Raw genomic sequence first — 255,018 nt, 5'->3', positions numbered from 1 at the left:
AGATCCCACCCGATAGTAGCCTCATGCTTACTATCGGGCTTGGCCTTTTACCGGGCAGTTGTATGCAAAATGTCCCGCTCCCCCGCAGTACAGGCAAAGGCCTTGGGACCTCCGCCTCTCTCTTTCCTCCCGGGAAAGCCGAGCTCGACCCACCTGCATGGGCTCGGGATCGGAGGGACCGGCCGCGTCCATGCCGCTGGACCGCTGGTGTTCCACCCCCCCACGAGGCAGGCTGGGTGGAGCGCGTGGTCCGACCCGGGCTAGTCGAGCGTCCACCCTCAGAGCCAGGTCGATAAGTCCGTTCAGTGAGGGGGGTAGGTCCAGGGCGTAGATCTCCCTCTGGACGCGGTCGGCCAGCCCATGCAGGAACCTATCCCACTGCGCTTCCTCGTTCCAGCGACACTCGGCCGCCAGGGTCTTGAACTCGATGGCATAGTCCGAAACAGATCGTTCCCCCTGGCGTAGTTCTGACAAGACCCTGGCAGCCTCTCTCCCCGCGACCGCACGGTCGAAAACTCGTCTCATCTCTGTTGAGAGCTCCTGGAACGAGGAACAGCATGGCTCTTGGTTCTCCCACACCGCCGTCCCCCATAGTGCCGCTCTCCCAGTCAGTAAGGTTAATACAAACGCCACTTTAGTCTCCTCCCTTTCGAAGGTCCGGGGCTGGAGTGCGAAATGCATACCGCATCGAGTCAAAAATGGCCGGCAAAAGTTAGGCTCACCGGAGTATGGCTCAGGAGTCGGAAGGCGGGGCTCGGACTGAGAGGCGGGCATCGGTGGTGTGGGAGGGACGGGCGGTGCGGCTGGCGCAGCGGGAGGTTGCAGCTGTTGAAATCGCTGGGTAAGCTCGGACACCTGCGTGACGAGAGCCTGAATCGCGCGCGCCGCTTCCCCTTGATGGCGGTCCTGTGCATCCATCCTTTGAATACTTGCGCGAACAAAGTCCTCCATCGTTGCTGCGGCGCCACCTGCTGCTTCCATGGCAGGGTCGGATTGTTCTGTCATGATAGAAACAAGACCGGAAGCAAACGCAGGTTCCTTAATATTTAATAAACTCAGAACAACACAACACAGTCTCAGATACACTGGTGGGCGGCGACTCAGGCTCGTGCAGGGACTAGATGGTCTGTGGTGCGCTGGTGCAGTAAGGTGAAGAATCCAAATCCCGGTGCTGGAGTGCGGTGAACCCGAATGACGAAAACCACGAACAGCAGGAAGACACGGCGAGACAAACACTGACACGGCAACTCCACGGGACCTCAAACAAACAATCCGACACTGGAACAGAGAATGGTGTGAGTATATGAAGGGAACGGGAATGAACTGCAGTGATGGTGATGATAATGATTATCAGCTGGAGCGCTGACAGACACGTGAGCGGGACAACGCCCACTCACACATAAACAAACACAGACACGAGACGAAAAGGAAACAATGCATTCAACAACCGTGACACTTAGTAAGTTAGGGGATCATGAGTTCTGGGCAAAAATGCATCGTTGAGGTATTTTTTCACTTCCACTGTGGCATCAGCTGTAGCATTGTGTATCATCTGGGTTTCACAGATACGATTATCAAAAAGTTCCCATAAACTGCCCTGTGTTTCTACTGGTTTTGATGTTGATGACATGATTGGCAGTTGTGATTGGGACGTTAGGTTGTAGGGCTTAGGTTGACACAGACCTATGGACTTTCTAAACAGTCTCCCAACAGTTTGTTATTTTATTTTTTAATTATAATTATATTTCAAACAATGCATACCTTGCTTAGATGGCCCAGCAGTGTCAGTAGCAGGCCTATAGGGGAATGCTACCATCCTCTGTCTGCACCCTGCAAAATGGCAGGATGAGTGCTCCTCAAATGGCGCATCATGGATGATGTATTGTTGCAGTAGGCTAGCTGCCGATCACAATACATACATCTCACTTTATTTGGGGTTTCCAAATGGAAATGCTCCCACACCACAGATGTACTATGTATTTATATATGTATCTATCTATTAATCTATATATCTATTAATCCATCTATGTATCTAGATATGTATCTATCTATTAATCTATCTATGTATCTATATATGTATCTAATCTGTCTATATATATTTCTATCTATGCATCTATTCATGTGTCATTATATGTATAGGCTACTCTGTCTGTCTCTAGCCTATCAGTCAATGTGTAAATTTAAATTTAAGAATAATTATAACTAAAAAAATCGCACTATAAATGTCACTATATCACCAAAAATCTGCTATCTCAAAATCAAACTCCTCTCACAAAAACCCACGAGGTCAAGATGCGTTGACTTCACTTTTATGCAGATGTGCGATTGTGTGGTCTGTTCCCGACCCTGTCAATCAAACACTGATTCGGCAGACCATGCCACCTGTCGAAACACTTGTGAAACACTCCGAAGCTTCATTTAGCCGTAGTCACGTGACATGGGTGTTTTGAATCACGCTTCGGATCAGTGTTTCGAAACATCTGCGCTTCGGGATCTCGAAAAGCTTCGGAACGTCAGTTTCGCGTCAGCCATCCCTACCAAACAGCCAATATAAAATAACATTAAGAACTCACAAAGACTGAAACTAGACACAGGGCTTAAATACACAGACAGACAAGCTACATGTACATAACGGGGAACTGCTAACATGGGACAAGACAGGGGAACACAGACATGAATCATGACATTTGTCTCTTTTGGGGGGATGTTTCATTCCTAAGAGTGGGCTCTGAAGCTTATTTGTTAAATGTAACACATAGTTATGTGTCTGATTGTCTCAGTCGTTACACACAATTAGGAACATAATAAGGGCACTTTAAAATGAATTGTATTTAATGTGGACCCTGATAATTGGAAGGTATCTAAAACCTACAAACATTGTTACAGGTATGTTCATTATTCAAAAAAGCCCATAAAATAGTTCTGCAAATGTAAAGTAATATTTAGCATAAGCTCAACCCTTGTCACAATGTATGGGTGATGTCCCCTGGGTAGCCACTAGAGGTCCTCTTCCCCCACAGGTGTCAGTCACTATTGGACTACAATCCCCATCACCCTTGTCGGACTCATTATTCATTATCACACTCAGCTGTTCCCACTCACCTTGTTAGTGTCTGTCTATTTATACCCTGTCTGTTTTATCATTTGTTCTGGAATTCTTGTATTTTGTCACCCGCTTCCCAGAGTCTTTCTTGGTTTGGTTAAGTGTTTATTTCTTGTTTTTGGACTGCTTACATCTTGACCTTTTGCCTGTTCCTGGATTTATGATTATGGATTACCCAATAAAACTGCACTTGGACTATCACCCTTTCGTGTGCGTGTCGTGACAACCGTATGGTAGAGTTTTATCTTTTAGATAAAATACAATTAGTATATAAGAATAATAAGAATTTTATTTGTTTTATTTATTTATTTATTTATTTATCCTTCATGGGGTGAACGTTAAAAGGTTAATGGCCACCTGTTTACTTCTACTCTGCTGAGATCTTGAGAGATTTCATGTCTTATTTATTTCAGTTGATTTCCTCTACAGCTGTGGCTGTATGTTGTTGCTGTTGGTGTGTTGTTTTTTTTATTTATTTTTTTTTTTTTTTTAAACCAGTTCAGCGGAAATCCCACCCTGCAGCCGATTCTAAAGATTTCATTGGTCATGTCAATCCCTGTACTGATTGCCTACACTGAACCCTAAACCCACCCGTCACTGTCTTCAATAATGCTCAATCAGCACTCAGTTATATTTATGTATTATTATGGACATCTCAGGTTTAACTTCATGACATTTACCTTAATTTAAGGGACAAGGCTTATCTGTATTTTTAAGGCAATTTAGTAGTTTTATAAACAAGGCTTATGTGTATTTTTAAGGCAATTTAGTAGTTTTATAAACAAGGCTTATGTGTATTTTTAAGGAAATTTAGTAGTTTTATAAATAAAATATTTTACTGCATTTTCTCTGTAAAAAGACAGTTATTTCCTAACTTCCTTTTTTTTTTTTTTTTTTTTTACATTTCTGGGTTTCTCAGAAGTGGAAGTCATCATGGGTAAACTTCTTTAGTGGTAAATGAGAGAATACATTAAATATATATTTTTTGTGTTCCCATTTGCAAAAAAAAAAAAAAAAATCCACAATAGTATTTTCACAACACCCACAGTGCTGGTAGAGGTGCAACTTCTGCTGGTCTCCAGATCCGAGGGTCTGCTTTCTGCAGATGAGGAAGAACCATCGGTGCTGATGGAGGTCGCATCTCCAGTTATCTGTGAACAAAATTACAGTACTGTCTTCATGAGATATTTGAATGTACAGTATGAAAGATGGATAGCCGCTTGCTTTAAACCTGACACAAAGAGTGTACCAACCTCTGATGGCTTCCATTTCCAGGGCTGCAGTCAGCAGATTTGAGGGTCTGCATGAGGAAGTATCTTCAGTGCTGAAAACCAGTATGCTCACATTGAAATATTCTTAACAATATAAAAGTGATTATTATGATTACTCTATAAAAATCATTAAAACTTTCACAGCAAAAAGACATTTGTGTCACAACCTGAATGGGGACGTTTTAACAATTATTAATTTATTAATTACACTACAAAGCCTTTAACATGCTAAAAAAGTATGAACTGAGTATGAAAAGATGACTGAAGACATGTACACTCATGGGCAAAAAAAAAAAAGGCTAAACAAACTTTTAAAATTATCTTTAATTGACCAAATTATTGGTCAGGAAATTAGCTAAATTTAAGCAAATGGACTACTTAAAGGGGTCATATAATGCCATTTTTGGCCAAGCTAATATGATTCTTTAGGGTCTAAATTAAAAGTTTGTAATATACCATCCATCCATCTTCTACCGCTTATCCGGGGCCGGGTCGCGGGGGCAGCAGTCTAAGCAGGGATGCCCAGACTTCCCTCTCCCTAGACACTTCCTCCAGCTCTTCCGGGGGGACACCGAGGCGTTCCCAGGCCAGTCGGGAGACACAGTCTCTCCAGCGTGTCCTAGGTCTTCCCCGGGGTCTCCTCCCGGTGGGACATGCCCGGAACGCCTTCCCGGGAAGGCGTCCAGGAGGCATCCGGAAAAGATGCCCGAGCCACCTCAACTGACCCCTCTCGATGTGGAGGAGCAGCGGCTCTACTCTGAGCTCCTCCCGAGTGACCGAGCTTCTCACCCTATCTCTAAGGGATCGCCCAGCCACCCTGCGGAGAAAGCTCATTTTGGCCGCTTGTATCCGGGATCTTGTCCTTTCGGTCATGACCCACAGCTCATGACCATAGGTGAGAGTAGGAACGTAGATTGACTGGTAAATCGAGAGCTTCGCCTTGCGGCTCAGCTCCTTCTTCACCACGACAGACCGGTACAGGGACCGCATTACTGCAGAAGCTGCACCGATCTGCCTGTCAATCTCCCGTTCCATCCTTCCCTCACTCGTGAACAAGACCCCAAGATACTTGAACTCCTCCACTTGAGGCAGGAGCTCTCCACCAACCTGAAGCGGGCAAACCACCCTTTTCCGACTGAGAACCATGGCCTCGGATTTGGAGGTGCTGATTTTCATCCCAGCCGCTTCACACTCGGCTGCAAACCGTCCCAGTGCATGCTGGAGGTCCTGGTTTGATGAGGCCAACACGACAACATCATCCGCAAAGAGCAGAGATGAAATCGTGTGGTCCCCAAACCTGACCCCCTCCGGCCCCTGGCTGCGCCTAGAAATTCTATCCATAAAAATTATGAACAGAACCGGCGACAAAGGGCAGCCCTACCGGAGTCCAACACGCACTGGGAACAAGTCTGACTTACTGCTGGCAATACAAACCAAGCTCCTGCTCCGGTCGTACAGGGACCGGATAGCCCTTAGCAAAGGGCCCCGGACCCCATACTCCCGGAGCACCCTCCACAGGCCGCCGCGAGGGACACAGTCGAATGCCTTCTCCAAATCCACAAAGCACATGTGGATTGGTTGGGCAAACTCCCATGAGCCCTCCAGCACCCTGTAGAGGGTATAGAGCTGGTCCAGTGTTCCACGACCGGGACGAAAACCACACTGTTCCTCCTGAATCCGAGGTTCTACTATCGGCCGGATTCTCCTCTCCAGTACCCTGGCATAGACTTTCCCAGGGAAGCTGAGAAGTGTGATCCCCCTATAGTTGGAGCACACCCTCCGATCCCCCTTCTTGAAAAGAGGGACCACCACCCCGGTCTGCCAGTCCAAAGGTACTGTCCCCGACCGCCACGCGATGTTGCAGAGGTGTGTCAGCCAAGACAGCCCCACAACATCCAGAGACTTGAGGTACTCAGGGCGGATCTCATCCACCCCCGGTGCCTTGCCACCGAGGAGTTTCTTGACTACTTCGGTGACTTCAGCTTGGGTGATGGACGAGTCCGCCTCCGAGCCCTCAGCCTCTGCTTCCTCAATGGAAGACGTGACGGCGGGATTGAGGAGATCCTCGAAGTATTCCTTCCACCGTCCGGTGATATCCCCAGTCGAGGTCAACAGCTGCCCACCTCCACTGTAAACAGCATTGGTAGGGCACTGCTTCCCCCTCCTGAGGCGCCGGACGGTTTGCCAGAATCTCTTCGAGGCCGACCGATAGTCCTTCTCCATGGCCTCACCGAACTCCTCCCAGGCCCGAGTTTTTGCCTCCACAACCACCCAGGCTGCAGTCCGCTTGGCCCGTCGGTACCCATCAGCTGCCTCAGGAGTCCCACAAGCCAGCCAGGCCCGATAGGACTCCTTCTTCAGCTTGACGGCATCCCTTACTTCCGGTGTCCACCACCGGGTTCGGGGATTGCCGCCTCGACAGGCACCGGAGACCTTACGGCCACAGCTCCGAGTGGCCGCGTTGACAATGGAGGTGGAGAACATGGTCCACTCGGACTCATTATCTCCAGACTCCCTCGGGATCTGGTCGAAGCTCTGCCGGAGGTGGGAGTTGAAGATCTCTCTGACAGGAGATTCGGCCAAACGTTCCCAACAGACCCTCACAGTACGTTTGGGTCTGCCGAGTCTGTCCAGCTTCCTCCCCCGCCATCGGATCCAACTCACCACCAGGTGGTGATCAGTTGACAGCTCCGCCCCTCTCTTCACCCGAGTGTCCAAGACATACGGCCGGAGGTTTGTAATATACTTTAATTAAAAATTCTCATTAGTATTGTAAGAAAACACTCATTTTACCTGGTCAAAAACAGCTCTGTTTTCAGCACGCCGTTTAAGTGCATGTGTCTTTAAATGATAATGAGCTTTGCTCACCCCGCCCCCCTGTTCTGTGGGCGTTTTTGCCACAACACACATGGAGTGTTGCCTTGACAACAGTTGAGGGTAACGTTATATTTTGAAGAATGGCAGCGGGAGTCTCTGAGGACACTGTGCAACCGTATCAATTTGAACCTGAGTTGGAAAACAGGATGTTTCTGAATGGTTGGTTAACGTAATGTCACTTTGATCTATCTTTGTATAGTACTGGCAGGGTAGAGTAGTGAGATATGAACGCTATGTGTTTACTGATGTATACGTTAGTTCATTGACAGATTGATGTTACAGCTAATGGTCATGAAAAACTTTTTTCCGGTAAATAGGCTTGTCAGTGATGTGTTGAAACGCTGCTGTCAATCAACAATCGTGGGAGGGGCGTCGATTTTGTGAACGGCTTGATTTGAGAGAGGGGAAAACATATAAGGAGATTAAAAAAAAAACACTGGATGGATTTTTATCATTATATGATGGTTGTGTACAGGCACTGCCAACACACATTTCAGTACAATCAACTTGTAAAAGTGCATGTACCATTATATGACCCCTTTAACAGAAATATGACATATGACCCCTTTAAATTTCAGACATAGTTCAGTAATACTCAAAAACTGACCATCAGAATTCAACAACTGACTAACTAATAATATATCAGACTCAAACCAATGTCTTAAAAATAATGTTTTTCTTCGGTGTGTAATATACTTATTATTCCAAATAAAAAAGGAGTGAGGAGAGAAGTTATGTTTAAAAGCCAAACACCATGTCAAAAAGACTTGCTTGTGAAAATTAGATAAACAAAGAGGTATTTTGTTGATATCAAAACTGCATCTAAGGAAAAATTTATACCACCAAGTTGATTAATTAAATGGTTAGGGAAGATATTCCACAGTGCAATTATTTTTAATAAAACATTTTAGCCAATTTATTTTAAAAGTGCTGTTCAATGATTCAAACCACCCTGATCATATGGATTGCATAATATATTTTTCTTTAAAAAATGAGTTTTTTTTTTTCAGATTTAGACAATAAGACACGACCATAAATGGATAAATCTCTCTGCAACCAAGAGTCAAACTTTCTTTTTGTACTGTTGATAATCGGATTAAAGTTAAGAGAAGTACGATATGATTCATCTTTGCAAAGTTTTACACCAAGATATGTGACAACCTCCTTGACAGGGATTCCATCAATTTCTTCGAGGTTAACACCCCTAAGTGGAAAAATCTCACATTTGCTTATATTAAGGTTGAGACCAGATACTTTAGAGAAATTATTTATGGTACGAATTGCTTTGCTAACCTCTGCAGCATTTTTTAAAAATAGTGTTGTGTCATCAGCTAGCTGACATATTTTTAATTCATTCCCAAAACCGTTAATACCTTGAAAGAAATTCATATTTACATAGCAAGAAAGAACCTGTGTGACGAGCAGAAAAAGAAACGGTGAGATTGGGCAGCCTTGTCTGATGGAAAAAAATCTACCAGAATTCCCATTAACCATTTTAACAGAGCTGTTACAATTGGTGTACAAGGTTGTAATTGCCTTTCTAAAAAAATGCCCAAATTTAAAGTATTCTAATGTTGCAAACATGAATTTGTGTTCTACTGTATCGAACGCTTTATTACAATCAACAAATAGTATTAGATTGTCATCATTGAGAAGGTGACTATAATCAATAAAATCAAGAATAAGACGGATATTATTACAGACATGCCTCCCTTTCATGAAGCCAGACTGAGACTGATCAATTAAGGAGTCCAATCCTAATTTCAGCCTGCTAGCAAAAATAAGAGAAAAGAGTTTGGCATCAGTGTTCAATAAAGTTATGGGTCTCCACCCATCTAGAGATAAGGTATACTTATTTGCCTTTGGTATTAAGGTAATTACCCCCTGTCTGAGAGATGGAGGTAAGATTCCATTATTTATAGATTCATCAAACATAGCTAAAATAAACGGGGAAAGGGCATCTCTGAAAGTTTTGAAAAATTCATTCATAAGCCCATCATTTCCAGGAGATTTGTTGTCCTTGAGTTTCTTTATATTGTCGATAATTTCTGTAATAGTAAGCTCTTTCTCACAAATGCTGCCAAATTCATCATTAACAAAAGTAGGCTACTAGTATTATCCAAATGTTCTAATAAGGACTCCATTAAGGAGTACTGTATTTCAGAGCTAGAATACAAAGTTTTATCAAATTCTGCTATATGTTTTGAAATTGTAGATAAATCATCTGTGACAGAATTATTTATGCGTAATTTATTAATTGATAATCTTTCACCATTTCTTTTTTCCAAAGAATAAAAATATCTTGTGTTTTTTTCACCATGCTCGAGCCACTTTCTTCTGGAACGTATGAAAGCAGATTTTGCCTTTTCCTCATAATGTTTATTTAAATTCTCTTGTAATTTTATGAGATTTTGAGCTTGCTGCTATCATCTTTTACACCTTTGTGAGGCCATCTATCTATGTTACTATCTGGGACTACATTAAAATCACCCCCGAGAATACATTTTGCATTCATGTATTTGGTTGATAGGTCTATAATTCGTTTTTCTAATTCATGGAGTAAAATCAAATTTGTAGATTTGCAATTAGTACCATAAATATTAGCAATAATATATTGCTTATGAGAGTCCTCTAATATGATTATTAGCCACCTTCCATTATTATTACTCTCATTATGAAGAATTTTGCCCCTGAAATTCCCTCTGAGAATAGCGACCCCTGCTTATCTATTTGTACCATGACTCAAGCAAATGTCCTGACCCCACTGACTCTTCCAAAAATTGTAATCAGCCTTTGAACTATGCGTTTCTTGTAATAAATAAAAATCGGCCCTTTTGTTTTTCAAAAATAAAAATACAGCCTTTCTTTTATTTATATCGCGGATGCCCCTAACATTAAGAGAAACTAAAGAAAAAGACATAAGAAAAAACTTGAACAACCACCGTAGGTCCCAGAACAATACACGGAAAACCTTCTGTGTTAAAATGAACAAAAACTTATAAAAAAAGAACCTTCTATATTTCATGTAGCCTATTCATGAGGAGTAAGAAAAATATAAAAAAAATGAGACGTTGGAGGGAGGGGGAAAAAAATGTCAATGGAACTGCTTAACTGTTCAGCACCTCCCTGAGTAACGTCATATAACATATCAGTCTGAACAAATTAGTTATTTCTTCCTTCTTTTTCCCCTTTACATAAACACAGAAATTTCATGAAGATTGTCAGCTGTCTTCAAGGGAGAAATCTGTTTTCATTCCTTTCTCTCTTCTGCTGCTTGTTTTTGGTCTCTAAAAGAATAAATTCATCAGATCTCCATTTGTCCATCTTTTGGTCGAATCTGGATCCCATCCACATACGCCTTCGCTCCAACAAAGTAGGTTGTAACAAAGGTTAACGCGGGAGTGGTGCAGGTATTAGACGCTTTTAGTTTCTCTTTCTCGAATTGCAGTCAGACAAAGACGGAGAGATTCTGACAAAAACAATCTGAGACATATGTGAATAAGGTAAGTATAAATTAAATTACATATTCTTTTATTTGTTCTAAATCTTATTTTAATTTACACAAGTTTGAGTATAAATTGGATTGGTTCCGTCACCGTGCAAGTGTAGGCATAACTCTGTCACGATGTAAAACAGAGTGGATTCTTTTCCACTTAAATGCGATAATAAAATCGTTCATTAGAAAAAACCGGAGACTGTAAAAAACAAAAACAAAAAAAAAACACAGCACAGTGGGCAAAACACACTAGCCATCAAGACTGCACAAATGTTGGAATGGCACAGCGCGGATGAATCCAATATTTTGAGGAGAATGTGCGGCTGTCAATCACCGCGCCGGTGTGGATACTGGCATTTAGAATCACAGATTCTACTTTTTGGAAGTATGACCAACATAAGAATTTTCAGCGTAAAAATGTCATCTGAGTAACATCCACTTTTGTTCTGACCAACTAAGGGGAAAAAACTATGCAACAAATCGCGATGATTAAATCTAACGATAGCTTATCATATCACATAAATTATATAGCCGTCATCACGTTGGAAAGGTCACGCGTGACATCATTAAACATCCAAGATACGCACACGAAAGGACCATTTTAAACAATAAACTGACACAAAGACATAAATATGTCATTCAACACACAATAATATTTGAACAATCCTTCTTCTCTAGGCTTAGTAAACAACCCCGCAAACACAGAACCTTGGCACACGTAGCCTACCCGACCTTCTAACGACGTTTTAACAACATGGCCAAAACGTTGCTTTAACTACGTTGTGTCTGTGTGGTGAAGGTTGTTACAGCGTTGTCACAATGTTGACATTAAACATCGTTCAGGGCCATTGTTTAAAGGGTAACTAAACCCTAAACCAACTTTTTTTAGTTAATGATCTGTAAGAATGGGGCTTTATTAGTGCTGTTCATTGATTCGAGTAACTTTTTTGACATTTGGGTATAAAGTGTTTTAATTTTACAATATATGGTGTAAAAACGTCTGAGTGCTGCCCTCTTCAGGTTGAACGGTGGCTACTGCAGTTGAATTTTCCTATTGGATGTTTATGGTGGTACATGACGTAAGCGGTGGCAGGTGACGTAAGCAGGTTCCAGCTCACCACGCCCCTGGTACGAGCTCACCACGCTCTTGGTATGAGCTAGCGTAGATTTATCAGGGGGTCAATGCAGCGCTCGAAAACCGTAACACCCCCGGGGGCCGCCATTGGCTAACAAGCCATCACCTGCTGTTAGCATTCCACTGACTCCCATTTTTGGCGTCACTTTGACAGCGAATAACTTTACATCTGAGGCGTTTAAAGACTATTTGTCCATTGTTTATTTCTAAAGAAACACGACAATGTATAAAAGGCTCCATTACCTTGTATCTTACGTTATGGCCCCGTAGAAACAGTTTTTGTAAAAATAGGCTAACGATTGCGTCATAACCACGCGACTCTCTGGAAATTACCGTATAGACAGGAGGAGAAGCTCACAGTCAATCGGGAAGACGTGGAGGCATAAAGTCTGATAAAGTCAAGGGAGAAGGCGAAGCCCATAGAGAATCATAAAGTTGCTCCTGCTCCTGCTCCTAGCTCATGGACAGCTCCTACTCACGCTCTCCGTTTCTGCAAGATTCGGAAGGGAATGATTCAGATTTCTCTTGGCACAGCTACTAGAAGACTTACAACTGTCAGACAGGCTGCTCACGTCACATCTACGTCGTCAAGCTCAGTTTGAGTCTGCGCAGTACGCTCAGCATCAGGAAGTGAGTGCTTCAAATTTGCTTCACTTTTCTCCGTTGAAACCTATGACCCCTATGTCTGATGACCTATGTTGCTGTGTCCAGTTTATATACTGTCTATGAGATTTATCTGTATTTAGTACAGTGGTCAGGAGGGTACGTAGGTGTAGTGTTGCTGGTTGCAACAGCACTGCTGGACTGTATAGCTTTCCAGCAGACTTGGAAATTAGACGCCAGTGTTTGCATGCACTTGGCCTGGAAGACCGTGAGTGTGAAACCTGCATTTTACGCGGGATTGCTTTTCCAACGCAATAGAGGTGGAAATGGGCTTCTCCACACAGCTCGCGCTGAAAAGCGACGCAGTGCCAAACGCTGCTACTACTGCATGGACTCCACCACCGCAGCGGCGTCTTGATGTGAGTGATCATATATATTTTAATCACAATTTATGGTTAGGCTAACCTAAATTACTGTCGTCGCCAGTGGCCCATGCATATCGACTGTCACTAAAAATCAGTGGTAAAACGTGAGGAAATGCTAGATTTTTTATATAGCTGTCTAATGAAATACACTGACACCTTATTTTTGTCCTTTCAAAAGTAACTGAATGCCCTGCTACATATATTACCCTACAGTAATCATAATTGTATTTAAAACATATGGACATGTATATGTATAATTATGTCATTATAAAATATATATTTGTTTATATACACACTATAAATGCATATATTTGAAAATAATACATTTTCCGGTTAAAAACCCCCAAAACTTTCCGTACATATAGATCTACGCGCCCCTAAACCCACATAATAAAGATGGACAGTGACATAGAAATTTGCACAAATTAAGCATACGTTCCATACTGTAACGGTCACCAGCTAGAGTGCCCTTGAGAGCCACCAGAGGGCACTCCACACCGGACTATCATATTCACTCACAGACTACATTTCCCATCCTGCATCTACCTGGACTGATTACTTCATACACCTGCACTGCACTGATTACACACACACCTGCACCTCATTCACACACACATAAAAGCCACTTCCACACTTCACTTCTCTGTGAAGTATTGCATTGCCCTGGCGTACAATCTCTGAGCGTTTTCCCTGTGTTTGTTGAACTGTTACTGACCTTGGATTGTTTATACTGACTTCTGATTCTTCTGCTGCCTGTCTCGACCCGGATTGTTCTTTGGACTGATTCCTGCCGCCTGCCTCGACCCTTGCCTGTTATCTGTTTCTGCTTTGAGATTATCTCCATTGTTCTGACTGCCCCTGATTTACCCTGCCTGTTGATTATTCTAATAAAGCTGCAAATGGATCTTACTGCATCCTCCACTTCGTAACATACAATTGAGGTATTATCGAAATATCTAAATTTTAATAACGAGTGATTATTTAACAAAAGGCAAGTAAAACGGTCAGGGTTACATTTTAGACACACACACACACACCTCTGAAGCGATAGAAAAATCCTCGGGACCGCATCACTCGCAAGTGCAGGTGCAAATCCTGCTGGAAAATGAAGTCAGCATGAAGTGCTCTGAAAATGTCCTGGTAGACGGCTGCGTTGACTCAGGATTTTGGTCCACTGTGCTTTATTAAATCCACTTTTCTGATGAGAGCAAATTTTGCATCTCATTTGGAAACCAAGGTCCCAGAGTCTGGAGGAAGAATGGAGAGGCACACAATCCACGATGCTTGAAGTCCAGTGTGAAGTTTCCACAGTCTGTGTTGGTCATCGGCTGGTGTTGGTCCACTGTGCTGTCCACTCAACGCTGCCGTCTACCAGGACATTTTCAGAGCACTTCATGCTTCCTTCAGCAGACAAGCTTTATGGAGATGCTGACTTCATTTTCCAGCAGGATTTGCACCTGCCCACACTGCCAAAAGAACCAAAACCTGGTTCAATGACCATGGTATCACTGTGTAATTACTGTGTGATTTCATGTAATATTCACATTTTCTGGGATTTTGATTTCGTGGGTTTCATAAGCTGTAAGCCATAATCATCAAAATTATAACAAATAAAGGCATGAAATATCTCACTTTGCATGTAATGAGTCTATATAATGTATTAGTTTCACCTGTTAAGTTGAATTCTTGAAATAAATCAACTTTTTGATGATATTGTATGCCTCTTTTTTTACATTTGAGCCCCTGCCCCTGAGGAACTCTGACGAACAGTGTAACCAGTTAATGCAATGGCAAAAGTTCAAGCAAAGCATGCAAACTGTTATTTATTTTTAACACCTCCACCTAATTTTTTCTTGTGCTCCACGCCAGGGGTTTCTGCAGCACCCCCACTTACTGCGGCACTGCAACTGGACCGCGACACCGGAGTCGCCACCAGGATAAAAGACAAGCTGAAGAAAATGTCCAGTAAGCAGAAAGTTTATTCTGAAGCAGCGATGTTGTTCATTTTTGAGGAATATTACATACTGAGAAATATGACATAACATTTCAATCATTGTTCTCTAAAAACAATACATCAATGTTAATGTGTTAACAAAGATGCTTTCTTTTTACTTTTTTTAGCATATCTTCTTGTTTGTATATTTTACCATACATTAATTTCCAATGATTGTCATTATAAAAGAGCATTCAAAAGAACACTTTTAAAAGCTCTATCAATTACTTACGAAGGTTGATTTTGGGGGCTATAATATCTTATAATATGGAGTGAATTGTTCTTTATTGATTCGTGTGTTTGTCAGGAGGAAGATGTTTGGTGTTGAAGACATTGTGTTTCGGGATCATTTGTGTTCTTCTGGTGGCCTTCATCATACATCAGCAAAACACCATCAAAGCACAGCAAAACACCATCAAAGCACAGCACGACACCATCAAAGCACAGAAAGACAAGTTAAACAAACAAATTGTCAACAGAAATATGTTCAGTTTGGGTTTCATTATCATAAAGGCTGTGCAGGTGTGGATTCCCCCTAGTTCATCCTTAGGGAACATTTTGTCCACTATGAGCCTATTTGAAGACATGTTAAAGTAAGGGATAATGTACATCCAGCCGGTGGTGCTCTCAAAGTAACCTCCGATATTGTCATATTGCCCCGCTGTGCTTCCGGGGTGTGTGTGTGTTTATGACCCAATCAAGTTGTGTGATAAGGAATGTTTTTTCAGGGGGTTTATTTTTATGACATGATGTGACCACTTATGAGGGTTTTATGACAACAGGTGTTAAATTGTGACCCCGATTCTGCTTGTGTGACAAGTTTTTCAGGGAATATTTTTATTATAGCAGGATAATGGCCACAGTATGAAGAAATTATGAACAGAGGAATGTTGGCGATGGGGGATTCGGGGCTGAAGCGTCCATAATGTCTGTGAATGAAACAAATGAGTTTAAAGAAAAAGCATTGCGGTTAAATAAAACATATAAAATTGTGAATAAATGAAATAAGATGTTAAATTATCAAGTATAAGTATTTTAAAGTAAGTTTTAAACGTGTTGAACTTACCATAATGAGGTGATCTTTATGCGTCTATCTGGTTAAATTTGTAATGTCTGAGAATGAAACAATGAGTTTAAGAAATAAAACCATTACTGATAAATAAAACATAAAAGAAATCTGAAATAAGATAACATTTATTTAAGTATAAGTATTTGTTTAAACGTTTAATCAGCGTGAGGTGAAGTGCACTTAGATGTCGAAATGGTCCGGTCTCCATTGAGTTAAAGCTACACTGTGATATTTTCCCCCATCTTGTAACGGTCACCAGCTGGAGTGCCCTTGAAAACCACCAGAGGGCACTCCACATAAGACTATTATCACTCACAAACTACATTTCCCATAACTCACTGCCCGGACTCATCATCACTTATCACTGATCACATTCACCTGTACGACCTTCCTTATTAAAAGCTGCATTTGGATCCTCTATTCTTGTGTCTTGGAGCAGTTTCGTGACACATCTAGCAGTGAAATGGTATGACTACCCAGTGAATATTAATTTCTGTTCCTTTCAATTCCGAGTGCGTTTTAACTCCTACGGTGGCCGTATTATTCCAAGATTAACATGGCTTCCAGTTCAACTTCCTCCATGAGTGTCAATCATAGACAGTATATAAAGCTGTGAGATTTTTATTTCTCTTTCATTTAATGTAATTCCTTTGAATGAACTCTTGTGAATTAAATCACAGAGAATTTGAGCCACAATCAAAAATAGAAGAGGCGAGGTGGGGCAGCCTTGGCGGATACCTTTGTTAATGTAAAATTTCCATTCGTTTTTCCATTTCCAAAGTTCCATTAGCCAATTTAACATAACTGTTTCCTCCCATGTGCAGAGTTTTTATAGCATTAATAAAATTCTTACCAAAATAAAAAAAAGTTTAAAGTGTCAAAAATAAATTTGTGGCTGACCGTGTCAAAGGCTTTTTGAAAGTCTAAGAATAAAATAAGGTGTTCATCACCTTGAAAGTCTAAGAATAAAATAAGGTGTTCATCACCTTGAAAGTCTTTGTATTCAGTCAGATCCAAAACTAAGCGAATGTTATTGGCTATGTGGCGATCTTTCATGAAACCAGATTGGCATTCATCAATTAAAGTGTGTAGTTTAGATTTTAGACGTTTTGCTAAGATAGAAGCTAGAATCTTGTAGTCATTATTTAGCAATGTAATGGGACGCCAATTTTCAATTAATAGAGAGTCTTTGTGAGGTTTTGGAATAAGTGTTATGACACCTTGCCTCAGAGAAGGAGGAAGCTCCCCTCTGTCAAGAGATTCTTTGAAGGAAATTTACCTAGTGACTCAGAGAAACATTTATACATCTCAGAGGTCAGGCCATCACAGCCTGGTGATTTATTGTTCTTTAATTGAGTTATTCCCCAAATAATCTCCTCAAGAGTTATGTCCTGGCAGCAGATTTTATTATATTCTGCATCCACAGAGTTAGGTGAGTTAATCAAGCTAACGATGTCCATTGGATCTTTGAGATTAATATCTCTTGAGTAAAGTTTTTCATAAAAAGCACTTATATAGTTTGATATCTCTTTACTGTCCTCAGTAATCTTTTCCCCAATGTCAAGTTTTCTTATAGAATTGATTTCATTTCTTCTTTTTTCATGTTAAAGAAATATCTACTGTTTTTCTCACCCCGTTCCATCCAATTCCTATGTGACCTTATAAAAGCTCCTTTTGCTTTGTTCTCATATAAAATAGCTAGTTGGTTTTGTAATTCTAATAAGGCATTATTATCTTCTTGGCTCAAATGCTCTTTTTCAGTAAGTTTGTTAATATTGTTGATTAGCGTGTAAGTTACATTTTTCTTTTTGTGTGCCAATATCTTGCCATAACCCGAGCAGACGCCTCTAATTTTAGTTAGTTCCCACGATGTCCCAAAATGATTCCCTTTTCTAGCAGCCTCCCACTGTTCTGAGATAAGGAGTTCTATTTTCATTTTTAGCTCTTCATGAGATAGTAGAGAATTATTTAATTTCCAGTAACCGCTAGAGAATCTCCCTCTTTGTTCCTAGCTATCCTGAATAGCTAAAGAAATGGCCTTATGGTCTGTCAGAACAGCAGGAGAAACAGTGCATGACTCAATGGAGGGCTCTAAATCAGCCGAAATCAACCAGAAATCTATCCTGGACTGTAGCGTGTGGCTTCTATTGCTCCAAGTGTATGTTTTCAGCGATGTATTATTTTTTTCTCCATGTATCAATTAGATCCATCCTTTTCGTGAAGTCAATTAGTTTTTTTGAATTTGGAGTTAGTTTTGGTGGGCACCTGTCTAATTGGTTATCCATAACCATAAAGTCACCGCCCAAAATTACTTTAGCTACAGGATATTTACACATAAACTCATTTAAGCGTGCTCCATGCACAGATGGTAGAAGTGGCTTTCCTTTTACTTATGTCAATGTTGTTTGTTTAAATTATTTATGTGATGCTTTTGCTCAATAGCTTCCAACTAAACTTTGCCAATGGGACCTATACACTTAAAACCCACTCAGAAGAAGTTGTTTTTCTATACCCTCTGTACTAATGGAGGGGAAAAAAAGGGGTTGGAACACCAATGGAACACAAGATGTTGACTAAATGTCAAAGTGGTATTATTTGTTTGCTAACAGCCTAACAAGAAATGGAGCACCATTAAGATAAGTAGTTTAACATTAACCACGCTTCAACAACACTTTATTTTTTTTATTCTTATCCATCTACACCTAACCTCCAGCAGCTCCATCTCCTCAAAGTTGTCAAGTGTCTGGCAAATGTTGCAAGCTTTAATAAATCCTGCCATTATGCACACCACTTTTAGAAACAGAACAGAATGGACTCTTGAATGGAATCATCAAGACATGGACACTTTAAAACAATAACTGGCTTTATCACCATCTGCAAAAAGTTCACATGGTTCATAACCCTTACGTTTGACATTGGTCAAAAAAAGTCATCGTAGTTTTTTTTTTTCTATCTCACAGACCGGACCATGAAACACGTAGATCAGGGCTGGCCCAATCACATCTTTAAACATCGCCTCCTTTGGGCTCCTTTCACTGTGTCTCTGTCAAAATAGTCAGAGAGATGGAGAATAAAATGCAAGGAATGTGCAGAGAAATAGCGTGAAAAAAAGAAACGGGCCCTTCAAGCAGACGCTGTAAAATGTGTCAAAATAACAGATATGTTTTCTGCAGCAGCAGGACCTTCATCAGCTCCTGTGGCAGATGATGATAGTGAGGAGGATCAGGAGAGAGATGAGTGAGTGTAGAGTCCGCGGTAAGCAGAACTACTTTCAAAACACTCTTGGCTATGTCAATGTCATGAGTGTATATATGAACCCATTACCCAGTTACACATTATTTCCACATCTGCATAGTTGACGATTACCGCATTTTACTAGAATTGTAATGAGACGTGTTTGTCAACCATGTTTTCCGCCCAAATAAAAGCTCGATGCAGTTTCCGTCAAAATGAAAGATTGTGTGTTGGTGTTTCTCTTTCAAGTATAGAAGTTAGTACCAACTAATTATGAAAGTTTCCTTTATTTTTCAGTGCATTTTTTTTACAATGTCTATTACTGGGATTAATATTAAAATTATTATTATGTAGTAGTGTAATGTAGACAGACACTGTAACTAAAAGAGGTTTGAATTTTTCTTTGTTTAATTTGCACACTGAATGTGGGTTGGAGGAACTTGGAGCTTTTAATTTTGAACTCTCAAAGTGCACCAGATTGATGAATTTAACATTAAAATGCACAAAATTTTCACAAAATATGCCCCCGAACCCCCCTACAAGTCCAGAGGTCCACCCACCACAGTTTTACCAAAAATCCTGTGAGAAACACTGGCATTGCTATGCCACTGCAGCTTATAGTTTATTTTTTGAATTCATCACCTGTGGAGTAAAGTTCAATTGTATTAAAAAATGAAAATTTTGTACTTATTTCATCTGTTAACTCTCACTCGGTTCCTACTCACTCATTACATGGCATTAGTGGTTTTAAGGAATAGGAGTTAGTATACATATTCAAGGGCGTGCAAAGATGGGTGGTGTTTGTGATCATATGTAGAGGGCCAGTCTGGGCCAAAATGCCAGGGCCGATTTTGTTGTCCCAGTCCAGCCCTGCTCACTCGTATTATAAATGGCAGATTCTACGCTTACGAGAATACTTTATTAGTTGGTGGAAGTAATTACACATGAATGAGCACATATACTTTTGATAGAACAGAGTGTTTTTGGTAACACTTTAGATTACGACCCGCAAACAACTGCGTAAGTAAACCGAAACTACGGTGTACGTTTCTGTAATTATAGTGTACTTCCGTGTAGGTATAAGGGAACAATATGTTAAGTTTTGGGTAATAAAGGGGTAACAAGCAGATATACAAGCAAATTATTTATAATGTAATTATTTTAAAACTAACAGATACCTATTCTGTTAATATATTCCAGGCAAAAATTGTACGTCTGTTGTATATAAAAGTTTTTATCACATTTATCACAATGACACTTAAATGTCAGGGCAAATATACTGTGTAATTATTGATTTTTTTGTTTTGTTTTTTTAATAAGAGTACCTTTCTCTGTAATGACTGTGCAAATAGTGTTGTTTCGTATTGTTACATAGTAAGTAGTGTTTGTTACCCATTTCAACTGTGTAGTTACAGGGTAAGTGTAACTCCTGCGGGCTGTAAATTAAAGTGGAGCTTGTTACCCCCTTGTTCTGTGTAGTTACAGGGTAAGTGCAGTAAATATACAATAAAGGATCCAATTTAATTTCTGACTTTTATTTTACAAAAAAATGTCAAAACACTTTTTCATCTTAATAAAACATTATCTTTTCTACAGTATACTCAAACAACAAAGTAACACATTATACCCCCCCCCCCCCCCCCCCTTATTTGCGTCCCTTGCTTTTCTTCTTCTTTCTTTTCTTGCTCTTCTTTTTCTTAACTTCCACTGGGGACTCTGAAGTTGAGGAGTTGATGGAGTCCCATTGGTCTTGCTGCACTGCAAAAATATGAATATACAGTATATACATGCTCTTAGCAAGCTACACCTTCAATTTTAAGTTGTCGAACAATCCTCCACTCTAAACATTTTGTGCCACCTGATATTACTGTAGTAACTGTAATTTTGAAGAAAACACATTTTGGTGAAGTTTGAGTCAGATCATGGGGGGGTTGTGATATTTTATAGTGATAATGACTGTAGTGCAGTAGAAAATGTTTTTTAAAAAGGCATAGTTGTTCTGACAGCAACAAAAAAAAAAGCAAAAAAAAAAAGCATGAAACACAAACCTGAGGGCTGTGGCAATAGTTCAATAGTTCGGATTGAGCTGATCAACAAACGGACAGGGAACTACGTCATCACGTTGAAAGGTCACGCCTGCGCCGGCCGAAGTACCGCCCCACTGTTTACAATGCGACCGTACGTAGGAGGATAATTCAAATAATATTGTTTGCGATTATATATATAGAAATAGTATTCAGTGAATATGAATATGAATAGTATATGAATAACATTCTGATGAATATGAATAGTAGTTCAAATAGTATTGCCGGCGCAGGCGTGACGTTTCAACGTGATGACGTAGTTCCCTGTCCGTTTGTTGATCAGCTCAATCCGAACTATTGAAGGTAAAAATAAGTCTATAAATTATATATTTCTTTTTTTTAAATGACCTATCGTTTCGCTAGATAACAACCTATTCTTCAGCTGTGATCGCGTACAGCCCGTTTAAACACTTAAAAGACTTTTGAAACTGCAATGATTTGGACTTAACGATGGTGACCAATGAAGTCCGTTGTAAATTTTCATTTTGGGGTGAACTAATCCTTTAACAAGTGCATTTATAATGTACAGTACCAGTGATGTTTAGTTCTTCAATTTGATGTTTTAAAAAATAGGAAAGTGGTCACAAGTATAAGCCCTGGAGTCAGGGGCGGCCTTAAGCATCTGGGGGCCCGTTTCAATAACTAATATGGGGCCCTGCCCACATAAAATGTAAACATAATAGAGCAGAAAAAGCAAGGATTCCTGTTGGTTTGCATCATATTATTTTATTATGCGCACTTTCAGCTTCATGAACAGGCAGCTCAACATAGAAATAATCCAACCTTATTTGATTAAAACTATATACAATTATACAGCGTTTTACGTTGGAATAAGCCTCGCCCTTTCACGCAGGGCAACATCACTGCTTAATTGATTTGCGCAGTATATTTTCAGCTGTCTGGGCTGACTTAAAAAAAAAAAAAAACAGCTCAAACATCCCCTCAACTTGAAGTATTACGGAGCCCGGGAAGTCACCTGTGTGAGTAAAAATAAGCTAATTTAAAAAAAAATCCGTGGCGACGGTTTTGCAATCCGTGCGCCCAGTTTATAAACCGTACTCACGAATTCTCAAACTGTTCCCTCGGTTTAATAAACCGTACCCACGAGTTTTTAATCCGCGCTCTCAGATTTGAAAACAGTGCCTTCAGTTTTTGCAATCTGCACTAATTCATAAACCGTGCCCACGCTTTCACAATCCGTTCCCACGGGTTTGTAAAATGTACTCACGGATTTGTGACTCTCATTTTAGAAGAACACCAGGAGGTACGTTGTTAACGAATCTTATAGTATATTGTTTTATTGTGTATTAAGTGGAATACATCAAATTGTCTTAGTTGCGTCTAGCGGGTATGGGTGAATATACAATTTAATATGAATGGCGTGAATCAAAATCTTTTGTTTATTTGTGATAATCTTAACACTTTAGTATTCTAAAATACTAAATAACAAAAATAACAAAAGCGTCTTCTAATATAGCATATAAAATGTAATAATAATAATTATAATTATTATTAGAGTTTATAACTATAAATGAGTTCACTTAAGACAGTAATATGTTTATCATAAAATAATTTATGAACGCTTTATTTAAGCAAAAATTATGCAAAAAAATGTAGGCCTATTTTATCCAAAACTGTAAAAGGTTAGGTTATAGCCTATAAAAATAAAGCATTGATAAATTATTTTATGACAAACATATTACTGTCTTAAGTGAACTCATTTATAGTTAAACACAAATAATAATAATAATAATAATAATAATTATTATTATTATTATAATTATTATAATTACATTTTACATATTTAGAAGACGCTTTTGTCCAAAACTTACAAAAAAGGAACAAAGCAATTCGTCAAATATCAGTCATATACAGGTTAGAAAATAATACTAAAGTGTTAAGATTATCACAAATAAACAAAAAAAATTTGAAGTGGCCGAGAGCTACTCATGTAGGCCTAATGCAATAATTAAATCTCTTAAATAATAACTCTTAATTGATTAATAAATCTCATAACTCTCATATTAACAACTATGCTAACTGTTTTAGACCTATAAGAGTTATTGTAGGTCTATATATGTCACCCTTAATTGACATATATATATATATATATATATATATATATATATATATATATATATATATATATATATTATTATACTATAAAAACACATAATTATATAAATTAATTACATAACATAATCATTTCATGATTATAGTGACCAAAATGAGCATGGTTATCACATGATCCTGTTCAAAAAGTAGCCTAGGCTACTAATACTACACAATGAAATCAATTCACCAAGTTTTATGTCGAAAACCAGCAAATAACAAATAAACTTATACCATCAATATGCACTTTTTGTTTACATAAACATTAAAATAGTAACATTAAAAATGATGGCCAAATTTGAAAGGAGTGTCTTGCAACATGTTATCTACTAACATGTACAAGTTCAAATAAAGTTTTGACAAAAACGTTTTTATAAAAAGTTAAACCTCGCATATTTCATTTTTATAAAAAGAATGATTAAAAAAAGACAAAATACTGACATTTACAATGCACATTATCTTTTATAGTAAAATTCGGTCCGATTTTCCCGTGGCGTCTGTCGTTGCTAATGCTATGCAACCATGCGCTCTCCACAACGACAAAGAAGTTTTAATAGCTAATGGATTTCCACCACCGAAAAACGCTTGCTGTAGCTCTGCTAGAATATTTATTTACGGAGAATAAAAAAACACCCGTAGTTTGGGTGCACCCCCATCCTTCATGTTGACTCGTTGCGCCTGGAAAAAAATGAGCGCGTCGCTTCAATTATTTGAAATAACGAACTTGAGCGCGCAAAAGACGCGATATTGAACGGCCCTTGGTGAGCTACCTCCAATCAGGCCACGAGCTACTGGTAGCTAGCTCGCGAACGACGTGTTGGAGACCACTTTAGACATTATGTCTGAAAATCAATATCCTAGGGAGAAAATGAATGGGATTTTCCTGTTCTGTTGGGGGCCCCCTTGGAGGGCGGGGCCCGTTTCAATTGAAACGGGTGAAACATAGGTAAGGCCGCCTCTGCCTGGAGTAGGGCAGGAGTAAAATTTAAACGTCTAACCTTTCTTTCTTTCTTTCTTTCTTTCTTTCTTTCTTTCTTTCTTTCTTTCTTTCTTTCTTTCAAAGATAAGATTATCACTCTTAAAGCAGAGATCACCTTGCTCAAAGATGAGTGTGATTTTTTGAAAAAGGAAACTGAAAAGATGAAGTCTGCTGTCCCATCTGCAATGGCACAGAGATATACTGTTACTATAGTGCCACAGCCCTCATGTTTGTGTTTCATGCTTTTTTGTTTTTTTGTTGCTGTCAGAACAACTATGCCTTTTTAAAAAACATTTTCTGCTGCACTACAGTCATTATCACTATAAAATATCACAACCCCCCCCCCCTCCCCCCCCCCCCCCATGATCTGCCTCAAACTTCACCAAAATGTGTTTTCTTCAAAATTACAGTTACTACAGTAATATCAGGTGGCACAAAATGTTTTAGAGTGGAGGATTGTTCGACAACTTAAAATTGAAGGTGTAGCTTGCTAAGAGCATGTATATATATTCATATTTTTGCAGTGCAGCAAGTCCAATGGGACTCTCATCAACTCCTCAACTTCAGAGTCCCCAGTGGAAGTTAAGAAAAAGAAGAGCAAGAAAAGAAAGAAGAAGAAAAGCAAGAGAAGCAAATAAAGGGAGGGAGGGGGGGGGGTATAATGTGTTACTTTGTTGTTTGAGTATACTGTAGAAAAGACAATGTTTTATTAAGATGAAAAAGTGTTTTGAAATGTTTTTTTAAAATAAAAGTCAGAAATTAAATTGGATCCTTTATTGTATATTTACTGCACTTACCCTGTAACTACACAGAACAAGGGGGTAACAAGCTCCACTTTAATTTACAGCCCGCAGGAGTTACACTTACCCTGTAACTACACAGAACCAGGGGGTAACAAGCGCCACTTTAATTTACAGCCCGCAGGAGTTACACTTACCCTGTAACTACACAGAACAAGGGGGTAACAAGCACTACTTTAATTTACAGCCCGCAGGAGTTACACTTATCCTGTAAATTCACAGTTGAAACGGGTAACAAACACTACTTACTAAGTAACAATACGAAACAACACTATTTGCACAGTAATTACAGAGAAAGGTAGGCTACTCTTATAAAAAAAACAAAAAAAAAAACTTTTAATTACACAGTATATTTGCCCTGACATTTAAGTGTCATTGCAATACAATGTGATAAGGTAAGTACTAAGTACTACATGGTACGTTCTAAATTAAAGTCATAGCAGAAAAAAAATGTTTTAGCTAAACGTTAAGTAGTTTAGTAAGAAAAGCCAATAAATAGCATTGCCAATGTTTTTCGAAATCAGCTGTTTCTAAAATTGTTTCAGATTAAATTTGTATCATACTGTGCTTACATACAGCCATATATATATATATATATATATATATATATATATATATAATTTACAACCCACAGATGTCAAAATTACCCTGTAACTACATTGCACAAGAACATATTTTTCCAGAAATGTGATAAAAACGTTTATATACAACAGATGTACAATTTTTGCCTGGAATATATTAACAGAATAGGTACCTGTTAGTTTTAAAATAATTATATTATAAATAATTTGCTTGTATATCTGGTTGTACACCTTTATTACCCAAAACTTAACATATTGTTCCCTTATACCTACACGGAGGTACACTATAATTACAGAAACATACACCGTAATTTCGGTTTACTTACGAAGTTCTTTGCAGGTTGTATATCTGCTTGTTACCCCTTTATTACCCAAAACTTAACATATTGTTCCCTTATACCTACACGGAAGTACACTATAATTACAGAAACGTGCACCGTAGTTTCGGTTTACTTACGCAGTTGTTTGCGGGTTGTAATATAAAGTGTTACCTTACCATCATTTTCACACATAGAAACTTGTGATGCAGACAGTATCATCACCAGACTGTTCCTCCTCCATTTCCTCATTATTCAAGACGGATTCAATTTCATCCTTTGCACTTTCCCACTTTTTAGTACCACTAGTACTAGCTACTTCTTCATCAGAAACTAGATCAGTGCAAAAATATACTGATGAGTTTAATAAAGTTTATTGTACATCACACAAAAGATGAAGCGTCAGTTTTACTCCAGAAAATCACCGTAAGAGCTGAGTAAACACAGTATAAGAAGTGCGTAAGTACATAAACGAATTTCGGTAGAGTTGAGGGAGCATTTTCTTTGAAAACAAAATAATTCCACCGCATCTTCAGCGGCTGCCTCAGATTTCGGGAGTAAATAGAGAGAGCTATGTGGATTAATACATCCAGCCACACAACACCTACAATGCTTGGGAGACATTCTTGTCAGTGCAGCAATGGCGGATGTGTACAACTCGCTGTGAACTCGATCAGGGCGGGTCTATGTTAAAACGGCAGTGTCTGTCTCGTGGGCGGGGCCTGTGGCTTTAGTGACGTCACTAAAGCCGCATTCTGAAAACAGGTCGTTGGGAGACACTGCTTATGATTTATGGGGATTAATAAAAAAGGAGTGATATCCATAATAGGTCCCCTTTAAGAGCAGGCGCGCTTGTTCCATGGCGGATTGCTATTATAACAGCGGATTTGCCAGGCGCACGCCAGGAGCGGTTCACAGCCGAGGAGACCGACATTCTCGTCAGGGCCGTAAACACAGAGAAGTGACATTTGGGGATGGGAGAAACCCACCCAAATTAGCTTCGGTTTAACAGGCATATTAAAATTTGGGTAAATGTGTAAGCTAGATTTATGCCTATTTTTTCCCATCTTCATGGACACAACAATGATTTCCCTCGTGTGTTAACATTTTTCCTTGTAATTATGTATGGTTTTCTAAAAATGAGACCTGCTGCGTCTGTGTGTAGATGAGATGTAGGGAGTTGTGCACACGCTACATTGATTATGGCCAAGCATGCGCCCTTAAAATAGCATATGAAAAACATGCGCAACGCGCCACTGACTTTAGACTAGGGTTTTCCTGGTCAGTGGCGGAATTGTTTTCTAAACCTGCAAAATAGCACCAGGGAACGTTTGCGCCAGAACACGCCCCGTCTTTGCGCTGCACCGCCCCCGGGAGCGCAAATTAATTTCCTAATTTACCGACGTGCGTCTGTGGAGGGAAAAGTCCGCTGTGCGCGGGTGCAAAATAGGAATGATACATGCGTCAGTGTACAAAGTCAATGCAAGATAGGGCCCATAATCACTAAAACTTGATTCCATAGGGAGACTGATGGTGGAAAGCTACAAAACAAGGCAATATAATTGAAGCAATATAAATTCAATTTTGAACTATTTAAAATGTCACATGTGAATGTTTGTAATGAAAAGCCCATGGTAGCATGAGAAGAGGTCCAATATCGCACATTACTGCACAATGGACTCTTTCCTTTTCTCCCTGTTTCCGTGATGACTTCACTAACACCTTTAACGAGGTGTGTCTGTCTCTGTCCCTGGAGTCATCTTTACCTGACTTGGATGCTGAATCCTGGATCCTTAGTGCTTTTCAGAAAGCTGGAAAAGTCTAAGTATTTTTCTGAATTAATTGCACAAAATCATCATAGTTCTAAAGCTTTATTTTCTGTGTTGAATTCTGCTCTAAATCCTTCTGTAAATGTGATTTCAAATCCCTCAGAGTATCATTATGTGAAGGTTTCTCAAGGCTTTTCTATGATAAGATGTATACATTTATTTATATGTATACAGTATACATTTACACACACACACACACACACACACACACACACACACACACACACACACACACACACAATAGAGTAAAATACGTATTCAACAATAAATACATTTTTATTAAAGAAATTAATACTTTTATTAAGGAAGAAAGCATTAAATTGATCATAAGTGACAGGAAAGACATTTATAATGTTACAAGATATTTCGATTTCAAATAAATGCTTTTCTTTTGAACTTTATTTTCATGGAAAAATATTATCATGGTTCCACAAAAATATAATGCAGCACAACTGTTTTCAACATTGATAATAATAAGAAAAGTTTCTTCAAATCAAATCAGCATATTAGAATGATTTCTGCAGGATCATGTGACCCTGAGATAGTAGTGTATGCTAAAGAAAGCAGTGGCTGGAAAAAGCTGCGTTTGAGTTTACTGACTGTATTGAATAATCTGTCACTGTTGTCTTCATCTGTCTCAGATCACATGGCTGGAGGGGCATTCTCTGGCTCAGACTGTGTTTACATGTCTATATGTTCATAACCCGGATCTTATTCAAGACCCTGCTCTTAAAGCCTTCGCTCTGGGCATCCTCAAGATCTGCGACATCGCCCGCAAGAAAGTCAACAAAGCCGCTGTGTTTGAGGAGGCAAGACGCATTCAATTGTCTTATTTGACTCTTGTTCCAATTGTGTTGTTTTATTAAAGTGCCCCCATTATGCTATTTTAAATGTTTCCAGATTTAGTTTTGAAGGTCTCTTACAATAGGTTTACATACACCCTAAGATAAAAAATAAAAAAACATACATTTTCTAATAATATACATTGCATCTTCACCTCTTTTCTCACAGTGTCTGAAACGTTTCGATAAAGGATTCAGTCTCTCTAAACCCCTCCTTTCTGAGAGCCTGCTCTGCTCTGATTGGTCAGATGGCCCAGTCTGTTGTGATTGGTCAAGTCAAGTCACCTTCATTTATATAGCGCTTTTACCAATATATATTGTTTCAAAGCAGCTTTACAGTGATAATAGGAAATTAAACAGAGATTGTTTTGGCTTTACAGCAGCTCTAGAATAAAGTTATTGTCCAGCTAAAGTTAGTTTTGATCGATTCACTTCCGTTGCAAAGATCATTAGTTATTAACTTAGGGGCCGCTTACACGACACCGTTCTAACAGAAAACCCTTAACGCACTGGTCGACAGCTTACAGCACGTGTCGGAAACCAAACGCTCATTACCATATCTGAATTTCAGCTCTGGATCTTCCTCAGCGCTTGAGACACTGATACGAACAGTAACAATGGCGTCGGTTATTCCGCATCAATTCGAGTCTGAGTCCTCATCCTTTGGAAGTGCATTCAAAAGATTTGCAGTGTAGAACACAGCATCTTCTCAACATGAATAACACAAACCAAACTCTTCCAGGCCTCAGCCACAACTACAGTGTTTGAGGGTCAAAGTAGACGTTGTTCACGGGCAGCCAATGAAGACCATAGGCTTTATATTTGTTACAAACCTGCGTGGGTTTGAGGAGGAAGTGAGACTGGAATTACTGACGACTTGTTTCAGGCAGTTTAGAATCGATTCTTTCTTTTGGGAGACAATAACTTTATTTATCGTGAACTTTGATCTTTAAAACTCTGCGGACCTTTTACATTCACAAACAGCAATATTACACTCAGCATGAAAGGAAAAAGCATAATGGGGCACTTTAATTAAAAAATGTCTGGTGTGATTACTGACAATATGTAGATTATTTATAAATGAACCCATTGGAAGACCATTGGAAATATTTAGTTACCGTGTGGCCATTAGTCACCTTTTATTTTTATTGTACTTTTATTGTAATTTAAATTTTTCTGTTGGTTTTTTCAGTGAATGTGAATTTTTCTGTTTTCCAATTGCAGGAAGATTTTCAGGCCATGACTTACGGCTTTAAAATGGCAAATAACGTAACAGATCTGAGAGTGACAGGTGAGTGTAAATACCGATCTTGATTGTGATTTTATATTTTGCGTAAATAAAATAAAATAATTTTAGTTTTTAATTATTTATTTTTCACTGTTGTGACAATAAAGCACCTTTTCTCATCAATTCTGACAAAAAGTGACATAAGCACAGAATGTTTTCTGATGGATCATGTGACACTGAGGACTTTCCAGTAATGGAAATTTAGTTTTAATGAATTATATTTTAAAATATATTACATATATATTATAAATAATAAAGTTATTTTAAATTGTAATCATATTTCACAATATTACTGTTTTTACTGTATTTTTGATCAAATAAATGCAGCCTTGGTGAGCGATAGAGACTTATAAAAATAAAAATAATTCTTACCGATCCCAAACTTTTGAAAGATAGTGTACAACAAACAAAGTAAAGCATAGATGAACTACAGTAAAAATAATTTAAGGGTAAATGGTCTTAATGTCACGGTTGTTGAATGCATTGTTTCCTTCTTGCCTCGTGTCGTTGTTGTTTATGTGTGAGTGGGCGTTGTCCCGCTCACGTGTCTGTCAGCGCTCCAGCTGATCATCATCATCATCAATCACTGTTCACAGCTGCTATTCATTTCCATTCCCTATATATACTCACACCATTCTCTGTTCCAGTGTCGGATTGTTTGTTGAGGTCCTGTGTTTGCCGTGTCTGTGTTTCCCGTGGAGTTGCCGTGTCTTTGTTCGCCTGCCGTGTCTTCCTGCCGTTCCTGTTCTTTGTCATTGGACTCACCGCACTCCAGCACCGGGATCGGGTTTCTTCACCGTCACAGCACCAGCGCACCACAGACCATCAAGTCCCTGCACGAGCCTGAGTCGCCGCCCTCCGTTGTTCTGAACTATTTGTCTGACCCTTTTGAGCTTAATAAACACTTTTGAGAACCTGCAACTGTTTCCAGTTTTGTCCGACCATGACAGAACAATCCGACCAATCCATGGAAGCAGCAGGTGCCGCCGCCGCAACAATGGATGACTTTGTTCGTGCAAGTATTCAAAGGATGGACGCTCAGGACCGTCATCAAGGGGAAGCGGCGCGCGCGATTCAGGCTCTCGTCACGCAGGTGTCCGAGCTGACCCAGCGTTTTCAACAGCTGCAACCTCCCGCTGTGCCAGCCGCATCACCCGTCCCTCCCACACCACCGATGCCCGCCTCCCAGTCGGAACCTCGCCTTCCGACTCCTGAGCCATACTCTGGTGAGCCTAACTTTTGCCGGCCGTTTTTGACTCGATGCGGCATGCATTTTGCACTCCAGCCCCGGACATTTGAGAAAGAGGAGACGAAGGTGGCATTCGTACTCACTCTACTGACTGGAAGAGCGGCACTATGGGGGACGGCGGTGTGGGAGAACCAAGAACCATGCTGTTCCTCGTTCCAGGCGCTCTCTTCGGAGATGAGAAGAGTTTTCGACCGCGCGGTCGCGGGAAGAGAGGCTGCCAGGGTCTTGTCTGATCTACGCCAGGGAGAACGATCTGTTTCAGATTATGCCATTGAGTTCAAGACCCTGGCGGCCGAGTGTCGCTGGAACGAGGAAGCGCAGTGGGATAGGTTCCTGCATGGGCTGGCCGACCGCGTCCAGAGGGAGATCTACGCCCTGGACCTACCCCCCTCACTGAATGGACTCATCGATCTGGCGCTGAGGGTGGACGCCCGACTAGCCCGGGTCGGACCACGCGCTCCACCCAGCCTGCCTCGTGGGGGGGTGGAACATCAGTGGTCCAGTGGCATGGACGCGGCCGGTCCCTCCGATCCCGAGCCCATGCAGGTGGGTCGAGCTCGACTTTCCCGGGAGGAAAGGGAGAGGCGGAGATCCCTTGGCCTTTGCCTGTACTGCGGGGAAGCGGGACACTTTGCTAACAACTGCCCGGTAAAAGGTCAAGCCCGATAGTAAGTATGAGGCTACTATCGGGTGGGATCTCCGCCGAAAAGTCCTCATCTACATCCACCATCCTCCCGGGAAGACTTAGATGGTCTGTCCACGATCATCACTGCACCGCACTGGTGGACTCTGGGGCCGAAGGTAATTTTATGGATCGCACCTTTGCACTACAGTTTCAAGTCCCACTCAGAACACTTCCCCAGAGAATCACCGTACATGCACTCAATGGACAGTCACTACCAACCATCTCCCAGGCCACCGAGAACATTACACTCATCACCTCAGGGAACCATGCAGAGACAATATCATTCTACATCACGGACTCCCATCACACCCCCATTGTCTTGGGTCACCCCTGGCTCCATCAACACAACCCCCGCATTGACTGGAAACAGAGAACCATATCAGCCTGGAGCGCTGAATGTCATAGTTCTTGTCTTGTGTCTGCCTGTTCTGTTGTCTCTGTTCCTGTGTTGCAGGAGGAAGCAGTGGATTTATCAAACGTGCCCGCGGAGTACCGTGACCTGAGGGAAGTGTTCAGTAAGTCAAGGGCTGCTTCTCTCCCTCCGCACCGTCCCTACGACTGTGCTATAGATTTACTGTCAGGTAAGTCTCCGCCTAAGGGCAAGATTTATTCACTCTCGGTTCCGGAGAGGGAGGCTATGGAGAAATATATTTCTGATTCTCTAGCGTCCGGGTTCATCCAACCTTCCTCATCTCCAGCGGGGGCGGGGTTCTTTTTTGTGGGGAAGAAGGATGGATCGCTGCGACCTTGTATTGATTACCGGGGGCTGAACAACATCACGGTAAAGAATACTTATCCTTTGCCGCTGATGTCTTCAGCCTTCGAGAGGTTGCAGGGAGCATCCATCTTCACAAAGCTGGACTTACGTAATGCTTATCATTTGGTCCGTATCAGGAAGGGGGATGAATGGAAGACTGCCTTTAACACCCCTAGGGGGCACTTTGAATACTTGGTCATGCCCTTCGGTTTGTCCAACAGTCCCGCAGTCTTCCAGGCACTCGTCAATGACGTGCTGCGAGACATGATCGATCAGTTTATTTATGTTTACCTGGATGACATTCTGATTTTTTCCTCGTCTCTCCAGGAACACGTGCAGCACGTCCGACGAGTACTCCAGAGGTTGCTAGAGAATGGGCTTTTTGTCAAGGCGGAGAAATGCGCTTTTCATGCACAGTCGGTTCCTTTCTTAGGACACATCGTGTTGGCTGAGGGTATGCGTATGGATCCTGACAAAGTTAAGGCTGTGGTAGAGTGGCCAAACCCAGATTCCCGTAAGGCCCTACAGAGGTTTCTGGGGTTCGCCAATTTCTACCGGCGTTTTATTCGCAACTTTAGCCAACTAGCCGCACCTCTGACTGCCTTGACCTCCTCCAGAACTGCGTTCAGGTGGTCGGAAGCAGCCGAGACTGCTTTTTCCAACCTCAAGAGCCGCTTTGTTTCGGCTCCCATCTTAATCGCCCCTGATTCCTCACGTCAGTTTGTGGTGGAGGTCGACGCGTCAGAGGTGGGGGTAGGCGCAGTTCTTTCACAACGCTCACCCTCAGACAACAAGATGCATCCATGCGCGTTTTTATCCCATCGCTTATCACCAGCTGAACGAAATTACGACATTGGCAACAGGGAGTTGTTGGCGGTCAAGTTAGCCTTGGAAGAATGGCGTCATTGGTTAGAGGGGTCCGGGGTACCCTTTATCGTCTGGACGGATCATAAGAATCTGGAGTACATTAGATCCGCTAAAAGGTTGAACTCCAGGCAGGCGCGGTGGGCACTTTTTTTCGGCCGTTTTGATTTTACCCTCTCGTATCGTCCGGGTTCCAAAAACATCAAACCCGATTCTTTGTCGCGTATTTTTGATCGATCCGAACACGCACCTACTCCCGAGCGTATTTTTCCTGAGACCCTAATTATCTCTACGCTCACTTGGGAGGTCGAATCGAGAGTCAAGAAGGCTCTAGAAGGGGTAACGCCTCCGATCCGGTGCCCACCGAACCGCTTATTTGTGCCGTAGGAACTACGTCCAGACGTTATTCGGTGGGGCCATTGTTCTAGTCTAGCCTGTCATCCAGGAGTTAGTCGCACCCTCTATTTGGTCAAACAACGATTCTGGTGGCCGCTTATGGCTCGCGACGTTCACGATTTTGTTTTGGCTTGCTCAGTTTGTGCTATTGGTAAGTCGTCTAATCGACCCCCAGATGGGTTACTCCAACCGCTGTCGGTGCCTTCGAGACCCTGGTCCCATATCGCTCTAGATTTTGTGGTGTCCAGAGGTGTCACCGCACATGGACAAGAGCCCGTGAGACTCTCCTCCGTGTGCGGGCGCGCATCAAGGCCAAGGCCGATCGCCACCGGTCTAGGCCTCCCGTATACGTCGTCGGTTCCAAAGTGTGGCTTTCTACTAAGAACATTCCGCTCCGCTCCGTATCCAATAAACTGGCTCCTAAATTCATTGGCCCGTTTTCTGTCACCAAAATTGTTAGTCCGGTGGCAGTCCGCCTCAACCTCCCTCCAGTGTACAGGAGAATTCATCCGGTATTCCACGTGTCCAAAATTAAACCCGTTTTTTTTCCCCGCATTAATCCGCCTGCCCCGGTTCCCCCACCGCCGCGACTCGTAGATGGGGAACCATCCTATTCGGTCCGTCGCATTATGGACTCTAGGCGGAGGGGACGCGGATTCCAGTACCTGGTGGACTGGGAAGGTTACGGTCCGGAGGAGAGAAGTTGGGTTCCGGCTCGTGACATCCTGGATCACTCTCTTATCGATGATTACAATCGACAGGTAAGGGAGTCTGGGAACGCCGTGAGGCGTTCCTAGAGGAGGGGGTACTGTCACGGTTGTTGAATGCATTGTTTCCTTCTTGCCTCGTGTCGTTGTTGTTTATGTGTGAGTGGGCGTTGTCCCGCTCACGTGTCTGTCAGCGCTCCAGCTGATCATCATCATCATCAATCACTGTTCACAGCTGCTATTCATTTCCAGTCCCTATATATACTCACACCATTCTCTGTTCCAGTGTCGGATTGTTTGTTGAGGTCCTGTGTTTGCCGTGTCTGTGTTTCCCGTGGAGTTGCCGTGTCTTTGTTCGCCTGCCGTGTCTTACTGCCGTTCCTGTTCTTTGTCATTGGACTCACCGCACTCCAGCACCGGGATCGGGTTTCTTCACCGTCACAGCACCAGCGCACCACAGACCATCAAGTCCCTGCACGAGCCTGAGTCGCCGCCCTCCGTTGTTCTGAACTATTTGTCTGACCCTTTTGAGCTTAATAAACACTTTTGAGAACCTGCAACTGTTTCCAGTTTTGTCCGACCATGACACTTAATTATCATTAAAATAATGCAGCGGTGCAAAATATTAGGCTTCGTCTTCCTTATGCAAAATGTAAATCAGACTACATGTTTTTGTAAGATTTTGTTGTTCAGTGTTTTCATTTCGCCATTTAAAATTTCTATAGGAATGCTAAAAGATGTTGAGGATGAACTTCAGAGGAAAGTGAAGGTGACTCCATCTCAAGACTTTTCAAGATACTTCTTAGCTTTTCCTTCTTTTTTTCTTGACTTGTTAAATATTTGTTGCTTCCTTTTTTTTTTTTTTACAGAGTACACGCAGTCGACAGGGTGAACAAAGAGATCCTGAGGTGGAACTGGATGTAAGTACATAATCATTTCCCCGAATACTAAAGTTAAGATAAAGAGATGTGTGGATGCTTTGGGTGAAATTGGCTTGTATTATCAGCCAGACAACAGCACTGTACAGAAATACTGAGAGTTTTGATTATCCTCCTTCTCTTTTGCCCTCAGCATCAGCAATGCTTGGCTCTGTTCAGCCGTGTTAAATTCACTCGTCTGCTGCTTAGCGCGCTCATCTCCTTCACTAAAAAAGAGGTATGACACTATTAAATTCACTCAAGCATATTGCTTAACAAAAAGATTCACCAGTTCGTTATCTAATCTTTGATTGGTTGATTCGACATTTAAGATGAGTGCTGTCAGCGAAGCACAGAAGCTGATGACTCAGGCTGCTGACTTACTGCCCGCGATACACTCCTCTATACAGTATGGAATACAGTCACAGAATGACACAACCAAAGGAGGTAACAGTCTAAAAACAATTAAACATTTTGGTTTTATTTGCCTTAATTCCCCAAATGTACGCATCATGCTTTTTCCAGATCACCCAATCATGATGGGTTTTGAGCCGCTGGTCAACCAGCGCCTGCTCCCGCCCACTTTCCCGCGCTACGCCAAGATCATTAAGAGAGAAGAGATGGTCAACTACTTCAGCAAACTCATTGAGCGCATTAAAAACGTCTGTGAGGTCATCAACATAACCAACCTGCACAGCATCTTGGTAAAATAACTCCGTATTAACACATGTGTTCTGTTGAAGTATTGGAGAGAGATGTAACTAATCCTGCTGAGTGTTTGCGGTTTCAGGATTTCTTCTGTGAATTCAGTGAGCAGTCTCCATGTGTGATGTCTAGATCTCTGCTACAGGTAAGACCGACTTCATCTGACAAAGTTCTCTTTACATCTGAAGCTTGTGCTTTACTCATAGATCTGGAATATATAAAATGGACAAAAAACAATGAATGACTGTTAAAGATATTTTACTGGACTCTGGACTGTTTTAAATCTAAATAGACAACGTTTTTATTCAGACATATGTTCAACTGATGTAATTAAAGAAGTATCATCTGAATTTGTTTTGCATTAATCTTAAATATTGCATTAATCAGCATAAAATGGAAGTTCCGATCGTCCTTTCTTTCCTATTCTGACGTATATGGGTGAAACGAGTGAAAACAGCTTCTTGAATGAGCAAAAATTGTAGGGCGGGACTAGAGATGCACCGATTACAATTTTCTGGGCCGATTCCGATTTCCGATTTTTCATTAAGTTTGACCTGCCGATACCGATGTTAGCCGATTCCGATTTCATTTTTTTCTAACCACTTTACAGCACACACAAATATTTATTTTATATCTTTTCTGTAATAGAATATTTTACAATTTGCATAGTACATATTTTTTTGAACAGATAAACGCTATAAAATAGAACTATATAAATTACTCCAGGTGTGGGTAATTCACACACATCTGAAGTGCAGTGTTATGGAAGAACCATTTCCTTTTCACATTCAATATCCAATAATTTTTTTATATATGTATTTAGCAAACTAAACGTCTGTATGAAAACACGGAATGGCAATGAAATAATATATAAATAAAAAATAAAGCCTTGCAGCATAAAGATATTTCTCAAAGCACACACACACAGGCCTATTGCAATCACTTGTACAAACTGAATAATAAAACAAGTTTAAATCAAATGGGTACATTTTCTATAAATATTAGTCTTCGTTTTCTTTTCTGACATGGCCTAGGCTACTCCAGTTCTTGTTAAAACCTTTACAGTCTATGGTTAAAACATGCAAATTCTGTGCATTTTGGGCACTTTTTTGTGAAACCCTATTTAGGCTATTTTGTCCATCAAAAGTGTGCTTTCCCTTTAATTGAGCGTGAGCAGTGCAGCAAATAGACTCGGCGCCGAAACACGCGCTTCACTGCTCGCGACGCTCCTGCTTGACGCTCACGCGCTGCTCCTGCTCCCGTTGTGAATGCACTCATTGATTAACATGCACGCCGAAAAAATATACGCGCTTGCGGTCTGAACGGACGTAATTCACAAGGTTTCCTACATGTGTGTTCCGTGTGATGCTGATGTTGCGCGATGTTTGTTAATCATGCGGCGCCCGAGTGCATTTGACCGGCATAAAATCGGCATTTGTCAGACTGACCGGCCGGTCGCCGGTCACGGCCGATCACGTGAAAATCGGCCAATTCCGGTCACCAGCCGATCAATCGGTGCATCTCTAGGCGGGACTCAATGTTGTCCTTGGGGAATTGATTGTATGGTTGTGGTTTGCTATTGCTGTGATCTCATGTTAGTGACAGGAGGGAGGGGAAGTTATTTTAATTAAAGATTATGAGGGCACATAAATTATTTAAAATTGAATGATGTGTACGGATAAATCATTTATAAAAGAAAACACTGCAGCATTACATAAAAAACAGGAATTGTCCATTTTGATTTCATGGTGACTTTAAATGTCTTATACAGCCTTTTTTAATTGTATGACTTATTCACTCTTTTTCTCAACATGAACATCGCCTTGCTGCTGCCGTGGCTTTAAAAAATAATAAATAAACTTCTCTGGTCAAGAAATTAATTTTTTTATATTTAATTATCAATGAATAACACATTCAACACATAACTATATCACATATAAAACTGGTCTCGGATAAATTATGTTACACACAGTGACAGAATGATATGATGATTGGTCTTGGCATGTAGATAGTCTGAACACTCACCTGACTGCTGTGTGTGTGTGTGTGTGTGTGTGTGTGATGCAGACCACATTTCTGATTGACAATAGGAAGGTGTTTGGGACTCATCTGATGCAGGATATGATTAAAGATGCATTGCGCTATTTTGTCAGCCCACCTGTCCTCTCCACAAAGTGAGTGATCATTTCTTTACACTATATTATTTACTCTTTAATTAATTTGTTGCTTATAAATTACATGAAGTTTCTGCATTTGTTTTTTTTATTTACTATGTTTCCTGGGGTGCGTTTATAATGTTAGTATGATTTTTGCATAAAATATTTACATAATTTAGAAAGAAGAGACCATTTTCGGTTACTCTTTATTTTAAGATGTCCTTGTTACAGTGTTAAGTATACATTTAAGTACTGAGTAATGTTAATTAATTACATGTACACACTATAGGGTTAGGATTGGGGTTTGGAGGGGCGTGTCTCCTTTAAAACTTTAAGTAAACAGCCTAACATTTTTTGTGCTAACACTGCTAACAAGTATTATACGTTGAACTCTTTTGAAAACATTTAAACTACGTTTTTACTATTAAAGCTGCAGATTAACTAATGTTATTCTTAGTCTCGTGATTCTGTTTTAGTATTTCTCCTGCCTGTCCTTATCATCTTGCTAAGATTCACATTTCATGACTATTTTAAGATGACATTATATTCCCTCACTGTTTTAACGCTGTTTTCACAGATGCAGTTTGAACAATAACCACCAGGCTAAAGATTACATTGACTCCTTTGTCACACACTGCACACGGGTTTGTGATTCATTTTGTTTGATATGTTATTGTAACAGGTGAAATAGTGTTTTTGATTAGATGAATTAAGAGTGTTATTTTGTGTCACAGCCATTCTGCAGCCTTATCCAGATTCACGGACACAACAGAGCACGCCAGCGAGACAAACTGGGTCACATACTGGAGGAGTTTGCCACCCTTCAGGACGAGGTGCGTAGATGTTTTTTGTTTGGTTAAAAATGACATGAATTAAAAATTGAACCTAATACTTTCTTAAAGGGACCGTTCATCATTTACTCACCCTGTATGAATTTCTGAAGAAGATATTTTGAAGATACTATTAAATCAATGTGGTCCATCAACTGTTTGGTTACCCATATTCTCCAAAATATCTTCTTTTGAGTTCAGCAGAAGAAAGAAATTCATACAGGTTTTGAGTAAATGATTGATGAATTTTCATTTGTGAGTGAACTATCCTTTTAATAAGTGTTTCTGGTCTTATTCCTTACAATTCATAGGTGTTTATTACAAAGAACTAAAAGGGTTTAACCAACGAATTAGATTTATTGCTTTTGTTCCTCTTTTGTAAGCTTCTGCTAAATGCATAATGTAAATGTAAGGGTTAGTTCACCCAAAAATGAAAGTTCTGTCATAATTTACTCACTATGTTGTTTCAAACCACAAATTAAGATATTTTAAATCTTTATTGCTCATCTTTTGAAAGTCCACTTAACCAAAATGTTCATGCTTCTGAAAGTCTGCTCTGCTGCCATCATGTCAGTTGTAAAGCATCATTGAGTGTGTTTGTTGGTGTTTAGGCTGAGAAGGTGGACGCTGCTCTTCACGGTCTTCTGATGAAGCTGGAGCCTCAAAGGCAGCATTTAGCCTGTCTGGGCACCTGGATCCTCTATCATAACCTGCGCATCATGATCCAGTACCTGCTCAGCGGCTTTGAGCTGGAGCTCTACAGCATGCATGAGTATTATTACATCTACTGGTACGACAGCTAAAAAAACATGCTTTTAATGCTATAGACAGATCAGGATGCACAGGCAATATCGACTGTTATCAGATATCCATCAGAAAATATTTGAAGTTTAATTATTTCTACCTATTTTAAAATTTAGATCATCATCTAGCACTAATTTAAAGGGACAGCGACCATTGACCAATTATGCCGAAGATTTAAAGGGCACCTATTATGCAAAATTCATACATGGTACATTTTTACATGGTGTTTGAACATAAATGTGTGTTGGCAGTGTGTGTACACAACCACCCTATAATGATAAAAATCCACCTAGTGCTTTTTTTTTTAAATCCCCATAAATCATAAACACTGTCTCAGAACAACATGTTCTCAGATTCAGGGCAGTGTGACATACTTTTGCACAAGCCCCTCACACGACTGTTGATAACTTCTTATACAGTGTTTATTCAGCTCTAACAGTGATTTTCTGGAGTAAAACTAACGCTTCATCTTTTGTGGGATGTACAATAAACTCTGCGGAGGAGTAAAAAAATTAACAATTGTTTAATAATTATGATTTTAATATGCTAAAAATATTTTTGAATATAATATGTCAGTATTATGATTATACATTTTATATATGTAAATATGCTAATAGAATTATCGGCTTATCGACATCAGCCACAGTTTTAATATTGGTGCATCCCTGAAAGATTCCCTAAATGAAGTCCAAAGTGCTAGCACATTAATGTCGGATTTAGTATTACACATGTGAAGAGGTTAGCCAATCATAACAGAGGTCATTTGCATATAGTCTTAAAGGGACAGTAGCAAAACAGCCTGTTAAATTCTGTGAGTCAGATAAAGATTAAAAAAGTAAAGATATATCTTTCTCTCCATGTATGTTCAGGTATCTGTCGGAGTTCCTGTATGCGTGGCTCATGTCCACGTTGAGTCGAGCGGACAGCTCTCAGATGGCAGAGGAGAGAATCCTGGAGGAGCAGCTGAAAGTACGAAGCAGCAAGAAGAGCAAGAAGAAGAAGAAAGGTTCTCACAGCCCGACGTTCATTCAACAGTTGCAGTTGCAATGGAGGATTGGGATGTTTGGGTCTGACTTGCTCATTGTGTTTCCATTGTCTCCTCAGCTCGTCCTCTGAGTAAAGAGATCACCATGAGCCAAGCTTACCAGAACATGTGTGCTGGCATGTACAAGGTAATGCTTCCTGATACACACAAACACGCTGGAGTACTCAAAGCTGCCTATGTAACATGGAAATTATGGACAATGGAACAATGGAAATTAATCATAATAATCAGGATTTGATTGGTTGGTCAGAGACGTATAAGAGTGCATGATAAAGTAGGAGAAATCGAGGAGCTGTTTACACGACACCGTTTTTAAACAAAGGAACTTTTTATGCGTTTTGGCCGTTCATTTACACGACAATGGTGTTTTGGTGGCCTGAAAACAGGTTTCAAAGTGCAAGCTTTTAAAAACGATGCCATTATCGTCTCAGTGTAAACTACAAAACCGCAAATCTGTGAAAACGGTGACGGCATGCACATGCGTATTAGGGTGGTCCTTATTTTTAAAGTCTCCAATTGTCATGCTCTTAACCCTTCAAATTGTTCCATATAAGAAAATACAGCATGCCAATTTTTATGGCAGTAACATAATAATTACTGGTAGCTCAATAGCTTTAAACTTTCTGAGATTTTGATGATTTTCGTAAAAAACGATCATTTGAATTGGTATTGTACCTGGCTAGTAAAATTCCAAAAAAATCTCCACATATTCCATATGCTCCATATATTCCTAAATATGTATTTTAGATGCATATCTCAGTTTACTTATTGTAGAAACTAAATCCAAATGAATCCATCCATGACCTGGTTTAGCAGATTTACCTTTCCTGGTGGAATCAATACATATTTCTATTGATGATCACCTTGGTTATTGTTTGGGTTAAGAGCACATTTTTTGGTTGAAAAAATTACATTACGTTCCTTGAAATTGACCCGGAACTTTGTGCCGAATCAAGCAGATTATCAGGAGGCACAGGCAACCATGCAATGAAAGTAGTCGAGAGAGGAGTGGCTCTGATTCAAGAATACAATGGCTATCTCACACACTCTGAAGAACAATTGCAGTTTCTCCTTCATGTGGTGGAAGATCACCGACGGATCTATCCAGACTGCAAAAAGTCAACACTGGCTGCTGAGCATCAGAAATGAGGGATTGTTGAAAACTTTTTTTGAGATTGTTGTCATTGTTGTCATGTCAGAGTTGCTCTGATTTCAATAAAATGTAGTTCATTTGCAGCAATTTTTAATATTACTTGCATATCACAATAACGCCGCACAGCTTAACATAGGCAATCCTCCACATGATTGAGCTACCTCTAAATATCTTTTTTTTTTGTCAACATTTTTGCATATTTCCAAGTTTGACCACCAAAGCGCGGTTCGTTTGACTAGTGTGAGTGCTCCGAACCGTGCCCGGGCGCGGCTCGATTAGCCGGCCCTGGCCCGGTTGGAAGAGGTGGGCCAGAGCACGGTTCAGTTGGACTCGGGCGCGGTTCGCATGCAGTGTGAGCGCTAACCGTGCTGGAGCACGGAACAGGACGCGTGACGCAAACCTCCTCATACGAGCAGCACGATTACGTGAAAATTTTCGTGCCACAAAGGCGATAGATTTGTTTAACAACAGGCTGTGAGAGGGCTGTGGACCAAACGACTCAAAATTATCCACAAAGTAAACAGAGCGATGGACTCTAGAGCGATGCGCCGCTCTTCCTGTTTATCCCGAAACCGTCACACCATAATGACGTAAGCGTGCTCCGCCACGAATGCTGAAACCCTATGTGAGTGCAGGCCAGTGGGGGAGTGGGGAGGGGGGACAATCGTACTCGGGCCCGGTTCATGGCAACCGTACCTAGTGTGAGTTTAAAAATGTCTGAATGTTATTACTAGAGATGCAACAAATCAATTGCCATTTTCTTGGCCGATTCCGATTTTCTTTCGAACAACTATAATTATACAAACAAAAATCTACATTTCTTCAATGCAAAATTTTATTTTCATTAAAAAAAAAAAAAAAAACAGTAAAAAGTCAGTAATAAAATAAGAACAAATGGACAAATTGCAAACACCTGCAGTACATAATACAGACCCTTTCCAAAAAAATGTAATGTCATGGAAAAGTTTGAATCTATAATCTATGGAAGTTTAACGTTTTGAATGGAATTATGGAAATAAATAAACTTTTCCATGATATTCAAATTTTTTTGGAAAGGGTCTGTACATAAACTGCACCTCCAGTACATAGTATGGGTCCTCTTCTACAAAAGATAAAGACAGACCAAGTCACTTAGTGGTGGACTGGCTCCCTGTAAGTATGATATTCACACTGTAAAACTAATAATAACTATTCAGTGTCATTTTTCTTTGTCAATCATTTTAATGTATGTGATTTACATGTTTATGCCCAAAATGCTTAATTAATATTCAAAGTAGTTGACTGTCATTGTCTTCTAAGCTGTGTGCGTTACTGTACGATTAATGCAATATTTAACATAGTTACATTTATTTAACGCCTGTACCGCGCATTCATTCATTCATTCAAATATTTTAAAAGTCTGGGATAAGAGCGCTAGCGCACATAATCCATTTATCAGTCAAATTCATTTAAAAATCTAAACTCAACAGAAATATGAAATATGATCAGTATAAGAGAAAAATACTGAGAAGAGGAACACAACCGCTGCATGTTCGTTTAATCCAATTGGCAGCCATCAGGGCTGGACTGGGACAAAAAAATCGGCCCTGCATTTTGGCCCAGGCTGGCCCACTACATATGATCATAAACAACCATTTTTGCACGCCCATGAATATGTATACTAACTCCTATTCCTTAAAACCACTAATGCCATGTAATGAGTGAGTAGGAAAGAGTGAGAGTTAACACATGAAATAAGTACAAAATTGTCCTTTATTAAAGCAACACCATGTAAGTTTTGCTCTCGGGGTCCCCCTACAGTTGGGAAACAGTATTGTCTTCTACTACTGTCGTAAAATCTGTCATGGTAACACCAGGGGATACAGGTGCATTTGTTGACAAGCCCATACCCCCGAACTCTGCAGAAGGAGTTCTCACGTCTTGGGCAGACTGCCTGCGTTGCGTGTGAAATGTCTTCATCCCAGGTACAGTGGCATATATTTCAGCATGTCATATGAATATAATTTCATGGGTTTTATTTTTTCATCGAAAACTAGCATGTTAGCATTTACTAGCTACCAGATTGATAATTCGCTCCTCTACTAGCATTACTTGATTCATGAAGATAAATGGAGGACCAAATAGCTTCCGTAACATAGCCAGGCAGACAACAAATTCGAAAAACTAGAGATAGTATGCAAGCAATATACTTACTAGTCCAACAGCATGACGGACAAGTCAGCATCAGTTGGGCACCCCTCCTCCTCCTTTAGCTCACGCCAGCGAGCGCTGGACCAATATTGATCCTCGTCTGGTGAAGCAGTCGATTCTGTTCCCTCCTGGAATTACTGTTCCCTTAACCCAATCATACTACAAATCATGCGTAGTTGCCAAGTTACTGTAACCTGCGTCGCGGCGACAATACAACCCTCACTTACAAATAGCGAAATATGCAAATGAGCGTGAAGTGCACCGCTTCAAGATTTGGACCAGTGACCAGAAGACCAGATTCGCTCAAGAGACTGCGTCAACAGCAAGGGAAGAAAGAATTTGTGACAAACACTCGTTGCATTAGAAAATTTGGAATGATGTATTACAGAATTAAATGATAAAGCAGAGAAATTTAATACATCACATCACACAGGAGGAAAAAAAAAAATATATATATATATATATATAATGACCAGGAGAACAGCAAAGATTTGCCGTGGAACAAATAAATGTAACCTTAATATAACCCTAATTTATATTTCCTATTTAGTTTATAACTATTATTGTTTCTCTCTTTTTTTTATTACCTATTTAGTTTCAAGCTAATAAATTTAATTGACCCTTATTCTATTAATATATGTATATAATTTATTTGTTTACCTATTTATTCAATTTGTTTCTAATTGGCTTATTTAAGGTTAAGTAAACGTTTTAAATTCAAATGCAATCCTTCCAAATGATAACCCTATAAGAATACCCTTTTTACTCTCGTTCTCCAAGAAAAATAAATAAAAATAAAATATAAAATCAAAATGAATTGAAATGAAATACAATGGAATTTAAAAAAAAAAATAACAGTAGAGAAAATAAAATACAGGTAAAAATTTACTGCTTAATTAGCAGTCTCAAATTCAATACAATTCAGATTCCTCTTTTTATATGTATAATTTATATACACACTAATTCTCAGTTCCAGTTCGAATGCCGCTCTCACGAGATCCTTCTTCCGCAATGTATCTCGGATCAACACAGTTCAATTCAGATGTGTGCACAATCATACCACTCCGTTCGTTCCTTGATTCGCAAACTCGGTCCTTCCTTATATGGGCAAATGGCTCGCCAGTTCCCGCTCGCAACGGCTTTTTTTTCCCGATGTGAAGCAAGCAGGGACAATTCACATACAATTCTCCTTCAAAATCGTCCGGTGTCCAGGAAATGTGCAGCATCCGACTCAGAAAAGACAAAAAGTAGAAAAGAAGGAAAAAAACAACAAAAAAGGGGAAAAGGAAAGAAAGGAAAAGAAAAAGACCCAACCTTGCAAAGACAAGGCCAAAAATATAATTAGACATTCCTTTCAAAAATATACATCATTAGAGCAGTTAGTCTGCATATAAACAACATTCAACATTTTTTTTCCTTTTACTGAAATTCCGTCTTACTTTAGCACATAAAGTTTATGTATGTGCGAAGAGCTATTTTTCCGATGACGCACTTAGGCCTCATCTGCCCGTATTACATGTGCGTCATAACCGCGCATTAACTCATAGCTCAAATACACGACGAAATTCGTTAAAATAACCTCTATTAACCACTCAAGGTGACTTTTAACTCTGAAACATTAATTATTCAACACATACATGCAATACTCTTCCCATTATAAACAAAAAGGGTCAACTCTTTTACATACAACAGCATATTACATCAGAATTTAGTAATTCAATACAATTTATCAAGTATTTTACACACAAAAAGAATTATTTAATTACAACACTCACCAAGAGAACTCAATTCATCGGCTATGAAGGGCAAAACTTCCAACTTTGGAAATGTATTCTCTTCGTAGCAGTCAATATCACGTTCACTCGTAACGTTTGACTGATGAATCTCAATCCGCACTTTAATCTAAAAGTTTCTCTATTGTTTCTCTGATTTAAATCTTGGTTTGTTTGTTCTAATTCTCGTTTCTTTCTTTAGGATCGCACCAGCAGCTTCTGTAACTTGAACTAGCCGCTTCAGTGTCTCGCAAAAAGTGTTGCATCACCCTTGCCCTGAGTCCACCTATTAAGGCGGGGCTAACTCCCACTCGTTGAATTGAACCAATCTTTGTCTTGCTAAATTGGATAAATTTTCTAAATGAGTTTTATGATTTTAGTTTATGCATTTTCTTATTTTCTCTTAGAATCTTAAACTTTCTATTTTTTTTTCTTTCCCCACAGACATTAATAAAATAACTGTTTTATATATATTCACAAGTGTTAGTCTTTTTTTTTCTCTCTCCTTACATCAACAGAATCTCTCTAGTGACCTGGGTTACATTACCATACGTACCATCAGAACTGAATACGAGCAAGAAGCACAACTGGATGTACGGAAAGCCAAAAGGTTAAAAAAGGATTGTATTTTTTCCCGAAAGACACGGCTCGTTGAGGGGGAACAGGAATTCCGGACTGCTTAACCGGCCTTTGATTTTGTCACTCTCCCTTTTTCTCTTCCTAGTCTCCTCCGACAAAACCTTTGCCTTCTTCGGTTTCATTGCTGCTTCGGCCATGACAACAACATACACACGCTATACCACATGCTATACGTCCGAATTTGAGGAAATGGGGGGTGGGGTGGTGGGGGAAGTGAGGTGTGCCGTAAAGCAGTCAAATTTTGTAGTTCTTTTTGTGCTCGGGTTTAGGGCCAATCTCATTTCTCTGTCTTACCCCTTCCCTTCCCCTTCCCCTTCCCCTTCCCCTTCCCCTTCCCCTTCCCCTTCCCCTTCCCCTTCCCCTTTGTCTGCGTCTTCCCCTTGCCCCTCGATACCGAGTGAAGGGGGGTAGGGGGAAGAACGTTTCTCTAAGAAACACTCGATTACCGTTTGCGTCATCTTCCCTTTTCGCTAGCTGGCTGCTACGTCAACAGAGGCGATACGCGTTGACATAAACAAACGAAGATGCCGTCGTCTCGGGTTGTGATATCGATTGCCTGGTCTCTCTTTATCTTTGAACGCTTGTGTGCCATCAGTCAAAGACATTGTTTCATTGTATTTAACGGCGGCGCCGGCGACAACATAGCTAAGCAAAACATTAGCAAACAGGAAATAGCGCATAGCTGCTAGCTAGCGGTTAACTAGCGATTCAAAACAAAAACATTACAATTAAAACCGCTTGAACATTTTATTAAAAGTATCATAAAACACGAGTGTCATTAAACTGCTGAAAATACTTACATTTGTGCGACTCACTTCTGGGAAATTCCTACCCTTCTCTTTCAAGTGTGGTCCTCCGCAAACTTCGTTTCAAGGGCTATGTAGCCCTACGCCTTGGCCCTAGCCCTTAATCAAAATGAGAATTGGGACACCACTTTCCCTCACATGAACGCGCAAAACCGAGGGGAAGGGGTAAGAGTAAGGGGTAAGACAGAGAAATGAGACGCAGCCTTACTACCCGAACCCCGAAGTGCCAGTAAAAGCGTTACAGACCCCGTCAGGCTATGGCAGATGTGTCATTCAACCTATTGTAAGTCGATGTACCATCACAAGGGTCTTGGAAATATCCACCTTATTCTGCTCTAAACAATGCGCGCTGCCATAACGACGACTCCGGTTGCCTACTTCCGGTTCGTAGCGCTTGACCTGTACTAGCAGCGAGAGAATGAGTTCAAGCTCCTCATGTGCTGTTGTTTTAACAATTCAAAGAAGATTTCAAACTTTTTAGAAACTGAGTGTTTCGAGCATAAGATAAGAAGGAGATAATGCCCATGTCCGGTTCCGTATCAGATACATTCAATAAATTAAACGTTTAGAGTGGTTAGCGTTAAAACTGAAGCATAAGAAAAAAAGTCGGAAAACTTTGCCCATTAATTAGATGTGCAAGGCAAGCAGGCAAGTTTTCGGGTTGTTATGGACAAGTAAAAATGACATTATTGTATATATATGAAATACAATTATAATAAAATTCTAAGTTATGACTACTGTATACTGTACTGTTTTTATTTTTAAAACGATGTGATGTGAAAAGTAAACATTTCGGCTCGTTTGACTCAGCTCACTGAAATGAGCCGGTTCTTTTGACTCACGGCTCTTTAAAAAATAAATTCTTATCTCCTTCTTATCTTATGCTCGAAACACTCAGTTTCTAAAAAGTTTGAAATCTTCTTTGAATTGTTAAAACAAACAACAACAGCACATGAGGAGCTTGAACTCATTCTCTCGCTGCTTGTACAGGTCAAGCGCTACGAACCGGAAGTAGGCAACCGGAGTCGTCGTTATGGCAGCGCGCATTGTTTAGAGCAGAATAAGGTGGATATTATGAAGGTTGAAAAACTACATGGTGTTGCTTTAATACAATTGAACTTTACTCCACAGGTGATGAGTCCAAAAAATAAACTATAAGTTGCATTAGCATAGCAATACCAGTGTTTCTCACAGGATTTCTGGTAAAACTGTGGTGGGTGGACCTCGAGCCTTGTAGGCGGTGATCGTCAACTATGCAGGTGTGGAAATAATGCGTAACTGGGTAATGGCAGAGCCCGTCTACGGAGAGCCTGGCCACTCCCTATTAAGTCCTATTGTACCGAATTTTGGTTGTAGTTCCACCAGAGTTCCACTGGGGGCGATCACCCATGAGTGCAAAATGAATGGGAGTCTATGGAGCTAGACGGCTAAATTTGTCTCTTTCACCCGATTGCCGTTGAGAAATCTCAGATTTGATTTTGAGGTTTTGCAAGTTCAACATGGGTTATAGGTACCCTGGTAATCCAGAGTTCTCGCGAGCGCACAAGTTGAATTTGCTCAGCGAGTTACTCTGGTGTTGAGTAATGATGCTCATTAAATATGCCCTTGTATCCGAGCTGCACCAATCACATCGGGTTATCTGATATAGGCGGGCCAGAGGCGAGCTAAACAGAAGACGACAGCGCTGTGACGTCGAAGTCATTTGTAAATATTGCAAGATGGCTATGGATGAACACCAGTTGTTTGAAACGGCTTTGGCCGCTACAATGAACGAGTTAGACTTGGCTTTTTATCTAAAACAGGAACAGAAGACGCCGTTCGAATCCTTCCTTTGCAAGAAGGACGTTTTTGCTGTTTTGCCGACCGGACACGGTAAGAGTATAATCTACCAGTTAGCTCCGCTGGTAGCTAAGCGTATGGGGTTTATTGTTGTGATTGGTCGTAGTGTTATCCAATTGCGTGCAGTGAGATTTTCAAATGCATGCTTGGTGCCACCACTCGAGCTGGCTGAGTTTCATTAGTCGACGCCAGACCATTAATCTTTTAGATTTAGGTCTGTATTTCCAGGCTATAGGTTATGGGTCGAAAGTTGAATGAACGAGTACTTATGTCCTTTCGATTTCTTACAGGTTGAGTTGTTGTTGCCCATAACACCCTAGAATTCTGCTAATGAACGCTGATTGGTCAGTGAAGGACTGATTACGACCAGAGATACCGCTTGATGGCATTGAGTGTGTGTGTATTTTCGGCGTGGTCTTTTAAAACAACAAAACAAATCCTCCAACTATGACCAAATAATATCAAAGATTAAAATGGATTTGGGAAGATGGAACTTAATACCGTACTTGAGTTTGATATCAAGAGTGGAAGTGATTAGGATGAACGTTTTACCCCGGCTGCTATACCTATTTCAAAATCTTCCAATTGAGGTATCAGGAAAAGAATTTAAAGAGCTGGACAAAATTATATCTAGATATATATGGCAGGGTGCTAAGCCAAGAATAAAATATAGAACATTACAATTAGCTAAGGGAAGCGGGGGTCTAGCGTTACCTTGTCTAAAAAGTTACTTTCAGGCTGCGCAGTTGAGGGTCTTGATTAATTTGTGTGATTCTGAATATTTTGCAAAATGGAAAGACATTGAGGAAAGACTAATAGAGGGACTCCCGGTACAAGCTTTATTATGCGATGAAACATTGAGGTCTCATCTGAAACTAAAAATAAATCCATGGTTGGAGGTATCTGTTAAAATTTGGTCTGAAATTGTGAAGAAATATAATTTAACGGGTCACTGTAGGTTTTTGAGGTGGATCGCACATGATATAGATTTTACACCCAATAAATTGGATGGCAGGTTTAAATTGTGGAATAATGGTCCAAAAATGTATTGGGAGGTTATTAAAAATCAAACTGTAGTTTCCTGGAAATGAAGGAGATTTATGGCCTCCAGAAGCAAGATTTTCATAGGTATTTACAGCTACGCCATTATTTGGGAGAAGAAATTAAAAAAGTTAAACTAAGTTCAACATGGCCAGGTGTCATAAAAATAATGATGGAAGCATATAGATCACAGATAGAAAGGAAAGTTATTTCCAAGCTGTACAGGATCCTGGAAGACATAAAGGCAGACAACACAATATATGTAAAAGAAAGATGGGAGAGGGAGGCAAACATAGTGGTTTCAGGTGAGAACTGGGGGGAAATAAATAAATATCAGTGGAAAATTACAAATTCCTCAGTTTGGAGGGAATACGGATGGAAAAATACACTAAGGTTTTTTGCAACCCCTGCACAGAGAAAACATGGAGATACCAAATGTTGGAGATCTTGTGGTGAAACTAAAGCAAATCATTTCTATATCTTTTGGGGATGCTCCCGTCCCGTATAACTAAATATTGGGCACAATTAAAAGTGATAATTGAAGAGGTGATAGAAATGAAAATACCAACCAGCTTTGAAATTATGTATCTTGGGATAGTTGAGACTCTTAATTTAAAAAGAAGGGACGATTATAAATTGCTTTGAATTATGTTGTTGGCCAGTAGGAAAGCAATAACCAGAAGATGGCGAAGTGATTTGGTGCCAAAAGTGGAAGAATGGTTTGATGTAATGCTAAGCATTTATAATATGGAAAAGCTAACCGCGTACATTAGATTGGAAGTCGATAAATTTAACAATATCTGGAGAAGATGGCTTAAATATATTAGGCAACATAGAATGGACTTTGTTTAGGGACTTGTGGTAAGAGCTGAATGTTTATGAATACCTTCTTAATGTACCATGCAGAAGGATGGGGAAAGTACTTTTATTATACAGGGATTGTCGGTAAGAGTAACACATACCATACCCTGGTTCTACAATGTTATTCAATTATTTTTTTTTTTTTTTTTTTCTTCATGTTCAAAAACAAATGTATTATCAACAGGGGCATTCAAGGAAAACTTTTGGTGACTGTCCTAAAGTATTGGTTGTGTTTGCCTTGTTATTCTGTAAGTTTCATATTGTGAGAAAGACAATAAAATATAAATTATAAAATAAATAAAATTAAAATAAAAAAACTCTTCTAGCACGTGTATTTATCTGTGTCAGCTGTGTTGTCGATGCCTCGAGAGAAAAGAAAGTGCAGAGCGCGAAAGCACCAAAGTGACTGAAGGATTACCGTAAGAAAAGCAGTAGCCTATCTCTGGTCGTACGATGTGTATGACGTCATTGAAAATTTAAAAGACTTTTTAAAGCAAATAAGTGACTCTAAAAAATCTAGCACCCAGCGATGTGTAATTTCTTTGCATCTCCTTTCGAATACAAAATTCAAATTACTAGACAAAAAATTATATCCTGAGAAAAGTGGATTTTGAGGGGTATTTCGCCATATAGACCTCCATTCATTCTGCACTCGTCCTGTGAGCGCCCTCATGGAACCAGAGTGGAACTGCAACCAGTTCAGAAGCCGGAAGTTTACGGTGAAGTGAAACTTCTCTCCTTATTAGACATTATCTGGTAATGGGTTCACTCATGACATAGCCTAAGTGTTTTGAAAGTAGTTCTGCTTACCGCGGACTCTACACTCACTCATCTCTCTCCTGATCCTCACTATCATCATCTGCCACAGGAGCTGATGAAGGTCCTGCTGCTGCAGAAAACATATCAGTTATTTTGACACATTTTACAGCGTCTGCTTGAAGGGCCTGTTTCTTTTTTTCACTCTATTTCTCTGCACATTCCTTGCATTTTATTCTCCATCTCTCTGACTATTTTGACAGAGACACACTGACACGGCACGTGCGAAAGGAGCCCAAATGAGGAGATGTTTAAAGATGTGATTGGGCCAGCCCAGTATCAATAAAAGAACCAATGGGCCGCTGATCTACGTGTTTGTCCGGTCTGTGAGATAGAAAAAAACCTACGATGACCTTTTTTGACCAATGCATTACACCGGCACAAAGACCCCAGCGAATTAAGCAAAACAAAACCAATGGGCCGCCGATGTACGAGTTTTATGGGCCGTTTAGACAAAAAAAAAAAAAAGCTAAAAGAAATTTCTTTTTTAAGATGTATCGTCCCAAAAAGCATTGCCAGATGGCCAGTCCGCCCCTGACAGCCATGAAATGTACTTAATGTGCGTTCTCATGTAAGTGCGCAAAATGCAGTTACCGGAAATTCCCGAGAAATGACCGGTGTCACAGGTGTGGTGAAGAACATATAAGTTAAAATACATTAATGACTCGTTATAACGTAGTACAAACTTCTTCTATAATAAAGTGATTTTGTATTATTTGTAACCAGGCACTAAAGCGATTACCCATAAAACGTGCTTTGAACCAATCGGATTGCTTGGGTCCTCATTTGTAAACCACACCCGAGTTGTAACAAAACATCAGTTTAACGCGCAAGTAGTTTTAGTTTCTCTTTCTCTAATACAGTCAGACAAAAACGGAGCGATTCTGACAAAAAACAAACTAGGAGACATGTTGTGTGTAAGTGTAAAATAAATGACATTATTTTATTTGTGTTACACAATTAGTTTTAAGATAAATTGGATCGGTTCAGTTAAGTGTGTAGGCATCTCCACTTTCATTCGGAGGCAAAATATACTAACTGAGCTATCAATACTGCATAAATGTTGTACTATAAATTTGCATTATTAAGTTGTATTAGGAGTTGTGATGGTAATTTAATCTAGGCTAGTGGTGCAGGGAAACCGAAACTAAACACACAAACAAAAAGTTTGGAATAACAAACAACTTCTAAATATTGTAAGATTTGTCCATGATGTCACATTTGCTCTTTTTTGTCAATTATTTTACGCTGCAGAAATAGGCCTTTATCTCATTTCCTTGTTTCGGAACGTTCGAAATCGCCAAGCAGTGTAGGCCTACTCGCACTTCCGGTGGTTACAACTGTAAAAAAATAAAATAAAATAAAAACATGAGGAGATTCTGTATTTATTTAATTTTTTTACAGTCTATGATGCAGATCATCATGTGCACAAATCCCCGTTTTAAATGAACGGCAAGAAAAGAACAGAACTCATATTAGACGTCATCAAGTGCTTGCCATAACAGATCGTGTGCGCGCACTCCAATGTTCATTATGTTAGAGTAAGATGGGAGATTCCCCCCTGGATTTACCATTAGACTGTAACATACTTAGATAGTACGAAAAAAACATCCAAGGCACTCGAGTAATTTGTTTTTAGAAAAATAAAACCTGGTTTATGACAGCATTGTGTAATAATGAAACAAACAATGTGGCTACATCAAATGTTTGTTATACATTGTTAATGAACTTTTGAACATCGAGGACATTCAATAATATGTACGTTTCAATGGCGTGCATTAACAGTAGCTCTTCAATGGGCTATTAAACCAAATTAAATAATGATCAGTTCTGATTGGCTGTCGCAGATCCAAGCCTCTTACACTCTCAGACCAGAGAGACAATGCCCCTCATTTATCATTCTTGCGTAGAAATGGGCGTATATTGGCGTAAGATTATGCTTACACTCCTCTCATCGCCTGATTTATGAAGCTGTGCGTACCTTTGAAATCCAGGTGTGCAATGCCTGCCCTTGATAAATACCGCGGTGGAAAACGATCGTCATTAGAATAACACGCCCCTATATATTCAAGTCTCCGCTCCCCCCACGCCCTCATTTTACGCCATGGACACACGGAAGACGGCAAAGAAGAGAAACTTCTCCGACGTTGGATGAGCAAATGACCTATCATCACAATGCATTATTTTACAGCACGTGTTTTGAAACAATTAGTATTTAATTTCGTATCACGTCACATGTATTGGGGTGAACAATAATGATGATGATGTGATGTGGAGTAGGCTACCATTCATTCACATTAATAATTGCATGACAATTTGTAATATTCTTATTATTATTAATGACGCTTATTGTTATTTAGAAGAAGAATGTCGTTATTATTATTATTTGTATTATTATTATTATTATTTAAAAGAAGAAGAATGTCATTTTTATTATTTTGTCAGTCTGAATTATTTTTTTTGTCATTGAAAGCCTTTTTATTCCTGAACAAAAAAAAGAGGTATACTTTGCCTGGAGTGTTAGAAAGTTGTGGATGGTTGTCTTTTTTAAAAAGTCTTTTGTCTTTTATTTTTCGTGTTCGCATTTATGAGGATTATGATGTCATTTACGTGACAGTTATCCATTACGGACGTGAGCGCTCTGAAAGCGGCATGCTTTAAAACTTTAACAGAGACCTCAAACAGAAAGCACAAAGCCTTTCTTTAAAGCGAATTTCGTTTTGTATTAATTGTATCTTAATTTTAATCAGTGTTTCATTATCCAATTTTCTGGATTTAATAAATAAAAAGTAAATAGCAGAGATAATCACGGAGGCGCCAGCGCCTGAACTGGATAACGTTAAGCTATCATCCATGAACCGAAACTCAACGTATAAGGTAGACTGATCGCCTCACACACCTAAAAAAATAGAAATATATCTATTATCTACAGAAATCTCTACTTTTAAACAGAACCATTCAAAACAAAATAAAATGATGTAGGCCTAATCTGTATGAAATGTGTATTTCTCTCCGGCGCGTTCACTAGCTGGTGTAGGATTTGAGCGTGCCGTACGCCAACGTCCATATTGATAAATCTCAAAGACACCATGGTTTTGGGTGTACGCCAGGTGTACTCTGGAAATTTGTTGTACGCACTACGCACTTTTGATAAATGAGGGCCAATGTAATTGTGAATCCATTTGAGTTAATCAAGATGTTTTATCTAGATTTTTGCTCATCCTGATTTTTGTCACCCTTTCTCTGTAGGTTTTGAATTAAGGGTCTGACAGTACATCACTGATTGAGTACCTTATTAAGAGGCAGTGAAAATGCAGGACCATCAGAGTTTCTCTGACTCCAGTGATAAAAGCATGGACATTCCTCTTTCATTTGCATGTGAGTCAATATATTGCATTATGCAGGTTTGAGCCACGTTTTGCTCAGGCAGTTCTTTAGATTTTGCACACAAAAAAATAATGTCGGATTTACTTAAATATTGATGCATTTTTGCATCACTTTTTAAGTAAATTCAGCTTGAAGTCATTTTATGCTAAATTAACAAGAGAAACGTTCACATTAAACTGACTGCATTAAATGTCTCAGTCATGTTTTACTCAAAGTTGTAAGCTTGAATTATGTATTTTTGTAAAAAGTTGTATTTTTGTAAAAACTGATGTACAGGGTGGGCCATTTATATGGATACACCGTAATAACATGGGAATGGTTGGTGATATTAAAGTCCTGTTTGTGGCACATTAGTATGTGAGGGGGCAAACTCCTCAAGATGGGTGGTGATATATACATATACTAATGTGCCACAAACAGGACTTTAATATCACCAACCATTCCCATGTTATTATGGTGTATCCATATAAATGGCCCACCCTGCATAACTCAAGCTAACATTGATCACCACAAGCATTTGAACGTCCGTGTTTAATACAGTATGTGTGTTGTTGTAATTCTGCTCATCATATAAAGCCATCGTGTCTCTTCAGAAGACTTGGATTTGGAATGGAACACTCGATTGATTATTTTTGCGATGCCTTGCAGCCTTTATGACATTTTTGGATTTTTTTTAAGTTTTAGAGGAATGGACTTTAAACCGAGAGGGACAAAAACTTCTCAAGAATCATAAAAAAATTGGAAGTTGAACAAAAATAGTTGTTTTAAACAACATGAGGGTGAGTACAAAATGACAGAATTTACATAGGATACTAACTGTCTCGGGTGCATTCACACTGGCAGTTTAGTTCGGAACGAGGCACGGTTAGCATGAAAAATTGCTAATGCTGTCATGCAGACCAGGGTGCGCACTGGGGTACTGAACCCGAGACTACCTGGAGTTCGTTTGCTCCCGAACCGTGCCGCGGTTTGCGTGAATGTGAAAGCAACACGGACTCGGGTGCGCACTTGTTCAGGAAGTAAAGTGACCTGCGCATGCGTTCTCTTACAAGAGGTTCTCTCGTATTGCGTAAGTTGCTTAAGCTAAAGTCATCTTTTCTCGAGATCTGAAGCCAAAAAATTATCCTTAATTTTGTATATATTGTCAATGCAGTGCGGCAGCCAGCAGACCATAGCAGGCTGTATAAGCGTGCTCATTGGCTGACCTGCGGCAACTGCTGCAGCCTATCGGTGAGCCCTGCGTGATGTCGCGCCCTCTACGCGCCACAGCCCGCCAGAATGGGTGTGGCGTAGCGTATATAAAGACGGGCTGAACAGGCTGAACTCTGATTTTCATCTCTTCAGCGAAACTCTTCTCATCGCTGGATCTTGAGAAGCCGCCGCCGTTGAAGCAAGCAACCAGCAAGCCTAGGAAGCGTCTGAGGAAGCCGGCCGTTTTCGCCGCCTTCAGCCATCCATGCCTGTTGAGCTATCCGGCGACAGTATCCTTTTTCTGCTGTGTGTGTTCACCGCTGCAACACACACTTTCTATCTAAAAGAGTGCGAGGCGTTTTTATCAAAATGCCTCGCTCTTCCTGTGGCTCGTGCCGCGCCCCGCTCAGCACCGGAGACCGCCATCTGATCTGCACTCTCTGTCTGGGACGTGAGCACGCAGCCATCGCTCTCTCTACGGGCGGCTGCCCTGAGGAGCTTTCAATGTCGACGCTGCGGGCTCGACTTGAAGCTTTTAACGACGAAGCTGTCACTCCGCCTGTCTTTGCTGGGCCGCGCAGGAAGAAGCGCCGCTCCCAGAGGCCACCGGAGACCGATGTGGCGCTCAAGAGCTCGCCGGAACCCGGACGCACAGCCGCCGGCTCCCGCCCGCGCCGCCTCAGGGGATGAAGCGGATGAAGTGGACGAGGACGCCGCCGCTGACAGCTGCTCTATCCTGGCCTCTGACAACGAGGAATGGTCCGGTTCACACCACTCTGCCTCCTCGTCAGTCCAGGAGTCCGGCCGTACTCGGGCCGGCGTGGATGCAAAACTACTGCGCCTCCTCACCAAGGCCGTCGACCAACTTGGCCTCGAGTGGTCACCGCCGCGAACAGACTCGACGGCTGCTTTCTTCATCGCCGCCGCCAAGCACCCGCGTCCAGGACTGCACCCTTCTTGCTGGAGCTCCACGCTGAGCTTTCTAAATCGTGGAATGCACCATTCTCCGCGAGAGTGCACTCTCATGTCTCCTCGGCGCTCTCACTGGTTGACGGCGCCGCCAAGAAGGGGTATAATTCCATCCCCCCTGTGGAGGAAGCGGATGCAGCACACCTTTGCCCGCCTTCTGGATGGCGCTCAAAGGCTGCCCTCCCGTCCAAAGCCTGCAGGACTACATCAGCCCTTGTCGGCCGCGCTTTCGCTGCCGCCGGACAGGCCGCCTCAGCTTTGCACTCCATGGCAGTCCTACAGATCCTTCAAGCCGATCTCCTCCGTGAGCTGGATGAGAAAGGCCTGGATCCTGCCTCCATCACGGATTTGCGCAGCGCGACGGATCTCTCCCTTCGCGCTACTAAATCCGCTGCCCAGGCTCTTGTAAGGTGCATGTCCTCGCTGACCGTCACAGAGAGGCACCTCTGGTTGATGCTCGCCGACATGAGGGAGTCCGAACGGGCTGTTTTCCTCAACGCCTCGCTCTCCCCCACCGGCCTCTTTGGCCCAGCGGTTAATGGGATCGTAGACCACTTCTCGGAGGTACAAAAGACCACGCAGGCTATGAACCTTTTCCTGCCTCGACGCTCGAGCTCAGCCGCACGCCGCCCTCGGGACCAGCCTGCGCGAAGCTCCACCCAGCGTCCAGCTCAGCCTCCGTCTTCGCAGCGACGACAGGGCGGCCGCCCTAGATCGCGCTCGACCAGCCGCAACAGGCCGCCTTCCCCGCGGGGACCCCGGCCCAAGATCGGGCTGAAACCCGAGCCCGCGAAGTCCTCCTAGCAGCTCAAGGGAGGAAAAGACGATTAAGTCCCGCCGCGGCCGGACCACCGTCAAAGCTTTCCGCTCTGTCAGTCCCCGAAATCTTGGCTACTGCAGATGTGTATTACGCAGCCAACAAGCCAGTGATACTACCCGCTCGCCTGCATACAACCGCCGTTGTCACGGCGACCCAGAGAAATTTCAAAAAGAGCATAATGTCTGGTTGTCCGGCTCACGCCGCATGTGTTTTAAATGCAGAAAATGTGCCCACATTTTAGTGTTCACCCCTGCACACAAGCACTATACCCCCTGTGTCTCTCACAGAGCCCACTCTCATAAAGCTGGCGAAAGCCGCTCGAGTGTTAGATGTAGGATATATGCCCACGAGCCCATGCCCACACCTACTCACCGCTCGCTCTGTCACACAGCCATCACGGATGTAAGTCCTGTGCCCGCTTGCGAACGCTCACTTACTGACAAGCATTTTCCCCCCGGTGCCGCTCTCGCGCCCCGTTCCTCGCACAATATGCTCCCCGTCAAAAGCCACCGGGACATCGTGTGTATAACGGCCAGCCATCGCTGTCTGCGAGCCGCCATATTCGAGCACCAAGAGCGCGCGCACTGCGCCCGCGCCTCCAATTCAGGTTCTCGAGCCCGCAGAATGCGGCGATCGGAACCCGGAGGCCATTCTGCCCCTAGCCGCACATGCAAAAGCATGGGAAGCTATTCCAGGCATGTCAGAATGGGTGCTGAGCACAGTAAAGCAGGGCTATTCGTTGCAGTCCGCTCGCCGCCCCCCGCGCTTTCGGGCACGAACCGAGACGAGAGTGAATGGGAAAGTAGCACACCTACTTCATGCAGAAATAGCGAAACTTCTGTGCAAAGGGGCCATAGAACCGGTACCGCCTTCTCTGAGCGAGTCAGGCTTTTACAGCCGTTATTTCCTCGTGCCCAAGAAGGACGGAGCTCTCAGACCGATTCTAGCTCTGAGATATTTGAACAAAGCTCTTATGAGAAGACCGTTCAAAATGCTCACAACCAGACAGATCCTCGCGCAAATTCGCCCAGGGCACTGGTTTATTTCCCTCGATCTGAAAGACGCTTACTTTCAGATTCAGATAATACCCCGTCACAGGCCATTCTTGAGATTCGCCTTCGACAGTCAGGTATATCCATACAACGTCCGGCAGTTCGGCCAGTCTTTATCACCCCGTACGTTCACAAAGTGCATGGACACGGCTCTCGCTCCCATGAGGACTAAGGGCATGCAGATTTTTAACTATTTGGACGATTGGCTGATTCTAGCACAGTCAGTGGAAGAACTTATTTCTCACAGAACAGTGCTTCTCGGCCATCTGGAAAGCCTGGGTCTCACGGTCAACTGGACCAAGAGCTCATTACTGCCCAGTCAGTCAGCCTCTTTTCTGGGTATAGAACTGGACTCTGTGGCAATGACGCGCTGTGTTCAACGCCTGGCCGCGTCTTTCCAGAAAGGCAGCGTCACACCTCTAAAAACATTTCAGAGGATGCTGGGTTGTATGGCATCAGCTGCAGCAGTGCTTCAGCTGGGTCTACTGCGTATGCGGCCGCTGCAACGCTGGTTGAACCCTCGAGTGCCTCACCGAGCCTGGGCGTCCGGCTGCATCCGGATCAGAGTGACTCAGAGCTGCGTTTCAGCACTGAGACCCTGGTTAGCGGCCGACTGGTACCAGCGGGGAGTGACAATGGGAGCCGTCTCGCACTGGAAAGTTATCTCGACAGACGCCTCCAACTTGGGTTGGGGCGCTCTTTTCGAAGGCAAATCGGTTTTTGGCCTGTGGTCAGACCAGGAGAAATGCCTTCATATAAACTGTCTGGAGATGATAGCGGTCGAGAACGCGCTGAAGTGTTTCCTCCCACACATACGGGGCCACCATACCTCTCACTCAAGAACGTTTTTCTGATAGCTCTGTCATCAGTAAAACGAGTGGGGGATCTACACGCGCTATCTGTTAGCCCCACTTGTCTCGAGTTCGGACCGAATGACTCTAAAGTCATCCTCAAACCGAGACATGGTTATATCCCCAAGGCGATTGGCACTCCATTTAGAGTGCAGCTCATCTCCCTATCGGCTCTGCCAGCATCCGATAGCGAGGACAGTGATAACCTCCTATGCCCCGCCAGGGCGCTGAGAACTTACATCACGCGCTCCGCCGTCTTCAGGCGTTCTGAGCAGCTCTTTGTTTCGTTTGGTGGGCACACCAAGTGTCTCGCTGCCTCGAAACATAGCCTGTCCAGATGGATAGTGGACGCTATCGCAGCAGCTTATGTGTCCAAACACCTGCAGTGCCCGATGGGCATCAGGGCCTATTCCACTAGAGGCATGGCTTCGTCGTGGGCTTGGTCCAGCGGGATTTCTATTCACAACATTTGTATGGCGGCAGGCTGGGCCTCCCCCTCTTTTTAACCTGGAAGTTCCCGCCCTGCAGGCTAAACTTTTATCAGTCTAAGAGATGTGTATGTTCTGCCCAGACATTCATGTGCAGGCCACTCTCATGTCACTACGAGCTCTTCTGGTTGAGCTGCACAAATGGGTGAGACTCTATATACATAGACCGGCAGAGCCGCTCTCTATTCCCCTATGATGTGCTTGTGTATTTGTGCTGGCCCGCGTTGTTGGCCGCCTATTCTCCACACAGCTGCACAAAGGGTTGATACTCTCTATACATAGACTGGCGGAGCCGTTCTATTTTTTCCCTGTGATGTGCTTATGTACTTGTGCTGGCCCGCGTTGCTGACCGCCTTTTCCCTACACGTTTATACATAGACCGGCGGAGCAGCTCTGTATTCCTATGAAGTGCTTATTACATGTGCTGGCCTGCGTTGCTGGCTGCCTGTTCCCGCATGTTGTGTCCCCCGGGCTCCCTGGGACTCATGCAGTGATGCTCGGCGCGCACGGCGTTGACAAGGGGTTCCCGTAGTGTAAGCAACTTATGCAATACGAGAGAACCTCTCGTAAGAGAACGTACTTGGTTACCTAACGTAACCTCGGTTCTCTCTAGAACACAGGTGTCAAACTCAGTTCCTGGAGGGCCACAGCCACAGTTTTGTTCCAACCCTGCTTCAACACACACACACCTGCAGTTTTCAAATAAGCCTGAAGGACTTGATTAACTGATCAGGTGTGTTTAATTAGGGTTGAAGCTAAACTCTGCAGGGCTGTGGCCCTCCAGGAACTGAGTTTGACACCCCTGCTCTAGAAGAGGGAACGAGTATTGCGTAACCTGCCGTGCTCGTGCCACGAGCTTATTCGCTTCAGTCAATGAAAACCAGAGTTCAGTCTGTTGAGCCCGTCTTTATATATGCTAAGCCACACCCATTCTGGCGGGCTCATTGGCCGTGACGTCATGCAGGGCTCACCGATAGGCTGCAGCAGTTGCCGCAGGTCAGCCAATGAGCACGCTTATACAGCCTGCTATGGTCTGCTGGCTGCCGCACTGCGTTGACAATATATACAAAATGAAGGATAATTTTTGGCTTCAGATCTCGAGAAAAGATGACTTTACCCGTAGCGTAAGCAACTTACGCAATACTCGTTCCCTCTTCTAGAGAGAACCGAGGTTACGTTAGGTAACCGAGTACATTTTAGATGATTATGTATTCAGTTAAATAAAGCACATGTAAGGGATGATAGTGTTGATGATTTACCTTGGATACGAGCAAGAGTTGAGCCCGCAGTGTTTTGCGCATAGCACGTGGAATCAGGGCAACAAATCCAATGTCAGTCACCTTATGACATTAAAAACAGTGTGCCATTCAGCCCTGTGTGATCCACCCTGAGTCTAGTCATTACAATTTCCTCTCTCCTGGTCCTTTCCTTGTAACTCTTTATACTGACTATTTTTTGTATTTTATAATATCTCCTTCCTTTCCTGTCTTCCTCCCACCATTTCTGCCATATTTCAAGTCCTTTCTTCTTAACCACTGCTTTTCCTTCACCTTTTCCTAGTGGAATTGTAACTGTTATAACCTTTAGCAATGCCTCTTTAGCCAGTTTGTCTGCAATCTCGTTCCCTTTAACCCCCTCATGTGCTGGCACCCAACAAAACTGAACATCTATGCCACACCAATGTAACCTTAGCAAACTGTGATAAAGTTCTATTAGTAGCCTAGGTCTTCTCTATGGGGCTCCGTTTGTAAAGCGGCTCACGCTGAAAATAACAGCAACATTTTGTCACATTTAGCTTCAAACAATGTTTAAAAAACTGGTATGAATTTTTGACGTTCACTTTTTAGCACATTTACAACAATATTTATCAACTTAGAGATATTTTAAATAGTTAAATCTAAATGTTAAATCTAAATGCTAAATCTAAATGTTAAATCTAAATGCTAAATCTAAATGTTAAATCTAAATCTAAATGTTAAATCTAAATATTAAATCTAAATCTAAATGTTGAATCTAAATGTTAAATCTAAATGTTGAATCTTAATGTTAAATCTGAATCTTAGCTTATAAATCTAAATCTTAACTTAACTAATATCTCTATAACTTAGAGATATTTTAAATAGTTAAATCTAAATATTAAATGTTACACCTAAATGTTAAATCTAAATGTTAAATCTAAGTGTTAAATCTAAATGTTAAATCTAAATGTTGAATCTAAATCTAAATGTTGAATCTAAATCTAAATGTTGAATCTAAATGTTGCGGGTGAAACTAAATATCTAACTAATACGCAAATTCAAACTTCCAGTAACCGTAAGTGCCAAAATAAAAGCTTGAGGAGGTCAGTGTGTGTTTATAGCATGGTTTATAGTGTCAAATAACGAATAAAAACCATCTCATCCGAGGAAATAGACTCTTGGACATGGATTATCGTGATAATAACTACCTAAAATAATAAACACGTTTGGAGAAACTGTATTTGAAGAGTAGGCTAGTGTCACTTTTATGAAAAGTGTGGGACTTATGACCTGTAGCCATAATAGCCAGCCATGAGGGGGCTCACATTGACTGAATGTCATGTCATCACTCTGTCATCACTCTCTGTCATGTTCGCTTGCTTAAAGGCCAGCAAGAGCCTATATCCCCGCCCGCCCCTGACCAGGTACGGTAACGTTACTGTCGTTCAAAATGTCCAACGAATGGGCGTTAGCCGAGAGCATCGGCAGAGCCGTCCTGGCGTTTATTCAAAATGTTTCAACAACGACAGCAACCGGTTTATTATTTTAGGTAGTTATTATCATAGATATCATATAAAGGCTAGATGTCTCGTGCGCGCTGCTGGCCAATGGAGGTCAACGTCCGCACTGCACAGCGGCCATCTTACCACAGTGTGTTCGCTCACTCGTAACATGGTGCATGTACTTTTAAATAACCATAACTTGCTCAATTTTCTACCGATTTTCAAATGGTTTGGTTTGTTATAAACGTCAGAGATGTAGCTATGACACTGCATACATATGAATAATTATAACATACATGTTCAAGCATTCTGAATTATAGCCATGTTAATAATGTTTGTAAGAAACCAAACCATTTGTAAATCCGTCAAGATTTCAGCGAGATAAGAAGATTTGTGTGTAGTGCTGCTCACTCACCTTAATTCACAGCTTCCCTGAGTTAAGATGGCCGCCGGTGATGCCGGAAGTGACTCCGCCTTAAGACATCTAGCCTTTATATGATATCTATGGTTATTATCACGTTCATTTCAACATTTACTAATGCATATTAAAAAAGTTGTGTAAATTAGTTAATGCACTGTGAACTAACTTGAACAATGACTATACATTTTATTAACTAACTTAAACTATATTTGTATTAACTAATATTGAGATTAATAAATACTGTAAAAAAAATTGCTCATTGTTAATCATGTTGGCTAATACATTTAACTAATGTTAACAAATGAGAGCTTATTTGTAAAGTGTTACCGCACCTTGTTACTTACAAGCTCTTAAACCTTTACTAGCACCAACATTAAACAGGACCAAAAGGTTTCTTCTATAATCTTTCTCCAGCATTACAATGAATGTAAGTTTGAAAACAACAACAACAAACTCCAAAGGCACAAAAACAAGAAAACCAAATTTGTTTGTCACCAATTTTTTTTTTTTTTTTTTTTTTTTTGGAAAGTGCTGTTTAGGTCAATGTCCCAGTAGCATCTCTATTCTATTCAGTATGTGAATGGAAATGTTCCAAAGAAGCAGGAAAGAAGAAAAAATAAACAGAAGGAAAACAATTGTTTATAAAACAGATCCAGTCCATTATTATAATTGGCTCAATTGAATGAAAGCAATAGATATACAGTAGCGCTCCAGTTTATATACACATTAGCCTTGCAGTAGATGCAAAATGTTAATGATTTTAGCAATAAGAGGGATCACAAAAATCTTTCACTTTTCCCAGCTGCTCCCGATGGCCAGTCTGAGACTGCTTTATAATTTAGCACAGTTAGACTATTAATAATAAAATGATGGCATTTCAGGTGAAACAGGTCGTCCTCTGTGTTCAGTCTTTTAAACTTACCCTCAACGTGGAAGCAGTGTAAATAAAGTTACATCAATGAAATGATAGTAAAGTTAGTCCACGGCCACACCGCTGTGCTTATGGTACTGCCCACGGCGTAAATTACAAGACAAAAAATGGAAAAATAGTTAGCAATTGAGCAAAATGGTTAACAATTTAGAAAAGTTATCTTGAAGACAAAAAAAAATAAAAAAATGAACGTCTAGTTTCAATTTAGCATTTTTGCATTTGCATTGTATGGTCTGAAAACTGAATTGTGAAGCGTTACATTGAAAATACCTTAACAAATACATTTTGGACAACATACTTGAGTTGAAATTAAAATCAGTTATTTTCCATGTTTTACATTTTCCATTAAAATTATTTTTATTTTCTTTAGTGTATTAGTCAATACATCAAAATAAGTGTACTTATATTTAAAACACTATCAAATAATAATAATTTAAAATGTATGTTAAAGTTAAACTTAAGTAGACATATTACAAAAAGCATTTTTAAAAAGTGCACTTAAGTGTGTTTATAAATATTGTCATGAAAGTGCATTTTCTTAGCTGAAAACTGAGTCGATGTTATGAACATTCCACTTCTTCTGAATCAGTTTTTGCTTCAAACATACGTATATGGCTGAATTAAACCATTATTTCCACTTGCAATTGTGGAGCGTTTACTACAGTAAATTTGACCGATCTCTGAGCTGGTGTGAGTGAGTGGAGACAGGGCTAATTTGCATATTCATAGATCCACGTATAGTGTGTAGTATAAATGAAGCAAGGATGTAGAGTTACATTCAAGCTATTTTAAGACATGAAGAAAAAAAATTCACAGGAAAAAGCTTTTAAATATGCCATTTTGGTGATCAAATATGAGTTTTAAGGGATACAATTATTGACTACAGGGGAACTTTCATAAATCGATGTTGAACAGTTGTTCAAATCAATCTCTATAAAATTCTAATTTATAAACCTCTGCAACATCATACTGCTGTCAATAATAAAGTATTTTCTTAATTTTCTGTCTGAGATATCTGCCTGACACGAGGTGAAATTATAGTAAATTATCCATCCATCAATTCTCTACATCCTCTATAGAATTCTAGAAATTCTATTCTGGAGTTTCATCTAATGAGCTGATGAGGTGAATCAGGTGTGTTTGAGTAGGAAGAAACACAAAGCGTGCAGTGTTGATGGTGCTCCAGGACCAGGGTTGAGGGTGTGTCAGCTCATCTGTGAACACATACTGTACTGTAACTGTAAGGAAGTGCAAATTATGGAATCAGACATTTATTATGTTCATTTTGAAAAACAAAGATGTTGAGGGCAAAACTGGACATAGGAACATATTTTGAGAGGGGGCTGAGAACAAAAAAAAACACGTGTCTAGCGTGAGGCGTGATGACTGACAGGAAGATGGTGAGAGAACTTTTGTTAATAAAAGTTGCATTTCTTCATTTAATATAAGTGAGTTTGTCTTTGTTTTATTGTTGTTGTGTTTTCATTAAAAATAATAATGAACCAAGAACTAAGCATTAATTTCTATGTAAGGGGAAAATCCAAATATCTTCTATTTATTTGTGTTAGAAGAATGCGGGTATAGCCTACCATATCATCCGTCTTATTGATTTTGTTAATAAATATGTTTAATATAAGCGAATTTGTTTATTAAGCATTGAGTTTATTAATTTGAGTAATATTACATTAACATCATTTTTTTTTACTTTTTCAGCATATGTTCTAATTTTTACCATACGTTAATTTCCAATGATTGTCATTATAAAAGAGCATTCAAAAGAACACTCTTTAAAAAGCCTGATCAATTACTTACGAAGGTTATGTTCCCTATGTTAGCTGGGATGACTCTATCCACCAATGCTTCTGTGTAAAAACAGCACACCAAATTATGGCATGGAATTGTGCATGATACACAGTAGAAAACTTAGTCGATGTTATTAACTGGGGATTAAATTGTTAGAATATTAGAAGCATTTATCATGATCATGAAGAGCTGCAGCTAATGATATGAAGTGTTTGACAGGTGATGCACATCTTCAGAATAATCATTGCAGAAACAAGATTAAACAAGAAAAACAAGAGAAAGAAATACAAAAGGAAGCATTGAATGAACAAGAAAATGTCATACAAAGAAAGAAAGCAACTGATGAAGAACCAAATCTACAAAGGAGGTCATTAGATAGAGTTCTGACATTCCCGAGCCAGGAGAAACAAAACAAGGATAAAAGTGGGAAAAAGAGTCAGAAGAAACAACAGACAACAGAAGAAGAACATCCAACTCAAGCAGGTGAGAACTTTTAATAAAACGATGACAATTTTTTATCCAAATGTCTGTCACGACACCATCCTAAAAACTCTAAACACAATATCCTCTCCATTTATCCTTTGTCGGGTCACAGGAGGGCTGGAGCGGATCCCAGCATCTATAGAGCAAAAAATTAAAGTTAATTCACTTTATAACAATGCAACTGTCAGCAAGGGTGCATGAATACACAAAGAAGATGAAAAACACAGAGTTTAATAAAAATCCACACAATAATCCACTGAAGGTACAAAACTGATGTAACTTACACACACACACTAACTTTAACATAGACTGGAACAATGAGATCTGTAAACAGAGCAACTTAAATACAGGTCAAATGAGGGTAATAATGATGATAAACCCATGAGAATTGAAAATGTTTGAGCAAAGCATACAAACTGTTCTGTCGTTGCTACACAGACGAGCACAGAACACTATTTGACCAAAAAGTGTCACAGCTGTCTTATAAAGACCTCAGGGAACTGTCTCAACTTGTGTCACAGTTAAACATGACGGTACATGCAAGTCAATGAGATGAATCAATGTAACTTCACTCCACAACAACTAGGCAACATAAATGTAATTTGTAATGTAAATGTAAATGTAATTCAGAGACATCCAATGTGCGTCTAAAAGTTGCAACCTCTTCCTGAGTCTCTCCGTAATGCTGCACTGATACTGGTTATTTCTGAGATTTTGGATGAGTGAGATTTGCGTGAAACTGAAACTGAAACTGGACCCAGCCACCAGGATAAAAGACAAGCTGAAGAAAAAGTGCAGTAAGCAGACAGTTTTTCCTGAAGCAGTGATGTTGTTAATTTTTGAGGAATATTACATACTGAGAAATATTACATCAAATTTCAAAAATTTTTCTCTAAAACCAATACATCAATGTTAATGTATTAACAAAGATAGTTTCTTTTTACTTTTTTAGCATATCTTCTTGTTTGCATATTTTACCATACATTAATTTCCAATGATTGTCATTATAAAAGAGCATTCAAAAGAACACTCTTTTAAAAGCTCTATCAATTACTTACAAAGGTTGATTTTGGGTGTTATATCTTATAATATGAAGTGAATTGTTCTTAATTGATTTGTTTTTTTTCTGTTTGTTAGGAGGAAGACGTTTGGTGTTGTTGATGACAGTATGTCTCGTGCTCATTTGTGTTCTGGCCACCATCATACAGCAGAATATCACCATCAAAGCACTGAGAGACCAGTTAAACAGTTGCAATAACACCATCAACGAACAGAGAGACCAGTTAAACAGTTTCAATAACAAAGTTGAAGAGCTCAACAGCTTACAGGAAGATTTCACTGAACTAACAGCTGAAAAAGACATGTGTTTTCAATTCAGCAAAAGGAAAGGTACGGCAAACTCTGATGACATCATCAAATCTTACTCTCTTGACATGACAGTCCCACATATTTTCTTTCATTCCTGACCCTATATATGCTGCAGCAGCCATCCTCAAATATCAAAAGCACATATATTGAAACAATTTGACAAATTGAAATGCATGAAACATCGAAATACCTGTAAAAGTATAGTGATAACAGAGAGAAAAACAACCAAAATACTCTTGGCAACATCAATTGCCTTAAAATACGACGTGTGTGTGTGTGTGTGTGTGTGTATTGTGTTGGCCACATTCACTGTGTAAACAAATTCTAACATCCCCAACTCAACATTTTCTAGTGACTGGTCACCTCTAAATTTTTCACTTGGCCCAAGTGAAATTCTATAAAATTAATTTAATTAATTGTTGCAATAGTCTGTTAACATTGGCTCAATGAGAAATAATATGTCGAAAGTAAAGGCAGCAGTCCCTCATGGATGACTGCTGCCACATAAAACAGAAACAAAACATCAAATAAAATCCAGGTCTGGACTCTCTCATCCTTCACCGTCGTCGCTCCTCCTTTTATGCTTCTGCTTCTCTCTCATTATCAGTCACGCCACCAGCCTCGCGCCGTTCTCCCATGGCCCTCTGCCTCGTCCTGCTCACCACAATTAGCTACATTGCTCAACGCTGCAAAAACACGTTGTAAACCAGATACATTTGTTATGGAATACGTGAATGGCCAAATCCACAGAAATAAGGTTTTTGCTCCAAATTGTAAGTTTAGTCCATACGATTAGGGGGGCACATTGTGTCATTGTAACCGTAACCTGTAACCGTAGCAATTGACGTGACAAAACGCCAGGAAATCCCTTTAATGGATATCAGTTATAGTTACAGCTGAATAGGCCTTTTCAGAATGTTTGTAAACAATAGGCACCGAGTAACTTCCGGGTGGCAGAACGCGAGCGGCTTCCACTGACTAACTGAAGAGATCCAGCCGGCGACTGCAACAGTTACATAGTTAAAAACATTGTTGTTGATCAAAGTTGAAACGATGATGAAAACGTGTTGTGTTTGGGGTTGCGCTGCCAGATATACAGCAAAAGCTGTAGGGGTTTCATCGATTTCCTGTGGGTGATAGGTTATAGCGAGTGGATGTCGTGTCGTCAAAAGTAGGAAATCTTAACGATCCCCTAAATTATATGATTCATCCAACGTTTACATTTCTGCTGCCAACCCTGCTTGCCCTTCAACTCTGCTTCGTGTATTCTCAAAACGGTCCATCTACAAAATCACAGCAGAGCATTTATCTTCCGCCGGGGAAATTCAAGACTAAAATTAGTAAACTTGTCTCTTTTGATAAAGAGACTCATTGCCAGTCACTGCCTGAAGTAAAAGAGGGCTGCCCACTCTCACGCATTCACCGTGACACTCACGCAATTGTCACTTTTCACACGCTCTCACGCCACACATCCATTTTCTCACGCAACTTACCGAAATGTATATTCCTCATACATAATATCGACCAGTCAGTGTTTTTCAACTGCGCAAAGGTCGATATAACAGCTGGAGAACAATTGTAAAATAACATTTACCTCAGGAAAGCCATTTAATGACCATGATAGGCTATATAGCACGTTATTTTGGCTAGAAAAAAGAGCTATAGAGAGTATTTTGCTAATTATGTGTAGGCTTACTATATTACATATTTATTATATTTTTTACTTATATCATTAAACACAGTTGTTATTATGATAAAAAAATGCATTATATTTAATTACATTTTTTATTTTTATTACATTTTTACTGTCGATGGTGGGCCTCCCTTCCAAGCAATTTACTAGCGTTGCCATAGGAACGCTTCGGCATTTGCCACCCGGAAGAACGTCTATTACTGTTGTGACGTCATGGTGAATTGTCGTATAGAGTGTTGCAGGTATGACGTCACTTTTTAAGGCCAACCGGCAGTTCGCATCACACTGGTGCGACAAAAACCCAATAGGATTTTCCTATAGGTTTTTGGATTATCGCAAAAAACAATTTCTGTGATCAACAAAAGTTTATGATACTTACACGTTTTGTCCATCAAGATAATTTTCACAGATGAACACAACTTTTATGAATTTTAAAACCTAAATGCACTCGCAAGTAGGCAATAGCCAACTACACTACAGTACCATGACTTCAAAGTCACCGTCACTAAGCTTCTGACAACTCTTTGTTTTTATTGTAAAACATTTTCCCAGAAAGTTTGTATTACACTGTAAAAAATTTCTAACCCTCCCAAATCAAAAATTTCAAGTGACCGATAACATCTAAATTTTTCAATTGGCCCAAGTGAAAATCTGTACATTTAATTTTATAATTTACAGAATTTCACTTGGGCCAATTGAAAAATTTAGATGTTATCGGTCACTTGAAATTTTTGATTTGGGAGGGTTAGAAATTTTTTACAGTGTAGAATATTTTGTAAGAGTATTGTATTGTAATATTTTGTAACAATTATAACCAAAATGATGCTGTAAATGCAGACCGCACTAATCTTCTCAGCGAGATGGTTTAATCTCCTCGACAGACTCTGTAGTCCCATTTAGCCACTTGTTAGCAACCGCCTTTTTCAAGACACATAACAGCTTAAAAAAATCACGAGTGGGGTAATACTTATGTATTTTATGTAGTAGAATGAATAAAATGTGAAAGTGTCTTGAGCTTGTTAACTACAGATCTTATTTCAGCCATTTAAACAAAATCCCATCAAAAAAATATATATATATTGATTTCGGTACGATTGAACTGGAAGTGTTAAAATGCTAACACGTTTCCTTGTTTTTGGCCTACAAGGTGATTTCATACCTGCACCAGTCAATAACATGCAAAAACATATTTTGACATTCTTTAAAAAGAAGAGAACAGAAAGTATGATATTTCATTGATTAGTGTTTAAGGACATTCCCCTGACACATTCGAAATTATATAATATATCTCAACTTTAGCACATTTGTCAGCTAAACATTCATTCAGTGTTTCCCATTAATGACCCTGTGCCGCCACTGTTTCACAATGAGCCGAAAATGTAAAACTTATCCACCTTATTCCTACGCCCCATAACGCTTTGCGCGAATTATGGGTGTAACTTCCGTTGAGCTGTAAACAATCAGTGAAAGGCTCGCTCTATGAACGCAATATTTCTTTTTAAACCGGTACAATGAGATTAAATTATTCTCCTCACCCTTCAACCATCAAACATTAAAAGGACATTTAAAAGTGTAAGCATCAACAAGGTAGCCTACTTTCAACAAGAGACCATGAATGACCCCAAAAGAGATTCTTTTCAACAGCAATAACTAGTGGTCGACCGATATATCGGCCGATATTTGGCATTTTTGAAATATCGGCATCGGCCGATAAGTTTTTCTGATTGGCCGATGTGTTGGAAGCGGGACTTTTATTTTGACGGCGCTCCGGACTTTTATTTTGACGGGCGGCGCTGAGAACACCAGCGCCAGGAGAGAACGGCAACGGCAGCTCCTCAGATCAAACCGATCAAACAGCGCTCACTCACATTCTCCGTCTTCATTCATTTACGATCTCTGTCAGTCATATCTAATACTTTGTTAGACAGAACTAGTAAACGAAGAAAGTAAATGGTAACTTATGCTAAGTAAGTGAAGTAAAGCGTTTGGTTTTATATTATTTTAACAGAAAAGGCAAACAATCAGGCTAAAATACTTTCTCATTTGCCGTCAACATTCAGCAAATGCGCATCTACGTCATTTAAACAAATCTCTGAATATCTAATGACCATTTAATTTCACAAACCTTGCAGATTTATTCGAACCCAGCTGTGATATCTTGTGAAGTGTGCATTACTGTCTGCGAGTGACGGTCGGTCCGTGCGAAGTGAGTGAATGCGAACAGAAGATCAGCTTCAGGAGACGCGAGCGAAAAACTTTAAATCCTTCATTTTAAAATATGCTGATATATAACCAGTTGCCCACTGTGTCATATTCAAATCCCTTGTATATCCAGTTGCCAACTGTGTCATATTCATATCGTTTTCACTGTGCTGTATGTAAAATTAGCGTTACCTTGTCTTTATTTGAAAAAATATGATTACCAGATTCATATGAATTTATGATTCATATATTCATATATTTCTAAACAATTACTTTGTGAAAAATACTGTAATAGGATTGCAAATTTAAGAAGTTGCCATCTAAAGTATAAAAGCATGTTTATTTTAAAAATTTGCTTTATAATTTATTTATAATTTATTAAATATTGATTAAAAGATATAAAAATATCGGCTTTATATCGGCCATCGGCCACCCTGCTCTCTAAGATATCGGCATCGGTCGACCACTAGCAATAACGGACAGGTTAAATAACACTGTAGTAATATATATCTGCATTATGTAACATACGTTGTCTTAAGAAAAAATGTCAGGAAAAAAAGGGAGAGTCTCAACGAAATCCAAGCAGTAATGGGATATGCATTTGAAACACATGTTAATACCAGGACCATTTGTCTTTTTATATTCTCCAGTCATGCCAGATCTCAGGATAATGGTGGTTGGTAAAACTGGAGCTGGAAAGAGTGCATCAGGAAACACCATCCTGGGAGAAAAGGTGTTTGAAGAAAATATGTCTTCTGAATCTGTGACTAAGACATGCCTGAAACATCAGCAGAAGGTGGAAGGTGGAAAAATCTCAGTGATTGACACTCCAGGACTGTTTGATACAGAAATCAATAAAAAAAGAATGGAGGAGGAGCTTGATAAATGTGTCAGTATTTCTGTTCCTGGTCCTCATGCATTTCTGCTGGTCATCAGACTGGACGTGAGATTCACAGACGAGGAGAAGAAAACAGTGAAATGGATTCAGGAGAACTTTGGAGAAAAAGCTGCTGATTACTCCATCATTCTGTTCACTAGAGGAGATCAGATAGATGAACCTATAGAGGAGTTTCTCACCAAAAACAGGCAGATTGAAGAGCTTGTTAGACAGTGTAAAGACAGGTATCACGTTTTCAATAACAAAGATAAAAATCCATCACAGGTTAATAAACTGCTGGACAAGATAATAAGAATGGTGATGGAGAACGGAGGAGGACATTATACAAATGAGATGTACAAGGAGGCTCAGAAGAGGCAGAGAGAGGAAGATGAGAGACGGAAGTTGGAAGAAGAGGAAAAAATTAACAAGGAAGTTCAGAAGAGGCAGAGAGAGGAAGATGAGAGACGGAAGTTGGAAGAAGAGGAAAAAATTAACAAGGAAGTTCAGAAGAGACTGAGAGAGGAAGATGAGAGACGGAAGTTAGAAGAAGAGGAAAAAATTAACAAGGAAGTTCAGAAGAGACTGAGAGAGGAAGATGAGAGACGGAAGTTAGAAGAAGAGGAAAAAATGAACAAGGAAGTTCAGAAGAGGCAGAGAGAGGAAGATGAGAGACGGAAGTTGGAAGAAGAGGAAAAAATTAACAAGGAAGTTCAGAAGAGACTGAGAGAGGAAGATGAGAGACGGAAGTTAGAAGAAGAGGAAAAAATGAACAAGGAAGTTCAGAAGAGGCAGAGAGAGGAAGATGAGAGACGGAAGTTGGAAGAAGAGGAAAAAATGAACAAGGAAGTTCAGAAGAGGCTGAGAGAGGAAGATGAGAGACGGAAGTTGGAAGAAGAGGAAAAAATGAACAAGGAAGTTCAGAAGAGGCAGAGAGAGGAAGATGAGAGACGGAAGTTAGAAGAAGAGGAAAAAATGAACAAGGAAGTTCAGAAGAGGCAGAGAGAGGAAGATGAGAGACGGAAGTTAGAAGAAGAGGAAAAAATGAACAAGGAAGTTCAGAAGAGGCAGAGAGAGGAAGATGAGAGACGGAAGTTAGAAGAAGAGGAAAAAATGAACAAGGAGGCTCAGAAGAGACTGAGAGAGGAAGATGAGAGACGGAAGTTAGAAGAAGAGGAAAAAATGAACAAGGAGGCTCAGAAGAGGCAGAGAGAGGAAGATGAGAGACGGAAGTTAGAAGAAGAGGAAAAAATGAACAAGGAGGCTCAGAAGAGGCAGAGAGAGGAAGATGAGAGACGGAAGTTAGAAGAAGAGGAAAAAATGAACAAGGAGGCTCAGAAGAGGCAGAGAGAGGAAGATGAGAGACGGAAGTTAGAAGAAGAGGAAAAAATGAACAAGGAGGCTCAGAAGAGGCAGAGAGAGGAAGATGAGAGACGGAAGTTAGAAGAAGAGGAAAAAATGAACAAGGAGGCTCAGAAGAGGCAGAGAGAGGAAGATGAGAGACGGAAGTTAGAAGAAGAGGAAAAAATGAACAAGGAAGTTCAGAAGAGGCTGAGAGAGGAAGATGAGAGACGGAAGTTAGAAGAAGAGGAAAAAATTAACAAGGAAGCTCAGGAAAGGCAGAGATTCAAGGACAGGAATGAGGATAAACAATCATTTTTTTCAACAGTTATAGATTTATTATGGAATTTTTTAAAAACAATATTCAGTATTATAATATAAATGACCTATACTGTAAAAGAAATGCATGTAAAAAAATATATAAATGGCAGCACAGTGAAAAATACATGGCAGCACATGGTGGGAAATGTTTACCATTAAATGACCCATAACTCCTGAATCACTTTAGACACATTTATACACTGATTCTTGATGTCTGTGCATGTATGATGCTGGAGCTCAGAGTTTTTTGTGTAAAATGTGTTTTTATTTTCTTCATACTATCACAGCTGAATGTGAATGTGAATATATAGGCTTACATGTTCACTATAATCAATAATGTGAAATTAATAACATCACCTATCATTAGATATCATACTCTGAATGGGATCAGTAACACGATGTTACACAAGGATTATAATAGGGGTGGGGGAAAAATGTATTCATATATGAATCGCGATTCTATCTTCTGCTGAATCGCATCGATTTACAAATTTTACGTTATATTTTTTAAACTTCACTCTACTAAAAGTTGAGACATTGGTTTGTTAATAATCACAATAAGCACAATCAGGACAACTTTTCTGATTATTCTTTTCACTCCTCTATCAGAAATCTTGCGAGGAGCACTGGTCGAGGCAAATTTATGGTGAAATTATTGTCTTTCCACTTCCGTATTATGGCCCCAAAAGTGCTCACTGGACCATTCAGAAGCTTAGAATGGCGCCTATAACCAATGCCATCATTATGTTTTGCAACAGTTAGGTTGCGAAGGTCTGGAGACAGCTCTTTGCTTTTACCCATCATGAGATGTGTCTTGTGTGACACTTTGGCAATGAGACCTTTTTGTAGGCCATCATTTGGGACTGAACCAGCTGTTATTAATTTCCACTGACAGGGGGCTGGATTGCTTTTTAATTACTGTAAGTTTTCAGCAGTTGTCTTGGCTTTCCATGCCTTTTTGCGCCTCCCTTTCTTCATGTGTTCAATACTTTTTCCCTGTGTCATTTCACATTATTACACATAACTTAATTTCTGAACTTATTTTTGTTTGTTTCTTTGTATGTATGGCTTACTTGGGTTGTTACCAACATCTGGTGAAAATTTCATGTCAGTAGCACCTTTGGAAATATATTTACTGAGAAAAATGATGACGTGTTCAATACTTATTTCCCCCGCTGTATATAGTCCTCATATTCCTTTATATTAATCTCTTGTCAAGCTTTGTTTTCTGTAATCATTTTTGGTGAGTTTATGTTAAAGGTATCTGTTCACTTTTTGATTGAATAAAACTGCACTTGGTTTCATCAAGCTTGCCTTCAGTGGAATTCATTACAAAATCAAAATTGCCCCTATTTACTTATAGTGCACATTACTAGTCTTGTGGCGAACAACTAATCTGTGCAAGTTAATACACAGAAATTGTAGAAAATTGTTTGACTTTGTTCTGGTTGAAGGTTTTCTCTCTCTCCATGAGCACATGGCTGAGCACATGCAGATTGTGGCCTGCCGGCCCTGGGCCGGAGAGGCCACGCAGGCAACCAAGGAGTGAGGAAGTCGGAAGAGTTGATCGTTGCCCGTTCAGTGACGGTAAGGTTGCAGTTTTCTTCTGAGTTGGATTGAAGAAAATACAGTCTGACTCCTTTGGGAGAGTGAAGGCTAGCAGGCGGTGGTCACAGTGGGGGGTCCCTCCCCACAGACATCAACCCGAAGAAGCCGCAGTAGAGGCCAGAAGAAGAGAGGGAAGAGCTTGTGTAGCGACCATTTAAAGCCTGAGAAAGGTCCCACCTTTCAGGGTTGGCTCAACCAATAAGAAAGGGGGAATTTCCAAGCGGGAGATTCCTCTGTTGGTAGGATTTATGACTCTTGGTTTTAAGCGTGCTCCTTTGCATTTGCAGCTGGATTTGTTGCTGATGAAGAAACTATGAAAGATTATTGTAATACTAATATGTTGCGCAGCTATCATATCATATACACGATCATTTCGATCTTCAAACTACCAATTTATAGAGACCAAACATGGTATGGGTGACATTGATTCTATTGTAAAATACACAGCATCAACAAAATAATAGTATTAAAAGACATTACACAAGACAGTAAATCATTCACAAAATGTTCTGGGATGCATGTTAATTTATAGATCAGTTTGTCGATAAATGAATGCAGGAAAGTCTGTTTTAATGTCTCCAGGTTTTTCTCCTATGGCCGATGTCCTGACCACATGATCACATTTTTTCACAGCAATAAAGACATCTTATCTGATCGTCGCCCCGGCGACTGAAACCTTTCCTGCTCTCTTGTTGTCATGATTCATGTCTGTGTTCTCGTCTTGTCCCATGTTAGCAGTTCCCCATTATGTTGAATAGTCTCCCCAGGTGTTTCTTATTAGCCACGCCCATTTGTAATCTTGTTTAGCTTGTCTGTCTGTGTATTTAAATCTCTGTGCTTCAGCTGTTGTTGGTCGGTCGTTCTGTAACGTTGAGGTTGAATCATAGGAGGAAGCAGGATCCACATGCAACAAACTTTATTAAATAAACCCAAAACTAGACAAACTCAGACTAGGGAAACAGGACATAGGAACCAAACAGTAGTGGTGGGCAGATCGAGGCTTCGTGAAACAATGAAACAGTTGAAGCAAATGTGCCATATTGTGTCGAGGCTTCGAAACAATCCGACACCCGTCTCAACGATGACACCTAGTGGTCACTTGCAGGTGTTGATCTGAAACAACCTTGACAAGGAGCCATTACATTTTTTTTGTTTTTTATTATTGTATTTTTCTAATATGTGAAGCTTGTAACCTGTAGGCTCCTCACTGTGCATAATGTTATTTTGGTCATGAAAAATGAATATTAATAAAAGAAATCAAGCCACAATGTCTCACTTTTTTATAGATTTTTATTCAAAAATATTAATTTCTCTGCTGTGGAAGGACTTAGTTTAAGACCTGAAGTTTAATTATCTGTAAAAAAAAAATATTTTTTTTTTACAGATAATTTCTCCAGCCTTTGAAAAAATCCTCTCACAAGGGACACTTGTTGCTGGCATGCAAAGATATTTTTTAGCAAGGACATACAAGAGGAAAGATTACTACTCTCTCTTAGTAAGTTAGGGGATCATGAGTTCTGGGCAAAAATGCATCGTTGAGGTATTTTGTCACTTCCACTGTGGCATCAGCTGTAGCATTGTGTATCATCTGGGTTTCACAGATACGATTATCAAAAAGTTCCCATAAACTGCCCTGTGTTTCTACTGGTGTTGATGTTGATGACATGATTGGCAGTTGTGATTGGGACGTTAGGTTGTAGGGCTTAGGTTGACACAGACCTATGGACTTTCTAAACAGTGTCCCAACAGTTTGTTATTATATTTCAATTATAATTATATTTCAAACAATGCTTAGATGGCCCAGCAGTGCCAGTAGCAGGCCTATAGGGGAATGCTACCATCCTCTGTCTGCACCCTGCAATGGCAGGATAAGCCTAAATATAACTAAACAAATCGCACTATAAATGTCACTATATCAGCAAAAATCCGCTATCTCAAAATCAAACTCCTCTCACAAAAACCCACGAGGCCAAGATGCGTTGACTTCACTTTTATACAGATGTGCGATTGTGTGGTCTGTTCCCGACCCTGTCAATCAAACACTGATTCGGCATGCCATGCCACCTGTCGAAACACTTGTGAAACACTCCAAAGCTTCATTTAGCCTTAGTCACGTGACGTGTGTTTTGAATCACGCTTCGGATCAGTGTTTCGAAACATCTGCGCTTCGGGATCTTGAAAAGCTTCGGAACGTCAGTTTCGCGTCAGCCATCCCTACCAAACAGCCAATATAAAATAACATTAAGAACTCACAAAGACTGAAACTAGACACAGGGCTTAAATACACAGACAGACAAGCTACATATACACTCACCTAAAGGATTATTAGGAACACCTGTTCAATTTCTCATTAATGCAATTATCTAATCAACCAATCACATGGCAGTTGCTTCAATGCATTTAGGGGTGTGGTCCTGGTCAAGACAATCTCCTGAACTCCAAACTGAATGTCAGAATGGGAAAGAAAGGTGATTTAAGCAATTTTGAGCGTGGCATGGTTGTTGGTGCCAGACGGGCCGGTCTGAGTATTTCACAATCTGCTCAGTTACTGGGATTTTGACTCACAACCATTTCTAGGGTTTACAAAGAATGGTGTGAAAAGGGAAAAACATCCAGTATGCGGCAGTCCTGTGGGCGAAAATGCCTTGTTGATGCTAGAGGTCAGAGGAGAATGGGCAGACTGATTCAAGCTGATAGAAGAGCAACTTTGACTGAAATAACCACTCGTTACAACCGAGGTATGCAGCAAAGCATTTGTGAAGCCACAACACGCACAACCTTGAGGAGGATGGGCTACAACGGCAGAAGACCCCACCGGGTACCACTCATCTCCACTACAAAAAGAGGCTACAATTTGCACAAGCTCACCAAAATTGGACAGTTGAAGACTGGAAAAATGTTGCCTGGTCTGATGAGTCTCGATTTCTGTTGAGACATTCAGATGGTAGAGTCAGAATTTGGCGTAAACAGAATGAGAACATGGATCCATCATGCCTTGTTACCACTGTGCAGGCTGGTGGTGGTGGTGTAATGGTGTGGGGGATGTTTTCTTGGCACACTTTAGGCCCCTTAGTGCCAATTGGGCATCGTTTAAATGCCACGGCCTACCTGAGCATTGTTTCTGACCATGTCCATCCCTTTATGACCACCATGTACCCATCCTCTGATGGCTACTTCCAGCAGGATAATGCACCATGTCACAAAGCTCGAATCATTTCAAATTGGTTTCTTGAACATGACAATGAGTTCACTGTACTAAAATGGCCCCCACAGTCACCAGATCTCAACCCAATAGAGCATCTTTGGGATGTGGTGGAACGGGAGCTTCGTGCCCTGGATGTGCATCCCACAAATCTCCATCAACTGCAAGATGCTATCCTATCAATATGGGCCAACATTTCTAAAGAATGCTTTCAGCACCTTGTTGAATCAATGCCACGTAGAATTAAGGCAGTTCTGAAGGTCAAACACAGTATTATTATGGTGTTCCTAATAATCCTTTAGGTGAGTGTACATAACGGGGAACTGCTAACATGGGACAAGACAGGGGAACACAGACATGAATCATGACATTAGTCTCTTTTGGGGGGATGTTTCATTCCTAAGAGTGGGCTCTGAAGCTTATTTGTTAAATGTAACAAATAGTTATGTGTCTGATTGTCTCAGTCGTTACACACAATTAGGAACATAATAAGGGCACTTTAAAATTAATTTAATTCAATGTGGACCCTGATAATTGGAAGGTATCTAAAACCTACAAACATTGTTACAGGTATGTTCATTATTCAAAAAAGCCCATAAAATAGTTCTGCAAATGTAAAGTAATATTTACCATAAGCTCAACCATCACAATGTATGGGTGATGTCCCCTGGGTAGCCACTAGAGGTCCTCTTCCCCCACAGGTGTCAGTCACTATTGGACTACAATCCCCATCACCCTTGTCGGACTCATTATTCATTATCACACTCAGCTGTTCCCACTCAACTTGTTAGTGTCTGTCTATTTATACCCTGTCTGTTTTATCACTTGTTCTGGAATCCTTGTATTTTGTCACCTGCTTTCCAGAGTCTGTCTTGGTTTGATTAAGTGTTTATTTCTTGTTTTTGGACTGCTTACATGGATCTTGACCTTTTGCCTGTTCCTGGATTTATGATTACGGATTACCCAATAAAACTGCACTTGGACTATCACCCTTTCGTGTGCGTGTTGTGACAACCGTATTGTAGAGTTTTATCTTTTAGATAAAAACAATTGGATGGATGGATGGATGGATGGATGGATGGAGTTTAATCCTCCTCTGCTGAGATCTTGAGAGATTTCATGTCTTATTTGTGGCTGTATGTTGTTGGGGTTTTTTTTTTTTTAACCAGTTCAGCGGAAATCCCACCCTGCAACCGATTCTAAAGATCTCACTGGTCATGTCAATCCCTGTACTGATTGCCTACACTGAACCCTAAACCCACCCGTCACTGTCTTCCAATAATGCTCAATCAGCACTCAGTTATATTTATGTATTATTATGGACATCTCAGGTTGAACTTCATGACATTTACCTTAAAGGGGACATATCATGCTAAACCCACTTTTATAGCCCTTAAAGGGTAACTAAACCCTAAACCAACTTTTTTTAGTTAATGATCTGTAAGAATGGGGCTTTATTAGTGCTGTTCATTGATTCGAGTAACTTTTTTGACATTTGGGTATAAAGTGTTTTAATTCTACAATATATGGTGTAAAAACGTCTGAGTGCTGCCCTCTTCAGGTTGAACGGTGGCTACTGCAGTTGAATTTTCCTATTGGATGTTGCGGTACTGCGTGACGTAAGCGGTACTGCGTGACGTAGGCAGGTTCCAGCTCACCACGCCCTCCCTTGGTACGAGCTCACCACGCCCTTGGATGAGATAGCATAGATTTATCTGTATTTAGTACAGTGGTAGGTGTACTGTTGCTGGGTGCAACTGCACTGCTGGACTGCATAGCTTTCCAGCAGACTTGGAAATTAGGCGCCAGTGTTTGCATGCACTTGGCCTGGAAGACCGTGAGTGTAAAACCTCCATTTTACACGGAATTGCTTTTCCAACGCAATAGAGGTGGAAATTGGCTTCTCCACACAGCTCGCGCTGAACAGCGACGCAGTGCCAAATGCTGCTCCTTCTGCATGGACTCCACCACTGCAGCGGCGTCTTGATGTGATTGATCATATATATTTTAATCACAATTTATGGTTAGGCTAAAGTTAATCCTCTGGGGTCGACAAACGCGTCGGCGCATTTTGCTGGATTTTTTCACATAGCGGCAAAATATGAATATGCCTATAGAGAGCGCGCGCTATTGACATCAACTCGATAAAACTCATCAGATGCATCATGTACTTTACGTCGTCTTGCGACCCTGTGAGTCACTCTCCATTTAGAGAGTCTGACAGCAGGTCTCAGGTGCACGCCCTTCCGCTCACGGTTCATCCCCTCTATCTCCGCTGGGGTCTGCCCACTTTTCTAGCATTTTTCAAATATTGCCAGTGGGTGGAGTCAGGCTCTGACCATGGGTTTAGTTACCCTTTAAATGCATTTTGTTGTATATTTGGAGTGTTTAGAAGTACAGAAAAGTTGAAATTATTCTCTTCAGGTGCTTCGTTGATATCTTTATATTCTGTTTTGGTCATATTTTTCAACCTGTTCCGATTTTTCTGTTCTCTATGACGTTTTTTTAACTATTACGTCACAGTATTTGCAGTGGAACTGCCAAATAAGGACATTGACTTCCGGCCCAACACTTCGAGCAATCCGCCATTTTTATTTCTCGCTGCAATTTTGTAGTCCAAGCTAAAGGATGCAGAAGTTACGAGAGGGAAAGTTAAAATGTTCGGTTGTTGGATGTAGTAACCCACACGCTTCATTACACCGTCTAAAGGCCAATTTATACTTCTGCGTCGGGTGCGCGTAGTAGGTACGGCGTAGCATACGCATAGACGCATATCATACGTCGTACCCTTCGCCGTACCCTGACGCGCACCTCCTCAAAAATGTAACTACGCGTCGCGGCGACGCGGACCACAAGATCTGTGATTGGTCGGCTTGGTAGCATCGCATTTCCTCCTACACATTTCCGTCATTTTTAAATTCGGTTCAAACGTCAACAGGTTCACAGGTCGCATGTACCATCTCCTCCGACGCCTTCTCTCGTTTCTGCCTTTTAGTTTTTCCACCTCGATAAGCTCCAACTCCAACATGACCCACTCTCTTTCAGACGCTAGTAGCATAAACTCAAAACAGCCGCGAGGAATCTAAACACAGTGGGAAATTAAAACCCGCCCCCGCCAACTAGCGTCTCGGTGGTGTAACTGTAGAGCAACACAGATATAACGCAGAAGTATAAATGCTCACGACGGAGTCACCTACGTGCGTAGCCTACGACGTACACTACGGCGTACACTCGACGCAGAAGTATAAATTGGCCTTAATGTAGATGAACTGCCGCGCTTCTAGGGCGCATGTTTAACGGAAAGAACGAGCAGAGAGAGAGACCCGGTCGCGCGCGCACACTCTCTCTCTTCGGAGCCAGGCGAAAGTGTAAACAAGACTTCACCGTCTCCAAACTAGACGCTGTCTTGCTCTCTCCCTCGCACATATTAATCAAAATAAATCGACACGGTGGTAAAAGGTCGGAAGACCAAAGTTTCATGTGTAAATACAGTAGGTGTTTCTCAATGTCAAGGATACTTCCTTGGCAGGACTGTTCCTTCCAAGTCACTTCCTTCATCGGCTAGGCGAGGCTCCTCTTTAGCATTCGGAGAACACGTAAATGGAACAGGCTAGCAAGTGCACGTCAGTGCATCATTACGTCAGTGAAAATGAAAAACAGAGCGTTGCTATGGACACAGTTCTGTTCACTCAGGCAATATAATCGTTTTTAAATCAATAAACTCCTTTTTAATCATATTGATTATTTGACTGTCAAGTGTGTTTAAACAGTGCGGGTCAATCTGACCCATAACATAATGGATGTAATTATTTTTTAAAACAAATGTTTGGTAACGTAAATATATTTACATTTGAAAGCATATTGACCCGTTAACGCTCCGACTCCGTTAACGTCCAACATTTAGAATTTTTTGAACAAGATAGCAAAGCTGCGCGCATTGGATTGTGGGTGATTTGAGAGCGCGAAGAGCGCGAAGGCTACACATATGCATCCTTTCCTGTATATGGGATATTTTTCGAACGAAGGACTCAGTCCTTGGTTGAAATTCCGAGGATCCTCGACATTGGAACAGTCCTTCGACGGAAATTCTGGCTTCCGAGGATCCTTCCTTGACATTGAGAAACGGCTAGTAACACACCATTGCGATACATCCATATGAAGACGTTGTTCTGCAGGTTCGTCGTCTTCATTTTCATCTCGCTTCGGCTCCGACTCTGGCTCGAACATGTAAGGCTGGCTGGACAAGTCTTCCGTTGTTGACATTTTGTTAATAACGTGTGAATAAAAGGTTTCTGTGCCGCTAGATAATCGTATCTCTGTTATCAAACTACAAAAATGGCCAAACGGGGTGGAGTTGAACGAGTGTCACCTCTGCAACCTGGAGAGGGGGCGGGGTATGAAGTGTCTCAATTGTATTTAAAGAGACCGCACCAAAACGAGTTGCTCTCAGACGCACATCAGAAAAGGGGTAGAAAAGGGGTCTGTGGAACTATAATAATGAGGAATTCAGACCCAAGCATTGCAGTTCTTGCTTTATATAGACTACAAATGTATGATTTATATGTAAAAAGGAACGATTTAAAAGCATGATATGTCTCCTTTAATTTAAATTTAGTTAAATTATTAGTAGTTTTTAGTAGTTTTATGAAATTTAGTAGTTTTATGAACAATGCTTATGTGTATTTTTAAGGAAATTTAGTAGTTTTATAAAAATAAAAAAAAATTTACTGCATTTTCTCTGTAAAAACTTTTTTTTTATGGACCTTTTTCACATTTCTGGGTTTCTCAGAAGTGGAAGTCATCATAGTTGGGTAAACTTCTATAGTGGTAACTGAGAGAATACATTAAATATATATTTTTTGTGTTCCCATTTGCTCAAAAAAATAAAATCCACAATAGTATTTTCACAACACCCACAGCGCTGGTAGAGGTGCAACTTCTGCTGGTCTCCAGATCCGAGGGTCTGCTTTCTGCAGATGAGGAAGAACCATCGGTGCTGATGGAGGTCGCATCTCCAGTTATCTGTGAACAAAATTACAGTACTGTCTTCATGAGATATTTGAATGTACAGTATGAAAGATGGATAGCCGCTTGCTTTAAACCTGACACAAAGAGTGTACCAACCTCTGATGGCTTCCATTTCCAGGGCTGCAGTCAGCAGATTTGAGGGTCTGCATGAGGAAGTATCTTCAGTGCTTAAATCCAGTATGCTCACATTGAAATATTCTTAACAATATAAAAGTGATTCTTATGATTACTCTATAAAAAATCATTAAAACTTTCACAGCAAAAAGACATTTGTGCCACAACCTGAATGGGGACGTTTTAACAATTACTAATTTATTAATTACACTACAAAAACTGAGTATGAAAGTTTTTCCTTTAATTTGTCCCCCATCCGTTTGTTCAAGTATAAAATGATTGAGATATATAAAAACTCTAACCCTGGCTTCAGCTAGAATGTGGTCATGTTTCATTTCAAGAGCCATGCGTCTCCCCTCTTGGTAGTGATCCTCTGAGTCAAGGCTATGTTTGGTGGCCATAGCAACGCAGACAGATACAGACACTGACTGACAAAGACGGATTAGACAGACAAGTCGACAAAGATAGACAGAGAGGAAAGATTAAGGAAATAGATAAAGACTGAGATAGATAAAGATATAGATATAGATTGGAGAGATGGATAGAAATACAGATAGTGAGATAGATGGACAGATAGTTTGCGAGAGATAGACAGAGATAGATAGAAAGAGGTTGGCTCTTAAAAGTGCCTTTGGGTGTTGAAAATCAGGTGTATCTTGGTCGAAAAGGTGAAGTTTGACAGAATCTGCAGGGAGAACAGAAAATGTTAATTATGTAGTGTAGGCTAGCTAAGTTGATATAAGTTTTAAAAAGTGTTCCCCAATAGTGAGAGATTCCCATTTCCTTTTAAATAACGTTACGTTATGTGTTATTACTGACAGTGACATTTTACAATGACTTCGAGAGAAAATGACATCTCTAGATAATGAGAGTTAACGTTAGCTTATGTTGAAGTTAGCTAACCATTTAGCAAGCCTATTTTCACAAGAGTTTTATTATAATTTTTTTGCTGATAACAAGGAAACCATTGGTCGGGCTTTAATTCGTTGCCTTAATGTAAACCGTGTGTGTCTAATGACAAAGAAAGGCATGAATTATGACATTTAAGCAAAACGTGTTCATTAAGCCAACTTACCTGTACGGTGGTTTGAGCGCAATGAGAAATCACTGAAGAAATCACCCAATCGCAAAGCGGACTGGCTCTGTCTCCACAGCAACGGATGCTGAGGTTCATGGGTAATGCTGGGGTCAATTAATTAAATTAAATTAAATTAAATTAAATTAAATTAAATTAAATTAAATTAAATTATTTTATTTTATTTTATTTTATTTTATGGAGAAACAATTTAAACGTATGATCATATCAGTCGATAAGGCTCTGTAGATTACCGTTAGATGACACACCAAACCAATGGAAAAACGGTATTTCTCCAAAAATAAACAGCAACATTTAGATACGATAGCCGTAGCTGAACTCTTCAGTTTCGTTAATTGAATATATTTACTATATTTTGACTGGAAGGAAGGAACCACGGACGATGGTTTACAATGGCGAGAAGCCTACAGAATATAAAGCAATAAAAACAAGGACAAAAACATGTCTGATTAAATGTTGAGTAATGTAGCACTTAAAGTTTTTAAAAAAAGAATGACAAATGAGAAAAACAATGCTCCAGATTGGCAGAAAGAAAAACGTGGTGCAGACACGAAATATACTTCCCATTGAAATACATTAGATTGAAAGTCGTGCTGAGTGCCACGAAAAAAAGGGGACATTCGTGTTCACGAACACGAATCAATAGATTAAATTTCGTGACTATGTCACGAACTGCCGTGATATATTCTGTGAGCAATTTTTCTTTGGTTTTATTTGATACACAATACCGACTAAGAACTCCCCAAAAATGTTCCCACTCAAATGATGGAAACATATTAACCCAAACAAATTTAGATGGAGGAGAAGAGATAGCCTACTGACAAAATGAGATCTAATCAATTGGTTACTGCATTTATCATTAATTAAATCAAGTTTATCTAAAAACAAATGTTTGGAGACTTTACTTGCAGTGTTACCCCATAGAGCCCTGATTTCTGAATAGAGATTAAATTTTGGCAGAAATAGAATTCATGACAATACAATATTCTTTAACAGAAATATGACCCTTAAATTTCAGACATCGTTCAGTAATACTCAAAAACTGACCATCAGAATTCAACAACTGACTAACTAATAATATATCAGACTCAAACCAATGTCTTAAAAATAATGTTTTTCTTCGGTGTGTAATATAGCCTACTTATTATTCCAAATAAAAAAGGAGTGAGGAGAGAAGTTATGTTTAAAAGCCAAACACCATGTCAAAAAGACTTGCTTGTGAAAATTAGATAAACAAAGAGGTATTTTGTTGATATAAAAAAAAAATTATACCACCAAGTTGATTCATTAAATGGTTAGGGAAGATATTCCACAGAGCAATTATTTTTAATAAAACATTTTAGCCAATTTATTTTAAAAGTGCTGTTCAAAGTTGTAAAATCCACAACAGTCAAACCACCCTGATCATATGGATCATATGGATTGCATTAAATAATGAGGCCTTTTTTTCCAAACAAAATCAAATAACAACTTGTCAAACTCTTTGGTAAATGTCTTGGGGACAAATAGAGCTTGGGAGATATACGCAGATCTTGACAAACCTTCAGATTTAGACAATAAGACACGACCATAAATGGATAAATCTCTCTGCAACAAAGAGTCAAACTTTCTTTTTGTACTGTTGATCATCGGATTAAAGTTAAGAGAAGTACGATATGATTCATCTTTGCAAAGTTTTACACCAAGATATGTGACAACCTCCTTGACAGGGATTCCATCAATTTCTTCGAGGTTAACACCCCTATTAAAGTGGAAAAATCTCACATTTGCTTATATTAAGGTTGAGACCAGATACTTTAGAGAAATTGCTTTGCTAACCTCTGCAGCATTTTTTAAAAATAGTTTCACGAGTTCACATCTACATATAATTATTACGGTAAAGGTTATGCGTATTTGGCGTGCTGTCCGGGTGGAGGGCTCCGAGCTCGGAATTTCTGCCCAAACCCAGAGTACTCCCCCCGTTGGTAAGAGTAGATGGAACTAGAAGTGAGGAGACTGAACTAAAAGTGAGGAGATGGAGTGGAGGTGGGATGCTGAATAAACTGTCAAGGAACAGAGGTGGGTTCTGCTGTTATTTATATTGTCCTGAGTTGATTACTGATTGATCTCCACTTGTGCTAATTGGGTTAATTATCAGCACCTGCTCCTCCCGAACCTTGTTAATAAAACATCTGCTGCGTTCCAAACCGCATACTTCCCTACTATTTAGTATGGGAAAAAGAGTAGGCGAGCGAAAAAGTATGTACGAATCCAAAAGAGTAGGCGAGAATAACCTGGGTGACGTACGAATTATCGCGAGATTCGGACTTAAGTGCGTTCCAATATGCCTACTTTCCTACTATATAGTAGGCGAAAACAGTACGTGAAGGAAGCAGTACGTTCGAAACATCAGTATTCATAAAAGAGTAGGCGAGAAGTTCCCGGATGGCTTACTTCTTCCGGCCAGATTTTTGAGTGCTCAACCGATGGATACTCTTCTATCCCAGGAGGCCACGCGATAGGATACGTCATTATCAAACATCGCAGAGATCGGCGACGCGGGTGCTTTCAAATGTGAGTAAACACAGTTCCTTTTGTTAAAATTGCATGTGTTGAACTACTGTAGAGTAAACTGTTGAATTGTTGAAGGTGTAAAGACGTTACACAGTGTAGTATAGTTGTGATTTTGCTGTAAAAACACGTTTTATTGTATACAACGTTAGCTAACAGGGGAGCTCCAGTAAAGACACGTAAGTTACGTCTCTAAAGTGGATTTACATAAACAAACCATACATCAAAGACGCTTATTTTAAATGTCTATTTACATCTGACAGGAAAATCTTGAAATATCACAACATGAAATAGACATCTGAGTGAAATGTGTGCTATTATGTAGAACAAATCTATAAAGTAACTAACGTTAAACATAAGTTATCTATTTTATTTGTCCATTACTGTTGATAAATTGAGGAACATTTATGTTGGATAAAAAGTTAAAACAACCTCAACATGTAAATGTAGTGTTGAGTTCATAAATCACAGAGGTAACGTGAATCTTGTCTGGATGTTACAGGGTCAGATGAACAGATGTGTGTTTATCTGGTGGAGAGTTGCTCATGAAGGCTTTGAGTGAGTATACTACAGAAATGAATAACAACTATTTAAATCTTAAGTTGTAGTTTATTTTATTGTAATTTCAAACAGAGCTATTACAGCACTTTTCTGATTCTTGATTTCTGTGCATTTGCTGCACAGCTTTTGTGGTGGAGCAGGACCTGCAAGGAAAGATGATGGCGGCATTTGTGGAAAAAAAGCGTTTTTGTCTTCTAAATAATACTGAAATCAAATGACATTGTGTGGTTAAAATTACTGCTTTTGTGTTATGTTTGTGCATTTTGTAGGATCTGAAATGTCAGCGGGCTGGTGTGAGCACTGAGGATGAAGAGCACAGAGCTGAATCCTGGAGATGGTCCCTCCATCACTCCACTTGCCTCAGATTGTGAAGCACAACACATCACGCAACAACCTCCGGCACAAGGGAACGGCTCACCTCTGGCGGTCAGCTGATTCAGCAGAATAAAGCTGCAGAATGGGAACCGCTGTGTTGAGATGGCAGAAGGATGTGGGGTTCAGTGCCTGTAGTCTACATACATACATGATTGTAGTTTGAATAAAGCTTGTTTCATGTGTTGACTTATGCATTTGTTTATTGTGTGATGGCGACTTTCATTCATTCTTTTACTAATTTATTAATATTTCTCATTGTTGTCAGTAAATAAAATATAATTATTTAATTAATGTTTGAAAGAAGATGTAGATATGTTCATTATATACACATCTAGAGTGTATTCAATCATGCATAGCTATGTCATATGACATACATTACAATTTGTTTGTTTTATTGAATTATATAATTTTCAGTAAAAAGTCATATAATTAAGTATTGGTCAGCATTTATCGTTGTTATTATTGTATGTTTTGGGGTGGGATAGAAATGCAATTCATTCTGAGGTAATATTCATTTTTAATATTAATGATACTTAAAATTTAGAGTATAAAATCAACAGTTTTCCTCCAAAGGCGAATCTTCGCACAGCTGCCCTTTGTGCAGACATTACAAACGCTGAGGAAACCCGTTCTAGGTAGGGCTGTCGAGTTACTGATGTTATGAGATCTGTAAAAAATCTCATTATGTATGCAAACCCAATATATATATATATATATATATATATATATATATATATATATATAAAATTGGTTTGCATACATAATATGAGATTTTTTACATAGGAAAAAAGAACCTACAAGGTTGAATATCTTAATATATATTTTCTTAAATAATTCATTATAATACATTTAAAAAAAACATTTTTTGTTATTTATAGGCCTGAGAGATGAAACGACAGTTAAATTCAACAAGAAAAAGAGGAAAAAATAAAGCAGTTAGCCACTTTTGCTTGTGGATGAAAATATTTGGATATAAAAAATTAACAACATATTCAAGAGATGACAATTTTGGGATTTCGTAATAAAAATAAATAACATCGTTAAGGATAAAACGGTAGTTCACATTAGTAAGGTTAAATAAAATAACTTAAATCAACCCTAAATGTAGGGGAGCGCGGGGCACAACCTAACGCGGGGTTAGTTGTAACGCGCTTGTTTTAAATACTTCCGCACATGCTTGGATGACGAAACTTTGTGTATTTACTAGTTGCCATATCAACACTATATAGAAAAAAAAAAATCCGCTAAAATATTTTTTTTTTTGGAAGATATCCATAGACATTTATTAAACCATAGCAAAAGTAAATTTCTTACTTAAGTTAATTTTTCATCTCTATTTTTTGTGTTTATTTAACATAAGACAAATCTGATATTATTTTAATCTCCAAGATGTTATTTAACAGTTGAGATAGTTATTTAATGCATCGCTAACTAGCAGAAGACACTAGCAGGGTTTAAATCCCAGTTGTGCAGGCGGAGGCATGTTGTAACACTGCGTTACAATGTGCCCCTATTAGAAATATGCTATTCTATTCTATACTTGTATTAATTTTATTGAGAAAACGTGAGAAAAAAAGGTGAATAAAGACTGAGAGTCAATGTTCAGAAATGACTAATTATTTATTTGTTTTGAACTATGTTGTATAGCTGTGTTTTCATGTGTTCGTAGTCAAAACTCAAAAATGAGTTTACATTTAATTATTAAAAATTGCCATTATTTTATATGAAAAAGGTTTTTAATTGTATTTTATTTAGAAAATATTTTAGTTTGTTTTGTATATTTTTTTTATTAGATCAGATAACATTTTAAGCTGTCATATGGTCGTTACAATGTGCCCCTCGACATGTTACAATGTACCCCACCTATGGGGCATGTTGTCACATTTCACTTCCATTCTTTCGGGGTATATCAAGAAAAAAGTATATACTGTATTAATAAAACAAAAACACATAATTGTAGTAGACATGTGGGAAATTAATGTGGGAAAAAAAAAAATACTCTGAACCATAAGTAGATTTACACAAACTGAGAAAGTCAAAAAGCGTTACTTTGTGCCCCGCTCTCCCCTATTCACAAAATAAATGGGCAGCAGTTTCTTCAAAAAAGACCAAAAAATGAGTTTAATCAATATCAAGATATTTACAGATAGATGAATTAAACGTGTCCGTTCGAATCTTTTAAGTTGTTGCGCGTGTGATAACGCGTCGTAGGTCACATGATAACGTCAACATGGCAGATGTCCGGTTCGCATTCATACTCAACGAGATTTGGCTATAAAGTACCTACTCTTTTAGCGCTCGTTAAGTAAGTACTCATTGAAATTAAGTACCTACTCATTGAGTATGCGGTTTGGAACGCAGCCATCATGTTGTGTCATCAGCGAGCTGACATATTTTTAATTCATTCCCAAAAACGTTAATACCTTGAAAGAAATTCATATTTACATAGCAAGAAAGAACCTGTGTGACGAGCAGAAAAAGAAACGGTGAGATTGGGCAGCCTTGTCTGATGGAAAAAATCTACCAGAAGTCCCATTAACCATTTTAACAGAGCTGTTACAATCGGTGTACAAGGTTGTAATTGCCTTTCTAAAAAAAATACCAAATTTAAAGTATTCTAATGTTGCAAACATGAATTTGTGTTCTACTGTATCGAACGCTTTATTAAAATCAACAAATATTATTAGATTGTCATCATTGAGAAGGTGACTATAATCAATCAAATCAAGAATAAGACGGATATTATTACAGACATGCCTCCCTTTCATGAAGCCAGACTGAGACTGATCAATTAAGGAGTCCAATCCTAATTTCAGCCTGCTAGCAAAAATAAGAGAAAAGAGTTTGGCATCAGTGTTCAATAAAGTTATGGGTCTCCACCCATCTAGAGATAAGGTATCCTTATTTGCCTTTGGTATTAAGGTAATTACCCTGTCTGAGAGATGGAGGTAAGATTCCATTATTTATAGATTCATCAAACATAGCTAAAATAAACGGGGAAAGGGCATCTCTGAAAGTTTTGAAAAATTCATTCATAAGCCCATCATTTCCAGGAGATTTGTTGTCCTTGAGTTTCTTTATATTGTCGATAATTTCTGTAATAGTAAGCTCTTTCTCACAAATGCTGCCAAATTCATCATTAACAAAAGTACTAGTATTATCCAAATTTTCTAAAAAGGACTCCATTAAGGAGTACTGTATTTCATGTATTTCAAAATTCTGCTATATGTTTTGAAATTGTAGATAAATCATCTGTGACAGAATTATTTATGCGTAATTTATTAATTGATAATCTTTCACCATTTCTTTTTTACAAAGAATAAAAATATCTTGTGTGTTTTTCACCATGCTCGAGCCACTTTCTTCTGGAACGTATGAAAGCAGATTTTGCCTTTTCCTCATAATGTTTATTTAAATTTTCTTGTAATTTTATGAGATTTTGAGCTTGTTCCTCTGTTAAATCTGTTTTATCACACAGGGCACCAAACTCTTGGATGATGGCTTGCATTTTGGCCCGTTTATTTTTGGCAATTGTTTTACTAATTTTTATGGCTAAACTCCTCACTTTATATTTCATAAAATCCCACTGCAGCCCATATTGGTTAGTAATTACACCCCGTTTATAGTATTTATCAATTATTTTTAAGACTTCACATTTAAATTCATCATTTAATAACAAATAATTGTTTAATATCCAGTATTCACTTCTGCTCAAGTTCTTTCTATTGTCATTAGTGATGATAAAAATGTGAATAGATTTATGGTCAGTAAAAGCTGCAGGATCAATTGTAACGTTGTCTATCAATGATGTCAACTCCTCTGATATTAACCATAAATCTATTCGAGACTGCAAAGACAAATCATTATTTTGCCATGTACATGAGTTTTTGGGGGTTCATTTTCCACCAGATATCATCAAGTTATTGCATAACCCAGAGATAATCTTGCTGCTATCATATTTTACACCTTTGTGAGGCCATCTATCTATGTTACTATCTGGGTCTGGGACTACATTAAAATCACCCCCGAGAATACATTTTGCATTCATGTATTTGGTTGATAGGTCTATAATTCGTTTTTCTAATTCATGGAGTAAAATCAAATTTGTAGATTTGCAATTAGTACCATAAATATTAGCAATAATATATTACTTATGAGAGTCCTCTAATATGATTATTGGCCTACTTCCATTATTATTACACTCATTATGAAGAATTTTGCCCCTGAAATTCCCTCTGAGAATAGCGACCCCTGCTGATCTATTTGTACCATGACTCAAGCAAATGTCCTGACCCCACTGACTCTTCCAAAAATTGTAATCAGCCTTTGAACTATGCGTTTCTTGAAATAAATAAAAATCGTCCCTTTTGTCTTTCAAAAATAAAACTACAGCCTTCCTTTTATTTATATCGCGGATGCCCCTAACATTAACATAAACTAAAGAAAAAGACATAAGAAAAAACTTGAACAACAACCGTAGGCAGGTGCGTAGCCATCATTTCAAAAGTGAGGGGGACAGAATGCCAAGCGTTATACCAGATTTTTTTTATTTTTGCACACCTTTGTTGACAGGTTTTTGCTTAATTGGCTTAATATGCTATTTATGTTTAAAGCAATACAACAGAAAGAAAGAAAGCAGGGGCGTTTCTAGCATTTTCATTTTAGGGGGGCTCAGCCCCCAATGAGGGTATGATGTTAAAAAAAAAAATTCGTTTATGATCTAATGCTCATTATTAACTAGTTTCATTCATTCATCCAGTAACATGCATATGGCCGGGTTTTATAATCACTGAGGTCCTGAGGGAAATTTTTTATTTCTCTTATCTACATATGTGCATTTTAAGATGTTTTGAAGGCCAAAAAAATTGGATAACAATAGCTTAAGCATGGTGCTGAAGCACCCCTAAAAAGGGGCTAGCCCTGCCCATGAAAGAAAGAAAGAAATACAGATGTTCTGTACTTTATACTGCACATATTGTATATTGTACAATATTGTTTATGTTTACATATTTCAAATAGTTTTTTGTGTAGGCTACGTCAAACTTCAAGCTTTTAAAACTACTTCAAACTTTCAGGTTAGGCTTTTTCAAGACAACTTATAGTTTGTCTACAAAAAATTGTATCTAACAATTGTAAAGTGTTACCGAATTATATATGGTAAACATCATGTAGGCTACACGTTACAACGCTGCCTGATTCAAGCAGATATAGTGGCTGTTAATGCATGAAAATCCAAATTCAGCATTAACAATCACCATCTTTATTCTAATTTGAAGGGCGTTGATTACATATCTGTGAAAATAAAAGACATTACGAATAAAAAAGACTATTTTCAATTTCCAACAAAACTTGTTAATTATTCAGCTCGAGAAATAGGCAGAGTTATTCATCAATGTGCAACACAATTCGGATACCACATGACAACTTACAGTGATTTTTCGGGAAAAGGGAGTGAAGTGAAGAGTTTTTTGCCGTTTTTAAGTTTGAACTCATAGCGACCTCTATGAAAATGATGGATCCAGCGCGGGTGCGAGCATGGGCGTGTCGTGACGAAAGAGTGACTGATTACCTACCATGGAAACTCATCTTGACTCTTTGAATTTTAAATCAGGATGTATACACAATTGGACCGCGAAAACCTCAACTTGTCGTGAAAACCACTTGTCCTATACGAAAAACTGCGGGGGACGAATTTACATTTTATAAAAAGTAAAAGTTTTTTATATATATATAAAAAAAGAACCTTCTATATATTTCATGTAGCCTATTGATGAGGAGTAAGAAGGGAAAGAGAGAGAAAAATATATAAAAATGAGACGTTGGAGGGAGGGGGAAAAACTGTCAATGGAACTGCTTAACTGTTCAGCACCTCCCTGAGTAACGTTATAACATATCAGTCTGAACAAATTAGTTATTTCTTCCTTGTTTTTCCCCTTTGCCTGAACACAGAAATTTCATGAAGATTGTCAGCTGTCTTCAAGGGAGAAATCTGTTTTCACTCCTTTCTCTCTCCTGCTGCTTGTTTTTGGTCTCTAAAATAATAAATTCATCAGATCTCCATTTGTCCATCTTTTGGTCGAATCTGGATCCCATCCACACGCCTTCGCTCCCACAAAGTAGGTTGTAACAAAGTTTAACGCGGAAGTGGGGCAGGTAGGCTATTATAGACGCTTTTAGTTTCTCTTTCTCGAATTGCAGTCAGACAAAGACGAAGAGATTCTGACAAAAACAATCTGAGACATATGTGAATAAGGTAAGTATAAATTAAATGACATGTTATTCTTTTATTTGTTCTAAATCTTATTCTAATTTACACAAGTTTGAGTGTAAATTGGATTGGTTCCGTCACCGTGGAAGTGTAGGCATAACTTCGTCACGATGTAAAACAGAGTGGATTCTTCTCCATTTTCATCGCTTGTTCGTTCATTAGCAAAACCGTAGACTGTAAAAAAAAAAAAAAAAAAAAAAAAACCGCACAGTGGGCAAAACACACTAGCGATCAAGACTGCACAAATGTTGGACTATACATTTGCATTATTAAAGCTGCAGTCCGAAATGTCGGCACGGCACAGCGGATGAATCCAATATTTTGAGGAGAATGTGCGGCTGTCAATCACCGCGCCGGAGTGGATCTACTGGCATGCATTGGAAGTATGACCAACATAAGAATTTTCACCGGAAAAATGTCATCTGAACAAGTGAGTAACATCCACTTTTGTTCTGACCAACTAGGGGAAAAAACATTGCAGCAAATCACGCTGATTAGATCTAATCGCTTCATATCACGTAATAGCCGTCATCACGTTGGAAAGGTCACGCGTGACATCATTAAACATCCAGGATATGCACACGAAAGGACCATTTAAACAATAAACTGACACAAAGACATAAATATGTCATTCAACACACAATAATATTTGAACAATCCTTCTTCTCTAGGCTAGTAAACAACCCAGCAAACACAGAACGTTGGCACAACGTAGCCCTTCTAAAGACGTTTTAACAACATGGCCAAAACGTTGCTGTAACTACGTTGTGTCTGTGTGGTGAAGGTTGTTACAGCGTTGTCATAATGTTGACATGAAACTCCCCTCTTTCAGCTCAAGTCTAGCTCACAATCTTTTTGAAAAATGGAACTTAAATAGGCGTGGATGGCTGTGAGAAGAAGGGAGGGGAGTGGGTGGTGTGGTGTGGTGTGGCACGGCAGGGGAGAGGGGGGGGGACTTTAATCGCCAGTGGCCCATGCATATCGACTGTCACTAAAAATCAGTGGTAAAACGTGAGGAAATGCTAGATTTTTTTTTTATAGCTGACAAAGTTAAAGTCTAATGAAATACACTGACACCTTATTTTTGTCCTTTCAAAAGTAACTGAATGCCCTGCTACATATATGTAGTGGGTTGGTAGTGGGGATGTATATGTGTTTTTTCTTTTAGTTTGATTGACGTCATGGCAGAATGCGTTTAGCGTAATTTCCGCTTAAGGAAGTTAAGAGGCGTGGCACATTATTGTGGGAGACCCAAGCGTGCCGCCAGAGCCCGTCTACGGAGAGCCTGTCCACTCCCTATTAAAGCAACAACATGGAACTTTTCCTCTGCGGTCGCCCTACAGGTTGGAAGCGGAATTGTCCATTACCGCTGTCGTAAAATTATTTACGGTCAACGCATTCTCATCCCCAAATCGTCACTTTCAAACATTCTTCAATATCCGACGCACAAAGCACCCTTAGCGTCAATATGAGACGCTTCGGTTATGGGTAGGTTTAGGTCTGTGGTAGGGTTATGCGTCTCATAAGGACGCTAAAGGGTGCTTTGTGCGTCAGATATTGAAGAAATTTTGAACGCGTCAGTATATGACGACTTGGGATGAGAACGGGCTGTTACTGAAGCATGCAGGTTTTTTTCATATGGGCAATGATAATATTATTAATCTTCCTCCTTTCATAATTTATACATGTTTAGTAGACTAAACATTTTAACTCAAACATTTGCGATTTGCATGTCGATTGCAATGCTCAAATCTGAACGAGAATGATAGCGATAGCATCCTAACCATCTAAAACTAGCATGTTAGTGTTTACTAGCTACCAGATTGATAATTCGCTCATCTACTAACGTTAGCTGATTCATGAAGATAAATGGAGGACCAGATAGTTTCCGTAACGTAGCCAGGCAGACAACAGATTAGAAAAACTAAAGATAGTATGCAAGCAATTTACTTAACTTACTAGTTCAACAGCATGACGGCCAAGTCAGCATCGGTCTGACGATAAGCTCACGCCAGCGAGCAAACGCTCGACCAATATTGATCCTCGTCCTGCCTTTCAGTTTATCACTCTCCCTTTTCCTTTTCCGACTCTACTCCGACAAAACCTTGGACTTCTTACGTTTCGCTGCTGCTTCAGCCATGACGAAAACAGACGCACGAAAACAAACGCGCTGGTTGGCCTGTCACGGCCGAATTTGAGGAAGTGATTGGCGAAGTGACGTATGCCGTAAAGCAGTCGAATTTTGTAGTTCTTTTTGAGCTCTGGTTACTACCCGCTCCCCGAAGTTACATAGTGCCAGTAAAAGCTTTACAGACCCCGTCAGGCTCTGGCAGACGTCTCATTCAACCTATTGTAAGTCGATGTACCATCACAAGGGTCTTGGAAATATATTATGAAGGTTGAAAAACTACATGTTGTTACTTTAAGCCCTATTGTACCGAATTTTGGTTGTAGTACCACCAGAGTTCCACTGGGGGCGATCGCCATGAGTGCAAAATGAATGGGAGTCAATGGGGCTAGACGGCTAAATTAGTCTCTTTCACCCGATTGCCGTTGAGAAATCTCAGATGTGATTGTAGATTTTGCAAGTTCAACATGGGTTTTAGGTCGAAAGTTGAATGAACGAGTACTTATGTCGTTTTGATTTCTTACAGGTTGAGTTGTTGTTGCCCATAACACGCTAGCATTCTGCTAATGACGTCAGCATTCTGACGTCATTGACATTTTGGAAGACTTTTTTAAAGCAAATAAGTGACTCTAAAAAATCTAACACCCAGCAATGTGTAATTTCTTTGCATCTCCTTTCGAATACAACATTCAAATTACTAGACAAAAAATTATATCCTGAGAAAAGTGGATTTTGAGGGGTATACCGCCATTGACCTCCATTCATTCTGCACTCGTCCTGTGAGCGCCCTCATATGGAATCAGAGTGGAACTGCAACCAGTTCAGAAGCCGGAAGTGTAGTGAGAGTGAAACTTCTCGCCATATTAGACGTTCTCTGCTACTGCGCAGGTCTGGTCCCGAGATCGCTACTGCGCAGACTCAAGTTCCATTATGTCAGCGCCATATCGGGACTCTGGCGGCTTCAGTTCTCAGCAATGGAAGAGAGCGAAGGGGCGTCGTCCATCTTTTTTCACAGTCTATGTGGGAGACGCACATGGTTGTTTGGCGTGGCATTGCTGTACGCGGGAAGAGCTTTTGAATCTGCATGCCGAAGGTATCGCCTGCTAGTTTATGTTGCCAATAATCCCCGGGTAGGTCATGCGATTTATTATGTATGATAAAAGCGGAGTATTGTTTGTTCCTGAGTATCCGTAACAAACCTGAAATCACGGTCATTCACGTGGAGTGCACGCCTCATACTAATCAGCTTTCCTGTCCATGTTGCTGGTGACGCGGGAGGGGTAGGTTGTTCGATTTTTACTGTACAAGAGTATTGTTTTGAGCATGTGTTATAGTAACAAACCTGAAACCACGGTCATGCACGTGGAGCTGTACGTCTCATATTAAGCAGCATCGTGTTCGTGATTTGTGACACATGTTGCAGGTAGTGAAATGTTTTATGTGGTTTTATATTTTGTATAGAGATATATTTGGGTATAGTCTAGATGTTATTTGTATATTCCAATGTTATACAAATGTAGGTGTGTTAAACATGTATTATGTGTTGACAGATTATCCGGCAGCCGATGGCACTAGACTGCTTTTTCCCAGTACTTAAAGGTTTTTTTTTTTTTTTTTTTTTTTTTTTTTTTGTATTTGTTTTGGATCAGAAGTATTGTAAACTTCGTTTTCTTTGGTTGATTGTTGTATTGTATATTGTGATTATTATTTCTTTTTTGTTTGTTTTGTTTCCTTTATCTAACTTTGTTTAGAAGTATTGTGAACTTCGGTTTTTTTGGTTGATTGTTGTATTGTATATTGTGATTATTATTTCTTTTTTTTGTTTCCTTTATTTACCCTTTTTTGGCCATTTTAGGGGGCTGGGTAGGCTACTGGAAGCGGCTATATTTTCCATCTTAGGAGGTGGTGTGATGCAGTGATAACACTATTTTTGGATTGCTGTGGTTGAATATTTCATTCAACACGTGTGTTACAATTTTCCCGGGTTGCACTTAAATAAGTGGAGATCGTTGCTTCCAGCCTAAGACTTGTATACCTGATTCAATCTGGTCGCCCTCCTTATTATGGCCATTTCATTTGTTTGTATTGGGTGTATGATTGATGTTTAGTATCTGCTCCCAGTAAATGTTTTATAGAGTCATTGTAAAGAAATAAAGACTGTGTACCTCACTATTGCCTATACTTTCATTCAATTGAACAACTTGAGTGAGTTTAATTCCCCACTAATACATAGTTCCCACAGGCCAATTAATGTCACGTGACCTCACCGGAGATGCCATGAGGGCAAAAGCTGCTTACAATGTTTTACCATACTGTCTATGAGTTTTACAAGCAAATTTCGAATATTTCTTTCCATTTATAATGTTACGAAAATCAAGAGACAAAGCGAAAATTTCAGTCATAAATGGTGTGGATCCGTATGCACTAACAAAAGGAAGCACTGAGCACTGATTATGCAGCTTTGCCTCAGATACAGTATTATCATGATGTGTATCATTATCTGGTATTGGCTAGGAGTTTTAATACATGTGAGCAATTCCGAGCCTGAAAATATGTGCATGAATATGAATATACACGGTATGAAAATAAATAAAACTCGCGTGCAAATTAATTAATGTAATGCGGAACTACTTTATGGGTGGTTGACATGACATGGCCTTTTTTTGGTCCAATGTGTCAATGTTAAGTAAATTATAGATAAATATATCAAAAACTGTGGTGATATTGTTCAGAAAGTGCTGTTTTATATGGACATACAGAGCATTCATGGGTTTAATGAATCTTCCATTTTTTCACAATTTTCAGCCAAACCAGAATAAGCTCATATGGCGTGACTGTCCCAAGCACATTTCACAAATTTTGATTTTGAATAAAAACAAAAAAATGAATTCATTTTCTGTTTATTAAATCATATATTGTTATCCCAGGTGTCTACTTGTGAGTATGCTTGAGTAAAAGTTCAGGCATAATATTTTGAATCAGCCCTTAACTAAAACGTTTTGTCCCGGAAATGGATATCATTAGGTGTGACGCCATATTCCCTTTTTTAAAAGGGCAATTGTTTGGAGACCTTTGGGGTGTGGGGGTCCTCCTTCTTTCAGGAGGAAGAACAACACCTCAGAAGGACACTGAAAGTTACAATTAGAGTTTTCTCTCTTCATGGTTTAAAAAAAATCAAGTATATCCGGCACTCCTGCTTCAGTTCCCTTTTGCGCTGTCTTTTGGTGTGACTCATTTTACACAAAAATGCCCAAATTAAATTACTTTTCAGTCAAAATTACCTTCAAAACTATATTGTCATATTGTAGTTAGCATGGTTCTAGCATGTTAGCATAAAAGCACATTGCTTAATGTCATGCTAAGTACATGAAACCTCATATGGTGTGACACAAAATCATAAGGTGTGACAGGGTTTTCTTGTCACACCATATGATTATTTTGTCACACTATATGATATAAATTGCATTTAAATACGTAAATAATGTTCTTCGATACATATTTTATAACTAATAGTTAAGTTTATTGAATATTTTGACCTTTTAACACATTTTGATACTATATTATGTACACATTTAATATCTATACACCAACTCAATTTGGTGAATCCCTACTATCCCATTTTCAAGCTGGATACATGTTAAACTACAGCATTTTGTCACTCAAATGTTTCCCTTTATTTATTTATTTTATTTATTTTTCAGTTTGAGGTAAATTTCAGTAGATGGCGAGGTAATGCGAATAAAGAAAGAACAACGAAATGATACATCAGCTTGCTGTTCGGTCATTGTTTTACTCATCCTCATTTTGAAATTAATTTATGCATTAAATAAAAAAATGTTCAATGATTTACTATAAAGATTATTATAATTCATGTAGTTAATATTCAGCAGATTAAAATAAAAAGTGCAACATCAAATGAATACAGTAAGTGGATTAATGCATGTGTTATAAACATATGATTCTTTGCTACTTTGAGCAGAACTCACTGTTTTAAACAATTTTGTGATTTTTGCTGTAACTGAAACAATGATTAACTTGTCAAACTAAGTTGGGTTGTTTGTTAAATGCAGATAATACAGATTTTTGCATACAGATTGTTGTGTGGGGTGACATCATATGGCGTGACACCATGTCATTTGGTGTGACATTCAAAAATTTTAAAGATATTAAGGCTTTTTGGTTATTAATCATAAAATCATCAATGTGACAGATGGGGAATAGTGCCAGCAAAGGTTACAAGCATTTTGGTACTTTTATAGCAAGGTATTCCCAAATTAATTTGAAGTATATTGAAAGATTACAAGTAAACATCTGTCTATGAGTGATGATAAAGTAAAATAATGCCAAATTTAACAGATTTGCACATAAGAATTGCTATACTTTTATATAGTAATGATAAAGAATCAGGATAAACTGACTTACATTATCACATTATACCCCTTTTTAATTTAATACACAATAACATTCATGTCACACCATATGACATTTTTAGTCACTAAGACAGTAAACTAGTGAATAAATGTAAATTTTAGGACAAAATCTACAAGACCACATATATATTTGGAAATATAAGAGTTGGTAGAATATAACCCAATGAGTTCCATGACTTACATTTGAGATTTTTTTTAAAAACTTTTTTTTAGCCAAATATGTCAACCACCCTTATACGCGGGTTCTTTAGGGACATAACTTAATCTGAGATTGCCGTGCTGGAATGTGTGTGTGTGAGAGAGAGAGAGTCGCGGGCGCGATCGAACAGTGGAAACAATGTTGTTTTTGTATGTTTTTAATATCTCGTCATTTTGTTCATACAGGACATAATTCAAACTGAAAAGTGTTAACTTATATTTGTGTACACTCGCAATAAAAAACAACACATTCTTGCGTGTTTTGAGGGAGTTTCTTTCCTGTTTATCCTCGCCAGCCATAACCTCCGTCGTTGTTCTGACAAAAGCGTAACGTTAGTCTTCTCACATTCACGAAGTCTAATGACGGGTATACTGTAAAATCCAAATTTAACTGAACCTCCGACACAATTTAAACATCCATTGACCCAGCAGGAGATCACCATTTTCACTTTTTATCACGAAATTAACTCGCTTCAGCTTCTTCTACTATTGTTCTGCCCACAGAAATGGCGCCGGGTCGGCAAATGCTAAAAAACTAAATTTAACTGAACCTCCGGCACGATTGGAACATCCATTGACCCAGCCTCAACGCAGCCGTCTACCAGGACGTTTTCAGAGCACTTCATGCTTCCTTCAGCAGACCAGCTTTATGGAGATGCTGACTTCATTTTCCAGCAGGATTTGCACCTGCCCACACTCCCAAAAGAACCAAAACCTGGTTCAATGACCATGGTATCACTGTGTAATTAGATTTCATGTAATATTCTAATTTTCTGGGATTTTGATTTTGTGGGTTTCATAAGCTGTAAGCCATAATCATCAAAATTATAACAAATAAAGGCTTGAAATATCTCACTTTGCATGTAATGAGTCTATATAATATATTAGTTTCACCTGTAAAGTTGAATTCTTGAAATAAAGCAACTTTTTGATGATATTCTAATTTTATGACCAGCACCTGTATGCCTCTTTTTTACATTTGAGCCCCTGCCCCTGAGGAACTCTGACGAACCCTGCAAACAGTGTAACCAGTTAATGCAATGGCAAAAGTTCGAGCAAAGCATGCAAACTTGTTATTTATTTTTAACACCCCCACCTAATTTTTTCTTGTGCTCCACGCCAGGGGTTTCTGCAGCACCCTCAGCACTTACTGCGGCACTGCAACTGGACCGCGATACCGGAGTCGCCACCAGGATAAAAGACAAGCTGAAGAAAATGTCCAGTAAGCAGAAAGTTTATTCTGAAGCAGCGATGTTGTTCATTTTTGAGGATTATTACATACTGAGAAATATGACATCAAATTTAAATCATTCTTCTCTAAAAACAATACATCTATGTTGATGTGTTAACAAAGATGCTTTCTTTTTACTTTTTTAGCATATCTTCTTGTTTGCATATTTGTCCATACATTAATTTCCAATGATTGTCATTATAAAAGAGCAATCAAAAGAACACTCTTTTAAAAGCCCTATCAATTACTTACGAAGGTTGATTTTGGGGGTTATAATATCTTATAATATGGAGTGAATTGTTCTTAATTGATATGTGTGTTTTCTTTCTGTTTGTCAGGAGGAATATGTTTGGTGTTGATAGTGTGTCTCTGGATCATTTGTGTTCTGGTGGCCGTCATCATACATCAGCAAAACATCATCAAAGCACAGAAAGACGAGTTAAACAAACAAATTGTCAACCGAGATATGTTCAGCTGGGGTTGCTTTATCGTAAAGGCTGTGCAGCTGTGGGTTCCCTCTAGTACACCCTTAGGGAAAATTTTGTCCACTATGAACATATTTGTAGACATAGTGGGTAGTAAGGGATAATGTACATCCAGCCGGTGGTTCTCTCAAAATAAAATTTCAAAATAAAAAATAAATTTCTCTCCGATATTGTCATATTGCCCCGCTGTGCTTCCGGGGTGTGTGTGTGTGTGTGTGTTTATGACCCAATTAAGTTGTGTGATAAGGAATGTTTTTTCAGGGGGGTTATTTTTATGACATGATGTGACCACTTATGGGGGTTTTATGACAACAGGTGTTTTGTGACCCCCGATTCTGCTTGTGTGACAAGTTTTTCAGGGAATATTTTTATTATAGCAGGATAATGGCCACAGTATGAAGAAATTATGAACAGAGGAATGTTGGCGATGGGGGATTCGGGGCTGAAGCGTCCATAATGTCTGTGAATGAAACAAATGAGTTTAAAGAAAAAGCATTGCGGATAAATAAAACATATAAAATAGTGAATAAATGAAATAAGATGTTAAATGATCAAGTATAAGTATTTTAAAGTAAGTTTTAAACATATGTTGAATTTACCATAATGAGGTGATCTTTATGCATCTATCTGGTTAAATTTGTAATGTCTGAGAATGAAACAATGAGTTTAAGAAATAAAACCATTACTGATAAATAAAACATAAAAGAAATATGAAATAAGATAACATTTAAGTATAAATATTTGTTTAAACGTTTAATCAGCGTGAGGTGAAGTGCACTTAGATGTCCAGAGATACAGTCTATATAATTTTTCAAGTCAAGTTTAAAAACATTGAAAAGAGGTTTGTTCTTCATAAATTTCGATTTATGAATAAAGAATTTTCCAAGCAAAATTAATAAGTTGACTATATATTGTACAGAGGAGTTTGAGTCAGAAAAGTAAAAGAAGATGTCAAAATGAGATAAGTGTATGTTTGAGCCAAGGTGTCCATTAATGAAACATTGTATATCATTCCACAGAGAAGAGCTATGTGAACAACTATAGAATAAATGGTCTAACGTTTCTGTTTCCAGAGAGCAGAAACTGCATTTTTCGTCTACGGGATAAATTTCGAAATAACCTTGTTACAGGGGTAATAAATGGTGAAGAATTTTAAATGATATTTCTTTTACTTTGTTTGTAATTAAAAATTTATGTGGGTTACTCCATGCTCTATTCCAATTAATATTTTCATACACATAAAAGGTTTTTTATTACTTTGTTGTTGACTTTTCTGTCTAGAAAAGATAGACCATTTATTGAAACACTGATGGAGAAAGATATATTAATTTGATCCAAATCTGTCTCATCTCTAAATAGGGTGATGATCCCATGGGGTATAGCTCTGGTTACAACATCAAATTATTTTCTTGGAGGATGGAAATTAAATTTATGTGTGAAGTCGTCATAAGTTAAAATTTGATTTGAGTTATTTAATAATTGGGATACCTGTATAATATCATGTTTAAACCAGTTTTCTATAAAGAGAGTCTTGTTTCTATATATGATGTTCATGTTGTTCCAGATAAAACATTTGTGAGGGGAGAAATTGTGTTTGTATAGAAGAGACCAACATGTTAGAGCCTGTTTATGGAAGTTTGACCATTTGACTGGCAGTCTGTTGATGGAGTATGGGCACTGAAGTAAGAATGTGATTTTACCAAGTTTTTCAAAGATAAAGTTTGGCACAATGTTCCACAGACTGTTTGGATTTTTCAAAAATCTTTTAATCCAGTTGATTTTTAATATCTCATTGAAAAGTGAGAAGTCAATTACCGATAAACCCCCGTCCTCAATTTTATTAGTCAAGATGTTTTTCCTGATTTTATGGGGTTTCTTCCTCCATATAAAGTTATATAATAGTTTGTCTAGATTGGCATATTGTAACTTAGGTATTTCTATTGATGTAAATAAATATGCTGCTCGTGAGAGACCTTCTGCTTTTGCAAGAAGAACCCTGCCATAGATATATCTCTTGCAAGCCAAGAGTCAAACTTTTTATTAATAGAGTCGTGTATTAGAGAGATATTCTCTGTCATCAATTTGTGATTATGACTGATTTTTATTCCAAGATAAGTTACTAAATTATTTATATTTATGCCACATATTTGACCCAAATGCTTATTTTTTAATAGAAAACAGCTCACATTTTGAAAGATTTCAAGCCTGAGCTTTCAGAAAACTGGTTTACAACATTTAGTGAAACTCCTATTTGGGATAAAAAAAATTTTTAAACAAGGTTGTGTCATCCGCCAGCTGTGAGATTTGTATTTCTCTTTCATTTAATGTAATTCCTTTGAATGAACTCTTGTGAATTAAATCACAGAGAATTTGAGCCACAATCAAAAATAAAAGAGGCAAGGTGGGGCAGCCTTGGCGGATACCTTTGTTAATGTAAAATCTGGGTGAAGTTCCATTAGCCAATTTAACACAACTGTTTCCTCCCATGTACACTCAAAAAAATGCTGGGTTGTTTCTGTAAACAAATTGTTGGGTTGATTGTGCTGGGTCAAAAAGTTGGGCTGTTTGGGGTACTGTAAACACATTATTGGGTTGATCATGCTGGGTCAAATGAGTTGTAAGGGGGTCATTCACAAATAAACCGCTGGTTGGGTTATTTTGACCCAGCAACTGGTTACTTTTTTCATTCTTTGCGGAACTTTCTGGATTCTTCACTTCTGACTCGAGGAGCACGCCACTCGGAGCAGGCAGTGTTTTATGGTAAGCTAATATGAATGTTTACCTATATTTTTAATAAGTTGTGGTGGTAGCAGCAAGCTAATTTCACTGTTCAACATACAGTCTTTGATATGGAAGTGTGAGGGGTAACTATTTATTTCTGTGAAACATTAAATAGCCACAGCTAGCCGGTTAGAATTTTTTGACAAAATGCCACGTTAAATCCTTAGTTGAAATTAAACCAGCTATATCAGCAGCCTTTTTGAAATATGCAGTTTAAATTCTAAATTCATCATGTAATTATCGTAGGCCTATTCATTGTGGACGTTGCGTATTTAAAAGTGAGATAAGCGTTTTGTATGAAATCCATACGCGCACTTTCCTCACAGGGCTCGCACGTAAATTCAGCGGGAAATGAGTCTCTAGCTAGTGAGTTGTGAGTGAAAAGTCTGCTGGCGTAGTTTTAGAAATACTCGTCAGAAGAAGTGACTGAGGTAAGTTCCAGCACAGTCGCGTGTGTTTTCTGTAATGTCTAGAACCATCGTTTCTGCCAAAAAAGGCTTTCAAGAGCTTGATAGCCTAGTTTTTATTATGTAGGCTATGACTTGCAATCTTTATATACAGCGACTGAGGAAAGGAGAAATAAATGGACGTTTTGTTGAACGAATGATCGTCAATATTTAAAACTTAAAAAATGCAAACTTACATGATAGCCTACCCGTAGTATTTTATTGTGTGTAACATCTAAATTGTTTATTGAGGCGATCATCAGCGCTGCCAGTCAGGACTCAGGAGATTACCGAGCAGCTTTGTGGGTTTGTGAGTTTTAACGTTAAAGACACTATCAACATTACAGTAATATTTTACTTTTAATAAAGTAATGTTTTATTTGAATGCCTTAATGTTGATAATATTTGTCCAAATTACTCTTTTATTACTATTACTATAATTCAGTTTGCAAATACTGAATACACATTTTGTTTGTTTTTCACATTTGGTCATTTAATGTTTGCAATATTTTAATTGCATATTCAATAAAAAATTGATACTTCCACAAAAAAAAAACTTAACTTGCATGTCAGTTTTATTGCAACACTCTAAGTGATTGTTCTGGAAAGCAGACACACTCTGTCAGTTTAAATCTAAACTAAAACGCATATCTTTTACCTGGCATTCATATAGAACATTATACATTTCTATTATTCAAATCAGTTAAATGATTATTAGGCTGCATAGGTCAGCCGGAACCGGGGACACTTTCCTATAACACCTGATGTACTCATTATTTAATAAGAAGAATGGCATCTATGCTAATTTTTGTCTTTCTGTTCATTCTAAAGTTTACTGAAGTCAGCCGGATCCAGGCCATATCCAGATCAGAAGGTGGACCTGCGCCCGGACCCATCCATGACGCATCCCTGAAGGGCCAGCCTCATCAGCCCTTTGAAGGCCTCATCGACACGACTGATCCTCAACAAACTCGTCTCCATACCGATGTGATGACTCCGACTTCCAACCAGATGGAACTGGATAAATATTCTGAATTTTCTTATTCAATCTGACCTCTGACCTGTAATGCTACCTGAATCATAATCAAACACTGTTCGCTCGATGGCCAGAGGAGAACTGAACGACTGAGCCTGGTTTCTCCCAAGGTTTTTTTCTCCATTCTGTCTCCTGATGGAGTTTTGGTTCCTTGCCACTGTTGTCTTGGCTTTTGGCTTGCTTAGTTGGGGACATTTAATATTCAACAAATTATTGATTTGCCTTAAGGTGGACGATGACGCAATTTTCTTCTAGAAACAAACTTTGTTGTATTATTTTCATGTTACAGTATTACTGTGAAGCTGCATTGATACAATCTGTATTGTAAAATGTGCTATATAATTAAAGATGACTCTACTTGACTTGTGTAATCAACAGGTGAGGACCAACATGGTTGAATATTTACAAAATGAGATGACTGGTGAATTGCTGCACATTCTGTGCCTCAGGGATGAAATGAAGGGGACATGTCAGACCTTTGACATTGATTAACATTTGTATTCAAAAACAAAAAGTATTAAAGAAATGTATAAAATTTAAAAAAAATTAAATGAGATTGAAATCACATATACTGTGGCCTCTCTGGTTTATTGTATTACAGAGATAATAATTATTTTACATTCGTAATATAACAAATATTTGTTACTAATTTTATTAAGGCAATGAGTAAGAAATAACCCAGCACATGAGTAAGACTTAACCCAGCAAAAGGGTTAATTTCACCCACTGGTTGAGTCAAATGAATGACCCAGAAATATGGGTTAAATGGTGAAACCCAGCACTTGGGTCAAACCAACCCAGCGCGTGTTCTGTCCAATAGTGACCCAGCGGTGTGGTTAAGGTTGGGTTATTTTTTAACCCAGCAGTTTTTAGAGTGTACAGATTTTATAGCATTAATAAAATTCTTATCAAAATGAAAAAAGTTTAAAGTGTCAAAAATAAATTTGTGGCTTTCAAAGGCTTTTTGAAAGTCTAAGAATAAAATAAGGTGTTCATCATCTAGAAAGTCTTTGTATTCAATCAGATCCAAAACTAAGCGAATGTTATTGGCTATGTGGCGATCTTTCATGAAACCAGATTGGGCATTCATCAATTAAAGTGTGTAGTTTAGATTTGAGACGTTTTGCTAAGATAAAAGCTAGAATCTTGTAGTCATTATTTAGCAATGTAATGGGACGCCAATTTTCAATTAATAGAGAGTCTTTGTGAGGTTTTGGAATAAGTGTTATGACACCTTGCCTCAGAGAAGGAGGAAGCTCCCCTCTGTCAAGAGATTCTTTGAAGACAGCCAGAAGAAATTTACCTAGTGACTCAGAGAAACATTTATACATCTCAGAGGTCAGGCCATCACAGCCTGGTGATTTATTGTTCTTTAATTGAGTTATTCCCCAATAATCTCCTTAAGAGTTATGTCCTGGCAGCAGATTTTATTATATTCTGCATCCACACAGTTACGTGAGTTAATCAAGCTAAAGATTTCCTTTGGATCTTTGAGAAAGTTTTTCATAAAAAGCACTTATATAGTTTGATATCTCTTTACTGTCCTCGCTAATCTTTTCCCCAATGTCAAGTTTTCTAATAGAATTGATTTAATTTAATTTCTTATTTTTTCCATGTTAAAGAAATATCTACTGTTTTTCTCACCCGTTCCATCCAATTCCTAAGTGATCTTATAAAAGCTCCTTTTGCTTTGTTCTCATATCAAATATCTAGTTGGTTTTGTAATTCTAATAAGGCATTATTATCTTCTTGGCTCAAATGCTCTTTTTCAGTAAGTTTGTTAATACACTCTAAAAACTGCTGGGTTAAAAAATAACCCAACCTTAACCACACCGCTGGGTCACTATTGGACAGAACACGCGCTGGGTTGGTTTGACCCAAGTGCTAGGTTTCACCATTTAACCCATATTTCTGGGTCATTCATTTGACTCAACCAGTGGGTGAAATTAACCCTTTTGCTGGGTTAAGTCTTACTCATGTGCTGGGTTATTTCTTACTCATTGCCTTAATAAAATTAGTAACAAATATTTGTTATATTACGAATGTAAAATAATTATTATCTCTGTAATACAATAAACCAGAGAGGCCACAGTATATGTGATTTCAATCTCATTTAATTTTTTTTAAATTTTATACATTTCTTTAATACTTTTTGTTTTTGAATACAAATGTTAATCAATGTCAAAGGTCTGACATGTCCCCTTCATTTCATCCCTGAGGCACAGAATGTGCAGCAATTCACCAGTCATCTCATTTTGTAAATATTCAACCATGTTGGTCCTCACCTGTTGATTACACAAGTCAAGTAGAGTCATCTTTAATTATATAGCACATTTTACAATACAGATTGTATCAATGCAGCTTCACAGTAATACTGTAACATGAAAATAATACAACAAAGTTTGTTTCTAGAAGAAAATTGCGTCATCGTCCACCTTAAGGCAAATCAATAATTTGTTGAATATTAAATGTCCCCAACTAAGCAAGCCAAAAGCCAAGACAACAGTGGCAAGGAACCAAAACTCCATCAGGAGACAGAATGGAGAAAAAAACCTTGGGAGAAACCAGGCTCAGTCGTTCAGTTCTCCTCTGGCCATCGAGCGAACAGTGTTTGATTATGATTCAGGTAGCATTACAGGTCAGAGGTCAGATTGAATAAGAAAATTCAGAATATTTATCCAGTTCCATCTGGTTGGAAGTCGGAGTCATCACATCGGTATGGAGACGAGTTTGTTGAGGATCAGTCGTGTCGATGAGGCCTTCAAAGGGCTGATGAGGCTGGCCCTTCAGGGATGCGTCATGGATGGGTCCGGGCGCAGGTCCACCTTCTGATCTGGATATGGCCTGGATCCGGCTGACTTCAGTAAACTTTAGAATGAACAGAAAGACAAAAATTAGCATAGATGCCATTCTTCTTATTAAATAATGAGTACATCAGGTGTTATAGGAAAGTGTCCCCGGTTCCGGCTGACCTATGCAGCCTAATAATCATTTAACTGATTTGAATAATAGAAATGTATAATGTTCTATATGAATGCCAGGTAAAAGATATGCGTTTTAGTTTAGATTTAAACTGACAGAGTGTGTCTGCTTTCCAGAACAATCACTTAGAGTGTTGCAATAAAACTGACATGCAAGTTAAGTTTTTTTTTTTTGTGGAAGTATCAATTTTTTATTGAATATGCAATTAAAATATTGCAAACATTAAATGACCAAATGTGAAAAACAAACAAAATGTGTATTCAGTATTTGCAAACTGAATTATAGTAATAGTAATAAAAGAGTAATTTGGACAAATATTATCAACATTAAGGCATTCAAATAAAACATTACTTTATTAAAAGTAAAATATTACTGTAATGTTGATAGTGTCTTTAACGTTAAAACTCACAAACCCACAAAGCTGCTCGGTAATCTCCTGAGTCCTGACTGGCAGCGCTGATGATCGCCTCAATAAACAATTTAGATGTTACACACAATAAAATACTACGGGTAGGCTATCATGTAAGTTTGCATTTTTTAAGTTTTAAATATTGACGATCATTCGTTCAACAAAACGTCCATTTATTTCTCCTTTCCTCAGTCGCTGTATATAAAGATTGCAAGTCATAGCCTACATAATAAAAACTAGGCTATCAAGCTCTTGAAAGCCTTTTTTGGCAGAAACGATGGTTCTAGACATTACAGAAAACACACGCGACTGTGCTGGAACTTACCTCAGTCACTTCTTCTGACGAGTATTTCTAAAACTACGCCAGCAGACTTTTCACTCACAACTCACTAGCTAGAGACTCATTTCCCGCTGAATTTACGTGCGAGCCCTGTGAGGAAAGTGCGCGTATGGATTTCATACAAAACGCTTATCTCACTTTTAAATACGCAACGTCCACAATGAATAGGCCTACGATAATTACATGATGAATTTAGAATTTAAACTGCATATTTCAAAAAGGCTGCTGATATAGCTGGTTTAATTTCAACTAAGGATTTAACGTGGCATTTTGTCAAAAAATTCTAACCGGCTAGCTGTGGCTATTTAATGTTTCACAGAAATAAATAGTTACCCCTCACACTTCCATATCAAAGACTGTATGTTGAACAGTGAAATTAGCTTGCTGCTACCACCACAACTTATTAAAAATATAGGTAAACATTCATATTAGCTTACCATAAAACACTGCCTGCTCCGAGTGGCGTGCTCCTCGAGTCAGAAGTGAAGAATCCAGAAAGTTCCGCAAAGAATGAAAAAAGTAACCAGTTGCTGGGTCAAAATAACCCAACCAGCGGTTTATTTGTGAATGACCCCCTTACAACTCATTTGACCCAGCATGATCAACCCAATAATGTGTTTACAGTACCCCAAACAGCCCAACTTTTTGACCCAGCACAATCAACCCAACAATTTGTTTACAGAAACAACCCAGCATTTTTTTGAGTGTATTGTTGATTAGCGTGTAAGTTACATTTTTCTTTTTGTGTGCCAATATCTTGCCATATCCCGAGCAGACGCCTCTAATTTTATCAAAGAGAAGGTTCTCTGCGCTTCTGTAATCCACAAACAATCCGGTGCAACCAGGGAAGGACAATACAACCAGACAAAAGGAATCGCCGGTGCAGCACAGATGTCTACTAATTAAAAATATTTATTTAAGGTGCATAACAATAAATGACTAACGTTTCGATGTAATGTTACATCTTCATCAGAGTCCTTGGAGAGAAGGACTTTCTCTCCAAGGACTCTGATGAAGATGTAACATTACATCGAAACGTTAGTCATTTATTGTTATGCACCTTAAATAAATATTTTTAATTAGTAGACATCTGTGCTGCACCGGCGATTCCTTTTGTCTGCCTCTAATTTTATATTTGAGAAGTTCCCACGATGTCCCAAAATGATTCCCTTTTCTAGCAGCCTCCCACTGTTCTGAGATAGGAATTCTATTTTCATTTTTAGCTCTTCATGAGATAGTAGAGAATTATTTAATTTCCAGTAACCGCTAGAGAATCTCCCTCTTTGTTCCTTGCTAACCTGAATAGCTAAAGAAATGGCCTTATGGTCTGTCAGAACAGCAGGAGAAACAGTGCATGACTCAGTGGAGGGCTCTAAATCAGCCGAAATCAACCAGAAATCTATCCTGGACTGTAGCGTGTGGCTTCTATTGCTCCAAATATGTTTTCAGCGATGTATTATTTTTTCTCCATGTATCAATTAGATCCATCCTTTTCGTGAAGTCAATTTGTTTTTTTGAATTTGGAGTTAGTTTTGGTGGGCACCTGTCTAATTGGTTATCCATAACCATAAAGTCACCGCCCAAAATTACTTTAGCTACAGGATATTTAGACATAAACTCATTTAAGCGTGCTCCATGCACAGATGGTAGAAGTGGCTTTCCTTTTACTTATGTCAATGTTGTTTGTTTAAATTATTTATGTGATGCTTTTGCTCAATAGCTTCCAACTAAACTTTGCCAATGGGACCTATACACTTAAAACCCACTCAGAAGAAGTTGTTTTTCTATACCCTTTGTACTAATGGAGGGGAAAAAAAGGGGTTGGAACACCAATGGAACACAAGATGTTGACTTAATGTCAAAGTGGTATTATTTGTTTGCAAACAGCCTAACAAGAAATGGAGCACCATTAAGATAAGTAGTTTAACATTAAACACGCTTCAACAACACTTTTTTTTTGTTTTATTCTTATCCATCTACACCTAACCAGCAGCTCCATCTCCTCAAAGTTGTCAAGTGTCTGGCAAATGTTGCAAGCTTTAATAAATCCTGCCATTATGCACACCACTTTTAGAAACAGAACATAATGGACTCTTGAATGGAATCATCAAGAAATGGACACTTTAAATGAATTGTTGGGACTTTGGCTTATTCACCGTATCCCCCAGAGTTAGATAAGTCCATACATACCATTTTCATCTCCGTGCGTGCCGTAACTCTGTCTGACGCACCCACCAATAGCCTAGCTTAGCACAAAGACTGGAGGTAAACGGCTCCAGCTAGCATACTGCCTAGAGCCCTGTACCGGGCAAAACATCCAGCCCTAACCGAGACCTGGCCCATGGTGTTCAAGCCCTAATCCGGCCCCAGCCCGAAAACGTCTGCAATTTTTCAGCCCGAACCCGACCAACATCAATATCACTTTTTATTATTATGCCCACAAATATTAATACAGACTGTCCATTACAGAGAAGCACAAGCATGCAGTAGAGAATATTATAGCCAAATGTGATCCAGCAGTAAATAAAGATTTACGGCCTACCTTTCTTTGATGTCAAGTAACTTTACTTAAGAACAACGTTTCAAAGAACTCTTCGCCAACTGGCTAACGTTAAATAATAATAAAAATATAATAAAGAAAAAAAAATCCGTTGAACTGAGTAGGCTCATTCACTGTTTATTTGCGATCGTTGTGAAGAAAAAGAATAGCATCCACTGATGAAGGCTTCAGGCTCGGTAATCAAATCAAAACTCTTTCAAAATGCAGCTTTTCCTGAAGTATTGGGAACTTTTAGTAACTCCTTACGCTCCAACTTCTCCCTGATGCTCTGCATGGTCAACTGTCATCTTCTAATGCATTGCACGCGCGTCGAGTTACTCGCGTGATCGCATATTGAGTTGCATATATAATATTATCAATATAACAATATTTCATACAGTAGCCTGCGCTCTGCACGTATATTATGGGCATGATAAAAGGAGAAAAGCTAAATGAGCCCGAGTCCGACCAAAGCCCCCCCCCGCAAAAGGATCCGACTGCTCCCAATAAGTGACAAAATAACGCCAACATTTTCCTATTTACATGTTGTGAATTGTATAGTCACAGCGTGTACAAATAACATGGTCACATATTCTCAGAAGGCGAAGCACTGCTACTTGGGCGGAGTGATTTGCTCACAGCGCCTGAGAAGCCCCGTGGTGAGGAGTAGAGAGTTCGCTCAGAATTGGAGTAAATCACTCTGCAGAAGTAGCAGTGCTTCGTCTTCTGAGAATATAGTTCCCAGTATGTATACGGTTAGAAGATGGTTGTGTCTCGTGTGACCTTGTTATTCCTACACGCTGTGACTATACAAATTACAACATGTAAATAGGAAAATGTTGGCGTTATTTTGTCACTTATTGGGAGCAGTATGCTAGCTGGAGCCGTTTACCTCCAGTCTTTGTGCTAAGCTAGGCTAGCGGTGGGTGCGTCAGACAGAGTTACAGCACGCACGGAGACGAAAAAGGTATGTATGGACTTATCTAACTCTGGGGGATAAGGTGAATAAGCTAAAGTCCCAAAAAGTCGGCGTGTTCCTTTAAAACAATAGCTTTGTCTCCATCTGCAAAAAGTTCACAAGGTATATAACCCTTACGTTTGACATTGGTCAAAAAAAGTCATCGTAGGTTTTTTTTTCTATCTCACAGACCGGACCATGAAACACGTAGGCTAGATCAGCGACCCATTGGTTCTTTTATTGATTGACACTGGGCTGGCCCAATCACATCTTTAAACATCTCCTCCTTTGGGCTCCTTTCACTGTGTCTCTGTCAAAATAGTCAGAGAGATGGAGAATAAAATGCAAGGAATGTGCAGAGAAATAGCGTGAAAAAAAGAAACAGGCCCTTCAAGCAGACGCTGTAAAATGTGTCAAAATAACAGATATGTTTTCTGCAGCAGCAGGACCTTCATCAGCTCCTGTGGCAGATGATGATAGTTAGGAGGATCAGGAGAGAGATGAGTGAGTGTAGAGTCCGCGGTAAGCAGAACTACTTTCAAAACACTCTTAGGCTATGTCAATGTCATGAGTGTATATATGAACCCATTACCCAGTTACACATTATTTCCACATCTGCATAGTTGACGATTACCGCATTTTACTAGAATTGTAATGAGACGTGTTTGTCAACCATGTTTTCCGCCAAAATAAAAGCTTGATGCAGTTTCCGTCAAAATGAAAGATCGTGTGTTGGTGTTTCTCTTTCAAGTATAGAAGTTAGTACAAAACTAATTATTAAAGTTTCCTTTATTTTTCAGTGCATTTGTTTTACAATGTCTATTATGGGATTAATATTATAATTATTATTATGTAGTAGTGTAATGTAGACAGACACTGTAACTAAAAGAGGTTTGAATTTTTCTTTGTTTAATTTGCACACTGAATGTGGGTTGGAGGAACTTGGAGCTTTTAATTGTGAACTCTCAAAGTGCACCAGATTGATGAATTTAACACTAAAATGCACATCATTTTCACAAAATATGCCCCCGAACCCCCCTACAAGTCCAGAGGTCCACCCACCACAGTTTTACCAAAAATCCTGTGAGAAACACTGGCATTGCTATGCCAATGCAGCTTATAGTTTATTTTTTGAATTCATCACCTGTGGAGTAAAGTTTAATTGTATTAATAAATGACAATTTTGTACTTATTTAATCTGTTAACTCTCACTCGGTTCCTACTCACTCATTACATGGCATTAGTGGTTTTAAGGAATAGGAGTTAGTATACATATTCAAGGGTGTGCAAAGATGGGTGTGTTTATGATCATATGTAGTGGGCCAGTCTGGGCCAAAATGCCAGGGCCGATTTTGTTGTCCCAGTCCAGCCCTGCTCACTCGTATTATAAATGGCAGATTCTACGCTTACGAGAATACTTTATTAGTTGGTGGAAGTAATTACACATGAATGAGCACATATACTTTTGATAGAACAAAGTGTTTTTTGCAAAGAATCAACTTAAAAGCTTTAAATACAACTCCCTGTGAATTACCATCATTTTCACACATAGAAACTTGTGATGCAGACAGTATCATCACCAGACTGTTCCTCCTCCATTTCCTCATTATTCAAGACGGATTCAATTTCATCCTTTGCACTTTCCCACTTTTTAGTACCACTAGTACTAGCTACTTCTTCATCAGAAACTATCAGTGCAAAAATATACTGATGAGTTTAATAAAGTTTATTGTACATCACACAAAAGATGAAGCGTCAGTTTTACTCCAGAAAATCAGCTGAGTAGAGCTGAGAGCTGAGAGCCAAGAGCTGAGTAAACACAGTATAAGAAGTGCGTAAGTACATAAACGAATTTCGGTAGAGTTGAGGGAGCATTTTCTTTGAAAACAAAATAATTCCACCACATCTTCAGCGGCTGCCTCAGATTTCGGGAGTAAATAGAGAGAGCTATGTGGATTAATACATCCAGCCACACAACACCTACAACGCTTGGGAGACATTCTCGTCAGTGCAGCAATGGCGGATGTGTACAACTCGCTGTGAACTCGATCAGGGCGGGTCTATGTTAAAACGGCAGTGTCTGTCAACACTCGTGGGCGGGGCCTGTGGCTTTAGTGACGTCACTAAAGCCGCATTCTGAAAACAGGTCGTTGGGAGACACTGCTTATGATTTATGGGGATTAATAAAAAAGGAGTGATATGCATAATAGGTCCCCTTTAAGAGCAGGCGCGCTTGTTCCATGGCGGATTGCTATTATAACGGCGGATTTGCCAGGCGCACGCCAGGAGCGGTTTACAGCCGAGGAGACCGACATTCTCGTCAGGGCCATAAAACACAGAGAAGTGACATTTGGGGATGGGAGAAACCCACCCAAATTAGCTTCGGTTTAACAGGCATATTACAATTTGGGTAAATGTGTAAGCTAGATTTATGCCTATTTTTTCACATCTTCATGGACACAACAATGATTTCCCTCGTGTGTTAATATTTTTCCTTGTAATTATGTATGGTTTTCTAAAAATGAGAACTGCTGTGTCTGTGTGTAGATGAGATGTAGGGAGTTGTGCACACGCAACACTATCTCACGACCAATTCGTACGAATTCGTACGAATGATAAAAAGTTGGCTAATTCGTACGAATAGTATTGTACGAATTTGTACGATTTGTCTAAACCCACGTGATGGGTAGGTTTAGGGGCGGGGTCAGGGGTAGGTCATTCGTATGAATTCATACGAATTGGGCAATTCGTAAAATATGTACGATTTTGCAAAAATGAATTCGTACGAATTAGCCACCTCGTAGAATTTGTACGTTTTCCCGTGAGATCAGGTTGGCACACGCTACATTGATTATGGCCAAGCATATGAAAAACATGCTCAACGGTTTTCCTGGTCAGTGGCGGAATTGTTTTCTAAACCTGCAAAATAGCACCAGGGAACGTTTGCGCCGGAACACGCCCCGTCTTTGCGCTGCACCGCCCCCGGGAGCGCAAATTAATTTCCTAATTTACCGACGTGCGTCTGTGGAGGGAAAAGTCCGCTGTGCGCGGGTGCAAAATAGGAATGATACATGCGTCAGTGTACAAAGTCAATGCAAGATAGGGCCCATAATCACTAAAACTTGATTCCATAGGGAGACTGATGGTGGAAAGCTACAAAACAAGGCAATATAATTGAAGCAATATAAATTCAATTTTGAACTATTTAAAATGTCACATGTGCATGTTTGTAATGAAAAGCCCATGGTAGCATGAGAAGAGGTCCAATATCGCACATTACTCCTACTGCACAATGGACTACTCGTTCCTTTTCTCCCTGTTTCCGTGATGACTTCACTAACACCTTTAACGAGGTGTGTCTGTCTCAGTCATCTTTACCTGACTTGGATGCTGAATCCTGGATCCTTAGTGCTTTTCAGAAAGCTGGCATTTTTCTAAATTAATTGCACAAAATCATCATAGTTAAATTCTGCTCTAAATCCTCCTGTAATGTGATTTCAAATGATAAGATGTATACATTTATTTATATGTATGTGTATATATATATATGTGTATATATATATAAAATGTATACATCTTATCATTGAAAAACCTTGAGAAACCTTCACATAATGATACTCTGAGGGATTTGAAATCACATTTACAGGAGGATTTAGAGCAGAATTTAACACAGAAAATAAAGTAAATAAATAAGTAAGTAAATAATAAATAAAATATATATATATTTCCCGTTGAAATACACAACTTTAACATATTTGCCTGCTAAGAAAATATTTAACTCAAGATGATGCCATTGACATCACTGGCCGCGACACGGCGGACTCGCATCCTGCTGCCACGTCTAAACTCACTCTGTTGGCAGGTAACTGAAGTACAGACAGCCGAATCAGCCAATCACCGGGCCCAAGATCAAGGCGCAGCCTTCTTTCTCAACCAATAACAGTCGTTGTGGGCGGGTTTTTACTGACAGCGATTCAGAACGAGGAACTAAACAGCTTTTGGCAGCAGAAACGGAGACATGTGTGGTGAGTACAGCAATGAAAGCTACATTTTTATGTTATATTTACGCTGATAATATACGTGACATTTATTTAAGTTACACGCGTCATAGATTAAAGACGTTTGGGCTTCAATAGTCAGATAGAAATGTCGTTGGAGGGAAAATCTACTAGCATTTAGCATCTGACAGAGGCTGTGTCTGAAAACCTACAATAGTGAGCCGCCTACATACTACATAGACAGCATTTTGGCCATCACGAACGCGGTTATGATGCTAAAACGTTTTCTAGATAGACTAGTCCTTAATGTATTAATATCTAAAGGTCTTTGAATCTATGACTTTGTTGTACATTTCTTGTTTCTTTTTACTCGGTGTATAAACCATCTAGATTATAATTATATTATCGCGAAGCACACTGTGTAATCTTGTTTGATAAGATAAATATTGTTCACCATAGTGTTTATACATTCAACATCCCATTATTTAAAGATGATCAGACCACTATTTCCAGTGGAACAGGTCACAAAACGTCATTTAAAGGACCACACCTCTAATTCAGGTTTGTTTTGGTGGCAGTCACAGACAGTTTTTGTCCAAAAGAAGATATTTAGAAGAATGTTGGTAACTAGACAGTTGATGGTAGCCACTGACTTCCACAGTTGAAAAAAAAAAAACAGGCTAAAGTTACTATCAACTGTCTGGTTAGCAACATTCTTCAAAATATCTTCTTTTGTGTTCAGCAGAAGAAAGAAATTTATACAGATTTGGAACAACTAGAGCGTGAGTAAATGATGACAGTATTTTCATTTTTTGGGTCAACTATCCCTTTAATTTAGTCTGTGCTTTTAAAACCTCTTAGGAGAAGGGCTTGTATATCTCGTCTTTGCTAGAGGTAAGGAAGTGATAAAGAGAGACAGAACGACCAGCTGGAAGTTCTTTTCCCAGAGGTTTTTCATGATAAGCTAAATCTGTATGACCTCTCCTTAAGCTAGACAAGACATTCAGGGGTTTGCAATACACAACCTTGACGAACGGCAGGGATTTTTGGCCGTCACAAACTCACAAAGTGATTAATAGACTAGTTTTGGATCAGATGTGTTCTAACAGAGACTGAACCCTGAAATAGAAAACAGCATTTCCTTGCTTTTTGGGGGGAAGAGTTCAATATATTCTACTCTTCATACTGTTTTATAAGAATTTCCCCTAAAGTATTAATTTCCTCTTCAAAATGTTTTACTCATCCTAAACTATTGAATAGGAAATTAATACTGTCATGCAAGGACACATTAAATTGATCAAAAGGGACTGTAAAGACATTTATATTGATTTCTGTTTCACGTAAATGCTGATTTAATTTCCCTTTGAGCTGTTTATCAAAGAATCCTGAAGAAAATACATCACAGTTTCTACACAACTATTTTCAACATTGATGATAATCAGAAATGTTTCTTGAGCAGCAAATCAGCATATTAGAATGATTTCTGAAGGATGTGACACTGAAGACTGGAGTATGGAAATTAAAAATAGGAAACAGTTATTTTAAATTGTATTAATATTTCACAATATCAGTCTTGGTGAGCATAAAAGACATTAAAAAACATAAATGAAAATCTCACAGACTTCAAACTTTTCAACAGTAATAGGCTATACAGTATGCTTAAACTTTAGAGTACATCTTTTTGATCGATTTAGTCTCAGGTTTATTTATTTTTAAAGGTGGGGGATGAAACTATTAACAATCCATCCTTCATTCATTTTAGCGAGTCATCTGTCTTAATAAAGCAGAGCCTTGTTTGACTACCACACACACACACACACACACACACACACACACACACACAGAGTGTGCAGACCACTGAATGGTGCTTCTGTGACGTTTATGTCCTTCATAGTGCTGTACTTGGAGTATATTTATCCCCTATGAAGATAGGAACATTTATTCCAGTCATTTTTCTTTTTATTCACTTTCCTCATCTCGCTGTTTACACCAGATTTTGCTGAGCTGAACATTGTTTTGTTTTTTTACACAGATGGATGTTTCTTTCCATTAGGCTTCTTGATTTTCTTAATTGCGTAGTCATAGTATCACTTCTTTGTTTGTGGCAATGTATTTGTTGATTTGCCTTTTTCAAGCGCCTGCCCTCACAGTGTTATTTAAAAGGAGTCAAACCGGTTGTGTCTTCTTTAACACGGTCTTATCAGTATTGACATCACTCTTTGCATTTCTTGTTTTATTTTGCCTGGCTGTCACTTTTTCCGGGAGAGTCTTGCGCTTTCTTTACTGATTGTTTGCTGTGCTGTTTTTAGAGACACTGAAGTTTTTCAAAGAATAGCAAAAGCAGTTGGTATTTTATATGTTCTAACTATGACGAAGACTTAAACACAGAAATATTTTTATTTTATTTTGATAAAAGTTTGATGGAAGTTCAATGAAAGCTCTAGCTTTTCTTACATGTAATTTGTTTTGGGTTTTTTTTTTTGTCCTTTAAATTTACAAGTAATCAGAAGTAGCATGAGCTGCACTAGATAAGATGAAGAATGTTGCTTTTTTCCCCCCATCCCGGTTCCAAAACCCCTTTGTTTGGCCTTCTTAAGGCGGACAAACTTAGAGTGGCTAAACTTATTTTTAACACTGTTCCTGAACATTGTCACCCCAACATTTATCTGTGCAAACAGCTTGTTTTCTGTTGCTTTTTGTAAGGCCGTTCACCACTCCTTAGGAAAATTAACCAGGGTTTTGTTACAGATTACTGTTTGTATTACCTTAGTTTTCTGACAAACATCACGATTAAAAGGTGTGTAAAAAATCACTACAAACATACCACTCTGAAACGTCCTGTGAAATCCATGCTTGCAAAGTCCATGCGTGAAATCCGTTCTGCACGATCCTCTTGTTCGTTAACAATTGTCAGGGTCTGAATCGAACTCAAATTGGTTTGAAATTGACGCCACCCTTAATATTTACATTACAACAGAGCTCATAGTTATGAAGAGGCGGACATTTCCTAAACACGCTACGTGGTGCCAATCACAACACACTAGGCCAGCTAACCAATCGCAACACATTTTCTATTTCTGAAGGAGAGGTTTCATCAAAACAGGACCTATACGGCACGTTCGAGACAGACTGGGGAGAGAGGTGCTGGGATGATGTAATATATTTAAAAAGTAATGCGCTTTTTGAACAATCAATCAAGCATGGAAACATATTCTAGTATACACCAAAAGCTTAATCAAGACTTCGTAAAAGGGCATAATAGGACCCTTTTAAAATACCCTTCTTGGCAAGTATTCTCGTAAGCGCAGTCGGTTATGTTTAACAGTTGCGAAAAAAATCTGATGTGTATCATTATATTAGATATGTGCATTAGGTCTTAAAGTGACAGCAGCCTATAAATACCTGCTGCTATCTGTTAATTAATGCTAATCAAACAACAAAACACCACTTTAACACAGATTAATCTATATTTGGGTCACTGACAAATAAAGCTTCAAAAAAGGTGTTTTTAAAAATCTTTTCAAAACTGATGTAGCCTAATGCATAGTTTTGAGTCATAAACAATGTTTAAACAAGTTTCAGTTGTTAAATAACATTTTTTTTATTATTTTTTTTTTTTACTGTTTTCATGTCAGGTGGCACAACTAAATAGTTGTATGCATACTGTAGTTGTACCACCTGCCATGGAAAGTGTACCAACGTAGCCATACTTGAAATTAGCAGTTTTTACCAGTGTTTGAGAGAGATCAACAAACCTTTTCACTCCACCACAAGGATCAGTCGTTCTCCTCTGGATGATGTATTATCATGTCTACTGTTATTACCTAGTCAATTCATAATAAAAGAGCCATGATGTGTGCAGTTGTGCCACCCTGACATACAAATCGCTGGACAAAAGTTTTTCAGTTATCCCAACAGCTTTAAAACTACAGATATTTATCAAATTTGTTTATATGAAAGGTTTCAAACCAAAAATGATTCCATAGCATTTAGTTTTCACATTTCTTATTATTAAGACACCATTTTAAATAGTTTCTTAGTCTGTTCATTTGTTCGGACAGTTGCATCACCTGACATTTTGGGAGTTTAAGATAACAAAACATAAAATAAAATGTATTTAAATGTAAAAATTTATTAAAACTAAATAGGTTTTATAGATTAAAGTGATATGCGTTTTATCAAACTATTTTAAAAGTAAATATTGCAGTTGGACACAAAAAATGCACTTCTTGTCATTGACCCATTTAATTTATACAGTAAAACTCTTACAGTGAGTTTTACATTTAATGATTATATTTCTGTACCTGAATACTACTGTTAGACATTACTTTATGTGTAACTCTGTTGTATTGTATTTATATATGCTTGTAATTTGTGTATTTGTTTTCCATTTTATTATTGGCTGTTCACTTCTATTTAATAATGTTTATTAAAGCTAGTTTTTTGCAGTGCTATTGAAGTACTTAAAGTGGATTTTAAGTGATAAATGAAAATCAGAATTACATTAAAATGATCCGATTTGTGACTCAGAAACCATAATATGATCCGAACCGTGAGTTTAGTGATCCGTTGCACCACTAGTATTACATCACCCATCTTTTCTTATAACTTTGTACCTGCAATTTAAAATCTTCACTCAACCTGTTTTGCATAGCATACACAAACCAGTTTTGTTGCATTTTCACATATCTAGATAAACTAATCACTTTTAAGGTCCTTTAATTGATGAAATGGCATTTACATCTGATATCACATTATGCATCGTATTTCTAGTTTTTGATTTGATTACTGAATTTACAAATAAACAGAAGAGTTTGACTGCACTGTCCTTCCTGAAAAACACTTTCTTCTCTTCTCTCTGAAGGAATTTTTGCGTATCTGAATTATCACGTGCCTCGCACTCGCCGTGAGATCCTTGAGGTCCTTATCAAAGGTCTGCATCGCCTGGAGTACCGTGGCTATGACTCCGCAGGTCAGGAACAAACGGCTCATAAAACTGATTACACACACCATTACAAATAGCTCTTCTGGAACAGGACCCACTGATCTTGAAACTAGCATCTTCTTTCTGTCTTGCAGGTGTGGGCATTGATGGGGGAAACAATAAGGAATGGGAAACCAACTCCAAGAGCATCCACCTGATCAAACAATCAGGAAAAGTGAAAGCCTTGGATGATGAAATCCACAGTAAGTAATTGTGCTCATTTTGTAGGTTCAGGTTAAGGCCCAAAACACACCCCATGCCAATATGAGAACGCTTCTAGAAGCTCGACTTCTAGTCGACAAGTTAATGTGCTTCGAAATGTCACAGCTTGAACCACAACACAAATTCAAGCATGTATCTCATTATCAACATTGCTGCAAGAAGCTCTGTGTCTTTTAGTTTCTGTTTTCTCACACAAATGAACAGGTAATAATCTTGATGAGCAAGTTGCAGTTGAATTAGCTGTAAATTGTAAACAGTGTGACAATGACAAGTAAAAATGTCAAGATGACACGCCTATCCAATTCTTGCAAGGAAAAAAAACACTTTTTAACAAATCTGCTTCCCTGTTTATTAATATATCAAAAACATTTGTCCTTAAAATCAAAGTCATGTGCTGTGTGGCCCACAAAAACAGTGTAAAAATACTTTTTACTGTGGAAAATATATTGTATTTAAGGTGTGGTAAATTTATTTGTGTTACTTTTTACTAGGGGTGTAACGATACACAAAACTGACGGTTCGGTACGTCCCACGGTTTTGACGTCTCGGTTCGGTTCATTTAGGTGGAGTGGGGGGTTTAGAAAGCTAAAATGGCTTCTTCTTTTTTTTTTTACAGTGCTTTAATTAACAAATTGTGTCCTTGTCTTTAAATTAATTCAATTACAAGTAAACGTTTCGCAAGGATAAAAAAAATGTATCTGCTAATGCTGTAAACTATATAGGAGCCCTTACTTGCACATTACTATAACATTAAAGCTTAACAACAGAGCCTAGACTTTTAGCCTAAATTCAGTTGCTATTTATTTTTAGATATAATAATAATAATGGGGATATTCTGGGGATATCTAATTTGATTTTATCAATAAATTCCACTAGAAACAAACCTTGTTGTATTATTTTAATTTAATACTGTGAAGCTGCTTTGATACAATCTGTATTGTGAAAAGCGCTATACAAATATACTTGACTTGACTTGACTTAATAATAATAATAATAATAATAATAATAATAATCAACACTCAAGTAACAAATTGTATGAAAACATGTAAACTGCACATAAGGCAGTTTTTACATTAACATTTTTACTCTAATTTATTATTGAAATATAATAATTTACACAGTTGCTGTCATTTTCATGACAGATATTTTAAACATACATTAAATAATCAAGATGTCATTAACAGGTTAAGTAAAATATAATATATAGGCTAATATAGTGCATTTATTTAGTGAAAGAGTTCATTTCCTTAGCAAACCAACAAGACACTGAATGACTTGCCTGAGGTAAATAAAGCTATGTGAAAAACTAAGCGTTTTATTGACACATTTCCGCTGTTGAAACACTGACTGGGCGATTACACAAGTTATGATGCCTTTCAGTAAGTATACTGTATCTTTCAACATACCTTCAGGTGTCCATTCATGTTTATTCTGTAACTGAGGAAGAGAATCGCGTTTATCTGTCACGCCACATCAAAGAGTGCCAAAATGACATTTAATGTTTGAATTTCGTGATCAAATAGACAGAATTTGAAAGATTACACCTTGCTTATTATCGAATGTAACAAAACACTGAGCTTATTGCGATTAAATGTGGTTAATGGTGGTTAGGCAACGGTGTATTCGTTGTGTACACATAAGACATGAGGTCCAATGAGCCGGGGCAGCAGGGGGCGGGGCGGGCGTGTTCGGTACGCCATGAGAGTATTGCGATTCGTATCGTGGGTGGTGTATCGCGGTTTTTTTCGGTTCGGTTCGAATATCGTTACACCCCTACTTTTTACTTGGTTACATCACATGAGTCATTAAACTCAAGCACTTGGCATACTTTTTTTTTACTGCTTTTTTCCCCACTCAACACTCTGAAAAAAAAGTTTTGCAGTTGGACATTGCGTTATCATGGAAATGTTGGGCTGAATGTTTGTTAAATAAACTTCACATTTGGAACACAACAAATTTGGATAGAAATATGGCTTTTGAGTTTCTGGCATATTAAAGAGTCCAAATTTTGTATGTATTTATGCATGTATGCAAGAAATAAAATTGTTCAGTACAGCTTTCACTCCTGCAATAATCTGCTGAGGGTCTTTAAAAAGAGACCTTAGGTTTGTATTCCGACTTATAACTAGGGCTGGGCAATATGGCCAAAGAATGATAATTATCACGTTAAATGTGTTAAATCTCTATTTCTCTAAGTTTAAAGGCAGTTTTTTGCTCCTAAGTGAAAGTCTGTAGGAACCTCTTTATTGTCAGAACATGACAAACACTTCACATTTTTTAATTCTTTACGTTTTTCCAATAATTTTTCCTTAACAAAATAAATATCTTAATTGAAAAATGTATCCTATTTATTCTGCATGTTCTAACAGGTGATAGTTTCAAGTCATGAAACGGGTCTGTGTTGCCTGACTTTGATGACACGCATCTTCAGCACAGTTTTGTTGTGGCAAAAACAATAATTAAACAATCATCATCACTGCATAAGAGACACCAAGAATCAAATTGTATTTTAAAAGATATTTGAAGAGTTCAGATGCAAAAGCCTCTAAGTGCCATCTGAAATTTTCTTCTAGAATGATCATTTTTATCAAGCTCGAATATTTAAGTTCAGTAATTTCACTTAAATGGCAATGAAGATTACCTATTAATTGTCATTTAAGTGAAATTATTGAACTTAAATATACGAGCTTGATAAAAATGATCATTCTAGAAGAAAATTTCAGATGGCACTTAGAGGCTTTTGCATCTGAACTCTTCATTTATTCTCATGCATGAGGCTTAGTCACAAAATCACAGCAGCTACCCCGTGACGTGAGCAAGACCTGACACCCAGCCCAGGAAATTCCTTTCATATACTCCTTCTTGAAGGTCTTTCCTCTGTAGTTTCCCACTCACCCAGCCACATCTAGCTGATTTAGAATAGAATGACCCCTCTAACCCCCCCTTGGCTAAATTATCTTCCATACCTAAAGAGATAAAGGTTCTTAACCATTTGTCTTACTGTGTGTGTCTTGCTTACGTCAGGTGTACAAACATACATATATCCTGTTCACATTCCACAATATAGACATGTGACACATTATGTTGCAATATATGTTGAAGATCAATGGAAATAAAAAATTTCCATTACAGTTTGCAGTGCAGCGAGCAATATTAATAATATTACATGTTTTGTCTCTTAGAATTGCACATTTGACAGTAGCTTGAGTTGACAGTAGTAGCTTGAGTTAGGATGCAGATGTAAATTTATGTTCATTAACCAAAACGGTAACATCTGTAAAAATTGACAACCTCATTTTTTCTGCACAAATGCTATTGCTTAATCACACAAAAAATACTGCAATTATATTCCATTACTCCTTTAATACTTGTCTACATTTAATAATGTAATAAAATTATATATGAATATCCCACATTTCTGCTACAATACCACGGTGTAGTTAGTGTTCCTGCAGTAAATCCATGGTAAATGGATGCAGAAAAGTTAGTTCATGCATTCATGACCTCGAGACTAGATTACTGTAATGCTTTATTAGCCGCATCCTCTGCCGCTGCATTATCCTGCATCCTCAATAAACAAGCTACAGTTAGTCCAAAATGCCGCCGCTAGAGTTCTTACTAGATCAAGAAAATATGATCATATAACACCAATTTTATCATCACTGCATTGGTTACCTATAAAGTTCCGTATTAATTACAAGGTATTGCTACTGACTTATAAAGCCCTAAACGGCTTAGCTCCAGTCTATTTAACGGATCTTCTATCGCCCTATAATCCATCGCGCTCTTTAAGATCACTTAATTCAAGGCTTTTGGTCATACCTAGGATATCCAGAACCACCAAAGGAGGGAGAGCATTTTCACATTTAGCTCCAAAACTCTGGAATAGCCTTCCTGATAGTGTTCGTTGCTCAGACTCGCTCTCCCAGTTTAAAACTAGATTAAAGTCGCATCTCTTCAGCCAGGCATTCATATAATATTTTTAATCTTACAGTTCAAATTACAATCCGGCCTCTAGTTAATAAACGCCAGAGGAGAACTGGCCCCCGACTGAGCCTGGGTTCTCCCAAGGTTTTTTTTTCTCCATTGGGTCACCTGATGGAGTTTTAGGACACCATTAGGTCACTTGATGGAGTTTTTCGGTTCCTTGCCACTGTTGCCTTTGGCTTGCTCAGTTGGGGATATTTTGGGGATATCTAATTTGATTTTATCAATCAATAAATTCCACTAGAAACAAACCTTGTTGTATTATTTTAATTTAATACTGTGAAGCTGCTTTGATACAATCTGTATTGTGAAAAGCGCTATACAAACATACTTGACTTGACTTGACTTAAATGATGGCGATTTGTGGAATGACACAGTGTCTCTCCTGTTTGTCAGCACTGTTTCAATCTAGATTGAAACTAGTTTAAATCACTGAGACCGATCAGCGAGTAAATGCATCTGCTCTAATAAGCTTTTTAGCTCTAATAAAACTTTTCATTAAAGGTATAGTGGAGGATTTTCCTGAATTTTAGAAAAGAACTGCCCTCTCCACTTTTTGAAAAAATGCACATGCACAACACTCTACCTGCTCCCGAGAGGGAACGCCTATTAAACGTGTGCACGAGAGAGCATGCACGAGCCTAGTGCGTGACTTGTGCCAGGGCTAGCATCGCTAATCATAGCTTACATTAACTTTTACTAGCAGTGATTTTAAATGGATTTCTCCAAATAGCATGCCAAACTTTACCTGTCGAGTAGAAACTTCGCGACTGAGGCATCAGTGGGAAGCCCAACCTGTGCTTTAGCGCACGCCAGCGTGTGAAATATTCTCCCAAAAACACTCTGGTCTTGTTTCTTTCTTCAGAGGCCTTTCTCTTGTCATACAATTCGTAGACACTTTTTCTCTTGCGACCCTCAGACATTTTGAAAAAACCCGGTGAGAACGGCGAGCTTCAATGAATGGCTGAAACCGTAGCTCACCACACACATACACCCGAAAGTGCGCATGCGCAGAAAGCGAAAACTACCTAGAGACGAGCACGTACGACGGCCTTACGTAAACATATCACCAGAATGATTGACAACTAGGAGGACCAATAGTCTTGATGATCCACCCGGATAAAGAAAATCCTCCACTATACCTTTAAAGTTGAAGCGGATGAATGGTTTGTGTGGCGCGGTTCAAATTAGCAGCGCTGTTTCGTTACGCTTTTGGCGCATAAACAACATTATATTGAGCATTTATCAAACTCTTGTTGTCGTTTTACCGAGGAAAAATATATTGAGTTGAGATAATTATGGTAATCGTTTCGTTTTAACGCCCAACCCTAATTACAACCATTTAAGTTCAGATCAATGCTTAAAAAGTGGGATTACAGTTAAGAGGTTTTAACAGGTAAACTTTTTGAAAATGATATAAGCGTTTTGTGAAACCAACTTGAAAATAAAAAGAGTACATTTAGAAGAACTTGTTTTAAACTAGATTTCTCCTTTTCTTTAACATGTACAATGGGTTGCACACTTGAAGTGCCTTGGCCAAGTGCATGCATACATAAGTGTGATCATGTCACTATTTGTTTGATATGAGATTAGCAGTTTGTACTGAACATCTGTTCCACAGGGCAGCAGGATGTTGATCTTGATGTGGAGTTCGATGTGCACCTGGGAATCGCTCACACTCGATGGGCCACTCATGGAGCCCCCAGTCCCGTCAACAGCCACCCGCAAAGATCAGACAAGAACAACGGTCTGTTACCAACAGCCTGCTTTTCATTACAAATATTTAGTTGGACAAATCTGTGAAAGAATGGATAATTTCATAGTTGTGATTTATTTTATTTGCTTGCAGAGTTTATTGTCATCCATAATGGAATCATCACCAACTACAAAGACCTGAAGAAGTTTCTGGCAAGTAAAACATTTTGGCGTCATCTATCCATCCATTCATCCAAACAACCAACATATGGCTGTATTTTGACCACTTCTGTTTTGATGTGTTTTTACAGGAGAGTAAAGGTTATGAGTTTGAGTCTGAGACAGATACAGAGACCATCGCTAAGCTGTTGAAGTACATGTATGACAACCGGGAGAGCGACATCACCTTCGCCACCCTCGTGGAACAAGTCACCCAGCAACTAGTAAACACATTTTCTGTCACCTTGACAAGAGAGGATCTAAAGGTCATGAATAATGAGAATGATGTGGTAATAAATGCCTTCTCTATTTAGGAAGGAGCTTTTGTCCTTGTCTTCAAAAGTGTGCACTATCCAGGAGAGACAGTAGGCAGCAGGTAACATCAACCTGATAAAGTTAACATATGTGCTTAAATAAATGTGTTTAGTGCATTTATTCAATTCAGGTGTTTCTTTCTATTCGGATGAAGACCTGATCGTAACCTTTTGAGCAACACACACACACACACACACACACGCACACACACACACACACACACACACACACACACACACACACACACACACACACACACACACACACACACACACTCTCCTGTTATCAGTTAAAAGAAGGTGAAATTCATTCTCTATGGGCAATTCTAAATTAAACCAGATGGGATGTTTAACAAGTCATTTACAGTCTTTGTATGGTAAAAATTTAGGTAACACTTTACAATAAAGTTCCATTTGTTAACACTAGTTAATTACATTAGTTCAAATTAACTAACATAGTAAATGTTCAAATAAATCTAAAATATTTATTAATCTTAGTTAGTATTATTTGTGTTAATATAAAAAAATAATAAAAAAAACAGTTGTATTTGTTAGAGGTAGCCTATACCATGTGTCTTTTGGCCCTTCTGTATTTTGTGTAAAGAACATTGTTTTTGGTTGTGCTTCAGCTCTGCGTGACTGCGGATGAATATGGTTTTACTGATTATTTTACTGCTCATAAAACATTCTCTACTAGGCTTAAGAGATATAACCAGTTTAGATGGAAAGGATCTCAAGCTGACTAGCTGAAGACGTTACTGTAGCTTTACCCATTAATAGACTCTGGATTTCCTTGAAAATAAATTCCAGCACAGCGCTACAACAACCATAAAGAAATGATCTTCACAATAAATAATGCTTTACAGTGAACTCTGTTAGAGAGCTACATATGGCAGTTTATCTGTTCAATAAAACACCTTACTCACCTGTGGAGTAATAAAAACACTCATCTCTGTGTCGCTTTTACAACATCTTGCCATCTCCGAAAAGCCAAAGCAATGTTGACTCTCCTCTGTTCTGCGTTTGTTTTAAACGGGTGATTCCTCGTAGGTTCATGTGACAACTAACCTAACTAAATGCAATGTCAACACCTGTTGTGGGCTAGTGCAGAGTCCAGCAGCAAATTATCTTTACACGTGTAAGCTGATGTCCAAAAAGTGAGAGCAAAGTAGTTTTATTATTAAATTATTTCAGGTTTGCTTTGATTTCTGTTTTTTCCCCATGTTTTGTTACAGTTTGAGAAATATACAATCTGTTTGTTATTGCATGGAATATTTGTATTCATACACACAGGAGAACTTCACGTCAACTCAAGCCATCCTCAAATCAAGTTCAAACACAAATATCACCTTTCAAACAGACTTTTATTTTGAAACTGATTTGAACTGATGTGGTTGAATGCATAAAAAATAATAATTACCATTCGCTTGATAGTCGTCAATGGCTACAAAACAACTAAAAGCAAATCAGCCAAATCAATCTTATTTTAATTTCTCAAACGGATGTTTTCTGTGCTTCCATCTAGGAGAGGAGGTCCATTGCTGATTGGAGTTAGAAGTGACCACAAGCTTTCCACGGATCACATCCCCATCCTGTATCGCTCCTGTGAGTTTGCACACACTGTCTTCATACAGACCTCACACTGCGTTCAGCACAATTTACATTTGCAAAACAACTGACACATGCTGTGTATAATTGAGCAAGATTACATTGGCCCGTCTTTGTCCAATGGAAGTAAATTCCTTTCAAATATTTCTGTCAAATAAGTCCAGAAGTCCAAAAATAAAGTCAAATTTGATAGCCGATTAATAAGCATTCATATAGTGGCAAAAACAAGACATGAACAATATGCTTTTTTGAGTATGTTGTCATGCATAACTCATGTAGTTTACATGCATTATCCTGCTTCATTGCAACTTTTACTTGCGTCATAAATATAATTTCTGCATATATTCTCTTTAGAGTTACCCAAAATAAAGTGTAAACAAAAAAATGTTGCAAGCTTCTGTTAAATTCCCCTGTTACGTTCTATAATGAATGATAATGTTGTTTGTATCTTTTATATAGCTGGTAAAGATAAAAAGAGCTGCAGTACTCTGCCCAGGTTGGACCAGGACACGTGTCTATTTCCTGTGGATCAGAAAGCTGTGGAATACTACTTCGCATCTGATGCCAGGTCCATTCCTTTCTGTTTCATCCATTTTCTTTCTTTGTTGGTTTTATCCATATATTGTGCAATTTCAGAGAGAATTTATTTGTTTGCACTGTTTTTGAAGCCCATGGGGCAAAACCCAAGAAGATTTGAGTGGATTTAAACAGAATAGGTGTTTAAATGCATTTAAATCATGGCAACTCTCTGAAAAGTTTTGCATGGGAGTGGATTTGACTGTGTTAATGTATTTGGTCTTGGCGGAATAGATCTGCTATGCTGCAGAGCACGTACAGAAACTTGCTACTGCCAATTCATACACGCTGCTGTGAGCATATAAGATAGCATAGCATAAATAGCATGTATAAATAAAACCATATACAGGTGGAGCTGGGGAAGGTGGAGGGATTCAGAGGAACTCTGAAAGCGTGCCGTAAACTGCTTCAGCAACATTGATCTACTTTTTAAATGTTGAGCGGTAAGCTCATCAGCTACAGATGCTACAGAAACCAATCAGCTTCTGCCGTGTAGTTTGTAGTGTCGCGTTAAGGACCCATCAGCCTGCGCCATCTAGAGTTTCTTGACGAACTTGGTATTTATATGACTGCTTTTGTCCCTGCAGTGCTGTCATCGAGCACACCAATCAGGTCATCTTCCTCGAGGACGATGATATTGCGGCAGTGAGTGATGGCCGTCTCTCCATTCATCGGATCAAGCGCACCGCGGGAGACCATCCGGCCCGCGCCATCCAGACCCTTCAGATGGAACTGCAGCAGATCATGAAGGGTAAGGACAGAAGCATGATGTACACTAAATTGGCAAGAGCTGATTGAAATCCCCAGTTCCAACCTGATTGACTGGCTCTTCCTCTTTACTGTTTATAGAATGAAATAAACATGAATGAGCATCAGAAGGCATGTTGAAAGACATCATAGTACTTAATATGGAATCTGACTTGCGTGTCATCACTCAGTCAGTGAACCGCGGAAAGACGTCAGTAAAACAGATTATAAACAATGTTACAGTACATAACGTTACATTTACCTCAGAAAAGCCATTCAATGACCATTACTTGTTTAAATAAAATAACTCTAGTGAGGAGCTTTATTGTTATAAAACCTGCCTGCAATTACAATTTTTTTTAACACAAATCAGTTGTTAACTTTAACCTTTAATAGGGTTTTACAGGGTTCCCTTTATAGTTTACAGCATTAGTTGTGAGATTTTCTTTTCCCCTGAGAAAAATTAACATGCACTATAAATTATATATATATCCAAATTGGATAAGATTTCTTTCAGGGGAAGCACTATAGATGTAACATTGTTTGCAAAGTTCATGTCTCTCTTCAGGAAAAAGGTTTTAAGTAATTAATTATTAATCATTTAATTGCCGTTAGTACAACTCACACATTCTTGAATACAAATACCATATCTGTGTTTTTAATACATTACCGGTAATAAATTAATGACTAACTGAATTTAACTCATAATAATAATAATAATAATAATAATAATAATAATAATAATAATAAATAAATAAATATATATATATATATATATATATATATATATATATATATATATATATATATATATATATATATATATATATATATATATATATATATATATATATATGTATATATATTTTTTATTATTATTATGAGTTAAATTCAGTTAGTCATTAATTTATTTGTTTAAGTTTGTCCTTAAACATCCTGAAAACAACCCATTTTACCCCTGAAAATGTGGGTCACACAGGGTGCGGTTGTTTCATATCCAATCATCTGTGTATTTCTCCCGTGACATATATATATATATATATATATATATATATATATATATATATATATATATATATATATATATATATATATATATATATATATATATATATAAATATTATTATTATTATTATTATTATGAGTTAAATTCAGTTAGTCATTAATTTATTACTGTTAATGTATTAAAAACACAGATATGCTGAGCCTGCAAACATGTCACTTCAATTGGTAGGCAAGAATATGATCAGACTTAAAGCCTGTTCACACCAAGAACAATAACTATAACGATAACTATATTAGCGTTCACATCAATGGACGATAACTTTGTTTATTATATAAGCATGCTACAGTTTTGCCATCGACCGCTTTAAGTGCTTGAGCTCTTCAAATTTTGGTGGATTCTGATTGGCTGTCAATGTTTTTATCATTCATCAGCTGGAAAATAAATAGTTCTGAAACTGAAAGTGATTCTAACGATGTCGTTCCTCTGTTTCGTTATCATTGTGTTGTGGACTTCCCTATTCTCATAGAATTAAACGATTACGGTAATAAACCTTTATAGTTATCGTTCTTGGTGTGAATGGCTCTTTATGGTGATAGTCAACAGTCTGGTTATATGAGAGTAATCAGAAACTGACATGCACACATGCAATCTTTTTGTTTTGTGGTAATTATTTGCAATGTTTGAAGTATTCTTCATTTTGTTGATCATATTTCCCCTGTAAAGTCTGCTCTGACGTGATTGAGTGACGTTTTCTTGGAAGTTGAAGAGCCTTTTAGACGTGATTAAACTCACATTACAGAAATGTCACGGGAGAAATACACAGATGATTGGATATGAAACAACCGCACCCTGTGTGACCCACATTTGCAGGGGTAAAATGGGTTGTTTTCAGGATGTTTAAGGACAAACTTGGGAAGTTGCAGCCATCAAAATCAAAATTTGTTTAATAGGCCAGTGAAAACATGGACAATCTTTTTGTTGTACTTTTGTCAGTTAAATAAAGGTTAAAGAGAATTTACAAATTTAAGATTCTTGATTGTATTACATTTTACAAAATGTCCCACCTTTTCTGGAAAGTAAGGATCAAGTCTCCACTCGCACGTGGATTCCCTTCGCTCTTGCACAAAACATATTAACAATGATAATAATACAGTTTATTAAAGGAGTCATAACCTGCAATTTTCACTTTTCCACGAGAATCAATGTATGTTATGATCGACTAACGATTATACACTGGCCGGGAAGCCGATATTTAAAAGTGAAGCGTTTGTTTACCAGCGCGCGTGCAACCAGCGCGCGTGCACGCACACTCAAATACGAGATTTTGATTTCAGCTCCCTCTTGACGTCATGAGGTAGTAGGATATACCATATATGGACACCGCAGCAGGAAGCCCCCCTTCCCCTCTCCCCCTCATATTCAGTTCAGTCGGGAAAGATGGAGAAACCGAGTGCACACCGGTCTTGCTCTGTGGTTGATTGCCATAAAAAACATGTAAATGTGTTTTATCTCCCAAAATCGGACGAAACTATCAGGGACCAGTGGATGAAATTCATTTTTAATGACGCTGTCCCAACAACCCTTTCAACTGGCGTGCAGAGCCATATAGAGCGTCCACGACAGCCAAAACATCGCATAGATCTCGCGAGACAATAATGCCTTCAGAAATAAGGGTAAAAGTAGGTCTGTGTTTATTTTTTTTCCACTTTTCTTTTTTAGAAGGGCCTGAAAGAACTATAATACAGAAGTAGGTATCCAATGTAATACTAGGTTATGACTCCTTTAAAACGGTAAGGAATATTTTAAGGAATATTACGTTATTATATATTATATTGTTTTCATTTAAATGATAAAATCCTTGTGCGGCATTATATTTGCAAAACAAAGGACATTTTAAAAGATTAAATTGTTATATATATTCATTTGATTGTCATTGTTTTTGATCATAAATTCGTGTTAAAGTATAAAACAAAATCCAAACAGACAGAGCAAAGAATTTCTGAAAATAAATAAAATAAAACACATTTCATTAAGCACTGTTATTGTTAATATTCAAAAAATAATTATATATATATATATATATATATATATATATATATATATATATATATATATATAATATATATAAATGAATGAATGTTTGTTTGTATGTATGTATATATATTTATTTATTTATTTATATATATACACTGCTCAAAAAAATTAAAGGAACACTTTGAAAACACATCAGATCTCAATGGGGAAAAATATCATGCTGGATATCTATACTAATATGGACTGGGTAATGTGTTATGAATGAAAAGATGCCACATCGTTTGATGGAAATGAAAATGATCAACCTACAGAGGATTGAATTCAAAGACACCCCGGAAATCTAAGTGAAAAAATGATGCAGCAGGCTTGTCAATTTTGCTGAAATTTCATTGCAGCAACTCAAAATGGCACTCAGTAGTTTGTATGGCCCCCACGTGCTTGTATGCATGCCTGACAACGTCGGGACATGCTCCTACTGAGACGACGGATGGTGTCCTGGAGTATTTCCTCCCAGATCTGGACCAGCGCATCACTGAGCTCCTGGACAGTCTGAGGTGCAACCAGGTGATGTCAGATGGACCGAAACACAATGTTTCAGAGGTGTTCTATTGGATGTAGGTCAGGTGAGCGTGGTGGCCCTTCAATGGTATCATTCCTTCATCCTCGAGGAACTGCCTGCATGCTCTCGCCACATGAGGCCGGGCATTGTTGTGCACCAGGAGGAACCCAGGACCCACTGCACCAGCATAGGGTCTGACAATGGATCCAAGGATTTCATCCCGATACCTAATGGCAGTCAGGGTGCCATTGTCTAGCCTGCAGAGGTCTGTGCGTCCCTCCATGGATATGCCTCCCCAGACCATCACTGACCCACCACCAAACCGGTCATGCTGAACGATGTTACAGGCAGCATAACATTCTCCACGGCTTCTCCAGACCCTTTCCTGTCTGTCACGTGCTCAGGGTGAACCTGCTCTCATTTGTGAAAACCACAGGGCACCAGTGGCGGACCTGCCAATTCTGGTGTTCAATGGGAAATGCCAATCGAGCTCCCTGGTGCTGGGCAGTGAGCACAGGGCCCACTAGAGGACGTCGGGCCCTCAGACCACCCTCATGAAGTCTGTTTCTGATTGTTTGGTCAGAGACATTCACACCAGTGGCCTGCTGGAGGTCATTTTGTAGGGTTCTGGCAGTGCTCATCATGTTCCTCCTCGCACAAAGGAGCAGATACCGGTCCTGCTGATGGGTTAAGGACCTTCTACGGCCCTGTCCAGCTCTCCTAGAGTAGCTGTCTGTCTTCCTGGAATCTCCTCCATGCTCTTGAGACTGTGCTGGGAGACACAGCAAACCTTCTGGCAATGGCACGTATTGATGAGCCATCCTGAAGGAGCTGGACTGCCTGCGCAACCTCTGTAGGGTCCAGGTATCGCCTCATGCTACCAGTAGTGACACTGACCCTAGCCAAATGCAAAACTGGTGAAAAACAGTCTGAAAAGATGAGTAGGGAAAAAATGTCAGTGGCCTCCACCTGTAAAACCATTCCTGTTTTGGGGGTGGTCTCACTGTTGCCCATCTAGTGCACCTGCTGTTAATTTCATTAACACTAAAGCAGTTGAAACTGATTACCAACCCCCTCTGTTACTTAACTGACCAGATCAATATCCCAGGAGTTTAACTGACTTGATGCTATTCTCTGATTAAAAAGTGTTCCCTTTATTTTTTTGAGCAGTGTATATATTATATTGTTTTAATTTAAATGGTAAACCCTTGTGCGGCATTACATTTGCAAAACAAAGAAATTGTTGACATTTTAAAAGATTAAATTGTTATATCTATTCATTTGATTATCATTGTTTTTGATAATAAATTCGTGTTAAAGTATAAAACAAAATCCAAACAGACAGAGCAAAGAATTTCTGAAAATAAATAAAATAAAACACATTTCATTGAGCACTGTTATTGTTAATATTCAAATAATAATAATAATAATAAATAAATATAAATAAAAAAAAAAAAAATATATATATATATATATATATATATATATATATATATATATATATATATAAAAAAAAAAAATATATATATATATATATATATTTAAATATATATATCATTTTTTATGAATTCAATACATTTGTCATCCTTTTTCGATTATTAAAATGGAATCAAAACATTAAAGTGAAATACAGAAAACAGAAAAAATAAACAGTCAGATGAATCTTTTAATTTATTTACAATTTAATATTATTTAATAAGATCAAATGCATCTTAGAAATGTCTAACAATGGGTCATTCATGTCTTGTGCACTTGTATTAATATATAAGTTTTGATTTGAAGTCAGCATGAAACGAAAGTTGTAATTGTATTTTCTTCCCTATTGTTACGTACAGTGCTATGCATAAGTTTAGGCAACCATGCTAAAGTTGACTAAAAAGAGGAATAAAAAATCATATTTTGCAAATTTAACTTAATGCCTTATTTAAAAAAATTAGGAAAAATCCAACCTTTAAGGACACCAATTTTCTTTGTGAATGAATAATGTATCGTAAATAAATAAATGTTCTTCCTTAAAAAACAGGGTGCATAAGTTTGGGCACCACTATGTTAAATTCCCATAGAGGCAGGCAGATTTTTATTTTTAAGTATTTTTTTTTTTTTTTTTTTAGGATACTATGCATCCTGATAAAGTTCCCTTGGCCTTTGGAATTAAAATAGCCCCACATCATCACATAGCCTTCACCATACCTAGAGATTGGCATGGAGTACTTTCCATAAGATCATCTCTCAATGCAAATCAAACCAGCTATTAGGCTAACTGAAATAAAATCATGCCAATCTCTAGGTATGGTGAAGGGTGTGTGATGATATAACTGTCATTTATAACATCTGACCTGCATGTTTCATAAAGCTGTGGTTAGAAAAATGGTGAAAACACAACAAAAGGTTGTGGTTGTGTACAGCTGAGGTTCCTCTTTAGATGTCTCCGTCCAGGTAGTTCCTGTCAGGGAAGAGTTTCGGTATACAGTGCGGCCCACTCTCCCTTTTAAGTGAACTGATGAAAACCTGTGCACCCTGACTTCTGGAAGTGACATTGCAGTTGAGCATTCTGACTGACTGAGGACTAGGACTGAGACGGAGACTACATAGCAGTCCATTTAGCACCGTTGAGCTTGTGGAGTTGCCGTGTATTAGAGAACAAATGTGCAATTTGCTCTCTGGCCACCAGAGGGCAGTACATCGCTTCAGATGTGCACTGCTATGTATTTCTCCTCCTTTTTTGCTCCTCCTCCTCCACCTCCATCCACTCCTTCCCCCCTTTCTCCTCACCCCCTACATTTCATCTGGCCTATTGTGAAATAACCCAATTCTCATGACCTAAATTCGGGGTATAGCATTCCCTCAGTTGTTTTCGCATTCCTGTTGTGTTCCTCAATGATTATGTGAGAAAATAATGAATTAAGAGTTTGTAATTGAGCAGAACATTAAGGGCTTTGTTTTTGTCTGGTGTCAGTGGCTAAAATCTCTTAATCCTGTCAAAGAGACTGTCAGTAATCGGCAATTTATGATAATAGTTTTTCAGTCGTGGCTTACAACGCCTCCTGGATGCCATTTGAGACGAGAACAGTTCCAGATGATATTTCCTCAAAAATATGACAATTCACTCAGCACAACCAAATTAACTCCGTTTCATGCTTCAGCACGGTATTCTTAGATATTCTAATGTAGTTTACCACTTTCTAACATCACTCTGGTTCTTCTTTTGAAACAGGAAACTTCAGTTCCTTCATGCAGAAGGAGATCTTTGAGCAGCCAGAGTCAGTGGTCAACACCATGAGAGGAAGAGTTAACTTTGAGAACAACACAGGTGAGCCCAGCTGTGCTCAGATCAGTGAAGCACTTCCAGACCAGACGTGGGTAAAGTTTCTAGGGAATTTACAGTTCCTTAGAAACAATTACATGGATTTAACAGGAATGATTTCCAAACATTTCTAAACAAATCATTCCAAAGGAATGATTTCCAAACATTTCAATGACACTAATGTTTTTTTTACACTTGCAGTCAAATGCATTATTGTGCATAAAACTGGATTCATGAGCAATGTACAGAAGCCCTCAACCGCAACGTGTATAAAAATAAAATAATTAAAAAATAAAAAAAAATCTGTAAAAAAAAGAAGATTTTCTAGCATTTCGAGATTAAAGTCGAAATATTTCGAGAATACCATCTTCCGTAAAAGTTCTTATTTTTTTATTTTTTTGTAAAGACATGCGCTCGTGAAGTCGAACTGCTAAATATAATAGTAGTTTTTTACTTTTATCTGAGCTTTCAACAAAAGGAAATTCTACAGGTGCTAATCTACCAACATGGCATTACCATTTGTCTTAGGACGCTTATGAACGAGCACGAAGACTCCGCCGGAGTAGGCACCACAATCCTGGTCCAAACTTAATGTGGCACGTGACTCAAGGCCTATGTGTCTTCGTGCTCGTCTATAGGCAACGTCATCTGGGTTGAGAACACTTAACAGTAACCGCACTGTCTCCCTCTCCACCGTAAATCCTTTCTGGACACATTTTAAAGTGCCTCATTCTGTATCCAATCATTTGGCCGGATCCCGTGATTTCCTCAGATATAAAGCTGGATAACTCCATCCAGTCTGAAAAGTGTTTTCGCCTGTAAAGTCTATTCCGACGCAGTATATTTTGTAACGTCCTAAAACAAATGGTAATGCCATGTTGTTAGATTAGCACCTGTAGAATATCCTTTTGTTGAAAGCTCAGATAAAAGTAAAAAGCTACTATTTTGTTTAGATCCATGTCAGAAGCAGTTCGACTTCACGAGCACACACACACACACACACACACACACACACACACACACACACACACACACACAGACACACAGACACACACACGCACAAACTTCTGCGGAAGACTTTTTTTTTTACGTTGCGGTTCAGGGCTTCCTTAGCAATGTGTCAGATTTCAGTAGAATGATTAGTAGCAAATTTACTGGAAATAGCTGATTTGTCCTGGATTTTCTACTTGTTATGCCAGATTTTCTTAACGTGTGTTTGTGTGTGTGCAGTGACCTTGGGAGGGCTGAAAGATCATATTAAAGAGATCCAGAGATGTCGAAGGCTCATTTTGATCGCCTGTGGGACCAGTTATCATGCTGGAGTTGCAGTATGTACAGCACCAAACAAACAAACACGGGCTCACTTCACACCTGACATTATTTGGGGTTTTCCAGCAAATGGATCCCGCACTGAAGACACAGTGTGACGCCACATTCGGAGCTATTCAGGGACAGATTCTAACAACATTCAACAGAGTTGTACATGATAATTCATTCATGAAAACCATTTGATTTTAAAAGTTTCATTTAGTGAGCAACCAATATATCGCCAATGGCTGAAATGTCAATATAATATAAATTATTTCTTAATTATCGGCTGATAAGTTTTTCTGTTTCCTCGATAATTTGCATAATGATGATTGACAGTGGCGGGACTTTTAACATGATCACGCTGAGAACATCACCTTTTCTCCATCTTTATTAGATTTCTTTGTTTAACAGTACTGGCTAATAAATTATTTGTCCAAATTGTTAAACAAAGAAAGTAAATGTATGAAAAGTATTATATAATTTGCTTTTCTCTGTGTGTGAGTTTTCCATCTTTGCTGAATCTTCACAGACAGCTTCTAAGTAGGAAAACGCAATAGACTATTTCTTATTTATTGTCTGTCATATGAAAGAAATAATCTTGAAATATTTGAATCCGATCACATTGGAGACTTGGAGTCCGAGGTGACAATGCAATCCAGCTGAAGACTGTCCGGATATGAAATGCATGTTAATGTCTGGTGTGAAGGGCCCACAGAGACATGTAAAAGTTTAAGTCCAGCTTTTAAACAGGCTCGTATTAGGAGAAATACAATTTTCTCCTTGATCTTTTGAAATTGAGGTCAGTGTGCTAATATGAAACATTTTAAGTAACTTTAAAAACTTTTCCACCTCATTTTGGATCATCTACTGACACTAAATAAAATAATAATAATGTTTTTGGCAGTTTAAAGTTCTGACGTTATATTAACTAACACAAAAGCATAAAACAGTCAGGACAACAAAAGATACATTAACACACAACGGAGAAAAACAAAAACAAAAAAACATCTGGATTGCCTCAGTCAGCAAATATATGCAAAATAATTATTGAAAATATAAACATAAATTACAATATTCACAATTGTTTTATAAATCTTCACCACAGGAGAAGAAAAAAAAAGAAATATAAATAAATAAATTGAGGGGAGGCTTACAGAATATATCATTGTTAAACTTCCTAAAGTCTCAAGAGAGGTCCCCATGTGGCTTCAAATCTCACCAAAATGTATCTGTTCCATTTGGATAATATACAGCGTCTCATTTAACCATCTCTGGAAACAAGGGGCTTGTGAAGGTTTCCAATTGAGGAGTATTACTTTTTTTGGCTGCAATTAAGCCTACCATTAGAGCATGCTGAAGAGTATGAGGGATAGTATCCATTACATCAGAATAGCCAAAAATAGCCAGATTGTGGTCCGGTTGATGTTAATTCTGTATGCGCTTGAAAACAATTCAAAAATGTTAAACCAGAAATCATACAAATTAGGGCAAAACCAAAATAAATGTGCCAATGTCCCCTCCGCCATCTTGCACCTATCACATTGAGAAGATATGGAGGGAAATATTTTGTTTAATCTAGTTTTGGAGTATTGAATGCGTTTGAAATTGAACTGGATTCATTTATATCTCGAATTTACAGAACAGCTCTTTATTCTCGACAGGCCTTCTTCCCAGATCTCATCAGACACTTCATCGTTCACTTCAGTAGACCAGATCACTTTAAGGTGGTTGGTGTATATAGATGTAGCAAAAGCACGAACAAAACAAGATATCAAATGTCTGGTTTCAGGATTAGAAGATAAAAGATTGTGAATAATATGGTTTTCAGGTTTATTTATAAACTGTGGAATATTTTTCTTTACATAATTTCTAATTTGCAAGTAACGGAAGAAGTGAGACTGTGGGAGTGCAAACTAACTTTTAAGTTGTGAAAAAGAGATATCCTATACAGCAGTGGTTCTCAAACCTGTCCTGGCGTACCCCCAACACTGCACGTTTTCTTTGTCTCCCTAATAAAACACACCTGATTCAACTCATCAGCTCATTCACCCATGTTATAATGAGCTGATGAATTGAATCAGGTGTGTTTGATTAGGGCGACAAAGAAAACGTGCAGTGTTGGGGGTACGCCAGGACAGGTTTGAGAACCACTGCTATACAGCATAAATCTTTGCCAGAAAGTGAGAGCTCTGGCATTTGCTGCCCAATAATAATGCTTAAAAATAGGAAGGCCGAGGCCTCCAAAATCAGTAGGTTTTTGCGAGTGGGCTTTTGCTATGTGAGGTGTTTTATAGTTCCATACAAATGACAGAATAACTGAATCAAGTTGTTTAAAAAAAGGTTGCCGGCAAATAAATAAGGAGATTTTGAAAGAGATATAGAAACTTAGGGAGAGTATCCATCTGTATCACATTCACACGGCCAATTAGTGATAGAGGAAGCAGTTTCCAGCTTTCAGTGCTTAATTTGAGTTTAATCATGTCTAAAAAATAATAATTTAAACAAATAATTTGAGTTCTTTGGAATTTTCAGGCCAAGATGTAAATTGATCCTCCACTATTTTAAATGGTGTACTGTTCAAAAAGGTATCACTTAAGTTATTTGTTAGGGGCATAAATTCACCTTTACTCCAATTTATTGAATATCCTGAAAGTTTACCAAAAGTGTCAATGTAATCTAAAATTTTAGGGACAGCGACCACAGGATCAGTAACACACAGTAAAAGATCATCTGCATATGCATTTATCAGACTTTCAGCATTGCCCAATGCAATACCATGAATATGTGGATGAGTTCTGATTCCTACAGCTAATGGCTCAAGTGCAATGTTGAAAAGAAGAGGTGATAAAGGATCACTTTGTCGTACACCCCGGTGCAGTTTAAAAGAGTTGGATCTAATACCATTGGTCAAAATTGATGAGGATGAGGATCCAGTCGATAAATCTGTCCCCGAATCCAAACTGTTTTAATGCTTCAAACATAATGGCCATTCAATCTGGTCGAAGGCCTTTTGGGCATCTAGTGAAATAATAGCTGCAGAATTGTTGGCTAACTGACGGTCTGCGTATAAAATATTAAGTGTATATTAAGGAATATTAAGTTCCTTCCTGGAATAAACCCAGTTTGGTCAGGATGGATAATCATTGAGATGTGTTGTGCTAACCTGGAAGCCAATATTTTAGTCAATACTTTTTGATCAAAATTTAAGAGTGCAATGGGTCTATAATTAGCTGGATCGGTCTCAGGTTTTCCTTTTTTTCAAAACGATACAAATATTTGCATAATATAAAGAATCAGGAAGTTTCTTCCCTTGGATTGAATCCTGTAGCATTCTTAGCATAAAAGGAGCCAACCTCTTACTAAAAGCTTTAAAAAAAAAATCACAGCCAAACCCGTCCGGGCCTGCAGCTTTCTCAGATGGAAAAGCATGAATTGCCTCTAATAAAATTTCAATTGAGAGTTCAGATTAAAGATCAGACCTAGAGGATTCACTTAATTTTGGAAGACTTAATAAAAAAATTTTTTTTTTTTTTATTTTACCATATGAATCACCTTCTTAGCTTGTTCTCCCCTCAGTTGCCTTCTGGGTTCATCCCCTAATTCAAAAATATTCTGCTTAAGTTTGAGGAGTTCTGCTTAACTTATTTGACTATTCAGGATTGAATTATACTCATACTTTTAATTAAAATTTGTTATTATAGTCAGCCTTTGAGAGTGACACTCTATATGCTTATTTGAGTACTGGCAGTGTTTCTTCTATTTTCTGAAGCTGACTATTTGAAGCCTGTTTTTGGATGACTCAAATGATATGATATGGCCTCGCATAACAACCTTAAACGTAATCTGAAACCTCTCCATTGTCGTTAGTTGCAAAAAACTCATCTATTTTTTTCCAGTTGAATAAGATATAAAAGTTGAACCTTTGATTAACGTTGGGTTGAAACGCCAACAGTAATTTTTCTTTGGCAAAATACTTTCAAGTTGAAATGTAACTGGGCTATGATCAGATATGAATATATTATGATATTTAGTATTACTAATACTAGAAACCAATTCAGACGTTACCAAAAATAATCAATTCTAGTGTATGATTTGTGAACATGAGATTAAAATGAATAATCTCTATCTGTCGGATGCTGCAGCTTCCAAATATCAACCATATTTCTAGATTTGATTAAGTTATGAAGTGTTTGTATGGAGGTAATTGTAGGTGGTGGTTTTGAGGAAGTCTATCCATATAGGGATCTAAGTAACAGTTGAAATCACCACCTACTATTACATTTGAAGGGTTTGCATCTGGAATTACATTAAAGATTTTGCGGAAAAAAAATCAAAATTGGGGCCATAAATATTGAGCAAAGTTATGGGGAGAGAATTGATATGCCCAGATATCATTATACATCTACCCTGAGGATCAGCAACCATGGATGAAAATCGAAAATGAACATTACGGAAAATAATAGCTACACCTCTAGCTTTGGCATTGAATGGGGCCTGGTAAACCTGAGATATTCAGTTGGTCCTGAGAGTCCGCATTGATGAGTCACTAAACTCTACAGAACTCTTCAGGACTTAGAACAAAGTCAACCCCCCCCCACACACACACATCTGGCTTCCCCGAAATGAAGCACTTTGTCCCTTTTTCGACCCGAGAACACCAAGTAGTAAGAGGATTCATCTCCAGTCACTTCGATTCCGCTCAACTCCACTTCCAAGTAATAAACATATCAAGTTCTAGAACAATTAACAGTAACACCGTACATGTATATGCGTTTTGTAAACACTCTTAATAACACTCGCAGCCTCTGCAGGGTCAGTGAAGGTCTTGAACTGTCTGTTGTGCTGAACACGGAGGTGCGCAGGAAAGCGGAGACTGTGTGCCACCTTTAATTCTCTCATATCTCTGCACATACGGCACCTAATTTCACCAATTTAAAAACTTGGCGGGGAGGAGATTGATGAAACACGTCTACTCCATGCGCACCTCAGTAGCGCCCCCACTGCAAAAACATTATAATGATATGGTAATGGCTGCTTTGAAAAGATGGGGAAGCGCATAATATTTGACCTGCTTTTACTCATTTTACATGCAAAGAGGGAATTTACAAAAAAAATCTAATTTGCCTTTGTTTGAATTTTTGCGGGAGAAATCCAGTCATTTCATTGTGGATTTTGTGATTTTCAAGTTGATTACTCAGATTCACTGTGTTGACCAAAAGGCTTGAAAGTGATTTCATACACTACTACATTGATTACAAACAATAAACCCTTTTTGCGTGTGAATTTTCACCAAAAAGAATGGAAATTGTAAAAAAAAAAAAAAAAAACTTTAGCTGCAGAAAGGCCTGATTAAGTCATAAGTGGACTTCAGAGTAAAACCAATACAATTATTTTAACAAATTGCAATTTATAACTTTTATTGTCATGTCTGAGTAGGACATAATAACTGGTTCCTGCTGGTTCTGTTTCCTGCTTAGACTCGTCAGGTACTGGAAGAACTGACTGAACTTCCTGTCATGGTGGAGCTGGCCAGTGATTTCCTGGACCGAAACACACCAGTCTTCCGAGATGATGTGTGCTTTTTCATCAGTCAGTCAGGTTAGCTCGTGTGTCTGTGTGTGAAGCTGTGTATTGTGTTTGTGGGAAAAGGCAGGTTTCTGAACTCTGATGTGTGTGTGTGTGTGTGTGTTCAGGAGAGACTGCAGACAGTCTGTTGGCTCTGCGCTACTGTAAGGAGAGAGGCGCTCTGACGGTCGGCATCACCAACACTGTGGGCAGCTCCATCTCAAGGGAAACAGACTGTGGCGTTCACATCAACGCTGGCCCAGAAATTGGTGTGGCAAGCACCAAGGTGTGTTCTTCTTTTTTGTTTGTTTGTTTGTTTGTTTCTTAATTTATCAAGTACTTTTTTTGTCGTCTGCCATTCCAAAAAAAAAAAAAAGAGTTTGGACATCAAATGAACATGTTTATTTATATATATATATATATATATATATATATATATATATATATATGACCCTATGTGATTAATTGACAATAAATCAATCCTCATATTATGCAATTCATTTTATTAAAATTGTAACTAATTTACTTTAGTAAATGTATAATCCAGTCATAAATAATGATAGTTCTGTTTTTATCTGTGTACCATCTGATACTGGTACTAATGCTCAAGCAGCCCACGGGTGAATTTCCTGTTCTGTTCACAAGCTTCTGAAAATACACACTCTGACTTTTTCTTGTAATCTTAACTTTTTAGGTTACTTTGAAATGTTCCATAATCCTATGTAAGATTAAAACTGTCAACAGTTAACACTTGGGTATTTCAAGCCTTAATTAGGGATGTCAGACCCCCTACAAACCCCCTAATAATTCGTACCATTCTCTTTTACTCAGATGTCTATTTCATGAAAGTGAAAGTGACACGTGACGGCCAAGTATGGTAACCCATACTTGGAATTTGACCTCTGCATTTAACCCATCCAAGTTAATGCACACACATTAGGAGCAGAGTAGTGAGTAGTTAACACACACACACTGCAAACGTGGATACACACCCAGAGCAGCGGGCAGCCTTTGTGTGGCGCCCGGGGAGCGATTAGGGGTTAGGTGCCTTGCTCAAGGGCACCTCAGTCATTTCCCACCGGTTCTGGAATCGAACCAGCAACCTTGGGTTACCAGTCCAACTCCCTAACCACTAGGCCATGACTGCCCCAAACCATTCTCCAACCCATTTCCACCAATTTGCTAGCATCCAATGCTCTGTACAACAGATTCTTTTAACCATTCACTTTGTATGACCAAGTGAACGTCCCACATGGTAAACCTTGTTATGTGCTGTAAATTGGCCTTATTTATTTAATTATTTATTTATTTGACAGGGACAGTGTACATTAATTAGCATTGCTGCAAATGCACCAGAATTAGCCAAAAGGCTATTTATCATCCGTTGTCCCTGGACAGATCTTAAAATTGTCTACCTAAAAAAAACACAATAAAAAGATTACAGTGAACAATACAAATATAAAAAGCAGTAAAGTATTACCCGCAGCTATCCCATAGCCAGGGGACCTCTTCAAGAAACCAATTATTTCAATATGGTGCAGTAGGGATGAGTAAAAAATATACATTTCTCTTTTAATCGATTCTCATTTTTGAATTGATATTGATTCTTAAATCTCAAGAATTGATCTTTTACTCAATGCTGTTTTCAGTTGATAAATGGATGGAACATTTTAGCACGCCTCCCATCCAATAAATCCCAATAAGCTTTGGGCTTTGTTACTTTTGACTCTCTTAATGACTCTCTGTGGTCATTAACAATCCCATGGCACTTCTCTGGCCAAATTCCCTCCATTGGCTCTTGCCAATCATGGCCTCCTAATAATCCCCATCAATTGAATTGGCTCTATCACTCTCTCTCCTCTCCACCTGGAGCTGGTGTGTGATGAGCGCACTGGCGCTGTTGCATTGTGGCTGCCGTCGCATCATCCAAGTGGATGCTGCACACTGGGGGTGGTTGAGGAGAGATTCCCTGATATGATTGTAAAGCACTTTGGGTGTACAGTAGTACATATGAAAGCGCTATATAATGCCTCATTCATTCACTGTTAATATGAAACAAAGTCTCAGATTTTATATTCTGTCCATTTTATTCAAACAATAAATTCAGCATTTGCGCTCTTTAATGTGACGTCACGGATCACTTGAACTGATCATCTCTTCCGCTTCACTAGTTACAGCACGGAATAAGCATGAATGATCAGAAGGTATGTTGAAAGATACAGTACAACTTACCGAAATCAGTGTTTTAACCGTGGAAACAGTCACGTTACATTTACCTCAGAAAAGCCATTCAATGACCATAAACTCGTTAGTCAGCTGGAAAAAATAACACTACAGCGGAGCATTTTGTTGAATATATGCACCATTTCACATATTTTTTACGGTTCCTCAATATTCAATGTATGTTTGAATAAATCCGTCAAGTTTTTATGACAGCCACCATATAAATGTTTTTATTAAACACAAACCTCAATTGGAGTAGAAATAAAAATGTAGAAAAAAAACGTTAATTTTAACCTTAATTATTTTCGTAATGTACTATATATATATATACCCTGTATAGTTTATAGTATTATTTGATTTCTGTACCTGATATATATCCTGATATCCAAGTTAATCGAATCGAATTGTGAAATTTGTGTCAATGCACAGCCCTATATTGCAGTAGTACTAGAGTAGACATGGGAGCTTGGTTATCCATTATTCTACAAAGTGAATAAATGAACATACATTTCTAAGCGTTGATAATTTAGTCTTTCTTGTTCACTTTTTTTTTTTTTATTAAAGTTGCATTCAGTAGTTTGCTGCAAATTTAAATTATGTATATTTATGTATACAGGCTTCTATTTGTTGGACTGATAAGGGAATTTATTATTGTGTAGATCACTTTCTAAAACTCTCACTATTATCAGTGTAATTTAAACTTTTATTTATACCCAAGAGAACAACAACACTGGTTGGCCAAACTGCTGTACATAAAAGGAAAGAAAAAAAATAAGAGCAAAAAACACACAAACAACTTTTGAAAAAAGATGTCAACCCTTTGTCTCCAGTATGAGCACTACAGCTCAATAGATCTAGAGAATTTGTCTTCAGCACTGTTCTATTGTTTTGGCCACCGCATACAAGTCAAATGAAGTCACAACAAATATGTGAAAAGAAAAAGCTGTTTTTGGAATCTTGAGTCTGGGGAGCAGCTGGATTTGGCTGGATAAGATATATTAATATGGAGAGAAGAAATATGAATGCATATTAGACTGCACTATTCATACTCTTGCTGCTTCAGCCTTTCTCTACCCCTACTTTCCTTCACCCTTCTTAAAAGGAAGATGATTGTAATGTTTTACTGTTAGTAACATGTGTCATGCAAGAAAGACGAGAGCTCCAACCGATTTATGATAGAGCTTCATTAGGATAGAAACATGGATGCCTGCAGGCTGAATTAGGTGATATAATTGCTCATATAAGTATCAGAGTAAAATAATGAGGGTGAGGAGCCAGGACATCTGGCAAAATCCTGCACTGGTATTTAGTTCTACTTTCTGTGCATGCTATTTTCAATGAGTTTAAAATGTTATGTTACAGACTCCCTCGATGTGCCCACCCCCCCCCCATAAAAATTTATTTATAGGCATTATATTGGATTTATCTCTGGTTTAATTGTTTCTGTTTTCAAAAACAATTATAATGAGGTTGTGATTTAAGAAACTCCCAAAGGTTGTTAATGACCAGGTGTTACATAGTTGTAAAAGGACCCCTTCTTACCATAAACATTTATTTATAGGTTTTATATTGGATTTATAGTCAAATAGCAGTGAATATATGCATGATCATTTAACCGATTGTTCTTTAGGTTATATTAAAGTCAGTATGAAATCAAAATGGGCCCTTTTCATATTACTCCGAAGATGGTGTTTGCACAGTCAGCTGCAAAATCTTATTTAGTTCCATTCTGGCATTGATGCCCACTTTTGCAGATCCAAGATTACTGGTTATGTTAATGATAAACATACAATCATGTTGTGATTAAGGTGAAAACCTGGTAATTGGGTTTTTGCTACTTCCAAGAAGTGATCCATGATGAACCATCACCTCTGTCTCCTTGAGTGAGGTTCCTGGGGTTGTCTGTCCTGGTAAAAGGTTCATGATGCCAGTCTAAGGTGACAAGAAGTAAAATGACCGGAAATCAGTTCCACCGGCCCTGGTTGTGTGGTGATAAATTAAGATTCTGTTGTGTTTTGTTACTGTATTTAATGTAATGTAATTTGACACTTAGGCACTTTTTCACCATCGGGACGAATGGTTCTAAGATCGGTAAGGAACGGTTCTAGTTATATTTCCAATTAAGCTCAGTTCGGCACCGCACGATTACAAACCGTGACGTTACCACTCAGGATTGGTCACTTGTCTGTTGCCTGGCTACCAATTTCTCTGTAGCTGGCCAAGTGCGCTATTTGAGTGAAGTTAACGCAATTTTATAAAAAAATCAAAAAACAAAATCTGATCATTCTCATCTCATATCATCTGTAAATCCTTGCTGTACCAGGGCAATGACTGACACATTTGTTTTACATTCCAAAGAGCTCTGATATCAGCCCCACTTTGGAAAATGAAACCATATCCGTACCGGCTGGACCGGATCGGCACAGAATGGAACGGTTTAATCAATGAGAACGGTTTGGCCGGATGGTGGAAAAGTGGCTTTTGTTGCTCTATAAAATGGTGGTCTCTTTCCTGTGGTGCATTGTCATTGTAATAATTTCTCAAGAGTCTCAAATGAATTCCCTTCGGAGGGATTACAGAACACCATGATCATTCGGGAAGCTGTTTCCCAACTGGAACTCCCATCACAAAGAGAATGACACTCTGACTTTCGCATCTATCCATCAATGAAAGTAGAAATCCATCCTTCCGTTCTTTTATCCTCCTACCATTTGGTTCCAGATTCATGTTTTTCCTGATCAGGGGCATTAAGTGTCAGCACAGGACTTTAGTGGGTGTTTTTACAGAACACCCAGCAAACATGCACAATCATGCTCTCTCAAGTCGAAAGTTATCTGGCCTCTTGCTTGTCTTAATTTTTTGTCTAAACCACATTTTAAAAATGTCAGGACCTTTGAGAATAGTTGGATTGCTCCACAGATGCATGCAGTTGCTCTATCCACCCATGTCTACACAGCACCAGAGCAGTCACTCAGGGGAACCTCTAAACACACACCCACAACTACTTTGGAGTGTTGCGCTCCTGGGTTTCCAGATTTCAGCTGTAATAATTGGGAAGTTTAAGTTTGGGGGAGAAGACAACTCTCTGCTGACTTAAAAATGGGAGTGTCTAGTACACGGCAGTTCTCTTTTCCTGACTCTTTTGACCTCATTTTCAAAACATCCTATATGTAATGTTGAGCTGCCGGTCAAACGTGTTTGCGCGTTCCAGTCACCTTTTTTCCAGGCAACAGATACCCTCCAAATGTTTTTTTTCCACTTGCACCAATAGCCACCATTTTGCAGCACAGCTTGCAGCCTGTAAGCTCATGCCTGGCCCATCTTGTGAGCCACTGTATTTGATGTAGATGTGACTTATTACTTGGTTTGCCTGATTTTGCTGTGATTGCAGTCCTCCCTCTTCCACAAGGCTACTTTTCTTCCAGAATATTCCTGCTGTGGCAAGCTTTGATTTCGTTCAAGATTCCATACTTAACATGAGTGTTCCCCTAAAAGTTTTTCTTTTCTTTGGAATGTCACCGTTTTCAAAGCCCAAGTTTATTGATGCTCCGCTTGTCCCTCGCTGAATCCTTTTCCTTTTCTGCCTCTTCATATTCAGCTACTACTGAAATAAGTAGAACTTGAACTTTGCAATGGTATCCAACTGTCTCAGAAATCGGCGGATTACTTCCTGCACTCCCATTGGTAGTCCTGCTGAACATTGCTGCTCATGTGCGTAAAGTTGAACAAAAATTTTTTCATTGCCAAACGGTTGTCCTTTTTGGTGTCTGTTCGCTTTGTCACGGCAAATCACTGTTAGTGTCAACCCCTCTTTTAGGGTGTGTTCACATTTGGCAGGTTTGATTCGATTAAAACAAACTCTGGAGCGATTGGTCTGTGCGGTTAATTTGAATAAGTGTGAACTGACATCTGAACCCTGGTGTGCACCAAACAAGTGGACCGAGACCGCTGAACAGATGGGTCTTGGTCTGCTTTCAAACGAACTCTGGTTCGACTGAAATACGAACACAACACGGACCAATGACATGTAAACGAACTAAAAACAGGACATGTCACAAGATGCGACCATAAAAAGGACAGATCTTCGTTTGTGTCTGTGACTGAGGGATTGCGGCTGCTGTTTTGACTACTTTACACATTTAATAAGCTCTTCACGAGTTGTCAGCTCCATCATATAACATTAGGGGTGTAACGATTCATCAACTACATCGATGTATCGATTTATATTCCTACGATCCAACTACATTGATCTGTGCTCGGCAAGTTGGTCTTCCGGATGACATATATCGATCTAACATCGTTTTAAAAGGTAATGAATCGATTGTATCGATACTAGGAAATAACGCATTGGATTTAAGCACGTCAGACTTTATATGGATGTTTTTTCTTAGCACTTTTAATGATAAAGGCGTTAAACATTACTCGATTCAGTCTGCCTATCTGTGACGTCGTCGCCATGCGTGACGCGCCAGCAGCAGCGCAAAGACAACAAGCAGCGCAAAGTCTCTCACCTCAGAAAAACGGACTTTCCTGTCCTCTCAGCCGCTATACTGCAGTAGCGCGCACTCTTCAATTGCACGCGCAAATGCGCCGGAGCGCGCTGTATCACTTCACTAAAGTGCAAAAGACATACGAGAATGCAACGTCGTAAATTAGTAAGTTAAGAAATAAAAGTAAAATACCAATAAATTACGTTATTGGTACGTCATGTGTGTTGCTATTTATCAGGAGCAGTTTCCATGTTTCTTTACCAGTTCTTCTAAGTATTGTGTATCACCATGGTAGCCTAACTGTTGTTTGTTTCCATAACAAAATGCCACTTACTGGTTATTTTGTATATTTTTATATGACTGTGGTGGCTCATACCAAGATTGTATTAACAAAAACTAGTTTGGGACTGCTATTTAATATCTTAACCTCGAAGTGCCTACTGTTTATCAGTATTTGTCATATTCTTAAAAAAAAATTTGTATGTTAAGTAAAGGGGGACAGAACTTGTGTGTCAACAATTTTTGTGTAAACAAATGTATTATAATAGGCCTATATAATTCCTAAAAAGGTGGGTCGCGGCTTGATGACCATAGGGAAATGTGGGTCCCATGGCCAAACTATTCAAAACATCATTCAATGTTGTGATAATCGTAATTAATAATCGCAATTACAATTTCAAGGGAATAATCGACAATTATCATTTTTGTCATAATCGTTCAGTCCTACTTTATTCAAATAAAATGTGAATGCATTTGACATTAATTGTTGTTTACTTGTTTGTTTATATCCATAATTAATTGATACCTGATTCCCTTTACAAGAATTTTTGGCTAAAAAGCCACTGAATCGATTTCAGGTCACTGAATCGTTTCGGATCGTATCGTTCTGCATGAACCAATATCGTCCTTGAATCGTATCGACAACCAAGAATCGCGATACGAATCGAATCGTTGTTAAAATTAATCGTTACACCCCTATATAACATCATATGCATGCACATACGGCGAGCGCATTTAGCTCTGCACATAGCATTGTAAAAGCCAGAATGTTTGTTTGCATTGGAGACAACTGGAGGAAACAAACTTTTACACTATGATTTGGTCCCAAATGGGTTGCGCTACGCTTTGGTGACTCAGTGTTGCATAGATGCATGCAAGGTAGTAGACCTAAGTGCAAAGTAGAGCTCTGTTACTTGACCTGAATCCACTGGGACCAAACAAAAATGACTGGTTTTGAGTTTGTCTTTCTTTGATGTGTAACTTTTCTTTTACAGGTTTGGGTTTGTTTAGTTTCAACAGAACTTGTAGAGGGTTTGAATTACTATGGATTGGGGTGCTGGTAAATTGGTTAAAGACAAAAAGGTTGTTGGTTTAATGAGTTCTAGCAACTTACCAAGATCAATCTGTCAACCCTAATTACCATCACACCTTTGACCAAGCTACTTAACTTCAGATTTAGTGCAGGTAGTGAACCTTCACAGATGAAAAGCATCTGCAAATAATAAGAGACACAGTAATGTCCATAGATCAGCTCTCATGTGTTAGTGATTTGTCAGGGTGGGTTTATTGTCCATGGCTCCTCCGCCGTCACTGGAAATATCTTGCGTGAACTCACAGAACCTTAAGTGAGCCAGAGCATGTTGTCAGACGTCCTGAATGCTTTATAAATGTGCTTCATATTTGACTGAGAGTGGCTTTAATATGCTCTGAAAGATGATGGCATGGCGCTGGATTACAGTTAGACATGTAATGTGACAACGTATGCATTGAGGAATGCCGTTAAAGTGATTTATAACCACAGAGGCTTTGGGATCACAGGCGCGTGTAAGAGATGGGGACAAGGAGACAAACAAGAAGCTGATAGAATGTTATTCACCGGTCCTTTCTCTTTTTCCTGGTCTTATTTGGCAAACCATTCAACCAATTATTTCTTTATTTTATTTTTTATAACACCTCTTAGTGTCTTTGGCAACCCAGTTTCTCTCACTTTATCATTTGACCAGGTGTAGAATGTGGAATTATGAGAGACTCGCGTCACGTGGAATCAAATCTGCATCTTGGGACACTCAAGCCACTATTCAAAATGTGTGAGGGTACATTTACATGACAACGATGTAGAGTAAGTTTTTGAACAGTTTCACGTACAGACGACAACGGTCCCCTTTCACACAGATCTGCAAAAAATGACAAAAAACTGTGTATTATTTTAACTACATTATGCAATACTAAAACATTCATTCAAAAGTGTTCGAATCAATATATAGGCAAACCGATATAAAAGAAAAATCATGAGCTGGGAAATGTATAAACGTGTATACATTTCTCAAATGGTTATATATAGAATCTATGAAAAGTTTTTTTTTTTTTTTCTGTTTCAAAGAGAATGAAGTGAGAGTGAAAGTCTCATGTTGCTGATGTGTCTTTTGGCTGCTGCTGCATATGGTTGTTAGTTGCAATTTGAGAGTTACACAGAAACTCTAATTCATAGTTTGCTTGTTTGGTGCGCGGTATTGTGGATTATTCGATAAATATAACAAATAATTTCATGTCTGATCTGTGTCCGGCTCTGCAGGCCACTGTGGGTCAATACACAATGACAACCATGTGTGACAATACAAACCAATTGCATGTTGAGCTCATATGAAGTCTGTTTTGTTCTGTTTGTTTTGTCTATTGCAGGCGTACACAAGTCAGTTTGTGGCTCTCATCATGTTCGCCCTGTTGATGTGTGATGACAGAATCTCAGTGCAGCCGCGCAGACGAGAAATCATACAAGGCCTCAAAGTGCTGCCAGGTAAACTCAAATACAGCTGTGTGTGTTTTAGTATTGTCTGGAATTCTGCAAGAATGGCTTCTAATGTGGTCCCAGTCATAATTCACAATATATGAATTCTAAACCTCTTTTTTTGTACACATGTGCTCTTTGTGTACATTTATGTTGGCGAGTTGCTGATGTCATAGAGCTGTGTGTGTTTAAGTGTGTGTGTGTGTTCACGGATTGGTGTGCAGGGAGGAGCAGATGGCCTCGGCCAGCTCTCTCAGTCATTGTTGGAAGTCTTTATTGGACCACAAGTGTCTGCTGGGGCGCCCCTCCCTCTCCTTTCTCCAGTTCTTTCGTTCTCCCTCTGTGGATTTTTCGTTCTGCTTCCAAGCCAATGAGGTCGGGAATGTGTTGGCAGATCCCACTGAGCTCCAGCTTACTATTCATGCTAAAAACTGCTGATTCTGTCATTAATGCTTGCATGTTTTGGTCGCTGTATTTACAGCCCAAAACATTTGTATGCAAGTACATGACAGTTATATTCTGAAATGTGTACACATGTATGTATGTATTGTATTCTCAGTCTTGCCACAAGGGGTGCTGCAGCAGGTATTATATCTGTCGTTTCCTTTTAAGTTCAACTATTGTCTTGGTAGAGCAGCAGTTTGGAAAGATTCTTGCAAGTTAGTTAAACTGTGCACGTTTATAGCTAGCATCCAGTTTTAAGCCACAAACAGTTAAAGGAAAAAACAAAACATAACATTTACTTTAATGATTAATTAAAATAGATGCCCCAGCCACTTTTAAGTCCAAAGTCTGGACCCACTTTTATACCTTTATACTTAATGGCTTTTATACCATTGATGGGACAAACAAAATTGACAGAGTACGCGGCATACAAGAACTGCCTGGTAAAAGTAAAGTGCACCGGTATTACCATGAACACGCCACTTGCAACACCATCACCCTGATTTCATTGAAAATGTTTCATTTACTTAAAATTTTCAATCTAATTTACAGACTGAAAAACGTTTTCACTGTTTTCTAATAATTTGTACTTGAATAAAGAGGGGAAACCTGCACTTAACCTTTTCACGGGCATGTTGCTTTCATAGACAGCTATAGTGATGTATCATTATTGTCTAGAAATATATTGCTTATCACAGAATTGCTGTATCGTGATATTATCGGTATTGTGAGGTACCCTGTGATTCCCACCTTTACTAAATATTTCATGTGTGAATGTGCAAAAGCACAAATTCTTGCACAATTTACAAGCTACACTGTGTCTCTTTTTGTAGATCTGATCAAGGAGGTGTTGAGTCTGGACGATGAGATTCAGAAGTTGGCAACTGAGCTGTATCAACAGAAGAGTGTTCTCATCATGGGCCGAGGCTACCACTACGCCACCTGTCTGGAGGGAGCTTTGGTTAGACCACAATCCCTCCTCTTCCTCCTCCTCCTCCTTCACTCATCTATCACTCACTCCCCTCTTACTTCTGTTTCAAGTCTCCTGAAGCCATATGATAGTGAATAATTACTTTAATTTGGGTCTGTTCTTCACACAAAGCTTTTAATTTTCCTCCTCCATAGCGCTCACATTTAATTTGTGCTTGTTCAGTTCACATGCGATCAGCTGTGTGTGTGTGTGTGTGTGTGTGTGTGTGTGTGTGTGTGTGTGTGTGTGTGTGTGTGTGTGTGTGTGTGTGTGTGTGTGTGTGTGTGTGTGTGTGTGTGTGTGTGTGTGTGTGTGTGTGTGTGTGTGTGTGTGTGTGTGTGTGTGTGTGTGTGTGTGTGTGTGTGTGTGTGTGTGTGTGTGTGTGTGTGTGTGTGTGTGTGTGTGTGTGTGTGTGTGTGTGTGTGTGTGTCAGTGTGCAAGTGGGAAAAAGGGGACAAAAGCGATAGGTCACCCAAAAATTTAAATTTTGTCATCATTTACATCGTCATCTTCTTTCTTCTGCTGAACATAAATGAAAATATTATGAGAAATGTGTCTGGTTTTTTTTTGTTTTTTTTTTCATTCCTACATGTTCACCAAAATTGGTTACCAACATTCTTCAAAATATCTTTTATGTTCTTCAGAATAAAGTATAAGTACAGGTTTGGAAAGACATGAAGGTGATTAGCTTAAGTTCTGTCTGGAGAGTAATTTACGCATTCAAGAATAATTAGACCTGTACATTTAAGTCTTACCAGGAAAGGAAGAACAAGGAAGAAAATAAGAGTCCTAACTGATGGACTTTACCAGAAGTTTGGCCTCATTTATTTTAACCGCAGATAAACACAGGAAGCAATTTGACTGTGTTGGTTAAGAAAAAACCCCACTTACTCTGGAAGTGAGGATGGGGAAACTGTCATTGAGGCATTAGCCAGCTCCTGACCACAAAAATGTGCATTTGAACTTAAGATGTGATGCAGCTATTTTTTCCCTAATTAGGATAATGTACAGTTGTGTTTTGGGTTTTTTCTTTGTTTTAATTTGGTTTAATTGTTCCTGTCTAGTCAGTCTTCTCAGGTAGCATGATATTGCTCTTGTTTGTGTTTCATTTAGAAAATCAAGGAGATCACGTACATGCATTCAGAGGGGATTTTAGCAGGAGAGCTGAAGCATGGGCCGCTGGCTCTAGTGGACAAACTCATGCCTGTCATAATGATCATCATGAGAGACCATACGTACAACAAATGCCAAAACGCACTGCAGCAGGTGGTGGCGAGACAGGTAAGAGCCATTCAGATTTATCACTACTAGATTTGCATGTTCTGCAACTGCTTGCAAGATATAAAAGAATGATTAAATACGTTGTAAACCAAGTTTCAGTACACAAAAGCACTACTATGCCCGTGGCTTAAGAAGGAATAGATTGAATATCATTAAAAAGCTTGCTATTTTTGTACAGCCCTAGTTATCTCTGCAGTTTTTGCTGTTTAATATGAAATGGTTGTTGCTGTTGTAGGGCCGTCCAATCGTAATCTGCGATAAGGAGGACTATGAGACCATCAACAACTCCAGTCGCACCATTAAAGTGCCTCACTGTTTGGACTGCCTGCAGGGAATCCTCTGTGTCATTCCTCTACAGCTGCTCTCCTTCCACCTCGCTGTGCTGCGTGGATTCGACGTGAGTCTCAAGCGCTCGCTTTCCTCTCACTGATATACACTCACCGGCCACTTTATTATGTAAGGTGAAGTCAGGCTGATTGGGACACTTTTTCCAAGTCATCTCAAATACAAAAAGTGTCCTAATCACCCTGAATTCACCGTACACCTTGCCAGTACCGGGTCGGACCCCCTTTGCCTTCAGAACTGCCTTAATTCCTGGTGGTATAGATTCAACAATGGGCTGGAAACATTCCTCAGAGATTTTGATCCATATTGACATGACAGCATCACACAGTTGCTGCAGATTTGTCGGCTGCACATCCATGATGCGCATTTCCCGTTCCACCACATCCCAAAGTTGCTCTATTGGATTGAGATCTGGTGATTGTGGAGGCCATTTTTAATAGTGACCGTAAAGGCTTTTAAGTAAAAAAAAAAAAAAACCAGTAACAGTTTAGTTTAGGGTCCAATTCTCACTATTAACTAGTTGCTTATTAGCATGCATATTACCGTACAAGGATATTGGCTGTTTATTAGTACTTACTTAAGCACATATTAATGTCTTATTCTGCATGACCATATTCTACATCCCTTACACACAATACCTAAACTTAACAACTACCTTCACTATTAATAAGGAGTAATTAAGAGTTTATTGAGGCAAAAGTCGTAGTTAATAATGAGAATTGGACCTAAACTAAAGTGTGACCAAAAAATCTATTTCAAATAAATGCTAAAATGTTATTTTTAATGTTTTATCAAAGAATCCTGAAAAAAACATTCATGATTTCCACAAAAATATTAAGCAGCACAACTGTTTGCAGCACACAAATTATCAACATTGATAATTAGAAGAAATGTTTCTTGAGCGGCAAATCATCATATTAGTATGATTTCTGAAGGATCATGTGGCATTGAATACTGGAGTAATGATGCTGAAAATTCAGCTTTGCATCACAGGAATAAATTACATCTTAAAAATGTTTTAAAATGTAATAATGTTTCTTCTTTTCTTTCTTTTTGTCCCACACAGGTTGATTGCCCAAGAAACCTGGCCAAGTCTGTGACTGTTGAGTAAACACTTCCTGATCAATGCCCCAAACACACACACACACACACACACACACACACACACACACACACACACACACACACACACACACACACACACACACACACACACATATATGCGCAAGTACAGAACATCAAAACATGAAGACAATGAGTTTTATACATGCCAGCTTTCATTGAACGATCATAAAGAACCTGAAGCGTACCTCCTATACCTGCATCTCGTCTCAGAGCATGATTCTGGCTTCATATCATTGCTGTTTACTGAAATGTGATTTATTTTTGTCTTTTAGTGGTGGCGTGGTATGGGGTGGCGACAGTTGATGTCACACACTGTGTGGCTAATAACACGTTTCTCTTACGGCTGTTTATTGCTGTATTCATCATTTTTGTTTGTCCCAGAAAAACATCTAGATGCTTCTCATCAAATACACATGCATTTGTGTAGCAAAGATGGCGTTCCAGTTTGCGTTTAGTTACACGAGAGGCTTTTCTCTAAGGAAAAAACCCATGTTTCTAGTGATATGTGGCACTGAAAACAACAACTGTGAATCAGTGCTTATTGGTAGTTTGCACACTATTAAGTTTATCCGGTTTGCTGCTATTTAAGGGGATGCACTTGTTACTGATTTCATATCCACAGGGATTTCCATAGGTAACCTCCTTTGCTCAGAGCATAAAGCGGCATTTAGGAGCTTTGATACATTTGTGCTTTTATCTGAATTGGATATTAAATGTCCACTAGAGTTCAGTCTAGAGATCACGTCTTCTCAATCCAATGATTTAAAACATAACTTTGATGGTTTGTAAAATAGTAGGCTAATACTTTACAATAAGGTTCAGTACTTTTATTAGCATTTATTAATCTTGGTTCATGTTTCTATGTATACTAATACAATTGTTTACAATTTAAAGATGTATAAATTCACATTAATGTATTATGAACAAATATGAATTAACAATGAATAGTATATTTATATCTTAAAATGAACCTAGATTAATAAATGCTGTAAAAAAATTTGTGATGCTTAATGAATGATCTAATGATAGCAAATGGAGACTTGCTGTTACCCTAAAATACATCTGTTTATTATCTTTAGTGGTTTCTTCATTCTTGTTGCAAAGAAATTAATGAAATCCCTGCTGGAAAGGAAGGTAAAATGACTACAACACAATATGACGTGAATGTATGATCTTATTTACAGTATATTGCGACATTTTAATGAAGTTTCTATGTGATTTTGGTCATGTTAGGTTTGATTTCGCACGAGGGAATCTAATGGCCTTGATGAAGAGAATGAATTGTTTGAATATTGTAGTATTTGAAGTACCAAATACTAATAGACCTATTGGTTCTCACAAAAAAGTCTGTTCGTAAGGATGTTTTAAACCCAGATATTGATAGTGAATCACTGCATTTGGTGACTCAACACTGTATCTGTAGGTACTGTATGAGTGTAATATTTATAATCAGTTACTGAGAGCAACACTTTAGTCGTGTGCTTGAAATATATGCATGGCTTCTATTCTTTGATTCCTTTATTTTGGGAGATTCAGAGGTCTTGTTACAGAGGAGACTGTGAGTGTGTCTCCGGTTTACAGTAGTATTGCCAAAGGACGCAGAGGAGAAAGCGAGAACATGAAGTATGATGCGTTTCATAGCGCCTGCCCCATACAACGCCACCGTCAGTTTTGATCGTTTCCATGGGACCATTTTGTTGTCTTCTGTCTTTCACTTATGTTTTTGTTTTTATTGGGTGTAAAAGGGTTATATTTTATATACTACTTTATTTGGGATTAAAATGCTTATGTACTTCCTTTGATTCAAATATTGTGATTTTTAAATTTCATGAGTACATTATTATGTTGTGCATACACATGAATAAAGATTATATCATCTGAAACTTCCGTTCAAAGCATTAACCAAAAATTTCTTGGGAGCACTTTATTTTACAGTCCTGTTCCCCATATACATACTATGTACTTATTAATTACAATAACTAGGTATTAACCCTGAACCTACCCCTAAACCAAACCTTAACCCATGTAGTTACCTTATATTACCAGTACTTTCTTGGGTAAGTACACTGCAAGTCCACGCACTGTAAAATAAAGTGCAACTAATATCTTCTATTAATGTCATGTAACCAAAGGATGAAGAAGGGTCATATGGGGCAATAACTATGAAGGTACGATTACAGTTCTGTGCTTATATTTTTATTACATTCTAAAACTAAACATAAGTTATGCCAGCTCATGGAAAGGGTTTTAAGTATTTCTAAAATACTAGCATTGCTCTTTGCATTGCTTTTAGATTTTACAAGAGCATCTTAAATATGTGTAGCTTTATCTTTTCACCTGAAAGGATTGTGCGGTAGATTATTTGTTCCATATCAGTTCTGCCATCCACACACATTTTTGTGTAGTACAAGAAGTTGTCCAGCCTTTTTTATTTTTGGTTAAAGCATGTCATGAATAATGTGCTTGGGCAGTGTGTACAAGATTTAAAATTATGATCAAAATAGTTAATAAAACGTTCAGTCTTTCTAACTCTCTGGCTGCATTCATTCAACTTTGGCTTGTACAGAATCGTACAGTGGGAAAAAATACTTTCCAGGAATAGGGTAAAAAAACAGGGCATGCAACTCTTTTTCAGGGAGGTGAGCTGTTTTAATTTTTCACATGATATAAAGTTTGTATTTTTGCAGTCATATTACCAAACAGGCAATACACATTAAATGTATACAATGATTATATTTTTTTTTAGATGGGCCATTCTATAATTTAGGGTACATTTCAAGACTATTACATTTTTCCAAATTATAAATAATAAAATGTTTCATTATATCGATTTCCACAAATATTCTGTCAACTATGTTACTAACCAAACACCCCCCTGAAAAAAAACAAAAAAAAACAAAAAAGTGTTTATCCCAAAACCAAATGACCAGCATCATGTGATGTCATTTTCTGCGGCAGATATTTTGAACACGTGGAAAATATCCTCTTAATTTTCTATAGTTTATCTCCAATGACCTATTGTCAAGGAGTGTAATAATTACCCGTCAACTACAGTATGTTGGGTACATTGTTATGGTTTTGCAATATTCTTAAAACTATCAACTATCAAAATTATCTTTAAAGTAGATTTATGATTAAAAAAAAAAATATATATATATATATATTATTGTCCTTAGTGACTTTGCTGAGAATTTTACAAACATCATCCAAGAACTTGGTCCAAGGTCCAAGGTCTTAAAATAATCACTCTGCAAATGGCAGAATAGACCAAAAAATTCAAGAATTCACAAATTCAACAGGGATTTTATTTTATGAGTAAGCTTTGCAACTAGCAGATAAGTTACACTGATAAAATATACAAACTGAAGCCAAGAGTTGTTTTATTGAGAAAGCATATTGTTTTTTGAGAGAGAGGTAGAGTCCCTTCATCCACACCCCGATCTACCCCCTCCTCAAGAGGTGGTACTTTGGCTGGTGGACAGGGTGACCTGAGGGTGACGGTGTGGAACAAAGCGCCAACTATTCCATGCGCCACACTCCACACCATCGGGCTCGAGTAGAACCCTCCACCCTGTCCTGAGCGCTCACGGCTGGACGATTGGTTTTTGGGTATACCTTGGGTATACCAATTCCTTTCTTCCCGGAAGTGCATGAGGAGGTCACGAGGTCCTGGAAGGCACCATTGTCTTCCGGCGATCGCTTGGCGACCTTCTCCGCCTTTCCTCCCCTTGACGGGGGCCGCTGCCAAAGGGTTCTGTTGCGATGCTACTGCGTCCTCAGAGCGCTTCCTCCCGTGGTGACCCTAAGCACCCCTCCAAAGCCTGTAGGTTTTTGTCGACTCTCGTCACGAAGTCCTAAAGAGCTGCGGGGCAGGCAGCTGCCGCTTTGCATGCCATGGCCATCCTGCAGGTCTATCAGGCACGGATGCTCAGAAACATGCACGAGGGCAGAACTGACCCAGGACTCTTTGATGAGCTGCATGCCGCCACCGACCTCACTCTCCGAGCGACGAAGGTGACCGCACGCTCCCTGGGACAGGTGATGTCCACGAACGTGGTCCAGGAGAGACACCTGTGGCTCAACCTGGCCAATATGAGAGATGCCTATCGAACCCTCTTCCTCGACACTCCCATATCCCAGGCTGGCCTCTTCGGCTGCGGGGCAGAGGACTTCGCCCAACAGTTCTCGACCGCCCAGAAGCAGACTGAGGCTATAAAGCACATTCTGCCCCGACGTACCCTCTTGGGACATCTCAGTGATTCTAAACACCCTGCAGAGTGCTCTCTTTGAGCCTCTGCAATCAGTGGAGCTTAAGTTCCTGTCAAAGAAGACAGCGCTCCTTGTTTTATTGGCCTCCATCAAGAGGGTAGGGGACCTGCAGGCATTTTCGGTTGACGAAGCATGCCTGGAGTTCGGGCATCCTCACGTGATCCTGAGACCCCGGCCTGGATGCGTGCCCAAGGTTCCCACCACTCCCTTTTGAGACCAGGTGGTGAACCTGCAACCGCTGCCCTCAGAGGAGGCAGACCCAGCCTTGGCACTGCTCTGTCCAGTACGCGCCCTCCGTGCTTACGTAGACAGAACGCAGTGTTTCAGGACCTCAGACCAGCTCTTTGTCTGTTGTGGTGGAAAGCTGAAGGGAAAGGCTCTCTCCAAGCAAAGGTTGTCTCACTGGATAGTGGATGCCATTGCTTTGGCATACCAGCAGCAAGGTCAACCATGCCCCCTTGGTGTGAAGGCTCACTCCATCCGGAGTCTGGCTTCCTCTTGGGCTCTAGCGCATGGCGCCTCGCTAACAGACATCTGCAGAGCTGCAGGCTGGGCGACACCCAACACATTTGCGAGATTTTACAATCTCAGAGTGGAGCCAGTGTCCTCTCGTGTCCTCGCTTCAACTAGCCGGTACTAGGATCTGCTCAGGTGTCTTCGCTTGCTCCATTCCACTCCTCGGACTGGATACGTGCGATATTCTCCTCAGGTGAGCTTCCCCGAGAAGCCCTGAGTTCCTCCAGCGCCGTTGACGTCAACGCCAGAGTTATGCCACCGGCAGCTTTCGCGTTGGCTAGGTGCCTCTATGTGCCTGGTTCCCCCCTTGGGCAACCCCCACATGTATATTTCCACTGTAAGCCTCTCTGAGCTTGTGTCTTTCCCTTGGCAAGCCACCTTGCCACCCCTGGGGTTGAAACATTCCACGCTGCGGGCTGGACACCCCAGTGATTCTCCGTATGCAGCCCCCTCCGGGTCATGTGTGTATTCTGGCAGACCCATGACATTTCCTTGCCATTGGCTCGTTTTGTAATACTCAAAGGTGAGAGGCTTTCTAAGCGAAACCCCATTCGTCGTCACGACGTAACGTCTCCGCTCCCTACTCAGGGAATGAGGGTTACATACGTAACCAAGACATTTTGATGATATAACCTGTTTGTCCTTTGAAAATATAGTTCTTTAAGAGCAGAGAAATGTTTAAGCTCTGACTCAAAGGATCTTGGCGGTGTGGATAGATTGAAACCGTGTGTTGTCGTCGTCGTTGTTGTTGATGACTGGATTGCTTTATTGGCTAGAGTAGAAAGTGGGTCAGGGAGTGTGATGCTAAACCCAAACTTCACCAAATGAGTAAAGAAAGAACCCAACCAACAATGGCCTGTCACTCACAGTAACACATCACTGGCATGCCACCCACTTTGTATATGGTCACTTTGTCAGTTTGGGTAAAATGTCAGTTTACTGCCAAGTCTGAGCTCACTTTAACTCCATTGTGTGTTTAAATTCACTGTTTATCCAGCCACAACTATTTTTCTTTTGGGTGCAGCGTCTGCCAGAAACATAAATGTAAATATTATAGTGGCCTTGCTACCTTTTAAGTTATAATAATAATAATAGATAATAAAAAAAACAGATAATAATTGAAAAGTTTTCCTGTGAGAATACAAAATTTGGCCTATCAAAACACTTCTGAAATTGTGTTCAACCATCTTTCTATACAGTAACACCAACATTATCACAAGCAAGATTGCTCTTGTGCTGATGTTCAGATTCAAAGTGTGATCGACTGTGGTAATGTTTTCATACACCAGTTCTGCAAACAGGAGGTTTCAGACCATATTTGGCCCGTTAGTTTGTAGATTTTTTTCTCTGCCAATAGTTCCAAAACAAGCCAAATCATCAATCTTTGTGTGTGATTAAGCAGACTACTGACTGAAAGCCGGTCTGGATTATTGTTAATGTTTTAAAGGGAATGGGAGACGAGAGACTGATTGGATTTTTGCACGTTACGCCCAAAACACACCCATTACTCATTAAGATAATAGAGACAACCCTTTTAGACCTTGTGCCGCGCGCCGACCATTTTTACCGTCATTAAACTTGCAAAAGTGGATTCAGATACGCCCTGAGTGAACTTGTGCTGTGCGCTTTAGACCATGTGCTTAGATCGTTAAAATAGGGCCCTATATGTATATGGCCCTGTTTACACCTGGAATTAAGATTTATTTTAGTCGATTGGATCACAAGTGAATGACATTAAATACAGGTGTAAATGGGTCTAAAATGCCACTTTTTACCACTTCCAGAGGTAGTCGAAAACGCATTGCTTTCCGAGTGTAAACGCTCATGTGATCGAATGTGTTCGAACAGACGCAAAAGATGCAGAAATGAATTATTTCAGAGCAGAAACAAAACCCGTCGTCTCCGGGTGTGCTCATATGTAAATTGTGTGAGCTTGTTTTGTCCATTAGATCGAAAGATCTGAAAAAACCCCATAGATTTACCTGCCCATAGAACAGAAGCAGTTGAAAGTGGAGAAAAGAGACGGATTAAAACACCAGGTGTGAACAGGAATGTGTCTCCCTCGTCTACTAGTGATCTGATCGACCAAAACGCATCTTAATACCAGCTGTTTTACAGGGCTGTGTCCAAAGTCATATACTTCCTGAGTTGGATTCTCTTTTAATGAAATACTTACTTCGCGACCATTAAAAAGAGATGTTCTCAATAGCATGAATGTGTGTAGTATGAATGCAATCTGGCCATACTACATTCACCATGTTGTCATTGTCATGTGACTTGAATAGTCACACTTCACTGCCATTCACAAATCCACTCCCGTGGCCTCATGGGATAGTAAAGTGTCTATTGAATGCACACTTCAGAATCTCGTCAGAAATAGTAGGTGATCCAGACACTTTTCGTTTACTGTTACAAAAATATTAAGAATTCAGATACTATTTTCTCACAGGCCTACTGTTTTCTGCCTACTATGGCATTAAGAAGCAACAATTCAGATGTGGCCTACCTGTTCATTTATCCGTGCACATCATTTTAAAATCAAGTCCATTCTACAAGTCTACTGTACATTTCTTGTTCAAGAAGCCGTTTCGCTCGAAAAGACTATTGCAACTATCGCAATCAGGCCTACAATAAACTAGGTGTGTCATTTTGACATGTTAATTTTGTTCAATAAATTATGGGATGAAAATGAATGCAATAAAATATGACAATTATATCCATGACTCATACTTAAATTCCAGGGAGAGTGATAGCAAAGGATACCATGGGAAAATGGTAAAAAAAAAAAAAAAAAAAAGTTAAACAGATATCAGGGTCAAAGACGTGAATTTACACCATCTATACACAACATCACATTATATTTTTGTAATAGATCTGAACAAAACATGTTACACAGGTCCCACTGCACTGCTGGAGAAAATGCATAATCCCAATTTATTTTTCCAGAATAATTTCATTTGCTTATCTTTGGCTGCTCTTGAAACATGTCATGCCAAACCTTGCTGGGCTTGTGCTTATTTCACTGAATAAAACTGGCTTTTGAAATTGGACACATCCATGATGGCGAGAGTGGTTTATAGTCTCTGTCTCATGAGACGCCAGCTCTCTGTGCAAATGTTGACAGAGCGGACTCTGGACTCAATTATACCTGGTCTAAAGGGAACCAGTTCAGGAGAGGAGGCCGAGCTGCCGGAAATGTCCGATTCTAAACAACACAGGAAAAGGAAGAAAGCATTTGTATCATTTTTTGTTTATTTCTTTGAGCAGACTTGAGATCACCTATGACTCTTTCAAAGCATGTTGTCAACAATGCTGAAAATCAGTCCAAGAATGTCCTGGTATTTTACAGTCCTGTTTCGCTTGTACATGCTGTATTTATTGTAGTAATGACAGTATTTTTGTGGGTAAGTAAACTGTAAAATAAAGTGCAACCAATGTCCTTTTAAAACATCATCCAATGACCACATGATTTATAGTCAGCTTCTGGTGCTTTATGCCAAGAACTTTTTTTTTTTTTTTTTAAATGTGATGTGTTTTTCCTATAACAGAGTTGAACTCTTCACATTATAGTATTAAACATACCTCTTACCTCTATTTAACCAAGTGGTAAAACCATTTTTATGATGTCACTCCCTTAAATATGACTTCAAGCCATTATTTTTAAAGGTCACTGTAGAACAGGATTGAACAAAAAGATTTTAAGGCAACGATTCTTCTCTTGATGAAAACTCCAGGCACACCAGCCATGAAACGCATGCAAACAGGAGGACCAGTATATGACCTTTATGACAACATTTTATTTCAAAACAATAGAACTTAAAAAAAAACAATAATAATAATGTAGTCATGATCCAAGTCATTCGGAGAAAGATTCATTTACATGATTTCTTTGAAAAGCATATATGATTTAACATGGACATATGTGATTTCTTTTATGTTAATTACCCATAAAACCATCATCATAACAGGGTTTTGGAGTTATATAAACAACACTGGCATCATAGTGGGACTGCAATAACTTAGACTCGGAGTACAACGGAAAATGACAAGAACTCTTTAGAAGCAAATGATTGTGAAAAATGACACTGTAATGCATTATGATAATAATATATACAGCATGTAATTATGAAACAAAAACAAACTCATATATCAAATGCATTGGGCTCTGGGTAGTAAATAGTTTCTTTGGCAAAAATCATTTCCAATGCGAAAAGCTAATCTTCCCCTGTGGTTATTCATGGTGGATAAAACACAGAGTAAAACTCTTACTGGGAAAATGTGTCATATTTTGTTTTGCTTCTACATTATTTAAAATTGCAATCAAGCCACAATAATAATAACTAAATTTAAAAAAATCACAAAAAAAGAAAACCTTGTATAAAAAATCTACACAGGTCTACAGAGATTTACATACAGCATGTGTAAAGTATGATAATTTGAACTATTTTTTAAATGATGTACCCATACACCATTACAACTGTGACATGTGCAAAAAGTAAGGTGATGTTGTTTATAGTTTACATACATTTCAGATTTTTCTTCGATGTTTCAAGTCCATCCCCATAAACATCTTAGTCTCTTCAACATCATCCTAAAGGTAATAGTTCACCCAGAAATTATGACAGAATTTACATTTTTGAGCAAACTATCCCCTTAATTCATCATGGTCTGGTACTTTGTTAATAAATTCAAAGACCAAAAAGCAACATGCCCCCCCCAAACCCCCAACCCCCAACCCCCCAACCCAATCAAAGCCACTAAAAACACTATTGCACAAAATAATAAATGTCAATTACCTGAATGAGCAACAGTTTTTTGCCTTCCTATGGTAAAGCATTTCATCCCAAAAAATTTTTTGTAAAGTGGTTGAATTTTGCAACTGCATTTAGTTTGAAAGAACTTTTTTTACCATCGCTAGAACAAAAACACATCAAGAATGATTCAGCCACAATGGGTAATATCTAGATATGTGCATAACTGCACGTAAAATCAGTGTACGGATATTTTCACATAAAAATCATGAATATGTCGGCATTAAAAATTATTCTAAATTTACCAGCATAAGTCACATGTACGCTGCACGCTTACATCGTACATAAAACCCTTATATGGAGATTGGCGTGTCTATGCAAATTACAGTTGGGGCATGCAGTCTTTCATTTAGAATACTTCAAATCATTAACATTGGAAGGTTAAAAAACAATCCGTGTGCATAGTATACGCACCTATTGTGAATCTGGCTGATGTTTTTGTGCAAAGTTGTCCTGTGTGTTTAAGTATGCATAATCCTCGTAATTTTTAGCGAATGAGTTGACCTGTATATAATGACACTAGTTTACAACGTGCATATATTTTCTCAACTGTTCTGAACAAGAATGCTCCTGAAAGGTTACTTTGTTTCAGCTTTCCTCATTTATGGAAACCTCCTTTATGAGATGATCCCATGTGCATGCAATTGTGAAACATCCATGAATCCATTAATGGAACCAGCCACATCCATTCTCAAAGCTTGGTTAAACTCACAAATCACTCTTGCTGAGAAACAGGAGCTTCGTTTCTTTGCAATGCCTAGTGTGTGATTCTTTGTGTTGCTCCCTTTAGAGTTTCATGGAGGATTGTGCTCCATTTCATTGTTCTTTTCGCAGGAACAAATGCCCTTGATGCCACAGGTGCGCCACGTTTTATTGTGTTAGGCCACACATCAACGGAATCTTGAGGAGGGTATGGAAAATGTATATTTCCTGTTTGCTTCCAGTCTTCATCTTTAGGCCCTCATAGTAGTCCACTCACATTAAACACAGGGCCGTGGAGGTGGACGATCTGGAGGAGGAGCTCTGCCTGGAGGCGGGGCTTGAGGGGGTGGGGGCAGGGAAGAAGTAGGTGATGGCGGAAGAGAGGGCAGAGAGTTGGGCGGAGAAAAGAAAATGGTGGTAGGGAATGAAGACCAGACGGGGGGTGGAGAATAGGATGGAGGAGGAGTAATGGGTGGAGATGGGTTGATGGTGTGAGGAGGAGGGGTGGAAGGTACCGGAGGAAAACTGGAGGATAAGGAGTCCGGTGGACTGCGTGGAGGAGGGGGCAGCTGGCCCTGAGGAGGGGGTGGGTTGAGGGTCCGTGTGGGGGTGTAGATGGGTGAAGAATGGTGGTTGTAGGATGGATACCGTGGAGGAGGATTAGACTTGACGCGAGTGAAGTTCATACAGCGACCCTGAGAGAGAAAGATAGGACAGAAAAAAAAGTCTTTTAGAATTTAAACGTAACATTTTTCTGAAGAAAATGTGCTGTCGTATGTTTTTTCCTGTTGTCAAGGTGTTGCTATGAAGCAGCTTACATGTTATGGGTGTTGCTATGTAGTGGATAGGATGTTAGGATGTTCATGGAGGTTGCCATGGGTATTAATATCCGGTGCATATTTTGTTATGCGGTTGCTTGGGTGTTCTGAGTGGTTGTCAAGGCGTAGTTATACAGTGAATAACATGTTTTGAGTGTTGTTAAGGTGTTGTCAGTGCTTACCAGGGCATTGCTATTCGGTACTAAAATGTTCTAAACAGTTTTTAGTACTTGCTATGTGGTTGCCAGGGCATTGCAATGCAGTGTTAACATGTTCTTGAGGGGTTTTGCATATGCAGTTTGCTAGGGATCTCTAGGTAGTTGCCAGGGCGTTGCTAAGCAGGGTTATCATGTTCTTGTGGGGTTTCAGCATATGCAGTTGCTAGGGATCTCAAGGTAGTTGCCAGGGTGTTGCTAAGCGGGGTTAACATGTTCTTGTGGGGTTTTAGCATATGAAGTTGCTATGGTTCTCTTGGTAGCTGCCAGGGCGTTGCTAAGCGGGGTTAACATGCTATTGTGGGGTTTTAGCATATGCAGTTGCTAGGGTGCTCTGGGTAGTTGCCAGGGCGTTCCTAAGCGGGGTTAACATGTTCTTGTGGGGTTTTAGCATATGCAGTTGCTAGGGTGCTCTGGGTAGTTGCCAGGGCGTTGCTAAGCGGGGTTAACATGTTCTTGTGGGGTTTTAGCATTTGCAGTTGCTAGGGTGCTCTGGGTAGTCGCCAGGGCGTTGCTAAGCGGGGTTAACATGTTCTTGTGAGGTTTTAGCATTTGCAGTTGCTAGGGTGCTCTGGGTAGTCGCCAGGGCGTTGCTAAGCGGGGTTAACATGTTCTTGTGGGGTTTTAGCATTTGCAGTTGCTAGGGTGCTCTGGGTAGTTGCCAGGGCGTTGCTAAGCGGGGTTAACATGTTCTTGTGAGGTTTTAGCATTTGCAGTTGCTAGGGTGCTCTGGGTAGTTGCCAGGGCGTTGCTAAGCGGGGTTAACATGTTCTTGTGAGGTTTTAGCATTTGCAGTTGCTAGGGTGCTCTGGGTAGTTGCCAGGGCGTTGCTAAGCGGGGTTAACATGTTCTTGTGGGGTTTTAGCATATGCAGTTGCTAGGGTGCTCTGGGTAGTTGCCAGGGCGTTGCTAAGCGGGGTTAACATGTTCTTGTGGGGTTTTAGCATATGCAGTTGCTAGGGTGCTCTGGGTAGTTGCCAGGGCATTGCTAAGCGGGGTTAACATGTTCTTGTGAGGTTTTAGCATATGCAGTTGCTAGAGTGCTCTGGGTAGTTGCCAGGGCATTGCTAAGCGGGGTTAACATGTTCTTGTGGGGTTTTAGCATATGCAGTTGCTAGGGTGCTCTGAGTAGTTGCTAAGGCATTGCTAAGCGGGGTTCACATGTTATTGTGGGGTTTTAGAATATGCAGTTGCTAGGGTGCTCTGGGAATTTTACAGGGCATTGCTATGTGGTGGCAATTATTTTTTGATTCTCTATGGCTTTGTTCACCCTGCACACAGCAGTTTTTCAATTTGGTTTTAAGGACTCACTGCCTCACCGTCATTTTGAAAGTAATGAAACTGGATCTGTTTCTTCAGACAGTGTTGTCAATATGAGGTGATCTGCATGGGTTGCTATAGTAACAGTGTGTAAGCATCAGCACAATGCAAAGAGATTTTGAAAGAGATCATGACGTATCTCAAGCTTGAGATCCAATATGACTATTTAGACTGAGACACATTCCAAAACAAATTCTGTTTACTTGGATTTCAGACCAATTATGGCTGTAAACCCTTTGATAGGTTTGTAAAAAGTTCACACTTTAGTTTTTAGGGTCCAATTCTCACTATCAAATAACTATTAACTTCGACTTTTGCCTCAATAAACTCCTAATTACTGTTTATTAATAGTTAGTAAGGTAGTTGTTAAGTTTAGGTATTGGTAGGAATAAGGGATGTAGAATATGATGATGCAGAATAAGGCATTAATATGTGCTTTATAAGTATTAATAAAAAGCCAATATCCTAGTGATATGCATGCTAATAAGCAACTAGTTAATAGTGAGATTGGATCCTAAACTAAAGTGTTGCAAAAAACTAAACCGATTTGAGTCAAATTTTGCTGGGAATTAGTAAATCAGGTCATTGATATTTCATTACAAAATGTGGCACAAATAATAAACAGGCATGTTGCTTCCCTCATGCTGAAAACACTACGGCTTTGTTTTGAGTTGAACGTCAGCGATCTCAAAATAACCATAGCATTGACTGGCAAAACGCCTTCCATTGAATTTGTCATTTTGCAGCCTCAGAAGACGATCGTAAAAAGCTTGTTTTGATGCCATCGTGTAGGACAACGTGGCAGAAGAGAAATGTATTACATTATTTGATTTCACTTCAGATGAAGTGAATAAGCCAGGGACATTCATCTCAAGTCTCCAAATGCATGTGTCTGCAATGATGGACTTTATCGTCATCATGACTAACACACACACTCTGAGGTAGAGCAAAGTGGTGAGAGGCGTCTTTCTCCTCTTTTTCTGTCTGCTGTAGGGAAGTTATAAATGCCAGACCAGTTTTAATGATAAACAGAGGAAAAAGCTAGTTGTTGATGGTTTACTAGAAACGCTTATGGAAAATTAGTGCACTCTGTCCCAATTTCCTGTCAACTAATGAAGAAGTCCCCCGCTGGCCCCATAAAGGCGCACACACATAAACACACACACACACACTGTTCATGCAGTTAAGAGCTTATGGTATGTACTATATACTGTAATTAAGCACATCAAAGACTGAAAGCATTTATGTATAGCTCTAGTTTTCACGTGACATAAAACCTCTATGAACGCCCACTTAGAGGACAAAACAAAGCTTTCTTCTGCTGCCTGCCAGTTATTTTTACCAGGTTTGTACTAAGTACTAATGTAACAAGACATTGATATATTAAAAGACCAAATTCAGTATACACCTTATTAATAAAACCTAATATAGGCAAGCAGATGAAGCAGAATATGAACATAACTCACAAAGTTTCACGTTAAAGGATTAGTTCACCCAAAAATGAAAGTTCTGTCATTAATTACTCACCCTCATGTCGTTCCAAACCCGTAAGACTTTCCTTCATCTTCAGAACACAATTTTCGATGAAATCCGAGAGGTTTCTGAACCAGCCATAGGCAGCAGCGTCACTGAAAGTTATAGTTAACTTTCAAGGCCCAGAAAGGTAGTAACGACATTGTTAAAATAGTCTATGTGTCTCCAGTGGTTCAACCTTTTGGGGTTTTGCGCACAAAAAATATTTTCGTCGCTTCATAACATTAAGGTTGAACCACTGGAGAGTCGAGACACATAGACTATATTAACGATGTTAATTTATACATTTCTGGGCCTTGAAAGTTGCAATGACGCTGCTGCCTACGGCTGGTTCAGAAACCACTCGGATTTCATCAAAAATATCTTCATTTCTGTTCCGAAGATGAACGAAGGTCTTACGGGTTTGGAACGACATAAGGGTGATAATTTAATGACATCATTTCCAATTTTGGGTGAAATAACCATTTAAGTGTTTTCTTTATAATGGGTTTCTATGGGAAAATGCTTAACGTGAAACTTTGTGAGTTACGTTCATATTCTGCGCAATTTAGTGTGATGCCTTTATATTGTGGGCTCATTTGCTTGCCTGTATAGTATTCATCATCAATAAGGTGTAAATTGAATTTGTTATTTTAATATCTCTGGTAAGGCGTATTAGAATGTCCCGCTGTTTTTAGTGATTAAATTACTGCGACAGGTTCTGTACTTGGATCACAAGTGCCCAAAACTTGCAGTTTGTTCACATATCATTGGTTTTCTTCTTTTAGGTGATTTAAATATTCTTGAAACAGATGGGAAATTGACAGGCCTGTGATGCAGTTTTATGGGTATTTTTCCCTCCAGGTCTCCGCACCAGTCATGTGACTGAAAACTATATAAGGTCAACAATATAAAGTCGAGGAGACCAACCTCTCTTAGAAAAATAGTAAATGTGGAGGAACAGAAGTCCCGCCTTTCAATAAAATAACCAATCATGTGTTTGGTTACCTTGGAATGTGCATGAATAATATCTGGTCCTGACAAAAAAAAATAAAAAAAAATAAAAAAACAGTGTGATTTGAGCCAAATAAGCTTTATTCATAATTGTATTGTCAGATTTTATTTGTGCTTTGACACATGTTATTAATATCTTGACAAACAGTTACAGCGATTTCAGTGTTTCCCAAATAGCTGGGGTGAATTTTGAAGGGACTTTGGCAGTAAGTAGACAACCAGACAAACGTCCAGCACACTTATTAAAACAATATAAGTGTCCATAGTTATAATAAATTGGCAACTTGTCAACTCTTAAAAAAGTATATAATTTTTTTTATGGTTCTGTTCAATTATCAGAATTTTCAAGAATTGTGTTTTGTGCACTGAACTGAAATTGAATACACATTTATAGACCAAAATAGTCTTTTTATTAAAATTGTGCATATAGTTTTGCTTTTGCAGTCCTTTATGATTTTAGTAGATTGTAGTTTAGACTTTTTGATTGCTTTTGTATGCAAACCAGGTTTGGCATTGTACATTGGCATTGCACTCTGAAATCTAGGTCCTGAAGCAAAACCAGATGAGAAGCAGCCCTCTATACTCCATCTGAACACTGTTGCCTTCATTTCAGAACGTTCATCGGCAGAGTTTCTCTCTGTCTCCACGCTGTCTCTCTCAGAAGTAGCCGGGACAGCAGCCAGCTGTAGTTTCTTTTTAATTTTACAGTCGCCAGACCCTACAGTTTTTTGCTAAATAACAACATGCCTACATGCCTTCCTCTGTTAATGTCTGGTCTTCCTTCCCAGACTTTTGTCATCTGCTCTGCTTAAACTGCCCTTATTGACACCACTTGAGTGAATAGAAAAATGATCACTCAACAAATCAAAAACATAACGATACCTTCCTGTTGAAAAGGAAGTACTGATGTTATTTAACCAGTGCACATGTTAGGCATATGTGCAGCCAACAGGATAATTACATTTGATGTTATTATATGCATGCATCTTTACACTGCAATGGTGGCGCAGATGCCACATCTGAAGTGACATACAGTACAGTATACCATGGTGCATTAACAGACTGGAGCAAGATTGTATCGTTAACTTTGACTATTTTTATAGTCTTTAGAGTTTACAAAGAACAAAACTTAAATTGTGTTATTGTATTTTCAGTTAATGCTGGATGGTCTGATTGAATTAATCTCTTGAGCCACAGTTTCAAACCATGTATAATATATTTGGAACACTTTATGATGTATGTTCACTATGTTAATACAACTGCCACACTTCATATTATCGTCAGGGCTGGTTGGAACGAGGAGAGATTCTATTCGTACTTTATTAAACAGATAAAAAAATCATGAAACATGAAAGGGAATGCAAACCAGCACCATAGAAGCTTGTTTCCGCCACAAAAGTTTACGAGTAGATCTTCGCGTGTTAAAAAGTCAGAATTGTGAGATATAAACTCGCAATTCTGACTTTTCTCTGAATTGCATGTTTAGGCTGTATCTTGCAATTCTGACTTTTTTTCAGTGTTTTTCCCTTATATTTGGACTTTATAACTCACAATTACGAGTTTTTATCTCGCAACTCTGACTTTATAACACGCAATTGTGACTTTATATCTTGCAATTCTGACTTTATATCTCGCAATTCTGACTTTATTTCAATGTAAACTCGCAATTGTGAGATGAAAAGTCGCAATTATCTTTTAAAATGTTTTATTCTGTGGCGGAAACAAGCTTCCATTGAGAACAGATAAAGAACAGAACTAAACAGAATATAAATACACAGGATAAATGAAGGATAAAACAAGGGGGAGGTGGGACTAATCAATTAAAAAATGAGTAGCTAAAGAGCTCTACATTGCGCACCAAGCCGCATTTGCACCAAATAAGTTGGCAAAACTCAAAAAATTTGAGGTAATCAGTTACATAATTTTTTTTAAGTTAAGAAATTTTAAGTTTAAAGCTACAATATGCAAGATTTTTTTGCCGCTAGAGGGCGCTACATTCCAAACAACAACAACGGCGTAGCTTGATGACGATGTGAAGCAGCGTGGAATGATGGGAACTGTCGTTTTAAACTCCACCGTGGATGTAAATCAGTCAGACGGGAATCGAAAAATCATGTTCAAGGATGAGGCTAAGTTCTTTTTTTATAATGACATGCTTTTTGTGGCGAGGGGGGCGTGGTTCAGCGCGGTCTGTAACGGGAGAGAGAAGAGACGAGCAAGTAGGTCAAGTGCAAATGACGAACACCTGTGTCTTATTGCTGTGATCCGTGTGGAGAGACCACTTATAAGCCGCGCGCTGGAACGAGAAAGAGAGACTGGAGAGAAAATTGGACGCAGAGAAAGAAAACCGGTGGATCCGAGCTCTCATTTTTGAACTGTTTTGTGCCGTGGCGGTTGCCACGGTGAATGCGTGTTGTGCGCGACTTTTGTTTGTTTTGCTTTATTTTAATAAAGTACGAGTCCCAGTCACGCCGATCCCTGTCTTCTTCCTTCCTGACTCTTGAACCTCATCACACTTTTATTTCATTAAAATAAATTAACCGCAAGAAAAGTAAGGTTTAATACTAAATCGGTTATCATAGATGTTACTGTATGTCGAATTCATTGTTGTGATAACGCGGCGCAGTTTTACGTGTTCTAAACAATTGTTGTAAAAGTACATTCGAACATACCCACATCATTTGCCAAAATACTGATTAATCTTTATGTATAACACATGCTATATTTATTTACATGGCCATAAACACCAGACGTGATAAACAATGTCAATAAACTAAACACAAATCTAAAGCAATAATACTTCCCTTACATAAACATAACTATTACCGAATGCTACATTTGGAAAATATAAAATTAAGCATGCTTTGTCGACAGAACCAGCTGCAATCGGTAAAGAATAATTGTGTTCCATAACGACTGCACGAAACAAGCTTACGTTTGTTGCTTGATAGACGCCATAGACGCTACAACTACAACTTCCGCATTTGTCCAGTGCTGCGTTCCAGTCCACTTTTAGACACGCACTTGCGAACTTCCCTAAGCACTTCCCCTTGGGGGAATCCCTGCCACCATTTTGAAGTGCGTTCCACTTTGTGAAGTGGACGAGGGAAGTTTATATGGACAGACACTCGTTCCCTCGATTTTGACCGAGGGAGCGAGTCTGCTTCAAATGTACACTTCAGGCACCTATATGTCCCACAATGCAGTATGATTGTGACGTCAACACATATCTCGTCTAATCACAACCACAACAGACAACTTTATGATATATTAGTTATATATATTTTTTATTTAAAACAACCCAAACATGCCTATACATTTGGATGCTGCATTAAACAAATTCTTAAAGGGAAAAAATTTTTAATAATAAATAAACTCAATGGCTGATTCCAAGTGATCAAGGGCTTAGGACGTTCCAATTCAGCCCATTGCAGTTTCCGCCAGTAGTGGGCACTCGCAATGACGTACATCCGAGTGAACGAGACGGAGGGAAGTTAGCGAGTGAAGGGCATGACAGTTTTGGACTGGAACGCAGCACAGGACTCCACGCAGAGCGGAAACCGAGGGTAACGCGGATATGACTGGCGACTCCCAGCTCACCCCTGCTCTAACGCCCCGTTTCCTTGGTTAAAATTGCAATTTTCTCACGATTTAAAAATAGTTGGAAACATTTGGGATATTGTAAGTAATCAACTTAACAAAATATATAACACTGGCCTTGAGATTATGGGATATTTTAATGCAAAATTCTTGCATATTGTACCTTTAAGTAAGCAGAACTTGCAGATTTTTATTTTGTACAAGACAACATCTGACATAAGAATTTAACAGATCACGTCAGTAGGATACTGTTCATTTGTTCGCTACATTTTACTGCAAATTTGTTTTAAACAAGACAAAGTTTGACGCAGGAGAGAAAATAAAAGAATGATGCAGTAACGATAAAGTAAATGTTTCACATTGTTGGCAAATGTTTCAACTACATTGAAAATTATTTTAATATGCAAAACTGTTACCCAATCATAGCAGTGGACGTTTAGTCTTGAATGAGACACACCCATCAAAAGAGAGTGATTGAAAGAGAGGGTCAAAAATAGGATAGAAAATAGCTTCTAAATTAGGATGTTTTGATAACAGTCTTGATAACATTATAAGTAGACCTCAGAGAACATTATATAGAAGATATCATGAATCACTGGACGGCTCAATAAAATATCGTCTGCTTCTAATTAGCAACAGATCCATGTTGTTCGATGATTTTGTATATAGCATCAACTTGACCACTGGACAGAATCATTTGGCTGCGACTTACATTAAAACGGGTTAATTTCACATTTAGTTTTTGTTTTCTTTTTTTAAAAATGACAGATGTCTTGATCCAATCAAAGTTCGGCAGACATGTATGACCACAGTTGCTATGTAACCCAGAAGACACAACCACTGAACTCACATCATGATAATGTCAAGTATCTGAATCAGACCCACCACTGCAAAAAATTACAATACATATCCATCAACTGACACACATCCACTAGAGTGCTGACTATGCAGTTTTTGGTAAGTGGCTACATTTTACTGGGTACATTTGTTAACATGAACTAACAATTAAAAATACTTCTAAAGCATTCATGATAACACTTGATTTTACAGTGTCTTTGTTGCGCGTTACATGTTACTGTAGTAATAACAGTAAATTATGTAAAATTACATGCAACTAAACTAAACCCTAATCCTAACCCTATAGTAAGTACGTTGTTAATATTAAACAGTATCTAAATGCATAATTAGACTGTAACAAGGACATCTTAAAAGAAAGTGTATTCGCATTTATTAATCTTAGCTTCATCCATGTTAATTTCAACATTTACTAATACATTATTAAAATAAACAATAGTATCTGTTAATATTATTTAATGGAACTGAGCTACCAATAATGAACAATGAAATATTTGTATTAATTAACGTTAACAAATATAAAAAAATACCGTAACATTGCTTATTGTTAATGTTAGCTAATGCATATAGCCAGTGTTTCACTTAAAGGGATACTCCACTTTTTTTGGAATTAGGCTCATTTTACAACTCCCCCAGAGTTAAAGAGTTGAGTTTTACTCTCATTCCTGCGTAATGATATGATATGATATGAAAATAGTCCCCAGCTCGGTAACTTCCAACGTGACCGGGACTAAGTTTGTCTATTAGACCTATTTTCAGGCACTGCATCATATCATTACGCCTGCTTCACTCATGGTACGGCAGCAAAATTTCTTGATTATTACGCAGGAATGAGAGTATAGTTCCTAGCTAGCCTGGATGCCAGCCGAACTTAGCCCCGCCCACAACATTTTTAGGTCGGAAAGTTCGGTCTGGACTCGATCCGTTGAGGAGCTATTATGCCCGAACAAAAATTGTTCGGACCAATCATATTGTCAGGGCGGGCTTTATACGATGATGGACAGATGAGCAACGTAATCATCTACGTCACCAACGAGCGCTTGGGTTGAATTCGTTAACAACAAAGACGACAGCCGCTGGAGAATTGAGATTTCACGAGTTCACACAAATAAGTCAGATAGAATAAATGCATATTTGATGTGCTGTCCGAGGAGAGGCTCCGGGCTCGGTATTCGGCCCGAACCCAAAGTACTCCCCCCGTATTCCTGGCTGTGGAAGAACAGGCCGAGAGTGAATGGAGGGATGCTGAAAACTGTCAAGGAATGTTAGGTGAGTTGACAGAGTGAATATATGTTTCCTCTCATGCTGATAGGGTAGCCATGGTGTTTGATGACAAGTTGATTGGATTGATTATGTGAACGTGCTCCTGCCGAACTTTGTTTATGAAACATCATGTGTAGATTCCGCCATCGCGTCTGTTATAGAAGATATCAACAGCGCATTAAAAGAGGAACAGAGAACCGCGATCAAGGCATTTGTCGATCGGAAACATGAATGAAAACTTACTCCGTTGCTCTGATTGGTTGTAGGTCTATCCAATTGAGTGCAGAAGCATTTTCCTTCCTGATTCGGTTGAAACACGCCCCATAATCAAAGCTCAATGGAGCAGTATCAGATTCACATTCTAACTAGAATTTGAGTATGACGACGTCAGGCTAGTTCCTAGCCATATCAGCCTAGAAAATCGCAACTTTACATTTTCTGTTGGTCTTAGTACACGATGTAACTACAGAAGAGTCAAGTTTTAAATAGGAAAAATATCGAAACTCTTTGGTCATTTTTTTTAGAGAGATGCTAATGGTCATGTCCGATTCAATGATCTATGCTAAGCTATGCTAAAAGTGGTACTGCCAGACCCCGAGATCGGCTGAATGGATTCAAAAACGGTAAAACTCAACTGTGTAACTCTGGGGGAGTTGTAAAATGAACCTATTTCCAAAAAAAGTGGAGTATCCCTTTAACAGTTGTGCAACTTTTACATACAATATTTTCAGCATAAAAAACCTGTGTGCATATACAGGTATATCAAATCGTGCTTCTGGAGTGTGTCAGATTGCTGCTGAATCCTAGAACTGCATGCTGGGAAACTGCACCTTACAAATTGGGGTCAGTACAGATTTTGTGGGTGCGTTTACGATGTTACTCAATTTGCATAATTGTTTTAGATATTGGGTGCTAAAAATGCAGACACTGCATGCAAATTAACATCACTATCAGTTCAGTCTTTGACTGAAATTGTGATTTTGATCTCTCACTTCATGATGCATATTTTTCATTATGTCTTCACTAATCGTCATCAACCAAACATTTTCATCAGTAATTTTGTTAATGTGGATATATGATAAAAGAACGGTTTTCAAAGGAATCAGTCAGGATGTGAATACAAGTGTTTAGGTGAGATGGGTGAAGTGAATGCTTACTTAAATGAAAGATTACAATAGCTTGCAAAGCCCATTAAAAAGTTAGCTCAGAATCCCTCTGTCTCCTGTGCCCCATTATATAAGCAGCATATTTTAAAGCTGGCCTCAGATACTGAAATCTTCCAATGAGTTTGCCAGACAACAACATCCCTATCCGGCACCATAACTGTCTGTGTTTGCTTTACAGCTTACAGCTGTTTATCCGGTGTAATGTTCTGCATATGCGCCTTTATCATCAATTTAACTACTAAGTTACCAACTAAATGTTGTTAATTTAACAACATTTAGCATTTTAGGGATTTAAGCTACATAATATTAATTTTTTGGACATAATGGCATGGGAACACCAAATGTTCCAGATAGTTATTGTGGTTTTTTGGAGATACTGTATGTACCAATTGTAACACCAAGGTCTTCTTTGAAGTTATGCCATATTCTTTCATATTCAAATAGCATATTCTAAATATTATGTTAATCATACAGAACTATGGTATCAAAGCAGTGCTTCCCACAGGATTTTGTGAGACTGTGGGGGTTGGACCTTGGTCCCTCTAGAGGGAAAATGTTTTGTATATTTTAAAGTTAAATGCATCAGTCTGGTGCACTTTGAGAGTTGAAAACTAAGAGCTCCAACTTGTTTTCAGTGTCCAAATTGAACAGAGACTTGTATTGCAAGTACCTGGACTTTAAAGGTGCAGTATGTAATACTGACAGCTAGTGGTTGAAATGGCTACAATACGCTGTGTTTTTAATTGTGCCAACTGGCAACCCTGAGGTGTCAAAATACGATTGGTTAAATTGGCAGTGGGTGGGATCACACAGATTAAAACAAAAACAGACATCCCGACACGGAACGCACATTTCAAAGTAGAATAACTGGCTGTGACATTGCTATTTAGAGAAATGAGTATGTGAACTTTGCATGTTTTCTAAATCTCTGCAAACATATGTGGGGTTTTTTTGTGTGCTTTAGTACAGTCAAAAAAATTACATACAGCACCTTTAAAGTGGACTCAAACCTCTTTTTAGTTGTGATATAGTGTCTCAGTCTTCATTAAATTCACAATATACTACTAATAATATATTACTATTTTAATAGAATTGAACTGTAAAATAAATGTAAATAAAAAATGTATGTTTCATAATACTTTACACTGCAGTATATTACAACACTTTGGTGAAAACATCTTTTATTTTGGTGAAAAACTGAAGTTTCTGTGAAAACAGGTTTAAAAACATGTTTCAGTAATGTTATTATGAGAAGTGTGCACCCAGACAGCAACACAGTCTTGGCCCAGATCCAGCCCACATCTGGTACACGTGGATTGGACACCCCTGGATTAGACTGTGACAGGCCGCCAGAGTCTAGATAATTAACTCTTTCCCCGCCAGTGTTTTTGAAAAAAGTTGCCAGTCACCACCAGCATTTGCTATCATTTTCACAAAAGCTTATGGCCCCCAGATTAATTTGTTGTATGAATATCTGAATATGCAATATATCAATAGAAAGAACAGAGCCTCTGATTTAAAATGCATGCATGCTTAATGCATTACTTTTTTTAATCACACTTGAATGTGGGTAAGTTTTATAAAAATAAAAAAAAGCAACATTTTGAGCAAAAAGCTGAGAAAGTTCCATTTTTGTTAAAGAATATATCTGGATGGGATTCAGAATGATGATCAAAACACAGATGGAGTAGATCGAGTCCATCAACACTCCTTAAGCTTCACTTAAGCTTCTACAGCTCGTCCTGGGTCGACATTTGGCAGTTTTGAATTATATGCTGTTTAATTTTGATGATCACGTCATTTTACATATGCTAGACTTGTGAACACTCAGTCACCCAGTTCATCACTGAATATCTTTTACTGTTTCGTTTTGGAGCATCTGGATGTGTTTTTCCATTAGGTATCGGCATGCGTCCAAGTGGCTTCATCCATTGTGGTGAAATGGTGATGTTTTCAACCTCACACTGTGATGTCATCATACTCTATAATCTCTGAGGGTGTCACCTCCCTGATGGTGTTAATCACTGTACTATGTTTGGCTGTTCTCTTGTAAAGCAGTTGTATAATTTTCATGATATACAAGTCTAGACTGTATTCATTCTGTTTTTCTGTTGGATCTTTTAGGCCCATATCTCTTTTAAGCTTAAGCTTTTAATGCTTTGTTGAGTAGTCAGTTGTGTTGAGTATCACTGTGCATGTCCTTTTAATAAAAATCATTCTATGATGCAAGCGCAAATTCTTGACATCGCTCAGCAAACATCTGATCAACTCCATCTTTCCTGCAGATACATGGAGCAGGATAGCACAAGACAGTGAGGAAGTGATTTGTTGGTGATTTTGTGAAACATCTCTTTAAGAGGATTAGGTCCAAAGTTGAAGTCAAATGTGACTCACAGTGGGGATATGGCATGTAGAGCTACTAAGCAAGCTCCTCAGAGATAATTAGGGTGTGGGTGTTGAGTTTTGCACTGTGCTTCACATTTATAAATGACAACACCCTCTGCACATGCTGTTAAGTCCAAGTGGTTCTGTTGACATTGGACCCCATCTTTTTACTTTGGTAAAATAAAGCTGCACATGTTTCGTAGCGGAGAAAATGAAAGCCTGGTTTAGCAGCACGTAGTACAGGCTTGCAGGAGCCGTCAAGTTATTGGTAGTGCACTGTTCAATGTGATTTATCTTGTTCATACATCTAGATTTGATGTACTTGGATTTTCTAACTTTATGAAGAAATTGTGAGTCATGGTTGCATATGCAAAAGTTGCTGCCAAGGTTGCTAGGCTGCTAGGCTGTTGCAATGTGGTTCCATTCCATTCAAAGGTTTGGGGTCGGTAATAAAATTTGTATGATCACATGATCCTTCAGAAATCATTCTAATAGGCTGATATGAAACAAATCTTATATTTTTTATAAAAGTTAACAATAGTTTTGCTGATTGATTTTTTTTTTGTTGGAAATGTCTCGGTTACATATGGTAACTCTCGATCCCTGAAGGAGGGAACGGAGAAGCCTTGTCGAGACCGACGAATAGGAATCTCGCTAGACAGGCCAATCTACTTCGAGTGAATAGGAATATAGGAATCCCTACCAAAGGGCCACAGCTGCTGCACCCCATCCAGCGCACTGTGCAAGCCTCTACCCCTTCTTGCCTGGAAGGACGATAGGAGGAGGCTTACACAGAGTGTATCTGTCACTGTTGTTCCGTGATAACCCATACAGTGAGGCTATTGGACAACACTGGGAAAGCGTGCCCTTTCTGTTTAGGAAGGAGAACACTGCGGAAGCCACTTCTTCAAAGAGTTATGTGGGAAATACATATGGACTAGCCTGAAGGTTGTACTACATATGAATAGTGGGTGACTTAGCCCAAGGGAAAGACACAGGCTTCCGTTAGGAGCCGCCATGGAGAATATACACGTCAGCGAGAAGAACACCACTCGACGAACAGGTTCCACTTCAGGGTGTACACACGTCTCGTGGACGGCGCCCGTGCAGAAGTGATGGTGTTAAGTACCTCTGGGGGTAAGTCACCTAGAACCTCCACGTCCCGTCCAGGGACCAGACATGGAGTTTCCAGAGGTCCGGACGCGGGTGCCATAGGGTGCCCGGTCTCTGAGTCAGAAGGTCCTTCCACAGAGGAATGGGCCAGGGAGGGACTGTCACGAGGAGCATGAGTTCTGGGAACCAAGTCCGGGTGGGCCAATAGGGAGCCACCAGAAGGACCTGCTCTTCGTCCTCCCTGACTTTGCAGAGGGTCTGTGCAAATAGGCTCACTGGGGGGAAACGCATATTTGCGGAGGCCCCGGGGCCAGCTGTGTGCCAGTGCGTCCGTGCACTGGCAGTGTTCCCTCGGTCAGGGAGTAAAACAGCTGGCAGTGGGAGGTCTCTGAGGAGGCAAACAGGTCTACCTGAGTCTACGCAGGGGAACGGTCACCGCAAACACAGACAGGAATGTGCACCTGTCTGCGCACTGTCTCTTTCTCGCTGGTACCAGCTGTGAAAACAGCCTTTGAGCGCTCACACCTGCACACCTACCAGCTGTGAAAACAGCTTGTTTGCTCTTAGACAAAACAAAAAACAGAAAACAAAGAGAGAGAAAAAAGACAGCACGAACTGCTGTGATGTAACGCCCGCACCAAAGTGGATAGGTCCTGAAGAGGCTTGAAGTTTCACAAAGCTGATTTGTTAGGTTTGAAGAGAGCATCGAAGTGCTTGGCTCCGAAGCAAAAAGCTGAAGTGCAATCGCACCTGCTGCTCATTATATACCCGCGCTGCGATGCAACATGACAGCTGATGCAAATGATTGCACGCCAATGTGTATTGGCTTGTTTTAGTTTCACGCAAAGTATATTGGCCTCTCTAGCGAGATTTCTATTTCTATCGGTCTCAACGTGGTGACCGAATGAAGGGGAACTTTGAATTGAAGTGAAGAAATTTCAATATAACAACATTAATTTTGAATAATGTAATGCATCCTTGCTGGATTTATCTCTTTAAAACAAATTCTTAGTATCAGTTTAAAAAAATCGTAGTATCAGTAACCAGTGTATTGTATATTTTCTGAACAACGAGACCTGACTGTGCCCTGAGAAAAGTTCATTACATCTCCAACAGTCCAAACCGTATTTAAAAGTCTATGAACAGCATTGTGTATGGGATCCTGTTCTTAGATGAACTCTTTTTCTCTGTGGATTTGACCTGCAGTCAACTGTATAGTCAAATCATCCTCTGCATAAGTAGCATAATAACATACAAGTCCACCCTAAAGACCTTCATATTTCATTTCATGCACATCCCCAACTGGGATATAAGATATGCATTTACTCTGTTTATTTGCTTAGCCCAGGAGACCCAGCATGCAAAAGGTGGGCTTTGACTCGGTCTGTAGTTGTTCTCCGTCCAGACGAGGATAGAATAATGTTTGAAAGAAGCACGGAGTGAAAGCAAATACATGCTATAGAGACGAAGCCAAGTCTAACTGCAACATTTGTCATTAACGTTCATGATAAATGTTTTAGCAAAGCTGACTTTTGTTTTACTAAACATTACTAAATGAAAATATGCACTCTTATATGGATAGTTTATTCAAACATTATCATAATTTATTGAACCCTCAAGCTGTTCCAAACTGTATGTTTTTATTTCTACATATGACACAAAAGGAGATTTTTTAATAAACAAAAATGGATAGTGAGCACAAGCTCCAAAAATGACAAAAAAACTCTTTGAAACCGAACTGAACAAAGATCTAGGATGTCTATATCCATGCTGTGTAAAGCTCTGTCAGTGTGAGCCTGGTTTTCATTTCCTATCAAGCTGTAGAATAAAGCCATATTCATCCTTTTATTTCTGCTTTTCATCACCTAAGTAAAGCCAAGTCATATTGAATTAACTGACAGTTATAATAGCGATTTAACAGATTGCTCTGTTGGACTGTGAAAAATGAATCAAGAAAAGTCAGTCTTTTTTTAAGCTTCGGAGTCATTGAGTGTGTGCTCATCTTTAAAACGAAATTAAGTGGAAACAGCAAACTCTTTGCAGATAATTACCCTGTTCAGCTCTAAACTCCCCAACTTCCATCCACTTTTCACACATATTCCCAACAACCGCATCCTACTCACTCACATTACCAACAACTCAAAAAGCGTATACAGTACTGTATATCTGTTTATCCAAATCATGTCTAATCCCAACTGCTCAAAACCTTGTATCATTCCATTCCTGTTCACAAAGCAAACAACGTTCTCACACCCTTCTAATGTTGCTCCTTGGGCAAACAAAAACCAACAATGCATGTGACCAATATTTTTTCCCAAAAGTTACATACAGTACATTCAAGATATACAGGTATGTGTTAATAGGGAAGTGAACCCATGATCTTGTCAATTATAATGCTATTCTTTACCAGCTGAGCCACGGGAACGGGAAAACAACAGTAATTCTTGGCTTCTAATAACACAGAATTTTTTCATTTTCGTTTAGTTACTGTGTAAAATAAAATACTTGCAAAGAAATGGTCTCTGATAACCTGATAAAGAAACAAATTGTTCTGTGATACAATAAACAATGAACTAAGTGTCTTACCTTGTCTCCTGGTTGTGGTCGCATGATGGACACTCGATCATACCCTTTCTTCAGAAGTACCCACAATGCGTCCAGTTTTCCCTGCACATTAGCACACACACACACACACATCAAATACATGAAAATTAAGTTTGAAAAAGCAAGTGTGCTTCTGCTGTGCGATTCAGGTCTTTTTTGACCCTCAGGTGTTTAATAACTTGTTCCTCACGTTGATCAGTCACTAAACTCTGGGAAATGGGTTTTATTAACAAAGAGATTTCCTGAACTTAACACCCCACATGTGGACTCTCTGGCTCATTATCAGATGAGACGGATAAAGCTCAAAGCCATAGTTTAGACTGAATCAATGCTTCACTATCTGCCCCAGGGTTATTAATATGAAACCGCATTCTAATGTCCCTCAGCCTTGACCCAACTTCCAAATAAAGTCAGCCAACTCTCATTTCACAAGAGCTGCTGTCGTCATCAAAAAAAAGGGGGGGATGTAACAGAGAAAATGAATGGGTGAAGGAAAGAGAAGAACAGAAGAATGTCTAGGAATATTTAAATGTAAAGTTTGGTCACAAAAATCTGATCACGTTGCCTCTCTCCAAATAAACAAATAAAAGGAGATAGAGATGAACAAATAAAAAGGGGATAAAAAAAAAAAAAAAAAAAGAACAGACCAAAAGTATCACCGGGGGGATGGGGGGGGGGGGGGGGGCTTTGGCAATGCTCAGTGCTCTTGGACGGCAGGGGCTATGAGAGTGAGGGAACTGAGAGAGGTGAAATGAGGGAAACCTGGTTTTGAGTGTAATGAAATGCTGACTTCGCAGGCCCAGTTTCTTGGAGGTCACCACAGTTTCTGGTCTGTATTACAAATCCCCAAGCTATGATTCATAGACGCTTGATTATAAGCATTGACATCTCAAGTCATGATTTTAGACATATTAATTCAGCAGGAGAGCTGCATGGTGGGGGGCTGCTCATGTATAGCTGTCAGCAGAGTGAGTCTCATCTATAGTCTTAGTGTTCAATGACTTTAGACTAGGTTTTTCCTGGTCAGTGGCGGAATTGTTTTCTAAACCTGCAAAATAGCACCAGGGAACGTTTGCGCTGAACCGCTCCCGGGAGCGGAAGTTAATTTCCTAATTTACCGACGTGCGTCTGTGGAGGGAAAAGTCCGCTGTGCGTCGGGTGCAAAATAGGAATGATACATGCGTCGGTGTACAAAGTCAATTGCGCTGGGTGCAAGATAGGGCCCTTAGTGTTCAATGGAACACAAATAAACTATTTTTTACAAACATTCAGTGTTTTTGTCCATTCATTGAAAGTGATTTGGGCCAATTTTGTTGTTCTTCAAAATATCTTCTTTTTTTTTTTTGTGCTTTACAGAAGAAATCAATACATTATCTACATGCCCATAACATAGAAAACCATAGAAAACTCATAGAAAGAGACTATGGCGCACCTTGTGGCTAAGACTACAGCACGTACAGTAGGTATTATAAATTTCAGTCTGACACAAAACACGGCAATGCACAAATTTAAACGTGTAGCTAGATGCATCTGCAGTCACATACAGTGCAATGCATAAGTGAATACACCCATGCTAAAGTTGACTAAAAAGAGGAATAAAAAATCATATTTTGGAAATTGAACTTAATGCCTTAATTTAAAAAATTAGGAAAAATCCAACCTTTAAGGACACCAATTTTCTTTTAATACTTAAAAATAAAAATCTGCCTGCCTCTATGGGAATTTAACATAGGGGTGTACTCACTTATGCACCATATATTTTAAGGAAGAACATTTATTTCTTTACGATACATTATTCATTCACAAAGAAAATTGGTGTCCTTAAAGGTTGGATTTTTCCTAATTTTTTAAATTAAGGCATTAAGTTCAATTTCCAAAATATTATTTTTTATTCCTCTTTTTAGTCAACTTTAGCATGGGTGTATTCACTTATGCATTGCACTGTACTTATGTAGAGTATGTCTTGGGCCTTATTCAGTACTCAGCAACAGGGCCCATCCAAACAAACAACACTGTGAGCTGCAGTCGAATACCAAAGTTACATACTTTATGCAACATTCCTCTATAGGCTAAAATCTGAAGTCTTTGACCGTTAGTTTGACCTGCTCACCTACAGCCGATAAATGCGATCAAATTTTAGAAGATTTGACTCTCACAGTCCTGCAGTGTAACGTCTCCGATGACGACCGTCAAATGGTCTTCGTTTTTCAAGAAAAATCATGACCAAAATTAACGTTAGAGATTTCTTTGTAGCCACCATTTCAATGGTGCTGCAGCTCACTGTCACCGAACGTGTCATTGATTGATGATGTAAATTGAGTGTGTCCGTTTTTAACGCATCTTGATTGTCGTACAGTCTGACATTAATGACAACTGAGATCTTACAGTGTGACAGATTACATCGGGGATCATGTTCGTACAGTCCGACAAGGAACAATCGTAAAGGAAATGGAAAATGGCATCGCTCTTTACAACGTTGGACACATAACGGTAATTAATATGATTAGCCCTTTGCTTGACTATGTTATAAATAAGCTAATAATGTGTTGCTAATGTTACACAAACCATGTTCCCGTTCGCCATCTCAAGAGTCAGACAGCTGCCTTCTAACAATCAGCATCCTTAGAAACACTTTGAACAACTCAGAACGTCAGTGGAGAAAGGCATAGTTCATCATTACATCGTAATTTACATCATACATAATTCACCCGCTATATTGCTAAGTGTACCCGTTTTTTTTTATATCAACAAAAAAATATACTGGGATAACCTGGCTTCTCTTGAGACTCCACTGCTTCAGAGCTGTCCTAGTAATGATATGCTAAAGCCCGCCCACATGTTGACCTGATTGGTTACAAGGTAGTTTGTGACGTCAGAAACGCCAGCGATATCAAACCGCATTTTTCAAACTGCGTCTTTAGTTCACTGCAGTTTTAAAGAGAAAATACTCAGCAATGGTGCTGACTTATGAATTTGCACATGGTTTGTCTTAAAGCATATTAAAAACATCACACAGACATATAAACAACATTAAAAACTTGATTTTCACCACAGGGGGACTTTAAAGTTTAGAATTCATGTGAATGTTTGGGCAAAAGTGGTCAACATTTCTTGATTTTTTTTAACAGTTTTTATCACCCTTTTACCTTCATTAGTTAATTTTGCAGTATGACAAATGTATTTTTTTTAAGATACAAATATTCCAGTTAATATGATCTCATAAAAGCAGCACACAATAATTATATATGTATCATTCTCCACATGTAACACCGCACAACATGTTAACTTCACTTGAGTTTTTCATATGGACGATCCAAATGTCCCTTTAAAACATTTTTGTTCAACACAATTCTCAATGCCATTTCTCAACACAAAATGCTTTTAAGTTTTAGTTAAAAAGTTTTAGTTCTGTACCCTCAGAACACGCTATTGTTCTCACCTTTATAGGGGAGTACCATTTGCGAGGGCCTGGTGGTTTCCGCATGCCATTATTTAGGATGCGAGAAGGTGGAGCTTCAAACTCTTGTTCAGGCATCTTTACCCTTGCGTTCTTCGCCTTTTCCAGTTTAGCACCCTCTTCGGTCGAACCTTTCTCACCCCAGCGAACCTGAAAGGATGGTGATGATCATGTTATCCAGCATGATATAACAATGATCTGAAGAGCAAGAACATCTGACCTTCTCCAAAGAGTAGATCACATGACAAATTTGATTTTATTCTTATTTTATTTTATTTGTATTATATTAGTTACTTTAACTATCGTGTTATGTAGGGAGCCGTTCATGAAAGCTGCGTTTGTTTTTTGGGATGGAACGGATTACTTTGCCATCGAAGGAGAAGAGGAGCTAAATATCAATTAGACATTGAACCTGATTTATAATAGTAACACAAATTGCTTTCAGAGTTGGGAGGGATACCTTTAAAATGTATTCCGTTATAGTTACAACTTACTTCATAAAAAAGTTATTCAGTAACGTAATCCAAGCACCACAATATGAAAGTAATGTAATCTGATTACTTTTGGATTCCTTCAAGGTCACGTGTGTAAATAAAGTCAAAGTAAAAAGCAATAGTCAGGACTAATTGCACATGCAAACATGAGTCATGACTGGCAACAGAACCAGCTGTTAATTAGAGATATGCGGATCAGTTCTAACATCAACCGTATTCACTGTTAATATAAATCATCCACCCGCCGCCCACTCGAACCTATGATTATCTCTGATTTAGATATCTGCACCCGGTCGTCACATTGTGTTTTACTGTGAAATGAGAGTTCCATGTCTTTTTTAAAATCAACACATTGATGATTTATCTCTCAACCACCAGCAATTAATTGGAATGTTATTTTTTTATTACTTGGCCCGCCCACCCGGATTATCTGTTGTCTCCACGGATATGATGCAATCCACTCATCACTACTGCCAATATAGCGTTATGTCAAAATACTCATTTATTAAGTGAAACCATTGTAATCCTGATAGTATTCCCAATTTTATGTTTTTATTTTTTACAAAATGTAACTATAATCTGATTACTTTTTTCTTTTTTTTAACAGTTACCACATTTTCTTATCCTGATTACGTAACACCGTTGCATGGATTCAGTTACTCTCCAACCCTGATTGCTTTCAATTATTGATGACATCATAGCAGCAGGCACAGCAGGTTCAACATAGTCGTTGCCTGTGGCATCAAGATAGGGGGGTGATCCTTTTGGTTAGGGACGTATTTGTTTTGGTGATTTTAAATATCAACAGCGAACCAGAAATCGGTTACTGCTCCTTTACATCGCCTATACTCTGCAGTGCTGGTAATTTAGGGAGAATGTTTGACGGAAGGAAGGATTCCAATCAGCAGATGAGCTGTATAATGTACACACGCTTGTTGTCCTCAATTTAAAGCTACACTGTGTAAGATTTTCTCCCATCTAGCAGTGAAATTGTACATGACTACCAACTGAATATTAGTTTCTAACCCCTCCCATTCCGAGGGTGTTTTAACTCCTATGGTGGCCGGCTTTCAAATCTGCCGGCAGTCGCAAGTAATCTCCCCCTTGCATTCGTCACGGCGCCACTGAGTGAAAAAGCGCGAAAGGCGAAGCTTGAATTTCCAGGTATGTCCCTCTTTGGCTAATGTATTCTCAAGATGGAGGCGCAACATGGCTGCCGCCATTCGAGTGACTCGCTCGTATGTATTCTGAATAGCAGATTATACGCTTACGAGAATACTTGATTAGTTGGTGGAAGTAATTACACATGAATGAGCACATATAATTTTGAAAGAACAAAGTGTTTTTTGCTAAGAATCAACGTAAAAAATTACACAGTGTAGCTTTAAGTCCTGCTGTGATTGTTAACTCTGATACTTTACCGGCAGCTATTTGTTGAAACAGCTATTTGTTGGTCGGGACACACCAGTTTTTTTGGGCTGATTCAGCATGTTGAATCAGCGTTGGGGCGTCGTTGAGAGAGAGAACTCTGATTGGCTGTTTAGCTAGCGAGTTTTTATGTAATTTTATGTCATCTTACCTGAGCACTCAAATCCACAGATATTTTCATTATAACATGAGCCGACTGGAATGAAGAAAGTGATCAGCCTGATTGATATTCAAAATGGTAAGCAAGCGCTTCTTTGTTTAAGGTTTTTACATCTGCACCCCTAGTTTCGGTTTCCCTTTTTGAATGATGAAAATAGACTATTGATACCTGCTGATATAGACAGATATTTACTTACATGCAGGCGCAGAACACGTGCTGGTTAACAGTGTGTTCAAGGGCAGTTTTTTTGCAGAGACGCAGCTGACGAGAGGCGACGCTAGTTCTTTGACGTCGGCTTGGTGTGTCCCGGGCTTAAGGTGGTTTAGCTGGTCTCCCAGCTCAGTTAAGCTGGTGTTCAGATGATTAAGTTTAGCTCCAGTGTCCAAAACCCATCTAAAACCAGCAAACTAGACCAGTCTTAGCAGACAGCTAAGACCAAGAAACCACCTAAAAGTAGGCTGGATTAAACTGTTTTCCCTTGTTTTTATCATGGCATTTGTAAGGTGTTGTTAATGAGGTTTGCATAGTAGGCTACATTGTTTATTTCAAGCTTATTTTTGTGAATGCATCTGACAAACATTTTACTTTCCCTTCTGTATTTCCTGTTTTTCTCCACAGTTGTAGGCTTTTATATTCACTTTCGGCAGCATTGCTGACTTCAATTATGACGTGGTGAAGTCTCTTGGCAAGTAATGTAAACAACATTGGTTTCATTCCAAGTAGAGGAAAACTGTCAACTGGAGATTTACAGACAGAATCTATCACCGTTAAGAAAAATACTTAACCCTAGGTTCCTCAAGAGACACGACCCTCTTCATCTGGATGAAAAGCATCTGTTAAATGACTGAGTGTGCACTCATTTAGTGGCTGGTGTCCTCTAGTGAGTAATAAAACAGTTGTTTACCTCCATTCTTTTAATGCCACCAACTCCTCTTCCTCCATAGTAGGACGCGTCAACTGTGGGCCACTTCTTCTTCGGAGTTCCATCCTCTTCATCATCCTTACACAGCAAACGAGACAATGAACAAAAATAGAGCTCAACCGGCAGACTGCAAAGCTATTCTAGTCAAGGACAACAGGTAAAGAATTGTTTTTTGGTGCAAATTACTAAGGTAGCCAAATTAAGAAGATGCCAAAATCCTCATCTTCGAAAACCAAGAACAAAATTACACAAGGTAAAAATAAAACACAACCTAGACAATATTACGTAGGGGTTTACAGGTTTCATACTAAATCTGGTTCTCAGTTCTCTCTACATTGAGAACTGATATACACATCTTGTTTTGAATGAAACAAAAACACTATTGTAAAGATTTTTTTGTTTGTTCCACGAACATATTTTTGTAGTCACAGCATTTTCCTAAATGAGGTGTGACTCACTCTTTTAAAACATGACTTTTTCATTTATTGCCTCTCAGAAAGGCACGAGCAATGCCTTACGCCCTCCCTAGCTCTTCCTGATCCAGTAAAATAAGTTCAACTTGGCTCACTCAAGTTATGACTTTATTTTTCCAGCTATGAAGAAATTGAACCCTGTTTAACAATCAGTCCGCGGGATTTGAACAGCCATCTTTTATCAATGCCTCTATACTTAATCAAAAAGTTTAACAGCCGTCCCCTCCCTTCATATTTCCGACCACCCACTTGATTCCCCATAACATTTTATATCCTGAAAGTTTAGTGTAACTTAAAGAAACCTTTGGGGAAAATTCCCCAACCCACAGCCATTCCACATTTAACATTCCTACGGTCTTACAAAAGTGACATCACTAATGAAAGATTTAAAAAAAAAAAAAAAATTAAAAGCTATCATATTACAGGTCTTTAATAAGGACAGACTGAACTAATTTATTTTAGCACAGCAGAGCCAGCATGGTTAAACAACAGCCTACAAAGATCTGGATAGTTTTATAGAGTCGAAAGTCTCTCCCAAAGTTCCTGTTAAATAGCTGAATCATTCTGGCCTTCAGAAAGAGTTTGTCAAAATAACATTGTTACAAAATAACATCAAAATTAGACTCTTTTTATGGTCTTAATACACAATTTTCATGTGTGGATTTGTACATTGAGACCCCTAGGGATTAATCATATAATCCAAGAAAAATAAGAGTTAAATAAGACAAACACCATAAACTCTGCAGTTTAGGGTGATATAACGCCCCTCCGTTTACTTCACGGTCTGGTCTGAGTTTATTTAAACGATAATGACCAGCTGGCTATGCGTTATCCCACTTATTACACAGCCACTTACCAGGATACTTGTCATCTTACTTGCAGATAACCTACAGGCACATTTTCTCAGTAATAATGTATTAATAGTAATCTGCAATCCAAGGTACTTGTCTTTCTCTGTTTTAAGTTCTCTCTTTTCCAGCTCTTTGTGTCTTTATGACAGAAATACCATAATTACGAGATTCCGACTTGTAAAAAGCATTCATGTCCTTACAAAACTCGTAATTACATGGCATGAACACTGCAACTAATCGGGACCTTGTTGGTCAGACAAAATTTTCATTATTTTTATTTTTTTATGCTGACCGTATATAGTATATTCAAATTTAACAATGTATATTAAATTATATTAAAGTTTGAAATATACGGTCCTTTGAGGCAATTTCTATTAGAGTTTCTATTAGGACCATTCTAAGGTCCCTTTTGTCTTTTTTTTTTTTTGTAAATAAACAAAAATACTTGACTGCTCAGTTCTATAATTGACCAATCAGAATCAAGTATTCCAGAATGCCATGATAAAGTGCTGATATTTAGTACAACAGCACTAGAATTTCAGTGTTTTTATCACACCACTTGACTGTGCTCATTGCGTTCCCGACCAGAGTACATGAGCGGTGGCATGATTATGCTTTGAGCAGAAAGGGGAAATCTCCTTCATGCTGGTCCACTGATATTCTGTTCCAGACCAGCTTTCATTCTGTGTGCTGCTTTGTGGAAGGCAAACCTTGATGCTTTGGCTTCTTCTGGTATTATTTTTTGTTGGCAGGGAAGAAATAAATGACCTAACTAGCCAGTTTAGAATAAGATGCTGCTTAAATAGATTGTGACAATTGTGTGGCAATAACCATAAAACAAAAGTTCTTACCGTACTATCTTCCACTATTGGTGGTGGAGGTTCATGGATAATCTAAAGAGAGAAAGAGAGAGAGGACAGAGGATGAAAAGATAAACAATCTCACATGAGCCCACTCATGCTGGCATGTCAGACCACATGCTCTCCAAAGTAAAAAACAAAAACAAAACAAAAACCTTTTTTTTCTTCCACTGACAAGTCAAAGGACCCAAGTAATGTGTTCAATGTGTGCCAGAAAATCAGGTTACACAAAAACACATGGCTAAGGAATTGCACCCCTCCCCTCCTCTTTTTCAGTGTGTTTACAAGCAAGTTTAAATGACCTAAAAATCTGGAGCCCATATCTAAATGCTTAAAGGCAGAGCTCAACATTAAGCTTTTCCAGGTACGTGTCTTTCAGAGTAATAAAACTGATTATTTACTTGTCCAGAAGTCCCTTGTACAACAACATCTTAACAATACAGTACAAAAATACCACCAGGAATATAAAGTCAACCATATAATCCGTTATTTATGCATAATTCAGCTGACCATTCAGTACTGCCATGTGAAAAAAAAAGTTATGTCTTCCAGCCCAAATGAATGTTCCTCTGGGTACGGATCACTGATCATTATAATTAATAATAATAATAATAATAGTAATAATAATAGTTTTATAATATAATTATAATAATTGTGTTATTATACTGTTATATTGATTTAGTAATAAATAAAATCCTACCCTCCTTAGACCTCAAGAAATTCTGGAAAGAAAAAAGTTTGAAAATTCTGAAAATTAAATAGCTTGTTGCATTATGACATTACTTGTTATCTTTTTGCAAAACTTTGTGTAGTATGAGGTTAGCAGACTAACCGGTTAGTGTATTCTAAGCTATCAGCTAATTGGAAAACTGAAAACACACAAAAAAGATCGACTATTTACAGCTTTGGTTATATGACGTGACATGCAATATATAATTTAAAAGACATGAATTGAAGTTTAAGACAGCATCAGTTAAAAAAAATATTGTGGAATTCCAAGTCAGGCACCAAGTAACCAAAAGAAGATCTTTGGAAAACTAATATTAATATTGCTACACATCTAGTATTTATCCACATGCAAAAGAGCACATGTTGGTATTGTTTTGAAACTCATCTGGAATTCTGGGAATCATGTTAAAAACATTTCAAGGATAGAGACATTAAAAATTCCAGAGTGTAGTAATAATTCCAGCTCTTTGCTTTCTCTTTGGACTGAAGGGGAAATTATTTGATTAATTGAGTGTTTGTGGTCTCTTTCTGTGATTTAGTGTTGTGTGTGTTTCTTTCAGTTCTCGTCTCTTTTTACATGGTTGTTCTGTTCATGTTTCTAGTCCTCGGAGTTCTTTGATAAAATTAAAACTGCTGCTATTAGATCCGTTCATTCATATTTATTTTGCAACCATAGTAGACAGAAGGACAGACCATCTAGCGGCAGTTCGTATCCTCCTCCTCTCCCAGGGGGACAGCACCCTCGAGAGAAACACGCAGGCCTTCCTGGATTTATGCCACCTTGTCCACTATGACGACGACAGCCTGTATTTGTATTTCCTCCAGGAAGCTTTGTTATGTGGGTCCCTCTTTACCATGGGTGAGATGGAGGAGGATCGACACACTACAGACCACACTGTGCACTTTGTGCCACCTGCCATCACATTGTCCGTCATTGAGGAAATACTGGAGGAGTATGAGGGGAGGGAGTCGAGAACCATCCCATTAGCTAAGGCAAGTGTGGATGACCTGAACTCAGTCAGGAAAACTGTTTGTGAAACTCCTGCCTGCACTGCCTCTCATCAGCCCTTCGGCTGTTCCTATGTTACCAGCTCGGTGCTTCGTGGATCCGCCTTGGGCTGATAGTTAGCCAGCTCAGCCTTGGACTGTCGACCTGTTTGTTCCGCCTAGAAACTCCGTACCTGTCACTCCACCTCGGCCCGTTGACATGTTGGCTCCATTGTGGCTCCTCACTCCCTCAGCTCCACCAGGGACCATCGTCCCTACGGCTCTACCGGACTTCCTCGTCCTTACGGCCTCACCATGGTCATTCGTCACTCTGCCTTCACCATGGACTTCCGGGCCTTCAGCTGCCATTCGTCCCTCCACCCCTTTGGCTCCGTCTTCCCTCCGGCACCACCTGAGCCCTTGGGTGCACCAGCACCGCCTCAGTCCTACACTGTAAAAAAATTCTAACCTCCCTAACTCAAAATTTTCTAGTGACTGATAACATCTAAATTTTTCAATTGGCCCGAGTGAAATTCTGTAAATTATAAAATTTAATTTACAGATTTTCACTTGGGCCAATTGGAATTTACAGAATTTCACTTGGGCCAATTGAAAAATGTAGATGTTATCAGTCACTAGAAAATTTTGAGTTAGGGAGGTTAGAATTTTTTTTACAGTGTACGGCACCCTGGCTTCGCCTTGGCTTCTCGTCCCCCCGGCTTCGACTGGGTCTCCAGGACCTTCAGTGTCGCCCGGACTCTTTGTTTCTGCCTGAGTCTCCATCATCATCGGCTTCATCTTGGTCGGTAGTCCACCTGGTTCCGTCTGCCAAGTCTCCACCATAACTCCTCACTCCCTCAACTCAGCCTTGGGCTTTAGTCCTGGGGTACCTGCTAGGGATTCCACCCTATTTTCTCCAACCATGATCTCTGCCCTGGTTCCTCCCATTGTTTGCACCACCATGGCCCCTGTGCTTGTCCCTTGTGCCTGTGCCCACCTCCTAAGCCCGCTCTTTCCCTCCTCTGTTGGACTTGTTTATTGTTCATAAAGTTGTAATTACCAGTGAGAAACATTTTTTTAAGCCCCCAGTTTCCGAGTTAGGGTATAGGCTGTCAATTAAGGAATTAATGGTAGAAGGAAACTGTTATTGAAAATGTTGTCATGAATGTTGATGTACCATTTAGTTTTATACACATATATTCTGCTGATGAAGCTTATTTTAATACTGCTCATTTAGCTACAGTAGTTTAAGACAAGCTTGTGCAACAAATCTGCCCAAAAATGATTAAATACAGATAAAGTAAAATATACTCTTCATTTTGTACTGCTACAAAGTTTCCTGTCTTTGTTGAGATATTAAAAAAAAGACTAAATTAACCAACACATTCATTTTATTACATGCAAATTCACTTTTTCGAAAAATGTTTATTTGTTTGTTGAAACTGCCCAGAAAGACTTGAACACAGCATGGGCATATAGAGTGTGTTTCATATACTGGCTATCCTACAGTTAAAACAGCTTTATTTATTAAAGAGGAGGCATTCCAGTTTTGTCGCATTGCAAATATAGTTCTGTACCTCCAGTAAAATGCTAGCATTAGGCTACTTGGCAATCGATAGATCTTAATGCAATTGAGAATGGGCACTATTCCTGTTATTTCAAAGGTCAAATTATAATTTTATTTCCCATGGTAACACAGGATAACATTTCCCAAACAGAGCCGTGCCCCCTGGAAGTTCCCGGAGAGATTTCAGGTGGCAGACAGACAAGTCTTTTTCCATTTTTTTGGTCAAGACTTGTAAAAATATTCATTTCATAAGGCATTTTGCCGAGCAGGTTTGAACTTGACTAACACACATGGTTTTTAAAATCTAAAAGAACTTGTGTTAATAAATAAAGCCAAGCTATTTAAACATAGCAATAAGCTAATGTTAATTTGGTCCATGATAGCCAACAGTTGGTCTCCATGGAAACTGATTGTGGCTGAGCAGGATTTTAGTTGGTTTAGCTGGTTCAACCTTCCATGAACTTCACTCCAGAGCTCCACACTTTTCTAACATGGCAATGACTCATTTGTTCTCTTTTCCTGTTGTGACTTTCCAGACAAATTCCAGACATGTCTAGTTCTTCTGATATTCCTCAGTTGGATCTCACTGACAGTCTGAATTATTATATGTCCCTCAGAAATCAAGAAAAAGGCCAGGCTAGGTTCTCAAGCAGTGAAAGCACAATGTCCTGTGGAAAATGTTCAATCTCTGTAAGATCTATAGGTCAAATTGTACCCTACGGAAAACCTGCCTAGACCAGGGGTGTCTGATGCTATCCTGCAGAATATCAACACACCTGCCTGGAAGGTTCTAATTAAGCCAACACCTTTATTTTCTGGTTCAAGTGTGTTTAATTAGGGTTAGAGCTAAACTCTGCAGAAAGGTGGCCTTCAAGGAGCAGAATTTGACAACTCGGGCCAAGACCATCGCAGGTTCTGCTGTTGATTATCTTAAATTACCAGTCAGAACCATTTTATTGACCAGTATAAGGTATAATTTGGGCACTTTCATGCTGGTTTTGACTTGTCACCATTATGGCTACATTGGTCAAGCTAGTTTACCTGCAACAATGACCTTCTGACCAGCTTGTGCTAGTGTACAAATAGGCCAACTAGTATACAGGTAAGCTTTTTAGCACCATTGTTAGTGCGTCTGCCTTTGACCAGATGCAATGGCACTGTGACACGGATGGGAGTGAGGTTTAAGAGGGTGACACTGTGTCTATGCTGGACACAACAAAGCAACCATTGCAAATTAATTTGTCCTTTGTATCACAAGAACTGCAAATGCTTTGAGTATGTCAGAAATATAATGGAGCATCAGTATACAGTCGGGGATTTGTCGTGTTGCATGGCGCTCTGCCCAGTGTTGACAGCATCACTTACTATAATGGGTTCTTTAGTTGTTGTTTTTTTGTTACTTTGCACCGCTCACGTCTGTTGTAAACAGTGTGAGTGCAACGAAGGCCAGCTGGTAAAAGCTGTGCAGGTAAACTTAAGAGGCACGCTAGCAACTGACATTAGAGGCTGCAACCTTGTTAGTGCACCCACCTCCCATACCAGTTAACGCTGGTTTGATTCTCGCTCTGGGGTGCGTTTCCCAAAAGCATCGTTAGCCAACTATGGTCGCAAGTTCTGTCGTTATCAGCATAGTTCAATGAGTCTGTGTTTCCCGAAACCATAGTTTTAACGAACATCCACAAACAGCATTGCAAAGTTGTGTGGTTGGAACGACAGCTCTCCACCTGTGGTTAGAAGCATAGTTTCTTGTTTGCATGACATCTGGACTTGATAAATCCTTATTTTGAGCAAAATAAGCAAGCTGACATTCAGTACAATCTGTATCTTTGATTTGGAATACATACAAATGTAATTTATGTCGATTAGTTTGTCAAGAGACAAGAGACATGAGACATGCGTACATGCTCTAGTACGTAAGGACGAGCCTATGATTGAATCTGGAAATAAAGTAAAATAACTGAGAAATAGTCCTCAGATGCCATGTCCGTAATTTATAGCAAAACATCTAGCATTAATTCGATCACTAACAGATTCATTAAAAGTAGTTATTACTCCACCAGGTGCGTGACATCATTAACCAACGTTGAATGACCAATTTGCGACAATACGGTTTTGAGAAACAGTCGTGACTAGCTTGTACTATGGTAGTAAAGCAGCGAGTTACGTCGCTGTACGGGAAACACACCCCTGAGTGATAGGACCAGTTACACTAGTAGAAGAGCAGCTTTACCCAGTGGTTGAGACCAGCTCATTTGGTTGAGACCAGAGTCAAAAGCCAAGACCAGAAAAGCATCAAGTCTGAGTCAGGACCGAGTCCACATGCTCCTGGTTCCATGACAAGATCAAGATAACGCCAGCAATTGCTGGCACATGGACTTGGTTGCATGTGGACTCTGTCTTGACTCAAACTCAAGCCTCTTCTGATCTCGGTCTGGTCACAATAAGAAAGAAATCTCACTAATCAACACTGATTGGTTTTTGGATGTCTAGCCACATAATCAACCATTTTGACCCACCCCACTAATTCACACTTTTATTTTTTTCTCTAAATTCTTATATTGAAACTTTCTTCATTGTAAAAAAGGTTCCACATCTGCACCTCTGCTGGAACCGTAATGAGGAAAGTCACTTTTGACATTTGACCTTGAGAGTTCAAAGGTGACATTAGATCCAAGAGTTGTCGGGCCAATCTGTTCATAAATCCCAGGTGGCCTTGACCCTGTGTGGGTCTAATATACTCAGTCAGGGCTTAACAAGTCATTACAGAACAAATAAGGCATGAAAACGGACCTAACACAACCTGCACATAGTGCCTGGACACCACTGGAACTGAGGTTAGCAACAGAAAGGCTCATTACATTGTCAAAACAAACAAATCTGAAGGATGGCAACAACCAAAGCTAATTCAGAATAATGGTGTATTTTGTCCACAACCCTACCAAACTTTGCCCATACATCCCTAGGCCTAGGGTATCTAAAATGTCTCTTTAGGTAATTGTGTTTTGTTCAAGTCATCTCTCTATATTTGTTTAATTATTGGAAATAGAGGAATCCAACAGGTTTGTCAAATATGAATCTTCAACAAACACATGCATCTCGTATGCTTCATATAAGGGGTTTACCCCAATGAAAGCAAATCATCTGGACATATAGGGGGACATATACAGTATGTTCCAAGCATTGGGTGGTTTTCTATAATTGGGCAACTTTCTGTGTAATTCATCTTTGTAATAGATATTCATTTTTGAAAGATGACTAGTCCTCTCCACATTTAATGAAATTACCAAATCTTCTCAAATTGTTATTGGTTCATTCTCAGTCACCTCATAACATAATAACCATGGCTGTGCACTTATGTGCAAAATAATGAGATTTAAAAAAAAATTATATTGTTTTCCAACCAATAAATTGGCCCATACAGAATCTGCTTTTTTCCCCCCACAGATTGTGGGGGGAAATCTGTGAGAATCTAAGAAATGGTTGTAAATATGGTAAAAGACACAATTGAGAATACTAAAATCTTATTAGGTACTAAACTCTTAGTACTAAACACTTAGTCCTGTTCACAGAATAGCAGTCCAATATGCTACTTTTCATTGTTTTTCTATGTAAACTTGCTAGATGGATGAGTACACTCACATATCGCATCTTTTGCACCGTCTCTTGCGCATGACACAGCATCCTAAAAAAACATGACGTTCAAGTTAAAAGAACCTAGAATAAAAAAAAATTTGCTATTTTTTTTTCATTCCACTGTCCTGCATCTCACATTAAATGCAAAAATGCATTCTATGTGAACGGCCCCCTATTGCTAGCTGATTATTGTTTATTAATAACAAATTACTCAAAATATTTAGTAACTGAGCAAACAAAGGGAGAGGAATGTGAATAAAACTGATGGGGAAAACAAGTTGATGAATAGCTTATTATTTCTGATTTGAGACTGTGTAACCTTTCTCAGATTTAGCAGAGATGTGTGTAGTCACGTCCCATGAGACCAGGGGTGCATTTCCTATACAACAACTGATTAACTACCATAGAATTATACATCATTGGAGAAATTAGCAAGCTAGTCGAAATTCTTTTGGTTCAACAATATAGAACTGTCTTTAATGACGCCAGGCAGGTTTTAGAGTAATAATTCTGCTAGTTAATCATTTCGAGATTATTATTGAGATCATCTCTGTAAATAACGAACATGGCATCTGAGGAATACTTTCTCCATTTTTTATTTCCAGATGTTTGATTCCATCATGGGTTCTCTCTTACGTTATACTCCTTCAAACTTCCCCTGCGGACTTGAGCACATGCACATTCATCCATTTAAGTTTTCATGAGTTTTCTGTGTAATTCTGCAGATGCAGATGTGGGTGTAAGTCCTAATTTGTAGCAGAACTTCTATCTGAGTAAACTAGCACAGAAGTTGAGCTGTTTCACGCAGAGGACTCACCACAGTGCAGCAGAGAGGCCAGAACCACCACAGGAGAGCCAGAATCAGCAGTAGCATCACTATCAGTAGCGCTATGGCCAGGATCGTACCATCAGACTGCAGGGAGGAGCAGATGAACACCACTCTGACTGGGACCGTTTTTTGTTATCACATCAGATCCAAATGACATGCAGAAAAACATTTGGAAAATGCAATGAAACAAAACGATGAAGTCAGTCCTTCAACCTCCAGTTCAAACAATGGCTCCATATAAGGGTGCTAGCTGTGAAAATAACAGATGATGCATGACGACAGAGATGGTTAATAAACGAGGGGATTGAACCACGTTACAAGTGATCTCACTGGGAGATCTCATAACCCATTGCCTCTCTGGCTGGTGGGAAACGTATTCTTACACTTCTTAAGAGCTTTGACTGGCACCACTTTACAGGCATCAGACATTCCAGCAATCCTTTTAATGAATTTTCTTTTTTCCTTTGTTTGCACAAAAGTTCCCAGCCTGCAGACTGTAGTTGGACCCTGTTATTTTCCTTTTACACATATTTTACTGAGCAATCTGGCTGCATTTTCAAAAGCTAAAATGCTGCAATAATGACTGTTAGCTAGAGAATCCATTGTGATTACCAGTGGTGCGGAGTAACTAAAACAACTAAAACTTCTTCCAACGTGTATCAGTACAGTTTGATTAGAATCACTTTTTAATGTCACATTGACATTTTATGTAAAATACACTTTCCTAAACTGTTTTATATAATCTGAAAGTTATATTTTAAAAGATATTGTCCCTTTAACATAGCCTAGTTTTGATGTAGTTAGCTACTTTTCTACACTGGGCAAGCTACAGTTTAAAGGTACAATACCGATCAAAAGTCAGATTTTTTTTGTTTTTAAGAAAGTGCTACTTTTATGCAACAAGGGCGCAAAAAATGACGATGAAGACATTTATAATGTTACATAACTATTTCAAATAAATGCTGTTCTCTAAACTTTATTTTACAGTGTCCTTGTTACACATTACATATAGTTACTGTATTAATAACTATAAATTATGCATAATTACATGCAGCTAACACTAAACCAACCCCTATTCCTAACCATATAGTAAGTACATATAGTTAATTAATATTACTCAGTACTTAAATGTATAATTACACTCTATGGACACCTTAAAATATAATGTAACCAAAAAAAACCAAAAAACTTTTGCACCATTTTCAAATAACAATAATCCGAAATGTTTCTTGAGCAGCAAATCAGCAAATTAGAATGATTTCTGAATAATCATGTGACACTGCGACTGGAGTAATGATGCTGGAAATTAAGCTTGGCATCAAATAAATAAATTATATTTTAAAATAAAATTTTAAACTGTAATAATATTTCACAATATTACTGTTTTTACTTTAATTTCTATTAAATAAATGCAGCCTTGTTGACCATAAGACTCTTCTTTCAAAATTTTTTTAAATGGCTACAAACCTTTCAACAGTTAGTGCAGCTGTACCAACATTGGTTGTCAAACATAAAAACACAAAAAATAAATAAAGATCATTTAGAATAATACTTACACAGCTTACAGTGGTGATAGTAACAGAACTAGAGATAAAACTCAGGCCTTCGTTCATGCTAACGTAAAGGGAGGCTGCCCTGCAATTCACATGGAAATAATTACTTAAGTCTTTTGAAAACAGTATATTACGTTCCGTCATGAGTGAAGCCAAAGTTAAAATTCTGCAACTAGAAAGAATGCAAAAAGGTGTATCTGGGACACTTACGTTCCCTCCTCTCGAAGAACAGGAGCTGGGCACAGTAGATACGTGTCCTCCACTATCAATGGCTTCACCACTAATAAAAAAGAAAAATTTAGAGTAGCGTCAGTTCAGGCAGGTCACGTTAGTCAAGCTTGCATGATTCTCAGCTGATACACATCTACCTATAGGAAAACGACGCCTATCACTGTATACATATATAAGCTCCTTCAGTATTAACATCAGCTATTGCGTTTCTCAGGAGCTAATTACCCTCCTCCATCCCAAGCTCCTCCTGTCGTCAGTCAGGTTTTGGCATTCTGATTCCCCTTGAATCAGAATAAATTCTCGAATTATGTTGTACTTTAAAATCTTGAATTATGGCTATCTGTAATACATTCATGTTGGGTTTGTTCTGTTTCGCCTAAGAGGGGTTATTGCTCTTCTCCCTGCTCTTCTCCATGCTAGGCTGCAGAACAGACCTATACCGCCAATCCTAACTGTATGCTATTTGTCAATCATATTTAACGAGTCCTGACAGAAATGCAGACTAGTGACCCTAAAGTATCCGAATGGAAGAGTGGAAGTGGGCCACGGATTACAAAACAGGAGAAATGGGATCAGAGCTCCAGAGCCTCTGACTGTCAAAGGCCTCCAACTGAGAAGCCAGCGGAGGCCAAAAACAATGAATGATTGAAGATATAAAAGAACATTCTTATAATTGCAACTTTGTGATTGTCTCTTGCCATTGCTGCACTGGAAGAAATCAAATGGACAGGAGATCGATTGGTGCGTTAGCACCTGACACAGCCAAAGCAAGAGACAAATATGGCACTACTGCTTTTCCCTTTATCCTGTAGGAAGCTGTTTGTTGGTGTAGGCGGTTGGCTCAAATCCCAAAGAATCCGAATTCTGGCAGAGTGCTTTAATGGGCTGTTTACCCAAAGCACATGAGGGAAAGTCATGTTTTACTACTAAGTAAAGACATGTGCACATGGTTTCCACTTGCGTGATAAATCAATAAGAATTATTGTTGGTACCAAATTGCATCTGAGCCTTTAGAGAGGGAAATGGCCTTCACTGGGCTCAAGCCTAAGGGGTGAATTCAACAGCTCATGTGCTTATTCCGCAAATATCTAATTGCTTGAGAATTTTCTTGAGGTTAAAGAAAGGAAATGCAAGTCAAGGACAGCTACACTAGACACCCGCAAACCTCCCCCAGTCCGTTCATTGACCGTCAGTTTCATGCTACACACAAGCAAAAACCTTTGAAGAAGAAGCCGTTTCTGGATTTGCCAAGTTTGCAAAGTAAGTGGTATCAAATCTTCAAAAGATGTTCAGATTTCGGTGCATAAAAATGGATGTATGAGCAGCATTGACCGGAAATTTAGTGAACTGGCCTGTAACTCCTATAAAGTCCATCCTAATTGTTCACATACATTTCCGTTCATTTCTTGTGCATCTGTTCACTTTTTCCCACACTGTTCTATTTATGTGATTTCAGCTAATTAAGATTTATTCACTGCTAAATGGCACATAAAAAAATAAAAAAATTAATGGACCCTTTTCACATTTTAGAGTTATTGAGAATATTGAGAGATTGATTACATTGGTTAGAAGAGAGAAAGATGTCAAATTTGCTGTGACTCTCTCAGCTGTTGTCTTAAGACACTAAAAGATTTTCAAAATCTTATAAGATTATCGAAAGAGTGAGACCATAGAGGATAAAAAAATCATACATTTAACATTTTTGTTCCTATAGTCTGTGTCGTGCTGCAATCTGAACAAGACACCACACACTCACAGATTCCATTCACAAACAATCAGAGTCCCGACTGTAAACATGGAAAATCTTTTAAACAAACATGGCGGACGACGGACAAGAATAAGTGGCGATAATAGTGTTTGGACTGCTTTTTTCAGAAAATGTGGGGTGGAAAAAAAGGTTTGCATGAAGTCGTGTTACGCTTCCGTTAGCTCGCTTTCTGATTGGGTATCGTTTTGTTCCACGTGACAAAGTACAGTGTGCATGGGCGTTTGTCCTTGGGGTTCCCCCCCACACAGCAAGATTTCTGATTTGAGATCGGTGCGGCCCCGAGCAGATTCAATTACTCTTAAGGCTGGGACACACTACTCACTACTCCTAATGTGTGTGCACTAACTTGGATGGGTTGCATGCAGAGGACAAATTCCGACTATGAGTTACCATACTTGGCCTTCACATGTCACTTTCACTGTTGGCTCATGTCAGACGCCGTTTGGGTTATTGGGCCGATTCAGCATGTCGATGAGAGGCGACAACAAAGTCAGCTTTCGACGCTGCTAGTTCTTTGACAGCATCTTGGTGTGTCCTGGGCTTTAACACACCTCACACCACAGGAAAATCGGATAAGATAATCTGTAGAACCATCAAGATAATCGGGACTTTACCTAGGACTGTCGGAAGGGTAGAATTGGAGCCGATTATCTTGTAGTGTGTGGGTGCTTTTCGAAACACAGCAGTGTAAGGGGCTGTTCACACGAAACACATTTTTTCCATTCCATTGCGATACTTTTCCATTGTTTTCCAATGTAAACGTGCTAGACGGACATCTTTAACCATTGCACTCGTGTCTCACGTCTTTTGCAGCGTCTGGTGCATGACATGGCATTCGGAAAATGCAGCGTTCAAGTTAAAAGAAGTTCAACCTGTGTGAACCGGCCCTTAATCAGGTTTCTGTAATTTAATGCCAAGCTAATACAACACAAGCAACAGTGTTAAAAATGCCCATTACATATTTTAAAAATGAAATAAGATTTACAATGTTAATAACTGGAAATGCATCATCACAGTCTGTGATCCTGTGTTTTGTCTATTGTGGTTGGTGGCTTTAAATGTTGGTAAGAAAGTCTCTTAGATGGCCAGAATAAACTGCTGAGTAGAGTATACTTCGGTTTTTATGCGTGCGCTAGGGTGGACGTTGTGTAAATTTCATCAACATCTTCATAGTACATGTGTACGGTAGACACACATAAAACATTTTTTTATAACCATGCATAGTCTATATGCTCAGCTCGACACATGCACCTTAATTTTTTTTGCACTAGTTCATTTGTCCAGAAGGTGGCAACACTGTCTTGGCCCATTTCACAGCCATAAAAGAGACGCATAAGACAGAACAACAACAAAAGACTACTGGAGTGGAGATGCAACAACAACAGATACCAACATTGACAAACACTTGGGTGAGGGGGTTCAGAGATACATACCACTCTAGTTAAAATACCTATATCATACTATTTAAGAAGTACTACAATTTTATGCATTAATACTAATCTTCTATTCTAATTAGAATGAGACATATTATGCAAATTGGGCAACTTAAAGACCTACAGTACATATTCCGACTGAAAGTCAGAAGCTAAACACGCTGTAACCACACAGGGTTCTTTTCCGACAGCCTGCAATCAGCCTTGGGCTCAAAGTAAGTGGAACAGGTTGTGCATGATGGACATTATTATTCATTGACAGGATATTCTCTCTAGTGTTTACAGTGGTCAAGAGTAAATAAACAGCAGGCCTCCGCAAAGTCAGAGTAAATTTGTTGCAGGTCTGAAAATGTGCCTTTAGGATGGGAAAGTGGATGGGTTTGCTGAATGTTTTTTTATTTTTATTTTATTACTTCCATCACACAGCTACACTCATCAACCGGATGTTCTGGTCTTTATCGGACACAAACAATTAGCATGGTGCTAGTTTGAAATGTCCAGCTTTAATCAAAGCAAAGATAGGCAAGAAGTGAAGCACCAAAGCTGGTAGCTATTACTGATACTGTAAAATAGGATTGCAAGCAGATGACTGGGCTTTGATCTCACATCCAATGCCAATTTTAATGAAATTACGATTGTTTGGATCAAATAAGACACTCCCTGAAGGCTTAATACCATTACACAATCGCAGCATTTGAAATGCCAACATTTGAATCACTTGCACTTCAATAGTTTAACTTCAAAAGGAAAGTTGCCAGGCAATTAACAGCAGATTTTGTTCAATATACAATGCTTGCACATCTTTTGCATAACTGCCTTAGTAATTAATTGATGGGACAAATGTGAACATTGGCAGAAAACATCTCTTTGTTTTTGTAAAGGCAAAGCTTATTGTAAAGATTCTCAAGTGGTGACACCAAGATGTGTCACAGGTCTGTTCTGAGAGTGTAAAATATGGTGCCACCAACACAGTCTCATGGCATTTTGAAACTATTTTACACTTTGCCGATTTGGTGGCTAATTCGTATGATCACATTCATAATTTTTTAACAATCCGCTTAGACCCCAGTGACGGTAATGTTTAGGGGTGGGGTTAGGGGAGGTTGCTTTTTCTAAAAATCATATGATACAAATCGTACAAATCCATGCGAAAATCCTTGAAGAAAAAATCTATTGAGATTCACTGCCATATAGTTCTGCTAGTGTACTAGTTTAACTCTTTCCTCACCGGAATTTTCTGGCTTTCCGTGTTTTCTCTGTTATACGGTAGGGGGCGCTATTAGGCATCTTCTGAAAAAAGTACTGAATCTCTGGGCCCTATTTTAATGATCTAAACGCATGGTCTAAAGCGCAGGGCGCAAGTGCACTTAGGGTGTGTCTGAATCCACTATTGCTAGTATAACGACGGGAAAAATGGTCAGCGCGCGGCACATGGTCTAAAAGGGTTGTCCCTATTCTCTTAACGAGTATTGGGTGTGTTTTGGACGTAACGTGCAATAGACCAATCAGAGTCTCATCTCCCATTCCCTTTAAAAGACAGTTGCGCTCGCGCCATGGCGGATTCGCTATTTACATGGCGGAATTTGCAAGCGGAAAGACTGAACGCTTCTCCAGAGCGCTTGTGCGCGAGTTCAGAGTTCAAAGCTCAAGCAGACCATCTATGGGACAAGCCGGATCTTTATGTACACAATATTAATCTTTTACATTGTAATCCTTTTATTTTTAATATTTGGCATGTATGTGTGTTGCTGCGTCCCTGTGTGTGTAATAAGCAGAGTGTACGCACGTTGTGGACCCGCCTATAGGCGCACATTACTAACGCGCTCTTTAAATATTAAAGAAATTGCACCATTGACTTTAGACCAGGTTTCTGTTGCCTCAAAATAGCAACGCGCCAACAATGTGCCCGAACACACCTCGTTTTCAGACCAGCAGCCCATGGGCGCACAAATGGGCGCAAATGCATTTGCCATTTAAACAACGTGGCGCATGATGTGAAAATGATAACTGCGTCGGACTGAAACTAGCAAAACACACTTGCGTCACGCTTGGTGCTGCATTGCGCCGGGTGTATGATAGGGCCCTCTGGATCAAAAGACATGTGAAGAAGAAACAGAAACAAGCAATAGCATATGTAAGCATATGTATATATAAAATGATGTGATCATCAACATTAAACAGCATATAATTCAAAACGAAATGTCGACCCAGAATGAGCTACAGGACTGTGAGGACTCGATCCACTCCATCTGTGTTTTGATCATCGTTCTGAATCCCATCCAGATGTAGTCTTTGACAAAAACGTGATTTTCTCAGCTTTTTGCTCTAAACGTTGCTTTTTTTATGAATCTTACCCTCATTCAAGTGTTGATAAAAAAGAAAGCATGAAGCTAGAGTAAAAGCAGAGGGTATGTTCTTTCTTTTGATATATTGCATGTCCAGATATTCATACAACAAAATATTCAGGGGGGAAACTTTTGAGAAATTCATCAAAAATGCTGGCGCTGACTGGCAACTTTTTTCAAAAATGCCGGCGCGAAGAGTTAATTTCATCGTGCCTATGGCTCATCCGCCAAGCTCTGCAACACTATAGTGTACAGGAAAGGATGCATATCCTGTTTGAAGACGAGACCTACAGTAAAAACTGCAAGGGGTTGAGCTGACATTTGCCTGACGGGCTTTGCAAACTTAGCCTCTTGTGTGGCAGTGAATCTTTCTTATATCTCCTTCATTTGGCAGGAATCCATCCTGTAAAACTCCTAATGTAGCCTTTAAAAACTGCTATTAGCAAAAAAACAAATGGGACTGGCATTTGTCTTGGCATGGTCGGTCGTTCCAGGGTTTCTATGAAAACGAGTCTGCTGGGACATTCGGTGGAAAAATGATAGCTAATCAGAAGGGGTTTATAGATTCTGACTCAAATCATTCCAACCATATGGTAATTACGCAAGGAAGTCACGGAAATGTCTTATATAAGACTGCTGTCATCCCACATAACATTTAACCCCCTTTTAAGTAGACTTTTTCTAGCCAGTGATGTGTTCAGCATACATGATCTTTGTAATACATCTTGTAACCAAGCAACCGATTCAGCATTGTGGGCTTAAAGGGACAGTTCATCCAAAAATGAAAAATCACGTCGTTACATACCTGTATGACTTTCTTTTTTCTGTGGAAAACAAAACATTTTTTTCCAGTTCAAAGTCCAAAACTACCAAAGTGAGGAACAGACTGAAACTTAAATCCCTAATCTTAGTCTTCATCAACAACTCTCTACTCAAATATGCCACAAGTTACAAGACCATCGAAAACCAATAACATTTGAAATTATTGACGTGCAACCCGAAGTGCACATTTTATTTGAGAGCTTCAGAAGGTCTGTTTCAGGTCTGTTCACCGCACAAAGCTAATGCATGCCTGCATAAGACTTAAGCACACAAGTCACATTTTTTACACTATGAGGCACTATGGTACACTTCACGGTGCTTATTTGGTGTATTTTAGTAGATTGACAGTCTATGGTCACTATGAACTGTACTTATATGGAAAAAAATAACAGCATACAGGTTTAAAACAATGTGAGGGTAATTAAATAATTGCTAGAATTTTATTTGTACTTACTTCTGGTAAGGGTGTCATTTATTCGGAAGCTGCAAAGAACCTTGTCCACATTTCTAGCATGAAGAAATCCATTTCCTCTAACAACAACTTGGAATGCCTCTTTAAAACAGGAAGGTAACATATAACAATGTTAAATCATGTAGCAAATTTTGAAAAGCACTTATCAGAGCCATCAATACAATTTTTATTTTAAGATTTATTTTCTAAAGGAGGAAGAAATGTTATGGTGCAAAGCATAATACTGTATATGATAACATCATCAATATTTTGCTTTAAGGTGTGGTCACATTAGCAAAATTTCACAAGCAAAAAAGGTCTGTTGTTGCTAAATCTGTATGGGGAAATTCTTTGTTCTTACTACTAAATATTATGCATTTAAATATTATTACATTTTGTTTTTAATTGAATTTAAGTGCCTTTTCAGCCTCCTTATGAGCATATTTAAGTAATGGTTTACAATTTATCAGACATTCGACTTTCTTTTGATGCTCCCCATCAGACATTCTGATGATAAGTAACTTTTCAACTACATGTCAACTAACTCTCATTTAGAGTATTAGTAAAGTGTACGTTTACTTGATAAAGATGTAGTAAAAATGGAAGGCTTTCCTTTGCGCTTTTCGCATATGGACGACATTGTTGTTAAAACGATCCCCATTCACAGGTTCCGGGAAAACCACTTAAATTGCTGTATTCTGCTGCCAGGCCAGTAGTTGGCGATGTCACCTTGTACAAAAACACTACGCACCAATAAAACTGAACATGCAATATGACTTTCACAAATTGAAACTGTTGTGTAATTAAAAAGTGCATAAAAAGTTTTCAGTTTTTAGATGAAAATGGTGTTATGTAAGTACTTGCAAAGTCAGTAGACTGTCTGTTGGGGAGCAGCAAAGTAAAGTTTTAGCAGATATTAAGCAGACAGTCTACTAATAGTCTAAAGAGAGTTAGTTGACGTAGTTCCAAAGTTACTTATAGTAAGTATAATGTTGGACTATTAAAATAAAGTATATAAATCCACTTTGTCAAAGGTGTGTAATTATGTGAGGTGTGTAATTTTTTGTTAGATGTTAAAAACACAAACAACCTCACTTCTAGGCTTTTGATGAAACTAAATCAAACCTACTAGTCTGGAGGATTGTTCGTTACTGTTGCAAAAAACATTTTGTCTATTGAGCAGAACAGAATTGTACTCACCTCCAGCACATATACTGGAAGGTTCTGCAGCAAGAATCTCAATGCATGATTTCTTCAAGATCTGGTGGGTACAAAGATATTTAGCAGGTAAACAAGGGTTATCTGACCTAGTCAAACTAACTCAATTCCATTCCCTTAAATTCATAAAACAAACAGTCAGTAGAAAAGACCTTCCACTTTTTTTCAGAATAAGTTTATTTTATCTTGAAGGGTCCACCAATCAAATGAAGGAACACCTCTCCTGCGAGTGCCTCAACAGGACAATCCTCATGTGGCGTTTGTGTTTTGAAATGTACATCTGCTTTCTCCGTCTCTTTCCTCTCGTCCTGGAAATAGCCTTCATCAGCCATACCAGCACCTATGTGTGGCGAGATTGTTTTGATCTACATGACTGCCGCCTTCCTCTGTCATCTATGGAAGTATGCCTTCAGATCCCAAGGTCCCTGCTGATTTACGACACTCTTCTCCTGAGCCGCAGCCAAGAGATTTCAGCATGCAGCTAATTGAGAGCAGATGGAGGCCAGCTGGACTGACCCCAGTCTCAGCTCATGAAACAGACAACCTCTGCATGGGCGAGACGAGTCTTTACCCAAATATCTACTCTTTTCTTCCACCTTCAGAGCTTAAGAAATATAAATCATTAGCTTTCATTGCAAAAAGAAAGGACATGTCTTTGATCGTGTTTGGGCAGACTCCAGCGGACCGTGGGATCAAAGCGGTCCAGGCAGGGCATGGCAGGTCTTTGTTACAATTCGGATACTGTAGACAATCCGTCATCTTCAGACGGGACTCAATGATTATTCTTGTTTGTTATTCTTTGGTTTTTCTTTATTTCTTTTGTTGTTTTTTTCATCAAGAGGCTGTTTCTTATGGTAATTTTATCCAAGGGGTCAAGGATTGGCTTGTTGGCATGGCCCTGTTAGCCCCTGCTGGTAAATGCTGTAACTAAATCATCTGAAAAGCATCTTTCTCCAGTGATGGCCATGAAAGATAAGGTAGGTAATTTTCCGAAAGGCTAGCAACAGCGAGTTAGCTTTGAAAGTACAAGATCCCACCATCCCTTCAGAACGTCTACAAAGCCATGCCTCCTTCAAAACACATGAACAAAAGAGTCACGAGAGACGGGTTCTGACTGAATGCAATGATTAACTTAGTGATTGCTATCAGGATGTGAAGAGACTTTCAACCAGCATAAAAAAAAAAAAAAAAAAAACTATAAAAAACAATAGGGTCCTCTCACCATCGGTGCTCGGGCCCTAACAAGCCAAAACGAAATCATTTAAAGCGAAAGCGGCGTTGGGCTCACGTAACTCTCTCATTAGAATCAAAATGTTTCAACATTCGCGATGTATTTGGATGGTAAACTATTATTTATTATAGGCTTCTTTGTACTTCTCTCACGTTCCAATATCGACGGAAAAAATCATCCTCTTCACATGCGCAAAAATGAGCTTGGAAACATCACAGTGGAGCGGTGCTTACGCTGAATGGTACGAATTGTACTACTGACTATTTAAACAGAGCAGTGTAATTATGTATATGTTAGGTTGACTATTTTATTATTATATTTTATTACGGCTATAATGAACAGGCTGCGATGTCAAGATTGCAATGCTGGAATATGTTGTGTGTGTGTGTGTGTGTGTGTGTGTATGTGGCGTGGGCGCGATCGAACAGTGGAAACATAAAAACATACTCCGTCATGTTCATACTCCGTCATGTTCATACAAGACATCATTCAAACTGCAAAGTGTTGCAAAACGTTGGAGGATATTTTGCAAATAATTTATTTAATAGGTTTTGTGACAGTTTGTTTTCAGAAGTTTCAAAGAGTTAATAAAAGAGTAAAGAAAAAGTTAAAACTTTTTTATTTAACGTATTTATTTTGTATTAATACATAACCTCATTGTATTACTTTATAATGTAACATTATAGCGCGACATTTGTGTCAATAATCGTCAAGCACAGGTGACTCCGCGTGGTGGGAGGGGGCCCCCAAATCACTGGTCCAATTAGTATTGATTGAATTCGGCAAAAAGTAATTCATAGAAAGTGCATTAATAAAAAAAAAAAACTTACATTTAATTGTTTAAATAAAATGACTATAAATAATATATGAAATATATAAGATATATATATATATATATATATCTTAGTCATTTTTGAACCACTTTGAATTATATTAATGCTGGATTTTTTTTTAAAGCTGAAATTCTGACAAATAATAAAATCAAGTTAAAGCTGCAGTCCATGACTTTTTTGTGTTCAAAATGTACAAAATGTATATAATAAGCGAGTACCTCATGAATCTAAACTAAACTGTGTTTTTGTCTTATCCTGAATCACTACGGTACACCTATAATAAGTGTTTATATTCTGACTATTTTAGACTGGTACGGGTCAAACCACTGTGGAGTATCCCAGTACCTGCGTGACTCGTCATAGACATAAACACAGAGAAGGAGCTCCGGCTACAGTGTTCTTCCACAAGGCAAATGCAGTTCTGTTTATGAACTGCTAGAGCACCAAAAGTTACGGACTGCAGCTTTAAATGGATGGAAACAAAGATGTTATTTAAAAGGCTATATTTTATCATAATAATAGTTTTTATTTTCTATAATCATAAAAAAAATACAGTGTGACTTTTCTCACATTACTTAAATATTTCATGAAGAATACAATTTACTGTATTAAAGCACATACATAAAAACTCACCGAATCAATGACACCTTGTAGAGCTTCAAAGCCGTCATTTACTGGGAAGACATGATCTTTGCTGTCAGCAATCTTGGCCAGCTATGAAAAGTGTACAAATAAATTACAAAATACAGTATTTACTTAAACAAGTGCAAATTCAAAAACACCCAAGCATCATTTACAGAAACCTTGTAAACACTTAAATGGCATAAGTGCCAAGACCTATTTTTGTGCACAGCACACACACACACCTGAGTCTCATTGAAATCTTTAACCCCTACGCAGTACACAGTGGCACCCAGGCTGCGAGAGCGATTGGCCTAAGGGAAACACAAGAGCAGAAACACTTCAGACACCTGTAATCTATTAGCCATAAACTGCCTTATCCAGAGCTCATGCTTTTGGCACTGGCTGAACATCAATGAAGAGGACACTGGGTAATTCTAATCATTAGAGATGCTGAATAATGTCTTTGTTGGTTGAAGCTGAGAGGAAAATTGGGTCAAAACACGGGGATGGGAAAAACTGATGTACAGTACACTTATTATTTCAGTGAGTGTGGCTGACATTTTGTATGTAAAAATTGTATGTTGATGATTTATGCTGATGTTACTTCTTATTCATTTGTTTACCCAAATATATGGTTCAAATTGGTTAATAGGTTGTAATATTGTTACCCTCTTGTTATAGGATGATGAACAAAAAAGAAATGTGTGATCTAATTCCCAGTATGTGAATGAATTCAAATGGGACACCAATGACTCCATCTTGACTTTGTGTATAACAAAGCGTCACATTGTTGCTTGCAGTGAAGACACCCCTTGTGAAAAAGTGTGCTTAATTGTTAATTGCTTAAACTTTTGTCATGCTTCAAAAGTACACTTATGTTGACTAACATAATTAAGCACTTAAGCACTTACAATTAAAAGTACAAGCACAATTAAAATGTACTTCATTACAATTTTACTGTAGTGTGTTATTCAATATTTAAAGCTAACTCATTTTAAATGTACTAAATTGCAACTTCATTTCTAATAATTACAAATATATTTAAATACATGACATACGAGTTACAAAAGAAATTACATTAAAGTATAAAGTAAAGTTAGTTTACTATATATGCTTGTCGGTACATTCACACTTTATCCATTTCTCAAAGACAATAGAAGTAATTTTGAAATTGCATGTACTTAAGTCCTACTTAAGTGGGCCAAAAAAAAAGCACTCTGAAGGTCAGCTAATTTAATTTATTATACGTTTAAACTGATACATTTTCATTTCATTGCATTTACATGCAATAAACTGTCAGAAAAACATTATATTCAGTTGTCTATTCTTTTAAAGTACTATTTCTGTAACAATACTATTAGTGCTGTCAAATCGATTAATCGTGATTAATCGCATTTAACAGAAATGTCACACACACACACACACACACACACGTTATATGTTAACAAACTTTTATGTTAGATGCGATTAATTGTGATTAATCCAATTGAGAGCACTAAATACTATTTTTAAAATTATGATAAAGTGTACTGTCAACCACTCCACTCCTACACACACTCACACACACACTATAAATATCTTTCCCTTCTCCTGTCTTTCATTTCATCATTCTTACCTCTCTCTCAGCGTAATAGAAGAGATTTTCATGCAGCTCCCCGTCTGTGAGGCCGATGATGACACTGGCTGTGCGGTATCCTTCACAGAGACACAACATTTGTATCACGTTTGTAACTTGATTACAGATTTTGATTGATTTTTTTTATATCATTTTTTTTAAGAGAAACATGCAACATGCAACATGCTGAAACTAGCAACCAAGTAATTTTGATATCTAAAAGAACAATATGAGGGGAATAAACAGTAATTATACTAAATCGAAATCTTAAATAACCAATTAAGACCATCTTGTTGCTGGTTACCAGTACAAGGTGTGTTTTGGGCACTTCCACTGATTTTAGCATGGAAACACTGGTTAAACTGGTCAAGGGGTTAATGGTTAACTAGTTTATAGCCAGTTTATCTTCTGTCAGTAATATAAAACCAATTAGAAAAAAATTAAGATTGTTTAAACTGGTCTGAAGTGGTTAAATTGACCTACCCTCAGAGTTACCATAGTAAATCTGTTCACTTGCCTAGTAGTAAGGAAAAAAAACACAGAAACAAACAAAGACAAAACATCATAAATATTGTAATCTCAAGCAGATCAAACAGCATTCAACGTGACTGGTTATTTCACTGAACATTTTTTTTTAATTTTTTTTTTAGGTTCATCAGTCTGAGAAGAGGCCAAACATTACCTTGTTGAAGACTATTTAGAGCTATACGTCATAGCTCTGTGGGAAGTACAGCTGAGCCAAAATGATTACTACTGGCTCACTCACCCTCTGAATGCCTTCATGCATAAAAGTGTCTCCACCTGGCCGGACGTTCTTGAGTTCCTCCAAACCTTTACGAATCTGGTCCCTGACATTTGCACACAATGAAAAAGAGAGAAAAATACATCATGACCAATAATAATAATAATAATAAAATTGTTTTGTAAAAATGTTTGTAATAATGTATAGTAATAATGAAGATAGTAATATTGCAAAATATAACTACAAATTAAACTTTTTTTTAATTTTTATTTTTATATATTTATAAATTATAAGATCAGAAATTATATTCCTGATCACAGGAATATAATTTATTCCTGTGATCAAAGCTAAATTGTATGCATTATTACTCCAGTCTTCAGTGTCACATGATCCTTCAGAAATCATTCTAATATGATGATCTGCTGTTCAAGATTTTTTTTATTATTATTATCAATGTTGAAATCAAAACAGTTTTTGCAGCTAAATATTTCTGTGGAAATCATGATGCACTACCATTCAAAAGTTTGGGGTGAGAATTATTTTTTTAAATCCTTAATTTCTTAATACTTTCATTCAACAAGGATACATTCAATTGCTCTAAAGTGACAGTATACATTTATAATGTTGGAAAATATTTCTATTTCAAATAAATACTGTTCATTGAACTTTCTATTTATCAAAGAATCCTGAAAAAATTATTACAGTTTCCACAAAAATATTAAGCAGCAAAAACTGTTTTCATCATTGATAATAATAAGAACCATTATTAGAACAACAATAATAATTCATAACTATAGCTGCAAGCAGCAATTATCAGGGCCAAGCACAAAGAAGGCACGATAAGTCATGCCATTATTGCCTGGGAGCATCAGACCAACTGCAACAACAAGGAATTAAAGACATATTATTTCAGGCGAAATGGCTGAAAAATCGTAAATACAATCACAATCATACAATAATATGATTTAATGGTTTATCCAATAGGTGGCGCTGTTACAAAATTGCAGAGATACAGCCTCAGAGTTGTTTTGGCATCATGCCATCACCTTATCATACGAAAACTGTTTTGTCTATCGACACAAAATCCAAAACCTTTTGCCGGCATGGTCTGAAAATGATACAATTCGATTTTGGTGAAAATCGGACAAATGGTCTAGGAGGAGTTCGAAAAAGTAGGTTTTGAAAGAAAATCAAAATGGTGGACAAGAAGTTTGGCAAAATTATGGCAAACTATGGCAAAATTTGTATCTATGTTCTCAGCATGATCCAACTGATCAAATTAAGACCAGTTTCCTTACAATAGGCAAATCTAATCAAAAGTTATTTGCATTTTTATTTATTTATATCCTCATAACTTTTGACCACAAGGTGGCGCTGCCCCAAAACGTTTTGAGAACCTTCTGGGCATGGTGCCAAAGACACACACTGAGTTTCGTAACAATACACCAATGCATTAGTAAAATATAGCATTTTCCGACAAAATTCGAAATGGCTGCGCGTGGTACATTAAAAGCATATTTCTGCTTATAATGGTATGCGTAGTGTGATGTCTTGCGAAATATTTTTTTAAAGTTGAAAAAACTTTAAACCGTTCCGACTCTTTATGAATTAATGATGTACAGAAGATGGGGGGCGTTTTGACCAATCAAATGAAAGCAGCATCAGTGCCGCCCACTTGTTGAATGAAATACTCAAGCCATAAACTGATGATTAACCTCTTTCAATTTATATTCAAATAGAAAATGAAATGGTCAAACATACACCAACCACAAATGATACCATGAATAATATTCATTGGCACTGAAAATCATTGACAAATCAACACTTCTCTGGACACATGGAAAAGCCTTAGTCACAATGAATTTTGGCATTGGCAGCCCACAAAAGTGACTTTTATTTAGAAATTGTAAGCCACATGCTGAAGTCATAGAAGTGCTGTTTTAAAGATGGGAGACGATCGCCAAGACCAGGGAATGTTCACAGCAGATGTGTCGTTCTTTATGGGTCATTAACTGTCACATAATCGATTCTCACAGATTTGGCCTTCTTTTTTTCTTTTTTCTTTTTTTGGTAAGAAACTTCTGTTGGCACAAACTCATACTATGGTCAAAACACTTGAAGACTGCAAAAGTTATCACAATGCATTTGTGCAAACGGCCGGAGTTAAACAGGTAAATAATGAAGATAAAGTTTACTCACCTGTCTTCTGTAAGCTGCATCAAAATCTTGCCCTGATCGGAGAATACAATGAAGGACATCCGCAACTGTGGGCTATATGCAATAACAAATTATAATGTATAATCATGTATATTTGAATGTAAATTTCAGGTGCACTGTAGTTTGATTGAATTAACTTGAAATGGTGTATTATAGTTTTAAAATCATATTTGGTAACACTTAAAAATTCTACTAAATAACTTTGCAACTACATGCAAACCACCAGTCGACTGGTAGACTGTCTGCTAACACTTATTTTGATGGAACCCCAACTGACTAAATTCCACAAACCCTAAACTAACAGTCTACTAATAGTCTAATGAGAGTTAGTTGACATGTAGTTGTAAAAATACTTATTGTTAGTAGAATGTCTAAAGTGGACCACGTTTATTAAGCCAACTAGAAGTTAAAGATGCAACTAGTCACTAAATATTTTCAGTTAAACATGTTTTAGAGAGGTGGTGTTTGTGCAGGGAATTTTTCATCCACATACAGTATAGCAGAAAAGATTACATAAAATGACGTACACACGCACATTTTTGTATGACTCTGTCTTTGCCTACCTTATGAACTTATGGGCCAGATGTTCCACAAAGTTATATATTTCATTCCAGTGATGCTGCACACTTCCTGATCTGCAGGGTGAAACAGACAAATTGGACACTTACAGTCGAACACCAAGGGGACAATAAATATTCACAAGCTGAGAAGAATAGCCAAAGTTTGAGATTTACAGCTGTGTGAATAAGAATTCTAAAAGCAGCAGTTCAAAAACTACATCGACACATTTTTATCCTCCCCAGAGGGAAATCGTTCAAGTATCCAGCATCCTCCCAGAGCAGCTGTCTGAATGATGTGATGCCAGCTGCTAATATTCCATTGACTTTGAATTAAGCCAAAGATCAACAATTGTGATCCTTAAATATTACAGTAGTAATGCACTGAAACCTCACATTGGAATTTGACTTTGAAATTAAATTAAATTAAATGAAGTAGGGTAAGATAGGGGAGGATGCCCCCCTTAAGAACAATGTGCATTTACTTTTAAATTGTGACATATTTATATATAACTTAAGAATGTACAGGATGATGATGCATCAGCTAATGTGTTATTAATGGAAATCGTAACATTTGCTACTAGGGTAAGATGACTTCCTACCTGGGTCAAGAAGCCCCCGACAGGCAGAAATTTTACAAAATGTATACATTACTTTTGATATCATTCTTATTAATATATGTCATTAATGTAACTATAATACTGTAGCAAATATTCTATTTAAAATGGTCTTTTGATATTTTAGTTGAATAATTGAACAACCCTAACCCTAACCCTAACAGACAAAGCAGAATCCTTTCAAAAGAGTGTCAAGTCTGTGTTTGGGTTTGATTTCATGTTCAAGTTTTCTTGTCTTTTATTTTGAAATTTTTCATAGTCATGTGTCTTGCTCATGTCATGTGATTCCCTGTTCCCCTCATGTGATCTTGGGTCTGTTCATGCCCTGTCCCAAATGACACCCTAAACACTCGCGGTCTTCCTACGAATGTGCACTTTTTGTGACGTAATGACGCTTTGACTGCTGTGGAGCTCACTTCAGTGCGGGCTCGGCAAAAGTGTGCATCGAGGGTGCATATCGACCATGAAAAGGGGCGCTCGCGAGCACCCTACTGAGACTTAAAGTGACAAATGGTACACCCTATGGTCTCATGGACTTAACGGACAGGCGCACGCGGCACCCATTGTATGTCCACAAGACCATGGGCACTATTTTAAGGATCTAAGCGCATGGTCTAAAGCGCACAGCGCAAGCGCACTAGTTTAATGACGGGAAAAATGGTCGGCGCACCCGGCGCATGGTCTAAAAGGGTTGTCCCTATTATCTTAATGAGTAATGGGTGTGATTTGGGCGTAACGTGCAATAAACCAATCAGAGTCTCATCTCCCATTCCCTTCAAAAGCCAGTTGTGCTCGTGCCATGGTGGATTTGCTATTTACATGGCGCTATTTGCAAGCAGAAAGACTGAACGCTTCTCTAGCGAGGAAATGGATCTGTAAGTGTATGCACGTTGTGGACCCGCCTATACGCGCATATTACTGACACGCTCTTTAAATAAATACAAAAAATAAATAAAATACTGCGCCATCAGCCGCGTTTCCATTACCCTTCAAATTGCACAAATTGAAATTGCGAATTGAAAATACGCCCAATGGAAACACGTCAATTTCGCAAAAACTCCCATTTATCGCAAAAAAGTTTTTACGCTCGTATGAGGCGGTTTTTCAGGCAATTCGAAAAAGGAATGTTTCGCAAAACTGCAATGGAAACAGTTTTTGCGCATTTACAGGTCACCTGACTTAGAAGGCGCGGTGTGTTTGGACAGAATATGAGACGGAGTTCTTTATTGAATTCAAAAGACAAAAGAATGACAGAAATACTGGATTCTAAACCTCAAAGAAATGCCACAATCAAGACCTCGGAGCAGAAATGAGTGAGAAAAACCCAGAAACACTTCATATGTGCCACTCCCAGTAGGCTATAAAGGGTCTTGATCCTTGCCATTAATGCTTGGGTAACACGCATACGTTCCCTTCCATTAATAATAATAATGTCTAGTGTGATATATAAACTTACTAAGGTCCTTTGCCATGATTTTTGGAATGACTTATCGCGAGAGGAAAAAATGACGTTTTAGTCGCATAACATCGGTTAATGGAAACGCCGTCATTTCGCAATAGTTTTTTATCGAAATTTATTTTTAAAAAACGCAAAAGTTTTGCGCGAATCTTTAATGGAAACGCGCCTAGTGATTCTGTGCATTCTATTTGTTTGCCTCAAAATAGCAATGCGCCAACAATGCGCCTGAACACACCTCGTTTTCAGACCAGCAGCCCATGGGCGCACAAATGGGTGCAAATTCATTTGCTATTTAAACAACGTGCCGCAGGACGAGAAAAACATAACTGCGTTGGGCTGAAACTAGCAAAACACACTTTTTTTATTGTATCGTATCTCTCACGGAGGAGTGGAAGCATAAAAGGAGGAGCGACGATCGTGAAGGACGATATAGGACCAGGCCTGACTATTTTATTTGCTGTTTTGTTTTATTATGTGTGGCGGCAGTCGACCGCGAGAAGCTGCCGTCTTTACTTTCGTTTTTGTATTTGTTTATTTATTTCTTTAGTTCTTATAAACTAGTCTAACTCAAACGTTCTGGGAAAATGTTTTTAGATAAAACTGAAAGAGTTGTCAGAAGCTTAGTGATGGTGATTGTTGAAGTTGTGGCACTGTGGTGTAGTTCGTTTATAGTTGTAAAAGTTGTGTTCATATGTGAAAATGATCTTGATGGACAAAATGTGTAAGTATCATAAACTTGTGTTGATCACAGAATTTGTTTTTTGTGATAATCCAAAAGCCAATGGAAAAATCCTATTGGGTTTTTGTCAAGGGAACCAGATGCGAACTGCCGGATGGCCTTCAATGTGATGTCATACATGCACCAATCTATTTACAAATAAGTTACATTAATTAGATATTACATATAATTTGGTAGCAAAACAGGAAAATGTTGCACATTTTATTGGTGCATTTGCAACTGCATTTTATCACTTAATTAGAAGCACCACAATTACTAAATTGTACTAAATACAAGTACTGAACGGACATTTAGTGGTTTATTTTAAAATGCAAAGTATTGAAAATTAAAATAAAGCTCTGTAAACACTTGCATTTTTACAACACTTTAGCCCGGCTTCACAGACAGGGCTTAGATTAAGTCAGGATTAAGCCTTGGTTCAACTAGGGCATTTCAGTAGCTTTTATTAACGTGTCTTACTGGTGTGCATATTGAGACACATCAATGGCACTGACATATTTTAAGATATTTCAGTGCAAGTTGCTTTCAGTTAAAACAGCTGAAACATGCATTTTAGTCTGGGACTAAACTTGTGTTAAAGTGTGTCCCATTGGATAATTAAAAGTTCTCAACACACTTGCGATCTTCACGCTCACTTTAACACTTGGGCCAAATACAGCAAAAATGTAATGTAAGTAGACAAGTGGTCAAGTGCAAAGACTGCAAGTGTGTGTATTTGGACAGGCCCCTTGTCATTTGGTTCCTTTGTACATGTGTCTTGTTTTAATTGTTTACTTAGATTAATGTGTCGTGTTCTCATTGGTTCTTGCTTCATTAGTTCTGTCTGTTCATTGGTTTTTGTCATTTTACTCAAGACAAGGCAAACATGAGGGCTTCAATACATGAATGGGCATGGATTTAAGCTCTCATGTTTGCCTTGTCTTGTCATGTATTGACGTTGCTGTTCCATGTTTCCATAAGTTTAGAATGTTTATATGCATACATAGCCATATTACACACTAAATGAAAGGTTAAAAATAAAAGCATAATAGATGCCATTTAATGTTTTAGTTCCAGTATAACTACCTCATGAAGGCATTCTGCTTAATGCAGTTGTCAATGTGCCAGATGTTATTTCAATGATGCCATGTCTAGTGCAGAGCTACGACCACTGATTCATTCAAATGATGTAGCCTACATGTTGTTATAATGTGTAACTCTGCCAAAGATTAAATTGCTTCCAGATGATCATGTTTTTGCATAATAATGCTGTTTAATAATCCAGGCCCTGCCCTCAAACCTATCTCAAAGTGATAGTGGTTTACTCAGATGTGCACATTATATTAGTTATTAAATAGACGTCATCATTGTTGCCATATTTTACTTATTTGTTAGAGTACATGTATGTCAAGTACATTGGAGAAATCACTTTAAAAGTGTTTGAAATGTGTACATTTCATGGATAACAAAATATCAAATTAAGTAGCATCTGCAATGTGATTTTAGTAAATGTATGAAGTGTATAAGATTTTTGTACTATTTAAAACCAAATTAACTTTGTTACATGTGTACTGTATTATTATTATATTATTTTATTTTTTATTTGCGCTATAAAATCCACAATATATTCACAGCGTAAAACACCTACACAGTAGTACTCATAGCGTATGGATATTTGTGTTGCATTGCAATATTTTGTTATGGCACTATGTCTTTCTACTGTCTAGGTATTGCTCTGGAACAAGTGTAAAATAATACATCTACACATAAAAGGCATTTGAAAAGCAACAAAATAATTGGTGATGGGATAGTACAGTACATTTGACATTTTTTCAACACACTTTGATTTTACAACTAGTTTTTTAAGATTTTAAGATTAAAATCTGATTGTTTAAATAAAAGCCGACCTCTGGGACATAAAAATTCCTGTAGTTGAAGAAAGACTTACATATTTTAACAGTGTCCAAATAATAAAGCTGAAACAAAAGAAGATATTTTGAAGAATGGTGGTAACCAAACAGTTAAGAGTAGCCATTGTTCCGCTTCAGTCGGTCAGTCGACGCCACGTTGAGACCGACGAATAGGAATCTCGCTAGAGAGGCCAATCTACTTCGAGTGAAACTAAAACAAGCCAATACACATTGGCATGCAATCATTTGCATCAGCTGTTCAGCCTCGCAGCGCAGGTATATAATGAGCAGAAGGTGCGATTGCACTTCAACTTTTTGCTTCGGAGCCAAGCATTTCGATGCTCTTTTCAAACCTGACGAATCAGCTTTGTGAAACTTACAGGACAGGTGCGGGCATTACAAGACAGCAGCTTTTTTCAATATCTTTGTTTTCTGTATTTTTTATTTTGTCTAAGAGCAAATAAAAGCTGTTTTCACAGCTGGTAGGTGCGCAGGGGTGTAAGCGGCCCTAGGACAGGCGACCCAGAGACGGATGGGACTCCTCTCCAGGAGACGGTGACCGAACCCGCTCCCTCCCCCGGAAGAGGGCCGGGTGGAAAATGTTCTGTTCCCTTTTATTTGTGTTCCGCCGCTGGCCTCAAAACCAGTGGTACCCAAATTTTCAATAAAAGAGCAGTTACTTCATCTCTGGGTCCAAAGAGGGCCCAGAGAGCAGTGGGGGGAGAGAATCCTCACCACTCTCATCCGCCTCTTCTATCGCCAGCGGGCAGCAGTGTGCGGTTCGAGAACGCAACCAAGCCGCCTCCTGCCCCTCCTGCCCCATGGAACCAGGAACCAGGAACAAGTGTTACACAGCACACTCAGACTCCGCTATGGGCCGCCTTCCAGAGAGAGCCTCCCGAGCCGAGTCCCTGTGTTCCACCTCCCTGCCCCACTCCGGGTACGCCTACGGCCCCTACTGTCAAAGGATGCGATAGAGCCGGTCCCTCCAGCCGATATGAGGTCAGGGCACTACAGTCCCTACTTCATTGTACCCAAGAAAGGTGGTGGGTTACGACCGATCTTGGACCTGCGAGTTTTGAATCGGAGCCTCCACAAGCTACCGTTCAAAATGCTCACGTCGAAACGCATTTTCGAATGCATCCGTCCCAGAGATTGGTGAAGGACGTGTACTCTCATGTCTTGATTCTTCACAGACACAGGCCTTTCGACACAGGCCGTTTCTGCGCTTTGCGTTCGAGGGTCGAGCATATCAGTACAAGGTCCTGCCCTTCGGGCAGTCCCTGTCTCCCCGTGTCTTCACAAAAGTCACGGAGGGGGCCCTTGTTCCCATGAGAGAACAGGGCGTTCGCATCCTCAACTATCTCGACGACTGGCTCATACTAGCACACTCTCGAGATCCGTTATGCGAACACAGGGACCTTGTGCTCAGGCACCTCAGCCAGCTGGGCCTTCAGGTCAACTGGGAAAAGAGCAAACTCGCCCCCGTGCAGAGGATCTCTTTTCTCGGTATGGAGTTGCATTCGGTCGCACAGACAGTCCGCCTCACAGAGGAGTGCGCTCAGTCGGTGCTGAACTGCTTGAACACGTTGCAAGTCCCACTGAAATTCTTTCAGCGGCTCCTGGGGCATATGGCAGTGGCAGCAGCGTAACCCCGCTTGGACTGCTCCATATGAGACCGCTTCAGCATTGGCTTCACGGCCGAGTCCCGAGATGGGTGTGGCATCACAACACTCACCGGGTGGCAATCACACCGGCATGCTGCCAGACCTTCCCCTCGTTCCTGCGGGCAGGAGTCCCCTTGGAACAGGTGTCCTGTAAGTACCCAGAGGTACTTAACACCATCACTTCTGCACGGGCGCCGTCCACGAGACGTGTGTACGCCCTGAAGTGGAACCTGTTCATTGAGTGGTGTTCTTCTCGCCGAGAAGACCCCCGAAGATGTTCGATAAGGTCCGTGCTTTCCTTCTTGCAGCAAGGGTTGGAGCGTAGACTGTCTCCCTCCACCCTCAAAGTACATGCTGCCGCTATTTCAGCTTATCATGACCACATAGATGGCAAAAAAATAGGAAAGCACGACCTGGTTGTCAGGTTCCTTAGGGGGGGCGAGACGATTAAATCCTCCTCGTCCCCCCTCCATACCCTCTTGGGACCTTCCCCTGGTGCTTCAAGCACTTTAGGATGCTCCCTTTGAGCCTTTGCAATCAGAAGACTTAAAGCATCTTTCCATGAAGACTTTGCTGCTGGTTGCACTGGCCTCTGTCAAGAGGGTAGGGGACCTGCACGCATTTTCGGTCGACGAATCGTGCCTAGAGTTTGTGCCGGGTGACACCCAAATTGTACTGAGACCCCAGCCTGGCTAACTCAAAGTCTCAGGACCTCAGACCAGTTCTTTGTCTGCTACGGAGGCCAGAAGAAGGGAAAGGCTGTCTCCAAGCAGAGGATGGCCCACTGGAAAGTGGATGCCATCGCCTTGGCTTACCAAGCACAAGGCGTGCCCTGCCCGCTCAGGTTGCATGCACACTCCACGAGAGGCGTTGCATCCTCCTGGGCATTGGCATGTGGCTCCTCGCTAACAGATATCTGTAGAGCTGCGGGCTAGGCAACACCTAACACATTCGCTAGATACTATAGCCTACGTGTAGAGCCGGTCGCCTCCCGTGTTCTCACCCTAAACTGGTAGAAGCACTGAGAGGCCCGGCTCTGTCGGCTTGCTGCACCCTACTGTGCACCCTTATTGCTCCAGAGTGAAAAACCTCCAACTCCCTCGGCCCGGACATGGCGGAGCGTCCGGCGCCAGGCCTTTATCCCCTGAATCCTTGAGAGCCGGATCTAGGCTGGGTCCCATATGTGTGACCATACGGGGATCCCATACATGTTTTTTCTCCACGTTTGCTCTTAACGGAAGCCCGTGTCTTTCCCTTGGGCTAAGTCACCCACTATTCATATGTAGTACAACCTTCAGGCTAGTCCATATGTATTTCCCACATAACTCTTTGAAGAAGTGGCTTCCACAGGATTCTCCTTCCTAAACAGAAAGGGCACGCTTTCCCAGTGTTATCCACTGTTTCGACGTGGCGTCGACTGACCGACTGAAGAGGAACGTCTCGGTTAGATATAGTAACCATCGTTCCCTGAAGGAGGGAACGGAGACGCCACATCCCATCGCCACATCCGCTGCTGCCCGCCGGTGAGGCCAGCTTTTCAGGCTTGGCTCCTCAGCAAAAAACTGAAGTGCAATTGCAACTTCTGCTCATTATATACCCGCGCTGCAAGGCTGAACAGCTGATGCAAATGATTGCACGCCAATGTGTATTGGCTTGTTTTAGTTTCACTCGAAGTAGACTGGCCTCTCTAGCGACATTCCTATTCGCCGGTCTCGACGTGGCATCCCGTTCCCTCCTTCAGGGAACAAGGGTTACCATATGTGACCGAGACGTTTGGTTACCAACATTATTAAAAATATCTTCTTTTGTGTTGAAAGAAACTCAAACAAGTTTGGAGCAACAGGAGGGTGAGTAAATTATGATTTTCATTTCTGGTTGAACTATCCCTTTAAAGGTGCAACTCCAACTACTGTACCTCATTACTGTATATGTTTAGAATTATTAATTGCAGTGAAATGATGTGAGATATTAGGCACTGCCTCTGTCCTCCTCTCGCTCTCCTCTATGCTTGTCTTTATCCCTCTCTCATTATTTTTCCATTGTTAGTGGGATCCAGGGCTCTAAAGCAGCCAAAGCAGGCAGGGTTCGGAACATCTGGAGCTGATGGTGAAATGGTTTAACAAGAGGCAAATGGTATGTGTGTGTGAGTGTGTAAAAGAGAAGGATTTATTTAAATAGCTATAACTCCTAATGAACTAGCCTTCTACAGCGGCCCAATATTGCCTATTCATTTTCACTGAAATTGGACTGGATTGTCACATTATTCAGTTCCTCCCTAACCCAAAGGTTTAGATAATCTCTGGGAAAGGATGAGAGCGCAAAACCCACCCCAAACCACATCACTCAGCTTTTATTTAAGTCCTAGAACAGGTCAACGAGGACATTTCACTTCTATTGGCTCAAAACAATAGCAGTTAGCCTAGCAACCATTAGGTAAATTGTGTTTTGTATTATATTTAACCTTTGCTCAAGAATAATTTGGTGTTCAGAGCCAGATAACTAGAAAAGAAAATCTAGAATATTATTTCAAAATCAGTAAATCTGCTCAGATATCATTAGATTAATGATTGGTCATAAACTGTAATAGAAGTATTAAAGGTCTTACTGCAAAAGTAACAAAAAACAGTCACACAAAAAATCATAAAGTATCCAATACTTGTTTAATTAAAAACACCATAAACTGACTCAAAGTTAAAATAGCTAATTAAAAAGATCCTTAATTTTATAAGAATATTAAAATACTAACGTAAATTATATAAAAAAATACTGAAGTATCAAAAAAGTACAGTAAATGTTTATAAATATCTATGGCATGGTATCAATCATGCCTATTATAGGATACATAAGAGTTCAAAGTATTCATACAGTCATAAACTCCTAATCTACAATACTGATATTAAACATAAATTAACGTAAAATGCATTATTTGCATGAGAAAGTAAAAGTATAATATCATTACTAGAGAAACTAATAATCATGGGACAATGCCTACCATAATAATAATAATCAGCTTATGACAAAATTCAGGCCACGGCCAGAATAATGATTGTTCACTTCATGATCATGTCTCTGAATATATAGAGCTTTGGCATCACACAAATGCACTAAATCAAAGAAATACACACTAATATGAATATAAGCTGCAATTACATAATGAATATAATACCCCTTACAAAAATGGTCCTCTGGATCATGTCCGAAACACCATGGTTTTTGTACTTTGTCGTATGAGACATGTAAAATCTGAAGTGTAGGTGCATCTTTTTTTGGAAATGATCTAGGATGCTCCCTGCTAAACACTCAACTTCGACAGTCGAGTGAAGATTAAAAACGGATTGCAGAAACATTTCTCGCGAGGAAGCTCGGATGTTTTCTAAACTTTTCTTTACAAAAGCAAGCTTGTGCGAAGAATGTTGCGTTCCAGATCACTCAACCCTCTACTAGGAAATAACATCTGGAACGCCGCTCAAAGTCGGACATCCGACCTGAGAACTCGAGGTAGATCTATCAACCCCAACATCAGCGAGACGCGTCATTTGACATCAGTTCCAATATAGAGGCAAGTCCTGCTTCCAACGAGCATAGCATGGAGCTATGTCAAACGTAAAACCAAACTTTAACATTAAACATTAAGTTTATATAATGATACCTTCATTTTTGCATCACGTCCCCTATTTTCAAATTGAATGCCATTTTATGCTATTATTTTATTATTTTTTGCTATATAATTGTCACAAACACAAGAAATACTTTCGCTGTGTCATGGCCAGTGTTGAGGGTAACGCAAATCAAGTAACGCAAGTTATATAACGCAAGTCAGATTACTTTTTTCAAGTAACTTCTCAATTTACAATAAGATATCTTTAAATAAATAACACAATTTACTGTTTTCCCATTTTCATTCATGTTGAGAAAAATCAGGAGTAAAGGCTGATTTATACTTCTGCGTCGGACCTACGCCGGAGCCTCTACGCTGTAGGCAACGCGTTGGTTTTCATTTATGCTTCTCCGTCGTTGTCCGCATTGATGTGCAATTACACTTGCAGAGGGAGCATGTGAAACCCGAGGGAGCGGTCCTAGCAGACCAATCACAGCGCTTGCGTCCGCGTAGAGTTGACGCGTTGTTACATTTTTGGAGAAATGCTACCTACGACGTAGCTACGGCGTGAGTTCGACGCAGAAGTATAAATTGGGCTTAAAGGTACAATATGCAACATTTCCTGCCGTTAGAGGGCGCTACATTCCAAACAACAACAACGGCGTAGCTTGATGACGATGTGAAGGAGCGTGGAATGATGGGAACTGTTGTTTTCAACTCCACCGTGGATGTAAATCAGTCAGACGGGAATCGAAAAATCATGTTCATGGATGTGGTTAAGTTATATTTTTATAAACGTTGCGTTTAATGACATGCTTTTTGTGGCGAGGTTCAGCGCGGTCTGTAACGGGAGAGAGAGAAACGAGACGAGCGGGACGCAAATAGGTCAAGTGCAAATGACGAACACCTGTATCTTATTGCAGTATTATTGGCGTGAAGAGACCGTGCTGGAACGAGAGAGAGAGAGAGAGGGACTGGGGACTCGTACGAGAGACTGGAGAGAAAATTGGACGAAGAGAAAGAAAACCGGTGGATTCGAGCTCTCATTTTTGAACTGTTTTGTGCCGTCGCGGTTGCCACGGTCAATGCACGTTGTGCGCGACTTTTGTTTGTTTTGTTTTATTTTAATAAAGTACGAGTCCCAGTCACGCCGACCCCTGTCTTCTTCCTTCCTGACTCTTGAACCTTATCACACTTTTATTTCATTAAAATGAATTAACAGCAAGAAAAGTAAGGTTTAATACTAAATTGGTTATCATAGATGTTAGTGTATTTGTCGAATTCATTGTTGTGATAACGCTGCGCAGTTTTACGTGTTCTAAACCCACATCATTTGCCAAAATACTGATTAATCTTTATGTATAACACATTTATTTACATGGCCATAAACACCAGACGTGATAAACAATGTCAATAAACTAAACACAAACCTAAAGCAATAATACTTTCCTTACATAAACATAACTATTACCGAATGCTACATTTGGAAAATATAAAATTAAGCATGCTTTGTCGACAGAACCAGCTGCAATCGGTAAAGATTAATTGTGTTCCATAACGACTGCACGAAACAAGCTAATGTTTGTTGCTTGATAGACGCTACAACTACAACTTCCGCATTTGTCCAGGACTCCACGCAGAGCAGAAACCGAGGGTAACGCGGATATGACGCAATTGACTGGCGACTCCCAGCTCCCCCCTGCTCTAACGCCCCGTTTCCTTGGTTAAAATCGCAATTTTCTCACGATTTAATAATAGTTGGAAACATTTGGGATATTGTAAGTAATCAACTTAACAAAATATATAACACTGGCCTTGAGATTTTGGGATATTTTAATGCAAAAATCGTACATATTGTACCTTTAAGTGCAGAGGCGTTGTGTGTGTGCTGTGTGAATGATGGTTATTGTAGTTCTATCTAGACTAAATGTGAGCAGGCATTTACTCATCTCACTTGCACAAAAACAGATTCAGTATTCTGCAAAATGAATAAAACAGTAAAATGCAAATTCAGTATATAACACAAACCTGCAATAATTAAATATATTAAATGACACCAATATAGCCTACTTTATGCATTTAATCTCACTTTATTAACCAATGCCTTTGCTGGTGACCCTCAATGATCCAATTCACAGGTGTCACATGTACCAAAATGGTATCAATTAGTTATAATAACTTAAAAAAAGGACCGGTATGCTGAAAATTTGGGACAATGGACAAATATTTATCTGAAAGAATGATGTGACTGACCAGAAGTTCCATAACTATTCCAGAGACAATAACAGTCCTTCCTGCTCATTAGTGTTATGAGTTATATTATTAGTTTCATAACACATGTGCCTTTATTCCCAACACTGCTTCTAAACTGTTCTCTTGTTGCACTCTCTGCAGAAGTGATTGAGCTGAATGAAAGGAGGAGAACAGTAAATGTCCTTCACAGACCCTCCTGAGCTCAGGAGCCAAACCATCAAGCTATAAAGTGGAGCCACAGAGATGGCCCATAAGTAGAACAACCAAACCCTGACTTTCCCATAACTCAGATACAAGGCAAAGCTGATTGATTTGTGTTGATAAATTAACCCGTGTAAACCAGTAACCAAAACTTAATGGTATTGTCCCATGATAGCTTCAAGGCTCATGTTTTATATGCTAAATTAATTCCATTGCATTATAAATAGACTGTAACACCGCATGACTGATTATGACAAGTTGTGTTTGTATATAGCATTTAAAATACATGAATGTGATTTGCAAAATAATGCTGAAACTATTGCAATAGTCAGATTTGATTGTATCTTGCCAAATTTATACTACAAAAGTGCCACAGAGGCACTTTGCAGTGACATATAGGTGTCTTTACATCGACTATTTAATGCTGCTCTGAGGTGGCATACAGTACATGTATTTACAATCAAATTACAACTGTCTATTTTGATACTAGGGGCTGAAGTGGGTCAGAGCATGCATGATTTAGTCTGGCTTTTATGTGTAATTGCATCTTTACACTGAATTTTGTGCAGGCACAGAATAGCCTTAAAAGTAGCTGCAATTTTTTTTTATAAACACTTTTTGTTATAGGCTACTGGTTAAAACTCTACACATCCTGATAGCAATCAATAGAAGTGGTCTAATATATTCTGTGGAAGTCACAGGACCTAATATTTTCGTCCAATCAATTGCATTCGGTCCAATAGAATGTCCTACCTGCCTGTCAGCATGTCCATACCTCCTCACGCAGACATCACACGTCATCAGCGCGTTTTGTAAGGCTATCCAGAGTTGTAGACAGACAGTCACTGAGCTCCACAAACAAACAGCAGCTGCCTTTTATAGTTCCTCCTGAACCAAAACAACGAGCTTATGCTGCGTTCACGCCATGTCAATTGTTACAGTAACTATGAGATGGCAACCCTTGACGTTCTACCCGTCGCGTTCTCAGACTCGGATTTATGTGTTTCTATGTCAACACTATCAACACCGAAATGAATCTGCAGCAGTCAGGTGGTGCATCTAGTGCTCTGTAAGTTGTTTACGTTCATTATGATTGTAATGTTATGTGGCTTGAGACATGAGGTAATTTAACGCCGTCTCTCATAACACTATGCAGACTGCGTTCATGTGTTTTGAAGGAGGCGTGGCTTTTGAGAGCATGGCTTCTGGAGGGAGGGTGGGAAATCATGCTTTCAAAGCTAGCTTGCTAATGTTAGCCTCTCAGATTGCCTAATGCTGCCTACCCTACCTTTACTGCCATAATAAAAGGGGGTGTTATTAACATTATTATGAAATAAAGAGAAACGTTTAGAAATTTTGAACAAAGTTTGAAATTTTAATTCAAAGAAAATGTATGATGTTAAATAAATTAGTTACAGATGTCCTTGATTCAATTGAAGCACAAGATGCACATTTCAAATCATTCTGAAGAACATGACCATCCGTTTAAGTCACTTTGAGTGCTGCTGTTATTAAAGTGAAAGTATACATAGCAAATCAAATCCTGAAATGAATGTAATTTAGCTATTTGCTTTGGTGGCATGTTCTGTCATCATTGCATTCATTAACTTTATTCTCTCATAGCATTTCTAGAATTAATTTTGTGTCTCTAATAGAACAATAATATTTTGACTTCACAAGTCTTGTAGATGATGAAAGACAGAGTGAGTGTCTTGGCCATTGGGTGCTGAAAATGACGACATGTCCTTTGCACCAATATGCAATACCATAATCAAATCAACATTGTTATATTCATGAAAATGTTATTTCTGAATACAAAAAAGCGAACGACCGAAGAGAAAATGAATTAGATCCGACAGAATTCGATTTACACACAGGATCCAAGGCAGTGGCGTAAAGGGGAAATGAGTTGAGATACAGCTGTATGTAACAATATGAATGTGTCCAACAAATACATCACATTCACAGCTGAACTGCCAGGCTATCCATGACGAATGATTTACATGTATTAGGAAACACAGCTGTGTTATTTTTTACTTAAAACACATTCGTCGAACATGAACATAACACTCTGGGGAAAAGTTGCCAAGTAGAGCCAAAGTTTAGACTGGTAGAATCAAAATAGTTGGAAACTGTGACCCACATCCAATCTAATGTACGTATGTCCATGTGTGTGTATACTGTGTACAGCACGCAGGCAAACATGATGATTGAGTTCAGAGCCGTATGTAATTGATTTTCCATGTGTTCTTATAGGTCCTAGGGCTTTCGCCACAATACATGCCAAAATTAGGTCAAGATAGCTTGTGATTTGCCATGCATACTATCAAACAAAACTAAAACAACCTTAATTTGTAGTCAAAATGCATAAAAGAACATTACTTTTCTATTCAACTGCCTATGTGGAACTAATATGGCAAATAGCCTCTTAAACCAGCTGTTTAATCTATTATTCCCTTGCAGGCTTTTGGCTCAGAGCTGCATATTTGTAAACTGCCCTCAGAGGGCATTACTTGCATCCAGCCAATGTGTCCGCATTGACCCCAAACATGCAATTTTCTCACCTCATGTTAGATGAGACATGTGTTACAGAGGAAAACAATTATCTTTATCATCATTCTCTCTCTCTCTCTCTCTCTCTCTCTCTCACATTAACTCTTATATGTCAATGCCATTCTGCACTAACTGATAAAATATAAAACTAAAGCAAAATATTTCACAAAAAAAAAAAAACAATATAATAAGTATAAAACAATAGATATAGTGAAGACAAAATATAGGCTATTTTGGTACTTTGCTGTTGTTGAACGTTAGTGGATAATATGTACTGTGATGATCTACATCTGTGGATCCTCTGATAGGACACCTGTGTGAACTTGAGGAGAACTGACTTTAATAAAAGTCACTGAGCAAAAATGATGAAGAAAAGTGAAGTATTTCTCAGAAAAGAATGTGCAGCATTAGTCAGCAGATGCCACTTATTCTGCATCTAATGTAATGAAGTTCAGTCAGTGAGTGTTTAAATGGCATAGGCATTCATTTTAAAATGATCTTCAAAGTATCCTAAAGAGACGGACGTGACTCTTGGAGTTAGTTTCCATTAAAACAATGGGTTGCAACATGAAAGCATCACTTAATTTAGCATTCCTCACTGTAACAGAACCTGAAAAGCTTTAAGATATGCATTGCATTTAAATAAGCCTATTTCTACATGTGCATTTGTAATTTATACATGTGTATTCCACTGTCTATTATAACTAAATAAGGTTAATCCGTTCACTCATCGTGAGTCTTAAATGGTATGCAGACGCCAACACAGCATTTATGGAGTTTTGTCATGCTTAACCATGCATGGTAAGGAGAAGTGGTAAATAACTGGATAACTTACTTGTCAAGAACAAAATAGAGGTCAAAACCCCCATAGCAGGAGGAAGCTGCAGTCCCTCTTTCCGGCACAAGTCCCGTATTTCCATTCGCAGTGCCCACCAATTTGACACAGAGCAAAACTGCTATCCTCCAAAGTCTGCACATGTTGTAAAGCACTGTTTGAGTCAAGCAAATGTCAGGACTACAGGAAAAATATAAAAGTGACCATGAGAGAAAAATAAGGTTTCACAGGGTCCTTAACAATCCGTAATCCTTATGTGGAGACCTAATTTGGAGAAAGCATTCTCCAAAAGACTGAATTTGTCTTCTTTGTTCTTCTAGGGTCCTGTGGTGGCAGAGTGAATGTTTTACAGAAAAAATAAGAAAATGTATCTGGATAGAAATAAGTTTCTAGAGCCCAAATACACACATGTAAATGTGTACATGTACCCAAAAGTCTGACACACTTCTGCTCGCTGCCCTAGTTGCTGCTAGATTGATGGAGTGTGGGAGGGAGTGTGGTTGTGTGTGTTTATGTTTGAGAATGTGTGTGTGTGTGTGTGTGTGTGTGTGTGTGTGAGCGTGATTTTGCCAGACAGTGCAAAATCATTGTCTCTCTCAGCCCCTTGACTCCAAAACAACTTTCCATCCTTTTTTTTTTTTTTAAGCAATAAAGAAAGCCAAGGCGTGATTAAGGTTGTTATTTTGCCATCTAGTGGTAAGAAATGTTAGTGAAAATGTTGATGTTCATTGACCGCATCACATTAACCATATTGTCCACCAAATTTCAAGCATTAACAGTTTAGGCATGGAGTTGAAAAAGTGTCAAAATAGTAGGTCTGTGCTGCTGTAAAAAAAAAAAAGAAGAAAAAAAAGAATGCTAACAAACACATTGTATTGATTCAGCTTTATTTATATAAACACAGGTGTACATTTAAAAATGTAAACTAGAATTTACATCTTTTAATTTATATAATTTATTCATTTTAATTTCAGTTACAGTTTTATTGTTAAATGCAGTTAATAAGGTTGCCTAAATACCTCAAATCATGTTAACTTACACTACCAGCCCAAAATACAGTGAAAACAGCAATATTGTGAAATATTATTTCAATTTAAAATTACTGTTTTCTATCTGAATATATTTTTAAATGAAATCTATTACTTTGAAGGCAAAGCTGAATTTTCAGCATCATTACTCCAATCTTCAGTGTCACACGATCCTTCAGAAATCATTCAAATATGCGGATTTAATCCTCAATTATTATACATTTTATATAGATGCACTTCGTGAGCAAGAGACTTCTTTCAAAAACATTAAATCAAAATTTTTCCAAACCTTTGACCGGTAATACAAATTTCATGTTCATTTGGACATTTCTGTAATTGCCCTTTAAATCAGCAGATAAAACTGAAAAATGATGATTGATTTCTTTCCCTAATTCATGGCCGTCATTTACCAACAGCACCATGAGCACATGGAACTTTCTCAAAAACTTCAAATGTGCATGTAGTGTAATCGTACTCCACTGTGCACTTGTCAGCATAACCAGTGGGCCTCGCCATTCTACAGAAATTAAACAAAATAAAATAAATTATTATGCATCATATTAGTACAACACTGTGCCACAAAATGTATGTGTGTTATGTTAAAATGTCTCTGGATTACGCATGTAACCCGGTTCCCTGAAAAGGGAACAAGACGTTGCGTCAGTCGCTTATGCTATGGGAACGCCTTTAGCATGCACTGGTGTCTGAAGCACAGATATCAGAGGCATGAACACTCACCTCAACTCAATGCCCCTTCTAATAGAACTTCTATAACCCATGGGAACAGAGGTAGCAAGGAAAGCTGTAGACGTAGCATCAGCCACGGCCATTTAAATATTTCAAATGTGAAAGAGCGTAACTAGACCAAGTGCCTGTGGCAATCAACCAATTTTATTCCACCTTCTCAAGCATCATAAAAGTTTCTAAAAAGCAACCCAAGCGGAGGGAATGCAGTCCTGATTGCACTTCAACCTCTAGGTAATTAACTGAGGGAAGGCGACAGGTTAGGGGGTGCTACGCCCGGGAGTAGCCCTTCTCTGGTATACAGCCGAATCACAGGGGAAGCGTGGTGCCTTGCTTCTACCTCTGATTACATAAACCAGAGGGAGCCACAGAGAGACTGGTCACATGTGATGACCAATAGGCTGATGGTTGCTACCTGCCGCTGGTCTTTAGAGTATTCCTAAACTACTGGCGGCTCAAGAAAGACTCTGGAGGGGGCAACAGATGAGATAGTGGAATGGTAATAGTGATGTAACCCTTCATGGATCTCCAGTTGTCTAATCCTGGTCTAACACCTACACTCTCTGGAAAGCACTATGTGCCTCTACCACTAGGCAAAACAAACCAGAGAGTGAATCGCAAAATAGCAATTTTTGACCACATTCACTGTTTCAAACTTTCTATGCCTCTTCTGTCTTTTAATTATTTTTCCTCTGAGCACTTTACCTTCTTTGGGAGAGCTTGCTCGACCTCCTACCGGAGGCTTGAGAAAAATCTACCTTACCCCTGGCCTTGTGAGGCCAATGACCCAACAACCACTTGTAAAACAACACCCTCACTAAGAGTTATGAGACAGAGAGGGGGAGGGGTGTGTTTGAGGAGACCTGGTGCAGGACCTCACGGCTTTGGGTCCTCAGACCTACAAGCTGAAATGATCTCCCCAAGGTCCCGCTTTAGCCTCCTCCAGTCACGCTGCCTTGATCCCCAACTCCTTGGAGGGAAGCGCGGACCGCCACCCTCCCCTTCTGACCCTTCTGCCAGGAACTAGTCTCAGGGAGCAGGAAAGAGGGAGCTACGGGGGCAGATGGACCCTGGATATGGTGATTGCATGGGCCATCTTCTTCATGACACAGAGTTCCAGGACTGCCTCAGGTGCCAATCCCTCACCTGATCCAGGTCTTTGAGAAGGTTGGCCTAGTACACCTGCAACACTGCCATGGTGTGTAGGGCTGCACCAGCCTTGCCCACCGCTGCGTAGGTCTTGCCCACCAGCCGCGAGGTGGCAAGATTGGAGCATTCAGCGAAGACGCCACACCAGGTGAGAGGTAGCTCACAAGCTCTTCTATTTGAGGCATCTTCATATATCTTGCTTGTGTAGCCCTTGCACATTCGAATAATTCGATAGTGAACCAGTGACTATGCGAGGCGACAAATCATCACGGAGATTCGGAAGAACCAGAAGGCTCAGGAGGTGTCATGCCAGCGCGTTGAGAGACATCATGATTTCCTCTGGCAATAGAATTGACGTGATTACACACGTGCTTCAGACACGTGTGACACACACTGAAGGCATTCCCATAGTGTAAGCAACAGACGCAACGTTTCCTCAAAAGGGAACCAAAATGAATTAGTTAACCTAATGCTTTTGTAATAGAGGGCAACAGTGATCCCACACTGTGGCTTTGGGTCTTAAAGTATTTTTCAAAAATAAATTCTGCACATGGATCAAAAAAATATATATTTCTTGCCATGACAATGTAACACCTAAAACTCAACATCATCCGTAAAATGAACCATGAACTTTACAGCTCAAGTAATACACACACAAAAAAAAAAATATATATAAGTGCTTTTTTATAAAAACAAGTTTTAAGCTTCCAAAATGGTCTCATTTACTTTAGGCCTAGTCCACACGTACACGGGTATTTTTATAAACTGAGTTTTTCCTCCTTTGTAAAAAAAAATCGTGTCCACACAAGCACAGTTTAAAAAAAAAATCTCTGTCCACATGAAAACACAAAAACAAGTTATGAAGCGTTGTCAAGAGCATGCAAAACCAACAGATGGCAATATAACCCTAACCATAAAGCCATGTTGGCCAATCAGAAGCCAGAAAAAAAGGTTATTACTGTTTCGGGTAGCTAACAACATGTTGCCATAAGCAGAGACCTGCATAGTATTGCATTCTGACGCCTCTGTTCCACAATATAATGGGAGAACTGTGCATGTATTTGCACAGACTCGCCTCATGTAAACAAAGTAGATAGCGGCACACAATCTGACGTCAAACAAAGGACATAGCACGCACTCCGACGTCACAAGCCAAAATCTCCGGTTTCACCGTCTACATGACAACACTTCATACCAGCAGAACCAGAATTGCAACCAGAATTTCAAAAAATCTTCTCCCTGGCAGGAATTTTCAAAAAAGTTTGGTTTCAGTGACCGAATACTGCGTTTGCGTGTGGACGAACTTTCCTAACTGGTTTTGAAAATACCCGTGTTCATGTGGACAGGGCCATAGTAACTCAATTCTGTTGTATTGATGGAGGAAATCAATAGGTAATGTCACTAGTTACTAAATTTTATATACTTACTGATCACAGCATCTCATGGATTCAGCAGAACAAGTACAGTCCACACATTTACTGTTTCTCCAAGTGGATCCAATAGGATGCCATGTCTTATCTGTTGAGTCATGGCAAAACGGATCTATAAAGGATAAGAGAATTGCGTCATACTCTTTCGTTATGCATTAAAAGCAAAGGAAAGTTTATGTCTGTATGTACCTGTCTTTGTGCGTCCCTCCATAAAGCATGCAGCATTGACCAGAGGAAGGACAGTGCACAGAAACAAACCCAAAACCACAGACCTCTTCACAGTCAACAAACACAAGCAAATAAAGCAATTTATCCAATGTTAAACTTTAAATAGTTTTTCCTGAAGCTGCAGAATTGGGTTGAATTAAATTTTACAATAATGTATAATAAAAGCATATTTGCTTTACAAAACTTATTTAGGGGAAATTTATCATTGACAGGTATAAAAAAAGTATAAAATATCACATGCAACTGACACATTTAATGAGTCCTGTAATTAATTGTGAAAAATATCTATTGAAAATCCTAAAATCTATTTATTAAACTATAAACATAAGCAATGTTATAATGGGAGTTTACCATGTTTCTTCAGACAGCGATCCGATTATATGAGACCAAACTCACTATGCCTGCATGTATTTAAGTGAACAGAGGAGGGTGGAGCAATATGTTAATGAATCATTTCACAAATTTTTTAGAAAAATAAAATTTAATAGCTTTTGTAAAAGTGCCATTAAAAAAAACAAAAAAACATTACTGGTGTGCATCCTGAGACAAAACATTGCCACTGACATATTTTAAGATTGTCAGTGCAAGTTGCTTTCAGTTAAAACAACTGAAACATGCATTTTAGTCTGGGACTAGTTTAAGCCTTGTCTGTGAAACCAGGGAATTGTTTCATTACATTATTATTATTATAAATAAGTATTCATTTTTATGCTTTGGTAATAATCATTTTTAATTACAGAAAGATCATGACATGTTTACAAAGAAATCTGTCATATTGCAATTGCATTAAGGAAACTTTACACAAATAGCAAATAGCTAATCACCATGTTTTATTGAAAAGATGTACTACTCATTATTCTCTTGAGAAGAAAAACAGCCTTATCTGCCAAGTAAAGTCCTGTTTGGACTTTGAAGTTGAAACAAACAACAGCTCAGCAGAATTACAGTGTTCCCAATATTTCAAAAACACTACTTTTTTTTATATATATTTTTTTTATAATATTATATTCAGCATGGACACAAATGTATCAAAAGTGACAGTAAACACATTGATTTCTATTTCAAATAAATGAACTTTCAGAAATGTATTTTGAGCACCAAATCAGCATTTTAGAATGATTTCTGAAAGATTGACACTGAAGACTGGAGAAATGGCTGCTGAAAATTCAGCATTGATCACAGGAATAAATAAAAAAAATTAATATATTAAAACAAAAAGCAGTTATTTTAAATTGTAATAATATTACAGTATTACACTCAAATATTCAGTGGCTTTGTAATGTCACAACAATGAATAGCTATGCTACCTTAATAAAATCTCTGTATATCAATTAAAGGTGCAGTAAGCATTTTTTGAAAAACGTTGAATCGGACACATTGAAAAGGAAACCTTTCACCCTTTTTCTTGCTATGACCAACCACCCACAGTCAACATACACTGTGCACTGCTTATTCCAGTCAATAAGCAAAACTTAATCGACCATGCTGAGAAAAAAGGTACACTACATCCCCATGGGCAGGCTCCAGTAGTGCTAGTGCCCAACATGGATGGAGGTATTAGTTTCTGTACAGAGCAGCTGCTAGCTTCTATTTTTGCAGGGCTAGCAATAAATGTTGAAAATAATGCACTAAAAACACATTTATCAACAGAATCTCAAAGTAGGCTTTTATTAAGTAAATCAAGGAGTGAATAACTCACCTACTCCTTTAAAACAGATATCTTTTGGGCATGATTAAAGTTAAACGCATAATAGCACGCACAGAAACACTTCATTTTGAGTAAATTTTACTGAAAATGGCAGGTTAATCCGTTTTAAAATCTATGTTTTGTTCTGTGTAAATTAAATATCATTTGGATGTAAATGGTCCTCTTCCAACAGATTATCTTTATGAGATTTTCCGGCCGCTGAATATCAATTCACGTCACATACAGTCAAGCAGAAAACAGAAAACACTTTACTGATGATCAAAATGAAAAATATTTAATGAACAAATGTTTCTAGATATATTTGTCTAGGTGTTAGAGGCAGAATTCTGCCATCTGCCGGTTATGGCTCGTTTCCACTGAGCGGTACGGTACGGTACAGTACGGTACGGTTCGGTAAACCATGAATCGGCTAGCGTTTCCACTGCCAACAGTACCCTTACTTGATAGACGTGGTGTAGCCTATGCCAGAAAGAAGCGATCAACGTCATTTTCGCACAAAGAAGAAAGCGACATAAACAACAATGGATGACATACAGCAGATCTGGTTCTTGCTTCTGGGCATGTTTGTCACAAGAAGCCAAGCGCCGCCGCCGGCATTAGGCGTTTCTCAATAGCAAGTACGCAAAGTTCGGACTTGCCAAGTCCAGCTCAGGAGAATGACTCCCGAGGACGCGAGTCCGGTAAATCTGCAAATGAAACAGCGCGTTCTTCAAAGCGTCAGTCAGCTCGCTCTGTATGTACATTTTAGGCAACAATAAAACGAAATATGTTATAAAACACCATACTGCCTCTTTACGTTTTCATTTAAAGAAATCTTAAACATTATAGCCACACAAATGTGGTTCAGGCAACGCGGATTGATTATATTCACTGCATGTAACGTTAGCCTATATATATATATATACATAACACAACCCTGCCTCTTTTCGTTTAAATTTTAAAAATATTAAACTTATTTGATATGGTTCAGGCAATATGTGCATTTGTCCTCAGATCATCTTCAATGTAATAAAATAAAAAATTACAAAACTAAACCCTGTCTCTTTTTGTTAAATTTCAGTTTTATCAATAATAGCCATTATAAAAGTATAAGTAAAAAGTACAAGAAGCTATACAATAAGAAATAAAGCAAACAATTCAGTCAAACATACAAAGTCAGCGCTCTAGTCTAACGATTAACTAGCCTAAATATAAAGTTATGAAATTTCACTTAGCCCTCAGTTCGGCCAGGGAACAAATTATAGATTCACAAGACCAAAGATTGCCGGATAGGTCTACACAAGACGAATTATATCTCGTTTAACCACTACAGAGACGTCAGAGTCAGCGGCAAACGTCAGAAGGACCAGCCGAGGAAAGGCTGTCACCGAGCGCCCGGTGATTGCATGGATCTCAAATTTTCATAAATCTTTATAAATAAACCACAGATTTGAGCTTTAAACAACTATTCTCGCCTGAAAAACTCTTAAAATTACATTTCGTGACACAGTAACAGTAGTATTATATTAAACTGTATATTAAAAAATGGCGCTTCTTATGTTGTCATTCCACTTGTAGCATGCGCAAGTGACGATTCTCTGTCAACCAATCAATGTCCTGCAGTGAGTCTAGCTCCACCTTTTAGTACCGTACCACTGTGCTAGGTACCACAACGGAAGGGTACCCAAAAAGTGGTACGGTACGGTTCCACATTTTGGTACCATTCACAACCTTTGATAGTGGAAACGCAAATAAATGCGTACCGTTCCGTATCGTACCGTACCGTACCGCTCAGTGGAAACGAGCCATTAGAGACATCTAGATGTATGATTGGAAGATGGCGCCAATGTCTGTGGCATGCCGTCTGCGGTCCTCCCTGTTGTTATCTCACGCACTTGCTATGCTTTTATACACTCACCTAAAGGATTATTAGGAACACCATACTAATCCTGTGTTTGACCCCCTTTCGCCTTAATTCTACGTGGCATTGATTCAACAAGGTGCTGAAAGCATTCTTTAGAAATGTTGGCCCATATTAATAGGATAGCATCTTGCAGTTGATGGAGATTTGTGGGATGCACATCCAGGGCACGAAGCTCCCGTTCCACCACATCCCAAAGATGCTCTATTGGGTTGAGATCTGGTGACTGTGGGGGCCATTTTAGTACAGTGAACTCATTGTCATGTTCAAGAAACCAATTTGAAATGATTCGAGCTTTGTGACATGGTGCATTATCCTGCTGGAAGTAGCCACCAGAGGATGGGTACATGGTGGTCATAAAGGGATGGACATGGTCAGAAACAATGCTCAGGTAGGCTGTGGCATTTAAACGATGCCCAATTGGCACTAAGGGGCCTAAAGTGTGCCAAGAAAACATCCCCCACACCATTACACCACCACCACCAGCCTGCACAGTGGTAACAAGGCATGATGGATCCATGTTCTCATTCTGTTTACGCCAAATTCTGACTCTACCATCTGAATGTCTCAACAGAAATCGAGACTCATCAGACCAGGCAACATTTTTACATTTTTTGTAGAGGAGATGAGTGGTACCCGGTGGGGTCTTCTGCTGTTGTAGCCCATCCGCCTCAAGGTTGTGCGTGTTGTGGCTTCACAAATGCTTTGCTGCATACCTCGGTTGTAACGAGTGCTTATTTCAGTCAAAGTTGCTCTTCTATCAGCTTGAATCAGTCGGCCCATTCTCCTCTGACCTCTAGCATCAACAAGGCATTTTCGCCCACAGGACTGCCGCATACTGGATGTTTTTCCCTTTTCACACCATTCTTTGTAAACCCTAGAAATGGTTGTGCGTGAAAATCCCAGTAACTGAGCAGATTGTGAAATACTCAGACCGGCCCGTCTGGCACCAACAACCATGCCACGCTCAAAATTGCTTAAATCACCTTTCTTTCCCATTCTGACATTCAGTTTGGAGTTCAGGAGATTGTCTTGACCAGGACCACACCCCTAAATGCATTGAAGCAACTGCCATGTGATTGGTTGATTAGATAATTGCATTAATGATAAATTGAACAGGTGTTCCTAATAATCCTTTAGGTGAGTGTATATGTCTCATTTAGTTTTAAATTGCAATGCTACATTGGTGTATGACCGTTTAACACTACTTAACATTAGTAGTGCGGTCACTGCCTAGCTTAAGTGCGATGATTGTGGACCGCGTCTTGGCCTTCCATCTTGTTCATCTCCTCCCCCCACATACCTGTGTCGGATTTACCTCGCCGGAGAAGGCACTGCAAGTGCGGGGGTATCTCCGTCAGATCGGCCCTGCTATGTATTTAAAATCCGCAATGCGCTTCTCTTGCGAGAATTGAATCGCAGTCTCCCTGCTCCACAGCATGTGATTGGCTGTTCGCTACTGATATCACACCTAAACTCCTAAACTCAGGATCAAAGCCTGAGTTGACAGAAAAAGTTGATGATCAGCTTCATGGTGCCAACAACCGATTGCATCGGATTGGTTTTATGAACTCGAAACCTCGAAATCCTGTAACCCTGAGTTTGTTCAACTACCATCATGGAAACCTCCTGGTCACCTAAAACCTACTATTTGTCCTCAGGATATTATTTTACCTCTTTTCCTGAGAGAAATCATGGACACAGTTGGCTCTGGCCTGTTATTGATTATTAACAAATGCTTGTCTGCTCCCTAACAGTCTTAAATTGGCTGTGATCACGCCATATCTTTAAAAAAAAACTGGATCTTCCCTCTCTTTCTAACTTTCATTCCATTTATAATCTACCTTTTATCTCAAAGATCATTGAGAGGGTTGTACTGACTAAATTACAATATTATTTGGCTATAAATTGTCCTCAAACGTTTCAATCTGGTTTGAATGTTTTACACAGTACTGAATCTGCTCTTTTAAGAGTTTCAAGCAAAATTTTTACAGAAACTGTTTCTGGGAAATCCATAGCTTTAGTTTTATTAGATCGGAGTGCTGCATTTGATTTGGTCGACCATGAGGCCCTGTTGAAATGCCTGGAGATATCTTTGGGCCTTTGTGGCGAAGTCTTACAGTGGTTCCGTTCTTATCTGACCAACAGATGGTTCAGTGTTCGAATTAGTCCTCCTCTAGTTTACCTCTTGATTGTGGTCTCTATTTTTCCTTAAAATATAACGATAAAATTGCTTTACAACCACTGTTGGCCTGTTTAAAAGAACTCAAGCTTTGGCTTTCAAGTCATTTTCTTTAAATGAAAATAAAATAGAAATAATTATATTTGGGTCTGAGGAAAACTTCTCGTATGGTAACCCTCGTTCCCTGAAGGAGGGAACGGAGACGCCACATCAGAGTGATCCAACTGATAGGAATCTCGCTCGAGAAAGCAAATCTACTTCGAGTGTAAATAAAAGAGCCAATGCACATTGGTGTGCAATCATTTGAAGCAGCTGCTCTGCCATGCAGCACGGTATATAATGAGCAGAAGGTGCGATTGCACTTTAGTTTTCGCTGAAGAGCCGAGCAGTTGGCCCGGCGGCACAGCAGGGTACAGGAGCTGTGGCAACGAAACATGGAGTCTCCATTCCCTCCTTCAGGGAACCAGGGTTACCATACGTAATCGAGAAGTTCCCTTTTAGTCAGTCACGTTCGTCGCGACGTCGGAGTCCCTACCAAAGTGCCACAGCTGCTGTCAATTTCCAGTGCCCTATGCAAGCCTCCTACCCCTTCTTGCCTGGAAGGACAATAGTAGAGGGCTTACACAGATAGTGTCTGTCACTGTTTTTCCGTGGTAACCCATACAGCGAGACTTTGGATAACACTGGGAAAGTGCCCTTTCCATTAGGAGAACGCTGCAGAAGCCACATTCTTCCCCGAAGGAATTATGTGGAGATATACATATGGACGAACCCGAAGGGTGTACTGCATATGAGATACGGGGTGACTTAGGAAAGACACAGGCTTCCATTTAGGAGCAACCGTGGAAGAATACACATATGGGATCCCCGCAGGGTCGTACATATGGAACCCAGCCTAAACCTGGTTCAACAGATAAAGGATTCAACAGATAAAGGCCTGGCGCCAGACACTCTCCCACGTCCGGCTCTGAGGGTGGTGGAGGACTCGACACGTTTTTCACTCGGAAGCAATAAAAGTGCTCAGTAGGGCGCAGCAAGCCGACAGAGCCAGCCTCTCATTGCTTCTACCAGTTTAGGGTGAGAACATGGGAGGAGACTGGCTCTACATGTTGGCTGTAGAACCTAGTGAACGTGTTAGGTTCTACAGATATCTGTTAGTGAGGCGCCACGTGCCAGCACCTAGGAAGATGCAATGCCTTTCGTAGTGTGAGCACGGAACCTGAGAGGGCAGGGCACGCCTTTTGCTCTTGCCTGTGGCTGGCTCCTTGGCGCCGCTTGGGTGGAGGCTGCTGCTGTGGCACGGGAGCAAGGGCAGACGCAGGAGGACGCCCTCGGCAACGAGCAGACTGAGGTGCTGCGGGCGGCGGATGGGTGGAGGCAGCAGCTGACCGCTGAGGCAGGATGTGTTTGATGGCCTCAGTCTGCTTCTGTACTGCCAAGAACTGCTGGGCGAAGTTCTCGACCGTGTCGCTGAAGAGGCCGGTCTGGGACACGGGAGAGTTAAGGAACCTGACTTTGTCGGTCTCCCTCATGTCCGCAAAGACAGCCAGAGATGGCATTCCTGGACCACAACTGTGCACATTGCACGACCCACCGACCGTGCAATCACCTACGTCGCTCGAAGCACGAGGTCCATCGCGGCACGAAGTTCTTGGAGAACTTGAGGATCATGACCACCCTCGTGCAGATCCTTCAGTGGCTTGGCCTGATGGACCTGCAACAACGCCATGGTGTGTAAGGAAGAGGCGGCTTCCCCACAGGCCTGGTAAGCATTGCCGGTTAAAGGACAATTCCGGTATTTAACACTTTGAGTCTATTTTGTAGTTTGTTTTGGATGAACAAGAGTGGTGGACAAAGAAATTTTGACAATGGTTCCTGTCTCGACTTTTTGACTATTTTAGAATTGCCCATGACCGCTTTAGAATGGGAGTCAATGGTCATGCACAAACATGCTCTTAAAACAACCCTTAATGTTTGTTTTCAAAACTGTGCAACTCACCGAGTGGTTTGTTGTCAGAATAATAAAGATAATTTTACAGAAAAGAATCATCATCCCTGGAGAAGTCTAATTCACCCTCTAATACAGCGATCGACATCCGGTCATCGGGGGGAGCGCCGAAAGATATGGCTGGTACACACCTTGTGGATGGTCCAGCATGCTCCCTCAGTGGCTCAGCTGGCTGCTGAGCACTGGAGGGATGAGGGTTCCTAGGAGGTTGGTTCCCCGAAGGAAGTGCGCTCACCGTAATCCTCAGGTCACCTGCACTATACTGCCTGAAGTAACCCTCTGAGGAGGCGCTCCACCCCTTTGCAGGAACAAGAGTCTTGACCGCAGTTCCGAGATGGTCATCCTTCCATACTCAGTGTGTTCAAAGCGATCGTGACCATCCCAGGTAACATCCGCATGCAGAAACACACAAGTAGAATGACATCTTTAAAAAGACGCAGCACTATGCTCTTTCAGTGAACTGCTCTCCTTGGTGCTGAAGTATTTGTCATTTTTTTGACAAATGAAAAATAAATAAACGTTTAATGTGGGTCACTATCAATGTGTGTCATTTGACCCCAAACCACACACCAAGAGTGTGACGATTATTATAATTTTTTTACATACCTTTAGACCAGACCTGGGCATTGTACAGCCCCCAGGGCCACATCAGGCCCTCTGTCTATCCTTGACTGGCCCGTGTGAAGTATTTGATAAATTAGAGCTGGAGTCCATAACTTTTTTTGTTTGTTCAAAATGTACAAAAATTATAAATTGAGCAAGTATATCATGAATACATTTCCCAAACCGTGTTTTTGTCTTATTATGAATAACTACGGTAAACCTATAATCAGTGTTTATATTCAGACTATTTTAGGCCGGTCGGGTTAACCGCTGCAGAGTAGCCCAGTGCCTGCGTGACTCATCATAGATATGAGAGAAGTAGCAAGACGCATGCAGTTCTGTTTATTAACCGCTAGAATGCCAAAAGTTATGGACTGCTGCTTTAAAAGTCAAGGCAACTGATTTTTCGACATAAATGCCAACACTGGGGACATTTATTGCTTTTTTTATATAGTTAATATTACTTTGTAATACTTGCTTTTTTGTATAAAGTTGTGATGCTAGTTTTTGAAACACAGCAAAAAAAAAAAAAAAAAAAAAATTATGTTCATTAAATAGTGATTGTGTGCTCCACATTTTAATTTAATTAATTTCCTGTTTTTTTATAAAGAGAAATAATATATTGGGAAGAACTGAGTTAAGTGTATTGGTCCGGCCCTCTACAACCAACCGAATCAAGCCCAGGTTTTTTTGGGGTTTTTTTTTTTTTTTTCGTGTGTGTGGATAAAAAAAAAGAAAAGAATCTGAGCAACTGATTAACTAAGGAAAAGTCAACTGGGGTTTTACTGATCCCCAAACACCATATGAGAGTTTAAAAAAAAACCATCCTGACAAAACCACAGCCCTCTTCACAGTGAACAAATACTTGCAGATAAATAAACAGAACCAATGAAATAGCTTTATTATAAGTTGCATTATAATTACATTATTATTGTGAATTCACAATATAAGATACTTTTTCATTTAACAAATTTGAATGGCAATATCAAACCAAAATCAAAACCCGTATCCAAGTTTAGAGAGTGGATCATAATGTTTTAGATTAGTATGATTCAGTTGCCTTGAATGCCAAAGTACACACAGAGACATGAACACATATATTTTAGCCCACATAGCAAAAATTAAAGTTAACTTATTCGATTATATAATCATATTGTTACAGAACAGAGACTCAACGATTTATTATAGTCAGATGGTTGCAAGCATAAGCGGGTGCAGATAAATGAGAATGTCTTTGAGAAATTTGTTTAAGGGCCAAGAAACGCGAGACCACCACTGTCTGTGACTGTCAATATTTTTATTTAAAGCTACAATATGCAATAATTTTTTGCCTCTAGAGGGCGCTACATTCCAAACAACAACAACGGCGTAGCTTGATGACGATGTGAAGGAGCGTGGAATGATGGGAACTGTCGTATTAAACTCCACCGTGGATGTAAATCAGTCAGACGGGAATCGAAAAATCATGTTCATGGATGAGGCTAAGTTCTTTTTTTATAATGACATGCTTTTTGTGGCGAGGGGGGCGTGGTTCAGCGCGGTCTGTAATGGGAGAGAGAAGAGACGAGCAAGTAGGTCAAGTGCAAATGACGAACACCTGTGTCTTATTGCAGTGATCGGCGTGGAGAGACCGCTTATAAGCCGCGCGCTGGAACGAGAGAGAGACTGAAGAGAAAATTGGACGCAGAGAAAGAACACCGGTGGATCCGAGCTCTCATTTTTGAACTGTTTTGTGCCGTCGCGGTTGCCACGGTGAATGCGCGTACTTTTGTTTGTTTTGCTTTATTTTAATAAAGTACGAGTCCCAGTCACGCCGACCCGTCTTCTTCCTTCCTGACTCTTGAACCTCATCACACTTTTATTTCATTAAAATGAATTAACCGCAAGAAAAGTAAGGTTTAATACTAAATCGGTTATCATAGATGTTACTGTATGTCGAATTCATTGTTGTGATAACGCGGCGCAGTTTTACGTGTTCTAAACAATTGTTGTAAAAGTACATTCGAACATACCCACATCATTTGCCAAAATACTGATTAATCTTTATGTATAACACATGCTATATTTATTTACATGGCCATAAACACCAGACGTGATAAACAATGTCAATAAACTAAACACAAATCTAAAGCAATAATACTTCCCTTACATAAACATAACTATTACCGAATGCTACATTTGGAAAATATAAAATTAAGCATGCTTTGCCGACAGAACCAGCTGCAATCGGTAAAGAATAATTGTGTTCCATAACGACAGCACGAAACAA

At 39.0% G+C, this 255,018-nt stretch overlaps 5 protein-coding genes and 1 long non-coding RNA gene across 12 annotated transcripts; 5 read left to right on the top strand and 1 right to left on the bottom strand.

Annotated features, from left to right (window-relative positions):
• Positions 1–27,718: 27,718 nt before the first annotated feature.
• LOC311278710 (N-alpha-acetyltransferase 35, NatC auxiliary subunit-like) lies at positions 27,719–41,636 on the top strand (the record flags this gene model as incomplete). Its single annotated transcript, XM_084389719.1, has 15 exons — positions 27,719–27,811; positions 28,550–28,717; positions 29,975–30,041; positions 35,422–35,465; positions 35,566–35,616; positions 35,768–35,851; positions 35,946–36,060; positions 36,139–36,317; positions 36,404–36,463; positions 38,386–38,492; positions 39,052–39,118; positions 39,209–39,307; positions 39,916–40,094; positions 40,978–41,114; positions 41,213–41,636. 15 exons carry the CDS (start codon positions 27,719–27,721, stop codon positions 41,389–41,391), a joined length of 1,629 nt encoding a protein of 542 aa, XP_084245845.1. The 3' UTR covers positions 41,392–41,636.
• An 11,411-nt stretch (positions 41,637–53,047) lies between these two features.
• Positions 53,048–76,516, top strand: LOC311278497 (uncharacterized protein). Of its 2 annotated transcripts, XM_084389392.1 has the most exons (6): positions 53,051–53,187; positions 55,520–55,648; positions 67,143–67,406; positions 68,544–68,666; positions 68,709–68,795; positions 73,320–76,516. In XM_084389392.1, the coding sequence occupies exons 2-6, from the start codon at positions 55,582–55,584 to the stop codon at positions 75,266–75,268; spliced, it is 2,490 nt and encodes an 829-aa protein (XP_084245518.1). In that variant the 5' UTR covers positions 53,051–53,187; positions 55,520–55,581; the 3' UTR covers positions 75,269–76,516. The 2 variants fall into 2 exon arrangements, with proteins under 2 accessions (XP_084245517.1, XP_084245518.1); XM_084389391.1 differs by having other exon boundaries at positions 53,048–53,187; positions 68,544–68,795.
• Positions 76,517–88,748: 12,232 nt separating this feature from the next.
• On the top strand, positions 88,749–89,922 carry LOC311278856. Its single transcript, XR_014625485.1, has 3 exons — positions 88,749–88,809; positions 89,309–89,364; positions 89,637–89,922. It is a non-coding gene; the product is annotated as an uncharacterized lncRNA (long non-coding RNA).
• A 5,857-nt stretch (positions 89,923–95,779) lies between these two features.
• LOC311278372 (uncharacterized protein) lies at positions 95,780–105,037 on the top strand. Of its 6 annotated transcripts, XR_014625414.1 has the most exons (4): positions 95,780–95,995; positions 103,271–103,498; positions 103,890–103,988; positions 104,336–105,037. XR_014625414.1 is itself a non-coding variant. In XM_084389151.1 (3 exons), exons 1-3 carry the CDS (start codon positions 99,069–99,071, stop codon positions 104,584–104,586), a joined length of 513 nt encoding a protein of 170 aa, XP_084245277.1. In that variant the 5' UTR covers positions 96,967–99,068; the 3' UTR covers positions 104,587–105,037. The 6 variants fall into 6 exon arrangements, 1 of the variants encoding a protein (XP_084245277.1); XR_014625415.1 differs by lacking the exon at positions 103,271–103,498 and having other exon boundaries at positions 95,871–95,995; XR_014625416.1 differs by lacking the exons at positions 95,780–95,995; positions 103,271–103,498 and adding an exon at positions 96,004–96,440.
• Positions 105,038–119,872: 14,835 nt separating this feature from the next.
• gfpt1 (glutamine--fructose-6-phosphate transaminase 1) lies at positions 119,873–163,652 on the top strand. Its single transcript, XM_084389393.1, has 19 exons — positions 119,873–119,998; positions 124,836–124,943; positions 125,051–125,158; positions 130,786–130,911; positions 131,014–131,072; positions 131,171–131,302; positions 131,393–131,454; positions 132,918–132,997; positions 133,460–133,568; positions 134,164–134,327; positions 141,137–141,232; positions 142,457–142,554; positions 148,015–148,135; positions 148,231–148,388; positions 157,495–157,609; positions 158,878–159,005; positions 160,128–160,295; positions 160,531–160,692; positions 161,707–163,652. The coding sequence occupies exons 1-19, from the start codon at positions 119,992–119,994 to the stop codon at positions 161,749–161,751; spliced, it is 2,046 nt and encodes a 681-aa protein (XP_084245519.1). The 5' UTR covers positions 119,873–119,991; the 3' UTR covers positions 161,752–163,652.
• Positions 163,653–169,780: 6,128 nt separating this feature from the next.
• On the bottom strand, positions 169,781–241,203 carry antxr1a (ANTXR cell adhesion molecule 1a). The gene is made up of 18 exons (XM_084389394.1): positions 239,770–241,203; positions 223,965–224,036; positions 223,384–223,455; positions 221,209–221,290; positions 220,926–220,959; positions 220,443–220,522; positions 219,070–219,138; positions 218,837–218,917; positions 216,122–216,182; positions 214,925–215,023; positions 208,082–208,151; positions 207,875–207,953; positions 206,307–206,402; positions 198,565–198,606; positions 196,372–196,467; positions 193,368–193,535; positions 189,911–189,991; positions 169,781–172,758 (listed from the first exon to the last, which is right to left on the bottom strand). The coding sequence occupies exons 1-18, from the start codon at positions 239,910–239,912 to the stop codon at positions 172,342–172,344; spliced, it is 1,842 nt and encodes a 613-aa protein (XP_084245520.1). The 5' UTR covers positions 239,913–241,203; the 3' UTR covers positions 169,781–172,341.
• Between the last annotated feature and the right edge of the window lie 13,815 nt (positions 241,204–255,018).

Source organism: Rutilus rutilus (assembly GCF_951802725.1).
Source record: "Rutilus rutilus genome assembly, chromosome: 19".
Lineage (NCBI taxonomy): Eukaryota > Metazoa > Chordata > Actinopteri > Cypriniformes > Leuciscidae > Rutilus > Rutilus rutilus.
Note: the sequence above shows the minus strand (reverse complement) of the source record. Positions and strands in the feature narration are given on the sequence as shown.

Excerpts from the sequence above, each read along its gene's own strand:
- LOC311278497 (XM_084389391.1), top strand. The coding sequence starts at position 55,582 with ATGCAGGACCATCAGAGTTTCTCTGACTCCAGTGATAAAAGCATGGAC. Across the intron at positions 55,649-67,142 it reads CATTCCTCTTTCATTTGCAT|GTGATGCACATCTTCAGAAT; the intron begins GTGAGTCAATAT and ends AGTGTTTGACAG. Across the intron at positions 67,407-68,543 it reads AGAACATCCAACTCAAGCAG|GAGGAAGACGTTTGGTGTTG; the intron begins GTGAGAACTTTT and ends TCTGTTTGTTAG.
- LOC311278372 (XM_084389151.1), top strand. The coding sequence starts at position 99,069 with ATGTCAGCGCCATATCGGGACTCTGGCGGCTTCAGTTCTCAGCAATGG. Across the intron at positions 99,232-103,889 it reads TTTGAATCTGCATGCCGAAG|GGGTTTCTGCAGCACCCTCA; the intron begins GTATCGCCTGCT and ends GCTCCACGCCAG. Across the intron at positions 103,989-104,335 it reads CAAGCTGAAGAAAATGTCCA|GAGGAATATGTTTGGTGTTG; the intron begins GTAAGCAGAAAG and ends TCTGTTTGTCAG.
- gfpt1 (XM_084389393.1), top strand. Across the intron at positions 125,159-130,785 it reads CTTGGATGATGAAATCCACA|GGCAGCAGGATGTTGATCTT; the intron begins GTAAGTAATTGT and ends TCTGTTCCACAG. Across the intron at positions 134,328-141,136 it reads ACTGCAGCAGATCATGAAGG|GAAACTTCAGTTCCTTCATG; the intron begins GTAAGGACAGAA and ends CTTTTGAAACAG.
- antxr1a (XM_084389394.1), bottom strand. The coding sequence starts at position 239,912 with ATGTGCAGACTTTGGAGGATAGCAGTTTTGCTCTGTGTCAAATTGGTG. Across the intron at positions 223,456-223,964 it reads CTGGCCCATAAGTTCATAAG|CCCACAGTTGCGGATGTCCT; the intron begins GTAGGCAAAGAC and ends TATTGCATATAG. Across the intron at positions 220,523-220,925 it reads TTACTATGGTAACTCTGAGG|GATACCGCACAGCCAGTGTC; the intron begins GTAGGTCAATTT and ends GTCTCTGTGAAG.